Below are 221,043 nucleotides of genomic sequence, written 5' to 3' on the forward strand. Positions count from 1 at the left end.
AATTTTACCTTCATATTTTCTTTTAAACCTGCCATAATTCCCAAACCCTACATTCCTGAGACATAATTGTTCATGACAAACGTAGGAAAACATCTCGTAGCTTGAAAAATTAAAAAAGATTAAGCAAAATAATTAAACAAAATGCCTCTTGAGGGCATGAAGTGACAAACATTTTCAACATGTCTCCATTAAACCCCATTGTAAGTTCAGCCTCATCTTTCCCCACCACAGCAGCCGCACACCTTTAGTTCATCTGCCAAAAAGGCCACATTATTAACCCGAATGTACACAAAAAGTACACTTCAGATGCTCAAGTTCCTTGACATGCTTCACGCTTTGAAATTTCACCGATATCTGTTACGGTTCTTCAACAAAACGTTCACATGTAAGAGGTTTATCTCTCATTCAGAACAATGCAAATGCTCTCCTCTCACTGATTACTGCACATCACCATGGAAACCTTTGATCTCTGGACACGTCGTTAGCTCAAATATAAACACCTGTATCATGGAACACGATGATGTCATAACTCCAACTGACATGCTCAGAGCAGCAGATTTCAGATAATGGTTAACAAAGCTCTACATCAAATCTGATGTTACGTAATGTGGTGTTACTATGGCAACGCATCCCTCGCCATAAAACAGCACCAGACTTCAGATAATGGTTAATGGTCCGACCCTCAACAGCTCTATGTCAATTATGGGGTGTCTTCATATGCCGTTTCCCTCACCATAAAACACGATGTCGCTGTAACTCCAATGGACACGGTCCGATCGTCCCCCAAACTTCGCTTGTATATCACCGGTCCATGCCTCAACAGCTTTACGCCAAATTTGAGATCTCACCATAGGCTGTTGCGATGGAAACGCATCCCTCGCCATAAAACACGATGTTGTCGTAACGCATATGAAAAGGGTCAAAACAGCACCAGACTTCAGATAATGGTTAACCGTCCAGCCCTCAACAGCTCTACGTCAATTATGGGGTGTTATCATATGCCGTTTCCATGGAAACGCATCCCTCGCCATAAAAGACGATGTCGCTATAACTCCTATGAAAATGTGTGCTAACAGTCCAGCCGTGAAGACATCTACGGGATAGTTTTGAGATTTCTTCAATTGCCGTTGCCATGGCAACGCAATGCTCACCATGAAACACGTTTTTTTCATAAGTTCAGTGAAAATGCTCCAAACGGCCCACAACTTCACAGGTTTGGTAAAGTTGCAGCCATCAACGCATCTAAGCGTATTATGGGATGTCATCAAATGTCGTTGGCATGGCGACAGATCATTCGCCATCAAGTTAGTTCAAAAGTTTGCAGTTCAAATATTCTGCTGCTTTTCCAAGCCTTTTTACTTTCTTTTCTTCTCTCATCACACATTCAAGCCCCCAGTGTTCATGTATCATTTCAATCTAAATTCTTCACTTTCTTCTTACACATTACATTTCAGCATAGCAGTTTAGCGTCAGCTTTTCAGCAATTGCATTCTCTAGTTTTATTTTTGCCTTGCTCTCATTTTACTCCATGAGCACCATGAGTAGGTAACCGATTATGCTGTTATCTGTCAGAGAGGTTCTTGACCACAATTTTGAGCCAGATGAAGAGGGAACCCGAAATAGACGAAGATGTCTCAGAAATGGAAGACAATATCGATCCTGATTTTGATCCAGACTCTTTTGAGATGGCGAGGAAGAGGCCACTGAGGAAGAGGCAACTGAAGAACACCCTTCCCCCAACGTGAACCACACCTGCCAGACACACAGACACACACACACATTCACAAACACACAGATGACTATTCTTGTTGATGTTCTGATGGTCTTTGAATTTGTTCTGTTTTGAATGCTTTTTGTTTTTACAATAAATGTTAATTACATCACAAAAATACAAAACAATACATGATCAGTGTGTATTCTTTGTTTACTGCAGTTGTTCATGTATAGCAGTAGTCTGATACATTATTTATAATTTGAAAGGGTGTTAAATACAATTTGGTGATGATTCATGTTTTTTTTTGTTAATGTGAGAGCATTTAGAACAGGACCGGTCAAATTTGACCGGGAACACCAAAGTAAGGGGGGGCAAACGAACACAACAGGAGGGTTAAAGGGCATGCAGATTATGAATTTACATTGGGTTCGGTAGTTGACTGAATAGTATGGCTTTTTTCAATGTGTAAATAAAACACTTTTCACTTAGTAGTCACTGTTGCTGGAAAGCTGCGAACAGTATGTCACAGATCAAAATAGCTTCATGCAAGCAGAGATTTTTGAATGGGTTCACTCAACTGTGAGTTTCAGTGACTATTATGACACTGGTTTGCATTTTTATATTTATAGTTTATTGTGCTTAAAGAAAAAACTTCAGTGAATGAAGTATTTGAACTAAAGTATTTCTACATAATTGTGTAAACTGTGAGTGCCTATTTATGAGGACGAGGATTTACTGCCAAGAGCAGAGAAAAGTCTATTAGAATCATAGTGGAGACATGGTGCATTGCTCTCTCTAGTGGCTGAAATATGAATTGATTTAGTCGAATATGGTAGGATGAAAGCTCTCATAGGTCATACTGTATGATTCAATGACTAACAAGTGGACAGACTTTAATGTAACCCAGCAATAGGAGAGGAAATTATTATACAATCGAATGGTCATCACAGAAGATGTTTGATCAATACTTTATGAGAACATTTTTACTAAACATTTTGCAATAAGAACCTGGGCTAAAATAGTGTTTGTAATGGTTTGTGTTGTTGTAATGTTATGTGTGTTGGATATGTTTTTATGATTTAAAACTTATTAAGATATGACATAAATCAAATATCTATGTGCAACTTGAATTCAGTGAACACACACGACCGATCACAGTTATTTCACCTTGTGCTACCTTTTAATGACAAACAATTAACATTCACTGCAGGAACAAATTGCGTATTAATTCAAGGTTACAGGACCAACAGCACCAGAAAGACGGTGAAAGCTTATCAGAACAAGTATTTATAAAGGCATAGACACACTTTATTTGCATTTTTCAGATTTTATTGTTTCAAATAAGGAAATGAATTAGTTTATATCGAAAAATGAAGATGTCACGACACAACAGGGAAACGATAAAGCCTACAAAGTCAACCTTTAATTATTGACAACCTTTACTTTTTTAATATCGTAATTTATACTATAACATTCAGACAGGCAATAGATAATCTGTTTATTTGCAACTGACTATGTAGAACATGTGCTAGGACGTTCAGACTATAACTTTAACAACGATATCAATATACGTTCAATGCGATTTGAGGACAACAAAGGAAATGATATAGCTTTACAACATGTGACTTCATGATGAAACATTTTCAACATCTTCCAAGAAACACAAAGCCTGAAAATGTCCTTAAACTAGGTTTGACAGCTTGCGTTCATAATAAAAACCCATGAGTAGTCTTTAATACGTTTGGTTGGCATGGATTTAAAACCACGTTAAGTTTGACATCAATCATATTTCTGAAACAAACCTCAGGGACTGTTTGTGTCATAAAGCCAAGTGAGGACAACAAGACAAATACATTCAAGCAAGATTCAACAAAAATGAACATGGGGAAACATACAAAAGAAAAAAAGATTCTGTAGTTTGAGTTTAGGGCCTAAAGTGGCAATCCATAGCGAGCTAGAATATATGCGTGTCAACAACAAGGCGCAAAAAGCATGATAAATATTGATTTAAGTAATATAAATCCGTTTTTCTGCAGCCGATTTAATTCATTCTGGGCTCAAGTGTGTCCAAATAAAAATGTTATGGATTTAACTATCATGTATTGCAACTTTTGCGTACACATTCAGACTCGTCAAACATCACCCTCTTCTTCCCCCTGCAGCAGTGTCTCCACACTCTGGTGAGCAGCGTGGCTCTGAGCGCAGAGCAGCCTCTGATGTACAGGATGGGGGTCAGAACAGCGTTAACTCGGGGCAAAATGCGCAGAGGGTCAGTGCCTTCATTTCTGAAGCTATAGCAGGTGGAACCAAAGAAATTGCAGACACTAATGTGACTGAATATAGGAAGCCACGTCCCTAAGAAAAACACTGCCACCACCAGTATGAGATACACGGAGGAGCGCTTGTTGTCCCTCTCCTCAGAGGGCGGCTCCCTCCCTAGCTGGAACCTGGCTATAATGAACAGCCTAACATTCAGCCCTATCATTATAATTACCGTGACTATGTTTCCTACAAACGTACCCATGCTCGTGATCCTCTTGGCCACCCCAAGTGTGACCAAGTTGTGCGCAGCCACGATGAGGAAAGCGTAGACCCAGTAGGCGAAGATGACCAGCAGGGTCCGGTTTCGGGTCATGTGCTGGGAGTATTTAAAAGGTGATACAACCGCGTGGTACCTGTCGGCCTGCGCGGCCAGGACTGCCATGTAAGACAGCCCAAGGAATGTGGGTACAATGTAAAAAGTTCTCGTAGGTGATTCATAGCTATCTCTCACGTCAAGAACACCGGCATAATAATAGGACACACCGGAGCAGATGTCACTGAGGCAGGTGCTCAGCATGTACATGAAGCGGTTCTCGCTGCGCAGAGCCTTGTTCAGCAGGATGGAGAGGGACGCAGACACGTTGAGGAAAATGATAGATGTAGCCAGAGAAATGCTGAAAAGAAACATCAACACATTGCCAAAGCTTGTGAGGGGCAGTACAGGAGACAACCCCTGGCTGCTGTTAGTCATCGGAGCAGAGAGAACATGGGGTTCTTAGTACAGCAGAGACACATGTGTGACTGCAGCTGAGTGCCTTTCATTTGCTCTTATTTATATAGAGAGAGGAGGCCCTGGCCCTGGGTGACTTGAATTTCCATGGACAACAAGTAAACAAGCCCTAGTAAAAAAAAACAGAGGTTAACAACTTGTCGACATATTTAGAAGCTATTCAAATTTGACTAAAGAGTCCTTCAGCTACTTTTTTCGTGCATTGGTTTCAAGTTCCATTATGAACCGTTTACAGTCCTGACTTCAGTGATTATAAAAAATAAAAGAGCAGCATCCCTGAGGGATGCTGCTCTGGGTCTGAGTTCAGGAGCATCAAGAGAGGCCTTTAAGCATGTGCAATAAACAAATCAATGTAACCTTATTTGTACCTATATAATAGCCTAGTGCATCTAAATTCCCCTCTGATCAGGTATCACCATTTTGATTGAGACTTATCAAAAACTTAAGCCTCAGCTGCTTTTATATAGATAATTGGACACTGTGTCTTTATGAAAGGTGCATGCAAAAACCTGAAAACCAATACTAACTAAGCATGTGTGTGTTTTTCCTATTCTCTTGGAACATTTTGATCTTCAAATATATTTTTGGAATATTCACAGGGGAGACGGGAGACAGTAAAACATGGACAATGATATAGTGACAATTGAAAGTTAACCCAAATTAAAAGCCATATTAAAAAGATAGGCTTTGAATTTGCTTTTAAACATTTCAAGGGAGTTTGCTGTTCTAAGATTCACGGGGAGAACACGCACTCAAGTTTCTGCCGTTATGATTTTGGACCAACAATTACAATTTCTGTTTTCTGCTCATTCTGTTTTAAAAAGTTACTTCTCATCCACATGTTAACATCATTGAGACAGGTTAAAAGTGCATTAAAAGAACTTGGGTTTTCTGGCTAAATAGAGACATACAGTTGCGTATCATCAGCATAACAGTGATATTTGACATCATTCTGATTAATAATGTTGCCTAGAGCTAGAGGGAGCATGTACAGGGAGAACAGGATAGGTCCAGGATGCTTCCTTGAGGAACACCATACTGAATGTCGACTGTATCTGACACACAGTCTCCCAAGTTTACAAAACATTTTCTGTCGTACATTTAAACACTAGGCAAAGTACTCAAAACCACCTCTGTGTGTCTTCAGGACCACATTGCCATGATGACACACACATGCAGACTCAATAGGTGAAAACAATACAGCGTTGCTTTAACAGCTGGTAATAATGGCTCTGAATTAGCTAAGAGTGACAGTTTAAAAAGTATGCAATTACCTAATTCATTATCTCTTATGCGCTAACCTATTATTTAATGTGCTTCAAAAGGACATGAATATCGCCATCATCATTGACCGGTCCACCCCAGGATCTGACCATACGATGGCAACCATCGTAGTCGAGGGAAACAAATGAATGAGCAAGCATTCTGCGTTAAATGTGTTCATACTGTTTCAAATAATGACTCTCGGCAGTGTAAACATCTTTGTTACATCTTTTGTAAAATTGATGTGTGTGATCTGCAGATTGGTGGCCATTGAAAGTTTGTTACTGTAGTTTTACAAAAACTTTACAGATTTTACATATTTGGCACTGGTTTTAAATATGCAAAGGCCTCTAACTTCGATGTGATGGCAGCATTTATTTGCTGTGTCCCCATTTCCCATGGTAATATGGCTAATTATTTATTATTTGTGGGGCAATTTAAATTTGTGTTATTTATCTTTTTTTTCAAGATTTAAATGAAGCTCAGCGCAAGTTCTTTCAGGAAGACTGGGTGTATATACATTCACTCCACAGCTGCATATAATCAGCTCATCACAGGCGTTCTCTTTAACCTATTACATTTCACCTCATTCTCCAGCAGCCAATCAACGTGCTGCAGCCAAACTATAAAATGGTTCTCCTCTCTCCTGCAGTCAGCTGTGATTTCAGGTGTTCATGCACCTTATCATATGGCATGTGTCAATACATGTTCAAACAAAATGAATTCTCTCCTGATTGAAACATCATGTGTTGAAATAAACAACTGCATTTCAAAATAAAAAGTGAATTGCCTAATATTTTTGTTGTGGAATCAATTAATTTCTTTCTTTAAAGGCAAAAACATGAAAAAGCTAAAAAAAACTATTGAATACAATATATTTGGAGCAACTTAATTTATAAATGGTTGTCAACTTAAAAACGTGTGTTCACAATGATGATAATTAAGTACATACAACTTAAAATTCCTTTTAAATCATGTGGTAAAACTAGTCGGAACAACTTAATCTTTTGAGTAATCAACTTAAAAACTTGTGTTTATGCTACCAATTATTAAGTACAGTAAGTGGTAACTAGAGAATGCATTTCCTGAAGAAATTGCTAGTGGGAATGCTTTATGCTGAAAAGTAATGTGTAAGAAGAAAGTGAAGAATTTAGATTGAAATGATACATGAATGTGGGGCTTGAATGTGTGATGAGAGAAGAAAAGAAAGTAAAAAGGCTTGGAAAAGCAGCAGAATATTTGAACTGCAAACCTTTGAACTAACTTGATGGTGAATGATCTGTCGCCATGGCAACGGCATTTGAAGAAATCTCAAAACTGTCCCGTAGATGTGTTCACGGCTGGACTGTTAGCACACATGTGAAGTTTGAGCACTTTTTGAACATTTTCATAGGAGTTATAGCGACATCGTCTTTTATGGCGAGGGATGCGTTTCCATGGAAACGGCATATGGTGAGATCTCAGATTTGGCGTAGAGCTGTTGAGGCATGGACCGGTGATATACAAGTGAAGATTGGGGGACGATCGGACCGTGTCCATTGGACTTACAGCGACATCGTGCTTCATGGCGAGCATTGTGTTGCCATGGCAACGGCATTTGAAGAAATCTCAAAACTGTCTCGTAGATGTCTTCACGGCTGGACTGTTAGCACACATGTGAATTTTGAGCACTTTTTGAACAGAGAGAGAGAGAGAGAGAGAGTTTGTGATACATTATTTACAATTTTGGAACACCAAAGTAAGGGGGGGGCAAACGAACATAACAGGAGGGTTAAAGGTGGGGTAGGTAATTTTGGAGAAACCAGCTCGAGATCGCTAGAATTTGAAAATACACAGCCGGAAAAAATCTTCCACTTCCTTACAGAGCCCCTCCTCCAACACACACGAACGCGCACATGACCAATGAGGGCACGAGATAAGTTTGTGCCCCGATGGAAGGCTGACAGGCAGGTCGGCCATCCAGTTATTTTAGCCGGGCCGGCTAAAATGATTGGTCGTACTTTTTACAGTATCACTGCTTCCACAGATGACATTTTTTTATGGATTTTTTGTCAAAGCACTTAAGATATTTATTGCTATCGGGATGTTAAGAGCATTCCATGGAATATAACAAAAAGTGTATCTCGAGCCAGTTTCTCAAACTTACCTACCCCACCTTTAAAGGGCAGGTTATGAATTTACATTGGGTTCGGTAGTTGACTGAATAGTATGGCTTTTTTCAATGTGTAAATAAAACACTTTTCACTTAGTAGTCACTGTTGCTGGAAAGCTGCGAACAGTATGTCACAGATCAAAATAGCTTCATGCAAGCAGAGATTTTTGAATGGGTTCACTCAACTGTGAGTTTCAGTGACTATTATGACACTGGTTTGCGTTTTTATATTTATAGTTTATTGTGCTTAAAGAAAAAACTTCAGTGAATGAAGTATTTAAACTAAAGTATTTCTACATAATTGTGTAAACTGTGAGTGCCTATTTATGAGGACGAGGATTTACTGCCAAGAGCAGAGAAAAGTCTATTAGAATCATAGTGGAGACATGGTGCATTGCTCTCTCTAGTGGCTGAAATATGAATTGATTTAGTCGAATATGGTAGGAAGAAAGCTCTCATAGGTCATACTGTATGATTCTATGACTAAAAAGTGGACAGACTTTAATGTAACCCAGCAATAGGAGAGGAAATTATTATACAATCGAATGGTCATCACAGAAGATGTTTGATCAATACTTTATGAGAACATTTTTACTAAACATTTTGCAATGTGAACCTGGGCTAAAATAGTGTTTGTAATGGTTTGTGTTGTTGTAATGTTATGTGTGTTGGTTATGTTTTTATGATTTACAACTTCATGTCCATGCAGACTCATTTGGAGGAAGACCCTGCCATGGCCCTTTGTCAATAACTGGAAATAGGGTTACAGATGGTAAATCAGGCATTTGTGAGAACAGAATGATTTTGAATTGCAACTGTGTCATAACAATGAGGCCTAAAAGGATTTTGACCATCTTGTCTTATTTCCAGCCCCAGCCCCCGGATAAAAGTTATGAACGATACAAGAGACACAAAAGGTATGAGAACAATACAATACAATAAACATATATAGCAGACTTTCCATGACCCTGAGGACAACATCATTTGACCTTTGACCTATAATGCTGCAATAAGAAACATTTGGAATACATCGGAAGATGCCCTTATATCTGACTCTTTATTGATCTGATGTGATAAGTTCCATCAGCTTTACAACTATATACGGTGTTGTGGACTGTTACATTTGGGAGCTGCTCACGTGTCTGGTATGGCTGGTTTAAGTAGGCCTACAGCAAGTTTTGGTTATTGTTGAAGACCAATCTTAATTTAGTAACCATCTGAAGATATACTCTGAAGAGGTAGTATTTGGGGAAAAAGTTATTAAGATATGACATAAATCAAATATCTATGTGCAACTTGAATTCAGTGAACACACACGACCGATCACAGTTATTTCACCTTGTGCTACCTTTTAATGACAAACAATTAACATTCACTGCAGGAACAAATTGCGTATTAATTCAAGGTTACAGGACCAACAGCACCAGAAAGACGGTGAAAGCTTATCAGAACAAGTATTTATAAAGGCATAGACACACTTTATTTGCATTTTTCAGATTTTATTGTTTCAAATAAGGAAATGAATTAGTTTATATCGAAAAATGAAGATGTGACGACACAACAGGGAAGCCATAAAGCCTACAAAGTAAACCTTTAATTATTGACAACCTTTACTTTTTTAATATCGTAATTTATACTATAACATTCAAACAGGCAATAGATAATCTGTTTATTTGCAACTGACTATGTAGAACATGTACTAGGACGTTCAGACTATAACTTTAACAACGATATCAATATACGTTCAATGCGATTTGAGGACAACAAAGGAAATGATATAGCTTTACAACATGTGACTTCATGATGAAACATTTTCAACATCTTCCAAGAAACACAAAGCCTGAAAATGTCCTTAAACTAGGTTTGCGTTCATAATAAAAACCCATGAGTAGTCTTTAATACGTTTGGTTGGCATGGATTTAAAACCACGTTAAGTTTGACATCAATCATATTTCTGAAACAAACCTCAGGGACTGTTTGTGTCATAAAGCCAAGTGAGGACAACAAGACAAATACATTCAAGCAAGATTCAACAAAAATGAACATGGGGAAACATACAAAAGAAAAAAAGATTCTGTAGTTTGAGTTTAGGGCCTAAAGTGGCAATCCATAGCGAGCTAGAATATATGCGTGTCAACAAGGCGCAAAAAGCATGATAAATATTGATTTAAGTAATATAAATCCGTTTTTCTGCAGCCGATTTAATTCATTCTGGGCTCAAGTGTGTCCAAATAAAAATGATATGGATTTAACTATCAGGTATTGCAACTTTTGCGTACACATTCAGACTCGTCAAACATCACCCTCTTCTTCCTCCTGCAGCAGTGTCTCCACACTCTGGTGAGCAGCGTGGCTCTGAGCGCAGAGCAGCCTCTGATGTACAGGATGGGGGTCAGAACAGCGTTAACTCGGGGCAAAATGCGCAGAGGGTCAGTGCCTTCATTTCTGAAGCTATAACAGGTGGAACCAATGAAGTTACAGACAATAATGTGACTGAATATAGGAAGCCACGTCCCTAAGAAAAACACTGCCACCACCAGTATGAGATACACGGAGGAGCGCTTGCTGTCCCTCTCCTCAGAGGGCGGCTCCCTCCCTAGCTGGAACCTAGCTATAATGAACAGCCTAACATTCAGCCCTATCATTATAATTACCGTGAATATGTTTCCTACAAACGTACCCATGCTTGTGACCCTCTTGGCCATCCCGACTGTGACCAAGTTGTACACAGCCACGATGAGGAAAGCGTAGACCCAGTAGGCAAAGATGACCAGCAGGGTCCGGTTTCGGGTCATGTGCTGGGAGTATTTAAAAGGTGATACAACCGCGTGGTACCTGTCGGCCTGCGCGGCCAGGATTGCCATGTAAGACAGCCCAAGGAATGTGGGTACAATGTAAAAAGTTCTCGTTGGTGAGTTGAAGCTATCTCTCACGTCAAGAACACCGGCATAATAATAGGACACACCGGAGCAGATGTCACTGAGGCAGGTGCTCAGCATGTACATGAAGCGGTTCTCGCTGCGCAGAGCCTTGTTCAGCAGGATGGAGAGGGACACAGACATGTTGAGGACAATGATAGATGTAGCCAGAGTAATGCTGAAAAGAAACATCAACACATTGCCAAAGCTTGTGAGGGGCAGTACAGGAGACAACCAATGGCTGCTGTTAGTCATCGGAGCAGAGAGAACATGTAGGGTTCTTAGTACAGCAGAGACACATGTGTGTCTGCAGCTGAGGGGCTTCTCATTTGCTCTTATTTATATAGGAAGGAACTTTAATTTCCATGGACAACAAGTTAACAAGCCCTATTTGTAAAACCCCAGAGGTTAAGAACTTAAGAACTTTCTTGTGCATATAGGTTTCAAGTTCCATGAACCGTTTACAGTCCTGACTTCAGTGATTGTAAAACATCGCTTTGCTCTGGGTCTGAGGTCAGGAGCATCAATAGAATCCTTTAAGCATGTGCAATAAACAAAACAATTTAAGTTTATTTTGATTCCAAGCTTGTCAAACAGTTGCCTAAATCCTCTCTAACAGGGCAGATTATGAATTCACATTGGGTTTGGTAGTTGACTGGATAGTTTAACTTTTTTAAATGTGTAAATAAAACACACACTTTCTCATTTAGTAGGCCTATCACAGTTACAAATATATTCATGCAAACAGACCTACTTTTGTATAGTAAACTTAACTGTGCGTTTCAGTGACTTTTATTACACTGGTTTTCTTATATGTTTTGCTTATAATTGATTGTGCTTAAAGAGAAAACTTGAGTGAATGAAGCAGTGAACCTAAAGTATTTCTACATCATGTAAGTAAACAAGAACAATAATTTGCTACACTGCATATATTGAGTATGAGCTTAGTTGGAATCAAAACGTTAAGAAAAGCCTTTACAGAATGAGATGACTGACTACTGCCAAGAGCAGAGAAAAGTCTATTAGAATCATAGTGGAGACATGGTGCATTGCTCTCTCTAGTGGCTGAAATATGAATTGACTTAATCGAATATGGTAGGATGAAAGCTCAGATTGGTGTGTCCGGGCCTTTAACAGATCGTACTGTATGATTCAATGACTAAAAAACGGACAGACTTTAATGTAACCCAACAATAGGAGATGAAATGATTATACAATCGATTGGTCATCACAGACGATGTTTGATCAATACTTTATGACAACATTTTTATTAAACATTTTGCAATGTGAACCCGGACTAAAAGTGTATGTTATGGTTTGTGTTCATGTTTTTGTAATGTTATGTGTGTTGGTTATGTTTTTATGATTTAACACTTCATGTCCATGTAGACTCATTTGGAGGAAGACCCTGCCATGACCCTTTGTGAACAACTGGAAATAGGGTTACGAATAGTAAATCAGGCATTTTTGGGAACAGAATAACTTTGAATTGCAACTGTCTCGTAAAAATGAGGCCTAAAAGAAATTAGACTATCCTGCAGTGTCAAGAGAAAATTTGAGTTTCTCAAAACACAAATTAATTTATGTTTAAATAATAAAGGGTCAGTTATCTTGTCTTATTTCCAGCTGCAAAGCACATAATGAAATACTTCAAATCAAGGTAAACGTTAAATACTTTAAAAACCAGGACAACATCAAACACTTTAAGCAATTAAATGCTTTTTTTAAAAACAACAATACAATAAACAAAACACAATATTCCTTTCATGACCCAGGACAACATCATCTGACCTTTGACCTTTAATGCTACAATAAGAAAAATTGGAATACATCGGAAGATGACCTTATAAGTCTTTATTGATCTGATGTGACTAGTTCCATCATAAAGAGCTTTACAGTTATAGTACATAGACTGTTCCATTTGTGAGCTGCTCTCACGTGTCTGGCATGGCAAGTACAGCACGTTTTGTTTCTTGAAGACCAAGCTTAATTCAGAAACCATCTAAGAAAATACTCTGAAGAGGTAGAATTTGGGAAAGTTAATCAAACAAAAATGATAAAAGTAGATCCTTGAACACGAAGACTTTAGAATTAAAGGACATTGTGTTGTGGAAACCAAATGAAGCAAAACAAGAGACTGCTGATCATTTTGTGTTTTCCATAAACAAACCCTCCTGAGGCTCCTCTGATCAGGCCTCATTTATTCTTTCCATATGTCTGACATGTGTCTGAAGTGTTAACATGTCACATCTGCCCTTTAGAGAGTATAATGTTTGTTATATGAAAATCAATCATCTATAAATACAAAGGAAAGCTGGTCTTCTGGCGAGGTGCCAGGATGCCCCTTAACGCCACCATCCCTCTGTCGGTGGATTTCGACACTCCGGAGGACTTCCTCGTCTTCATCTTCCATATTCTGTTCGCCACAAGCGCCGTGCTGGTGGCCGGCTCGGTGGTGATCGGGATATCCTCCACCCGGTCTCTGCGGCGCCAGAACCGCTTCATATTCATGCTGAACACGAGCATCAGTGACACTCTGACCGGCTTCTCGGTTTACTACCTCGGCCTCTTCGACGTCCAGGAGGGCTATCCCTCGAGGAACGGGACGTACTACATTTTGCCCTCATTCCTCGGTGTCAATGTGTTAACCTTCCTCTTTGCTCAGTTTGACCGCTACTTCGCTGTGTGCCATCCTTTCTTTTACAACCGTTTCATAACAAGGTCTTTTGTGTTTGGAATTTGTGCGTTTTGTTGGATTTACACATACTCCATCCTCACCGTGCAGAACATGGTGCCTATATCAGAGGCGGCCAAAATAAACGCGTTTGGTGTAATGACACTTCAGATTATAGTTCTCATTAAAGTGTTGATGACTATTAAATTGTACATCATAGCCAGACACCAGTTGGCGAGAGAGGTGCCCAGTGCGGAGAGAGACAGCAAAAGGGAGTCGCTGCGCATCATTGTGTTTGTGGTTATTTGCTTCTTGGCTCTGTGGTGTCCATCCTTTGTCAATATAATTGTTAGACAGTTGACCAGGAAAGGTATGAGGTTTAGAAATGAAGCCACTAACCTGTTTGCTATCCTGGCCCGGCTGAACGCACTGGTGACCCCGGCTGTGTACATCTGGGGGAGCCCGGCGCTGCGGGAGGCCGTGTGGATGAAGGTGTGGCGGAGGCTGTGTCCCTGCCGGAGGGTCAGGTGAGAGTCGGTCTGTGAACACTGTTAGATTTCAAATGTCAGTATGTATGTGTAATGCGTGTGTTACGCAACGTTTTTAATCATATGAGTTTTTTTTGTTTTTCCAATGTTGTGTGTGAATAACAAATATTGTGTGAGAAAATAACAGAAACTCTCTCTTTCTCTCCTCTGTTTTTCAGAATTGGCTTGAACGTTAATGGCGAACAAATGATGAGGCATCATAAGGAGATTGGATAAGTGTTCAAACCACGCGACTGAAGTGGACATGACACGTGCACGTAATCACTTTTGAATGAATGTGAGTTCTCAATCATCACGTTTTGAAAATGACTGAAAATAAATCCACTTGAGAGATCTTTATATTAAAGATGAATGTTGGAGCTATAGCACCTGTTTTGGGGGATAGGTGAGGAGAATGTAGAGATCCCTCGCATTTCTCGAGGACAACCAATTACAGTTTGGGGCTTAAACCCCAAATTCTTCATTTGGAAACTATTTTTTCTAACATGAAACTCACCTGTGATACTTTATAAAATTAAAGTTATATTTAGAAAACACGTGTTGTACAATCTGACTAATTTCTTACGTTTATTTCAAAATCTGTGTAATCTGTGTCTTTATTTTCTGGAAAACTCGTGTTCGTGCAGATGCTCACGCTGCAGGTTATGGGAGATTGTTGTTATCTCTACTCTTCATTTAAACTGTTTAATTCGTTGTTGTTTTGACCATGCATCTTTCCTATTCAAGAGTATAATGTTTTTTTTTTTTTAAAGAAACATTATACTCGCTTAATTACATATAATTATAATGATATATGTCATTACAGACCATGTCAACGTTTAAGGTGAATTAACCTCGAGCAGTTTAGATATTTAATAGGCCTACTATGATGCTCATTGATACCGATTGATACCCAGATATGTTATACGTTTGGTACAAAGGCATTTTAAGCAGCACAATTGCAGTGAAGTTTATTAAAACATGTAAATGGAATTTCAAGCACATGAAACTGTTTAACAGACTCAGTCTTCCCTTAAGGGAAGTTAGTAGCTTCCCTGTCTTTTGCATGTATTTGTAATGTATACAGGTGTGTAACGATGTTTGCCCATGTGCTGATGGAGCTGTGTGGGTTACTCGCTGTGTAGATTATGCTTTACTCCTAATGTTTGAAATGCAGTGGCGGATATAGGCGATACATTGTAAAATGTTGTCGGTTTATTCTCATGTTCCGTACAGTTTTGGTATTTCTCATGATTGCATAGCTGCAATTGGGCCAACATATTCAATCACAATCTGTAATTAAAAGGGGTTAAGTTGCACTCTAACCTGGTACATTCAGTAATTGGACTTATCACATTTAAATCATGAAATTAAAGTTTCAGATTCTTGCGTAAGACTTGGTGTTTTTTGCTGACTTTGCAAAATGATATTACTGTGGTGATAGAATAACATCAATGTAAAGCTTACTGGGTGATTATAAAACGCTATTAACTGTGACAGAGGACATCTCCACAACTGCTGCCAGCCGCAGGTTCAGGACCCCAGTCAGCTCCCCTTTGTTGTTTTAAATCCTTCATTTTGAATGTTTTCAGGCGATTACATCGGTGTATTAAGAGGTATAAGCCTTTCCTTTCATTAAGGGAGGCCTCGTGGAAAACTGTGTTGAGCAGTCTGCTGCTGCTCCCAAATAGTTGGCTGCAGGGAAAACATATACTTGATTTGGATTTTGGAGTGTTTCAACTTCATTTGCTCCATTTCAACAGATTGTATAACCATTTACATTGAAACTACATTAAAATGTTTATGAAAAGTCAAATATTGAGTTCAAACAGCAAAAAGATTTTAAAAACAGTGAAAAGCTATAGGCCTTTCAACTGCAGATATCTTAGTTTTCAGGCTCCTTGTTTTATGTGGGGTTTTTTGTTCAATCCTGTGTAACTAAAAACATGTTTTTTGTTCTACTTATTAGCATCATCAAACACGTTTCGGCGGAATTAATGAAACGATAATATATATCATGTCTGTCAAGTATAGCAACATGATACAGTATCCAGTTTAGTGGCACACTTGATGCTTTGATGTGATTTTGGAGATTTAATTCATGATTTGTAAAATAAACAATTCCTCACAAAAAAAGGTCTGAGTTTACACAAGCAGTTGAGGACCTCAAGGTAAATTAAAATAAATCTTAATCAAGGAAGACTATTGCAAAACAATGCCTTCATTTCAATTCAATTTTCAATCTTGGGAGCCTTTTAAATGCACCAATAAACAGAATGTTAAAATACCCCTGTCTTGAGAACGGCTTACCAAGGCAGATCAATGCGATTGTTTCTTTAATAAGTGTCAAATGGGATCTAGAGAACTCTACAATTAATGTAGCAACCTCTGATTGTATAGTTGCAGTTGAATTGTTGTGGAGAGGCAACACAATACAGATGTAGCAGATACACATGCTGGCTCCAAAATTATTATTATTTTCATTTACATTTTGTATATCTAAAGAAATTAAACTAAACAAAGAATCTGCCTTGCTTGTTATGCAGTTCTTCTATGTCATTCAGTAATATTATGGCAAACATGTTAGGCTTCTAAAGTTGCTAAACTATAAGGGTTGCTGCAGTTTTTACCTCTTGATGCTTCTGGCAAATGGGTTTTTAAGCTAGACCAATTCATATAACAGTCCAACCTCATTTTAGGCCACAACCAAAAGTATTACCACTCAAAGTAAACATTGATTGCAGATTGTTCATGATTGTACAAAGTGGCCACTAAGTGTTTGGCTATTTTTATTTAAAGAAAATTGACATGACATATAACATGCAGCAGTTGACTGCTGACTTCACGTTGTAACTCTTGCATAAAAAGGCTAGCCTTCAGAAACATTTGCGCATAAAGATGGTCCCCGCCAACATCACAGACTCTATCTCAGGAGGAGTTCCTCTATCGGTGGACTTCAAAAGTCCTCAGGACTATGTCATCTTTATTTTCCAGATCGTATTTGCAACGGTAACTGTTCTGGTAGCCGGATCTGTAGTCATCACCATATTGGCCACCTCGGCGCTCCGCCTCCAGAACAGGTTTATTTTCATGCTGAACACCAGTATTTGTGACACGCTTGTTGGGGTCTCCGTGTATTATCTCGGTCTGTTTGATGTTCAGGAGGGATACCCGCCTAGGAATGGAACTTATAATATTTTACCCTCACTTCTAGGGGTCAATATTCTGACATTTTTGTTCGCACAGTTTGACCGCTATTTTGCTGTGTGCCACCCATTCATCTATGGTCGCTTTGCTACAAGAGAGTTTGTGATAGGCATTAACATCTACTGCTGGGTTTACAATTCGGCTCACTTGTTGGCCAGGAATTTGCTGCCATCTTCCAAAGCAATGCAGATGTACGTAATCAGCATAGTACTCTTTCAGCTGATCTTGGTCACCAAAGTGGCCATGACTATCAAACTGTATGTGGTTGCCAGAGTTCAGCTCGCCAGAGAACCTCCCAGCGCCGAAAAAGAGAGCAAGAAGGAATCATTACGAATCATCATCTTTGTTGTCATAACCTTCTTGGTGTTGTGGTGCCCCTCTTTTGTTAATATAATCATCAGATTTATAGGAGTAGGGGGGCTGACGTTTAGGAACGAGGCCACTAACCTGTTCGCCATCATGGCTCGTTTCAACGCAGTGTGCACTCCGTCCGTGTACATCTGGGGTAGCCCGACACTGAGGGAAGCCATGGTGAAGACCGTGTGGGGCAGAGTGTGCCCGAGATGCAAAAGGAGGTAACACTGGGGGCAAATGCATATCTGCTTATACAGCATGTTCAACAAGTATACGTACGTGATCTTTTCATCTGTTGCTCTTCTAACTGTCTTTAACTCCTTTTTCAGAGTCGGCTCCATTCACGGGAAGGGAGATACCAAAAATACATGGAAGTAACAGGAGCCCGAGGATTCCCCTATTCTAATCAACTGTGACACTTTCTCCATCTCTCTCCCTCCCATTGATTTTGAACCACACAGCCATGCAAAGTTTAAATGCAAAACAGTTTTCTGAAATGTTTCTATCATTGTGCCTTATAGGTAATCTCAATGTTTCATCTGAATTAGCTGTTGACTCATTGACAGTGATCTTACGGACAAACCGTTACGTTACTGCTATTAAATAATAGAATAGTGTCGCGGAGTGAGAAGTGAAGTTTTATTTGTACCTTGTCTATCTGCAGTGTCGCTGTCCATGCTGGGTGGTGCTGATCGGCTTATTTTTTTAAAAGGTGTGAAAGCACACGTCTTTCAATATAATCTTTGTAGTGGCTTGTTTGGCACGTATATTGTGCATTATGGTTTGGCTGGTTGTAGTGTTGGCTCTGTTATACATTAACTAAACATGCGTTGAGTAGTTATTAACAGTGTGCGGCGGCAGGTTGATAAACGGGATTAACCCGTGTTGGGAATATTTGGATACATCCGGTCTTTTTCTCTACTGAAATTGAGGTGGTCATAAATCTATGTTTACCATTTAATAAGGAAGTGAAAGATTAATATGCCACTATTTAAAATGTTATTAACCAAATCAACTAATGACGAGTGTTTGAAAAATAAATAAGCTTCACCATCACACACCTGAGGGTTTACAGCAGAGGTTAAACATAGTCACCCATCAGTGTCTCCAAGTACACAAACAATTCATCTGGACGGCAACAAATTAAGGCTTGTAGCAAAACTGTAAATCTTTAATAATTGATATCTTCTAAGCCATGTATTTAAATTCATAATTTGCTGTATGCCCCTTTTTAACCAAACATAAATGATCAACAAGACTTAAAAATATAATACAATTTTAAATGATAGATCATTTCTACAGCTTAAATGCTAAGTGAAAGACACATGTACAGACCCTAATACACTTCTCTGATATGAGTTTAAACTGAAAATACCTAATAAAAAAAAGCAAAAATAAATACAATATTTTTCATATTTTTTTAATATATAACTGAAAAATAAAACCTAAATGAAAACATTTATCCTCTAAAAAAATGCTATCTTTAAAAAAGGCAAATTAAAGCACACTACAGCAAAAATAAACAAGACATTTAAATTTGTCTGAACACAAGCAGGAAGACTGAAAGAGTAGCAATGATATTTACTGATAATAAAGAACATAGTTGCAACTCTAATACATTGTAAATCCAGTGGGTTTAATGTTAAAATTCTTTAATCTGTAAACTATCGGCACAAAACTACTGTAAATTGGTTTAATAACTTAATACAATTATATTTGAGGTTTAAAGGTAGGGTAGGTAAGTTTGAGAAACCGGCTCGAGATACACTTTTTGTTATATTCCATGGAATGCTCTTAACATCCCGATAGCAATGAATATCTTAAGTGCTTTGACAAAAAATCCATAAAAAAATGTCATCTGTGGAAGCCGTAGTACTGTAAAAAGTACGACCAATCATTTTAGCCGGCCCGGCTAAAATAACTGGATGGCCTACCTGCCTGTCAGCCTTCCATCTGTGCACAAACTTATCTCGTGCCCTCATTGGTCATGTGCGCGTTCGTGTGTGTTGGAGGAGGGGCTCTATAAGGAAGTGGCAGATTTTCTCCGGTTGTGTATTTTCAAATTCTAGCGATCTCCAGCCGGTTTCTCAAACGTACCTACCCTACCTTTAAGTATACAATGTACTCAATTTACACAAGCTACTTTAATACTGATAAGGGCTATACAATAGTATACAATGAAATATAATACAGCAGCATGTAAATGTTATTGATTGATAAGGAAGAGCGATTATTTTCCATCCTAAAACATGACCACAAGACAGGAAGAGGCGGCCTGGAGCTCTGCAGCGAGACGCTATTTAAGATGGAAAATGTAGTCCAAGTAAGACAAAGTGACGAATACTGTGCTTCGTTGGGCGTTAAAAACACTGGCCTAAAGATTAATCTATTCGGGGACAAACATATCTTTACATTTATTTTTAAATAATTGCAAAAAGTCATACTGATCACAGTCATCATTTTCACAAAAGTTCATTTGTCCTATACTCACGTTTTCTATCTTTACTTTGTATACACTTGTTTACCAAAAACAATATAGTGTAAAACATTTGAATACAAATGGCTCTTTTCTGCATCAGGAGTAATACAAGTAGTCAGAGTGCTTCAGGGATGTAAGGACAGAAAATAGATTTTTACTTCAGAAAGACAATACATTATATGAGGCAGCAAAAGATACATTTTGTATAACACAGTTTAAGTTCATGCAAATAAGCAGGAATTTATTTTAAATGTTTCCAGTAAGGTGACATTCCTGGTTTGCTGGTTTTGCATTGTGTAGTAAAGTTCAACATGCCGTGAGGCCTGCTTGTTGTTGACTTTGGCTGTGTGTTTGAGTGTGAGATAATCATGTAAAAATACGGTCATTTAAACAGGTTCACCTCTAGTGTGTGTGTGGTTTTGTTTAACAACCACCAAATTATTTCCCTGTGCAACTGTGAGTTGATTCACAACTGATAGGATACGCACCAAATGTTTAGGGAGGGCATGAAGTTGTGAATGTGCGTCATGTTCTACCACAGTGTCCATGGGGGCTGCTTGAGTGGAAACGAGGCCAGAGAGGAAACATTGACAGGAATGGCAATGACAGCCCGGCCACGGCATTGCATGTCTCTGAAGAGATCGTCTGATCATCATTCTGAAATAAATGAGAAAGAGGAAACATGTTTGATGTCCGGAAATTTGCATTAATGATAACAGATTCCTTTATTGATAAACTCAAATTAGAGCAAAAATAAGAGTACATAAATGTTTGTGTGTCTGCATCTTTCTTAGATGAACAGGTAATATTATGGCAAGCATGTTAGGCTTCTAAAGTTGCTAAACTATAAGGGTTGCTGCAGTTTTTACCTCTTGATGCTTGTGGCAAATGGGTTTTTAAGCTAGACCAATTCATATAACAGTCCGACCTCATTTTAGGCCACAACCAAAAGTATTACCACTCAAAGTAAACATTGATTGCAGATTGTTCATATGTACCTCACAAAGTGGCCACTAAGTGTTTGGCTATTTTTATTTAAAGAAAATTGACATGACATATAACATGCAGCAGTGGGGGCACCAACATTTCTGTTGATAAATATTTGGATGGTTGAATCGAATAATTACAAAGTACCATTTGTATATATTTACATAATTATGGAGTGAGCATCCTCTGTATCAATACACTGTTACATATACAATGCATTGTGTCAAAATATCCCTTAAACCTACTCAAATGTTTAAAAAAAACACGTTAAAGGTTCAGCCCTAAACAATAGTATGAAAAGGGAGATTAGGTAACGTCCCGTGGGGAAATTGTTCGGCCGACGCCTTAATAATCAGCTTTAAAAGGATGTTAAAAATGAAAGAGCATGTTTGGAACAATGCTCCCCTCCAACACCACAGACGCTGAAGGAGTAGGTATACCTCTCTCAGTGAACTTTGACAGTCCTGTGGATTATGCCATTTTTATTTTTCAATTTATCTTTGCAACAACTGCTGTTCTGGTACCAGGACATTTAGTCATCACCATATTGTCCACCAAAGCCCTCCACCTCCAGAACAGGTTAATTTTCATGCTGAACACCAGTATTTGTGACACACTGGTGGGGTGTTCAGTGTATTATCTCGGTCTGTTTGATGTGCAGGAAGGATTTCCTTCGAGAAATGGCAGTTATAATATGTTACCTTCTCTTCTTGGGGTAAACTTAATGACGTTTTTATTTGCACAGTTTGACCGCTATTTTGCTGTTTGCCACCCATATTTGTACACGCGCTTCATAACCCGACGGGTGGTAATCTCAGTAAATGCCTGCTGTTGGATTCATGTTTATTTTCAGACCATCATTTTACTGCTCTTGCCACTTTCCAGAGCGATACAGATGTATGTTTTCGGAATTGTCAGCTTACAAATCATAGTGCTCACCAAAGTGATCATGACTATCAAACTGTATGTTGTTGCCACACTGTAAGAAACGTACCGTGAAATTCACAGTATTTAACTGGCAGCAATTGACAAGTTACTTACTGTAAAATGAATTACAGTAAGTAACTTGTCAATTGTTGCCAGTTAAATACTGTAAAATTAATTACAGTAAGTAACTTGTCAATTGTTGCCAGTTACTTACTGTAAAATGAATTACAGTAAGTAACTTGTCAATTGTTGCCAGTTAAATACTGTAAAATGAATTACAGTAAGTAACTTGTCAATTGTTGCCAGTTAAATACTGTAAAATTAATTACAGTAAGTAACTTGTCAATTGTTGCCAGTTACTTACTGTAAAATGAATTACAGTAAGTAACTTGTCAATTGTTGCCAGTTAAATACTGTAAAATGAATTACAGTAAGTAACTTGTCAATTGTTGCCAGTTACTTACTGTAAAATGAATTAAAGTAAGTAACTTGTCAATTGTTGCCAGTTAAATACTGTAAAATGAATTACAGTAAGTAACTTGTCAATTGCTGCCAGTTAAATACTGTAAAGGTAATCACAGTATTTACAAGTTTTTATTTACAGTAACAGTGTAAAATGAAACACAGTAACTTCCAATTACTGTATTTGTGTTTACGGTAATAGTGTTTTAACTGTAAAATGAAACACAGTAAATAGCATTTACTTTATTTGGTATTACAGTAGTAGTATTATAGCTGTAAAATGAAACACAGTAACTTCCAAGTACTGTATTTATGTTTACGGTAATAGCGTTTTAACTGTAAAATGAAACAGTAATATTTCATTACTTTATTTTTTGTAACAGCAGTAATGTTATAGCTGTAAAATAAAACACAGTAATTTTCAAGCATAGTATTTTTGTTTACGGTAATAGTATTTTAACTATAAAATAAAACACTGCCACTTAAGAAGTACTGTATTTTTGTTTACGGTAATAGTGTTTCAACTGTAAAATAGAAACTTTAATGCTATCATTTTAAGTTACAGTATCAGTATTGTAACTGTAAAACAATTTATTATAGTATAGCATGTCATGCTGGTAATTTACAGATTACCAGAAATTCTTGACACAATTTTAAAGCACACCAATAACTGCAGGGAGACAGCAAACAATACATTTTAACAATGTATTCTTAATTGTTGAACTGTATCAAGACCATGTATTTTCTTGTGCTAAATGATAAATATTTTCATCCATAAAACAATGGATATTAATATCCAAAAACATGGAGATTGCATTTTTAAAACAGTGGCGATAACAAAACACAAAAAATATGAAGCCATTTCTTCTGCCAAGCCATTTTAGAGACGTGCTGTAGTTGTAGTCTTAACAGCATTTTGTTTAATTATTTTTGCTTAATGTCATTTTTCAAGCTACGAGATGTTTTCCTACGTTTCTCATGAAAAATTATGTCTCAGGAATGTAGGGTTTGGGAATTATGGCAGTTTTAAAAAAAAATATGAAGGGAAATTTCAAGATTTCCTACCCTCTAGCTGTGACATCACGCACTCTAGTTAATGTTAAAATCGGAAGAAAACCTCTTTAACAAGGTCTGAACAATGTTTAATATCTCTAAAAGTAAGAATCAGATTTAAAAGTTGTGTTACATGAATAATATCAGAAAGATGTGTAACATTTTAAAGTTGGAATGAGGTTTCTGAGTGAAAGTATGAATGAACAGTTAGCAGTTGAAGTCGCATGAAGATTTGTTGAAGTCTGAAGAATTTCTCCATTGACTTCAATGGTTAAAAATGTAATGTATTACGGGATGTATCTCTGGAATTATGAAAGTTATGAATGATAAAAGTAATAGCGCCCGATTCCCGACCGAGCTGAACGTTTTGATGTTTGAACGGAGTTTCTGCGATGTTGAATGTGGGAGGAGAAGACGGACAAAATAATTGGACGGAATAATAATAAACTTTTCGTCCGTAGCATAACATATAGTTGGAATGCTGTATCAGCATTCCCACTAAATAACAAAAAAAACACTCAAAAGGAGGAAAAAACTAAGCATAACAAAAAGAGAACTTAAGATAAACTTAAAGGTAGGGTAGGTAAGTTTGAGAAACCGGCTCGAGATCGCTAGAATTTGAAAATACACAACCGGAGAAAATCTGCCACTTCCTTATAGAGCCCCTCCTCCAACACACGAACGCGCACATGACCAATGAGGGCACGAGATAAGTTTGTGCACAGATGGAAGGCTGACAGGCAGGTAGGCCATCCAGTTATTTTAGCCGGGCCGGCTAAAATGATTGGTCGTACTTTTTACAGTATTACGGCTTCCACAGATGACATTTTTTAATGGATTTTTTGTCAAAGCACTTAAGATATTCATTGCTATCGGGATGTTAAGAGCATTCCATGGAATATAACAAAAAGTGTATCTCGAGCCGGTTTCTCAAACTTACCCTACCTTTAAACTAACAAAACAACAAAACCTAACAAGACTGTAAACGATCCTCTCTTTGCTGAGGCCTGGCACGACCACACGTGGGAACAAACACAAACTGACACAGGAGAGGGGAGAGACAGGACTATTTAAACATGAGGCGAGTGGGAACAGGTGGAAACAATCAGGGGCGGGGCAGACGCTGACGATGGCGAAGTACCCCTCAATGCAGTGCGCAATGCCTCAATGAGCTCAATGTGGGCGGGAGCTCAACCTTTCTCAACCTTTGAGGCACGTGACGTCCGGACTCCCGTGATGTGTACTTACCCAGTCACAAAAGTAACATATTATATCTTACATTATTAATATATATATCATTCTGATGTCTGTGGTTATTTAAACATTCCCTGATAAACGTTATTTCAGCGTCAATAAATGAGTGTTAATCCCAGTGTGTTTAGTGTACAACATCATGTCATTTCACCTTCAATTCACGGTTTTCACAACGTTAGCCACATGCTAATGCTAACCGGAAATGTTAATAGTTAGTGTGAACTTCCGGTTTTTTCAGAATAAAACTGCTTTAAATTAAAACCCTGACTAAACATGAAATGACAGACATAATACATAAACATAACTAACACATTTGACGAGACAACAAAAGGCACTGTTTGGCAAATACATTATCACTATTCTTAGATGATACACAATATTTGAAAACACTTTGAATACAAACAACCAAATGCATGCAGGAATGGACCCTGTACTGAACTTACAAACCTTACACGTGTAAGACATTTTGATAAGCTTGCCGAGCATGGGCGGCGCCAGGATTTTCTTGCTGCAGTAGCTTAGCAGTTGCTATATGACAGAACGGCGTTGCTAGTTCATTTTCAAAATAAATAAACAAACAATACCAGTGGGCCAAGCACGAGCCTGTTCATATTGTAGCGTTCACCGCTATTCAAGATCACAGATCACGAGCCTTCAATGTCGAAAACGTTCTCTTTATTTTATGGTATTGACGGCCACAGCCACGCCTTACAGAGCCAATCAATAGTATAACACTCATTATGACTTTTCCCCACACTCGAACACAACTCCTACCGTCTCGTACTCCCTACACACACACCGGAAAACGCACACACACACACCTGGAAGGGGCGGTCTCCCTAACTCCCACCAACAACATTGCCTAAATAACTTTACAAATTTACTAAACTGTGCACATCTGATAACTGAAATAACTATTAACTTGGACACGCTACAATATTATCATTAATATTTACATTAAAACATTCCTTTGACACTTATAACATTACTTTGCAAGGTAAGCACAACCAAAATAAGTTTGTAAAAGCAGAATTTGAACACTGTTTTTGTGCTCCTACAATATTTGTGTATAATACCATTACACCCTAAGCATACACAATAGCGATCGTTCACTGTTTCAACTGGCATGCTGTGGCACACACACACACACACACACACACACACACACACACACACACACACACACACACACACACACACACACACACACACACACACACACACACACACACACACACACACACACACACACAACACACACACACACACACACACCACACACACACACACACACACACACACACACACACACACACACACACACACACACACACACACACACACACACACACACACACAACAACACCTACACACACACACACACACACACCACACACACACACACACATACAATACCACACACACACACAACAACACACACCCTTTTATTCAAAGTCACCAATTCACGAGTCCAAGTCACTCATCGAGTCAACCACTCTTCGAATCCGAGTCCAGAGTCCGAGTCACCAAGGAGAGTCGTAGTCGAGTCCGAGTCCAAGTCCGAGTCAACCCAAGGAATGTCCGAGTCGAGTCCGAGTCCGAGTCATCATTACCTGTGTTCGAGTCCGAGTCCAAGTCCGAGTCACCCAAGGAGTGTCCGAGTCGAGTCCGAGTCATCATTACCTGTGTTCGAGTCCGAGTCCAAGTCCGAGTCACCTAAGAAGAGTCCAAGTCAAGTCCGAGTCACAAGTCTTCATGTATTAATCTTCGTGATATATGTGTTGAAATGTTAGCTCTGCTCCTCTACATTGCTTTTATCCCTGTCGTGTTATACTAATCTGTCTATTGAACTGCTGTGAAGCCAGTTTGGCTACAATTCTTGTAATAGGTGCTATACAAATATAAAGCTTATTACTAATATTAATATTATTATTATTATTATATATAAATAAACTATGTTTAAAATGAGTTACCTTTTAGAGAAGTGATTATATTTGTATGCTAATATTTTCTATGGTAAAGTTTTCGTTTTGCACTTTTATTTTGATAGTAATAAGATCGGGACTCTTATTTTGAAGGAACTTTTACCGGTTAAATCGGTTTACTGATAAAGATTTAGCCCCAGAAAGCACATGGCTACTTAGCATGCAAAATGACGTCATTCTGCATGTTAAGTAGCCATATGCTTTCGTGTTATCGGTTTAATCTTTATGTATTGATTAGATCACGTTACTCTGATGATAGTGTTCAAGACAGCCTATATGTCTGAACTCGATGTTTAGAGTAATGTGTTACGGAGCCTTCTCTTCAATATTGTTTCCACAGAGCATTTTGCGCTGCTCTTTTCCAATGTGTAAGCAGAATGTGTGAAAGCATACAGCACGATGCGGAGTGTGTCTCTAGACATCTTTAGACTGGAATAGCCGGGCCCAGTACGTGAACTCGCCTCGCAGCCGGTGCACACGCCAGGATAGAGGACATCAGACTCCATAGAAAACTTGCTCGAGTCCGAGTCCGAGTCCAAGTCAGAGCGTCAATGTACAAGTCGAGTCCGAGTCATCATGGGGGGAAAAATTCACGAGTCCGAGTCCAAGTCAGCGTACGCGATAATTCACGAGTCCGAGTCCGAGTCCAAGTCATCGTGCGCGAGAATTCACGAGTCCAAGTCCGAGTAGCGTCAATCAGTGCGCGAGTCCGAGTCGAGTCACGAGTCCCGAAAATCGGCACTCGAGTCCGAGTCCAGGACTCGAGTACTCTATCTCTGACACACACACACACACACACAGGGCTCCGTTGGAGATCGCGGCCGTTTACGCTGACTTGTGAGAAATCTTTCCATTTTCGATCTGTGTTCACATACTGAGAATTATAACAACATTAGCCAAGTAACAGTTTGCGCTTTAACTTACAATGACCCCTGGTAGATCTCACGAGAATGTGTATAAATATATATAGATACATTTTCATAACAAAACAATGGAGTTACTAAGCCGTTGCTAGGCCAATTGTTGGAGTTGCAACTCCAAGCTACCCCCTGGTGCCGCCCCTGTTGCCGAGTACAGCTTAATTTGCTTTTTCACTAAGAGGCCTGACGTCGGACTGTCAAACTTTGGCTACGGTTACATAAATTAACAGACAAAATTGTTTGTATTAGGTACTTTCTTTGTCTCTTGAGTTACCATGTCCATTGGCGGAGGTTACTTCCTGGTTCAGCAAAGGGCGTGGCCGAGTGCTGAGGACTCATAAATACTGCAAGGAGCCAATTGGGACAGATTGGGACAAACCACCTGCTTCCATGTTAAAGGGGGGATTTGGGTTTTGTCAGTGTCCTTTGTGTTTTCTGTTACTATTAATTATCCCTTGGTTTCAACTTGGTTTGGCCAAGCCACTATATAGGTTCCTTGGTTTTTCATTGTAGCAGGTCAGTTTGTTGAGTTAACACCTGTTAAGTTGATGCCATGTTTTTTTCAGGTATTTTCTGTTGACCTCTTTTATAGGCCTAGTTATTCGAAATGATTGATTTATGATGTTTTCTGTGGACTTTTGGGTAAATAAAAAACACAGTTTATTTAAACCTGTCCTGTTGTTCATACCCCTCACTGTTTATTCATCATTCAATTCATTCTATATTTTATTGTGTACATTACTTTTCACTTCACTGCTTGTTGCACTCCTGGTTAGAAGCTAAACTGCATTTCGTTATCTCAGTACCTGTAATCTGTGCAATAACTAAAGTTGAATCTAATCTTGAGCAGGAACAAATGTATTTACTTTAGTACATATCTGACATTAACGATTAAACACATTTGTGCATTCTTTATAAATGCAAACTGGTCAAGACCACTGACGGAAGTAGTTTTTAAAAGTAGTGCTTCTGTCTTTTACATGTAGGATTCAACCCCCCTTGTATTGATTTGCTTTAAAAAGAACAGACACTTGAGTCATTCATTTGTAGTGATATAATTGTGGGATTTCTATTGCATCCACTTCATCTGCAATGAAGAAAGCCAACGCAATTTCCGCCATTGCAAACCGAGTCAAGCCGGTTCAGAGCTGTCCGACTTCAGGCGAGCTTTTTGAGACCTCCCCCAGCTGCAATCGGCTATTCTCGTCTACTTTCGAGGCGAGCCGCAGCTCATCTCAAACAAGCCTGTTTTTTCTGTTGACTGTTTTTGTCCCTATAGTTTGTCGTTAGTTTTTGTTTATTAAATATTGTCAGACTATATTACTTCGGTGTGAACTTTCTCTTTGAAAACGCGTCACAGCCTATAGCCAAGCTTAGCCTCTCGGAAACTAAAACTGGACTGGGAATTGAGCCGCCACAATAATAATACAAATTATGATTATTACCTTACTTTTGTCTATTTTTATTCCTCTGTGTTGCGTTTTTAAGGTGCAATGCCAGGACACATTCTTTGTATAAATCAGCACCACATTTGTAGTTCTTCCGGTTTGCAAAGACATAGGGTCTTAAATATATGCGAGTGATTCTATAATTTAGGGTGCATTTCACATCAACAAAACAGTACAAAGAAAGTGTTCTTTCTCAATAGAACAATCAGTGGTTCAAGTTAGTATATTCCTCAGTGTAACATATCCACTAGTTGCAAAGCTTAAACATTTTTTTATTTTATTTTATTTTAAGGGAAAGGATGTTTTCACTACTCAGTTTGTCAACTATGTTACGGACAAACTTGATGTCATTACAATCATTTGATTAAGTCCTGCACTTCAAGTAAAATCACATTTGAAAGTCTCTTGAGTCTATTCTACTATATATCCAAAGATTTTTTAAAGTTTAAAAAATAATTGTATTAAAGTTTTGTTTTTTCATGTGATATGTTCAGCACTGTCATTAAGTTTAGGGATATTTTGTATTATAAAACTACCATACAGGTCATTTTGATAGTTTTAAGAGATGTCATGTAAAACTCCAACCTGTGTAGATATACATTATACTATAAAGGATATCAGAAGCACTATTTTAGATATTTTAAATTTGAAAAAATGAGGTGCAACATAGTTGACAATGAAAGTCAAACATTTGACGCAAATAAAATAGTTGACTGGACACATTATTAACCATCAGCACTATGTTAATTTCAAGGCAGAAGTGCAAAATTCCATTGATAATGATGAGTAATGACGTCTACATGTCCTACAAATTGTCAACTAGGTTACCTGTCAACTAAGTTACTACAGTTATTACAGTACTGGGTAACTCAGTTGACAGGTAACTTAGTTGACAATTTCCCTATTTTGACCCATCATTTCAATGGTAGGCCTTGCTTGGATGACCACATGTCATTTTCTTGAACAGGTTAACATCACATTTGAACATATAATTGAATTAAAATCATTAAACAATTGTAAACCATAACAATGTACGTAACATTGTTGATTGTCAATGAGTATATTAATTGACCATGTGCTATTATACATAAAATATTGTAAAAAATTAGAGGACAATCACCACAGTGTGTTCAAAATGTCTGCCAAAGAGGAACATGGCATCATGTGATGCTGGTGACATGGTATTGGGACAAACCATTTTTGAGTTAAAGGGGGGAGTTCTCTTAGTAACATAGTTGACAGAACTTTTGCGGACATTCATATATTAAGATATTTAAATTATTTAAAGGAGGAAATCAATTAAAAAGATGTTATTATTCTTTAGTATTTAGACTTTTGAAATAAATGAATACTTTTTTTTATTTACTTTAATGGTTTTTATTCATTATTTTGAAACCAAGACACCCTCAACTGAAAAATGGACAGAGCAAAAATTGACAATTTAAGAACATCATGACACATTTCAAGCTAAATAAAGCATAGGATGCACATAATGTTTGTGTGATATTATAACATGCTTTCCAATAATAGGCAAAATATGATATTTTTGAAGAAAATACTTAGAATAATTATAATTATCATCAATGGACATCAATGGACATGGAATGTACCCTAAATTGTAGAATCACTCATATATCTACTAAGTATATCAAATATCTAGTAATTACACTGCATCAAGATTATGTATATTAAAGGTGGGGTAGGTACGTTTGAGAAACCGGCTCGAGATCGCTAGAATTTGAAAATACACAACCGGAGAAAATCTGCCACTTCCTTATAGAGCCCCTCCTCCAACACACACGAACGCGCACATGACCAATGAGGGCACGAGATAAGTTTGTGCACAGGTGGAAGGCTGACAGGCAGGTAGGCCATCCAGTTATTTTAGCCGGGCCGGCTAAAATGATTGGTCGTACTTTTTACAGTATTACGGCTTCCACAGATGACATTTTTTTATGGATTTTTTGTCAAAGCACTTAAGATATTCATTGCTATCGGGATGTTAAGAGCATTCCATGGAATATAACAAAAAGTGTATCTCGAGCCGGTTTCTCAAACTTACCTACCCTACCTTTAAGACAAATATGTTGGTTTATTTAAGATATTTTAGATATTTTAGCTATTCTAGAAATGGGGTTTTTCGGTTGGTTCTTTCTTTTTTGGTTACTGTGAATATCTACAGTACAGTACATTGTTGGTTACTGTGAATATCTACAGTACATTGTTGGTTACTGTGAATATCTACAGTACATTGTTGGTTACTGTGATTATCTACAGTACATTGTTGGTTACTGAGATTATCTACAGTAGCCTACATTGTTGGTTACTGTGAATATCTACAGTACATTGTTGGTTACTGTGATTATCTACAGTGCATTGTTGGTTACTGTGATGTTCTACAGTACATTGTTGGTTACTGTGAATATCTACAGTAGGCTACATTGTTGGTTACTGTGAATCAGGGTTTCCGCTAGGATTTTTTCTTGCCGGTCAAATGTCCGGAAAGAGTTTATTTTACCGGACAAATTTGAAACGTACCGGTCCCGGTCATGTTTCAATAATAATAAGAAGAATTGTGTAGCTGAGTTTCTGTTAGCAGGTAATTACCGGACTATGACCGGATATGCTGATGTTTAAAACTCAGTTAATGGGGCTCATTTTTATATTGCTTCAGTTTATAATCATAACAGATCGAAAAGTTCAGATTCATTTTTCAATAAATGATGCGCTTCCACAAACAACAAACAACATAATTATTACATTCAAACAAACTACTTATAGTAGATAACGTACATTATTCAAAAGTTTACATTCACTTTGGATAATAACACGGGAGAAACGGATCCTCTTTTCCTCTCTCCCTCCCTCTCTCTCCTGACAGCCCGTCAGTTTCTCATGCAGCTCGCTAAACAGTGGGCGGGGCTTCAGGTGATCATGCAGAGCTGCGTGTCTCTGTCAGACTCAGCAGCTGATCTGATCTCTCTCTCGTCCGGTTATACTTCACTCGCTTTTATGTCCATATCGATCAGATCCAGCTCTCCTGATCGGCCTTTATAGAGAGCAGCGATCAAACTATTAAGAGTGAATATCGGCCGATAATGATCGGCGGTCAATCGATCGGAGCATCCCTAATTATTACCGGCCATTTTGACCGGCAGGTTTTAAATGTACCGGTTTTTAATACATTTTACCAGCTAAAAACCGGTAATTAACGGCTAACGGAAACCCTGCTGTGAATATCTAGTACATTGTTGGTTACTGTGAATATCTACAGTACATCGTTGGTTACTGCCCTGCTGAAAAAACCAGCTTAGACCAACAAGGCTGGTCTGGCTGGTCAGGCTGGTAAACCAGCCTGACCAGCCAGTCAATATTAGGCTGGATTAGTTTGCTGGTTAAGAGGGGTTTTGGACACTTTAACTGGTCAGGATAGCTGGTTTGGTCACAGTGGTCTAGCTGGTCACCATTAGCTGGTCGGGATAGCTGGTTTAGCTGGTAAAAGCTGGTGGTCACAGTGGTCTAGCTGGTCAGGATAGCTGGTTTGGTCACAGTGGTCTAGCTGGTTACCATTAGCTGGTCGGGATAGCTGGTTTAGCTGGTAAAAGCTGGTGGTCACAGTGGTCTAGCTGGTCAGGATAGCTGGTTTGGTCACAGTGGTCTAGCTGGTTACCATTAGCTGGTCGGGATAGCTGGTTTAGCTGGTAAAAGCTGGTGGTCACAGTGTTCTAGCTGGTCACCATTAGCTGGTCCGACTGGTATGATCTTGAGCAGAACTTTAACTGGGATTACTTGATGGTTAAGCTGGTCATATATGATGATGAAACACTCTCACCCAATTGCAGTAGCTCAATGAACATCTATCATTTCAGATCAGAGCACCTACCTTACCAGAAAGGTACCAGAATGTATAGAATGTCTGTAAATAAATACTCATACATCAAATGATTAGAAGCAGGAAAATAATTTATAACACACAATGAACATTAACACACATTTGAAAACATTTTCAAAACACCCATTACTTCATATTTTTAAGCAGTTTCCTTCAATTGTTTCTTTCCGTTTTTCACAAGGTCCTGTATTTTTTGTGAAATGTAGTAACCGGCCAACTTCTCCCTCTCGGTCTTCTCCACGTTTTGTGAATTCAGCCATCCTCTGAAGCACTCTTGAAAAGAGAAAGGAAAAACAGATTAAATGTTAGCTTTGTGTTATGATTACTTAAAGGGCCCATGTCATGCTTTTCCGGTTATTACCCGTCCCCTTGTGTGTTATGAAGGTTTTTATGCATGTAAACGGTGTGCAGAGTCACAAACCCTCAAAGTACACCCTGTAGCGAGTAAAACTCTAACACAGAAAATACCTCCCCAAAACGCCTCGTTGGAGATACGTCATTGTCCATTTGATTCTTCCATTTCGTTCCGGGTACGGCATGATGTCAAGCCGTACCCGGAACGAAATGGACCAATCCGTGGAGCCGTTACGTTACGTCCGCGGAGCCGTTACGTTAAGCCCCCGCTGATTGGTCCAAATTGACCAATCCACGGACTTCCTCACACACACATCTGTGTGCAGGGAGCAGGCAGCTCAGCTGATTTCTCCTCCCTGGCTGCAGGCTGATAACAGACAGTTGGGATCGCGGCGAAATTCTCTCTGCAGACCCATTCTCACAGCGTTTATCAACCTTTTTCTTACTCAATATCAAGCCACACTTATTGTTTTTACTTCGGCTGTGACTTTGTGTGTGCTCAGGATGAGTTTGGCTGTGTTTGGCTATGTATCGCTAACAAGGAAACAACACCTCCACGGAGCTCAGCGCGATTCACAACGTCCCGTCACACTGTGCTCACAGGGAGGGTGGGGGCTGGAGCTATTGGAGCTACAACGAGCCGTTAAAGGCAGAGAGTGAAATTCAGTGAATACACCTAGTTTACAGAGATGCTGTATGAGAAACCAATGTGAGTTTGGAAAATTGCACAATATAAATCTATTCTAGTATACCTCAACAATGGAATTATGATCAGTGGAAATGGCCATGACATGGGCCCTTTAAATATGTGCACTGTGAGATGAAAAAGAAAAATGTATCAAGTTTAGTTTTGAACATTCACTGTGATTGGGTCTATTGTCCACGCAATACACCGTATTTAATTTTTTATTTAATATTCTGTTCTTGTAAATATCATATTCTATTATATTACACTTTTTGCACTACTTTTTATTTTGTATTTTTGTATTTTATTATATATGTTGCATTGTTGGAGGAGCTCAGGTCAGAAGAATTTCATTGACATTTCTACACTGTAGCTGCTGAGCATATGATGATAAAACCTTTGAATCTTGAATCCAACACTTTGGAAAATCCTAAATTGTAGGATAGTTTGGCCATAATAATGCTTTATGATTACATTTCATGAGAAGTGTATATTTTACTTTCAGAATCTACTTCCAGTGGATGTGTAGGATCTACAGTATGATAGATATATTACTTTACACCCGGAAGTATGTATTGTCATTCTTATTGTCGATAAATTGAGGGATATACACTATATTTTATTAACACCAGTATGTACTTTATACATCCACCTCGAGTGTTTGTCTCTGCACCGGAAATAATTTAATTTTAAAGTTCAACCGCATATTATATAAACTATATCAGCGCCACACCTGCGTAACACATGCTGCCTCTTATCTGAACCATTTTTTAAGCGATTTGTAATCTATTCTTGTCGACTTGCAGCCTAAATACAAAGATAAATCCACTCTCCTACCACTGCTTACCTCTAATGAGCCTTGGTAGAACTAGTGTCCGAGTCATGGGGTCCAGAACGGACTGAAGACATGTGGAACAGAGGACAGGCATGATTCCATGTACAGGGAACTTTTTGAACCTTTCTGCAGCGATAAATAAAGAAAACAAAGAAGACATTATTAATAATAGTAATGATGGTAACAACAATAATATTAGTATAACTATTTATATAGCACTTACACAATTGCAAACTGATTCTCACAACAAAAATAAAGAACAAAACAATATCAACAATAAAAAAACAAATGATTATAGGAATGTTAAGAGACAAAGAAATGATAAACATTCTGAGAGGCCGACTACAAAAGGTAGACTCAATGGCTCTTGATGACATCAATGAGCAGTCCCAATAGATGCTGCTGTATAAAAAGAAATAGAATAGGTCCAGATTTCTTCTATTTTGTGTTGGATGATTTGTTTTATTGATTGCTGATGGAGGTATATATATATAGGGTTTATTCAACAGCAGTAAAGCATTAAGTTGCTAAATTAACGTACACTGAACTGTAAAACAACTTACCACTATTTAGGAAAGGCTCTGATCAGGAGGGTTGACTAGTAGGACAGCAAAGAGGTGGTGTCATGTACAACCATTGGTAGATGTTACACCTGAAAGAAAGATAAAGAAATAAGAGAAGACAGGAGGACAAACATCCTCTTAAGTAAAAGACCAAATCATGTCAAGCTTTAACCTGAGCCTGTTTTTTCAGTCTTTACAATGCACAGTTGGAAAATACCTTCCAAAGGCTACATTCAAACTCAATACCATAAATAACTGGGTACCAAAGTGCTTTACCTGATAGAACACGTTCCACACGGAGCAGCAACCATCCGGCTCGGCCTTTTGCTGCATATCATCTCCTCCCTCTCCACTGTTTCTAGTAGATCTCTACTGTCCAATAAAACTGAAATTCCCCAAAAAATCATATTAAAAAAGTTAAAAACAATAACTTGCTTTTGGCATTGAAATAGATTAGATTAGATTAGAATCTCACCTTTTTCCTGGATGTCAGGAAGGCGTTCCCTTCACGTCCGCAACCAGTCATAGGGGTTCAAATGCAAAGCCTGAACGATGACAAGAGCGAGATTTACATTTTACAATTATATTTTTAATTCATACCAGAGCAGTGTGGACGACATGCAAAGAACAGATCAAATCCCCTGACAGACTCACACACTTTGGTGATGTCCTTATCTGATAATGTTTCATTTTTTAGCAGCAAAGTAACATTACTCAAAGTATATGTATGTTTTGCATCTCCTCAACAATGGTCTGTATCATTGAGTAGAAAAAAACTGTCCCCACAATTTCAGGTAGATTAACACACATTTGTAAGAAAGGTTTACAATGAAGCACAAAAACCCTCTTTGTATTAAGCTAGCTGCCACAGAAAGTACAGCTTAACATGCTAACCTTTGGTGGAGAGCTACAGTTAGCTAACTTCATGTTCAACACAACACCTCTAATGGCATTACATTGACGATTTTAAACAAAACGTAACTCTCTCAACTTGTAAGATAACGTTAAGTTAACTTACAACTTATAGCTGCATCACGTTTTTCAGGGGAAACACAAACTGCAGAAAACGTTAGCTGCTAACTGTTGTTAGCTAAGACAGCTAGCCTCCTAGCAAACGTAAGGTTAAGTTAACATTAACGTAACGTTGTAAGAAAGCAAAACGAACCTTCGAGAAAGCTTTTACTCTCAGACTTGGTGAAATTGTGTAGTGTTGCTTACCTCCAGAAGGACTTTTAGCGCGTTTCCCAGTAGACAGAGCTGTCAGAGCAGTGCCTCTCAGAAGAGCAGCCGCTGGGCGGAGTCACAGAAACGTTCAACTGATCTTCACTCCTCGACCGTTAGTGCCAGTCAAAACATACCGCTTTGTTTCAACCACTGCCGTCTCGCCGTTCCCCCGTGTCCCGCCCTCTCTGTCTGTCTGTGTCTATTTCAGTTTCGCTAGCAAGACTGCTGGTAGACCAGCTTCACCAGCTTCACCAGCATAGACCAGCTAAAACCAGCATAGACCAGCATGACATCCATGCTGGGCTATGCTGGTTTAGCTGACCAGGCTGGTCTTGAACCAGCAAGAACAGCCTGGTAAACCAACTAAACCAGCCTAACACCAGCCTAAAACCAGCTAAAACCAGCTAAAACCAGCTAAAACCAGCTAAAACCAGCTAAAACCAGCAACCATCTTAAGCTGGTCTATGCTGGTTTTTTCAGCACGGTGTGATTATCTAAAGCAGGGGTTCCCAACCCCCGGTCCGCGGACCGGTACCGGGCCGCGGAGGTGTTACTGCCGGGCCGCGAAATAGCTGTGAGTTTATCGTAATATTTGCAGAATTATAAATATATAAAAATATTTTATCATAATATTTTTTTCAAAAAGTGTTTAATTTTCGCACCTATGCCATGTTGGAGTAGAATACCTCTGCTACGCGCCGTTCGTTGGATGAGGCTGGATCTCTATTAAATTAAGAAAGGAATTGAAAACACCGGAATCAAAGTTATAACAAATTATCTGAGTTTACTTCTAGTAGGAAACCAAACACATATACAAGTTATACAGAGTACTCGAGCACTCCGGGCTTTTAGATTTGTGATGCGATTCGGATAAATGCATCGGGACCAGACAAACTCATCAAACGAGAAGAAATTGGACTTCAAGTTTGTGATTCGATGCGGACACAGATATCAGGACCAACAAACTCACCAAACCCAAAAGCAATTTTACACACACAAACATCAGTATTTCTATCTGTCTTTGGGGCGGAGATTTGTCGATTCTTCCTTCCCACTTTTCTCCCAAGCGAATTAGAGAGCCCCTGGAGAGGAGCTGTTTAAACTGACCACCTCCCCCAAGTGCCCTGATTGGCTGGATTCGCTTCTGGCCGAGGTCAATCAGAGTTTTCGAACAGAGTGAGATCCCCAACCACACCAGGTCAAAAGTCAATGTTTATCTTTACCTTATCTTACTCTACATTCCTTCCCAGGGGATATTTTCACCTAAACCATTCTCCCACAGACATTTAAACTCTTCTCCACTTATTTTACGATGTCTTTTAACGACTTAGTGACCGCATCTGGCTCTTAGTGGTGATAAGGATCAATGTTGGTGTGTGAAACACAGAATCTCTAAGTCAGTGAATTTAAAAGTGAGAATAACATTCTTTTTCTAAGTGATTATCAAAACCCGTTTGTGATTACATAAAACAGTTCAAACAATATATGTTTACTTCAATACAGTGTAGAATCATATCTTCTTACTTCAATCCCTCTTTTGATCTCACCTCACGAGATCAACATATAGCATTTGAAACATTACCACTGTCAATTTTCTTCTTACTGTGTCTGTCCCAACATTTATATAAACCCATCAGAAGTTGGGATATAGAGCACTTTAAACCTTTAGGAACAGTCCACAACAACAACTTATTATGACAGTGGAGGGAGAATAAAATATGTCTAAAAAGCAAAGTCCTTGTCAGCTGAGTCATCTTTACTCTTCCCTCAATGGTGGAACTGATGAGTCTAACACACAGTGAGCAGATACAAGGCACACAACAACAACAACAACAACCACATGTCACTAAAATGGCAATAAAAGTAGCCACAGAAATCAGAAAAGACATTATCATACTTTTCCCTCTTTTGGTAACACATAGTTCTGTAGAATAAAAAATACAAATCCCTTAAATTATGGGATATAAAAATAAAGTTGAAAGTTCCTCAAAAAAAAAAAAAAAATGGATTGTTCAGACAAAGTTCCACACCGGCTGTATCAACCTGTTTCAGCGGGAAATGGAGTTCCCTGTGCCGTCTTGGTTTGCCATATCTTCGTCCCCCCAGCCCGCTGACGGCGGCTTCTGGGGTGCTTGCTAGAGAGATGTGGCCTGATTGTCCTCCCCCGGCCCGCTGATGGCGGCTTCCGGGTCGATGCTGGAGAGATGTCCCGATCCTCCTCCTCCGGCCCGCTGATGGCGCCTCCTGGGTCGACTGCCTTGACGAGAGCCATATCTGTTCTGATGTCGTCCAGGGTCCTCGCGACGAGGGCCAACTCTGTCCTGATGTCGTCCAGGGTCCTCGCAGGTGTTTTTCCCGACCGCACACTGGCTCCAGTGGTACCAGTTGTCTCCCTTTCCATCTAGGCGAACGGCATGGGAGGTCCCCTCCAACCAGACGTAATCTGCTATGTTGGCCTTGTGTTTCTCGGGTCCCCCTTTTGACGTCAGCAGCCTGTGTGGAGAAGTCTCATACCAAGCCCTTAAGTTGCTGGAAATATGGTTTTGAAATCATCTTTTCTACTTCTTTAGTGTTTATTGGCGGCACCAACTAGACTGGAGTGTGGACAAGAGACTATGCAGAAAATAATAAAAAAAATAAAAAATTTAAATTTAAAAATTAAAAATTAAAAATTAAAAATTAAACATTAAAAATTAAAAATTAAAAATTAAATATTAAAAATTAAAAATTAAAAATTTAATTTAAAAATAGAACAAAAATAAAAATAAAACAAAAAAAGGAACAAACTAACAAAACAAAAAATAACCAAAGCTAGATTATTTTAAATGTATCAATTTCTCTTAAAAGCAACAAATAAAACAAAACAAAAAATACCATAACTAGTATTTTAAATTGATAAATTTCTCCTAAAAACGTAATAATCTCACATACATATTGTCTGATGTATATCCTATCCTTTTCCCCCTTTTACTGAAATAGAACGCCGTTAACGGTGTTCCCATTTTCAGAAATATCGAGCCTTATACATCAGTTATTTAATATCAGCTATATATTTATTATTACTATTACTTATATATCAGGCATTAAATGTCAGCCTTCTTCCATGATTGACCTCGTCTACATTATCTGACTTATATTGATACGTGTCTGTTTGTATTTATTTAATATACTGGGCAATTTATTGATAACTTTTTTAATCTCCCTCTTTTCTTAACCTGTTCCACTCTGAGCCTGTTTTTCAGGTCTCAGGCTCGAAAATGACATTCCCAGAACAAATGACCATATCTTCCCTTCTAAAAGGGTTACATTAATAATCTTTTCTCAAAGTAATGATAAACCTGTGAGTTGGATGTAGAAGTGTCAGAATCAATATAAATGTTTTTTATTTTAAAGAAAATTCAGATTTTACATAGTAAAAAACTGTAAATTATAGTGTCCGTCCAAAAATTATTTTTTACAGATAGTGAAAACTACCCTTGGATGATGGGTTAGTAGACTAAAAGCTTTAGGAATCCAAAGTACAACATATAATAAGTACCCTGTATCAAGATTGATGCAAAACAAGTGAAATTTGACCTTTTTAGAGAGATTTAGCCAAAAACTGGGCCATCTGGGGTCATTTGGGTGGATTTGACCTATCTCTGGCCCCCCTTGCTCGATCTGGTTGGTTGACATACCCTTGTGACCGTTAGAGCCAATAGAATCGAAGGAGGATACTCACATAGACACACATTGTAAAGAAAAAATGTTGCCGCTTCGCGTGTGGAAAGCGAAACTAAACTGGAGGAATGTCTCCTTCTGGAGTTTGGAAACTAAAACGCAGTTGTATTGCTTATGGATTATCAGAAATAATTTCAAAGAAGGCACAGACACATAGGATGAACCTATGGATTAACTGCAGCATCGTTTTTTTATCGTTTTAATGCCATTGAAGACCACTTTTGACCAAGGTAAGATATATTTACGTGTTTAGCTTCTTAGCTCCACATGTGATGATGTACGCTTTCGTTGATAGCGTCGCGAATGTTTATCACTGAGTGTTGAGGTGGGCACCGTTAGATTCAGTGTCTCCAGGACACCAAAAAATAGTGTTTGGTTGTGCATCTAGGATAAGTAATAAGGGAGTTCTGAGTGAGTTTATGTGCCTTTGTCGGTCCCGTTTTTTCGATCGAGGCTAATTCAGAGGCTGAGTGCTAGCATTGTGGGTTTTTTTTGAAAAAAAAAATTAAAAAGATCAGTTAGCTGAGTTTCTTCCCGTTACATGGATATAACACATTCATAGTTTTATTCAATATTAAGATTCCTTAGACGTTGTTTCCTGCAAATGACGCGTTTATCCGCCCGGTACCGGGGGGAAGGCGTGAAACAGGTTAACAACTGGAGCTATGGCTACTTTGAAATCTGACTCGGTTAAGAGATGATTCGTTTATTGGTGAGAGGCACACTCTTGCCCTCGTGATTGGGTGGGGGTGGATATTTAGGGAGAGTTCCTTACAATCTCCAGATCTTCCTCTCAGTGTAGAGGCCATAAAACCTTTTAATGGGCTCTGTGGTCTGTTCAGATTTAGATTTTCTTCCTCTCCAGAGGTCACGCCTGTCTTTGACCCTGTGTGCTGCTGTGATTCTGCAGCACCTCAGGACAGAGAAAGGGGAGATCTCTTCCCAAAAGTGTAAGCTCCCTTTTGAGCAACATAGCAACACATTAACTCTCCCTGACTCGTTTGTAAAGCGTTCTTTAAGGCCTGAATTGAGTCTTCCGTTGTGTAACGGAAAATCCCATTTCCAAAAAGGGTCAGTTTAATAGCCCTTATCATATTATCGCTCTGTGCTTGCATGCTAGGACCTATTGTCTTTGCCAGAGCTGCTGCTATTCTTTCTACATGTATTAGCTCCATATTAGCAGGGTTCACTAACATGGTTGGTTGATCCAGTTTAAGATTTTCAATATCTTCCATTACTATTTCCAACATTCCTTATCCCTGAATATCAGGTCTAACAATGTGTTTTCCTTTAGGAGTATTAGATGGGATACTCATAAGTGGCATTTGTGAGCCCTTATCTCCGTAGGGTGGAGGTAGGGTCTCAGACATTATACCACCTTCTTGTTGCTCTCTGTCTCTCAAGTATTACACAGATTTGACTTAAAAAAATCACACAGAGCTTCTCATACCTTATCATCTAACAGTCAGGCACATTTTTATTGTGCGATGTTTATTTCAACAGATAGCGTGACTTCCAGAAGTAGGCTTCTACAATCTCCTCACGGTGATTGCGACTTCAGGTCAAGAGTTAAAAACTCAGTCAACAAAATCTCTTTATCGTCACGTTTAATGAGCCTGATTATCCCCACAACAGTTTTGTGATGAGATACGGTCGTTCCAAATAATTAGTTGGAGGTCGCGTCTCTCTCCTCCTCTATCACCCACCATATAACAATTACAGACATTTTATACATTTAAAGCACCACGAAAGGTAACCGCATTAATCAATCTGATCATGACCTGCGGGGAATGTAACCCTTCTTTTACAGCCTTACAGTCTTTAATGAAAGCACTGCAAGGTAACCGTATTCATCAATGTTATATTGACCTACGGGGAATTTAACCCTATTTTGACACCCTCGTAGTCTTTAATTAAAGCGCTGCAAGGTAACCGCATTAATCAATCTTATCATGATCTGCGGGGAATTTAACCCTCTTTTTCTAGCCTTGCAGCCTTCGTATTTAGTGAGTGAAGGGCCGGGACTGATCAACCGGCCTCTCTCAAACACTATTGTGCCTTAGGTCCAGGACTGAATACCCTTCTCTAAGCACTTCCCCAATATCCCCAACCTGTAATATGTATTGTATTTCCCACCGTGACTAAGAACACTGAGAACGCTGCTGACAACTCTACATTTTTTAGTATAATCAATCACAGATTTTTGATAATCAAAACAGGTGTCTGCTCACCTTTTGTATATGGCGCCTTGGTGTAGTTGTCAACAGTATCTCTGTGCCCTCCCCCTGGACTGGATTCTGTCCCCTGGCTGTCGGCGTCCCTTTCTAGAGATCAGCTCACAAACGTCGGGAGTCACCACTTGTTGGAGTAGAATACCTCTGCTACGCGCCGTTCGTTGGATGAGGCTGGATCTCTATTAAATTAAGAAAGGAATTGAAAACACCGGAATCAAAGTTATAACAAATTATCTGAGTTTACTTCTAGTAGGAAACCAAACACATATACAAGTTATACAGAGTACTCGAGCACTCCGGGCTTTTAGATTTGTGATGCGATTCGGATAAATGCATCGGGACCAGACAAACTCATCAAACGAGAAGAAATTGGACTTCAAGTTTGTGATTCGATGCGGACACAGATATCAGGACCAACAAACTCACCAAACCCAAAAGCAATTTACACACACAAACATCAGTATTTCTATCTGTCTTTGGAGCGGAGATTTGTCGATTCTTCCTTCCCACTTTTCTCCCAAGCGAATTAGAGAGCCCCTGGAGAGGAGCTGTTTAAACTGACCACCTCCCCCAAGTGCCCTGATTGGCTGGATTCGCTTCTGGCCGAGGTCAATCAGAGTTTTCGAACAGAGTGAGATCCCCAACCACACCAGGTCAAAAGTCAATGTTTATCTTTACCTTATCTTACTCTACATTCCTTCCCAGGGGATATTTTCACCTAAACCATTCTCCCACAGACATTTAAACTCTTCTCCACTTATTTTACGATGTCTTTTAACGACTTAGTGACCGCATCTGGCTCTTAGTGGTGATAAGGATCAATGTTGGTGTGTGAAACACAGAATCTCTAAGTCAGTGAATTTAAAAGTGAGAATAACATTCTTTTTCTAAGTGATTATCAAAACCCGTTTGTGATTACATAAAACAGTTCAAACAATATATGTTTACTTCAATACAGTGTAGAATCATATCTTCTTACTTCAGCCACCAGTGATATTATTTCATCCAGTAGCTAGTTAATCTTTCACCAGAAAACCGTTGAAAATGGCTTTTATGATGTTCCGAGGGATTCGGCGGCTCAGCCTAAGGTCTCAGCCTCTTGTGCGCACGAGCATGTTACCGGTGCGCCAAGTAGGAAGAGGAGCGCACAGGAGACAACCGTTTGATTGCAGACTGTTATGTTATGTGGGGAAATGGTGGTGCATACATTATTTGAGATATATTTCAAACTCGGACTTCATTTTAAGGACATGTCGGCCAGGGGTGGAGAGGGAGCTATTTGTTTAAGCACCGGATTGGCAAAACAGGAGAGTAAACCAGTCTGCCTTGATCTATGAATTAATGTCCGGGACTCTCACGGTATCTGCTGCCCGCAGCTGTTTTATAGAAGGAAACCCTCCTTCACTTCATGAAATGGCTGCAGCATCAGGAGGCAGCGGGACGTACTCGGTAAAGAGCTGTGCCTTTTTACGCACCGCCTTCGCTGTGTTTAACTTAATCAGAACAGTTTAAGAGTGACTGCAGGCTGCTACGTGTTAACCACACACACATCTACACACATCGAACTGCCCGATTACTCCCCCTTTTATTAGTTTTATGAAGGAGATGTCCAGTCAGTCACCAAGGCGCATGATGTGTGTGTGTATGTGCTCTGCTCAGCTCAGCTCTGTGTGTTTGGTGTGTTTGTGTCTGTCCGACACCGGCATATATGCGGCTGTTCCCAAAATAAATTAGTTTAATCTTAATCTCGATGTAGTGCTAAATGCTGTCGGGAGTGCACCGGAACGAACAACACTATCATAATATCTTCTGAAAATAAATGCCAGTGTCACACACACACACACACACACACACACACACACACACACACACATTCACTGGATTATCCGTAAATCATACAAACAAAACCAAAACGTTGATTTATCTGTTTTCCCGTTTTGGTTTAAAAACTGAATAACGTCGGTTTTTTGGTTTTCCGAAAAACCAAAAAACAACACCGGTTCTTTTTTAAACTTTGTTAATATGTTTTGGATGCATATTGTTCTAGTATTTGTTCAGGCTGTTACATACAATTAGCCTCTGTTGCTACCTGGTGGTGAGTAAATATTAAAATCAGTTAAAATTGACAACCGGTCCGCGATTTTTTTTTAATGTATCTACCGGTCCTTGGCACAATAAAGGTTGGGAACCCCTGATCTAAAGTACATTGTTTGTTACTGTGAATATCTACAGTAGCCTACATTGTTGGTTACTGTGAATATCTACAGTACATTGGTTACTGTGATTATCTAAAGTACATTGTTGGTTACTGTGATTATCTACAGTACATTGTTGGTTACTGTGAATATCTACAGTACATTGATGGTTACTGTGATTATCTCAACCCGGTATCACGGCAAGACGTGAACATGTGACGATCTACCATGCTGGGAGACGTGAATATGTCACGGTTTTGTCCCTTCAAACGTGACAGTTACACGGTATTGTTAACATGGCCCAACCAGTGGAGAAATACCCGGAAGTGCCAAGCAAATGCTCTACCAAGACTATTGGTCGTTTTTTATTGTCAAAATTAGATATTTTTAATTTATTTTTTAATCGTCACACTCGATTTCGCCGATTTTCTTGTGGCCCTAGCTGGTCGACACCTCTTTTAGCAGAAACAAAGGCTACATTAATGTATTAAATCAATGTTAATCCATGTGTGTGGATGTGGAATTAACGGACGTGACGTTGTGCGATTGCGTTGACAGGCAACAGCTTCGGTTCATGTTAATTTACAAACTCTTCAACTAGAACCGTAGTTATATTTAAAAACATTTTAGAAGGCCTCACGAAATACTTTAATGTAAATTTAAATTTAAAGGTGACCTATCATGCAAAATGCACTTTTGTACGTCTTTTATACATAAATATGTGTCCCCGGTGTTCCAGGGAACTCACCAAGTGTCAGAAAACACAACCCTCTCTATTTTCCTCCATACCCAAATCTCTAAAAAAGGGGCTGCAACGGATCTGATGAAAACTGATCCAGATTTGAACACTGTCCTGACGTCAGGACGGTGGCGCTACAGCTATTGGGCCAACTCTCCACCTATCAGGGGAATGTGGGGTTGGGCCACGGCCGGCCATTGCCGCTCGAAAGCGCTGGAGACGCTGTAGTACATATGCCAGGCCTGTAAGTGGCGCTGTAGTCTGCCACAAAAGCAGCGAAGAAGATTTCCCGCCCATAGTTACCATGGTTACCCTTTTGTTTATTCTCCGCTGTGGCTTTTTTTCTCCCTCCCCGAGGCAAGCGTTTGCTCCCGCTGCTTTAATTCAATGCAATCCCTCCCCGTTGAGGCAAGCACTGTAATTCTCTCCGGTTAGTCCACCAGCAGATGACAAACACCCACCTCTCCGCCTCTTCCAAGGAACGAGGGGACCGTGCGGCAGAGTTTCAGTTTCAGTTTCTTTCGCTGGTCAAGATGTCCGTTAAAGTTTAAATCTTCCGGACAAAATTAGAAAAGTGCCGGTCAAAGGTCTTCTTTGTTATTTATTGAGCTTTAACCTGTTAAGCCCTGAGCCTGTTTTTCAGGTCTCAGGCTCGAAAATGACATTCCCAGAACAAATTACCACATCTTCCCTTCTAAAAGGGTTAAATTAATAATCTTTTTTCTCAAAGTAATGATAAACCTGTGAGTTGGATGTAGAAAAGTCAGAATCAATATAGATGTTTTTTATTTTAAAGAAAATTCAGATTTTACATAGTAAAAAACTGTAAGTTATAGTGTCCGTCCAAAAATTCTTTTTTACTTATAGTGAAAACCACCCTTGGATGATGGGTTAGTAGACTAAAAGCTTTAGGAATCCAAAGTACAACATATAATAAGTACCCTGTATCAAGATTGATGCAAAACAAGTGACATTTGACCTTTTTAGAGAGATTTAGCAAAAGAAACCACTTCTGGGGTCATTTGGGTGGATTTTCCATATCTCTGGCTTCCCTTGCTCGATGTTGATGGTTGACACCTCTTTCTGACCGTTAGAGCCAATAGAATCGAAGGGGGAGTCCCCCACACACACTCATTGTGAAGAGAAAAGGTGGGGACTTCGCGCATGTAATTTTCCATCAGAGTGAACCTATCTCTAGCTTTGACATCTGGAAACGGAAAAGCAGTTTTAATGCTTATGGATTATCAGAAATCATTTCAAAGGGACACAGACACATTAGATTAACCTATGGATTAACTTCAGCAGCGTTTTTATCGTTTTAATGCCATTGAAGACCACTTTGGAGAGACTACAGAGCCAAGGTAAAAATGTTACCATTTTTAGCTACCTAGCGTCACCTGTTTTGATGTCTGTTTTTGCTTATAACGTTGCAAATACGTATAATTCAGTGGTAATGTCGGTGTCAATCGATTCTGTGTCACCTCACGATGTGAAACGATGTGTTGGATGTGGTGAAAAGATAAATAATAAGGTTTTGTGAGTGATTTTCGGTGCAGTAAGGTGTTAGCATTTTTCGCTCGTTGCTAATTCAGAGGCTCAGTGTTAGCATTGTGGGTTTTCTTTAAAAAAAAAAAAAAAAGATCAGTTAGATGAGTTTCTTCCCGTTACATGGATATAAAACATTCATAGTTTTATTAAATGAACATGCCCTCAGACACTGTTTCCTGCAAGATGTTGCGGCAGTTCCCCGGTACCGGGGTCTCTCGGGCTTAACAGGTTAAAACAAATGAATAACGACTCTATATAATAAAACACGGAGGACGGAGATCTCTTTTTCTCCCCCTCTTCTGACAGCCCAGCAGCTGATCAGAGCACGCTCCCCTCTCCTGCAGGGGGGCGTGGTCAGCAGAATCAGACCCGTAGACAGCAAACAGCACATAGAGCGAAATGAGGCATGGCTAAAATGCATGATCTGTTTGGTATTTTGAAAACAGAAACGTATAAATATACCTTATATGGTATGGCCCTACAATATATCATTTAAATATAGCATGATAGGTCCACTTTAAGGTATTTGAATGTAACATTTTAAGACAATGGATTGTCTCACGGGTGAGATGCTTTTTGTGCATTTTTGCTTGCTGTATGTGGATGACGTGATTAATCAAATTAAATTGATCTGCTCTTCTAACTGTCTTTAACTCTCTTTTTCAGAGTCGGCTCCATTCACGGGAAGGGAGATACCAACAATACATGGAAGTAACAGGAGCCCGAGGATTCCCCTATTCTAATCAACTGTGACACTTTCTCCATCTCTCTCCCTCCCATTGATTTTGAACCACACAGCCATGCAAAGTTTAAATGCCAAACAGTTTTCTGAAATGTTTCTATCATTGTGCCTTATAGGTAATCTCAATGTTTCATCTGAATTAGCTGTTGACTCATTGACAGTGATCTTACAGACAAACCGTTACGTTACTGCTATTAAATAATAGAATAGTGTCGCGGAGTGAGAAGTGAAGTTTTATTTGTACCTTGTCTATCTGCAGTGTCGCTGTCCATGCTGGGTGGTGCTGATCGGCATATTTTTTTTAAAAGGTGTGAGCGCACACGTCTTTCAATATAATCTTTGTAGTGGCTTGTTTGGCAAGTATATTGTGCATTATGGTTTGGCTGGTTGTAGTGTTGGCTCTGTTATACATTAACTAAACATGCGTTGAGTAGTTATTAACAGTGTGCGGCGGCAGGTTGATAAACGGGATTAACCCGTGTTGGGAATATTTGGATACGGTCTTTTTCTCTACTGAAATTGAGGTGGTCATAAATCTATGTTTACCATTTAATAAGGAAGTGAAAGATTAATATGCCACTATTTAAAATGTTATTAACCAAATCAACTAATGACGAGTGTTTGAAAAATAAATAAGCTTCACCATCACACACCTGATGTGAGGGTTTACAGCAGAGGTTAAACATAGTCACCCATCAGTGTCTCCAAGTACACAAACAATTCATATAATATTAAATGCTGTATTCATTAATGGTTGTATAATTCTACAAATATTTTTATATTTTAAGTTTTACATTTTTTATAGTAATTGTTCCCTACAGAACATTTTGTGCTGTCATTTTATTGAACGTGTTTGATTGGAAAATGTTAGAAAAAAGTTGTAAAATAACAGTATTCTACCTGTAGAACTTTAGGTTCTGTATTTATCTTTGTGTTTGATCATAAAAATCAAATAAAAAAAAATGTAAAAAGCAGTTTTTCTCTTCAGAACTTTATTTAAGGTATTTGAATGTAACATTTTAAGACAATGGATTGTCTCACGGGTGAGATGCTTTTTGTGCATTTTTGCTTGCTGTATGTGGATGACGTGATTAATCACGTCATCCAATAGTATTTGACAGGAAACCATTGTATGAGCTTCCTCCAGGAAGTACCGGAGCTAGGGAGTACAGTTATGCACGTCTATCACAGTAAATTGCTGGCAACTCTTTTGCATTACTTTCACAGTACACATTGTAAATTGATAGTAAATTGCTGGCAACTCTTTTGCATTACTTTCACAATAGAAATATAAAAGTACAGGCCCTTGTTGTAATGCATGTAAAACAAAATTATGTAATTCCCCAGTAACATACTGTAATATCACAATAATTCCTTAGTCATTGAAGCTGTGAAATTACAGTATAGTTTTACCTTTACAACAATGCATTGTAATATCATGGATGTGAAATTACAATACATTGCTGTGAAGACATTCACAGTGAATTGCTGTGAACCTTACTGTGAAAGTCATGCAAAAAAATTGCCAGGTATTTATTGTGAATTCATGGTGAATATTTTTACAATGTAGGCTACTATATGGTTTAAAACCAATGAAATGTGATATGAAGTTTCGGTTTGGTTAATTATTATTATTATTATTATATATTTCAATTAACTAGTTATTTGAAATAAATGTTTTATATGTTCCGATAGAAATGGTGTTTTCCAACAAACGTGGATTTAAAGAAGTAAGAAACATTTGTGCAGAGAAGATGTTGGGCAGCTTGCAGCAAGAACATAATTACTTTGCTGCCAGATTTCACTTTTTCATAGTGTCAAACAGCTTACCACAAAAAAAGCCACAATTCAAAAACAATTACATGATTAAAAACATTTTAAAAACTCAACTGTCTCTCTTAATGCTTCCGACTCTTTTCGACTTACGAATAAATACTGAATGTTTTCTTAAGTCTTAAAGTGGACCTATCATGCTATATTTAAATTATATATTGTAGGGCCATACCTATATAAGGTATATTTATACGTTTCTGTTTTCAAAATACCAAACAGATCATGCATTTTAGCCATGCCTCATTTCGCTCTATGTGCTGTTTGCTGTCTATGGGTCTGATTCTGCTGACCACGCCCCCCTGCGGGAGAGGTGAGCCGTGCTCTGATCAGCTGCTGGGCTGTCAGAAGAGGGGGAGAAAAAGAGATCTCCGTCCTCCGTGTTTTATTATATAGAGTCGTTATTCATTTGTTTTAAAGCTCAATAAATAACAAAGAAGACCTTTGACCGGCACTTTTCTAATTTTGGCCGGAAGATTTAAACTTTAACGGACATCTTGACCGGCGAAAGAAACTGAAACTGAAACTCTGCCGCACGGTCCCCTCGTTCCTTGGAAGAGGCGGAGAGGTGGGTGTTTGTCATCTGCTGGTGGACTAACCGGAGAGAATTACAGTGCTTGCCTCGACGGGGAGGGATTGCATTGCAGCGGGAGCAAACGCTTGCTTCGGGGAGGGAGAAAAAAAGCCACAGCGGAGAATAAACAGAAGGGTAACCATGGTAACTATGGGCGGGAAGTCTTCTTCGCTGCTTTTGTGGCAGACTACAGCGCCACTTACAGGCCTGGCATATGTACTACAGCATCTCCAGCGCTTTCGAGCGGCAATGGCCGGCCGTGGCCCAACCCCACATTCCCCTGATAGGTGGAGAGTTGGCCCAATAGCCGTAGCGCCACCGTCCTGACGTCAGGACAAGTGTTCAAATCTGGATCAGTTTTTATCAGATCCGTTGCAGCCCCTTTTTTTGAGATTTGGGTATGGAGGAAAATAGAGAGGGTTGTGTTTTCTGACACTTGGTGAGTTCCCTGGAACACCGGGGACACATATTCATGTATAAAAGACGTACAAAAGTGCATTTTGCATGATAGGTCCCCTTTAAGTTAAGCACTGTTTATTAATCTACAGTACACTATACTGAAACAGAGCCCATAACCATATACCTTAATCAGCGAAGGGTTGAAGGCATTATGTGCCTCGTGCTGTGACGGATGCCAGGCCGATAGACACGAGCTCATTGTGGACAGCTCCTGGTGGAGTTTTATCGAATAACACATAAATAAGCGTCAAAGTGAATTTAAATCAAAGTTTGGGAGAAAGGAAGTTAGAGAACGTATGAATACTTTACTGTTAGTGTTATACTGTGTTTTCTTTATTAAAAAATAACTTCAAATCTGAATTGTATTCTCTAGCGTGTAACCTGTTTTTTTCCTTCTGATTTCGTGTTTAAACTTATTTTTATTGTAATATGTTTGTATTTTCAGATGCACACATACTGTATGTTAATATCGTGAAGCACTTTGGTGAAAAGGCTGTTTAAAGGATTATATAAATTAAATAAGGATGAAAGATGAAGATGTATCAATTACATCACAACACATGTCGATTAAAAGCATATAGCTGCATGTGAAAAAAGCTTCAAAGTTCAAATACATTCTCTGATTGGTATTTTTTTTTAAAGAAGACATTACAGTGTCAGTGTCACAAGAGAGTAAGGCTGCTGACTTCACGTTGTAACTCTTGCATAAAAAGGCTAGCCTTCAGAAAAATTTGCGCATAAAGATGGTCCCCGCCAACATCACAGACTCTATCCCAGGAGGAGTTCCTCTATCGATGGACTTCAAAAGTCCTCAGGACTATGTCATCTTTATTTTCCATGTCCTATTTGCAACGGTAACTGTTCTGATAGCCGGATCTGTAGTCATCACCATATTGGCCACCTCGGCGCTCCGCCTCCAGAACAGGTTTATTTTCATGCTGAACACCAGTATTTGTGACACGCTTGTTGGGGTCTCCGTGTATTATCTCGGTCTGTTTGATGTTCGGGAGGTATACCCGTCTAGGAATGGAACTTATAATATTTTACCCTCACTTCTAGGGGTCAATATTGTGACGTTTTTGTTCGCACAGTTTGACCGCTATTTTGCTGTGTGCCACCCATTCATCTATGGTCGCTTTGCTACAAGAGAGTTTGTGATAGGCATTAACATCTACTGCTGGGTTTACAATTGGGTTCACTTGATGGTCAGGAATTTGCTGCCATCTTCCAAAGCATTGCAGATGTACGTAATCAGCATATTACTCATGCAGCTGATCGTGGTCACCAACGTGGCCATGACTATCAAACTGTATGTGGTTGCCAGAGTCCAGGTCGCCAGAGAACCTCCCAGCGCCGAAAAAGAGAGCAAGAAGGAATCATTACGAATCATCATCTTTGTTGTCATAACCTTCTTGGTGTTGTGGTGCCCCGCTTTTGTTAATATAATCATCAGATTTATAGGAGCAGGGGGGCTGACGTTTAGGAACGAGGCCACTCACCTGTTCGCCATCATGGCTCGTTTCAACTCAGTGTGCACTCCGTCCGTGTACATCTGGGGTAGCCCGGCACTGAGGGAAGCCATGGTGAAGACCGTGTGGGGCAGAGTGTGCCCGAGATGCAAAAGGAGGTAACACTGGGGGCAAATGCATATATGCTTATACAGCATGTTCAACAAGTATACGTACGTGATCTTTTCATCTGTTGCTCTTCTAACTGTCTTTAACTCCTTTTTCAGAGTCGGCTCCATTCACGGGAAGGGAGATACCAAAAATACATGGAAGTAACAGGAGCCCGAGGATTCCCCTATTCTAATCAACTGTGACACTTTCTCCATCTCTCTCCCTCCCATTGATTTTGAACCACACAGCCATGCAGTTTAAATGCCAAACAGTTTTCTGAAATGTTTCTATCATTGTGCCTTATAGGTAATCTCAATGTTTCATCTAAATTAGCTATTGACTCATTGAGTGATTTTACGGACACACCGTTACGTTACTGCTATTAAATAATAGAATAGTGTCGCGGAGTGAGAAGTGAAGTTTTATTTGTACCTTGTCTATCTGCAGTGTCGCTGTCCATGCTGGGTGGTGCTGATCGTTTTTTGTTTTTTTTTTTAAAGGTGTGAGCGCACACGTCTTTCAAAATAATCTTTGTAGTGGCTTGTTTGGCACGTATATTGTGCATTAAGGTTTGGCTGGTTGTAGTGTTGGCTCTGTTATACATTAACTAAACATGCGTTGAGTAGTTATTAACAGTGTGCGGCGGCAGGTTGATAAACGGGATTATGTTGGGAATATGTGGATACATCCGATACGGTCTTTTTCTCTACTGAAATTGAGGTGGTCATAATAAATCTATGTTTACCATTTAATAAGGAAGTGAAAGATTAATATGCCACTATTTAAAATGTTATTAACCAAATCAACTAATGACGAGTGTTTGAAAAATAAATAAGCTTCACCATCACACACCTGAGGGTTTACAGCAGAGGTTAAACATAGTCACCCATCAGTGTCTCCAAGTACACAAACAATTCATCTGGACGGCAACAAATTAAGGCTTGTAGCAAAACTGTAAATCTTTAATAATTGATATCTTCTAAGCCATGTATTTAAATTCATAATTTGCTGTATGCCCCTTTTTAACAAAACATAAATGATCAACAAGACTTAAAGATATAATACAATTTTAAATGATAGATCATTTCTACAGCTTAAATGCTAAGTGAAAGACACATGTACAGACCATAATACACTTCTCTGATATGAGTTTAAACTGAAAATACCTAATCAAAAAAAGCTAAAATAAATACAATATTTTTCTTTTTTTTTTTAAATATATAACTGAAAAATAAAACCTAAATGAAAACATTTATCCTCTAAAAAAAATGCTATCTTTAAAAAAGGCAAATTAAAGCACACTACAGCAAAAATAAACAAGACATTTAAATTTGTCTAAACACAAGCAGGAAGACTGAAAGAGTAGCAATGATATTTACTGATAATAAAGAACATAGTTGCAACTCTAATACATTGTAAATCCAGTGGGTTTAATGTTAAAATTCTTTAATCTGTAAACTATCGGCACAAAACTACTGTAAATTGGTTTAATAACTTAATACAATTATATTTGAGGTTTAAGTATACAATGTACTCATTTTACACAAGCTACTTTAATACTGATAAGGGCTATACAATAGTATACAGTGAAATATAATACAGCAGCATGTAAATGTTATTGATTGATAAGGAAGAGCGATTATTTTCCATCCTAAAACATGACCACAAGACAGGAAGAGGCGGCCTGGAGCTCTGCAGCGAGACGCTATTTAAGATGGAAAATGTAGTCCAAGTAAGACAAAGTGACGAATACTGTGCTTCGTTGGGCGTTAAAAACACTGGCCTAAAGATTAATCTATTCGGGGACAAACATATCTTTACATTTGTTTTTAAATAATTGCAAAAAGTCATACTGATCACAGTCATCATTTTCACAAAAGTTCATTTGTCCTATACTCACGTTTTCTATCTTTACTTTGTATACACTTGTTTACCAAAAACAATATAGTGTAAAACATTTGAATACAAATGGCTCTTTTCTGCATCAGGAGTAATACAAGTAGTCAGAGTGCTTCAGGGATGTAAGGACAGAAAATAGATTTTTACTTCAGAAAGACAATACATTATATGAGGCAGCAAAAGATACATTTTGTATAACACAGTTTAAGTTCATGCAAATAAGCAGGAATTTATTTTAAATGTTTCCAGTAAGGTGACATTTCTGGTTTGCTGGTTTTGCATTGTGTAGTAAAGTTCAACATGCCGTGAGGCCTGCTTGTTGTTGACTTTGGCTGTGTGTTTGAGTGTGAGATAATCATGTATAAATACGGTCATTTAAACAGGTTCACCTCTAGTGTGTGTGTGGTTTTGTTTAACAACCACCAAATTATTTCCCTGTGCAACTGTGAGTTGATTCACAACCGATAGGATACGCACCAAATGTTTAGGGAGGGCATGAAGTTGTGAATGTGCGTCATGTTCTACCACAGTGTCCATGGGGGCTGCTTGAGTGGAAACGAGGCCAGAGAGGAAACATTGACAGGAATGGCAATGACAGCCCACGGCATTGCATGTCTCTGAAGAGATCGTCTGATCATCATTCTGAAATAAATGAGAAAGAGGAAACATGTTTGATGTCCGGCAATTTACATTAATGATAACAGATTCCTTTATTGTTAAACTCAAATTAGAGCAAAAATAAGAGTACATAAATGTTTGTGTGTCTGCATCTTTCTTAGATGAACAGGTTGTAGGATATGTACATCCAGAATAACTCTAATAATACCTGGCAAAGATCTCGGTTTGATCTACACATAAAATAGCTTGGAGCTTTAAGTACAATTCTTAAGTCTGATTCCTAAATGTGTCTCACCCATCACTAGGGTTGGGAACCGAAACTCGGTTCCAGATGAGAACCGATAAGAAAATGCCGGGTACCGGGTACCCATACAAAATACACAATTTCGGTTCTGCTTAACGGTTCCTAAACGCGGTAGACCCTGTATTCCACCGGGTCCGTCTGCGCCGCGGGTCCGTCTGCGCCGCGGTGACCTGGTGGAATACAGCCAGGGTAGGGGCGGACTGGCCATCTGTGTGTTCTGGAGAATCACAGAACGGCCGGTCGTCAGCGGGCCGTTGACCGCCGGCTCGGTTCGCTGACGGCCGGCACCGCCCTTATTTTTTTTAAACGGCATCATGTAAGTTGCGCTGACAGGCGACAGAGGTCCACAGTTTCCCCGCAGCGAGGCTCCCCCCGCCCTCCCGTAGACAGTTCACGAGCTCAGTCACTTTAACACCAAAGATGGATCGCGGTAAACGCTCTAAAGTGAGGCTCCACTACACTAAAAAAGAAAAAGACAAAGCACAGTGTAATGCCTGTTAATAGCTTGCCACAGGCATAGCTCAGTTAAAATAAAGCACAGCTATTGTGCAATACATTTGTATTGCATGTATATTTTTATTTGTAAACATGTCAGTTAAAGCTTAAAAGAATAAAGATAGTTTTGTTATCTAAACGTTTGACCTCTTTCTTTTACAATTTTGGAATCGAAACGGGGCATCGATAAGAACCGGAATCGGAATCGATCAATTTCAAACGATACCCATCCCTACCCATCCCTACCCATCCCTACCCATCCCTACCCATCCCTACCCATCCCTACCCATCCCTACCCATCCCTACCCATCACGCCCCAGCAGGAATAGAGCAGGTATGCTGGGTTTAGCCGTGCTTCCATCAGTGATCATGTCCAGGTACTGACTGTCATTGTCCACCGCATTATCAGCAATCAGAACTGCTTTGCCTCCTGCTTCCTCCACATGTCGGGCCTTTTGCACAAAGGAGCAACCTCTGGAGAGCACATAAGAACAGACAAAGAAATGTGAGCAACTATTTGAAAATGTTCCCGCCAACACATCCTGTAAAATGATGTTTGGTCACATATTTATTCAAAACGTCTTAGTCCTATCAGGGCAGCTGGTTGCCCATAGCAATTAGACAATCCCCTAACACTTACAAATAGATGTGTCTGCTAATTATCTTAACACACAAATCATGTTTCTGTGGTCGCCAAGCAGCATCCAATTCGTAAATAACTCAGTGTGGAAATGGGGATGTGCAGTAAGGTCTAAAAGATCTAGCAACCCTTAAATGTCATGGTTTTTCCAGTTAATATTGTTTGTTTGAGACCCAGCAGTTTCCCCATATGCAACTTTTTCAAAAACATGTATGTAAAGACCTAGGTCCAACATACATTTAAAATGTCATCAGCAACCAAACAGGTTCATATCAAAAGTATTTGAATCCATAATCAAGTAACAGTCTTTTTATTTGCCAGTTATTTGAACACGTTGAATTTGCTTAACATTCATCTGGCTCTGAACCCCTCTGCTGACATTATAGGGAACTAATCATTAATATAATTATTATCTCTGACACATGAGGTGACTGGGGATGTGTGTTCAAAACATTGCAAGCTTGAATAAATCATTTAAACCATTTATTTTTGCCAGACTTATTACTGAATATCATTCTTAATGTGATACCAAGTCCATCTGAGACCTGTGTATACCTTCAGACAGCCTCCAAGTGAAGCACACGTTGTTTACTCGCAGTTTGAAAGCAGCGTGGAGAAGTCTTCAGCTGTGGAGAGCTCCGCCCAGGATAACTTGTGATACGACTTCTGTGGCTTGTTCTTGTTGTCAGTCTTATATTTGTATCATATATCGTTATTAATATGATGTCGAGTTGATTTGAGACCCGTTTATACTTTCATACAGTCTGTTAGTGAAACATACAGTCTGTCTGAGTTGTTTACACCCATCTCCAACGCAGCGTGGAGAGCTGTGGTAAACTGTGATCCGCTCCTCAGATTAAACTGTGATACGACTTCTGTGGCTATCAACCAGTGATCATGTTTAATATTAAAGACTACACACATGTATCGATTATCAAAACGGTATTCTGCACTTTGCAGCACTTATCCAGATAAAATGTGACTGTTTACTCGTTTTGCAAAGATAGAAGCAGAAATGTCATTGCTACATGTGCAGGGATATTTAGAATTTTAAATGCTGCTTTATCGTTAATTTTGTTCTCGGCAAACAATATTATGAATCCTCTATTCAAAAATATTATTCAGTGTCCATCGACATGAAAATAACAAAAAAGTTCATGCTGGACTCAATCCCTCGTGCCATGCACGTTACGAGTGTGCCACGGATCAATACGATGTAATCTGTCATCACAGCTTATTTTGTCACATTGACATTGTTAAAAGAGTCAGAACAATTCAACCCGACCATCTTTTATAATGTGAGCGAATGTATGTACACTTTAAGCCATATAATATACATATTATAGTAGGCATTTGCTTTGAAATAGTATATACTGACTGAGCATCATTAAGACCCACCTACCGAGATCAGATATCCTAGTTCATCAGCCTGCGAGCCCACATTATGTTGTGATAAGTGGTCATTTTACGTATTATGTATTCTAGTGCACACATTAAGTTCAAATATGCAAATCAGGCCATGTGTTTCGTTATGTAGTAGCTATAATCACCTGTCATGGAAAGACAACAATAACAAGGAATTAATATTAATATTACCAAGTTACACAGAAATAGATAAAACACATGAGAACAAAGACCACATAGATAAACGCATAAACGATAAGTTAGAAACGAAAACATGTTAACAACAGCGTGAAAAAGTATGAATATGTGTTTCTAGTTCTCAACGTAGCCTATGCGAGTACCCTCGTCATTCGGTGTCGCTGCATAACGAAAGTTAACCAAGTAAACAGTCACATTTTATCTGGATAAGTGCGGCAAAGTGCAGAATACCGTTTTGATAATCGATACATGTGTGTAGTCTTTAATATTAAACATGATCGCTGGTTGATAGCCACAGAAGTCGTATCACAGTTTAATCTGAGGAGCGGATCACAGTTTGCCACAGCTCTCCACGCTGCGTTGGAGATGGGTGTAAACAACTCAGACAGACTGTATGTTTCACTAACAGACTGTATGAAAGTATAAACGGGTCTCAAATCAACTCGACATCATATTAATAACGATATATGATACAAATATAAGACTGACAACAAGAACAAGCCACAGAAGTCGTATCACAAGTTATCCTGGGCGGAGCTCTCCACAGCTGAAGACTTCTCCACGCTGCTTTCAAACTGCGAGTAAACAACGTGTGCTTCACTTGGAGGCTGTCTGAAGGTATACACAGGTCTCAGATGGACTTGGTATCACATTAAGAATGATATTCAGTAATAAGTCTGGCAAAAATAAATGGTTTAAATGATTTATTCAAGCTTGCAATGTTTTGAACACACATCCCCAGTCACCTCATGTGTCTTTTTGTAGTCCTCGCTGTACGCGTCCGGATATCAGCATCGCAACCACAACCTCGCACACTGGTACTGAATGTGCATCAAAGTGTTCCTATCCAACCAAATACACCAAAAGATGAATGTTATGGCGCGTTTCCACTACAGCGCGGAGCACGGTTTAAGAGGGCTGTGACGTCAGCGGCCCGTCTTTGGTTGCGTTTCCACTTGGCCTAGTACCGGCCGGCGGGTCCTAATTCACAGTTTTTCTGGCCTCATAAAATCGTGGGTCTAGGGCCAGAGACAACGAGGCTGAGTCGGGCTGAGTATGCTAAACTAGAGAGAGAATCGCTGGCAAGGGGGCTACAACTACAACAAGATGGACATATTTGACCGTGATTTAATTGTAATACACGTTTCAAAATGATGCCGAAGTAACAACATACTGATACCGGTTAGTAAAAACCATGAATTAATGCTTTGTCAAGTCTGCAGACAGACGGCAGGCGAAAAACCTTTTAAAATGCGTGTTTTCTAAATGGAGATTGGCTAAGCTAACGCAGTATATGCTCCGACCGTCCACACTCACAACAACGGCCTATACAGACATAAATAAAGCAGCGACTGTATTCACCATGACACAGACAGTCTGTGGTTTGTACTTGTTTAACTTTTGTCGAGTTTCTGAACATATATGAGGAGCTGTGAGCTCTGAGTGCTAACAGCTAACGGCTGTGTTGTTTTTCTGGGGTTCTCATTGAAGATGACGTCACGGCTCCGCCTACACTGCGTTACTATAGATACTACCCCAGTTCCTAAACTGTAATGGAAATGCGCCATAAAGTGAGCCAGTCCTAACGAGGCCTAGCCATACCGAGCGAGGCCGTGTAGTGGAAACGCGCCATAAACGACAGAAGAAGCGATCGAAATGTGTATTTCCTGGTTATTCGACAAAGGCCACGCCCCTGATACATCTGCCTACCGTTATAGAATATCACCAGTTGTTCGTCCCACATTTCAGTGTTTCCCCTACCAATGTCTTGGAGGGGCGCTGCGCCCCGCCAACGGAGCCCCGCGGCCCCCCTGAAATTCAAGGTGTTTAAAAAGTATTATTTTTTTTCATTTATATATATATATTTATATATATATTTATATATATATATTTATATATATATATATATATATATATATATATATATATATATCACCAAATTGCAACTAATCTATATCTACTGTCACTTTTCACATTGAACATGTGCTCTTTTATTAAATAAACTAAACGCTTTCATTTTAAGTTGTGAGTTTAGTGTTTTTGACCCTAAGAAACACTGATGCATTAATCAATAACAATAATCCACAGCTCCTCTCTCTGCTCCAGAGGATTTAAAAAACATATATCCCAAAAAAAAAGCATGTCTTCTTATTGCAAAACTGTCCTCACAAGGCTGTGATAGGATAGTCAAGAACAACACCACATCTAAACTTATAACAACTGCTTGGCCATCCACTCAACCCCTTTTCATTTCAGGCCATGTCTTGAAATGTCTTTCCCACAAGTCAACCACTTTGACCCTGCAAGTTTGACCTGCTTATTGCTCAGGGGTAATGATGAAATGATGCCCTTTTGTTTTTCTCTGTACAAGCGTCTTGAGTATTTAGAAAAGTGCCTTATAGATTAATTGTATTATAATTATGATTAAAAGGATTGATGCAAACTTACAATTCCAGTTTACCACATATCCCAAGTGTTCCAGACTCAATGGCTTATACAAGTGAAGCTATTGTTGCTGATGAATGTGCACGTACCCTCTCTCCACCAGGACTACTTGTCCCTGTATGATTTCTCTGTCCTCCAGGTCTGAACAGCCGTCTGCTGGGTCTGCTGGCACCAGGAAAATCTTATCATATGAATACGTCTAGGGACAAAATGAGAGAAAAGGAATGTGATAAGTGATTGGTGAACACCTGCGTCTGAGGCTTGACAACCCTTTGACCTACATGTGAAATTATACAAACAACAACTCACAAAATCTCCTCCAAAGTCTTTGGCAGGTGCTGCACTGAAGATGTACCCTATCTCCTCTGGACTGATGACCCGGAAATAAAGCAGTTCATTGATCCCAAGACCTAGGGTACAAAAAAAAAAAGGACCAACATTAAAGGGGACCTATCATGCAAAATGCACTTTTGTACGTCTTTTATACATGAATATGTGTCCCCGGTGTTCCAGGGAACTCACCAAGTGTCAGAAAACACAACCCTCTCTATTTTCCTCCATACCCAAATCTCTAAAAAAGGGGCTGCAACGGATCTGATAAAAACTGATCCAGATTTGAACACTGTCCTGACGTCAGGACGGTGGCGCTACGGCTATTGGGCCAACTCCACCAATCAGGAGGAGACAGCCACGGCCATTGCCGTTCGAAAGCGCTGGAGACGCTGTAGTACATATGCCAGGCCTGTAGATGGTGCTGTTCTCACTGAATCTGCCCTTGCAAAAACAGAGCTAAAAAATGTCAAATTGAGCAAAATGAGGCATGGCTAAAATGCATGATCTGTTTGGTATTTTGAAAAGAAAAAAGTATAAATATGCCTTATATAGGTATGGTCCTACACTATATTATTCAAATATAGCATGATAGGTCCACTTTAAACAACACGCAGTGACATTATTTTTAGGTTGGATATTCAACGTGCAAATCCATTGGTGTTTTTTAATATGGCCAAGTTTTTGGTTTTGTGAAGAGGTGTGAAGTAACTAAGTACATTTCTTCAAGTACAATTTTGAGATACTTGTACTTTACTTGAGTATTTTATGCTACGTTGTACTTACTTAAAAAGGACTCTAATTAAAGTAAATTCACAATCTACCCTGCGGTATACGAAGTCATTAAAACTATCTGCACCTTTACCAGCTTTGATAAACACTTGAATGTTTCAATAATTATAATCAAATTATATAATATATATTATTCTGAAACGGTCCAATTTGCATAATAAGTACTACTTACTTTTGTATTTTTACTTGAGTAACATTTTGAATGCAGGCCTTTTACTTGTAACAGAGTAGTCCTACATGTACACTTAAGTACAAGATCTGAGTACTTCTCCCAGCTCTGGTTTTGGTCCTAAATTGAAACCCTGTGGTTAAGAGCAAGTGCTAAGATCATATACTGTATGGCTAAGATGTGAGCTAACCGTCCTCTGAGAAAGAAGACGCCACCAGAGAGTCAATGTCTGTCCAATATCCATTATACACTGCCACGGTCAGCGTTAGTTATAATGGCAGACATGTGAATAACTGCATCACCAGTAACATTACGAGGTCAGAGTTGCAGAAGCAGTCACATATGAGATGATAATTCACTGAGAAAATGCAGAAGTACAGACGAAAGCCTTAAAAAGCTTCTGAAACCCTCGAGCTAACATGACAGTTACACCGACACGTTAGCTAAATTAGCGGTTTACTAGCATTACATGCTCCCCCGCCCCTTACTTACCTGAAATGCTATTGAACTGTATGAAAACACTCCAGAGGTATAAAAGGAAAGCCGTCGTCCAAACAACCTTAGCCATGTTCAAGGCATTTGTAGAGATAGTTAACGTTAAATAAAACAGACGTGTAGCTTTATAATTGAGATCGGTGTTTGTCCATACTGTATGCTAGCTGTCGTTCTGTGAATGAACAACAGACCTGCAGGTTAAAGGAACCACTTCCGCGCTTTTTTAATGCGCATGCGTACATCGCAAAGGCGGATCAACCTGCTAGGTGGTCGCGGGGCAAAACCAAACTGTTTGGCCCCTTTAGCTGACCCCCCACCCCTCCTCCTAAATTGTTTTATTTACAACTCTCTGTGCACTGTGTATCCAACATATTTATATTCTAGAGCAGAATATTTACTTTACTTCCAGCCAAGGACACCTTACAAGATAGATAACATAATGTGAACCCGCTCATGGAAAAACAGTATATAATTTTATAATATGGATTATTTAGATTAGATTAGATTCACTTTATTGATCCCAATTTGGGAAATGTTTTCGTCACATCAGCATGTTAACAAAGCATTGCAAATAATGGGAAATGAAAAAGAGAAGAAAATAAACCATAATAAAATAGTAACTTCTCAAAATAAAAGAGAACTATAAAGTAAAATAAATTCATATTGACAGTGAAAGATTCAAATCTGGGCCAATTACACCTAACACAATTTTAATTGAAAAGTATGTTGTATTATTATAACATAGATAAACTTTCAAGCACTTGTGTCCTATTCCAATAGACACAAATGTAATAATCATATTACCATTTACCCAGATTTGCTTTTCAAAAGATTTAGGAAATCTCAGAATTGGTAAGAATGGTTTGCGTTTATATTCACTTATTAGGTTTTCATACAAATGGAATGCAAGATTGAAAAAATATATGATACAAATTGTTCCCCAGTAAAGTAATACATTTACATTTTTAGTTTTCCAGCTGCTAAGACAATACTCTGCACTATAATAATAACCATGAACCCTTAATACAAAGAAGAATTTCATGAAAATGAAATAAAATAAAGACTGAATGAAATTAATGCTCATGAAGGTATAGATTTATTGCACGGCTAGATGTGTTTGCATTATCCCTAAAAACATGTATACAAATATACATCCACATTTACGTTATTTCCAAACAAAGGTGTTTGTACACCAGCATGGCCCCAGTTGCAATGGATGTTATTTATTAAGCATTGTATTTTAAAGTCTTCTTAGCACTTTTTTTCCCTTTTTTTCTTCCTTTTCTGTTCTTGCAGTTTTCCAAGTACTCAGATGGCAACTCTGAGCAGCATATCTTTGCTTTGTTTTTGCATTTGCAGAGTTTATCTTTCCCTGTAATCACCTGCAATGAGTTAATGACAGATTAGGTTCTGATTACAGGAAAAGAAAAAGCAACACTTTTTGTTTTTACAAATCTTACATTAATAAAATGTGTCTGCAAGTTCTGGCTATATATATTAAAAATACTCCCATTAAAATGTTTTAAGAGTTGCTCTTTGGGCATTTGTAATGATCTGCATTACTTTCCCATTGGAGCATGTTATTTTTCTGCATAACGTTGTCATTTACTGCTCAAGCTTCAAGCCAATTATGCTCTGCAGGTATGTCTATGTTTGCTCACCGGGAAATATGTTTGTGCCCTTTATTGAGCTGTCAGCAAGTATATTTATTTTACTTTTTAGCTTTGGGACAACAACATTTTATGTTGGGCTCTCGGCATGTGCTCCGATTTAAGTAAATAAAATCTGGCAAAATGTTCCTCCTGACAATGTTGAACTACAGGATGAATCATTAACATCAGAAATTTGAAACCATAATCTTTGCTAGGTTTCAAATAAATTGTCATGTATATCAAATCTAGCTAGCAGATGCAGCTCTGATACACCTTTGCGTAATTTTGCTGTTTTCTAGTGCTTGTTAGTGCCTATAGGGTCTGTTTTGTTTGCACAAACAAATCCCTGTTGAATGATGATATAGCTATGGGAAAACATTACAAATATCCCTTACAACCACAGACATTTTCTTGAACCTATTTAATGTTTTAATTTCTAATTGAAAAAAACATTAATTGCTCAAATATATAGCTTATTTTTTTACCAACCAAGAAACAGTTGAATACAAATATGGTATAGTTTTTAAAAAGTGTAACTTCTTTACCACTAAACTAATTTGTGTTTTCAAATCAGGCACTAGTGATGATGATAAAATAAGAAATCCATTATAATTGTTACCGGAGTATTGTACTGTAGATATAATATACAAGTGATTAGTAACTATGATTAGGAGCATACACTAGAAACATTCACTGACGGATATTTCTGATACTTTGTCCAGCCTGATGTACATAAAGTACACACATGTGGACTGGTACTGCACTTTTTGCATTTGTACACATGACATGAGCATGCAACACATAAATGAAGAAGGAACATACATGAGGAAGGAAGCACAAAGCTCTTTTAATAGCCGCACAGTCGCAAACCACCAAGATACACAGAAACGCCAACACACTTATACAGAAATGCACAGGGCCAAGGAACAAACTTTGAGAAGGACTGTCTAGAGTGCAACTGGACTGACTCCTCAAGTTATGATTCATGTTGAATGATGTCATATGTAAATTACCTTGTAATTTCAACAAGGATCTTAAAATGGACAAAACTGTTGAGACCAACTTTATAAGATGTCGTCCCACGAAACCATTCAGTCATGTTTTGCTTGCAAATAATATGTCATACAGCTTTAATTCTGTGTTTTTATAAATACATATAGAGTTGTAAAATATTTTTGAATAAATATTAATATATACACAAATTATTAGTTTAAGTACAGTCATAAATAAAAATAAATAATAACAGTGTTTAGTGATCTTCTGTCTTAAAACGTAGGGACGTATTACTGCGCTTCTGGTGAGTGCTGTGTTATCTTTTAGCTATCAGTGTGTGTAATTGCCCCAAAGGGAGACAGCCAGAAACACATAGTGAAAAACAGTAGGTTAGAGGACACAAGGACATTGTGGACATGTAAGAAACAAAGAGAGAGCAGGAGCAGACAGTGTTGTGTTGGAATAATGTCAACAGGTTACATTTTTCCAGGCAGTCCACTGGCTCCAGGCTGAGAGCACCACTGCGTCTCTGGAGCGAACCCTCAGCTTGCTGATCCTCTTCGGTATCAGAACAGAAGAAGAACGTCCAGTCTAAAGTCAGACAGGTCGCACGATGAGAAAAAACAAAAACAACAGAGAGAATAATGACAGACATGAAAAGATCACCAGATGTATGTGTACCTTGCCATCATCTTTTAAAACGTATTCAATTTGGTGCTCCAGGCTGAAGTAGCTGAGCGGAGTGGACCAGTTGGATGGTGCATCGATGGTGACGTTCAGGTCCTCCTTCCCCTCCTGACACCTCACAATGCTGGGACTGTCAGGTTCAACTAGACACAATTACATACACAAATTAGAGAAACAAGGAAAACATGGGTCAACAAGTATCAGTAAGGAATCATTAAAGTATGTATAAAAATGTATACATATTTTGCTGAAATAATTACATTCATTTAAAAAAGGAAAAACTGTTAACAGTTTGCTCGAAGGCTTACATTTGTCTTTTTTGTCTTTTGAACTTTAATTCTTATGTTTTAATTTCAAGTCACAGCTGTTTTTTGCTTACTGATGTCTCTGAGATAAAATCTCTTGGTCTTTCTGAGGACGGAGAGTTCAACGATGGCCTCCACGGTGACCTCCAGCTGGGTGCTTTCCTCAGTGTAGGGTGAGAGCGAGTGGTTCAGCTCAAACTGGAATCTCCCATCCTTCTGATCACTGCTGACCCAATCACACGTCTTCCCACCTTCACTGCTACAGGGCAAACACAGAGTGAAATATCTACCTGAGAGAAGTAATTCTGTTTGTTGGTCTGTCTTTATAAACTTTATGCAAAATGTTCGGCCTCTTTTACTGTAACTTTTTAAATTTTCTTTACCATTCACGGCCCAGTCCAAGGCGCACTGCGGTTTGTCGTTTGTCGATCCAGACACAGCTGAAGTTACAGTCATAAGACTTTGCCCGACAAGAGAGATAATCTATAAAGAGACACAACGCGAGTAACCACAAGTGTAAAGGAACATCTTTGGACTTTGTCACTTCTCATTATTTTGACCACCTAGTCAGATATGACTACAGCTTCAAGATTCGGGCTATTTTGGAATGAAGTGTGCACTATGAGTTCCTCTATTTGAGAGACTCTTGCCATTTAAAGTATATGAACAATAAAAAAGAATGGAAAATGAAACCAGAGCATCTTACCAGACTCCTCAGCCTCCAGCAGCAGATAGGTTGATGATAACATTTCTTCTCCTCTCCAGCAGCTGTATTTTCCCAACATGGGCATATCTACCGCTGACACGGAGAGATTCAGACCGTTCTGCTGGATATTCTCCTCGATGTCGACATCCTCCAGCTGAAATTTCCATGTGACATCTCCTTCGATATTGGTACGGCAGGACAGCGTGACTGGATTTGCATCATTCTTTTTTGCCACCACAACTACACACATAGATGCAGACACACAGTTACACACACAGACAAACACAAAAACACCTTTGTTAGCATGTCAAGATCAACAGATTTGGAACCTCTCCAGATATTTCATAAATGAAAATAAATTAGACTCACAGTGTTCCGGAAAGTGTTTGAGGTCTTGTGCTCCGGTGAGGCTGAGGAACAGAAGCCCACTCATCCACAGAAACAGAGACTTCTGAAGAATTGGGTGACAGCAAAAGGAGGAAATTGTTGAAAATGATCCATTACTTGCATTACAAGAAACATTTGATTTTCCTTTAATATTATTATTTCCCATTTCATCTTCAATTCAGAAACACAAAATGATATGTTCATGTGACATTTCAATTGGCTAAATGAAATGGGTTGTATATCTGTTATAATAATGCAAATTAAATAGCAAAGTGGGATATTTACTATCAATTCCATCATTTGCCATATATAATCATAACAATATTAACTGACCAGATAATAACAATAATTCAAAAGCAGATATATGAAGCATCTGTAGTACCAACAGGTTTTTCTTACCATTTTGATGAAGTTACACTGAAGTGTCGCTGTTAAAAAATCAAGAGATGAATCCTGATGATTGTATGATCCAACTGATCACTGGGCATCATTTTTATATCATCATGTTGTTGTCGTCATCCTCCCCAGCATTGTGTCATCTTGGAGGGGAGAGAGAGAAACGAATCGCTATAGTAAACCGATAAGAGCATTTCCTCTATACTGTTTTGCATGTCAAATTTAAACTGCGAGTTTCGAATGAGGAGGGGATGGAGATAAGGAGTGTGGGTGGTTAGTGGGGTGGGGGATTGCCCTCACAATCACACACACACAACACACACACACACACACACACACACACACACACACACACACACACACACACACACACACACACACACACACACACACACACACACACACACACACACACACACACACACACACACACACACACACACACACACACACACACACACACACACACACACACACACACTTACCTAGTTATCTTCCATTTCTGGGTGTTGGGAAATTTAGTTTGTCATTTTTACAAATATTGATGTCATTTTATGTCGAATGCAAAATAAAATGACTTTTCATAAAGTAACAACAACTTTTTTAATTTTTTTTAAACAAGCTCTTTAAAACTGTCAACTTGGCTTTGGGAGGACATTAATAATTCCATAATTAAAACATAATTATTTTCCTCCCAACAAGATGATCCCATAAAACATGTCCTTAACTTCATTCTGGAGTAATATGCCAGATATAACCGAGCATTACCTGAGCAAAAAAAAAAAAACTTCTTTCAAAGGCCCCCCCTATCCCCCTCCCCCACATGCATGTACGCACGCACAACACAGAGAGAGGGACAGATAAAAGGACATTCCCTGTTATTAGTCATATGGGGCAAACCAATTGTGTTGGGCTAAATGTCAGCTATTTCACATTCAAAAAAGCACTTTTGGTCCTGTGTGCATTCTCACTGATCTGCCGGTCATCTGCTAGTCATGTGTTAAACAGTGTGTGAATTACTTTTATAGTAAAACCATTTTTGCAACTCACGTTTGCTGGAGGTCTGTGTTACTATTTGGTATTATGATTCTTCATTGTCCTGTACAGTTTGTAACTAGGTAATATACTGTGTTTTATAGTATTAAGCACCTACAGCTTGACAGACTGTGACCCCATTGTGATCTAAAATTCTGTGAAACCTGTTTGGTCATCTGAACAGAAAAACATGGTTTCAGGTTTCAGTTCCTTAAAACATCAATAGAATTTTGATGAATTTGCTCAAGTGCAGAATTTAGTGTACTCAAATAACCTGCTTGTCTGTGTTCACAGTATGCTGTCTTTGATCAATTATCATTTTTATTAACAATATATATATATAAATATATATATGATATTGACATCTCTAAAAAGATCCAGCTGTTTGAAATGTTAACAGTTAGGATACATGGTGACACAATCCTCTGTCACAATCAGGGTTTTTGTGTTATTGTGACAATCCCAGTATTTTAAAAGATGATTATTATGAAACTTAACAAGAGAACAGTACTTGATTGGTCCTATGAAACCAACTCAATAACAACATTTGAGGAACTTGAGGAAAATTCAAACAAAAATATCTTAAACAACTTTCACAACCAAAATCCGCTGCATGAATTTCAAAGTCAAGGTATTTACACATTGATCTTTGGATGTTTACAATGCCCTTCTTTTTTAAATGATCTTACATATAAAACACAGAAGATGAAAATGAAGGCAGCAAATGTTACTTTTTCTATGTTCAGTTAGTGTTAGAAATTAAAACTAGTAATGTAGATGTGTAGCATATATACTGTCATTTTAATTTGTTTTAAACGTTATGTTTCAGTGTAGCTGCAAGTTATTTATATCACATAGTTTCAAGTCCTTAAATATATTTTTGAGTCACCAAACTTGTGTTTTCCTCTGAATCAGAAGAGTAAGAAAAAGTCCAGAACAATTAAATGTGTTACTTTCAAAGAATCCCTACTTTCATCTCTTAGTGTACACCATGTGTAGCACAATGTCAGACGCTTAGGTCACTTCAGTCCAGACAGTGGAAAAAACCATCAAGGGTGCCCAAAACACTTCAATAGGTGTCATTATCCACCCTACATAACACCTGTCATACAAACAGTGTGACTTATTTTGTGCCCATGATTCTTGATATCTATTGGAACATTTAAGGTATGAGAACCATGCAGTTTAATTTAGCAGTTTGAACAAATATTTAGCATAAAACATATTTCGCCAGCTGATATTCTGTGGCACCAATAACTGACTGTACCTCATGTGTAATGCCAGAGTTGGTGTGAGTGCTAATAAAAAAAAAACTCTCATATGTAGGAACACTGAAACCTTTAAAAAACATCAACCTAGTATGTTGCTGTTTCAACACAGCAACTACTGTACTTTGCCTAATAGTGTTTAAGGCATCTGCTTTAATTACAGTCCGTCTACACTGGATGTTTGTACTGTTTTTAGCCTTCAGTATCATGCAATAGAAACATTTCCAAATACTAATGCTGCTGTCAAAAGGGACTCCTAATGGGCTTGCATTTCATGATAAAAAGCTAATCTGAAAGTCCCTGTCAAGCTTCTATTGTTTTCCCCCTACAATGTAAGGCTTTGTGATTCAATGCTAAGTTATTACTATATGGTTATACTTCCATACAACATGTTATGCTTTCTCTGCACAGTAAATAATGACTAATAATCCAATGTTCAGTTATAAGTAATGGTTTCCATTATCTAGTCCCCTGAGGAAATGTGAAAACTAGGACCATGAGTTTAAATAAAAACCGCAAAGTTATAATACCTTTCTGTTGTGCTGCGGTGTCGTGTTGTGCTACGGTGTCGTGTGCTGCTTTGCTGAGGAGACCTTTTACCCCGGGGATACCACGGAGAGACCGGAGCGCTTCCACGCTGCTGCTTTCGTCTGTCCTTTGCTGCTGTGAGGAGGAGGATTTTTGCCCCAGGAACATCGCGGATACTGTGTGCTGGTCTGGGAAAATGGCCCCTATCGTGATTCTGCTATGCCTGTTAGCTATTTTGGACAATGAGAAGTTCTCTCGTCATCCTGAGAAGTCGACTGGGTTCAGGTCTGTTCTACCGCCCGCAGTGGACATCCCCTGTAAAGGTTCGGATGTGTTACGCAAACAATTACTGGTTGCCTTGTCACAGACATTCAGTTCGACAAATGTTTGTCTTTCTCACTTGCCTGCTATGATGGTTCTTCAGGACTGCTTCTTGAGCTCTAATCTCACTTTCGCGGAGTTTGCTGGTGACTTTAAAGCAGATGACAATGTATGTGTGTCGGTTAAGAGGAAAAGGTGCTTGTTTTTTTTGCTATTATTACTATCAGGGAATGTACAACTTAACCCTGGACCGCCCAGTAGCAGTAGTAGTCAGATAGCTACTCCTGCTGATTTTATTTCTAGATCTGGGTTGGGATTCATTCACTTAAATGTGCGCAGTCTGTTACCTAAGTTAGATTTTGTCCGCATTTGGGCGAGCTCGACTGATGCTGATTATTTAGCCTTTATTTATACAGGTGTAAAATCTCATTGAGACACAAGGTCTCATTTTCAAGAGAGACCTTGATATCATTGTCTTATCAGAAACGTGGCTAGATAAATCTATTTTGGCCTCTGACATCTACTTAAATGGTTATAGTGTATATCGTACCGACCGTCCTAAAAAAGGTGGTGGCGTTGCCATTTATGTGAAAAATAAGTTTTGTGTAACCAAGATGGTTTACAAATCTATTAGTAAACAACTCGAATTTTTAGCCTTAAATATCGAAGTAGCAAAGGGTCAACAGGTCATGGTGGTGGGCTGCTACAGACCCCCCTCAGCTGTCAAGGACTCTTTATCTTCATTGGCAAAACTTTTATCTCAACTTGACTACAAGGAAATAGTGCTGCTTGGTGATTTTAATTGGGACTGGTTAACTTCTGTGTCAGAGGATTTTAAAAACCTTTGTATCTCTCTGAATGTTACTCAGAGTATAGACAGTCCTACTCGCCCTAACATTAAGTCCCCAAATAAATCCTCCTTAATTGATCTCATTTTAACTAATGTTCCCCATAAATACTCATCTGTGGGAGTATTTACAAATGATGTGAGTGACCACTGTGTTGTAGCCACAATTAGGGACACAAAAGTCAGAGTAAGAGAGACAAACAACATTTTGTGGAGCAGGGTTTTGTACATGATCTGTTTGATTTTGATTGGGGTAAAATCGATCTGTGTGCTGATGTAGAAACTGCATGGTCTTATTTTTATCTTGGTTTTATGGAAATTATAGATAGACATGCACCCCTGCGGACATTTAGAGTAAAGGGACGAGACAATCCTTGGTTTTCTGCTGAACTTTCTAGTCTCCTACATGAGAGAAACAAGGCCTGGGCAAAGGCTAGGAAATCTGGCTCAGAGGTAGAATGGCTGCGTTTTAGGCAGCTAAGGAATAGCTTCACATCACAAATAAAAAGTGCTAAGTCTAAGTATTATCTGTCAGTTACCACAGAAAACCTGAATAATCCTGGAACATTTTGGAAAGCCATAAAATCGATATCCACCGGTGATATCCGTAATGAGCTACCTCTGTGCATTACCACAGCATCTGGCTCTATATCGGACAGGGCCACCATGTTAAATTGTTTTAATGAGCATTTTGTGTCCTGTGGCTCTCCGTTTGATTCTGTCACTAACTCTGCTTCTGTGAACACCAGTCTGTGACTCTGAAAAACGTGTTTTGGAAAACCCTTTTAGTTTTACTCCTTTTACTGTTGATGTTGTTCGTGAAGCTTTAACCAAGTTAGATCCTAAGAAACCGGCCGGCCCGGACAACGTGGAACCTTTCTTTTTAAAGATAGCTGCAGATTTTATTGCTCTACCTCTCACTTCTCTTTTTAACCTCTCCCTCAGCACAAACACAATTCCAAAATTGTGGAAGTCAGCGTATGTCCTGCCTCTACTAAAAGGAGGGGAGGCCACTTTATTAAATAATTATAGACCCATCTCTAAATTATCAGTTCTGGCTAAGGTTCTTGAACGCCTAGTGAGTGAACAGGTAAAGGTGTTTTTATGTACAAATGACATCCTGTCTAAACATCAGTCAGGCTTCAGAAAGCAACATAGCACCATCACTGCCACAATGAAAGTGGTGAATGATGTGGCGAGTATTTTAGATAAAAAGCAGAGTTGTGCAGCTCTATTTAGTGACCTGTCCAAAGCGTTTGATACCGTCGATCATCGCATCTTAAAGCAGAGGCTACTCAGTATTGGCATATCCTGCCATGCAGTGGGGTGGTTTGTGAACTACCTCTCTGAAAGGTCCCAATGTGTTCAGTTTGATGGGCTGTCTTCTGAGTGGTTAAACATTACTAATGGTGTTCCTCAAGGTTCTGTTTTAGGTCCACTTTTATTCTCCATCTACATCAATAGTTTAGGTGAAAATGTCAATGGAGCAACCTTACATTTTTATGCGGATGATACCGTTATGTACTGTGCAGGTCCCTCCATTAAGGAGGCTGTTGTTGAATTGCAAGCTGTTTTTAACATTATTCAGACTCAGCTCTCTGAACTAAAGCTTCTTTTAAATGTTGATAAAACCAAGGTAATGCTCTTTTCAAAAGCTAAAAAGACACCAGAGCCTGTTTTAGATATTGTAACTATGCAAGGAATAAAACTTGAAGTGGTTGCCTGTTACAAATACCTTGGTATCTGGCTTGATGACTGTCTCACTTTTAAACGTCATGTCAATAACCTGCTTAAAAAACTGAGGGGTAGGCTAGGTTTCTTCTACAGGAACAAGTCCTGTTTCTCGCTCGAGGCCAGGAAAAGGCTAGTCACTGTGACCTTTTTACCTGTGCTGGACTATGGTGATTTGATTTATATGAATGCACCTGCCAATTGCCTGGTCAAGTTAGATGCTGCGTATCACAGTGCACTGAGATTTGTGACAAACTGTAAAGCATTAACCCATCACTGTACCCTGTATGCAAGGGCTGGTTTGCCTTCGCTAACTGTACGGAGGCTCAGTCACTGGTACATTTTTATATACAAAGCCATGTTAGGGAAACTTCCATCCTACATCTGCTCCCTGATCTCACGGCGAATTGTAAGTGGCTACTGCCTGAGATCGCATGCTGTGGTTTTATTAAATGTGCCAACTGCTAGGACTGTCTTAGGGAAGATAGCATTTAGATGCGCAGCTCCACTGTCCTGGAGTAGTCTGCAATTGAAATGGAAACTGAGCAATCTGGTGCCACTAAATGTTTTAAAAGCTCGGTTGGATGCTACTCAATCGGAAGCTGTTGGTACCTGTTCATGTGGATAGTTATGTAAATTGTAATTCCTGTAATGTATGATGTCCTTTTTGTTGTTCCGTTTATGTTTTTAATGTTTCATGTGGAACCTACTGGAGCAGGTCTCCCTTGAAAAAGAGATCAGTGATCTCAATGGGATACACCTGGATAAATAAAGGTTTGAAATGAAAATGAAATGAAATGTTTAAATGTCCTTTTTATTACATTATCACCATGCAGGAAAGGCAGCACGTGAAAGAGAAAGGTTTACACATTCCACTGAATTAAATTATTTAATATGTACTGCAAAACAAGGCAAACACAAAAGTAACAGATGCCACAAAGTGAGTTTTACTTGTTTAAGCCCAATTGTCATGGTTACATTTAAAAAGCTACTTTTGTTTGTAGCCACAGAGCAGTTACAGATCAATAATTACAAAATGTCGCTTTGTCAAAGTACGGTGAGTCCCAAGGGGCATAGAAATGTGTGCTGGTGTTTTTTAGTTTGCCTCGTCCTTTGAAGCCTCGTCAAAGTTTTCAACAAGATCTAAAAACAGAAACAGAGGGAGAAGAGTGGAGAGGACAGAAAACAGTGAGCCGTAAAAGGTAAGAAAATGTCTCAAGGATCATAAGATTTAATATACAAATGAAACTAAATTACTAAATGTTACCATATGTATCAGCGCCATACATTCCATTTGTGATAATCTGTTTTTTCATTTCACACCAAGATACATTTAGACACAACTTAAAAGATTTAAAAAAACACATACTTGACGTGACAAAAAGGCAAACGTCTAAGTCAGCCTGTTCTTGACTGTAAGTGTTACGCCAATTGAATGCTATATTACATGAATAAAACAAAAATAATAACAATGTTTGTTTAAAAACAGGATGTGTAAATGTGCTTACCTGGAACATCATCATCCTCATCCTCTTCAGCAGCAACCATGGGGGCCATATCCTCTCCAGCTATGAGGGGGATGAAGTACAGCAAATCATTGATAGACAGCACAAAGAGAGTTCTGGTACATGCACACAGATCAGGAAAGAGTGTGAAGGGTACCTGGTCTGGGCAGGTTCTCTGCTAATCTCCTGAGGCTGGTGAGGCTGTCGGCTCCCAGCTGGTTCAGGATTCCTGGGAGCATCTCTGTGAGCTGCTTGTTCTCAGCGTGCCCTGTGATGGTGAAGGTGTTGGCCGCCAGTGAGGCCTGCACCTTTGGGTTGTTGAAGTGGATCACTGTCCCCTGGTTTGTGAACATGTTCACCTACAGAGGAACAAACAAGCAACAGAGAGTTTATGGTCAGTGTCAAAGAGGATGATGAACAGATTAAATCATCTTAACATGTACTTTCCTTGTTATTTTTTTTCATTGCTTCAGGATTAAATCAAATCAGTTAAAAGGTGGAGTCAGTACTTCTGGAGAACGATTGTTGATGTTTGAACACCCACACAAATACTCCCCTTCAGATACCATGCCTCTCTCCCCACTGCCTTTCTATGTACTTGGTTCAAATCCTCTTTGTTTGTTTCCAATTGACAGAGCCAGAGGCTGTGTATGCAACCCAGATTTGTATTTGTACATGCACACGAAGCAACTGAACAGCTAACGGAGATATGTGCTGAATTTGAGAAAAAGTGTATTGTATTAGACCTGCTGACTGCTTCTTTAAAAGAGAATTCCTTTGGTAATAATCACATTTCATTTTTTTTTAAATGTGGCATTCTATATGCTATTTGTAATACTTAATTGTATTACTTAAGAGTACCCTGTCCTAAGAGCATCATCGTCATGAAGAGGACACGTTTACTTACTTATTGTTAAGAATTTCAGAAATAATTTGCAGTACCTCTTCAATGCCAGAGATGTTGTTGACTCCCAGTTTTTTGAGGGAGAACTGCAGCTTCTTGTCATCTGCTGTTGCTGTTCTGTGCACCACCTTCTTCTTTCTGCGTGCTGACCCCTAGAGAGCACAACAATGAGCATGAATATAATATACCAATAATCCAATGTCAAAACATTTTCTTCAAGTCAATTGCCAGAATGAATTCCAACTCACCTTGCCGCCTATGCGGACCTGCGCCTGCAGTTTGGCGAGCTTCTCCTGGTTCATTATAAACTCCTTCATCTGACACAAGGAACACAATTGTATATATTTCAAATGTAATATTTGTTCACAAATAGAAAACACTTTCACCAAACACAGAGCTGGGAGACAAGAAAGCACCAATAGTAGCAGGAATAAAATAAGACAAAGCATATACATCAGTTCTCTTTAATTAAAACATGTTATAGGGTCAGTAAAACCATTAAAAAAAGGTTGTCAGAATTATTGAGATCATCATGGAAATCAGTCGATGGATCACTCAAGAAATCATCATTCAACATTTTACAATGTTCAAATTCTATTTTATAACAAGCAGTCTTTAGGCAAGACCACACAGACATGTGAAACATGGGATACCTACACTTATCATCATTACTTATTGTGTTTTCTATTGAGTCATTCCCATCATCACACATAGTAAAAATTGGATTTTGATATGAGAATCCCTAATAAAGAAATATGCAAAAAGTAGGCACCTAATGTATGACCTCAACAGTTCAATAAATACATTAGGTTTGCAATAACAATTAAGTGCCAAACCTAAAACCTAAAACTCCCCCAAATCCCCCCGTAGTCAGCTGCCAGAAGCCCAAAAATAGCTGCACACTTTTTAGTCTCGACTCAAGTTCTGCATGAATTAGACAGAGGTGGGCAGCTGAAGTGTGTGGCTAAGTTAGGTCTGCAACGTTCTGCTGGCTCGCTTTATAAGCTTAATTAAAGTATGCTTGGTTTTTCAGCCACTTAGTCTGGGCAACTTGTTTTTCAACCGGGGCTCTCAGAAAGTATGACAACTGAACTGTCGGTTTGTTAGCTCGCCAAGCTAAACAGCTAGCTCGGGCCTCTTTAAACTGACACTAACGCCCACGTATAATGAACATTTGTCCGCCACAGCGCATAGAGTGAGACAAGGGACTGTTCCTCTACAATGCCTAATATATATGGGGCTCAGACAGCTTATACAATACGTCAGTGAGGTAAACTAACCTGGGAGTGTGTAAACACGCGGGTCACACAGTCGATAGAAGCTCGGAGAAAGGAGTGAGTACCGGAAGTGGCGTTCTGAGATGCATAACTTAGCGGATGTGCCCAACATTTTTTTCAACTAATAAATTAATGTGACTTAAAACATTAAAGTGTATTTTTTTCTAAATAATAATATGTATCTGGTCACATTTGAGGCAGCAAAGAGCATGTCCAATTATTTACCTATTTCTGAAATGTACATAAAGAAGTGAGCTCTTGAAACTTCTGATAAGATAAGGGTTATTATTACATTAGGAAATATACAAAAACATACTTTAACACTACTGTTTAATTCAGTTTGTTTAATACTAGGTTGGTATGGTGCCATTTAAAATAGGAAAAAAAAGAATAACGTTTTCCTTCCAGTGAACAATAAAGATATGCCATTGATAACGGAAGTCGTCACGTTGTAATCATGGCGTCCTCCAGCGCACGAGAGGCAACGTGATAGCTCCTTAAAATGATCAACTTTTGGTTTACTTGGAAAACCAACATAAGTATCATCTAATTTCAACACATCATAGTTAAAAGGTAAGTTTGCACTCTTACACCTTTTCGTTCAATTCTGAGAATCATCAGAAAGCAGTTTAGTAGAAAATGCTAGGCGGCTAAAGCGCATTGTGCTAACCCTGCTGTGGTGAACACGTTGGCTCTGGTCTCTTTTCTAGCAAGCTGCCTGTTGTAGCGTGTAGTTTAAAATAATAATTCAAGGCTATATTTATGTCTAAATGCGCAGCGAAGACATCTGCTGTCTCGAAACAGTGACACTGTTGGATTACAATTAACTATTTTGTGCATAGTTTGTTGGGTTGTGATACTGTTGGGTTAAACACTTAAGTGTGTGGCCTTTATGTCAATGTTGCTGCATTTAGTAACCCCTTTGCTGGTTGTATTCTTGTGAATTCATTTTTGTTTCGCTTTTAAGTATTTTCAATCCAGTTTATCCACGTTTATTTTCAATTAAAACAAGCTTTCACGTTGTAAGAAAAACCACCTTATTTCATCCTGACTGACAGCATCATAATCTGCTTGTTTGATCCAGCTCCTTGTTAGAGCTCTATCGGGTTTACAGATGTAAATTTAACGACAACAAACAATTTAAAGTACATTTATCTTGGTTTGAGAATTGTTGGACTGCATTGAATGCATTTGTATTTGACCAACCAGGTCAGAGGGGGATTTAAGTGTCATATATCTTGCAATGTGTTCATGGTTTTTGTTTTCCCTACCAGAGTATTTGGTGATCAGCAGAAAAATGGCTTCATTTAAACCTACCAAAATCCAAGTCTATCCTAAACTTGGAGAGAAAGTCACACAGGACACACTCTACTGGAAAAACTACAAGGTAAGTCTCCTCTAGTCTAGTGTATATTGTTTTGATATTACAGAGACAACCTTATCATTTTTTCTAGATCTCAGCAATGCATCTTTCTTTCTTCTCTTGCAGGCTCCGCTCCACATAAAAGAATTTGGAGCAATCACAAATATAGACTTCTCCCCCGTGGCCCCACACAACTTTGCTGTGACAGCATTCACAAGGGTATGTTGTCTACTTTTTCTGAATTTTGTAAATCTTTAAGGGATGTCCACCTATCTTTTTATACATGTATAAAAATAATTGATTAGATTTTGCCATTTCTTTTCAATTACCACCACAGCCAACAATATAAGGCGGCAGTAGGAGATGGTGTCTACTAGTTATTGTCTATTGAATCAATTGTTGAATGATGATCTCTTGAGTGATCCATCGTCTGAATTTCCTGATGATCTCAAGTATTCTGACAACTAATAAACTGTTTTAAACTTATTTTTTTGCATTTAGTCAAGTGTTCACTCTTTTTAAAGCAATTTTTGTTACGGTAAATCCTCTGAATAAGCAATGTGTATGCATTTTCTCATTATAACTCTGGTTACTCTTCAGATCCACATTTACGGGCCATTCTCCCAGGAGCCTTTGAAGTCATTTACACGTTTTAAGGACACTGCATACTGTGGCAGGTTCAGGTCAGACGGTCAGCTGCTCGTGGCAGGATGTGAGGACTCTGTGGTCCGGCTGTTCGATGTCAGCGGCAAGGTGGCTCTCAGGATGTTCAAAGGGCACACAAAGTAGGTATCCCATGTGTAACATGTCCGGGTGGTCTTGCCTAAAGACTGCTTGTTATAAATTTGAACATTGTAAATGTTGAATGATGATTTCTTGAGTGATCCATCGACTGATTTCCATGATGATCTCAATAATTCTGACAACCTTTTTAAAACGGTTTTACTGACCCTATAGCATGTTGTAATTAAAGAGAACTGATGTATATGCTTTGTCTTATTTTATTCCTGCTCAGGGCTGTACATGTTACAGACTTTATCTCAGACCGTTACCAGATCCTCACAGGGTCAGACGACTACACGTGTCGACTTTGGGACCTCCCAAATGCCACTGAGCTCAACAACTACCAAGAACACACAGATTATATTCGCTGTGGCGTTGCCAGCAAACTCAACAGAGATCTCTTCATCACTGGTGAGATAGAGGGGTGACACATTTGTTTATAAAACAATGTTTGCATGCCAGGTCAAATGTCTTTTTGTAACCAGGAGATTCTTCAATATAACCACTATTGAACAACATCTTCCATCGTGGCGTTTAGATTAAACTGATTTACAGATGTACAGCCAAAATCAACCAACATTTCGCCATTTGATTTTCCTTTTTATTTTTCTGAACAAAACTTAAATATGAAAAGAAAGAACATATGGGATAATATAAAGCAAGCTGTGAATCAAGTCCTGCTCAGTCTGCCATGGTTGATTTTGCAATAATGACCAGCTCACTGTACATTATCCCGCTTTTCACATGGCTACTTGGGAAAACAATAATTTAACTCTACATTTTTATAGAAAAAATGTAGAGTTAAAATGAGAAATGTTACTTTTGCTAAGAAATAGTATGTTTTATTATACTGATTAGCAATAGTTGGTGGTGAGGGCTAGCTATGATATTTATTCATGTTGTCAAACTTTAAGAAATATGATCTATCCTTGTCCTTATGTAAAATGGAATTGGGTAAGTTTTGCCATTCAAACGGTTCCATTAAATGACTTTAGATTTTCCTTTTCAATTACCAGCACAGCCAACAATGTAAGGCAGCAGTAGGTGATGGTGTCTACTGAAGTTCTTGCCTATTGAATCAATTGTTGAATGATGATCTCTTGAGTGATCCATCGACTGAATTTCCTGATGATCTCAAGTATTCTGACAACCTATAAACAATTTTACTCTTGTTTTTCGCCACAGCTGATATTACATTTACCATCATTAGCATGTAGTGTATATACCTCAAATAATTTATTTGCATTGTCAGTGGAACCTGCAAATAAAAAAACGTATCAAGCTACAACTTTTGAGGCAGACTGCCCCTGCAGATGGAAGAATTAAGGAGTTTGATAGGTTTTCATGTGACTAACAGTTTATGTTTTGATCCTAGGATCTTATGACCACACACTAAAACTGTTTGATGCCAGAGTGGATAAGAGTGTGATGACCATGGACCACGGCCAACCAGTGGAGAGTCTGCTTCTCTATCCTTCTGAGGGACTCCTCGTCTCTGCAGGTAGTCATCCATTAATACTTTTCTTGCTCCATCAGTGCATCAGCAAAATGTGCAAATTATATTACCAGTGTTTAATTATTTGAAGGGTCCTCCACCTTGTTAAGGTTGACAATGGTTGCTGATAAAGACATAACATATGTAGTAGTAAGCCAGGCAGCATTAAGGTCAATTTCATGCTTGCTTGTGACTTGAATCAGGACAAAAACGACATGAAATAGTTTTCCTACACTTGCCGCCTCCCTAAAGGACTCTGGATTTACCACCACAGCCAACAATAAAGGCAGCAGTAGGAGATGGTGTCTACTAGTTCTTGTCTATTGAATCAATTGTTGAATGATGATCTCTTGAGTGATCCATCGTCTGAATTTCCTGATGATCTCAAGTATTCTGACAACTAATAAACAGTTTTAAACTTATTTTTTTGCATTTAGTCAAGTGTTCACTCTTTTTAAAGCAATTGTTGTTACGGTAAATCCTCTTGTTGGATTCAAGCAAACTATATTACCAGTGTTTAATTATTTGAACAGTCCTCCACCTTGTTAAGGTTGACAATGGTTGCTGATAAAGACATAACATATGTAGTAGTAAGCCAGGCAGCATTAAGGTCAATTTCATGCTTGCTTGTGACTTGAATCAGGACAAAAACGACCTGAAATCGTTTTCCTACACCTCCCTGAACTTGACCAACTCTTGCACACATGCTTCCTTATATTTACTAATGTACGGGACATTTTAAAATGTATTTTTTCTACTCTCTTTAGGTGGCCGCTATGTGAAAGTATGGGATCTGCTGAAGGGAGGCCAGCCTCTGGTGTCCTTGAAGAACCATCACAAAACTGTCACGTCTTTGTGTCTCAGCAGCAGCGGCCAGAGACTGCTGTCAGCTTCTCTGGACAGGTATGGGCAAACCTCACTGTAAAATGGCGTACAAAGAAAACATATTCTAATCTCTGGAAATCAGAGCCCACTCTAATCTGTCATCCAATTATTACAAAAGTTATTTTTATATAAGCCTGATCTAATGCAGAGCATTTGTTTGTCTTTCAGGCATGTAAAGGTGTACAACACAACCAACTACAAAGTGGTCCACAACTTTGACTACGCTGCCTCCATCCTCAGTCTGGCTCTGGCTGTAAGAAATTACATTAAATCCTTCATCATGTTCTATTATATGTTTTAATTGTATTTATGATAATTACACAATGGTTGATGAGTAGCCACATAAGAAAATCCTTATTGAGTGCTTGTGGCCTATACACATGCAAATAAACAACATCAGAGATCAAAATTCCCTTTTTATCTGAGGTGCACCATCAGAGCAAGCTATGATTTGACCAACGAACTGAGACTGCAAGGTGATAGACCTAGTGTCTGCTGCAGCCAACACAAATATCTATGCTTGCCAGGGATTTAAACCCATGAAACAGTACATCCTATCCTCAGTCTTGGCTTTAGGGCATTGGGTTTCCAGAACACAATGTCCAACCTAACAGTGATCTGACAGCTTTGTTTTTTTCACTTTGGGTTTGCAGTGCTTTTAGATTTTCATTTTTCAATTACCACTGCAATCTCTGATTTGCTTGAGACTCTCACTCCTGAAAAGAAATTCTTCCCAGCTATAGCCAACAATATTATCCAATGGAACAGGAGGTGACTGTGTCTTCTGAAGTTCCTGTGTAGTGAAATGTTGAATGATGATCCCTTGAGTGATCCATCGTCTGAATTTCATGATGATCTCAAGAATTCTGACAACTTTTAAGCTATTTTACAGACTTATTAATGGCTTCTTGTGTTTAATTTGATTTCTTCCCTGGATTTCTAGTAAAACTATGAATGTGTCTTTTTTTCCTCAGCCGGATGATGAATCAATTGTTGTGGGTATGACCAATAGTATCCTGAGTATCAAACACAGGAAAAGCCTTGAAGATTCAAAGGAAATCTCTGGCCAACAGAGGCGGCGGCCGTCGTATCGTGTTTTTGTGAAGGGGAAGAACCCTGTCCCTAAACAGGTATGTTTATATGTGGTTTACGTACAGCAGCTGAAGTCAACAGTACATGATGTGATCTATTGATTGATGATTACACATGTGTGAACTGAATCATATCATAACATGGCTAATGGCTATGTTTCTGCTCACTGAGTTATAATATAAGCCCATTCCAATAACTTGTATATAGACACGTACTGCACTATTCCACATCATCACTTTATTTTATAACTATTTTTCTTTTTGTATTGCTCTTGCTATCTGTATTGTTATTATGTTGCATTGTTGGAGAAGCCTGTGACATAAGATTTTCAACTACATAATTACTCTGTAGCTATGTCAGATTGACAATAAAGAACCTTGAACCTTTTCTTTCTCACCATTGTTAATTATTCTTGTTTTTCTATCTTTTTTTCCAGGATGATTATCTCGTCAGCAAGCCAGTGAAACAGCATCTGGCCAAATACGACAAGCTGCTCAAGATATTTAATGTCACAAAGGCTTTGGATACAGCTCTGGCGGTATGCATTTATAAAAAGGCAAAATAGTATGTTTTATTATACTGATTAGCAATAGTTGGTGGTGAGGGCTAGCTATGATATTTATTCATGTTGTCAAACTTTAAGAAATATGATCTATCCTTGTCCTTATGTAAAATGGAATTGGGTAAGTTTTGCCATTCAAACGGTTCCATTAAATGACTTTAGATTTTCCTTTTCAATTACCAGCACAGCCAACAATGTAAGGCAGCAGTAGGTGATGGTGTCTACTGAAGTTCTTGCCTATTGAATCAATTGTTGAATGATGATCTCTTGAGTGATCCATCGACTGAATTTCCTGATGATCTCAAGTATTCTGACAACCTATAAACAATTTTACACTTGTTTTTCGCCACAGCTGATATTATATTTACCATCATTAGCATGTAGTGTATACACCTCAAATAATTAATTTGTATAGTCAGTGGAACCTGCAAATAAAAAAACGTATGGATTTGGATAAAGCTCTGGAGGTATGCATTTATAAAATGGCAACAAGGCAACATCCTTTTCTTGTAAAGTTTTGCTTTTTTTTTCAATTTGCAATACAACTCAGTCAGCTACTTTTACTTTTGAGTGTTATGAATTCATCTCACTATCCTCGATATTGGAAGCTGAAACCCAACCCTCCTGCACAAGCAAGCATGGCAAAATGTTTTTAGTATGATTTGACTTGTCATTAATGAATGTAATTGCATTTATAGACATGGACCAGACACCGAAAGCCAGAGATCACAGTGTCTGTTATGAAGGAGCTGGATCGAAGGGGGACGTTGAAGAACGCTCTGGCAGGAAGGGATGAACAAGCCCTCACTCGGTTGCTAAACTTTCTCATAGGGTAAGACAAAGATGAAACTTCATTACTCAAGTAGACTTCAACAATGTTTAACTTATTGAGCCTATGTGTTATCAGATGCATTGAATTAGTTTATTGTACATCAAACCATGTACAAATATTTCGCAACCTGATAACTTTCTTCTGTTTGTTCTCCAGGAACATGGTTGACCCCAGGTTTGCTCCTGTCCTGGTCACAGCGGCAGAGATGATCCTGGACATCTATCGGTCGGTTATCGGACAGTCTCCACTCGTGGACCGACAGCTGCTGCGTCTGCAGGAGCTGCTGGAGAAAGAGATCGACTACCAGCAGGACCTCCTGGAGGTGATGGGCATGTTGGACACGATGTTCGCCTCCTCCTTTCCCAGGATGGAGGTTCCGTGCCCTGGCATCAGCAGGGCTAATGGCCTGGCCGGGGGGGACGGGATTACCTTGAGACCACAGATTCAGGCTACCTGAGACTAGGAGGGCAGGGGGGCTGCTTAAGACTGGGTTAGAGTGCCTTCACAACTCTAAAAATCTCTTTGAAACATCTGACACACATTTCCAGACATGACAGACCACATGTCAGCAAACTGGAATTGATATAGGTTTTTAAGAGACTGACAAACCCATGAGCTCCCTGGCGTTTTAACTCGGCGTGACTGAAAACGCAGCAGGCAACAGAGAGAACATGCATTTACTGCATGAAGTATCTTTCTATGTGTGAATGGGAAGGGACTTGATTTTTTTTGTTTGAAAGTCTGGAAATAACACTTTCAAATGTAAATGTGTCTGGATGCTTGTGTGTTTTGAATGATTGAACTGTTAATGTCTGCTTTCTGTTTTCATAATATTTGGCAGTGGCAAATGTTTTATAAGCAGATGTGAATAAATCTTTGTAATATTGGAACTGACTTTTCATAATTGTGTTCAAATGGTAAGAAAACTCGACTCAAGTCTGATAATGGTACCGATTTTAACGTGTGTATTTACCCTTTTCTCTGCACACGTCACTCTTTTATGGCCTTCCACCAGAGGTCACTGTAAGCTCAAAGAAACATATTAAGAGGAGGAATTTGCACCAGGCGGAAGACACGGAGCACCAACACTGGCAGAGAGGAGGATGCTCTCTCAGTGGAGGCTGTAGCTCACACTGAAACAGCCGCAGCACCGACTGAACGCCATTTCTCAACTTGAAGCTTAACGGCGCCACTTGAATTAGCAGTGAGCAACAGGAGGATGTGTCCGGGTTAGCTGCTCTGTTTTTGCTGAAATTAAGCCCATTGTCAGGTTTCTTCTTGCGGAGTTTGAGCTGTGAAGGTACGTCAATAATGTGAACATTTTCTTCCAGCTGTTGAATTGTTTTCCAACGTGAGTCCTACTTATATTGACAGTTTGCTAACATGTCAACGCTGGTCGAATATAGCGCTGTAAAACGAGCCTTACATTTATTATGCAGCTAAATAGGTCAACATTAAACCACGAGTCAAACAATAATAAAAGAAAAAACACTTTTCTTAAAGTAGACAATCAAGTTTGTGCTATTTAATAATAAATCATCAATATAGTCCCATCATTATCCCAACTGTCATGTGATGAGCAGTTTTTATTTTGTAAAGCTAGCACACTGAAGTCATACTCGGTTTTTTTTTGTCATGCTTTGACCATTAAAAATATAGCGTTTTAATGCAACATGTCTGTATAAGAAACAGTTTCTTGTAAAATGATTGAAATGAGTATTTGCTATTGAGTCCAGTTTAGGAAGCGGCCACTGATAAAGAACAGATCTGAATCCTGCAGCAGTGAAACTCAATCGATTTCCTACTTTAGCTGGCGAGCGCACATGCACGAGTAGTCTGGCTACACACTGCCTGCAAATCATTTGGCGCATTTTTGGTGTTGTGGTACTGTACACACAGGTAGAAAGCATCGTCATTAAAATCATTATTCACATAGTTGAGATCAAAAGATGATCCTGTCCCATCGGAGGACCTCTGACTCCGTTTGGCCCAGATGAGGTTTGATAATCTCTTCGGGATCAGAGGAGCAGGCAGAATAACCAAAGTAATGAGGAGTCACGTGGCTTCACTGAGTGTTGGATTTCCTTTTTGTCTCTCAAATGTCTGTCCATGTTTGTCTGCAGTTGCTGTGCAGATGGAGCTGAGCAGGAGGAAAGTGCCTCTGTATGTGAGTATGTGCTCCAGTTTGCAGTCAAGTATGAGTTCTCCAATTCATCTCAAGAGTTAGTCACCCCTCGGGAAATCTCTGCAAATTGAGTTGGGAATGCATTGAGAGATCAGAAGCCTGGTTTACAAAAAAGAGTCTATGATTTCAAGATCTAAGATATGTTGTTCTTATGACCAAACCATTTTGCATTAAAATGCAATGAATATATCTGAAGAAATGCAACTGTTTTCTGTGTTTGCACCACTACAGTATGTTATTTAAGTTCACTAAAGTCACTGTATGTACGAGTCTTTTAAAATAAGATTAGGGTCAATGAAATGCCACGATGACAGCAGACGAATGTTTTAGACTTTGAACAGACGGCCACTGTATGGTCTGAATGCAAGGTCTCTGGGTTTTTCTGTTGATTTATTTAAGCACTGACTCATAGTTTCTTAAAGTTAGGCAACAATAGCAGTCTGGCATTTGTTTGTATAACTAGCAAATCAGTAACTATGTGCTTCATTCACAGCAATGATTTTATTTAGAGTAGGAAAGGTATTTGCTATCCGTTTGATTTGTTGTGTATCTGGTTAAACCTTTGGATCTATTTTCTTTAAGTTAAAACTGAAGCCAAACAGGGCAACACTGCATTCAAGTATTTTGTTATTTATATAAGTTTGGGAACTTAACCAAGTATGCAAACATTAATAAGAGCTTATGCTTCTCTAAAGATCAGAGGGTGAAGACATTGATCACACTGTGTTCAGTCAATTTAATCCTTTCTAGTTTGACATGTTTTCAAGGCTGCTTTCCTTCTTCCAACGATCTTGTCCATTTAGTGTAATGAAACCGAAATTCCTTTGATACTGTGCTTGTTTTAGAAGCCCACAAATACATAATTGAATGACATGACTTGGACTCAACTCACACATTTGATGAGTTTAGACTTGACTTGATGAAATCAAAACAACGTGCAACTCCACTTAAAACACAAATGACTTGTGACTTCACTTGGGCTTGGGCCTTATGACTTGAAACCACTCGATACCTCTATCCAAGCCCATAATAAGAAAGCATGTTATTTAAAAATAAATAATAATATTAATTCCCTTAATTTTCTCAGCTAACAATATTGCTATTCATTCCTAGAAAGCCGACACGGAGTGCACCAGATCCACTTGGTTTGAAAAAACTGGATAGCATCCAGTCATGTTTTAGGGGAGAACCCTGAAGAATTAACGTACCGTTGCTGATTTGATATGACTTGTTTAGGACTTGAAACACAAAGTTTAGGACATAGGACTTGATGACCTGTCGTTCTTGAATTTGGCCTTAATTGGAAAGACTTGAAACGTACTTGTTACTTGGAAAAAATGACTTCATCCCGTCTGGTAGCTACTAAAACAGGAAAGTTGAACAATGTTTTACAGGTCTACAGACATAATTTTCACTCTTTGAGGCTTGGAGCAGGATACTCACATTCCTGCATACCTTCATTTGCTTACTGAATTTAATGGAAATAAGATGGAGGTAATGGGTCGATAAAAAATCATTGATTTGTGGTCAATCACATGGAGGTGAGGAATCTCAACGAGAGTTCAGGAAAAGATCTGTAGACATTATAGAATGTGTGTTAAACCTGATGTTCTCTATTTCAAAGACTAGGGATCAAGACGTGTATAAATGAACCTGAAGGTAGGATTAGGTGAGAGGGATAGTCACGGAGCCAGGATTACTCACAGTGCCGCTATCATAGACAGCAAGAGGAGTAAAGAAAAAAGCCTCTCAGTTTTATGGCGTGAGAAAGTAGGTCAGCTGTTGAGGTGATTCAAGGCTAATAGATATACTCTCATGAGAAAAAGAGCCAGACTACTTAAAAAATCTCCTCACTCTCACATCATTCAACACTAATCTGAGACATTCATTGCAATTCAAGTCGAGCCTTATAATTTACATTTTTTTGGTGTGGCTTCTTTCCTTCAACCTGTCAGCTGTACTTCTTCCTATGTCAGTGGTTTGATATTTTTCCCAGAGTAACCCACACAGTGTGTCTTGTGGTTGCATTGCTGTCTGGTCTATTGAGGACATTGTAGCTGGACAAATTGATATCCTGCAGGTCGTAGATGATGGCGGAAAGTGGCAGCTCTCCAAAGGAGGCCAGTGGCCCTGGAAGATGTCTCTTTTTTTCTTCTGCGGGTCTGAAACTAACATTATGTTTATTTTAATCTGTCCACAGTAAAAGGTTCACAACCAAAAAGACCCAGAATAATTTAAAGTTGCAATATTCAAAATGTTTATATCAATAATTGGTTGAACTACATCGTGTAGTGAGAAAGGAGCTGTTCATTGACAAACTCACACATAATTAAAACCTTACACTCAAGTTCTCATCAGCCTAACAAAATGTTTCAGCCTCTAATTGTTTTGGTTTTATTTCCTGCAGCTGTACTGTTTGTGTAGGTCTCACTGCACTCATGAGTACATTGTTTTACACAGAAAAAAGTCTTATAACCCCATGGTACATTGCTTGCCCAGCAGCATACAGCAGACTGGCAACATAAGCCACTTGTTGGTGAGTTTTAAGCCGGTTGAGGTACAAATATATTTTCCTCTGGAGATGGTAGAGACCAAAATGTAGATTTGTTATAACATTTAGAGTTGCATTCCTTAGATAGACAAGTGGCTCTGTGTCTGCTGAATCTAAATAGCCTTCTGTTTAATTTTATAAGAAGAGAATTTGTCGTATTTACAACTTGTCTGCCTTTTTAATACTTTAATTGTTCTTGCCGTATTTCAAATATTGTTATTAAGCTATTGTTTCGCATTAGTAGTCAACAATTAATTTAACATGCTAGTCATTTTACATCCACTCCACAGATAGTAATACAACTAGCCAGATAGCAAGCCAGCTGGCTGAGGTAATGAAACAAAAAAGCCAGGTGAGACAATTTGACCTAAAACATCAGCCCCTGTCATTTGGATGAATTGGCTGACGTTATCTACTCAAGATCATTCATTTTAGTAACACACTTTTGAGGCTGTTGGGGAGCTATAGGCACTTAACAATGGTAGAAATATACATTATTCTATAAGCCGTTTTAGGCAACCAAGAAAGTTGTGGAAGGATTCGGTTTTGAAGTTATGTTACAATATGTATCGGCAATACAAAGCGATAAATAAATGTACATTTTGACATGTATTCACAGAGTCCAGTGAGGCTGGCACATTACATGTTGTTCAAAGGCCAGTAATCAGCCTACAAATCAGTGTAAATATTCTGCCCTATTTCACTTTTCTCTGCCTCAGGTCAGAAGTCTAAAGTGTTCTGGCCTTTTAGGATCAGGGCAGGTCTTTGCAGTAGACTTCAAGACATTCCTGGTTTTATTGAGGGGTAATGTTCTATGGTCCTCAATTGGCATGCTGTGAGGGGATTTAGTGTACTTCACAGAAATGAGCCTGTATCTTTAGGAATATAAATATATCTTGCTCTCAAGCATCTTTCGTCTTCATTTTCTCTTTCAAACTCTCTGAATTGTCTTTGTCTTAGGGCCAGGCGAAAGTATTTGCACTGCTGGATGGTTTTGACTCGCTGCCCGAGGATGCAGAGGTCTACGTTGTCTTGGAAGGATCCACACTGGTCCATGTCACCAGGGCTCTTAGTGATGTCATGCTCTGCTTTATAGTTCCTGGTATGTTACGGTGTATGCCTGTAGATCATACTATATTGATGTGTGTGTATATTAGGTCATTTGCTATGTTTTTCCTCCAAAAGGGAGAATTGATTTAGAACACCATGTTCAGACATAACCCTCCACTGCACAATCTGACAACTCCAGGTTTTTCTTATTGTCTGTGATAAACTCATGAACAGTATATCACTATTTTGATCTTCCCCCACACACACACACACATACAAATGGAAACACACTTGCACAATCACAGTCTGTGACTTGAGGTCTGGAAAGGCACAGAATCTTATCAGCTTCCTCTCAGGGGGGAAACGGCTCCATAAACAATACGTCAACATTACTGAGCCTCTGTGTAGGTTGACACAGACAACAGGCAGTCCTGCAGGCTTGAGCACTCTCTACTATAACGGCACTATTAAAAGCAAGTCGTCTTCTCCATAAAAGAAAAGCCCTTTCAGCATACAAAATGAAAATCTGATAACATTTTTAACCACAATAATGCACTAAGGCTCTGGGATGAAACATAAAAGGTATATTTTAAGGACCTTACCAGTGGATTTGTGTTTTTAGAGGGTGACCTACAAATTCAGACTGTATATAAATACTCTTTTTATTTAAAAGAAATACAAATCTGCTCTGAATAAAATCTGTGTTTTAACGGGTCGTTTCTTTTTAGGTCATAACCTGGCTGAGGTGGTGTCTGTGCAGGCCTACCTGTGTTCTGAAACTACACCCCTCACCTGGGTGGGCGGGGCTTCTCTGGAGTATGTCCAAGATGATGCTCAGGTTAGATATAATTTACACTGCCTGTAAATTTGTGCTTACCCGAGGTTAAAATAACCTGCTTGGGAATGGATTATTGTTATCATATTCTTTATGCTTCTCAACTTTTATCCGTTTTATTGTGTTGCACTGTTGGAGGAGCCTGTGACCTAAGATTTTCATTGTCATAACTACACTGTAGCTATGCACAAATGACAATAAAAGCCTTGAATCCTTGAAAAATTACAATAAGCTTATATTAAAAAAACTTGTTTTCTAAAACGGTGAAAAAAATCTATTTTCTGTAATTAATGTTAAGTGAAATAATTATTTGCTTTGAAAAAACTAAAACATTTCACCTTTGTTGTGTAGCATTGGTTTTCACATGACTGTTTCAAGGATTGATCTTATTCTTTTTTCTTCTCAGGACCTGGCAGAGCACCTGGTAGTCCACGGACATTGCCTTAGCTCCAGGGATCACAAGGATCTGAGCAGCCTCTTCAATCTGGGCCAGCAGAGCTCTCGCTGGGCTATGGATCGTCGCGTCACCCTGGCCATGGCAAATCTGGATATCCCCCAAAACTGGAATGTACTAGGGAGCCACAGCGGAGATGGTGAGAGCAGGATTTTCTCATCTTGTTTAATGGGATTTCCTGCACAGATAAGTTTATCTAAAGCACATAGTATTTGTTTTTTATTACACAACAATGTATACACAGGAAACATTAGGTGGATAAGCTTAAAGCATAAAGCTTTGAGGAAGACGGATAAGGTTGTAATGTTTAACTGTCAGAAATTGGTTTAAGGAAATATGTCGTTTTTTATAAAGAGGGATCTCTCAGCATCGCACTGAACACTCAAAGCCAGCTATATCTTAGGAAGGTGAACTCTTCAACTCCCCCTCCTCTTTCCTCTGCCATCCTTCCCATTTGCAATGCTTACTGTGTAATCGGAAGTGAACATGGTCACATGTGTGCTTCTGTTGGACTCATCAAAGCCAATTAGGCAGCATATAATGTGGTTAATAGAGCCTTTCCTTCTGGAAGTAGCCCTAGGCAGAGACTAATACATCTTAGGGCAAGTATGTGTGTGTGTTTGCGTGCGTGTGTGTGCTGACCACCATCTTGACTGTCACCATCTGTCTCTATGATCTAAGTGTTTGTGTAGGGCCACCTACATAAATAATAAACTAGATTTAGCATTAACAAAGTTAGGGCAGTCTGTTTCTTTGCAGCGTCTCCCTCTAAATGTCTGCAGTTCATTTCATAACACTGCTCACAACATCATTCTACTGCCGATGCTGTACTGACTTATCAATCCCAGCTAACCATTGGTGCTTTGTTCATAGTGCTTTCTACATTTTAAAGGAATGGAAAAATCCAATTCTTTATCAACATTTAGATATTTGATTGGATCTTGGAATCATTAGATTTTCTCTGGGCAGCTCTGAAGAAGTTGAAATGTAATACCTTTGATACAGCCTGCAAAGATGTGCGGATCTGTCTTTAAAGGTCAAGGAGGCTGGCAGATGTTTTTTCTATACACAATATTCTTGGACAGATCAGACAGAGTTTTGTTCTAGAATTAAAGCGTAGACTTATAAAGGTGATCTTGCTTTATGTTAGTCAGTTATTAGCTGTTGTTTCACTTAAAGTGACTTCACTTTGACTAGAATAGTAGAATAAGGTATTTCTGGCACCAGCTTGGCCACATTGGCTGCACAGTATGTGGGTGAAAATAACCCTTTTTTCATCAATATGATTCCTAATGCTTTCTGTAGTCCACTATTATTCAAAGGCAAAATGATATATAATCTAAAATAAAACCGCATTACCCCTTTGCAGTTAAATACCAACTGTGATGAATAATTGTTTTTTGATAAAACTGTCTAGGTGTTGATCGTGTTTCATGTTTTAGGCTATATTTTGGTTATTTAGTTATATTTTCTTCTTGCTCTGGCTGTTATTGAGTGATGCTAAATAAATTCAGACAGCATCTTCCTGGCCGCTTTGTATCTCTGTAAGTTGCCTTGAAAACTAAGTGGAGAAAAAGGTGATTGTCGGCTTATTGTTATTCAAGTTACGAAATTCTGCAGTTGCCTCAATAATTGAGATGTTTTGTCTGAATTTCTAGAACATCAAGTCTGAATTTCTAGAAAATCAATGACAAATGCTGCTGCAATGTTATGGGACGAGGTCAACAAAGTATTGTTGACATATGTCTACCAAAAACTGCATCAGCATTAAGGAACAGTGGTTGTAGTAAACCTGCACCTTACTTAATGACACCCCACTAGATATTTGATTAACAGTCAAATAAAAAAAGTACCTTTTTAAGTTGATATACCTAGGAGCTTTTAAGCTAAGTTTCCTTTATTTTGTCTGAATTGGGTTTAACAATTTTCCTTTGATCAAGCCTACTAGCTGCTTGACTGAAGCTGTTTTGATGCATGTCTGTCACCTGGAGACAGATCTGGTTGAACTGCGTTGAGTAACAGACACAGAAATAAGTAGCTGCCCCTACTTTGTTAAGAAAAGCTTTTATTTAAGTGTGTCAGTGGGGCAGAGAGACCCAGGGCTATGCAAGAGGACAAATCAATCATTGGCATTTAGGTTAATTATCACGAGTAGGTTATCAAGAGGCACTTCTTGACATGATAGGTTACTCTTTATCTCACGTTTAACCCTTCGTTCCTGTCTTACTGTTAACATCCTACCTACCTTTATCTCTGCAGTTATATTTTTTATTTAATTAGATTTCTTCCTTCATCTCCAGAGCACAGTTTCAGGGAGTCTCCCCTCCACATGGCCGTGCGATGGGGTCTGTATCGGCTTGCAGAGCTGCTGCTTTGTCAGCCGGGGGGTCTGATGGCTGTCAGTCTGCCAAACGAAGAGGGAGTGACACCGCTGCAGCTGGCACAGACAGCCGGCAACACCGAGCTCCTGGAGCTGCTCACACAGTAAGATTATACGGCAGGGATACTGGCAAATGAATCACTGTTAAGCTGTAACATTAGGTGTTGAGTGCAGTGCTTTCACACACAGTAAGGGAAAGCTCTCATTAAAACCAGGAAAAGACAACACTTTCCCCTTCTACTCAAGTAGGACTCAGATCAGGGTGTTGCACTTTTCCTTGTTCATGTGATGTTTTGGTGTTGTTTTTTTGTTTTCCCTTAACTGTCAAGTGGGAATTAAGTGTTTTTTGTAAGTTTTTGTGTTTCTCTTATTTTCCTACGATACTGCAATGATTGGCTGTGAATACGAAAATATGAAGGACAGACCATCTATTTATATTCCCTTTTTTTTTTGTTGAGAAAGGGGCAGGTTATATAAGATTATTTTCTTCTCCCTGCTCCTATTCGGGTGTGGTGTGTTTACAGAGACATGTTTTGTAAATAATTGTTATACATTGAGTTTGTGCATACCATGAACGGAACAAATACAAATGAAATGAAATATGACAAGATAGATATTTTGCCGATGACTACACACAGTGCTAAACACCTGTATGTGTACATGGCCGAAAATGACTGAATCACCATCATCTGAAATGCTGACAGTGCTTTAGAGTTTTTTTCATAAATTAAATTATAAACATAACAAAAATAATTAACTTTCTATTGAGATTTTTCATGGTGTAACAATTATTCTCTTTGAACATCAACCCTAATGTTTTGAATGGTTGTGATTAAACCGGCCCACCTGTTGTGCTACAGCCCCCCCAACCCTCTGGCCACGCCTCCAGCAGGTCTGTCCCAGGTGTGGGCCGACCGGTCCCGCCTGCTCAGGTTCTGTCATGATATGGGGAACCTGACTCTGACCGTCCGACAGAACCTGAGGTGGAGCTCAGAGGACAGTCGACACGCTGACATCCTGCTTCTCAGAGACCGGCTCAGAGATGAGGACTTTCTCAGAGAGGTGAATTGTCAACGTTAACTGGTGCTGGGTCAAGGTTTGAACCCCCCTCATCGCCCCAACCAAGGCAACCCAAACAAAATGAAGCAATTCAGCTTTAATTTATAGAGAGATGGGATTTTTTTAGTGGAGGAAATTGCGCTTTTGAGGTTTTGGTGATACACAATTATAAACTGCAAATAATGTACCTGAAAGTACCATCAAAATAAAGCTAGTTAGAAATGATGTAATTTCACATACAAAGTAAGAATAGAGTCACCACCTCCCAGCCCTATGCTTCAGTTTTACAGCATCCTCTTACTTAAACATCACCTTTCCTCCTACAGATCAAAGCTCTCAGGAGGGAACGTGTGGAGACCCTCTCGGGGAAGGAGGAGCTGGTGGATGATCCTGCCGAGACCGGTAACTTTATTTTACCCTTCTTAATCTTTGTGGGTTTTAAGAGGCCCGGTTAAACCTCAATCTGAACTCTTTGATGTTGCAATGGTCTGCCAATCTTTGTTCGAGTGGTCTATGAGGCTTCATACTGTGGCTTGACTCAGGCTTTATTAGCTGACATTGACTGCCCTCCTGTGGGGTTTTTCAGGTATTACTGTTGCAAAGATACATCAAGATAACGTGTCTTATGTGAACCTGATTAACAGTAGAGTAAAATAAGCTTAAATTAGTTGATTGACAGGAAATAAATGTCAGTCATTTATAATTATAATTACTCAAGTGATTCATCAAAACAAAATCTGCTGATTATAGCTTCTCAATGCTGTGTTTTCTATTTTTCTAAGCGTGTTTAGTATTATTATTTGCCTATTAAATATATTTTGACATCTTAACTGTTGTTTGGACAAAACAAATTGTTGGCTATTTTATTTAATTCTACCATTTTCTTTTAACATTAACCGACAAACGCTTAACCAAAAAACCATATTAAAAATAACTGTCAACTTATAATGGACGATGAAAAGTATCCTGAATTACAGCCATATACAGTACAGTACATTTTCATGGGTTTATTTTTGAGGCAAGCAATACAAATGCAAGGATGCAGTTTGGAAGGTCACAGCCTCCTTCACAAGGTGGTTTCCCTTTACTCTCTCTCTCTCTCTCTCTCTCTCTCTCTCTCTCTCTCTCTCTCTCTCTCTCTCTCTCTCTCTCTCTCTCTCTCTCTCTCTCTCTCTCTCTCTCTCTCTCACTTTAGAGCCAGCTGGCATCACTGTATCAGACTTAAGTGAATGTGTTTCACGGTATCCCACTGAGGCACAGAAAGACCTTTGTCAGATTAAGCTTGTTTTTTAAAGTCTCCTCCTATATTTGACATCTTCTCCTTTCTCACTCTTTGCTGCTTGATTCTTCTTTTGTCTCTGAGTTCCTCTCCCAACCTATATATCCTTTATGGTGTTGCTGCCACTTCCCTTTCCTGCATGTATATGCTTTTATACATTAATGTGACCCGGGGCTCCATATCAAACCACCCATACACTCATTTCTGTGCGTCACTTTTTTGTTTCTGGTAAGCAATCATACAGTGTCCTTTGATCTGAGATGCACATGGTAGTAAAATGAAAAGAAAGTAGATCAAGGCCACACAGTAAGGTCTCCCCAGGTTATGAAAAAAAATACTTTGCATGGTACATACATTGTTAAAAACTGACACACATCTGTGCCCACTCGAGCCTCTTTTGAAGTTTAATGGCTGCTGTATGTCTGTGTCTGAGTACGTTTCTCTTCTTTCAGCACTGTATTCTGATATGAAAAGAGCTGCTGTAGAAGAAAATGTGAGTATTGGATCATAATATTTCACACACATAGGTATGGACTAAATATATAATAAAACAAATATGTAATGTTAGCTCATACTGTAATTGTCCAAGTTTAAACAGCTTTATTTGATGAGACAATACAATATGTTACTTGTCCTTCAAAAACACTCCAGAGTACGTTTGTGCCTATTTTGCCACAACAGGTGTCCATAAAAAGAAGTCCCGGATATCTAATTTTTCTAATTTTAAAACTCTTAAATATCCCTTTAATCTCCATGAACATCTGCATCAGCCGGTGGCACTGACCGCTAGGGCTGTGCGATTATGGCAAAAAACATAATCACGATTATTTTGGTCAATAATTGATATCACGATTATTAAATACGATTATTCATTGACTTTGAAAACATCCATTTATTGAACTTTAAAACAAATACAAATAATAATTTGAACAGTATCTTTTTAACTGTTGATTACCCTGAACGTATAATTCAACTGAAAAACCAATACAAAAATAAATAAAATAAATGATACATTTATATTTACATTTAAATAAATAATATCAAAAATAATAAATACCAATAAACAAGATCAACAAATATTTTGGAGCGCACTTCAACAAGCTACTAAACATATGTAAATATGATCAATACAAATAAATTAGACTAAAATAAATGAAATCAAATATGTTGCAGTGCACTGTCACAACCAAGCAAAGCAAAATAATCGTTTTTTTCGATTATGTTGTTTTCGTAATTGTGGCAGGCCAAAATCGTAATTGCGATTAAAATACGATTAATTGCACAGCCCTACTGACCGCCCCTAAATGCTCCACATTGTTTCACTCTTATTGTCAAGGTGTTGAAGCTGGCACCCTGCACACGCCCCTGAATAGCCGACTTTGTGAGCGGTCAAGTGTGTAATTCATGTTTGGAGAGGTGTGGCGTGTGCACATGATTCTCATTATTGAATAGGTTTGATGTGATACAGATGGTTACCTAGTTGATATTGCTCTGTCACACACCTAGGCATTCACCAAACACTTGTGTTTGTGCACTTTAGTTCTACTTTAGTCCTTGGAAATGTGTGTGCTGTTTGCTGAACGCTTCTGTCTGTCCAGGACTACGAGGAGCTGCTGATGTTTTGCCTGCATGAAGAGGACGAGGTGGACGACCCATCACACTTTGACTCTGGTAAAGATTTTATTTTTAACATCTTTTTAAGCTTCCCCTCAGAGTAAGGTTACTTTCTCAGAAGCCTGTTTTTAGATTTGGTTTTAATTTTAGAGCTTGCGTTGCCTCAGCTGTAGATCCTGTTTTGAGCAGACTGAAACTGATCACTGTTGGTTTAGGTGGTGTTATATTCATAAGAAATGATCTAATTTGCTTCTAATCATTAAGCGAGTCCATCTGCAGGAAACATTTCCTTTCCTGAACAGAACTTGGAACTTAAAACATGACCACCGCTGTCCACCATCCCCACAGACTGTACGATCACATTTCAGCCCCCTGACTCCTTCTGGCCCCTCCTCTCTGGAGATTTTAGAGTCGTGTCACTCTGTGTTTACAGTGATGGTGGCACTAAGAAGGAATCTAGATAATCCGACATGAAGATACAATGCAGAGTCACCCTCTTCCCACCAGCAGTGACATGGGGACAGGGATGAATGCTAAATGTGGGGCTTTAGGTTGACCACTCTGATCTGCCTCTGCACGGGAAGGGAATGATTTTAAAGAGTGGGAACATCCAGCGGGTTAATAATTGGCTTGTATTGCTGCAGAGCGGACTGATGCCTCAGTGTAAGAATGTTGTGGTTATAAGCTGAGGCTTCAGGCTTTATAACACTTGGCACTGGACATCTGCAATCTGAACTTCCTGTGGCTAGCGTTGTTTTCCATGCTATATGGTTTAGCCATTTTGTTCTCTGTGTGTATTTGTGAATGTGTGTGTTTGTTGGCTAGTTTAGGATTTTCATATTTTCTGGCGTTTGTAGACTGACTGCTCGTGACCTCGATTGGTCCCTTCAAAGGCTTTTGTGGTTCAGACCAATAAGGCTGGCCCATAAATCCTGTTTTCTCCTCAGTTTCCTCTTACTGCCATATTTATAAAAAAAAAAAAAAAAATAAAAAACTTCAGGCTCAGAGTGACTCAGGTTTATACATGTAACTCTTCCAGGATTACATTGCTCATTTGACGCTTGAGGAAATACAATTCTTCATTAGACATTTCTAAGCTGTCGGGCATAACGAGTGACCAGCAGGTTTGCGATTCGCGATTCCAGACTGTTTTTATCATTGAGCTTATGCGTCATCAAATAGACAGACACAGCTTATATGGCCAGAGCTTCGGCAAGGGATGAGGAATTTTGAGCGTAGCTGTCATTTTCCCCCTGTCTTCTTGATGTCAGCTCATTCCTCTCTCCATTTCAAATGACTGTACCTTCACTCACATGAGCAAAATAAAATGCAGTTTTGCTACAGCAGGTTTGTTAAAGGTTTAAAATATAGGTGTAATTGTTAAAAACGTTTAATAGTAGAAAAGTTTCTCTCACTTGTCTTCCATGCTTCCACCTCCCTCCGCTTCTCCCCCCATCTGCCCTCCTAATGCCCCCAAAATCCAATCACCCCACCCAAAACACACACTTGCCCTTAAATACCTTCATACACACACAAACACAGACAGACTTGTGCACCCATGCCCCGGGTCCCTTCCTCCCAGGTCAGCATTTTAATGTGAGTTTAGTGAACAAACAGCAAACGCCACTCCATCCCGAGGAGCTCTGCTCTACACAGCTGAAGAGAGAGGAAGGAGGTCGATATGTGTGTGTGTTGTCAGTGTTGGTGTGCATTTAAGAGGGAGAAGGCAGTGGGGAAGAGTGCTCTGAAGGGGGCAAGGGCTATAGGGAAGTGAAAAAAAAGCTGAATGGGGGTTGCCAAGGCGGTGCTGAATGCAGTTTTCCAGCTTGTTGAGATCCCTAGGGAGAGCAGAGTAGAGGAGTGTGAGAATGGTGTGTGTGTGTGTATTATTGGAAAGAGAGAGCGCAAGAGAAAGGGATTTATGATATGGATAGTTTGGAAGGGTGACAACAGACGACGAGAGACATGCCAGCAACACTAACAAGAGTCTGCGACCCCGGCTGAGGGATCTAATTGGAGAACGGAAAAAAAAGGATTAAACCTCACACAGACCCCACAAAGGCAGCATTAATGTTCACCAGTACAGTGCCAACACCCCTCCACACACACACACACACACACACACACACACACACACACACACACACACACACACACACACACACCAGCACATACAGAAACTACTTTATAGTCGCAGTGTACCTCTGTTTCTGTCCTCTGCATATCTTCGTCCTACCAAACCCATTCTCATCCCCCTTTCTCGTTTTGTTGATCACATTCCTTCATTTATGTGCATTTATAAACCCATGTTTGGCGTCTCCCAAAGTGCCATTGTCTGATTTGTCTCTTAAACCCGCTTCATTATCCCTTTCTGTCACATTTACCACCTCTAGCTAAACATACTTTTATCCTTGCTGCTGCCAATGGAGCACTGTACTCCTGCAAGTTGGCAAGAGGGGAAAAAGGAGGAGGGGGGGGGGGGGAAACCCAAAGAAAAAACAGCAGCGGCTCTCACTGCTGTCTCCATGGTGAGGCTGCTGACCTGGCAGACTGCCCCCTCCACACACTCCGAACCCCTTTCCCCCTCATTCTAGCTTTGACATGCTATAATATAGAAAAAGAGAATGGAGTGATCGAGAAGGAATCTGTTCAGATGTGGCATCTGGCATATTCGGGGTGCACGTCTTGTACCTTGGAGTGTGGCATCTCTCCGAGGCAATCATGAACTCACAGGGTTAATGATTCCTCCCGGGTCTGAGACTCACCTCCCCTAAGCTGTCTGCCCTCGTGTTTGTCTTCGCTGTAGGTTCTGAAGTCACTCCTATGTTTGACTTTGTCTCTCTCTGTTTCTCTCCCTCCTTCAGTCACTCTTTCCGGCAGTCAATACACTCCTCCCCCCTGCTCCTGTCAGCATGTGTTGATCTCTCTCCCTCTCCCCTGTACTCTGTTTGGTAGATGAGTGACTGGGGGGGCCAGAGGAAGACTTAGAGACTCAAATGTTGTTCCAGATTTGAAGAGAGCAGTCAGGAAGATGGGACAAAGTTGTAGATAGTGAGAAAACTGTAGAAAGGATCAGAGGGAGAAGACAGAGTTGTGTCCCTGCTCTGTCAGACAGTTGGTGCAAAGTTATCGAGGGGGAAGGGGTGGACCATAGGGGGAGGGGTGACTGGGGGAGACAGAGGGGAACATGCTGGCTCACTGCTGAAGTGTCAGAGTGTCTACAGCGGGGCTCTGGAAAAAGGAGAGTGAACGCTGCAGCTAGTTCGCTGTCTCTGGGAAATGGATGTAAACTGAGGCACTGCTCATTTATTTATTGACACCTTGAGCCGTTTGGATAAAGATTACTTTGAAGATAGCAAATCATGGATTCTGACTCGGACTCTCCTTTCAACTACTCCTGGCCCTCTTTTCCTAAGATGAGGATGCGCAAGAAGACAGGCAAAAAAGGTAAGACTGAGTGGTACTGTAATCTACGGATGTGGAAATAATGTATTGATTTACAGAAGCTTTTTTCATCCTGTCACAGTGACTGTTTGCTCTTGGTTGTATGAGCCATTCAAGTTGACACTTTCACCTTTGATTCAAAATAAGTCAAAGTTCCTGCTATATAACTTGTTGCAGTGTTTGACAGACATTAGATGCATGTGTGTTGATGTCATAAATAAAGCAGCTCACTTGAGCTCACACAGACTGTGCAGTTTTCCTCATTTCAGTTGCAACTCTTTTCTTAAAGTCACATCTGGTTAGATTGGCAAATGGAAGACTTTACCACAGGCTTTTCTCTGTGGAACAATACAGTTAAAATTAGACTGTTCCCATTACACATTTGTATTCACGGGCCTCCTGTGCAGCAGCGAGACAATCGGAGTGAGATAACTGCATGTTTGCCGGTGATGTAACCTGATATCTGACAGTATGTTGGGGAATGTCAGATGTCCACTCGAAGCTGATTGAGTGGTTAGGGGCTTTCGACATCCTCACTCCACACTGTTGTGTGCGTATGGGAGCCCCCGCTGAGGAGTCGAGGCTTCATGTGACTGCTGGGGTCTATGAAGTGCAAAAAGAAGGCCCAATGCTTAATATGTATCTTCATATACCTCACTATACTCAGGCACCTGCAGTTGACGATCATTATCAGTTTTTGTTCATATGTCACTGAAGTGTCATTGGCGCTGATGTGAAGTGTTTATCACAGTTTATTGTCAATTGTTGAGAAACCAAAATCAAGTTAATCCTGGTACCTAAAGTTAGAAAACACATTTGTTGGGACAGCTGAAGTGTTTGCCTAAAGAAGTAAACCAGAATAGTTCAACAGTTCATTGCTTGTATGCAAGTGACTACAGTTTGTGTTTGTTAGAGGGAAGAGTGAGAGTGAAATCAAGTTACTCCCATTTATGTGTCATCTTGGCTCGACTCCAGTGGTCTTTTTCCTCATCTTTCACAATAAAACTCTGCCAGATTATCTATGTTATTGCTTCTTAATTGTGATTGACTTCTGCACATTTTATAAACACTGCCTGTCTGTCTGTGCAATGCGGCTGAAGAGTAGAAAAGCGGCAATATAAAAAAAACTTTTTGTAAACTGACCATATATTTTCATGTGGATTTCTAAGTGTTCAAAAGTTTAAAATCTGAAATAAACAGCTCTGGTGTAAAGAGGCACCTGCGAAGTGAAGTGTGTGTTCAGGTGTTCGGAGCCACACGTTTATTTCTCCACTCTCTCTTAAGGACTGATCGCTGTTCACTCTGAGTTTACCTCTTCCTGGATCTCTTGGGCCCAGTGACGCACTGAAATGTAAACAACATGGGGAACACACAATGTGATGCTTGGACTGGGATGTTTGACTGCAGGTGTCATAACTCACAATGGGTTTGTGGATATTGGTGAACAATTATTTTAATGATTTAAATTGCCCTCCATCAAATAATTAGCTCTCCCCTCTTATAAGGTATTACAGCTTTTTGTTTTGTTCTATTAGGCTCTGCTTGTTATTTTACTCTGCTCCTAAGTTCTCCCAGCTCTCTCCAAAGTGACAGTTGTTTAGCGTGGTGCTTATAAAGCGATTAACTTCATAAAAGAAGGAACGTCATAGACAAATGACCCTATTGTACTCGTAATAAACAAGCCTAGGTGTTTACGCAATTAACATTTATGATTCTCTGTTAGTCTTGAACATTTTTGTTTTGCACACTAGCAGCCTCCAAAGTGGGTAAACCTTGAGAAAGAGCCCTTGTGACAGCCCTGCCTCCCCCCTCTCCATCCTGCCTTCCTCGATCTCTCTCTCCCAGGGGTGTGCATGGGTTGAAGGGTCACTTTCTGTGTTTAACTGCCCTGGTCTGGAAACCTGGCACTGACTGCTGTCTTTGTCTGGGACTCAGTAAAGCTCCAGCTCTCTCTCTTTCCCTTTGCTGCTGATCCGGGCGCTGCTACTGTATAGGGTTGGCTCTCACTCGGGGACATGCTCTGAATATCACATCACTCCAAATATACCTTCCGTGAGCAAAATCCTATAGACTAAAGCCCCCATGCCCTGCTCCGCATTCCTTAGAACTCCTCTGAAATGGTAACATGCAAACAGCGAGCTCCGTCCCAGCCATAAAGACAGCTTCTCATGCAGAAAGATTGATTTTGTGCGGCTTTAACTTGTTAGAAATATGATCTCCATGGTCGTCTGTTACTCCCCCAGTGAACTTATGTTAAACACAGTTTGCAGCGCCTGACAGTAATGTTCACTGAGGCGGTGTTTATGGGTCAGAGGTGTGTGAATGATCGGGCCTGTGGCAGCCAGCTGTGGCTTTGGACCTGGCCCAGAACCTTTAATATTAAGCATGTCCGTCAAGTTCCTTAAGTGGGTTTATATGAAACTGTATCTGCTTTCAAACAGTGGTTTGACCCACATCCAGAATCTGACCTAGTCTCTTGATTTGATGTTGCAGTAAAACTAATCCTACAATACACAGTAGACGGTGTAACGTGACTTTGTGTCTGTATTCGGGTTAAAATACAGTAAAATGTTTCCATGCGAAACTAAGAGGATCCAGAAGTAACAGAATAACAGGATGTTATGTTCATGTTTTCCAATGTTTTCAGGCTGTTGTAAGTAACTTACATTACACTAATGATGCTGTTCTAGAGATACTTCATAACTCTTCGATTGATGTGGAGTGTGTTCTGTATCCTGCAGGGGTTCATGTTAAGTCTATATCTTCTCCATATCGTTTGTTGTGGATGGAACCGGACTCATCTGGTGTCCTCATCAATGTCTGCTTGAGTCCCTGTTGAGTCTCAGATTTATTGGACTCCCTGCCTACAGGAAGCACAGCCAATTGTTGGTCTGATTTACTTTTTTGCTCCCACTGTGGTGCTGGCAGCTTGGAAACTATGGATAAACTATGGATTATTTTTTTAACGAGAGATGTTGAGTCTGGGTTTAATATCTGCTTGATGAGTTTAGGTGGAAACAGCGGTGCCAAAGACGTGATTTATCACCGCTGGCATTGTTTCAGGCATGGCTTGGCCAGGGTAAGAAGAGACTGTCATTAGGAACTTAATAATATAACTGAGCTAATGAGGATGCCTCCTCAGATTATTGTGAGGAATGCTGCACGATTTCTACCGGTTGCTTATGAAGTTCATTTTTTCCAGTGGATGCTTTGCACATTGTTAAATCTCATTTTCTTTGCTGCTTTTTTCTCATGCATAATGCTGTCAAACCCTTAAAACACTGAAATGTATTGCAATCCATATCTTAGTATTTCTTTTTAAGACAATGATCAAAACTACAAAAATAATTACACAAAACTAACATGAGTTAAAATAAACTAAATACAATCCCTTCAGTAATTCAAATGATTACGTTAACGGTACTGATACATTAATAAACTGTTATAAATGGTACAATAAGTTAGTGCCTTGAATTTTGTGATGTAGGTTTCTTAGTCTTCTTCATTAGGGCCAGGTGTGCTAATTATAATTATTGCAGATGGAGCCTCCCAATTGGGATACAAATGTTCAAACTGTTAAAAACTAACTAACTTCATCTTAGCATTTAAACAACTCTTAGTCGATGTTGGCTTTACATTTTTCTTTCAGAGTTCACGTTTGATCTTTAAACAGCAGTTGATACAGCGTCACACCTGAAGCTCCAAATAGTTGCTGTTATGGAGCTGCTGTTCTAAAACCTTAATTTTCAGTAGTTTATTGCTGGTTTAAATCTTATATTCAATTCCACATTTAGTTTTATTTAGGACAGAGTTAATGTAATGTATTATGTACCTATACTTTATACTATATACTGTATAGTGCCAATCATATGTATGTACTTTACATTTACTTTAACATTTAATTGATATATGAGTTTAATTTATTTATTAACCATCTCTACAAATTGATTCACTGTAAGAATGATTGTTTGTGAATAATTTCATTGTCCAATTAGGCTAAAACAATAGTTAGCTGTGTTGAATGAAAGCCATCAAAGGTTTGTTGTAATGAGTGCTGTGGCAAGTGACCTTCAGCCTACCTGTAGGTTGTTTTGGAACCTGAAACACTTTCCAAGAAGTTGTGTTGTGGAGAAGCTGTGTTTGGTTCAGAGCAGCGTCCCAGAGGGGGCCGTGTGTGTTTTGAGAGCAGGACTGTTTCCCCCTGTTTCAAAAGCACAAGCAGGCTGCTGCTCACAGTGCCTCTACTGTGTTGAAAGGGTTCCTCTCAATGCTACTGTGTGCTCACCGGGAGTTATTTCCACTCTCCGGCTGTATCGAAGGCAGGGTGGGGAAGAAACATGCCAACAGATGACCGCTCACAACTCCATGCACACCCATTCACGTGTGAGTGCAAAGAGAGAAGCACACTCTTAAGGGACAATGTCATGCAACTGCCCAGGATGTCTATTTACTTCCTGTGTTTGTGAGAAAGTTCCTTGGTGTTGCTATGGAAACCAAATATAATATTGAAAAATCCCCTCTCCCTCTCTCCCTCTCTCTCTGTCTCTCTCTCTGTAGAGAAAAGCCAGTCCATAGGGGAGAGCCCGGCCCGCTCCCCCACTCTGGCTGCTGCCGCCAGACTGTCAGCGATGATACATGGCAAAGACAGGGTGTACGCTAACGCCATGCTGGTGGACCAGGTGAGTGGCCTGTTTCCTTCTAAGTAGTGTTTATACAGATATGTACATCAGTTATATAGTTTATGACGTTATGTCATGAACTGGTTTATGATGTCAAATGTTGCATTACAGGAGCTACAAATCAGCCTTCACTTACTCACTTTTCTGTTTTAGGTGGATGAAGCTGACATTAAATACCGCTCTCCCGGGGAGGAGGAAGGGAGCCCTGCGCCACATCTTGGCAGCCCGTGCTGGGACCCCTTCTCCATGACCCCCCCTGACTCAGGGAACTGTTCCCAAAACCGGCACCCGTCCTCACCCCATAATGAGGAGAGGGGAATTCAAGGCCCTGGCCTAGAGAATCACAGGGAGCCATCCCCTCGCATGTCTCCCCCATGTCCCTTTGCTTCCTCCCCGTCTTTTCCTTCCTCCCCCCTGGCTTCCGCCTTCCATATGTTCGAGGGAGCACAGAGGCGTCAGACGCAGCCCGGTCTGCCAGTTTCTCCTGCTTTGAACCGCAGAGGATGCAGCTTGACCGAGACGAGCCGGGGCCTGAGGTAGGACGCTACTTAAAGTGTGAGCTATTATATTTAATTGCATAACTTTAAGATGTGACTGCCCTTTCAACTGGATGAGTTGCGTTGAAATTAGAGAACAAACAAGCTTTATAAGGGGATTCCTTGATATATGAAACAATACAATCATGTTGTTATTTTCCTGTAACTAACCCATTCTTACAAAGTATCTATCATCATTTCAGCAAAATACTTTCATGAGCTTTTTAGCAGTAATTGTAGTCTGTGAAGGTGCGGAAAGTGACAGGAAGCTTGGACACAATTGAGCTGTTTGTGTGTTGAAGTTGCTAAACATTCCTTCCAGTTTCCTCAGTGCTGCAGGATCTTCTCTGTGAGCACTGAAACTGGAAAACAGTTCAAAACCTGATTAAAGATTGTACCATGATCAAGATCATATCTGTGCAAAATTGTGACATCATCATAGATCTGAACAAAGTGTTATATCTTAAACTGTACCATAGGAAGCCTAGACTGCTGCCTAATCCTGTTGAAAGATGTAGCAAAAATCTTTCACTGAATGTTGTGTGTGTGTGTGTGTGCTTATATGTATTAAAACAGTCCCAGTTTGGAGTGTGACAGTGGAGAAGAAGACATACTGGGATATTCCTACCCCTGCTCGTCTGTAAAGAAGCAGTCCATCCTGCGTTCCAGCTCAGGAGAGGAGAGGGACTCTTTCGAGACATCGCCAGACTTTAACCGCACGCTCTCTGACAGCACAGACACGTCCGCTAAGGTACACCATCACTAAACATGTAGTATTACTCACCCAACAACAGTGTTTCTCTCCATGCATGGCAAATCACGGGTGGGCAGAGACAGGCCAACTGCAAAACTAACCCTCCTACTAAAACACTGCCTTTATGACTTAATTACCATCTAAACAATACACTTTAAAGTTTTTGTTTATTCTTACTGATAGACTACTTCTATAAACACACTCAATTGCTCAAGAGGCATGATACAGTTTGACTTTCTTTCATTTAATTATCATTATTATTATTACACAATTTTTAGCAGCAGGTTTTATTCTCTTCAATACAGTATATATAAGAAGCACACTAAAACACTAAAAACTAAGTTAAAGGTGGGGTAGGTAAGTTTGAGAAACCGGCTCGAGATACACTTTTTGTTATATTCCATGGAATGCTCTTAACATCCCGATAGCAATGAATATCTTAAGTGCTTTGACAAAAAATCCATAAAAAAATGTCATCTGTGGAAGCCGTAATACTGTAAAAAGCATGACCAATCATTTGAGCCGGCCCGGCTAAAATAACTGGATGGCCTACCTTCCTGTCAGCCTTCCATCTGTGCACAAACTGATCTCGTGCCCTCATTGGTCATGTGCGTATTCGTGTGTGTTGGAGGAGGGGCTCTGTAAGGAAGTGGCAGATTTTTTCCGGCTGTGTATTTTCAAATTCTAGCGCACTCGAGCTGGTTTCTCCAAAATTACCTACCCCACCTTTAATGCAATGTATCAGACACGACCTGCCCTACAATCATAAGTAGATAATTTCTGTCTGTCAACAGCTCAATAATGTGAACAAAAAGGTCAGACATATTGAGTTGATCTGTTCCCGTTCACAGAATTGAACCTGCAAACGTTTGCTTACTCATCTATCTGATCCTCTTCCTCTTCCTCTTCCTCGCCCAGAACCCAGAGAAAGCCGAAGTTCGCCTGCGCTCCTACTCCTACTCCTCCCCCAAAGCGAAGCCGTCACGGCCTCTGCTAAACCGAGACGCAACCATCACTGACCTGGCAGAAGGTGAGTGACCTTTGACCCCTCTGCCCTGTGACCTCTCTGTTCCCTGGAGCCAGCTGAACGGACACATGTGCCACATGTCTAACAGGGAGGGGGGGACCAGACAGGTGTCATAAATCAACTGAACCTCTATAAAGTACATGTGTGTTTAATGTCAGCTCCAGTACTCGTGTGCAGCATTAAGGCCATGCTTTGTCCTGTGTAGATGGTGCATTCAGCAGCAGTGGTCGTTCTCTACTTCAAGCTTTATCTCTCTCTAAATCCTTCTCTCGTCTCAACCAAGTTAGTAAGTACAAGGACCGCTTCAAACGGCCCACGCTGCTGGGTGGCTGCTGAAAACATTACAGTGTGTCTTTCTGCTCTTTCTGGTTAACCGTGGGATTAACTTTGTGATCATCAAAAGCTACAGGATTAAAAGGCATATCTTGTATATTTAAACTTCTCATGACCCAGTGTAGTTAAAAGTGTATTTATGCAAGATTGAGCAAAATGATTGAATTACACTTGTTTGTTTGGTGGAACCAAATACTTTTCTGAACATTTTTCTAAGTTTTGATTTCACACAATTTTCAAAACAATGATGTTTCTCATTGTGGCCCAAATTGTGCAGCCCCTTATCTGTGGTGAGATTTAGTTTCTATTGGCAAGTTCAGCAAGTCACACTGTTGAATCCACAAACCACTGTCTCAGAGAAAACATTCAATTATTCATATTTTCAATATTTTTCGCTATAGCAGACTTTTCACTCAGCTTAATGTCAAGACTCTTTTATATGATGACTGAGAGGCGGAGGTCTAAATATTTAAGACACTTTTAATATCCTGGGGCTTTGGAAAGATAATTCTCCATGTAACTCTTATTAATCATTCTAAGGATTTGTTATCTACTCAATCAATCAACAACTTTATTAATCCTGCAAGGGGCAATTGGTTATGAAGTGAGTGATCCGCTCTGCTTCCACGTTGGTACATATTGTGTTTCTATCTTTGTTTGGATTTTCCATCTTTGGTGTATTCTGGGTTTGGACTAAGAATAACCTCTTTGGTCTTTCTCTGTAGGCGTTTGCTGGATCCAGACTGTTTCAGGGATTCTTGTATTTGCTTCTAACATCATTCTAATTGGATGATGTTTTATAACACCCTGGGCTAATTCACTTAAAATCTACACTGGTGTCTTCTTATTCAGAGGCATTTTTGGATACTCATTTGTCTGTCCTTGTTTCTCTACCTTACAGAGCAGAGAGCATTCACCCTGACTGAGACTACCAGAGAAAAGAGGTAAAACCACAGTGTGTTATTTCAGGAGTGAAGGGGCAAGCCAACCATTGCTTTGTTCTCCCTCCCTCTTTAGTGTCGACCAGCAGTTAGAGATTGGCCAAAATGTGCCTACACATGTTTATGTGTGCGTTTTGATGTGTATGTGTATCTCCGGTATTAAACCTGTGGTCAGGGTCTGAGTGTGCAGGATGTGACATACTTCCTGTTTCAAGGCAGAGGCCAGAATACACTCTGATTGCAACCTCAAAATAACCCTGAGTAAACAGCAAAACTCGCCTGCACTCCAGGCCTCAGAAACATTTCCAAAACACCTCAGTGATCCTGAATGTGGAGTATGTTCATATTGTAGTATGTGTTTGGGATCTAACAGGAATACTACATTTGCTTTACAATCCTACCATTTGACCCATTTGCTTATTTTGTTTTCATTTCATAAAAAACACAATCCATATTCATTTTTGTTTCATCTCACTGCCTCATAAATGTATCATGCGCTAATACATTTTGTTTGATAATTGCCATGCTTTGCTAACAGAGGAAACATTTTCGAAGATCACATTAGGCAATTTGATTATCATATTACATCACAGCATTATTGTATTAGAAAAGATAATACAACAATATCCACAACACCAGCCTTATCAGACACTAACCATGTATTTCCTTCATAAAATGACAATACATTCAATGTTAACAAAATGTGGATGTTTCCTAAGCATTGGATAAAACATTCTGATGTTTACTAAATCCGTATGTTTCACAAACATCCATACGACTCTCACGTGTAGTCATTTGACTTTTCCATACAGCTTTATTTGGCCCAGAAATGCTTTGTAGACTCATCATAGAAGCCACACATATGTTAACATTGTGAGTCTCCTGACGAGCCGAGCACATCGACCCGCTCTGAGGTGTGTTATATCCATACAGGATTTTGGGTTTCCGTAAGCGGGCCCTGTCAGCCGAGGAGGAGAGCAGCGCTTCGCTCCAACACCTCACCCTCACAGAGTTCCTCAAAGAGTACGTTTTCACCAGAACGCCCTCACAGCCATGCATGTGTGGCTCAACTCATTCTAACCCCGCCGTTAAACTATTCCCCGACGCAACCTATTAACCACATGGATTCTTTGATATCTGATCTGATATGTGAATCCTCAGAAGTAGATGATATTAACTTCTTGTATGTCATGTTTCAGTTTATGTTTGATGTGACATTGCATGTTTCTCTTCTTTACGTTGTGTCACCTTTCAGACAAAATGTGTAATGTTACTGGTACACTAGTAATGTTTAAATAGTTGACACATTATTATTTGCATCTTGCCAAGGTCATACTATAAATAGCATCCACTAGAGTCCATAGAGATTTGCAAGCATGCCAAGCATGTTGTTAAGAGTAATAGTATGTCGACCCGTGGTCCTGGAAGACTGTCTGGACAGTCTTTTGTTCCAGCATGACACCAATGTACCGGATTATTTACCTCTACCTAGTATATTAAAACTACAAAAATAATGAATTGTTTTATAAAGAGTGTGCATGTTGGGCATGAATGCCGCAGTCTTTTATAGGCAAAATGATGGTAGAGGTTGTGATGCGTGCTGACTGAAATGTTCACACTGACACAGGATTGAAGATGAGGAGTGGGATAAATACATAATCCCATCAAAGGTCGAGTCAGAGAAGTACAAAGTCAGCCGGACCTTCAGCTTCCTCAAGAGCAGGATGTCCAGCACTCGGAACAAAACCAAGGTGAGGCGACACAGTGGAAGATGGGATTCCTGCTGGCTAAGATTTAAAAATGCCATCAGTTAAACTTTCCTTGAAAAAAGTAAAAGTAGGAAGGCCTCCCAGAGTACTGCAGTAAAAGGTTTAGCACCTCTCAGACAGGCCAGGTCAGAATTCCTCTGCTGGGGAGCTATTGTCTGTGTGCGGTGCCTTTATTTGGCCATGGAGAAAATTCCCTCTCCTCAGGTCTTAGCAACGGGACACAGTGAAAATATCCTCTTACATAATGCGTATACCCCCCTCCAGCCAGTACTAGGAGCCAAAACACATTCCATAGTACGCTTTCAATCTTATTAACACGTGTGTATGTATCCAAGAATATTTTTCCATGTATGTACGAAGACATGTGATCCACACAAAAAGTAAACAAACAAACATACACTTTCAGACTTCCTCGTCAAGTTGATAAGAAAATAAACAGCACTATCACACACATGCACAGAGGAATTCCCCTAATGCCCCCCTAAGGATAGAGCACCACAAAAGCAGACGTCCCCATGGACTTTAATAAACTAAACATAAAAGCCCACTCGGGGGCCTCTTTATCTCAGCTAACTCCACTTTAACAGGTGCTTTTCAGCCAGAAGATGACCGCTGTATGTCTCTGTTTGTGCCTGCTGCTCAAGTCTTGTTATTTCTACTCTGGTTGTTTGCATGGTATTGTTGGATTATCTGCAGTTAATGTCAGCTGTATGATGTTTAAAGTATGTATGACTTTTGTTTTAGGTGAAGGGGAAAGAGGTGAAGGAGGGAAAGGAGAAGCCAGGAGCGGCTAACGGACACCAGTTTGTTCCTGCGTCTCCCTCCGGTCCCGCTCTCTGTGTGGCCTGTGAAAAGTCTGTTTCTGGGAAGGAGCTGCTGCAGTGCTCCAGTAAGTATTGTACTGTCAGTACTGTTGTTGTTTTACGTCCTGTGGTGGCTGAACTGTTTAGAGTTTGAGTAAATCTCTTCGCACATGCCTTGATGTTCTGTTTAGCAGAAGTAAGTCTTCTTCCTCTCACAACGTAAGCATTGATCATGAGGAGCAACCCGATTCGACAGCCATCTGGACTCTGAGTCCAGAGATGTGGTAATTTTGTTTATTATCAGTTAACTGATGAAATTAACTGGGATTTCATTTGTTTTTGCCTGCAGGCTGTTTCCTGAATGTCCATAAAAGCTGTCGAGAGTCTGTTGCCGCCTGCGGAAAGGTAACCACGAACAAAACACATTTCATCTCAAAACCCAAAAGCAAAAATAATGAATTATTAAAAATAGTTGAATTGAAAACACATCCTCTTAAACAACAACAGTTTTGTCATTTTAAGGTTTTCTTTTTTTTTTATTATTCTTTTTTTTTATACGTCTAATTATTTAATTGTAGTGTGCAATAATCGATGCCATTTCATTTACATTGCAGTATCACAGTACACTCATCACTCAATTGTAAGGTATTTGCAAGAATGACAAGAGTTGTAACTAAGCTTATTTGTAGATGTTGCATGATTTTAATTCCCAATTTATCAAATCGAAATCTGGAAGTGCAAAACTAAGTGCAGTACCCATTTTAAATGTTTAAAATCAGGTTTTGTTTACATATGGCTACTAGCTTGCAGACTGAATCAAATGATATCACATACTGTATCTGTCAAAATTGTTATGACCAATTTTACAAATCTGAAACTGTGTACCGGCCATGTCCAATAATCTGAGACGCGTGCTGTGTGGCAGCAACCTCCGAGGGTCAATGAAAGCTTTTGTTGCAGGTCATTCCCTCTGTCTCCCTGTGTTTCCTGTCACACTCTGCTGTGTGTCTTTAAAGGCAAAATGCCAAGAAAATAAGAATATACTGAAGTAGAGGCAGACTTAGAGGAAGCGTGTACAACAGGACAAATAAATTCCAACACCTAGTGACAAAGGAACTCCTGGAATGTGTCTCAAACTGAAGATGTAAAACAACACTATGTCGGGTTTAATGGTTTTGTTTGGGTATGAATTGAGTGCATTTGTTGTGTTACTACAACTTAGTAATATTCCAAGCACACTATGATTTACAACTTTCAATATGATCATGTGTTTCCTCAGAAGCCACAGGAGAGGAATGCAATGCTGATGAAAAGCAAGACCATGTCTCTCCCAAACAGTGAGTCAGTGACAGCATGCCCCCCCCCCCCCCCCCCCCCCCCCTCCCTTCCATAGCGTCCTCCTTTGGTCTTTGATTATGTTTTTACCTGTCCTCCCTTGTTTCTTCTGTAGTAGATTAAGAAAGCCATTGCCCCCACTCTCCCCTCTTCTCTGTTGTTCTTTCCCTGGTTAGAAGAAAAAAAGTTACATTTTAATCTAGCTCAGTGGGGGATCTGGCTTTTGAGTGTTTCTCTTGCATTGTCAGGATCATGTTATTCCTGAAAGTAGCTGTGTCTTACCTGTCTGACAAAAGTGTCAAGGACAAACACAAACAGCTTCCATTCCATTACAACAATATTGTCTCAGCTGTAGCCCGTACGCCAAGTTAAACATTGAAAGATGAGGACCTCTCCACAGCTTTATTATTTTGTAACGGTTATATTCAGTGATACATCCAAACAAAGCATGATGAAATTAAGTATTGTCTTTTTTGTATGGTATTTGTGTAATGGGAAACATCTGAGGTGTGATTGATTCCTCTTCCTGCTTTTTGTCCTGGTCTCTCTTTCAGACTCTGTGAAAGAAAACTCTCAAGCTTTCTCCTCTTCCTCTACACTTCCCACCACAACCAGAGAGAGGCGAGAAACAGTCGCCCCTCTCTCCAAAAGCCTCTCCATCTCTATAGACACCAGGTAGGATTGTTAACACTATAAATTCAAAATATCCAACATCCAAAATTCATTCATTAAATATACATTTCAGTGGGCTTTTGTTGCATGGAAATGTATAATAATAATAATAAACTTCATTTATATAGCAACTTTCATGCTTGACGCAGCCCAAAGTGCCTTACGGCCCGTCCACACAGCGGCGTGCGTTGAAAGCTTCACCATTCACTTTGAATGGGGTGACGTCACTTTTCGCCGAACTGCATTGTGGGAAGCGAAGCAGAGCTTTGCTGGCGTGGCTCGCTGCAAATGTTGAGCAATGTTCAACTTTTGAAGCCTCGGCAGAAGCGTCAGCCAATCGAATCATATGCCAGTACAAGCTCTAGCCAATCAAACCGCTGCTTGTGTGTCAGGGGCGGGAGATTCATGTGATTGGTTGTTGGTCGAGTTTCAGACACGCCCGCCGGCAAGCTTCAACGCACGCCGCCGTGTGGACGGGCCGTTACAGAGTGACAGCAAATGAGGGAAATAATTAAAAACAAGGTATAAAACCAAGGTGAGGCGACACAGTGGAAGATGGGACTCTGTATTTTAGCCAAACAGACAGAGTTATATCACTGAACTATGAAACAATAAAACATGAACAGTTATACTACTCAAAAATGACAATTCCCCCAAATTATAAGCCAAATTAAAAACATAGGTTTTTAATTTACTTAAAAAAATTCCAATTGAGGTTGCTGTTCTCCACCTCAATTGGAATTTAGGGAAACACTGAATACTTCCACAGCTTTCCACAAAATGTCAGCGAGGTTCGTCTTCAGTCCCCAAATACTGAAGAACTCATTGGTGGAATACAGTAGCAAATCAAACTAAGCTTGCAATCATGCCCCCCATTGGAAACCTTATGAAACTTATTTTGCTCTGTACAGGAGGCTGAGTGATGCAGCAGGGGCGGACGCTGAGTGCAGTGTGACAGCTTGCACCAACAACTCATTGTCTAATGAAGGAACACCTGTCACTGCGAATCCCCCGCCAACCGAGCCGCCAATCACCACGCAGGGTGAGAAAGACAAGCCTACATCATTACTTGTCACACATAACATCGAGAATAACTCTGTGTATTGTGATGTTTTTTAAATGACATTGCTCCTGATTTGTGTCCCTGCAGATGTTGATGCTCCTCCTCTAATGAGCGACCTGTCAGCTGAGCTGCTGGGGCTGGATGTGGAGTCCTGGAGTCTGGCCGTCAGTAAGGAGTTCTGCAGGCCGCTCGACAGGCGCACCACGAAGCGACAGGATGTTATTTATGGTGTGACATTTCTTCCTAATACAGAATTTCATATACGCGTTATCCTCAGTGCATACTGTATATGTATTTTTAAAGATGATATTTTTACTGTTAGTCAAACCTAACAGGGTGGAGCTCTAGAATCACAACAGAGAGGACTTAATTGGAATTGATATAACATTGCATTAATACATAAGTACAAATGATGTACACTGTGGTTTAAGTTGGAAGCCCACAAAACGTTAGATTCATATTTATATATGTTTTTCCAGGATAATTGTTTGGAAATGATTTACTTAAAGTGGACCTATCATGCTATATTATAATAATATAGTGTAGGACCATACCTATATAAGGCATATTTATACTTTTTTTTTTTTCAAAATACCAAACAGATCATGCATTTTAGCCATGCCTCATTTCGCTCAATTTGCACTTTTTTAGATCTGTTTTAGCAAGGGCTGATTCAGTGAGAACAGCACCATCTACAGGCCTGGCATATGTACTACAGCGTCTCCAGCGCTTTCGAACTGCAATGGCCGTGGCTGTCTCCTCCTGATTGGTGGAGTTGGCCCAATAGCCGTAGCGCCACTTTCCTGACGTCAGGACAGTGTTCAAATCTGGATCAGTTTTTATCAGATCTGTTGCAGCCCCTTTTTTAGAGATTTGGGTATGGAGGAAAATAGAGAGGGTTGTGTTTTCTGACACTTGGTGAGTTCCCTGGAACACCGGGGACACATATTCATGTATAAAAGACGTACAAAAGTGCATTTTGCATGATAGGTCCCCTTTTACTTAAGCAATTATACTCAAATCATTAGTTTACATAAGTTATCCCATCATCACTCCGATACAGAGCTGATGCAGACCGAGCTGCACCACATCCAGACGCTGACGGTCATGTCCGAGGTGTTCAGGAGAGGCATGCTGGAGGAGCTGCAGCTGGACCTGGACTGTGTGGCCCGGATCTTTCCCTGCCTGGACCCCCTGCTGCTTTTTCACAAAAACCTCTTCGGAGCCCTGCAGGAACGCAGACAAGCTGCAACGCAACCTGAGAACCCCCGAAATTACCTCATCCATCACATTGGAGATATTCTGCTTCAGCAGGTTGGTCAAGATGGATTCATGTACTTTAACACATGCAGATTAGTTTCTAAAGTGAACCTCTTATGAACTCTCTCTCAGTTCTCAGATGAAAACGCTGAGAAGATGAAGCAGGTGTACGGAGAGTTCTGCAGCCATCACACCGATGCCGTCAATGTTTTCAAAGAGCTGCAGCAGCAAAGCAAAAAACTGCAAAACTTTGTCAAAGTAAGCTCCTGCGTTCAGGCCTCTTGTGCTTTAAAAAAGGAGAGGAAAGTGAAATGTCTTGATTGCGAATGTACTCATTTTGTGTTAACCTCTCTGCTCACAGCAACAGAGCAATAACACTCTGGTCCGGCGGAGAGAGGTGCCAGAATTTATCCTGCTGGTCACTCAGCGCATCACCAAGTACCCTGTCCTGCTGGAGAGGATATTACATTACACTCAGGGTACGTCAGCTCTACTTTGTCCTTCACAAAACCAACACATGTGCAACTCTTACATTGTTTTTCTCTTGCAGAGGAAAGTGTCTCAAAATCCAAGTATTTGCTGTAACAATGCATATTTCAGGCCAGTCCAGAAGTAGTTTTGCTTGACAATGACCACTGTCAAAGTATCATTCTGCAAAAAGGGAGGGTTTTCTGCATATCAGATTGTGCTGGATGATGTCGCTGTTTTTAAAAGCCTGCTTGAGAGATATTTTCTTTCCATGACAAAATGAATATATGAAACAATCCTATCTGTATAATATTTGATATATAATCAGAGAGCTTACCTCTACCGAACCAACACAGTCTCACGGCATTTCGTGTTATAGTCATGAAATTAATCTATTGATTCGTGTTCACCAAAACGATTTCGCCATTTTTTTCGTGTCACACAGAACGATTTTAAAAGCAATAATAATAACAAATTAGAAGGAAAAAGACATTTAAAAAAAATACAGATTTAAGTATTCTGACACAGAACGATTTTAGAAGCAATGTATTTATATTGGTAGTATGTTTCGTGCCTGCACCAAATAATAACAAATTAGAAGGAAAAAAAGATGACATAAAATACAGATTTCAGTATTCTGAGGCTCTGAGCCATTTCTTTTCCTCACTGACGGCAAAAAAACTCAGACATTATACAATTTAAAATAAAAGGGATAGGGTTAGGCTTAGGGTAAGCTATTGAGTAAGAACATGTTTTTATGAACCACACAGCTTCTGGTTTTCCAAGACCCGACCGGACAAAAAGACGTGTTGCAGGCACGAAACATACTACCAATAGAAATACATTGCATTTAAAATCGTTCTGTGTGACACGAAAAAAAGGTGAAAATCGTGTTGGTGAACACGAATCAATAGATTAAATTAATTTCGTGACTAATAACACGAAATGCCGTGAGACTGGGTTGACCGAACACTTCTCTATATATACCTATGCTTTGTGAGAACTATATAAAGAGCCTCAATGACCTATTTGACCTTCTGCCTCTTTGAACAACTGTATTTTGTACAGGGTAACATATGATTTTAATGTGACCCTTCCATTAACTCTTTCTCAGAGGGAGGTCAGGAGCACTCTGACCTGTCAAGGGCCCTGGCTCAGATCCGCGACATCATCGCTGCGGTGGACCTCACAGTGAATAAGTATGAAAGGTGTCAGGAGATGCAGGAAGTGCTGGCCCGGCTGGAGAACAAGAGCTTCGCCAAGCTAAAGAACGACAAGGTGTTTCGCAAACAGGATCTGCATAGCAAACACAGGGAGCTGCATTATAAAGGGCTGGTCTTCTGGAAGACTGCCACCGGGCGTCTGAAAGGTGTGTATGAGATCATCTGTGCCACAAAATCGTCTTAGTTTAACAGACAACCATCCTTCATTTATTTCTACTTTTCTGTTTTCAGATACTTTGGCTCTGCTGCTCACAGACGTTCTGGTTTTCCTTCAAGAGAAAGATCAACGTTTGGTATTTGCTGCCGTGGTAAGCCGTGACTTGTTGAACTATTTGAAATGAAAAACATTATCCTGCTGCCTATAGAGTTCTGTTCCTCCATTTACCGTCTTCATGGTTTTATCTGCTCTTTCAGGACCAGAAGCCTCCTGTAATCCCTTTGCAGAAGCTCATTGTTAGAGAAGTAGCCAATGAGGAGAGAGGAATGTTCCTCATCTCCGCCTCCTCAGTGGGACCAGAGATGTATGAAGTTCACACCACCACTAGAGACGAGAGGAATGCATGGATGAGACACATACGAAAAGCTGTAGAGAGGTGTGTGTGCGTGTGTGTACGTCAAGTCAAGTTTACAGTGTGTCTTTGTTCAGGTATGCACATTTTACTTAGAATGTCTGTGAGTGTGTGTCTGTGTGTGTTACTCATTATCTAACCTACTGGTTTATCTTGCAGTTGTCCTGAGGAAGAGGAGGAGGAAGAGCACAGTGCTGAGACAGAGGAGGCCCGGCGAGTGGCAGAAGTGAGAGTTCAAAAGATCACAAAGTTCCAAGGTGAAACTAAAGGACAAGGTGTCCTAATGCACATTTCATCTGTAACCTGTCTTCAAATATGAAACATGACATTGTTCTCTGATAGAACTATAGTGAAGTCCTAATCTCTGAGTTTGTTTTGTTTAGAAACCCTGTTGAGTCAGGACCAGCAGATCTGCAGCAGCCTGGAGGAGAAGTTGCAGCTTTATGCCGAGCTGACAGAGTTAACCCTGTGTTCACCAGAGCCTGTACTGCAGCGCCATCTTCTGGTTCAACCTGACGCTAACACTGAGCCGCAGGCCTCCTCACTGCTCACTGCTGCACTCAGGGAAGGTGAGAAAGCTGCTGTGGTGGTGCTAAATGAAGAGATCTGTCTAATGGTGCTGCTTAACGTGATTGCACCATTCACATAATGTATTTACAGTTAGGATAAATCTATTATGGTGAGCAGTAAAGTCCATATGAGGAAAACCTGCGTCAAACATCCAACACATCTAACATTGTTGAGTTTTTCTCCCCGCGTATTTCAGCCTAATTTGAGCTTTAATCCACTGAGTTAGAGAAAACTCCTGTGTTTACATGAGTTTATTTTAATCAAATGAGATGCAGAATTTCAAAGTATGTCAGTACTGCCTTTTAACAAACAGATAATTAACTTTTCTTTAATAAGAATTGTCTAATAGACCTCTTAACTTACAAATAATGATTCTGCATCATTATAACATTTGAGAAAACAACATAAAAGTGCTGAAAATTAATAAAAGTTTACTATAACACTATATTGTACACTGCAGGTTTATTTTATTGTCATTGTTGGTTAGCATTTGTTCACATTGAATAATCACACGTTTTTCTTCTGCTGCAGCGGAGAACCTGATCACTATGCTGCAGGCTCGTGACGGCCTTTCTGTAAAAAGTCAGAGCTCTCCGCTCCGAGGACCAGAGTGCTTCAGCTACAACAGCCATGGCAGCAGCATCCAGGAGTCTCCCTCTGAGCGTGAGTCTCACACTCACACCGTCATTCTGAAAGTCTTTTGAGACCACAAAGTTCTGACATTTATATGGATTTGTTATTGGATCATTTCTGCAGTTAATTTCTACTACTTCTTGTTCCATTGCTACAGCGGATTATCTGAGCACACTCAGTTTGAGCTCCACCTCTCTGGGATCAGACAGTGAGATGACGGGTCTGGACAACGCAGTGTGGAGCTCTGCTGTCGAGCTGAAAAAAGGAGACTCCAAAGGGACACTCTCAAAGGTTCAAATACCAAATAATAACCATGATAATACAATATATATGCATTATTGTGGCCCGGTAATAATACCGTTTTCTTTAGGTGTCAGAGAGCGTTCATGGTCTGACTCAGCTTCTCTACAGTCTGCAGGTGAGAAGACACACAGTTGTCAGTGACTGTAGCCGAATGCAAAAGTAAATATTTGGCCTTTTAAAGGACAGGATTATTAACTGGAGTGTGATCAGGTGTCTCCTCTTTGTGTTGGCAGGCTGCTGTTACCCTGCAGGACAGCTGCTGTGAAGTCCAGAAACTCCTTCTCCAGGAAGGAGAAAGACCTCAGCTTCGAACCCTCTCATCCCTCCAAAACAGTCTGGTATGAGTCACATTATATCCAGGTTAAAATAAATATCTTTACTACATGCACACTAGTGTATCAGTGTTTTTAAGAAGACCAGAATTGAGTTGTCTCTTTAACCCGTTTCTGATCTTTTCCAGGAGCAGAGAAGCATCGATAAAAAGAAAGAGGATGTAGAAAAGAAGGGTTTAGAGAGGAAGAAAGAAGAGGTGGATGAGGTAAAGAAACTGCATGTGAAGCTGAAACAGGAGCAGCAACGCTGGGACAAAGAGTGTCTGGTTCGAGAGAAACAACAAGTAAGCAATTAGCTCATGTTCTGAACTAGTACTAATCATTTGCAACACATATACTTGAATTTCTTTCATAAAATAAAACATGTTGGGTCATCAGAAATATTGCCAAGCCATGATAATCCCAATACATGTATGTGTGAGCCAATTTGTACTTTTCTTCCATCGAGCTGTCATTGGTTTTGTGTTTAGCTAGGTGCATTATTGAGAAGAATACAGACAAATAAGATCCTAGTAAGCTTCTAAAATGTTATAAGTTGACCCTTTAACCGTGCATAGCTAATAGTAGTAATGGTATGGCTGCTGTAATGGTACTGTATGAACTGAGAAAAGGACATAGCAGAACTCTGCACTGTTGTGAATGTGAATGTGTTCCCAGTGTGAGCAGGAGAGTGTGCTGGAGCAGCGGGAGCAGCAGTGCCTCCTGGAGGCCGAGCGGCTGCGCTGCGAGCGAGAGGAGCTGGAAACTCAGCTGCAGGAGTACCAGCAGAACCTGGACCGCCTGAGGGAGGGCCAGAGGAGCGTGGAGCGGGAGAAGGAGCAGATTGAAGCCCAGCAGAGGCAGCTGCAGAGGTGGAGACACACCCGCCAGAGCAGCCTGCCTGTCAGCATACCGCTGGACATATACAAGGTAAGAAAGGAACCTGGCCAATAGTGACAAAATAAAAAAAAACATCTTACTGCTGTATGTGGCACTTACTTTTAAAAGCTAATGAACCTCCATGATTCTTGCTATTTTGAGTTTGAATCTTCATTGCACTTGAAAGTCGCTTTGTATAAAAGGTAAATGATATGTAATGTAATGAAGTTGGGGGGGGTGGAAGAGGAGGATAAGTTGAATGGAAAGGAAAATTGTTTATGTAGATCCGAGCATTAATACCGCAACAAAGAAAATCCCTGTTAAGCAAAACATGCCACCTCAGAACGTCCATAACATTCATCTGTTTGCAACTTATATATATCAATATTCCAATTACTTGTATATAGACTATTCTGCACTATTTCTATTATATTCTATCTTCTTATTTTATTTACTTGCATTATTTTATCTGTTTTATTGTGTTGCACTGTGGGAGGAGCCTGTGACCTAAGATTTGAATTGTCATAACTACACTGTAGCTATGTCCAAATGACAATAAAAGCCTTGAAACTTGAATCTCATATTTCGTGTTGTTTTAAAGTCCCAGATGCCCAGCCACAGCCGCTCAGGCAGCCTGGATGGAAACAGCTCGGCGTTCCAGAACGAGGCGGTTTTACTGGCGTCCCTCCAGCAGAACCGCCTCCACCAGCCCCCCAACAACAACAACCAGCGCCTGCTCTCTGCGCCCAGAAGGAGCCAGGACATCCCTCTGCGCAGCTCCAGCTACACCGCCAACCTGGGCCTCAGTGCCAGCCTCTACAACAGCCTCAACACCCTGCTGAGCCAGGCCCACAGCAAACAGCCCGCGGAGGGTCTCGAATACCCCAACTACAGCAACCCACACGCGGTCCCCCGGCCCCTGAATGCCTCCATCCACCCCTTCAGCAGCAGGGTCACTGCACAGCCACAAACGACCAACAACAGTGAGTGTTTTCATATTCCTGCAGGTATATAGTAGACGGCAAAACAAAGACGTGCAGCTGTTTGTCACCGCCCCCCAGCAACATAGTATGTGTCCATCATAATGCTGTATCTCATCTCAGTTCCATAACCTCCCTCTTTCAGCAGACTTCAGCCAGTCGTTTGACAGACCATCCCCGGGTCCCTGGAGGTCAGAGGTCACAGGTCACAGACTTTATGAGGACGGCTACTCCTCGTCTCCCTCTCTTACCCCCCTCCTTCCCCCACAGGCCTACCTCTCTCTTGAAGGACAGAACGGAGAGGAGGGAGTCGAGGAGAACATTGTTTATCTCTGAGAAAGAGCAATGCAAGCTGCCTGAGCTAACTGGACCGGAAATAATATATCTGTTGCTTATATGTGTTTGTGTATACGTGTGCATTTGTTTTCAAAACCTGAATAATCAAACAAGGGAATAGTTGCGGGGAGGGAGTTTACACGGATACAGTATTTGTGCCTTGATCAGTGTATGGGGGTGGATATTAATTATTCTCTTCCTGTGTCATGAAACCATTGTGCCTTTTTGCAAACAAATTCTCCAGCTCTGATACTTGCACCCCACGTTTTTACTTCCACTATGATTCCTTTTAGTATCCGTTGAACTTCGTTGATGGAAGAGGTACATTTAGTGCCAACACTGGGACTTAAAGTACGAGGATATCAGGACAAAAGTATTGATGTTGTTTTCACATGAGCACTTAAAAAAAAGGAAATATTTGAAAAGCCAATCGAGCCCTTCCCCAAACTATAACAGAGTGCTATTATTTCTCAATATTTATAAGGGATTGTGAGCATCTTAAAGACATACAAGTAAACTGACATTATTGTATAAATAGTAAATATATGTATATTTTTATTGAAAAGCTACCTATGCACACTTTGTTTGAAGAATCATTTAAATTCTTCTTTTTTTTCTCACTTAAGTGCCAAAAATCTTGCTATCTAATACTGAAAGTGATGTATGTAAAAAATGGCTGTATGTTTTTTGTTCACCACCTTTTCTGATAATTTATTGTGTGTAAATTGCTTCATGCACTGTCAACGTTAATAATATTTTGGTTATGATACGTGTTCTCTTGTAATCGCTGTAATCAGAATTGTGTTGTGCCATATGGATATGCTATAAAACTGTGTCAAACATCTTTGTGTGTGTGTGTGCGTGCATTTTGCCTTGCCTAATACACTCCACGGCAACATCAGTGTAGCACACCTCTCATTGGTTCATTATTGCTTCATACTAAAAACCTGGTTGTATTGGAGGCTGGCTGCTGTTGACCATTGACCTGTGGGACTTCCAGTCAGTGTGTGTGCTGAACGGCAAGCATGGCACACTGTTTTTTCTTTAAACATTTCTGTATTGAAAGGTGTTTAAGTTTTATAATATATTTTATTGACCTGCTTGGATTGTATTTCATATTTTCTGAGGATCATAGTGGCTGCTGCTTCAACTCTGGTGAGTTTGATGTAAATCTCACATTGAAACTCCTCAAAATGTGATGTAATTTACATTTATTGTGTGTCAGTTGGGCAGACGCCAAGCCCGAGAATCACTCATCTGCAGGCTCTGGATGACCAGCAGCAGAGCCTCTTGGTAAACTGGATGGTGAACAACAGCAGCTTAGTGGGAGATATTTATGAGATCCAGATCGGCCGCACCGAGAACCACGATGTTATTTATAATGTGAGTACTAGTAGTCTGGGTTTTGTGTTATTAAAAAGCTCTATACTGTAGTTGCTTGGGACTATGATACTTATAACAGCATTTAGTGTGGGAATTTTTATAAATAATCAAATGCTCCTGTGAAATCCATGTACAATTCTTCCCTATTTTTGCTATTCTAGAAAAATCTGAGTATATTTTCTGTGGATCCAGTGGAATATGCATGGACATGGACCTCAGACGTGCCTCTGGGTTGTGTCGATCACTCAGTCAGGATACGACGATTCTATAATCAGTCTGTCCCGAGTCCCTGGAGCAACTGGAAAACAAACAATAGTAAGATGATGCTTTTGTCAGTTGTCAGTGTAAATGAGTTAAACAAAGTTTATAAATGGATTTAAATCTGGTTTCTTATGTGCACTTTCATCATCACATCGTATAAGTGAGTGTTCACTCAGTAAGAGTGTGGCTTTTTTTACTTCCCTTTTCACCAATCTTTATATCCGTGTTTCTCAACCGCAAATATCTGTCGCAATGCACAGTGGCAACATTATGTTCTGTTTTTTCTACACTGACACCCTCAGTGGCCCCAGAACATACCAGGGATTAAAGATCAAACTCCCCTGCTCATCTCTCTGTTCTGTGACCTGTAGGAACCCAGGCGAAGGATACTCCATGGATCTTCCCCAAGGATCGGGTGCTGAGAGAGAACTCCAGCGCCATGTTCTGCTGTGTTCCCCCCAGAGGAGTCAATATTACCAGCATGTCCTTCAATAAAAGCAAATACTCTCTTAGCGGCATTGGAGCGGGGGTCAAGGCAATCACTGTACACAACCTGAAGATCCCAACAGTGCGCTTCAAATACCTTTTAATCTCATGCAATTACACAATAGGCAGGCAGACGGATGTCTTGAACTTTATCAGTTGTAAGTCTGAAATGTTTTTATGTACTTTCTTCAAATATTTTTGTAATGTTTTGTCCAGATCACTTTTACATCAGTATGTGTCTCTTCACACATTGTAGTTCCTCCCCAGAAGCCCAGTAACATCAGCTGTGTGACCTCAGACATGACAAATGTCTCTTGCACCTGGGATTCAGGCAGAAAACGAGACGAGAACGACCACAACACGCAAACACGCACTCTTCACATAGAGTGAGTGTATCACAAATGTATTACTTTTTGCATTTTCTTCTTATCACTGCCATCTGACAAACCTGCATGTTGGAGTTCAGCTTGAGCAACACATTTCTATTTTACTCTGAGAAAAAGTAAATAAATCATAAAATGGCTCCTACTGCATACAGATGAAAAAGCAACCCTAAATATCAAAGAGCTTCAAAAGCCTCTTGTTGGATCCATTGTGCAGACAGGCTGAACACTCTAAACAAGATAATAAAGGCAGGAAAGGCTGTTTGTTCTCAAACAAGTCCTACAAAGAGTTCTGAAGGATGTCTTATTAGTCTCTTCCCATGCTCTTTTTTGTTGTTGAAAACACAGCAACTCAGACCAGCCTCCCATCAACTGTGAACAGTCGTCTTGTACTTTCCCCGCCATCCCTAACTTGAAGGAATACAACATCCGTGTGGTGGTGAAGGACCTGCTGGGAGAGGAGACGGAGAGCTACAGCTTCAACATCTCTGACAGAGGTCAGAGGCCACACAGGCATCTAAACAAAATACATACACACATTATGTTGTTGCTATTATCACTTGAAGATTAACCTCATCACACATGTTAATTCATGTGTGGTTTTTGTTGCCGTTAGTGTCACCTGTGGTGGAGTTGGAGAAAGTGAGCCTCGGGGCGACACACACCAACGTGTCCTGGATCGTACATGGGAACTTGACCCGACTGAACCTCCTCTGTCAGGTCACTGCAGACCCAGGAAGTGCCACCAAAGTGTGTTTAATGCTTAATCGTTTATATTGCAGGAATTCAATTGTTTTTTTTGCATTTTTTGTTTATCATTCTTTCTGTGTGTTTGTGACAGCTGAGGTGCAATAGTGTGAGTGGTCGATGCAAAGTCACACTGGAATATCTGTTACCTAACACCCCCTACTCTACTAGAGTGCGCTGCTCTGTGGACGGCCGGCTCTGGGGGGAATGGACCAAGCCCAGATCCTTCAAAACCTGTGAGTACTAAACATGTGTATAAGCAGGGTAGTGTGATGGTGTATACAAGGGTGTGGTTATGTCAAAGTGTTATTCAGTTAAGACAATGGTCAGCTGAGCAAATGATACAAGTCCCGCACATCAACAAGTTGGTTTAAGGCCGGGCAATAAACCCTTAGTTGTACAGTTTTAGCACTTACAATGACTGAACAAGTACTGGTTTGGAACGATTGTTCTTATAATAATAAAATATGCGGAAATAATTAAAAAAATACCCTTCCTAGTCACAGGTGGTGTTTAAATGCTTTGTTTTGCCTGTCCGAAAGCAAAAGATATTCAGTTGAATATAATAAAAAAAAGAGAAAAGCAGGAAATCTCCATATTTAAGAGATATTTTCAAACATTTTTGCATGCCAAATACTAACCATTCATTATTAAAATAGTTGGCATTTATTTTAATGCCGTAAACAAATAATCTTCATGTCTTCTCCTCAGATCCGTTGGTGACCTTGGATGTATGGAGGAGAATGAAGCAGCTGTCCGACCCAAACAGTCGTCAAGTTACTCTTCTGTGGACTCATGTGAGACGCTATGCTTGTCTATTATTCTCCAAACTTCTATTTTGGCATAACAGCACAGAATGTCTGGTTAAATCATAGGAAATAAATGTCACCACATGATGCATTTTTCAACTTTCACAGCCACTTTTGTTCTCAGGATGTTCCTAACTCAGCAGCCACGATCAAAGGTTTCATGGTTCAGTGGTCGCAGGGAAGTCTAAACTGGACTGAGCGGAAGGACAGTGGACAAACCCAGGCGCAGGTCTCCATTAATCTGGGACAGTATGACTTCACGGTCCGGGCTCTTCTCTACAGCGGCTCCGCCATCCCAGCTCACATCATCATCCCCCAGAGGGACATCGATGGTAAGCAGCGAGGACTCAGCTGAGATTTTCTTGGTTCATTGTTGGTGGAGTTTTCAACTTAACATTGTATGTAAATGTTTTTTTCTTAATCTTTTATCCTACCAACTTGAATCCCCACATGTATTGGGGTCCATGGGGAAGCAAATGTGCTGTTTATATGCAGTTCAATAGATAAAATAGAATACATAAATAACATATTTGCAACAGACACAGATTTCAGCATGACTTTTTTCACTTTTACACAATATGCAACTGTCACCATATATATTTTTTTTAGATTAGATAAAATGTTTTCTAATTCTGACTAATTTAATAAATAATAATGTTTTTAGAATCATTAAGTCAACACTTTACTTTTTTTGGACTCCCCAGTAGTCCTTTTATGTTAAATATGTCTGTAGGATGAAACCTATATTCCTTTTTGAATTTACCATCTCTTAAACTCTTCTTGCTTTAACACCACAGTCTGCCACAGTCTAAAAATGCATGTCTCTATCCAGAAATCCTCCCGGTAAAGAGGCGTTTGAGCAGCAGCCCTGCTGGTTTTAATCTGACCTGGGATGAGCTTGATGCAGTCACCTGTGGCTACACTGTGGAGTGGTGCATTCTGGGAAACGCTGTGCAATGGCTGAATGTGAAACAAGGAAACAAAACATTGTTCCTACCTGCCAGTAAGTCTCTGTGTTGGTATTTTCCTGCACATGCATCCTTCACGTGTTTTTCTAATTTTGTCATTGACGGTCACTTCTTTATTTTGCAGGCAATTTCAAAGCAGGTTGTAGGTATACATTTAATATCTATGCATGCACAGAAAATGGACACAGACTACTGGAAGTACAGAAGGGATACTCACAAGAGCTTAGTGAGTGTTATTACTGATTCATAAGTTGTTCTGGAAATCTGTCTCGTCTTGTGTTTATGTTGCTCTGAGGGTTTCTTTAGGAGGTTAATCAGGTGTTCTGTCATCTAGTACAAAAGTCTGAGGTCTGCTTTTAGAGCTGAGGTCTCAACAGACAAGTTTTGAGTGCATGCTTTCAAAATAAATAATTTAATAAAGCATGACAGCTAAATTTAACACGGATGTCCTTATCAGAAGACCTTCTCCAGATGTAATCTAAACACAAGATATCATGTTTCCTGTTCCTTTTCATTTCATAAACTAAAAAAGATATCAAATTGAAACTTTTGCAGCAGATTCTGACATCTTCACAACAATGCAGTTGTAACATGAAATGTCCTTCTAGATTCATGTATCATTTAGGAAGGTTAGTTATTGCTTCAAGTCAGCCGTTTTCATTCTAATGAACTTTATCTGTCTTCCTTCCTCAAAAAACTACTTTCATCAGAATCTGTACAGTCCCCGATTCTGGTTGAACCTGTTCAGAGTACTTCCTCATCTGTGACTCTGGAATGGAGTTACAATGAGGACGATCCGGCTCACACGGCATTCATCACTGGTTACCTGGTAACAGGACAAGAAGCAGGGACTGATACACCGCCAGGTCATGTTGCAAGTAAGTGTGGAGGAAAGCTTCAACTGTTCATAATTATTCATCCTGATCTGTTTCTGTGCTCAAAAAGAAAGCATGTAAAGTATGACTGATACATGAAACAAGGCATTTATGATGTGTGTACATCTAGATTTGTTCAACGTGTCTGTGGCAGACCCTCGGAGGAAGTCTGTGACCATAGAGGGTCTTCAGCAAGACCACAAATACCTTTTCTCTGTGAGCGCTCTCACTAAGGGGGGGCCTGGACAATCCACCAGTATTACAATCAGGACCAAAACCAACTGTGAGCTCCATAAGATCCGGTGCAATCCTGGATATACAACAATTCATTGATTTAACTATTGTCATTTCTCATTCAATCTTAAAAAGTTCTCAGATTCCATTACAAAGACTTGAATAAAACTTGAACTTGAACTGCTCATCCTTTCTCTCTCTTTGAAGACTCTGCTCACCTGGCCAAGATACTGACTCCCATGTTGTTACTGTTGGGCTGCATCATTGCACTGTGGCCTCAAAGAAAAATGTGAGTAGTTTGATCTTTTAACCTTCACCTAAATGTTAATCTCTAAATGGTAATACTGAATCTCTCCCTCTCTCTTCAATCTTCTAATGTTCTGTTTCTCTTCCAGTCTGAAGAGCGGGCTGAGAGAAATGTTTGCTTACCCGGCTGGTATGAACATAAAAACTCCTGAGTTAGACAGTTTCCTGCACGAGGTAAAGACACACCACTGAAATAGTCAAATCATGAGTATACAGAACTATTATTTATTCCCATGCATTGTTAATTTCATCAATACAGTTCCCAAATGGTCTATGAACAATTTATAATAGCTGACATTAACACATTTGAGTTGTAACACACACTCTAGTTTTGGATAAGGGCGAGTTTCTCATGTTAATTAATATGTTTGGACTGTCTTCGACCACTTTATGGGCGTAGTTATCTGACAATGGCAATTCAAATGTTACCCAGGGCAATTCAAGGCGTGAAAAGACTTCTGATTAACAGAAGCCATTTTAAACTTGGAGTCTGAATAGAAGTGAACACAGAAAGTTCCTTCGAAATTCTAATTGGAGCAAAATGCACAACAAAGCCACTACTTTACAGGCCGTAGTTAACCCATGTGTAACCCTTTTCAGAATCAGAATCTGAAATAGAAACAGGTTTAATACCAGGTAGGTTAACACATACGAGGAATTTGACTTGGTGTTGTGGTGCATACATAAAAATAGAAAGATAATTAAAAACACAGATAGAAAACTATTTGAAGAAAACCATAATAAACCATATAAAAATATAGTAAAATATAGCAGTATTTACATTGAATATGATTGAAATTGTAGAAATAGAATTGGAAAAAAATATGTGCAGTAATGAAAAACGAAATAATTATAAACATTGTGTACATTAAAGGGGACCTATCATGCAAAATGCACTTTTTAATGTCTTTTATACCTAAATATGTCCCCGGTGTGTCAGGGAACTCACAAAGTGTCAGAAAACAAAACTCTCTCTTTTCCTCCGTACCCAAATCTCTAAAAACGGGGGTACAATGCAGCTGATCCAGATTTGCGTCCGATATAACGTAATATCGGAAATGTGGACCTACAGTACAGCACTATCAGAAACGTTGCTATCAGAAACGTTGCTATCAGAAACGTTGCTATCAGAAACAATGCCCCACAGTTTTGGACGTAATATGGTCTTTGTTTACATTAGCAAGCATCGCTAACACTCAGAGCTAACCTGTACTGGAGAGAGCATGTGTAAAAAAGCAGGAAATAAAAAAAGGAACTCACCTTGTGGTAAACCCGCAAGAGAAAAGCATTTGAGCTCCATGCTGTTTCAGAAATAATCCTTGACAAGCTGCTCCTCTTTTCTTTTCTTTTGTTCAAGCTAAGGACCCCAAACCTGCAATTCTCTAACAGGGCTGAAATAGAAGGATATGAGGGATGTCTAAAATGCATGATCTGTTTGGTATTTTGAGCAAAACACATCATAGACATGTCTTTTATATATTTGTATATATCTGAGACCCATAATATATGCCTACAAATAGCATGATAGGTCACCTTTAATGTAATGCACACATTTTGCCTTACATCATAAAAATCCCCTCTGTTTGCACAGACTGGGGAGAGGCTGCAGGCTCTGAAGGTGGAGGAGTGCAGCAGCTGTGACATAGAGATCCTGAACAGCAGACCTCTTCTGAAGGAAACAGCTGCACTGAGAGACCCTGCACCCCTGAACGCACCGCCCTCTCCTGCTCCCATGAACGCACCGCCCTCTCCTGCTCCCCTGAACCCACCGCCCTCTCCTGCTCCCCTGAACGCACCGCCCTCTCCTGCTCCCCTGAACACACCGCCCTCTCCTGCTCCCCTGAACACACCGCCCTCTCCTGCTCCCCTGAACGCACCGCCCTCTCCTGCTCCCCTGAACCCACCGCCCTCTCCTGCTCCCCTGAACGCACCGCCCTCTCCTGCTCCCCTGAACACACCGCCCTCTCCTGCTCCCCTGAACACACCGCCCTCTCCTGCTCCCCTGAACGCACCGTCACCTCCTGCTCCCCTGAACGCACCGCCCTCTCCTGCTCCCCTGAACGCACCGCCCTCTCCTGCTCCCCTGAACGCACCGCCCTCTCCTGCTCCCCTGAACGCACCGCCCTCTCCTGCTCCCCTGAACACACCGCCCTCTCCTGCTTCCCAGTCCTCTGCTCCAATCACATCTCTCTCCAGTGTCCTGCTGGAAACAGGCTACTGTCCACAGTCAGTCACAGTGCTCAGAGACAGACCAGACGTCCAACAGATGACATGCATCAACAACAACACTTTTTATCACACCGTGGAGGAAGATTCATCTGAGGCACAACAACTCCTGTTCTCTGAAATCAAATCAAGCTTTGAGCCTTCTGGCAGTGTGCATGATTCGTGTAGTGTTATCTATGGTTATATTTCCAATAACACTTTATAAGTATGAAGTCAAAGACCAGGCCGTAAATGTCTGTCATATTTTTTCGAGGGTGTAAATACTATAACACGTTTATGTAAATATGAGGCTTTCTAATGACAATATTAATGCATATGTGCTTGTAAAGATGTATCTTGTCTTATGTAGAGCAGGAAACTCAGGAGGTTATATTTAAACAACTTGTGTTTTCTGCCGAAACTAAATGTAGAAGTCAAAGTAATACAGCAGCTAGAGATGTAATCTACAGGATGCAATGCACTGATAAGGCAGCATGTGCATCTTTCTTTAATTTGTATGGTATTATCAAAAGCAATGTTTTTTCATCTGCAATTTTAAAAACAGGTTTAGATCATCATCTATGAATGACCTTTTAAATATATGTTATGTATGATTGCCAGAGCTGATATAAATGTCAAAGTTGTGGCTAATATTTAAGTTTAGGTATAAATACTATAAGGTGTATTCGAGTAAATGAAATCCCAAATGATGCACCATAATTATAATTGGCTCATGCAGCTCCCATCCACCTGTGCAGCTAAATCTGAATTATTTGCCAATCTGTCCTAATGTTTTTTTTTAATTGATGCATTTGATATGATATTATCAGTTTCTTTTTATTTGTTAGTTACGGTATCTCTGCTTTGACTTTCCACGAAACACTCCTCCCAATTTCACCAAATCACATTCACATTCAATGACTTCATTTAGCTCCGCTCTGTAGTTTCTTTTTTAAGTAGCAGGACTGGTTCTGAACACCAGCGCCAGTCCTCTGCTCGGAGGCAGGCAGGTACTCAAGCAGCTGAAACACAAAGCACGTTAAGCTCGGTGGCTGCTGTATGAGCTGATGAAATAATCTGAGAAAAACTTTTCAAAAGGCTGAGTTTTCTGCAAAAATCTATTGCAACATTTGTTTCTCATACCAAAGCTTAAACTCAATTAAAAATATGCCATGAAACAATGGAAGAAAAATGATATTCATTGAAGTTTCATTACATGTTTGACTTAGTCACATTTAAGCATTTACAGATATTCACATTGCAATGATGTAAAAAAGTCACAGTTTATTAGAGAGACTCAAAAGTCATACATTAGTTACAACATCCTGATTTTAGTGTGGATTTCAAAGAAGACAATAGAGGATAATATAAAACAAAATCATAGCCAGTTTTCTAATTCCAAAGTGAATGCTGTCTAAATACCCAGGGAGAGGTGCTTGGCTGATAGTCCTTATATATAACACTCTGGCAGCATTAGTAGTGTACCTAAGAAATCTTAAAGAAATGAGAACAGATCAAAATAGAACCCATAAAAGAGGACATATTTAAATGCAACTGTACAAAACATGCATAAAAATCCACATAAACTAAATTGACCACAACCTCTCTATCAGACACAGCTTGTTGGTCCCTCAGTAGTGCAGAGTCACAGACAAATCAGCACAATCTGACCTGCCAAACAAGTGTTAGACATCAACATGGAGCTCTGAGTCAACAGGAGCCCCCAGCAGACCGCTGAGGGAACACATCCACTCAGTTTTTTGTGATTTGACCTTTCATCTATAAGAAGGATCTTCTTCAGCGACATGTTGTCACTCTGGTGCTTTTCTCTGGGCTGTGTTTGCTCTCAGATTTTAGTCCGCACCATTAAGATCCAAACTGGCAGCCAGTCTTCACACAGACGTCCTCTGTTTTACTCTCACCCTCAACTTGCTGTGCTTTCTGAAAGACAATAACAAACAAGTGGTTGTTAGATCGCCTACAAACATATCCCGGATGTTGTCAAGCACCTGCGGCCGACATACTGCACCTCAGACAGCATTCCCTCTCGCCTTCTCAGAGATGTTTTCGAATCAGTTGGAGCAAGTATTTTATTACTAATGAACACCTCTCTTAGCTCAGGATGTGTCCCAGCTGCCTTCAAACATGCCGTGGTGCAGCCATTACTTAAAAAGAAAAATCTCGACCCCTCCATTCTCGCAAATTTTAGGCCCATCTCCCAGCTACCTTTTGTATCTAAAGTCCTAGAGCGAGTAGTCTATGTCAAGCTGCAGTCGTTCTTAACCAAGCATGGCATTCACGAAAAGTTTCAGTCTGGCTTCAAACCTATACACAGTACTGAAACAGCCCTTTTAAGAGTTTTTAATGATCTGCTCCTAGCCGCCGACTCAGGTAGCCCAGCTGTCCTGGTGCTGTTAGACCTGACAGCTGCCTTCGACACTGTGGACCATAGCATCCTGTTGTCGCGGCTTGAACAGTCCGCAGGCCTCACAGGCTCTGCCCTTGCATGGTTCAGGTCTTACCTGACAGACCGTAGCTTCTCAGTGCAGCTAGGTGCCTTCTCCTCTGCTAAAGCCCCTCTTACCTGTGGGGTTCCCCAAGGCTCTATCCTGGGCCCCATCCTTTTTCTACTGTACATACTGCCCCTAGGCTCAATTCTCACTAAACACAACATTCCCTTCCACTGATACGCCAACGATGTACAGATCTATCTGCCTCTCAAAGCAAATGTCAATAACTCATTACAGCTATTGATGGACTGCTTGACAGAGATCAAATCCTGGCTGAGCAAAAATGTCCTTAACCTCAACGAGAGCAAGACAGAGGTAATCTTTTTTGGACCCCAACCTCCAGCCTCTCCGGTTGATATTCTGGGCTCTCTCAATAAAAACATCCTCCCCTCTGTCATGAACCTTGGAGTGACCTTCAATAGCGCTTTTAAATTCGATAAGCAGGTCAGCTCCATAGTCAAAACCTGCTTTTTTTTAAAAACAAGACTATTGGCTAAGACCAAGTCGTTTTTATCTTTTAAAGACCTAGAAAGGGTTATTAACGCCTTTGTTACCTCGAGACTGGATTACTGAAACGCTCTGTACGTGGGTATGGACCAGGCCTCAATTAAACGCCTGCAGCTAGTGCAGAACGCAGCTGCGCGTCTTCTGACTGGACACAAAACACGTGACCACATCACCCCAATTCTGGCCTCATTGCACTGGCTTCCAATTTGGTTCTGAATTGATTTTAAACTCTTTTTATTTGTTTTCAAAGCCCTAAATGGGCTGGCTCCGGCCTATATAGCCGAACTCCTCCATCGCCACACCCCAGCCAGAGCTTTAAGGTCTGCTGACCAGCTGCTGCTGATAGTGCCCAAGACCAGGCTCAAAACCCGAGGGGATCGAGCCTTCGCAGCAGCTGGCCCATAGGCTCTGGAACAGTCTGCCCCTCCATGGGAGGTCGGCCCAGACCCTAGGGGTTTTATCCTCACTAAAGACACACTTCTTCTCTCTGGCCTTCTAGTCTGAGCGGAGTACGACTCCTGACATTTCCCTGTGTTTTGTTTTTATATTTATGTTGTAAATGATTGTCTTTTTTTGTTATTGTAGTAAAGTGTTTTTATTACATGTACAGCACTTTGGCTCGACCAATAATCGTTTTTAAATGTGCTCTATAAATAAAACTTGATTTGATTTGATATCCCAATTTAATATGAAGTGGAAAAAGTGCCGATCGTGCAAGGTTATTGGTCTTTCTTTGATGAGCTTGGATACAAAGTCCAGACATGTGACGCTAACAGGCAGGTGACCAAATGACAGTTTCAAGAACGCTGTGTCAACAAAATGTAATTGTTACCTTTGTGGTGGCGACACCATGCACTTCCAGAGGACAGCGTAGAGAGCAAGTAGAAAGGCAATGAACACTGTGGCTGCAATGGCACCTAAAGCCACAAAAACAGACTTGTTATTACACAACAATAATCATGCCAATACATGAGGACACATGCACGATATGCAGGGTTGCATGATTCATTGTATCTTCTGCAGAAATAATTTGTTTACCTGCTTTTCATCCTGGTGATATAAGTGAACCGGTTCCCTCACAGAAAACGCTACATTTTATGCTTTTAATTGACCTATCAACCTCCCCTGCACTGTCATACATCAAATAAACAACTGGGGTATCTTTTTGGTGCTTTGGGGATTTCTCCTCTTCTGTAAATGTCATGTTTCAGAGCTCTGCAGCCTGCCTTCATAATGTTACTGGACACTGTGGGGGCCTGAGGAATTTCACTGCCCTTTACCAATATCTGGTTTAGTGACCTGACGCTAATGGAAGCGTTATATATGTCTGATGAAAACGCTGCTCTCAAAAGGGAGTATATTTAAAAATATATTGTGTTGGCAAACAAAAATAACCCCCAGCAATTTGGTCATACTCCAATAAAAGATCTGGCAAATAAAATGTTTTGGAATTGTGTAAAGCTTGCTTTGCTGCATGGTTCAACTCAGTTCTCCTCTGTTTGTGGGCTGACCCCTGAGGGAAATACACTTTGTTTGCTGTTGACCCAAGTCAGGTGTTTCTCTCCGAAACAGGTCGTACAGGGTCTGTAAAGACATCAGATGTTGTCACCTGGGATGATTCCACTGCGGCTAGTTAAAGAGTCCTCTGTGTGTGAAGGACGAGTAGCAGCTGCAGTTGAACCTTTTAAGGGGGAAAAACATATTGACAAATAACTGTCAACAGCGTTAATATAAAACACTGTGAGAGATACATAATTTATAATTAGTGGTACTACTTTACAACTCAGTGACTCTATTGACGGAGAAAATAATTTAATATGTTTAATTATAGGCATTCTTGGTGTTTATAACATATAATGTTCATATAACAACCATTTCTAAATGAACAGTTAAAGGTTTTGTCTGTGAACATAGAGCAGCAAATACAGTATGTTTCCTTTGTCATATTAAATATTTTAGCCACTTTGAAACTGGGCCATTTGCCATGCATGGCTCTAAATAAAAAATAGTATCGATTGCCAGTCATCTAAAGCTGACAAGCTGCTAGATAGAATTTACCTGAGGAGGAATTCACCTTTTGTCTGCCACTTCAATCTGATTTAGGTAATGTGGACAAACATGTAGTTAATCTTTTTACAAGAATAAAAAACATGACAACTTGTGACTTTGACAAAACCAACATAAAAAGATAGGAAAAAATAAAACTCTAAAAATCTCACCATTTCTGTGTTGAACATTCTGTAAAAGCTGTTGTGTCAGATCTGAGTCAACCATCTGCAAACGCCCAAAACATACATGTTTGAACAAAAAGGGAAGTGGAGCACAGGATCGGACACACTGATCGGATACTTGATTGTGCAATTTAAAAAGACAGGCATTAACCACAGTAACAATAGTTGAACACACAGAAAAAGATAAAGGTGGAAGTAAAGTGCTGAATCAGCTGAGGTGGACACCGTGCTGCAGGAAGTCCAACAAAGAGGAAAATCAGAGCGCTTAGGGCAACGACAGGCAGCAAAGATAAGAAAACGTGCCAGATAAGAACTGATAAGAAACACACATATTTCCAAAATAATCATGTCGAGACACTTGTTCCTGCAGCTGGACGGTCAAACAGTCTGGTGTAATAATGCTCACTGAAGACTAGTAAACAAGTGAAACATATGGGTCAGGTTGTAACCGTCGTAAAGAAGCACTGTATCCCGAGAGAGAGGCTCGTTCCCGGATCAACAGGCTTGTTTTGGTTCGTTGTTGCTCTTCCGTAGCAGCCAAATAAACGTCTGTTTTTCTCTTTTAGCTTCTTACCATCGAGCTGTTCCCGCCGCTGGTGACAGTCCTGCTCCTGTTTTTCACCTCCGTCCACATTGTTGAGTCTGTGCGGTCAGACTTCATCCGTCCATCATGTTTTCCTCTCACCTTAAGGAGCGCCTCTCGTGCTGCATTCAAGTACTTCCTTTCAACTCGTACTTTATATCTGGCACAGAAAAGAACCTCGGGCCGTGTTGTGCAAGGCTGTTCTGTTCGATTGAAGTAAGGGTTGTAAAAATTGTCTAAAGTTAACGATCGAATTATTTGTGTTTTTAATATCAATCAGGCGTTTCCTCTACGTTTGGGGTGGAAAGTAGTTTGTGCATTTACTAAAGTATATTCCTTCAGTGCCCCTTTATACTTCTAATTATCTAAAATTCAAAGGAACATTTTGTATTTGTACTTTATTACATTTATGTTACAGCTTGACACAACACTCATAAATAACTTATTCGCAGCAGAAAGTTTTTCTCCTTTTGATTTATAATTTAGAGCAAGTCTGCAATGAGTAGCCTAATTGTACTCCTAATAAGAAGTACCATTCTTAATGCAGTATTTTTACTTGTAATGGAGTAATTTTACAAGGATCTGAATACTTCATCCACCATTGCTCTATGCGGTATCTTGAGAGCAAAACGGATTTTTGAGAATTCATCTAATTTGTTACAATGTGAAAAATGGTAGGCCAGATAACGTTTAGCCTTCATTCGGTTCCTTAATGGATTCTGTTCATATTAAAGTTTGATATTTCCTACAACACGTCGTGAAGGGTGCATCAGCTTCTGACCTTCCTGTGGAAAGGTGCAGGTTCCAGTTTGCCGAGTTAAGATATGGATGTTGAAAAAGATACTACTGTTGACACTCAAAGAACAAGTTTACCTTTACATTGTGTTATAGGATTTCCTGCAACACCTCAATGCTAGCTTCCAGTAGGATGCTATCATGTGTGTTTATCTAGCCAAGATTGCATGTTCTGTAAACAATCAGAGTTCCAAAAACAAAAAGTGAATACAGACAGAAAATAACAGTTTATCTGAAGTCTTGGTTTTAATTTTGCAGACCACATCAGAATCAAAACATTTAATGTGGACTGTTACACACAGATGTTCAAATTTAGCACATGAATTGAGGACATTTTGAAAAAAAAAGCAGTTAATCAAATCTTAGGAACATCCCTCGACACGCTTCACATGGGAGTTAGTGATAAGGACAAAGCATATTCAAAGGTTAATTCACCTTCCTCTATGAGAAATTATTTAAATGTATCCTTTCCACTTTAAGAGAAATATACCATCAGTCTGCAGATATTGCACAAACGTTTACACTGTAAAAGCAGAAAGAGCAATTCAGATCACACACACAAATACACACCAGTCCTCACACAGGCACTCAACACCAATACAGCCTGCATATGTTGTATATCAACAAATCATACACACACAGCTGAAAGAGAGCAGTGAAACATATACAAATACAAAACCCAAGGCATCTCTATCTCTAAACTGATCAGCAGTTCCTGAAGAGACATTTCTGCATACAAAGTAAGCAGTGCTGTCAGTAAAAATAAGAAAATTAGGAAGTAAATTGTGGAGTGTGTTAAAATATGAGTTGGATGTGAAATCCTCCAATTTGTCTGACCATTTTTCAGACATTCAACAATAAGAAGTCAGAGAGTGCATCAGCAGTCGAGGTTTCTCAGAATCACAATAAGTGATGGTAAATAGATCCAGGGTTTGAGAGGAACAGACGGCCCCCCCCTGCAGAGGTCTGAGTGTGCTCTTGAACTCTAAAAAAAGTGTTGCATTTGGCGGTTAACTTAGTGAAAAGCATGGCTACAGTATGTTAAGTAGAACAGCTTGTTGTGCTGTCCTTTTCGTGAGAACACATCATTTTTACAACAGCACACAGGGTTGCATGTTAGCCGCAAGCTGCATTTATGAAGAAAGCATCTTTCCTCCCTTCCTAACAGCTTTAAGATGCACCATCATTCATTACGCACTCACCCAAAGTGGGAATGTTTAAAGTTTCATTTAACACTATGAGACAGAGAAAAATCAAAGAAATCATGTAACTTAATCCAGTAGAATACATTTTCAAAATCATTGTAAAATTCTGTGAGATTCTGATATCACACATCCAAGCAGCCACCCGTTGTCCTGGCTCACTTTAGAGTTTTTAAATTGACCTCGATACTGAGGCTCATTGGAGGAATACAAGTAAATAAACAGGGCCACCTAGTGGGCAACAAAGGTTATGCCTGCAAGAAAAAACGGTTTAACGGTGACGCATCTTTAGAAATCACTACATAAGACTTTGTGATTGTCAGAGTTGTTTTGAAGCAGAAGCACAATTGTGGTTAAGAATTTTAATAATTGAATTCAAACTATGAGGATTCGTTTCAATCTGATAACATTAAATGGTTTGAGGACGTTTATACAATACATCACCGATACACAACGTCACACTATTATGTCTGCAGCTGGTATTGAAACACCACAAGATGTTTACCCTTTGAGGGGTAAAAAAAAAAAATCAAATGTTACTTCTTCCCCAGACCAAACCCCAACACTTCAGCCCCCATCAGTCTCAGTCTGGACAGGTCATATTTCCACCTTTTCATGCTGTTATCCTAACCTCCTGACCCGGATGAAAGCGTCCTTTCTGTCCTTTGTGTTGAGAGCTGGTGGCTGGTGGCTGGTGGGAGTTGTAGGAAAATCAGAAAGGCAGAGAGAGGCGTGTCCTCGAGGACGAGGCAGCGGCATCACATGATTTCACAGCAGGAGTTCTGTTTCCGTGCCTGCAGGGTTAACATGCAAACAGTCAGGCATCTAAACAGTTAATGACCGTGTCAGTCCAGATAATAAGCCATCACTTACAGTCTTGTAGAAGGCTTTGGATTGGTTTCCAAGGTGCTCCGACTTTGCCACAAGATCATCCAATTTCTCTCCTCTCTCCAAAAGACTTTCCATGGTGTTGTGCTACAGATACAGAACGATTTGTTAATCACATAGAGTGCAACCGGAATGCTACGTTATGGCTCTGGCATGTAGAGATTGCCCAGGACCTGTAGCTTGCTTGGTTCAGTTTTTTACTTTAGTATTGTGTGCTTTCCATATCCTACATGTGTATTCTGTTATGAAGACAAAAAACTAAAATCTTCTGATGTTTCTATATAAAAAGGAATATCTATCATCCTCTTAGTTTAAGTATGCGGCCCGTGCTTAGGGAGGTTTTTACCAAAATGATCTTTGTCTCATCCAGCTCTGCCTGCACTTTGGTCATTGCATCTGCTTCTTTGGGGTTCTGGGGGAAATAAACAACAACAAGCGGTCAGGTACAGTATAATTAAACAAGATATTTAAACAGCAACAAACTGATTCATTAATATCTCTCATCTTTAACTCGAACCACATTTCAGTTAACAGTGTAAAATGACAAAAGACATGTTAAGGAAATTCAATATATTTCTTCGTACTCCTAGGCAATAAGGGTTTCCTTTGACATATTTTCTAATAAACAGATTGCACACCGACCTGGTATTTAGAAAGGTGAATATCCAAGGCTTTGTAGTTTATGGTGTCAGGATTACCAGAGGGCCATTCTATACTGTCCACTTGCCTGGAGAACTCTTCTAATACCTGGAAAAAAGCCAAACAACAATATGAAAACTGAAGCTGACAGCAAAGTGCAATAAGTGTGTGTCTTTATTTACATGTTTCTATACCCACCTTGTCTAGCAATGTGAAACAGACTCTCTGTGGGTATTCAGTATCTGCGATGACCACAGCACTCAGGTTGTCATTTCTTACATACACATGGCACAGGTACTCTGCAAATAGGAGTTGGTGGTTAGTATGATGAAAACAGAAGTGTGATAAAAGCGGTTCCTGGTTTTAGGGTACGGTTTACACCAGAACAAGTTGGCTGGCTTTGTTAAGAAAAGCAGAAGTAAAAGTGATATATTTTAAATAAATGTTAGTCATTGTAATGTATGGAAATCATTTTGATAATAGCCAGACCAGTCTCTTCAAGAATAGCTAACATCGACAGAGGGAGAACAAGCCTGACTTATTTATTGTTTACCTGACTGACCTTCCATTTAAACTGTTTAAACAGATGCATGTTTGATATGTTAAGACACACAGGAAACATTTGGAGGGAGAGGGGTACAACACCCAACGAAGGTTCCTGGTCAGAATCAGGGACTTCACATGTTGTATGATGCACATCTTTACCACTCCCCCACCAGGATGCTGATTAAATTGTAAATATTAACTTTTGCTTCACACACAACAAAGTTCTTACTGTTATATAAACTGGGTGGTACCAAACAGAGAAAGAACAGGATAAGTGCTGAACAACACTAAAGCAAGATATGATAAAACTTTAGAAAAATTGAACCTGAGCTGAAGCTGCTAATGTTTACCTTGCTCTTTGATAGAGGCACGACTTCCTTGTGATGACCGTTCAACAATCAAGGCACTGGTGAAGGTCATGAACTCCTGAACACTAAGCAAGCCAAAACAATAAGGTCACCAATGGAAAAGTCTCCACGTATGATTAGGCAACACATTAGACTGTACAATGTATTTTCGTATGTAATTGCTTTAAACCCAAACAAAACTGACATGTAAAAGACCACAGTGTTACTATTATAATTCTCTCTCCATCTCCACACAGAACATGAGAACAAAAGAGTCCAACACTCTATAAAAATAGGTCAGATGATATATACAGGGGACCGACCTGGAGCGCTGAAAGAAGCTGAAGGAGGAGAGGTCGTAGGCCGATTTGAGGAGGTTGGCTTTGGTCCCTCCTTTGTGGTGGATGCTGATGCTGTAGAGCTTCATGCTGCCGCCGTGAGAGTCCTGGTCAGTCAGTCACAGCAGATACGATCACCCTGATGATCTAATTTGGAAGACGAGACAAAGTCACATGAGAGCATTATCCCTCATCCAGCTTAGCCAGCTAGCCTATCTGCTAACAATATGAGAGCTAAAGAAACTTGAGAGGTAGCCTACAGTTGACAAGAGCTAGCTAGTTAGAAGTGAAAGTAGCCGCCTTATTATTAGCTACCCAACACTCGCTTAAGTACATCTGTTTCTCAAGGAAACGACACATGTGATAAGTGACAGTAAGTGGTACAATATTACCACAGGCTAGGTGCCATGTAAATGAAGTTTAAAAACGTGCAAAGCTAACTTATACTTCTGAAATCAACTTTAGCATGCTGCTAGCTACAAATTATATCAGGTCTCCGTTAGGCCTTAACGAACTTACCAGACAAATCAGCAGCAAACCGTTGGGTTACCGTCCAAACAACCGAATAAACTGTTTATTCCACATCAACTGAAACTTGTTGACATATAAAGCAGCCGTAATGTGGCTTTATCACACTGTTGTTGACACTAACCAAGTAGTCTTCAATATGACCAATCACCACGTCACGATCCTGAAACGGTGCGAGGTTATAATTCCTCCGGTGGAGCACTTCATAGTCTGATAGGAAAGGTTCCTAGGAGAAGGTATCACATTTTTGAATAATATTGAAGTTTTTCAACAAATGCACAATAAAAATATGTGTTTCAAAAAGAAGAAGAAGAAGAAGAAGAAAACTAAGCCCTCATGTCAGTTGAGCAATGCAATGAATGTTGATTAGGAAATGTCTGATTAAATTCATTCATAAAATAAGAAGGATACTCTTTTTTTCTATTGGACAATTTTAGATCTTTGTCGATAATGAAGATACTGGGTCAAAATATTTAATTCTGGTTTTCCTTTTTTTTTTTTTTTCTTCTTCCTTTGTCATTTTACTTAACAAATTACTTTATTAGGCTAGTTATAGTTTTTTTTAAACATATCTATTGATTAATTTTTTATTGTTGTTTTTACCAAAAGTATTTTATGGCAGAGGAATTTAAGTGTGTTGTTGTCGCTAAAGTAGCCTATTCAAGTGAGATTTTCTCGAGTGGACAGTTAAAAAATAGCCTATATTCAGTGTTGTTCTATTGTAAAGAGCTTGGTTACCCTCTGGGTCTAACTTTTTGTCTATCAAAAACATGGCACTCTCAATTGATGTTTTCTCTGGTAATCTTGCTCCATTAAACAATTTGCTCCTGGCTACTTAACTCAGTGGTAAGTGTTTTCCATGGCAGAGGTGTGCCTGTAATTCATTTCCAAAGCAACACAATGAAATCGTTTTGGCATGGAAACCGCTAAGCCTTTATCTGTTGACAGGACTGCTGCTCCAGAGAAAGAAATGCCTTCCTTCCTCGAGTAAATGTTGGCTGCGTTAAAATATTCAGGTCATTAACAAGGCCAGCTAATTGGAGGCTTGCTCAATATTTGTGATGCTCTAAACGTGGTGTACAACCCTCGAAGGAAGACTTGGATGCAATGTTTTATTTAATTGTTCTTGTTTAACTGAGTGTTGGAGCTGATGGCACGCCAGTGCGTCGATGTGGCTGTTAACCGGGCCAGATAACTACAAGAAAGAAGATACAATCCACAGGTTAAAATAAATGCATGGGTTTTTGTAGGAAGTAAGGTGAATACTTAAAAATGTAAGCTTGAATTTACTGCAGATATTTAATCGTGTTTTGGATTGCTGGTAAACATTATGTAGATGAGACGTGAAGGATTACATTTTCCCTGCACCTCATGCACGGACGCCGAAAACTGGGAATCTCCAAAACGATCGGGGGAAAAAAAGGAAATTTCTACAGCAGGGCACAGATGGTCTGCGGGACATTAAGGATTTAATCCTCGTTGTGATACGATGGATAAGGTAAATAAAATATCTATCTACCCATCTATATATCTATATCTATCTGTCTATCTATCTATCTATCTTACAGTAACATAACAGTAAGTGTCATGAGCTTTACAAGGAGATACTTGTGGTCTATGATGTAAAACAAATATCTTTTTAACTTAAAGCTACATTTACAGAGAAATATATTTTTTGAAAAAAGTTATCTGTTTCATTCTGAAAAGGCAGTTTTAAAAAAACAAAACAATTTAGATTACATTATTTTTAAATAAATGTATGTGTCAGTGTGACATCTCTCCTACTGACAGGGCACTAGGGGAGAGGGTCACTGTCACAGACAGGGGTCAGAGCTAAAAACAGTAACAACGTTTTGGTTAGGTAAATTACTGGAGCTGATAAGCACTCATGGCCTTCACTTTGTTAGTTTTAGAGGTCATTCATCCCTTGCTGTTACTAATTTTAGATATGTTTGCGTAACTCTTACGTTTATTTAAGCAACCTTGCAACATTGGATATTGCTCAAAGTAAAAATAATGATAAGTTCAGATCACAGGGTTCATCTTTAAATGTATGTGATTATCCTTGTTGGTTGAGCTCTGGGTCACAGGTTATATCTTGCAAATTCTTCACACTGAGGAATTATAGTGATTAGTTTGAGATGATGTTTTCTTTTCATTTGTTTAACCTAATGAACAAGGAAACATCTGTGACTTAAAGGTCTAATTTTCAAGAGTTGGCCTGCATTAATAGCAGGATTAAGCTACAATTTCAGACAAGCAACATAACGCAGAGTACTCAACACATTTTTTTTTTTGCATAATTATAAACATTTGTAAAACTTTAAAAAATGTCATGATGACAAAGTATTCATAATTAATGAAGTTCGTAATAAAATAAGATAAGATAAGATACTTTATTAATCCCAATTTGGTATTAATAAAGTACACTGTATTTTTGTATTTTATTATGTCTAAGGGCAGTAAGGGCATGCATTGAACAAGTCTGAGTGTCCCTTAATTATTAGGATTTGTCAGTTATGATGGAGCTTCATATAAAAACAAGTCATAGATGAAATATAAGAATACATATGTTAAATAACCTCATCCAAATGCCTACATTGAAACTGAACAATCTATAAAACTTGATTCTTACTTTAAAGAAAGTAGGTCATGTAGACTTTTGGCTTTTTGGGGGGGTGGTATACTCTGTTTGTACAGAATGTGTGTGTGTGTGTGTGTGTGTGTGTGTGTGTGTGTGTGTGTGTGTGTGTGTGTGTGTGTGTGTGTGTGTGTGTGTGTGTGTGTGTGTGTGTGTGTGTGTGTGTGTGTGTGTGTGTGTGTGTGCGTGCGTGTGTGTGTGTGTGTGTGTGTGTGCGTGTGCGTGGGTCGTGTTGATTCCGGGTGGCCAGATGGGGTGATTTTGGGTAGGGGTTGGTATTTGGTGTTGCCAGCCCACTTCACCTGAGCATAAAATCAGCTGAGGTTTTCATTCAGTGCAACTCACACTTCACTGACTCTGCACACACACAGGGTGGACACACACTCACCGCACACCTAGAAACACTTGCAGAGACTAATTTAGTTAAAGCTGGGAAGATGCCGTGTGTCAGCTCTAACCCCGACCAGATGGTGAAGATGCCTTGTAGCTACAGCTCTGTGGTTGATAAAATCCTCTTGGTAAGATTCACTTTTCTGTTCGACGAGACTTTGTAAGGCTTTAAATCATTTGTAACGTTAGTATTGTTAGAGATTTGTACTTTTATCCCATGTGACTGTTATGTGAATTAACAATAATCTTTACACACAGACTGCACCATGTTGTTTCAGAAGCAACTCTGGGTGAGAAGCTTGATTGTATTAGTTGTTCAGATGCTACTTTGTCCTGTATTTACTGAAAACATGGTTGTATGTGGCAATTCTGAAGCAGAAATTGGAGTCCTCAGCAATTCCTTCCTTTGTGTTGTATTGTAAAGTAGTGTTTTTCTCTCTTTTCATCTAATTTGTTTGTGCTCTGATTCCTTCTCTGCTGTTGCCGCTTATGATTTTCCTTTCTTGTTTTGAAACCTCATTTTGAAAAAGCTGTTTCTCAGTTTGGATTAGAAGCGTGTTTCCAGTGCATATATGTATATATACCAATAATGTCGAATGGCCTTTTTGAAAAAATCTTCTCTGCTCTTGTTGCAGGTAGAGGAGATCCTGTCAGAGTTCAGTTTGAAGAAGGAAGAGCTAAAAGAAGTCATGAAGAGGATGCAGCGCGAGATGGACCGAGGATTGTGTTTAGAGACACACGAAGAGGCTAGTCTCAAAATGCTTCCAACATATGTCTGCTCCACCCCTGAAGGATCAGGTAGAAACTCATTCTTTCACCATTAGAGGATCGCTTAGTTGTTTTTTTGTTATCTCATGATTATCACCTGTGCAGGTAAAGCCATTACGTGCACGTTCAGATGTAGTGTGTGTTTTAGCAGAAGTGGGAAATTTCCTGGCGCTCGACCTGGGGGGGACCAACTTTCGCGTGATGCTTGTGAAGGTGGGTGAAGATGAAGAGAGGATCTGGAAGGTGGAGACCAAGAACCAGATGTACTCCATTCCTGAAGATGCCATGACGGGCACTGCTGAAATGGTTAGCATGGCAATTATGTTTCAGTGTTATTCATGTTCATGTTTCCTCAGGTTATTGTGTTTGACAATTTTGTATGTTCAAAATCAAAGATTGCCAAAAAGAAATGTATTAAGGTCGTTTTTTTGTAAATACAGAATGATATTAGAATGCTAATTTTTCTACATCTCATATCCTCTCTTTCTGCAGCTTTTTGACTACATAGCAGAGTGTATGTCAGACTTTTTGGACAAACATCATTTAAAGCACAAGAAGCTTCCTCTGGGTTTCACCTTCTCCTTTCCAGTAAGGCATGAGGACATTGACAAGGTAGGATGTTATACACTACATTGGACATACTTTTAAACAATCCCAAGATCGGTCAACAGTGCTAGACCTATACAAGTTATGTATCTTATATTTCCTTAATTTATATTTATATTTTTTCTTTCCACAGGGTATCCTGCTTAACTGGACCAAAGGCTTCAAGGCTTCTGGAGCAGAAGGGAACAACATTGTTGGTTTACTCAGAGATGCTATCAAGAGACGAGGGGTGAGTTACTGCTTATTAGAAGTGTCTTTTTCTTAATAAACAAGACCATTTTGTGACACCCGTATACAGCTGGATGACTCTAAATTTGATGTCGTCATTTAGGACTTTGAGATGGATGTGGTTGCCATGGTGAATGACACAGTGGCCACCATGATTTCCTGCTACTATGAGGATCGCAGCTGCGAAGTTGGGATGATTGTTGGTAAATAGTAACACGTGATATTGATATGCACTCGTGAACATGTATCTATGCACAGACATGTAGACTCAAACATATTTAAAGTGTGTTTTTTTGCTTTTCTTGACACCAGGCACTGGTTGTAACGCATGTTACATGGAGGAGATGAGGACTGTGGAGCTGGTGGAAGGGGAGGAGGGCCGGATGTGTGTGAACACAGAGTGGGGGGCGTTCGGAAACAACGGGGAGCTGGAGGAGTTCAGACTGGAGTACGACAGAGTGGTGGACGAGAACTCCATTAACCCCGGACGGCAGCTGTGAGTGCATTCAGTTCAAAGATTCAGTCACATACATTAAACCTCGTCATTCGTTTGACCCAACCCCACATGTCTACCAACTTCATCTACCTTATTAACTCAAGTGTTTGTGCTCATAGTAATTAAAGGTTCTCAGATTGAGAGATTGACATTGTATTTTAAAGTCTGACAAACACTTCCTCCCTCATTGGCTTATTGTTTTTCTAAATTAATCATCCTTCTGCGGCAATACTCACCTGACTCTCACTTGAGCTCTCTGTGTGGTTGCTAAGCTACCAGTTGTTTTTCCTGAGGATGACTGTGAATGGCCAGAGCCCTCATACGTCAGTGGTCAGTCAGTGTGCGGGGGTGTCAGATTAATGACCCCTCTCCTCTGCTTGCCATATTGCCTGTAAGCCTAATGGCTGTTTACCTTTTGCACTGGCAGTCCCTTAACACAGACAACTGCTGAGCCCAGCCTCGATCCTTTTTAGCACTGACGTTGTCATCTTCATCCGTTCCCCTTTTTTTAAATTACGTTTTGTGACCTGCACTTGCTTCCTGTTTCTTCCCCAATTTCAACATCCTCTCCTTGAGTTCCCAGCCTTACTATCAATATGTATTTATAGTTACCTGTCTCTTCTCTTGTTTTTCGCCTCTGGTAGATATGAGAAGCTGATCAGTGGGAAGTATATGGGAGAGCTGGTCAGGCTTGTTCTGATGAAGCTGGTGAATGAAGACCTGCTGTTTAACGGTGAGGCCTCCGAGCAGCTGAAGACACGTGGGAGCTTTGAGACGTGCTTTGTCTCACAGATGGAGAGGTGAGCATCAATAAATACTGCCATGGCTGCTGTTGTCCTCCCAATAAGACAACTTAAAAACATAGATGAATGTTTCCTATTAGACATTTGACAAAAGAGGACTTAAAATGAAGATGATTACAGACAAACATTCATATCATAATCAGAGAGGGAAAGAAACACATGAATATAATAACAAATAATAATAATGTAAAGCCTGTTGTGTTATGTATCCTAATGACATAATCTCACATGACAGTGTTGATGGGAAATAGTAGGAAGCAATACAAAAAGCTACAATTCAGTTGTGAGCTACTACAATATTTGTAGACAACTAATTAGACATTTTAATTAATGCAAAATATAATTGGTGTTTTTTTTACAATGTAAATACACACATTTGTGATATCAGCATTTATGTATTGTCAACTTTTGCCTTTTTTTTCAGTGACACTGGGGACAGAAAGCAAATTTACAACATCCTGTCCTCGCTGGGTGTTCTGCCGTCAGAGCTGGACTGTGACATTGTGCGTCTGGTGTGTGAGAGCGTCTCCACTCGCTCTTCACATATGTGCGGTGCCGGGCTTGCAGCTGTGATCAACCGGATGAGAGAGCGACGCAGCCAAGAAGCCCTGAAGATCACAGTGGGGGTTGATGGATCCGTCTACAAGCTGCACCCATGGTGAGGAATCCATGTTTGAGACTGTCTAATATCCCAATTTTTAATATACCGGAAAATACTTAGTGATTGATTAGATGTACCCAAAATGCAGTGCTTGTGAACTTATATTTAACTCCCCAAATCTTTATTGGAGTAAATAAATCTTGATTGGATGACTAAAGAATAGAGAGAATGTGGAAAAGAAGTTGGAGATTTGACAGTTTTTCCTTTATCTCAGGTTCCGTGTAAGATTCCACCAAATTGTCAGGGACCTCACGCCTCACTGTGACATCACCTTCATCCAGTCGGAGGAGGGGAGTGGTCGTGGAGCCGCCCTTATCTCAGCAGTGGCCTGTAAGATGGCTGCCTGCATGCTGACCCAGTAAACTGAACTGTGATCTGAGAACATTGATGACAAGTCATTCACAGACGGCAGCTCCGGCCTTTTTCAGGCTCTGAGGGATGTGTGTCGGTCAAGACACCCACAGCTGGACGATGTACAGACAAGAAAGCAAGCTGTATTTGACTGTATTTGGTAGCATTAGACCAGATTGTAGTAAACATGTAATGTTTCTGAATTTGTGTATCACTGCCTATTGATAATATTTGGGTATGAACTGGCCCATTTCAACAATGGTTAATGTTTGATTGGGGATATGGTATAACACCCATGCGAACCTGTTCCTTACATTACTTGTACATGACATGTATAACCCAGGGAACCATTTGTAAATGCTGCTACGATCTATGACTAAACCAAATATATTGCTTTGTTATGTAGTGATTTCTGTTTGTGAGAAATGAAATATTCCTTTGTCATGTATATTTAAATTATACAGATCTATATGCATATGTAGCCAGTGCGTTGTAGTTTCCAAATGTGCATGATGAAAAATGATGCTTTCGATTTGAATAAGCCCAACTTTAAATAAAAATGCTTTAATAAACTCAACTATTATATTTAAATGTATGTAAATATCAGTTTGATTATCAAATATTATATATAATACCACAGCTGAAATGGAAAAGCAGATGTTTTTTATGTATCTAGATCTTGTAACTTATTATCACTTCTATTTCTACTGGAATAGCAAATGCTGTCTAAAGTTAGTTAAGACACATCTTCAGTAGTATCCCTACTTATTTCACTTGGTGATACACCCGCTGCTTAAACAGTTTTCAAAATCACAGAAGTATGAAATAATAGTAGAATAGTTCATATACTGCCCCCTGTCTCTGCCATGGAGACCTCTCAGTTTACCATGCGTTGGAATAATAGGAAATCATTATATGTTGTGTGAAAAAAAAACAACAACACATAAAACATATTTTAAAGTTAATACACGGCTTGCTTTGACCTCAGAGGAGTAACTTCATTGGTTGAGTGACGTCAGAGGTCACTTACGCCCCTCCATATCTCTATTTTCAAGCTCAGAGGAATCCTGCAGCTTCACCTCTTATCAGGTACCTTCAGAAGCACACGGACAGCAGTGATGGCCATGTAAGGGACTGTGCTGCCCACCACAGGCTATTATAGGACAGTAAAAGATAAGATGGGCGCTACATAAAACCCACCCCAGCATCACACTCTGCTGGGAGCATTCGATCATTCAGACATGGTAAGTCAGTGAGCGTTTTCAGTCTAGCAATACTTGCAGTCTGTGATCAGTTGTTATTCTATATTATAAATGTTTGTATACTTTTAAGTGAGTACACTGAATGTGTTTGTGTGCATCTTTTCAGGCAAGTAAGAAGGCCTCCAATAAGAGACAGAGGGGAGCACAGAAGTCCTGCTCCAATGTCTTCTCCATGTTTGAGCAGTCCCAGATTCAGGAGTTCAAAGAGGTACTGCAATGTCCCTGCCTTCAGCAGCTCCCTTTAAAAAAAGAAAAACGATGTAGGAACCTGTGATTTTTTATTTTCAAACCTATGCATGAGAAGGGAAATAGAGAAAGGTTATCCAAGGAAGTATCTAAGCTACTGGACTTCAGTGAACTTAATCCATATAAGAATGATTGAAGTGGCCAAATTGTCAGAAAATATATGACAATGGCAAGCGAAGTAAATGTATCAATATTGGTAAAAAGCATCAGGGTACTGTACACCATGGCTATTTTTATATAACAGCTCCCTTTACAACTCCAAAGAAAATATATATTTGTCATTATATTGAATACAAATTGTAAAATGAACTGTTGCATTGGAGTTGAATTTGAAACAGTAAAGGTTTATATGCAATTCAACATATATTCGTCATCTGAAGGTCTCAACATATTTTGTATTCAATTTCAATATTTCTCATTGTTTATCCTGTAGGCTTTTGGGTGCATTGACCAAGACAGAGATGGTGTTATCAAAAAACAGGACCTAAAGGAGACCTATGGACAGCTGGGTATTTTCTTTATCTTGAACTCTTTATCTGGTCAAAAAAAAAGTATCTACTGATGCAACCTGCTGTTCTTAATGCATTTGATATGTGTAAATGTATTTACTGTACGTGCTCATATTCTCTGTGGGCTCCTGTGTATCAGGGAAGCTTAATGTTGATGATGAAGAGCTGGATGGGATGTTGAATGAGGGGAAGGGTCCCATCAACTTCACCGTGTTCCTGTCTCTTTTTGGAGAGAAACTCAACGGTAAGAGCTTCTACAGAAGTTCAAACTAATCTCTTGATTTACTTTGATGAAGATGCTTGACGAAGCTTTGTTGTCCTCCAGGCACCGATCCTGAAGACACCATACTGGGAGCCTTCAAGCTTTTTGACCCGAATGGGACGGGCTTCGTTAATAAGGATGAGTAAGATACATATGAAATAGCTTTCCCATTATTTATATTTTACATATCATCAGTAACATTTCATTATCTCATTTATCGTCTCCTTTTGCATTTTCTTTCCTGCAGGTTTAAACGATTACTGATGAACCAGGCGGATAAATTCACAGCAGAGGAGGTTTGTGTTCTCTTTTGTCTTTATAGTGATCGACACACTATGCTGTAAGTTAATATTTTTCACCTGGTAAATTGTCATTGATGAACCTCTAGGTTGATCAGGCCTTTGCTCTCGCTCCTATTGACCCAACTGGCAACATCGACTACAAGTCCCTCTGCTACATCATCACACATGGAGACGAGAAGGAAGAATCTTAAGAAAGTCATACAGGTTACCTTAACGTGCTAATGACACGTAAAGGTTATCAATCAGAAACTTCAATGATTGATGGATTAATGTTGGGACATCTGATTCATTTAACCTCAACTGTTAAATGCTACAGTTCTGTCGGTTATGCCATTTGTTTCTCATTTCTTTGTATGCTCAAGAGAATAAAGTGTTCCTAAAATCTTTCTTGATGATTACAGCTGTTCGTATTGTAAGGGAAAGGGAAGTAACACAAACGGCTTACCATTGCTGTGATCATGAAATAAAAAAGCGAAACATCACACTCAAATGTCATATTCTTGATTATAAAAAGAATGTAATTGATTTTTTCTAGACTCATTAACAAATATGAAACTTGAGTTTAATAATCTAAGGGTTTGATACTTAATTTCAGTGAGTTCAATATGTCTTTTATTCGATGGCTTTTATTAGTAATCTGAGTTCCTCGGTATGAACAAATAGTTAGGACAAAGAAAATGAAACCTTTTCAAGACCAAGGAGATCTATATATATTCAAGCATGCTCACCATGACAAAGGCTGTTTTTCTTGATTGGTAAAAGATCAAGTAATTAAGTAAAGTATATAGAATAAAGTAAAGTAAGGTTAAGTCAAGTGAAGTAAAGAAGGGAAAATAAAGTACGGTAAAGTAAAGTAATTTGAAGTAAAGTAAAGTAAAAGTGGGTAGAATAAAAGTAAGGTAATTCGAAGTAAAGTGGGTAGTATAAAGTAAGGTAAAGTCGAGACAAGTAAAGTAGGTAGAATAAATGTGAAGTAATTTGAAGTAAAGTCAAGTAAAGTAAGGTAAAGTAATCTGAAGTAAAATACGGTAAAGTGCTTCCATTCATTCAGAGTCCTCACTGCTGTTCCCTTCTTTGAATACACTGTTGCCATGGATACAACAACAAACACCTCCATAAACTCCACCACCACATTTTCCTGCTCACACAGCAAACAGCCAGTCAACAACAAGAGGAATAGGCGTGTGTGAAATCCTGCAAGGCAAGATTTACTTTCAGCACACTTGCAACATCAGGGCTGCTTTCAAATGATTGTGGGTTTATTTTGGGATTTCCTAAACCTGTAGTTTTTACTGGCAGAGATGCCCATTGCCTCTGGAGCTGCAGGCAGGGTGAATGTGGGGGTAGGTGCTAGCACGACATGGACAGAAGATGGACAGAAGAGGACAAATAAACCTTCCACCAGGGACTGCAACTCCTATCTGGAACGGTGGGTGGAATAATGTTATCAGGTTATACTTACATATTGACACATAAGTCATGGAAAATAACATAACTGACCAGTTATCTAAATGTAAAATCATTGCCTACAATAAACACAAGATCGTGTAAGAACAGATTGTGAAAGCGGGGGTTGTTCTGATTGTAGAAACCATTTTAATAATTGAGATAAAACCAGAAGAGATTTGCCACGTAGCATCTTTATTGGCTTTTTATTGCTAAGAGATAAAAGCATCTTACTTTAAAAACTGCTGGTCTGAATCAACAGCAACCTGTTCGTCATTTGAACTGCACAGAGGAAGACAGATGTGAGCACTAATCAGACTCATAAATATTTCACAGTACCATTTGTTTCTATTGGCTGTTTGACTAAAGAAAGAGTCAGGAAGTGAAATGTAAAAAAAGGCACTGTTCTCCAAAACACACTATTGTAAATACATTTGTATCAGCTTAGTTTCTTGGCAATCACATGTAAACTTATTTTCATCCTTGATAATTCCAGATATTACCAACTCAAAGAGAGAAAGAAAATCGAAAGACAAATGTTTGATGTGAGTATTGTTATCAAGTAGAGTTTGGGGGGCAGTGAGACACAATTAACTGTGACATGTGATTAACTCATATTTGTTTTTACACAGGAAAACCCTGAGCCCAGTGATAATGAAAATGATGGTGAGGAAACTGATAGGGAGAAAGATGATAGTGAGAAAAATAATGGTGAGAACGCTGACAAAATAAAAACAATAGAAATATCAGAAAAGTTACTGTGAGTAAACCTTTTTCAAACACTTTTTTTCAGGAGCCAAAGAAGAGAACTCCCAGAAAAATAGCAGCAGAGAGGAGGAGACCACTTCAGGAACATTACCCAGTGAAGAGAGATCCAAAAAGTCTCAGCTGTGTGTTCTCCTTTAAGGCCATCCCATCTCATGTGGACTTTTAATGAACTATCTTTCACCCTCACGCATGTATTATTTATGTGCCAAACCCATGTGTCTTGTGTCCCTACTTTGCCTTTACTGCACTGTGAAAAAAGGGTGAGGGGTCAAAGGTTACCAAAACCACAGAATAAGTTTTCTTTTTGCATAACTAAAACATATCAGTGTATCATGTATCAGTGTTGAATTGAATGAACAATATCTATGGTAAAAGTGTGTATCAGTGTTAATTATGTTACAGTAAGACCTAAATACATAAAAGCATTATCTCTTGTATTTAGCTCTCCACATCTGCTGTATTACATATTATGACATGTCATGCTATACAACAGTAAAACCACACAGTGCCTACAGGTTCTTTTGTGATTTTATAAATCACACAAACTTGTAAACTAAAAGTTATCTTTAAAAATAATAATTGAACAGCTCATGAATAAGTCTACTGATGGAGACATCCATGAACCCAGTTGTTCGCACCATCGTCTTGTTTATAATCACCCATTTCATTCAGAGCATTTCCTCAGCATTCAATCACAAGAGAAGCGAAAGTTTTTTCAGCAGCAGTAAAAAATAAAGAGCTTTTCACTTTATCAGAGCCACAGTCTGTGCCTCATAAAAGCTCCATATTGCACTTTGTGAATCACTGAGACTCCTCTTTACCTGAGGTACCTGTCCTGCTGTAATTGGCAGGATCAGGCCGAGCTCATGGGGACATACGAGAGGAGAGAGAAAGAGATGCCTGTTTCCAGTGTTCTCCACATGGCAGGGATTATTACAGCGTACTGGGGGGGGGGGGGGGGGGTGTCAGTCACTGTGGCTGCTGCTGTCGTCCCCCACCACCATGCTGCTGTACTGCTTCTGCTGCTCCTCTTTGAACCACACCTTGGGCTGCGATCTCTTCAGACCTCCATCCCTGCAGACAGAGGCAGACAGGTGGAATCAAGACAAGCTGAGAGTGGTGCTTATCATTTAAACACATCTGCTCCATGTCAACGAATATCATGGTTAATCTAAATAACTTGTATTTTCTTTTAAATATATATTTGGCAATCTTTTGAAAAAAAGTAGCACATGGTACTCTGCGGAAGCAAAAATGTTACACATTTATTTTGAAACCATTTAAAAAAAGCTATTAGCTTAATTTATAACTTAAAAAAGGGACAGTTCACTCAAATCGAATCAAACTACATATATATATATATATATATATATATATATATATATATATATATATATATATAGATATATAGATATATATAGATATATATAGATATATATATAGATATATATATATATATATATATATATATATATATATATATATATATATATATATATATATATATATATATATATATATATATAATATAAACATTTGACCTTTAGTGCTATCGATCTAGATTGTTAGGAGTTCCTAAGTACTGGGGATATCATCTGTGGAGATGTCTGCCTCATCTTCAACATAATGGCACTTGTGAAGTTCAGCGCCAAATAAATACATTTGCACAAGTCAACCGTAAAGTCTCTTTCCAGAGATCCTGACCCTGACCCTGTTATCTACAGTCCTTGCTTTTAGTAGTAGAGTAGTTTTATCTATGAACTTTTTTCTTATCACTGAATTACATGCAGAAGCGTCCATGAGTAAATGCACAATTACATCTGCGTGGTGGTACATTTGGCAGTTGTAGTTTGGTAGAGAGAATAATAGTTCCTACATACTGCTCAGAATAAAGTATGCTGATTATATTCATGTAAGTGGGTCTTTGTCAAATGTATTAGTCAACACCACAAAACAGAGTGCTATCTACATTAGCAAAAATAGTGAGAAGGTATACATCTCTACTGTTTAAATCTTTAACACCTCATATCAAAATAATCTAGATTGACAAAAAGCACTACAGGTCAGAGGATAAAAACATATTTTTATATTTTCATTCAAGATTTTTTCTTGTTGTAGATGTGTGTTTAAGCACTATTTGTATTCACAGATAAAGTCCTGACATAGACTTCATATACAGAAAAACAGATGTTAAATACTCTAGAATGAAGAAACAACAATCAACTGAAGAAGTAAAAAAGGTTAAAATTAAAAAGAAGTAAGAAGGTTAAAATCTTACCACTGTAAATCTACGAGTCCTCCCCGTCGAGCAATGGCCGACTTCACTCTGTTAGCAAACTGGACAGCGTCTTCCCCCTCCTGCCATGTTGAAATGAAAACAAATTCAATATACTGCACTGTGTGTGGTGTGGGTGTGTGTGTGTGTGTGTGTGTGTGTGTGTGTGTGTGTGTGTGTGTGTGTGTGTGTGTGTGTGTGTGTGTGTGTGTGTGTGTGTGTGTGTGTGTGTGTGTGTGTGTGTACATGTGGAGTGACACATATGGGCTGTACACGTGGCTCTTTGCATGCATGTGCTCACGTGCTTGGGGACATACACACCTGTTGATGCATTACGGGCAGGTACCAGACATTACAGACAAGGGCCCAGCTGGTCATCATCCTCAGCAGGTAGTTGACCATGCTATGCTTGGAACTGTTCCAGAAAGCATCTCCAACATTTGGGTCATACTAAGAAAAGTAAAAACATAAAATAAAGAAGCGCAATGCATAACTTTAAAACATGTGAGCCAGTAGGCCACACATATCTGGATGAGGGATGGGGCTTTATTGAGAGACAGTACCTTAATAGCCACTGGATATATAGTCGCTCCAATTTCAAAGCTTCCCTTCTTAAACATCATGACAGATGTGTTGTTTACACAGGTTCCTGTGGAAGCCAGACATTGGGAGATAAAAGGGGACAGAGTTGTGTGAAGCTTTGTCCAAACCCACATGAAATAGCTCATCATTAGTCACCACTGAGTGGCCAGACTGGTATAGAATATCAAGAGCTACCGAATCTTATCTTTGATGATACAAGGACAAACATAAAACCGCTGTGGATAGAGTAACTCCATCATTCCACATGGTCGAACTTACCCTCTGGAAATATCAATATGGGGAGCTTTTCCTTGTCATTCACATGGTCTGTCAACCTGGAAACAACACAAAGAGGTAATGGAAACCATCTCCTGACTAGAAATATATCTACATATTATGTGTGTAGTAGTGGTAGTATGAGATCCTGGATTCCAAACTGAATGAGTCACTCTTGAGTAGCAACTTTCCAAAACCTGTTGTTGCTTGGAAGAGATACAGGAACTCTAGATAATTTCACTGCCAGGAAAATGCCAACCTCTCTGGGTGCCAAAGCAGCCACGGAAAGAAAATACAGGCGGAAAGACATGCAGTGACAAGCCAGAGAAAAAATGCTGGAGTGAAGGAGTAAGCTCACCTTTTGGTCACTAGGTGGCGATCCTTCATCTCTGCCCTCTCAAACCAGACATGAGGACAGGACCTCACCATGGCTCTCTGGAGGACTCCTATCAAACCTCCATGCACCTGACCCACCTGATGGACACATTAGGACAGTTATGGCGGCATGTCTTGATGTAGAATGACAGATTACCTACCAATATAGAAATCTCAACATGAAAGATCTTTTTTTACCATAGCATAACACCCATCGTTGCAGAGAATCACTATGTCAATAGGAGAGGTGTGATTGGCCACACAGATTCCTCCTTTTTGTGGTTTGTTTTCCCTGTTGTTGGGAGGTGAAGACATGAGGTCAGAGTCAAATTATATTCCTGATTGTTAGAAAGGTTAAGATGGAGGCTTGTTTACCTGTTGTGATAGCGGATGGTGGCAGAAAGTCCTCGAGCACAGATCCTGTAGCACATCACATGCACCCATTCACTGAGCCAGAACTTCATCCTGGAAACACAGACGTACACAGGGAAGCACAAAGGAAGCACAAAGGAAGGAGGAACCATATCCATTCGAAAAAAATATCTAAATATGGAATAGAATGATTCTTTGTGTGTTTGTAGTCACCTCCAATTTGGAAGTAATCCAACTGCAGATGTTCCTATGACCAACCAGGAGAGGCCGATGCAAGCCAGAGTTATCCTGGAGAAAGTGGAACACATTGATTCATCAAATGTTCAGCATGTCAAATAAAAACCCATACATATAATATGAAAACTAAAATATTTGTCAGTATTTACATGAGTACAATAACCATTGTCTGATAGCAGGTTGTTGTGGTTTGAAAGTATCAACAATGTCTGGAAAAAACTGGTGAAACTTTGAATTAAAAAAAAGATACACATATGTCATTTTTATGATTTTGCCCGTTTGACTTCACTGAAGTTTGAAAACACTACATTTGTGTCTGAGAACTTCATTTTGCAGCAAGGGGACTGGACTTAGCATCTGTGTACCTAAGCGGGGCGAGGATGCAGTATCTCACAAAGATGCCGATGCCATAGACCAGCGTCAGCTTCAGACTGATGTACTGGAAATCGTTGTTGGTGCGAGTCAGTAAGTTCCACGACACCAGCTCCTCTGAAGTGAACCGCTGTGTCACCTATATTTGGAGTTGATTGAAATGAAATAAAAAAATTAATCTGACTACAGTAACAAGGCAAGTTATTTAGAAAAAAAAATTGTGGTATTGCAAATAAAGTTACCTCATCCTCTACAATGCTCTCAATTCCTTTTCGCGTGAAATAGAAACAGTCACTAAGTGCAAAGTCACCGCCCACCAGTGGTTTGGGGCGAGTGCTTCTGAGTTCCTCTAACTCTTTCTCCATAGAGCCATCCTCCCTCTGGATGAGACCTACCACACACACACACACACACACACACACACACACACACACACACACACACACACACACACACACACACACACACACACACACACACACACACACACACACACACACACACACACACACACACACACACACACACACACACACACACACTTCAGCAGCACGAAAGATAAGGCAGCCTTGCCATATCTTTACAGATTGTGTATCTAATAACTACAACATATGTCATTTGGCAGAACGCAGCAGAGGAATCTGCCAATTTACACATTGAATAAACTGCACTGATACAGTAAGAGCCATTACATTACATGTTAGACGCTTTTATCCAAAGCGACTTACATACTCAATACTGTGGGCAATCCCCACAGGAGCAATTTGGGGTGAAGTGTCTTGCCCAGGGGCACAACGATATGCTGACTGCAGTGGGGTTTGAACCTGTGACCCCCTGATCCCAACACCAAGGCTCTATCCACTGCGCCACACGCCGCCCCATTACAGTCATTAATGCAGGACTCTGCAAGAAAGTTCACCTTAAATGTCTAACAGTCTACCTTAAACCTACACCTACTGAAATACAAATTATATTACGAGAGAGCTGTTCAAAGAGCAGGGATCTGACACTATCCACCAACAGCTCACAGAACAGTAAGGACGTGGCCTCTACCTAATCCATTTTGCTGATAGTACTGCAGGCAAAGTCCAAAACCCGGAGAAACAAACTTTGTTTCCAATATTTCAGAATGATGTCTGCCTTATCGCTGTTTATGAAGCACTTTAAAGTTCTTATATGTATATTCCACATTTAAATGCAACGCTGACATACTTTGGACTTTGCAGAGGCCACATTTTGCTGACATTACTTACATCTTTATGTGTTACAGCGAGGGATACCCTCCTGTGCAGCTCATTGACTGACAATGAGTTAAGTCTTGTGAGATAGGTGTAAGTTTGAGATTTTTGATGCCAGACATAGTCCTATAGATCAAAATAAAATAACTTAAATCTGCCATTAAAGGTTACAGCACAGGGCTATCATCACTAAAACAATGCATCCGTATTCAAAATCATTCTTAGCTGCAAAGACGAATCATTACTCTTTTAAACTAGGCAGTATCATTGCAACATGCATGATCAGACTTGTAGTAAAGTATCTTACGAAATCCAGCACTGAAGCGCAACACTATAGTCACTGTAGTCCAATATTTCACAATATGGATATGACAATGATCTTCTTTAGAAGTGTCCTTACCACAAGTAATTTTGATCATGCAGTTTTCTACTCACCATTAGATGCAGATGGTTTGAGTGTTCGTTCATCTGTGACTTTCTGTATGTTCAGAGTGGCCCACTGTAGAGGACACACAGACAGGAGACATTTATGGTATCTGCATAGCCTAAGGCATGTACATCTGTGAGAAACACAAAAACAACAGTACCTCTAAGGTTTTCACCAGGATGTTCATGTAGGCTTCAGAGATGCCCAGTGAGAAGCCAAACATGGCAGGGACCATGATGAGGCCGATGAGGAGGCACAGCCAAGTCTTTAGTGCCCAAAGGGCAAATACCCAGAAGTCCTCCATGTCCACCTGATTCCCTGAGAAACAAGAGCAGCCTGTGGCTCAGAAGGCAGTCCTGTATGTGGGGAAAAGGGTGTTTATTTTAGTCATATAAGTTCACCATAGTCACCCAAATAAGATAGATCAATCATTTATACAATCACTTGTCACACTAAGAAGGTCAACAAGAATCACAATGACATGCCCAAAAAACGAATATCACTCATCATACACTCATAGCTAATTTAATCAGGAGTAAACAAACACACACACACACACACACACACACACACACACACACACACACACACACACACACACACACACACACACACACACACACACCACACACACACACACACACACACACACACACACACCACACACACACACACACACACACACACACACACACACACACACACACACACACACACACACACACACACACACACACACACACACACACACACACACACACACACACACACACACACACACACACACACACACACACACACACACACACACACACACACACACACATCACTACGATCACTGTCACATGTAATGTAATCCTGCGAACGTAAACAATCCATAAATAACCAAACTATGACAGGACCCCTCTATTATTAAACTACAAGACTCTATAAGACCGAGTTCTTCATGTTTTCAAAAGCCTTTACAAAACTTACATCGGCTAATTTTACCTGTCAGAGTTCAGACCATGCCCTTCCTTCCCGAGGAGTAACTCAAAGGACTGAGCTGAGCAGCAGGAGTAGACACGCCCATTTATGACTGGAACAAAGTTCACAGAGCAGCGCCTCGTGTGGACAACTGGAGAAGTGCAGACACGTGGCTCATTGTTCATGAGTGTGGGAAAATACAGTTCAAATTTTATTTTAAAATTGTTTCTATAGAGTTTGTGCTTGGCTGAGTTTTTTTTTTTTAATCATAGTTAGTATTTTGCTGTATTAAGGCCATTCGTACTGAAGAGATTTTGATCAAGATAAAGTGTATACTAATAAAATACAAGAACACAAAATGTCATAATAAAATACAAGAAAATAAAACCAAATCTAAGCTAGTTGGTTCATTCCTGACTTTGGATATATCAGAATCGCAGAATTAATACTAATTCCATTACTGAGGTCAACTTTGTTTCGGTGAAAGCATGTTTATGTTGCAGGTTACACTAATGCATTAACTTTAATGGATAGGGATATAGGGATTTTCAGTTTCTTTTGTCATTTGAGAGCATATTTTAAAAACTCAGCTTGCTAGTGTTACTGTATGTAGTGCTACAAACTTGTCTGACAGCACAACAGAGAAGAGATGAGGAATGTAGCCACACTCTCTCCCTGTATAAAAGCTTTTCTCTCCCACCTAAGACTAACAAAAGGTCCTGATTATTTTCCAGGTTCAGATATTTCACAGTCTGTTGCACATTACTGTAACAGGAGACTTCAGGGGGTCAGTTAGAGTAATGTCTGTGAGAATGATAACAAGGCTTGGATACTTGGCAAAGATGCATTTGTATAAAGAAAGCGGTCTGTCTATCACAGTAACATAAAGGGATATAAACCAAAATATATGCAATTCAATAATGCAATTTATGTCTGAAATTGTTTCCTTTCATCAGAACTATGTATCACTTTTACTTATTGAGAAATTGCAATTACCAGTCATTAATTTAGTGTTATTTCTGTTGATCAATTCTGATAATTGCCCAGGCTTGTAATTTCACACCAGATACAGACATTCCAGATGTGTGTTAAAACAGGAGCCAACAACACACTATTTGTCCTCTAATGTTAGGGTGTGCTGCTCCAGTGAGGCTGTGCTTGTTAGTTCTAACATTTGTTATCTTAAAACTTCAACATACACAACAGTTTGTACAATACAGCTTCTGTTGCATGGCGGTTTTATTGGGTCCACATAAGGGGAACACCCCAATGTGGCCCATTAGTGTTGCTGGTGTAGTAAGGTGGACTGAGATCAATGGTCATTATCTGTGTGGAACAGTGGTTTGCTCAGTTATTTTAAGGGGAGGTCTTCATTCTCATAAATTATCTCCTCTCTACTCCAAAAATATTCCTGAGGGATTGTTTGGAATTGTTATTAACAACTATATATCTTCAATGCCCTTTAAACTCCACAGTTTAATGAGTTCCCTGCATTGTCTGCCTTTGTGTCTCCCATGCACCACAAAAATGAGGGAATGAATGTGTCATGTCTCAGTAACCACTTAATCACAGATGATTTTGCTCGAGGGATAAATGTTAGACACCTGAAGCATAGCAGTATTTTCTGAAAGGGGTTTCAACTTTCAGAGGATACGCCCCAGAAAAAGCTTTTCACCCTGAGCTACATTATGTTGTGATTTACAGGAGCGTTAATGTTCCCTGGAAATAGTAAATAATTATTCATTGGGCTATTCTACAGTGCACAACTAACATCAGACATGTTTGTCCACTTTTACAGTGGAACTCAATGGAAGCTGGAAGTAAAGCCATGCATATATTTAAGTGTGAAGGTCTTCTTAGCATCGAGCTTCCTTGAATCCATTACAATCCTGCACACTGGAAACAATTCCTGGTTGATACAAACTGATGCATGTCAATATAGACATCATTGTTTAAAAGCTACAGAAGCAACAATATTTGACCTTAATTCTAAATAAAACATAAGAACGCATGTGGTTTGACTTTGAGACTGTGTTTGTTCTTCCCGGAATTAAGAGATCTCACACCAAATAATCTAATATTTAGTATAGTATGCAAAAATGCAGATGAAATATCTTTTTTTTTGGGGTTTTGCTATATTTTCCCCAACCTTCCATGCCCCAGACTCTAAAGCACTAAAAGTTATGGAAGTTAAGTTAGCATACAATTAAATTGCTGTGCATCTACTAAAGAAACAATGTCAATATTAAGCATTTATGTTAATTTCCGTTTGTAAGTGTTGGTTTCTGAATGACAAGTATTTCTTATCATGGCTGATATAAGATATGTAATTTTTTTTGACATATGAAACGACTGAATTTTATGTGGGATATTTAGACATTTTATGAGGCTAATTTGAAAACTTTGGGCAAAACTGTTTCACTTTTTACCGCTGATATTTCTTGAAAATTTGACTAACACTAATGTAGGCACATCCATACTTCTCCTTCTTGGCACCCACAAGTCCGACGTAATTTGCTCCAGATTTATTTTATAAGTGGCAGTAAATTGCCTCGCGTTAATGATGCGCCGCTGGTGCAGGATTTGGTGCAAGTCTCGACAGAGCGTGCTGCTTCATCCAGATCAATGGAGCTTCCTCCTCCTCGCTCCCCCTCGCTCCTGCAAAGGAAAGTAGACACTGGCCCCGAGAACACTCCTCCCCTCCTCTCCTCCCGCAGAGCTGGAGCTTTCTCCCTCTTCAAACCTCGATCCGGCTCCCAGTCTTGCTCGGTGCTTGTCTGCCTTCGTGAGGGGAGATTTCTGAACGTGTCCATGTCATGACACAGGACAGCGCAGGATCGAAGTGGTCGCCTCTAAAGCCACTGGAACCCCAGTGCACAGGACTCTTTTGCAGTGGTTTGAGTTTGGTTACATGAAATATGCGATGTTTGCAAGAGTGCCCGGTTCTTTTTCTGCTACACTTTGTTTTCATTCTGGCAGCCGGCCACATAGAGCTCTCCGACTCTGGCGGACTCTTCTCCCTGTTTGCAGAACAAGGTCAGTGTGGTGCAGTTGTTATTGAACCTGCACTTCTGTGCATGTATAATGCATTCATCATGACTGTAAAAATGTGCATGGTTTAGTGCACATGAATAACAGTAAGCATTACAGGTACAAATTAATGCATCACAACTGATTTCTATTGTGTTACATTTTATTCTGCAGGTCAGTTGTCAGAGTCAGATCTATCCACTGTTCACCCAGTGAAAACCACTGCTGATGGAGAGTTCCTCTCCCACTCTCTGGCTCACCACTTCAAAGGTGGGCGAGTCAGGCGTGACCTGCGACCCCTTGGTTTGGAGGGACAGGTTTACTACAAGGTCAACTACAAGGGTCGCGCTTTAATGTTTAATTTGACTGCTAACAATCACCTGGTTTCAAGTGGCTACATCCTGGAGAGGAGGAACGGCAGTGCCAACAGGACTGAGCATCGTGGCGCTGACAGGAACTCCTGCTACCTCCTCGGCACAGTGGAAGCCCCTGATGTGTGGGGAACTGCTGCCATCAGCACATGTAAAGGATTGGTAAGGAACCACACTGTCTGACATGCATATCAAGGGAAACAGATTATTTTAAACCTCCATCTCATTCATCAATTTGAGTCCTATGATCCACTTTACGAGTCCTTCACCCTACATCTACACTGAAAAATCTAGTTTCTTTTGACAGGCAGGTTCTTTAATACACAGGAGAAAGGGGGCATCACTCTGGGGAAGCTGGTATGTGGTTTAGGCACTCATATTCTGTTGAGCAAACCCTTCCATCTGACAGTGCCCTGTGTGTTAGTTTGCCCTTCAAAGACTTCCTGACAGTATTTGCAGAACGACTGTGCTGCAGACCCACTGACGGCTACTGCTTCTCGGCCAACCATAAGACCCTTTCTGTCTTCTTTGTCCTCAGATGTTTCCCTCTGTACTGTCACCCTCACTAATTCATTGATTAATTTCACTCTGCAGCCCCCCTTGGACGTGCAGTGTTACTTTGTTCTTTGTTGAGATAGAGCTTCAGTAATAGATTTTGGCAATTTCTTTACAGACTGGAACAATACGGTCTGACAGATGGAGAGACCAGAAATAGGGCCATATGTTTTGTTCAGAGAATCTGTGCTTTATAACTTTGACTGAAATGTTTTTAATCAAAAAAGAAGTTCAACTACAAAGAAGAGAAAACAGCTGGTCAGCAGATAGACAAAGGAGCAGCTGAGCATATGAAATGTTTTGATTATTAGAAGACATGACCAATTCTGGAGAAATGTATGGTGCACAGACTATGAGTATTTTAGACCTTTAATGTCCAAATAAGAGTTGAAATACACTCTTCCCTATATAGCACCCCAAATTGGATGAGGTTGGGAAAAGGGAAGAACTTCCTCCTCGGAAAAAATGGGATCTGTCAGTTTTAGTCATGAAGAAGGCTTTGGTGTTCGTGTTTGATTTTGTCACAGCAGGAATGCCTCTCCTGCAGGGTCTTGCCTCCTCCTCTGTTATGTTTGTGTGGGTTGCTCTGCTTCTTCCTGCCAAATCTTGTAAATGCATATCATTAGAAAAGTGTGTTATGTCACTCTAAATTCCAATTATCGACAACCTACCGCATTGAGAGGATTTATATCCGCAATCCTAAATGCTCCAGTGTGTCCCTTCTCTCCAACCTACATGGGAAACCACTATGATGTATTACACTGATTTTCTGCTCTGTAGAAGAAGGTTTACTGCAGCTTAAACCACAGAGAGAGACCACTAAACATGAGGCTCGGCCATGCAGATGTGGGAGGGAAACCCTGCCAGCTGCTGTGGAGGTCTTTCCCCCCTCAGGAGACAAATAGAGATGGACTGCTTCAAAAAATAGATTCATGATAATCTTTTGTTTATGTTGCACAAGCCTGGAGTTACTTAAGGCTTTAAACAAACATAAGGAACACAACAAAACATGACAAAGACATATCAATCACTGATCCATGATTATCTGATGACCACTGTTGTCGGTTATGTTGTGTAATCAACTAGAGCAAAAAGGCATTAATCTAATAACTCATTCTTCATTTAATCTTCTCAAAGAAAATCGCAATTGTGACATCTTGAAATTACTTGTTTTGTAATTGTCTTATATGTTCAATCAACTTTTATAAAGGACAAAAAACATCAGCAAATCTACAATTTAAATAAGCCGAGCCCAGCAATTTGTTGACAATTTGCTTGAAAAATAATTGAAATGAGAATGATATTTATACTAATAGACAAATCTACTTATTGTTTAATCTCAAAAACATGGAGAATTAGATAAAGATGGCTTCAATAGTGCACTGCACACCTCTTGTGTTGATCAAAACGATTAAAGTCTCATATTGAAATTGCCCTTGCCTTTGTAGCAAATGACTTAGTGATATGTTTGCAGACTTGTCAGGAAGCAGCTGTGTACATGCCTTTAGTAGCAGGCTGGTTGTCCTGATCTGTCATCTGGCTGTGTTTGGTGGGCTAAACTAAATAATGGCGACCGGTACAGAGCAGGTGAAGGATTATGACTTTTGAAAGCCTCAATATGGGCTTTACAACTTCAATCACAGCACTTAAACTACCACTACTGGTTGAGAAACATTGCCTCAACAAATAGAGCTGTGCTGCAGTGTGCCGTATATACTTTACAGGTGATTATGACCTGACGAAGTTCACCTTTACTATTCTCTGTACATGTCAAACTATGAAGTTGAGAGTCATTTGATGGGGGCCGCTGTTACTTTTTTGTTCCCGAGGGAAAACTTTCAATTCAGGAAAAGACAAAGATTTCTCAGCATAGTCTTTGGTAATCCCTGAGGCACAGCACAAAGATCATGCAAGTTCAGACCTATTGAAGTGGTATTTTCCTCACTTAAATGCATGTTTCGTACTATGCAGATGAAAAAGGATAACGTCTTTGACCTCTGAGGAGGTAAGAAATTAGCTCAAGTAAAACAAATTAAACTGTAGGTAGTGAAACCAGTAATTAACAAGAATGAGTTGTGGTGGAATAGATGCAAGTTTAGAAAATAGTTGTGATTAATCATATTGCAGTAATGAGCATCATCTACCCCCATCTCTCCCTGGGTCCCACTAATCCCTGCTGAGGCCACAGGCTGTGTAACAGCAGAGACTTTATTCCAGACCCAGTTGGCCAGGACTACAAAACCCACAGAAGCAGGAAACAGAAGTAAAGCAGTTCCACATGGCCATCTATTTGGAACACAGACCTGTGTTATGGTAACCTCCCCTGGCTCTGGCACCTCACACCCCAACACGCTTCCTCTAGGTGAGAGGAGAGGGATTCATGGAGAGGAGGGGGATTCATGGAGAGGAGGGGGAGAAGGGCAGGAGGTTGTGAAAGTGAATGGCAGTCCAATACAGAATGATTGGCAGAGCATTACCATTCAATACAATACAATCCTCTATTTTTAAATGGAAAACAAAATCCTAGTTGGCATCCTTTGAAGTTGTCTTTGATTGTTGAACACAGACATCACACAGGATCTGCACATGGTCATCTAAGGATCACAAGTAACACCATAACCACACTGCACAAGCAGAGCCTTGTAGGCTGCGTTGCACAGCAGGACTGCATTTGGTATGCAGATCATACAGATCACACAGAGCATTGGTCTGAATGTTTAGATGGGCCTCTCCGTAGCATTCCTTCCTGGTTGCTCTGCACACCACCACCTGCTTCTCGCAGCTCGATTAGAAGTTTAACGCTCAGGAAAACATGTAGGAGACGGCAGGGAGGCACGATAACAGAGAACAACAAGCATCCACCCTTATATGGATGACAAGTTCTTCTACTATTCGTTTTGGCTTGTAGAAAGGATGCAAATGCAAAAAATGTATCTTAATCTGGTAGAACGTTTATCCTGGCAAAATGGTTTGTATGCATGAGATACAGAGCTACAGAGAAATCAGCTGATTTTCTTCTGCACAAGGCCGTTGGGAAGCTTTCCCAGCTGACCGTATCAGCTTGCATGCTTTGTGGATGAGTCTAGCACAACTCAGGGACCCCTGGCTGCAGGCCACACTTTGAGTCAGTGGAAAACCCTGTTTTAATAATTCGTTTAATCAGGTTTTTTTTAAAACAAAGCAAGCTCATACATAAACGATGGACTTTTTATATTGTTTGCACGTTCCTCTTGTGGTTATTCATTGAACAAACAAGCCAGAGACAGCTTGGTTTCATCCTACAAAGTGTGTCTTATTTGACAAGGTTCAGCGTAACAGGTGGAGTAATATAGTCTTTCCAAAGGGAATGCCCTTCTAGATTTGTACTTTCTGGACTCTGTGAATAAAGAAATTGGATACTCCAGTCAGAGCTCTGCAGACTTCTGAATACATGTAGTTTAAAAAACGTGTCCCAAGAAACACACATTAAAGTTGTCAGGATGACCCAGAAAGCTGAACAGCCAGCAGCAGGGTAGACCCCTGAGACCACAACTGGCCAAACTATAAGCACTGCATGAACTTACTTTTCACATCTGCCTTTGGTTTCTATAAAAACACTGAGAAAAGATCCAAGAATAAGATGCAGAATCGTGTTCTAAGAATTCTTTCTGTTGGTATGTTTGAATCAATGTGTGTGCATGTTAAGTCATTTGCTTCTTTAAATTATCTTGGAGAAAATGTGTCTTCTGTCTTTTGCAAGTTGGTTTAGGGAGAGAAGGGAGGGTTCATCCGGGAACAGTCTGGGCTTGTTTGGAAACACACACACACACACACACACACACACACACACACACACACACACACTCGCACACAACTTCATGATGGGAACTTGCAAACATTTATTTTAGGATTAAAACATTCATATATGTGTGTTTACAAGAAAGAAATCAAGACATTCGACAGAAGCCTTTTTTGTGTGTTATCGTCTACATCTTGTGTCTCTGTACACCAGCAGAACTCACCGATCAGCTAATGAATAGTCTGCACCAGTAAGAACATGCATGGCATACTTAGGGTAACGTCTTTTGTATAACTGCAGCAGACAGAGAATGTGCCTCGGGGAAGGAGAAAGAATAACATATTCAGATCTGTTGACTAATGATGGATTTCACCCTGATGGAAACTACTGAGGAATGGCTTTTCCACCAGGCTTTACAAGAGAAAGCTCTATCTCTGACTTTTAAATGTGGGAGTTTTTTTAAATGCTACAATTTTTGATTTGTTGTTGATTTGCATGCTAGTTAGGCTGTAACTTTTGTGTTTTCACAGTCTGAAAAAACATGATGTTAAAAAGAGACTTAAAGCTGCATTATGCAAGATTTTGGGATCAAATTCATGATTTTTATTTAGCCAAAGTGATCGAAGATTAATCTTGCTCCGCCTAGGTCTATACATTTCTACTCATTGCAACTTCATCTTTGTCATTTTTATTTTACACAGAGAGGCTTCTTCTCCCTGCCAGAGGGACACTTCTTTATTGAACCAGTCCAGAACTCTGCTGAAGATCCTGTAGGGACGCCAGAGCCTCATGTTGTCTATCCAAGAGTTACAACAGAAAGCCAGAGAACAAAACGCAGTCTTGAGCCCAACGAGACACCCAGCCTCTGTGGAGTTCAAGGTGTGTGTGTGTGGAACTGCAGATGTTTGTGTTATTGTACAAAAATTAGCTTTTTAAAAAGAATCTTTCTGCGCCTGTGTCAAGCAAGGATAATCCTCAAGTGACCTGCCTTTTTCCCTGTTTTCCACAATTTAGATGCTCTCAGTGACTCTGTCCAAGTGGAGAGGGAGAGGGAGGAGTGGGAGAGGGAGCAGCAGAGCGAGGACCCTCGGCCCCGCTCGCAGCGCTCCGTCAGCAGAGAGCGGTGGGTGGAGACCATGGTGGTGGCGGACGCCAAGCTGATAGAATACCATGGCAGCGATAATGTGGAGTCCTACATCTTCACCATTATGAACATGGTGAGGGGTTAGAATCAGCATTTACTCTTTACATGTGCTTTCACCCATTCTCAGTTTTTGCACAGATGTTACATTTTAAATACTTTTAGTGCTGAATGAATTCTATGTTGACAGGTGGCAGGGATCTTTCATGATGCCAGCATTGGGAATGCTATCTACGTCATCTTGGTTCGCCTAATTTTACTCCAGGGAGAAGAGGTAACACTTTACAAGAAATGCTAATATATATATTTTTTTCTTCCACAATGCATATATTAAAGTTGGAACAAGAAAGTTCATGCCTATCAATAAAGCATTCCTCAGCTGGGTAGTTATAAGGTGAAGTAAAGTTTGAGACTCCATTTGGCTGTAGTTCAAGCTTCTGAGTATCCAGCTAAAGAAACAAGCTACATTGAACATTAAGTACTCTCCTTAAATTACATCAGACTTCCATGTGTCTCTTCGAGTGGGAAAAACTTGATCCTGACTGATCACGAAAACAGTCAAAATCCAGTTTGGCTCAATAAAATACCACACAAAAAACCTTATTTGCAGAACTGAATTGGCTTCCATTGAGAACATTGAGAAATCGAAATATCTGTTATCACCTGGTTAATGAAATTGAATGGAAATTGACGTGTGGTCCTGCTAGTATTCATCATACTAAAGTAGATGAATACCTTAATCTACACGTAGTCTAAATTCACTGGAAAATAAGGAAAATAAATGTTTTTCATTATAGTCAAAAATACTCTCATAATCTTCTTTAATGACATGAAAAAAATCAAAATGATGCCAAATAAGAGCAGAATTTTGGCTTCTAACTCTGCGATTTGTTACAGAAAGAGTTGAAGATCGTTCACCATGCAGACACCACTTTGGCCAGTTTTTGTGCCTGGCAGAAAAACCTCAACCCCCAGAGTGACACCCACCCTGCTCATCACGACGTGGCTGTGTTGGTCACTAGGCAAGTGACACACACATAAGCATTTTTAGGTCAGCAGTACCAATAGATAAGAGAAAAAGGATAAATGTTATATTTTGATGTGGGGTTCGTGTTGGCATGTACATCATTTGCCTTTGTCCCCAGGAAAGACATCTGTGCTGGGATGAACCAGCCCTGTGAGACGCTGGGTCTGTCCCACCTGTCCGGGATCTGTCAACCGCACCGCAGCTGCAACATCAATGAGGATTCAGGACTACCTGTCGCCTTCACCGTCGCTCATGAAATGGGCCACAGGTGATTTTTAATTGCTGTGTGATGCAATATAATTATAATGGGCAGAGATGGCAAAAGTACACACATCCTTTACTCGAGTAGAAGTACAGATACTCATGTTTAAAAATACTCTGGTAAAAGAAGAAGTACTGACTAAACTTCTTTACTCAAGTAAAAGTAAAGAAGTATGGGCTTCGAAATGTATTTAAGTAAAAAGTACCCATAACTACCATCTGTTTTATAGAGTAACTGACCTCACTTTATATTAATAGAACAATAATGTCATTGTTAGCTAATGAATGTTTCGATGCTGAACAACGGCAACATGACAACGTTTTCATTGGTCCCTCTTCTTTAGAGAAGACCAGGAAGTGAAGGATACACGGATCGTGTTCAAATCAATAGGCACGCAATGACAAGTATAAAGTACAGGTATTTGTGTTAAAAATGTAAGAAGTAAAAAGTCGTCAGAAAAATAAGTAGTGGAGTAAAGTGCTGATACCAGAAGAATATACTTAAGTACAGTAACGGAGTATTTGTACTGACAAAGACAGAATCTCGTTCGTATGATGGTTACCATGGGATACACAGTTGCGTTATCAAATATCCTAGCTTTATTACATTTGCTTATAAGTGAATGGGCTGGATAGTATCTGGTAACTTGGTTAAAAAAAGATTACCTGAGAATGCTGTGAGGTGCATTTAGTAACCGTGAAAGTAAATGTAAAGAACATTTTATTTTGTTTGCCTCTTAAGATAACTGCAGCCACCTCCCCAATGTTGAATCACATCAAGATAATGAACATTAGTTTCCCCTGACTTATACACAGAGCACCTTCCTTTGAACCTTGATCAAACCACCTTGGTTGTTTCTTCTACTTTAAAGTGTCAGAGTTTTCAGACATGAAACACACATTTATTGTGAACCCAATAGCAGGACAAACTTCGTCATCTTTTCAGACTTGGTTTTTGGCCGATTACCATCATCTGTGTTGTTGTTCTTTGGCTCCAGGTCAAATGTCTGTCTATTATGTAAACCTACACACTATCTGTCTGAATGAACATCTTTGCTATTGTGAAAGTACAATTTGTTAAACTGATGTCAAAACATTATTCGTTTTTTTGTGTTTTTATGTTACAAATCATACATTTTGTACAACTCTTCATAGTATTCTGTTTTCTTAAGAACTTCACTGCTTTGTACTCCCAGGTAATGATGTAGGACATGCACAAACAAAAGGGATCTAAGACTTTGGAGTGGATTTCAAATCAGAGGATTGACGCTGTAGAAATGTTATTAAGATAAAGATGTTTTTTCAGAGGTTCAATCAGTATTTGCAGGTCCAAGAGCTGAAGGCAATCCTAGTGAAACATGTTTTCTTTTGTTAGGATAATAACATAATTGGTCTTGCTGGTTGTGTTTGAACACAGCTTTGGAATCCATCATGACGGTCAGGGGAATGACTGCGAGCTGGAGGGGAGGCACCCGTTCATCATGTCCAGACAGCTGATGTACGACAGCTCGCCTCTCACCTGGTCCTCCTGCTCCAAAGACTACATCACACGCTTCCTCGAGTAAGGCTGCATTCATACTTTATTCTGAAGCCATGGATCATAACATGATTCTCTTACTGTTCACGCTGTTGGAAATTGTGTGAATTTCCAGGGTTGTGAAATCATTGTTTGAATTACAGTCATTCCAAACAAGCAGTGACTCTTAATATTAAAGTGAAAATGCTGGTGCAGATTTGAATGGAGGCGGTGACAATTATCGAAAAAAAAACCTGCAATGGTAGAACAAAAACGCAGTTATAAAGACATTCATGTGTAGCAAACCATGACAATCTCAATGTATAGGGGGCAACAAAGATCTTACATGCCAATATGCTGTACAAGCACAATTCATTTGCAGCCAGAAAATCCAACAATAATGAAAGAAAAGCCAGAGGAGCCTCAGGGAACATAAGAGGGCGTCACACTTACACAAATAACTAAAAAAGTTTGCCTTGACTCTGATTATTTTCTCTTTAAAACTGAGTCAACTGTGAATTTAAGAATTCCTTTCTGACAACAAAAAATGGACCTGGAGCAAATTCAAACCCACTAAACTATGTGAATCAGCCTGTAGAATATTTGGCAAATCATTTTCTCAGATTTTAGTATTTTCCCATCACCCTATTTGATAGGATTCTGTGCTAGGACACTGTAAATCGCAGTACAAAAGCAAATATATGTTTGTTCACTTGCATGTTGACACAAGTTTTTATAATTGTTTTAAATGTTACTAAAGTTAAAACGCATACTAGTACCCACAAATATGAACTTCTCTCGAACAAACTCTTCCATGCTTAAGTCCCTTACACCTGGGCAGAGCTCATATGTGAATGGGAGCAGGGAAATCTATACCACTTGTTTCCCACCTCCAGGCAAAGTAACATGGGTGGAAGTGCCGGTACAGCAGTGTTGTGGAAAAATAATTAACATTACAGGGAAAAATAAAAAGGGTTAACTAGGCCTGACCAAAGAAGCTTGAACCAATCACAATATTTCAGAGATGAAGTACTTATTCACAGATTAGCATTTACACCAATGCTGAGGCCATTAAAAGCGCATTTGCATGAGACAAAAAGAGCTCCTCACAAGCCATGTTCCTTAAATATTAAGCACTTGTGCATCCAGCCCTGCCCCATCTTCTTCTTCTGTTGAGTTTGTATGGTAGTCAATGTGTGAATTGTGAAAATCGCTAGTGTTTCCTAAAAGGTTATCCCAGTAACTTACTGAGAACTATTTGTGAAAGAGTCATTATTATTCTGTTGACCTTTCAAGCATTCTCTGTCAGGCATCTCTCTCAGCACCACACCTTGTTCCCCTTTCTCTTTTTCAAAGGTCACACATTCTTTACCCTTTTTGTGTTTGTCTTAGTCGTGGCTGGGGTTTCTGTCTGGATGACCGTCCTTCTAAGAGAGACCTAACCACCCCGCTGGCTCGCCTCGGTATCCGCTACACCACACACCACCAGTGCCAACTCCAGTACGGCCCGAACGCAACCTTCTGCCATGAGGTCGATGTGAGTGTCTATCGTGAATCCAAGACTTAAAATGTTAGGAATCCATTCGAATATAATCCTTTTCTCATTGTTTACGGATTACATCTTTCTTTCAGAACATTTGCCAGATTCTTTGGTGTTCAGTCAACGGATCCTGTCGCTCCAAACTGGACTCGCCTATAGATGGCACCCGCTGTGGACCGGAGAAGGTGGGAGGTGCCATTTGGCTTTGTCTTGTTAGAGTGTGAATTTCATTAGCCTGGGGAATGAAGATGGTTGGGATATAAGGCTTGTACTGACGCAAATTACTTAAAGTGTCATCTTACAGGTGTTATTTGTATGATTTTCTCCTACAGTGGTGTATCTCAGGAGAGTGTGTGATAGTGGGTAAACTCCCAGAGAAGGTGAATGGAGGCTGGGGACAGTGGACGAAATGGTCTCACTGCTCCAGGACCTGCGGGACTGGAGTTCAGTCAGCAGAGAGGGAGTGTAACAACCCCAAGTAAGAGCTGATTTTAAATCTGCCATTGAAGTATTTCAGGCACTACTTTTTTTTTTACATATACCTGCCATAAACCTGTTTATCTTCCAATGGCAAGTCTAACACAATTCATGTTTTTTTTCTTTAAAATGGTTGATTGAAATTATGCTACCGAACAAAAAAGAAGCCAATAAATAGAATGAAAAATAGTTGAACCAAGGGATTTCATTAGCCTCCTCTACTTGCAGAAAACTCTATTGTTCCAACTCTATATTTTTATTAATTAGTGTATTCTTATCTTTTTTTCCCTTTTTAAAACAAAACCCCTGATGGCTCATCTACACTTGCATAAAACCTCACAAGAATCATACACAACAGACGGTCTTGCATCTTAATTAAAACCACACCATCTACAAATGTTTCTGTCATGTCCATTTATGTAATAATTCTTCTCCAGTCACTAAATCCAAAAAGAAAACAAAGTCTTTCTCTTGTTTTTTCTCCAGACCAGAGTTTGGTGGCAAGTACTGCACCGGGGAAAGGAAACGATATCGGACCTGTAACACAAAGCTGTGTCAGAATAATGAACCAAGCTTTCGAGAGATGCTGTGCAGCGAGTTTGACACTGTGCCTTACCACAATGAGCTCTACCAGTGGATCCCTGTGTCCAACCCAAGTGAGTGATCAAAGCCTCAAATATAAAGATACGTTTAGATACTACAGAAAGACAGACACACACACACTTGTAGCCCTCTTTTCATATCACATCAATCTGAAGCTGCGATTATGTATGTCACCCAACAGGTGGCAGCATTTACACTAAAAAGCGCAGCACACAATGTATACTGCAGTTAATGTCCTTGCTAAAGTCTGCAAGCCTTTTTTTGCTTTATATCAATTCCCAAACTGAAATAACTAGTTATATATAATGTTATTTTATAAGGCTTATTAGGTGTTTTGTTCAATAGAAAAAAGAGCTCCAAAATGTCTTGACATCATGATGAATCTTTTTTAAGTATGCCTTGTTACTGATAATCAGGCATGACAATAGTAGACACTCAATAGAGTAAAGCTACTTTATTCTCTCCTTTTCCCCACCCTTCAACCATCTTCAGTAAACCCCTGTGAGCTGCACTGTCGACCAGTCGTTGAGTATTTTACGGAGAAGATGCTGGACGCTGTGACAGATGGGACTCCGTGCTTCATGAACAACAAGTCCAGAAACATCTGCGTCAACGGAGTGTGCAAGGTATTGTGGCTGGGTAAGAGACAGGGGGGGGGGGGTGATAGTGGAGCAGGATAGGAGTTTTAGTTTAACATCAGTATAAGTGAGTGAGAAGCTTTTCTGTGCAAACTCTCAACTTATGTGACCCTGTTGTGTGTGTGTGTGTGTGTGTGTGTGTGTGTGTGTGTGTGTGTGTGTGTGTGTGTGTGTGTGTGTGTGTGTGTGTGTGTGTGTGTGTGTGTGTGTGTGTGTGTGTGTGTGTGTGTGTGTGTGTGTGTGTGTGTGTGTGTGTGTGTGGTGTGTGTGTGTGTGTGTGTGTGTGTGTGTGTGTGTGTGTGTGTGTGTGTGTGTGTGTGTGTGTGTGTGTGTGTGTGTGTGTGTGTGTGTGTGTGTGTGTGTGTGTGTGGTGTGAAGGCGGTAGGCTGTGACTATGGCATTGACTCAAACGCTGTGGAGGATCGCTGCGGGGTCTGTTTGGGTGACGGCACAAGCTGTGAGACGGTCTACAAGTCGTTTGATGAAGAAGAAGGCTTTGGTAAGTTTGACACAATGAATTTTTGAGCAAATTGAATTATCCAGACCTAAGATTTGATCCAATTATAAAACTGTAACGCAAAACAGACAACCTTCTAATGAGGAGGAGCTTTGATATACCCACCAGACGAGTGTGAAATAGCAATTTATGTCTACAGGCAGAAAGTCATTTCAGGACAGTTCATTAGCATTACTCCAATGTTTTGTGCTGCTGTTGTCATGGCAGCCTTCTTGTCCACAAGGTGCAGCTGTTTGTCCTGCTGTAATAGGCTGGTGTTTGTGTGTGTGTGTGAGTGTGTGTCTTCAGGCCCATGCTTTTATTCAGCTAAATCTTATCTATATCTGACATATCTTTGGCTAATTTAAAAAAAGGATAACTCACATGCAGAGTCAACACACGGCAAAATTAATCGAGAAAGAGGCTCTAAAACAATAAAAAAACGTTCTTCCTTCTTTGCCTCTCTTTCTCTCTGCCTGTGTGTTTGCCCCGCACAGCATCCTTTCCAGATAACCAGCCCAGATGTGTAAGACTTCAAAAGGCTTAGACTAGGGGAAAACCTCCCCCTCCTTTGCACAAACACAGAAACACACACACCTTCCCACAAACATCATTAAACTCCAGAGACCTCATAGCTGCTTTCGTCCTCCCCCATCCAGCCCCCCATCCACACACAATAAAAAACAGAGACAAGGCAGTGCCCCCCACGCCGAATACGCACACGTACACTCACACACACACACATGCCAACCACCCCCACAGACCGAGCCCACCCTCTATTAAAGATCAGAGAGAAACTGTCTGGTAGTCTGGATGTGAGTGTGGCAGCAGCCATGGTGGGCCATCCATTACCTCGCGGTGACTCTGACTCCCCTCTCCACTCTCCCAGGGTACATGGACGTGGGTGTGATACCTGAGGGGGCGCGGGACATCCTGGTAAAGGAAGTGGAGGAAGCAGGTAACTTCCTGGTTCTGAAGACCGAGACCTCTGAGGAGTATTTTCTCAATGGCAACTTTATCATCCAGTGGAACGGGGAGTACCAGGCCGGCGGGACGACGTTCTACTACGAACGCAGCGGGAACATGGAGAACCTCACGGCGCCTGGACCCACCACACATCCCGTCATGCTGCAGGTAGGGTCAATCTGAGTGAAGGGTCTTTGTTTTTTGTAGTTTTTAAAAATGTTTGTATTCGAGAGATATATAGCATTAATCAGAAATCCACATTGTAACTCAGTGTCTTTTGAGGGTGGTTTCAACCAATCGGGGATAGAGAAAGGGACTTAGAGGATAGCCAACCATTCAGAGCATGCACATGTTGCATGTTTTCCAAATGAGCCTAAACATATCTGCGTGAAGGATTAGATCACAATAAATACAGACAGTATATAAGCAATTGTTCTCTCAAATACTCAAAGACACCAGATACTGAAATGAAATTGAAGGGGAATTTAACATTTGTTTGTATGTCCAATATTTCATGTTGAAATCATACTCAATTCATGTGGCTGTCCAGTTGCTGTTCCAGGAGAAAAACCCAGGTATAAAGTATGAGTACATCATCAAGAAGACAAAAGGGACAGGAAATGAAGTCATCGAACCCATCTACAGGTGGAGGCACGGGGCATGGACTGACTGCAGCACCACCTGTGGCTTAGGTTGGTGTTGCATTAGACGAGGGATCGTCATTCTAAACATTTGTGATGGTAAATAATTTCAGTGACATTTAAGTAACGGCCTGGTCATTCCGCTTTCTGTATTCCTGGCTGCTTTAGGTCAGCAGCACCAGCCTGTGCGGTGCTTTGAGATGGACGTGGGTGTAGTGGATGAGTCTCTGTGTGACCCGGCCAGCCGTCTGGAAGACAGAATCCGAAAATGCAAGATTATGGATTGTCCTGCAAGGTCCTCACTCTCAAATGCTCTTTAACTGTTTTTCAGTCACTGTCAGTATATTTTGACTTGGAAACGTATTGGTTATTGAACCTCAATACTGTTTTTGTTAACAACTAAAATGTGTTCGTAGAACATATTTAAAAATGCCAAGTAACGACAGTCGTTACTTGGCCTGGACAGATTTATAGTCTTGTTTACTGACACAGTTTGTGATTTGTGTGCATTGCGCTAGTTTTATCTTGCATGGTTCATTGTGTTTTGAGAGCATATCAAATGTTGTAAGTTGAAAAAATGTGGTTGTGTAGAAAAACATGTTTTCCTTAAAGCAATGTATTCCAAAACGCATGGTTTTGGTTTCAGAACCAAAACTCTGGTTTCATTGGCAATAGTATCAAACATTTAGAAATGATAAGCAGCCCTCTTCATTGTCAGAAGATGACACAATCATCTGCTTGCCATCTGCTCCCCATTTATTTTTAAAAGGCCATCAAATCTCTTCTTTCTGGTTTATTCACCCTCATTTTCTGTCCATCCCCTCTTTCTCAGGTGGTGGGTGGGTGGCTGGCAGCAGTGTACATCCACCTGTGGATCTGATGGGGTACGAAAGCGAACGGTGCTCTGTGTTCGGACAGTCTCAGGGGAGGAAAGGGTGCTCCACCCTGCCGAGTGCAAGCATCTCCTAAAACCCAAACCTGTGGTGACGTGCAACAGAGATGTACCCTGTGGTCTGAACTGGGTTGTCAGCAACTGGGAAGAGGTAGGGTCATTTTTTTAACCGATGATTTATTTTTTATATTACTGCCTTTTCTGAGTTAATGTATCATTTGTGTTGTTCCTTCTCTGCAGTGCCCAGTCACATGTGGAGGCAGTGTTCGATCACGTTCAGTCGTATGTGCACCAAAGAAGACCTGCGACCTCTCAACTAAACCTCGGACCAGATCACTGTGCGCCCTACAGAGCTGCCCTAACTCAGGTCTTCGTAGACGCCCCGGTCCTCCTCCTAAATACCGCCAATTGTACCCTCCTAAGAGCAGCCCCAGCAACCACTCCACGCCCACACCTACCTGGACTCCCCCGAGCACCATGGCCACATCTGCACCCACAGCTGTTGTCACTGTGAGGAAGAAAACAACCACCAAAGAAACTACAACAGCTTTCATCCCTACCACCGCTTCCCCTCTAACCCCTCAAACCACAATCCCTGAAATCATAGACACAGATGATTATGAGCCCAATGTTCACGTGAGAAAAAATGAGGATAAGAGAGGGAAAGTCTTCCCATCTAAAGTCAATTCTGCTGAAAAGGACATAAAAGCTAAAGGCATTGTAAAGGTAAAAGTTCAGGAGGAGGGAGAGGAGGGCAGTACACCAAATGTGGGGATGTATACTCCAGGATATGATTATGCTGTTGATGATAGGACAACAGAGGAGGAGGGTATTATTGACCTGGATGTTTCCACATCTACACCCCTGAGAAACCCTCTTAAATCAACCACACCAACACTACATATCCTTATTACACCCACTTTACAAACAACTCCGCCTACCGTGCACACAACCAAAGCACCCACCACCTACCCCGCCCCACACACCAGTACTGAATCATGGGCAAAGACCACTCAACACTATCCCTTCTCAGATCAACACACAACCTCTCGTATTAACCCACACAGCCCCTGGACACGCAGGGTTCCACTCACCACTCCCAGATATCACACAGTACCATCAAAATCTGGTTTCAACACAACACAAGCGTCTTCCACAACTAGAAGAAAACCTTTCACCACTGCAGCAACCCCCAAGTCTACAGTGAAGATCATTAAACAAAAGAAGCCTGCAGTGACACCAAGGAAAACCAGTTCTACCACTCGTCCTAAAAATCCCTCTTCCTCGTCTAAAGGAAGTCGCACCAAGAACAAAAACCAGCGACCAGAAGATCCCACAAGCAGCTCCGTCAGTGACAAAAGCAAGCAGATGGCTAGAGAGCCAGTCAGCATGGATATATTCTGGGTCGTAGGAAACTGGAGCGAGGTGGGTACAGATGTTTTATGCCCATATTATCTTTCATTATTAAGAATCAGACAAGAAAATGTACTTGTTTTCCAAAGAAATCACATTAATGCTGGCCATATTATAAAATAAATCTGAATTTTTTTAGATGCTCCTTCCATAAATACCATGACTCTTATAAAGTGAAAAGCTTTGAAAAACCTGAAGTTTACCACATGCTGTGGCATATGATGCAGACAGATGTAAACATTGTCGTATGTGTGACGTTTTTTGATTGTCAATCGACTGTAGTCATCACTCTTTTTTTTCTGAATGTTCGGCTTTGGTAAACATTCACTTGCAAAGCTAGGAGAGACCGGAAAAAACAGTGTCACGCACACAACTGAATTAAAGTCTGTTCTGTAAGCTCTATCTACCTTCTCTGGAGGTCAACTAATGCTGGGTGATGGAAAAGGGTCACTAATGTGCCACACGTATGATTTAGTCCAAAAATGTCACCACAGAAATCCAGTCCGTACTGCTGCTAATGCAAGTGCTCTCCTCAGTGGACAATAGGCTGTGATGTTGTGTTACCTCATTCAGCAATCGATAGTGACTTACCATGTATTTCATTTAATATCTTCAAGTTTGTCGGTCAAGTAAAAGTTATTTTCAAAGGCTTCTTCGTGGTGGGAAATCAAATGATGTATGATTTAGAACATGGTTATGGGATGATCTTTTATCAGGAAGAAACAGGCTCAAAATGCACAGAAAGAGATTTTTATCAATTTCAATCAAGATTTGCTAAATATTTTCTTTTCAATATTATTGCCTCACATGTCTCTTTTAAAATGTGTCCATCAAAGTATACACATAAACCCAAGGCAAGTTCTAATAAGAACACGTTCCTCAGTGTTCAACAACATGTGGGATTGGAGCAATATGGAGGACAGTAACATGCAGCTCCCGGAATGATGAGGACTGTGCCAGCAAGAAGAGACCTGAGCCCGCGCGCACGTGTCACCTGCAGCCCTGTGCCACCTGGCAAAGTGGCAGCTGGAGCAAGGTGAGTAACGTTAGATTTCCTCCAGTCACCGAATCCGAGAACTTTACTCAATACTTAATCATCCGTTACTTTTCCAAATGATGAAATGGGTTTGTTGAGTTCTCAAGTGCCAGGTCTTTCTAAGGCATTCATTTCACCATGATGTTCTCCACAGTGTCCTGAAAACTGTGCATTGGTGGGAAGGAGGCACCGTGAAGTCCAGTGTATGGATTCTCAGAGTAAACGTCCCCTCAGACCTTTCCACTGTCAAGCTGTGTCCAGCAGACCCCTCAGCACCCTGACCTGCCCCCACAAGCCCTGTATGGCCTGGAGCACATCACCCTGGGGACCGGTAGGACCATTTTACACATCCAATCTCTTTATGTTACAATTAAGCAACCTTTTTTTCACTAGCTTTAAAAAAAAAAGGAATATCCATGTTTATCTATTGTTCAATAATAATCAAAGAGTTTTGATTTTATTTTCCAAGATTTGAAAGTATACAGACTTAAGGTAGATGCAGATATCTTCATAATTTGAGAGCACTAAACCATTCATGTTTTTTCTAGAAACCATTTTCACTAAAGGCCATAACTAATGTTCACATGATGTAGCCCCTACTAAATGAATAATATTATTAACTTAGTGTATAACAAAACAAGTCAAATTCAATCAAATATTACATTGAGGATTTAGGCTATTCTAGTGGCGTTGTCACAGCCAAATGTGTGAGTATTGTCACATTTATGTCCCAAAATATATGGATTTTACAATTACGCACCTTCCTTATATCCCTCAGTGCTCTGGCAGCTGTGATGAAGGTGTCCATGAGCGGCTGGTGTACTGTCCCGAGCCTCATCGCTGCAGCACCACACTGAGGCCAAACAGCACACAGCCCTGCAGTCTAAAGCCCTGCACCGACTGGAGGGCCGAGGACTGGGAGGAGGTCAGGCTCACATCATCAAGATTTACCCAGAGCAATGAGGGCATTTCAAAATGTTGTTCATAAAAACATGTCTGGCAGTTTAATATTCCTAGAAGTGGACCTGATGACCATGATTATCGTTTTTTGTGTGTCTTTGCAGTGCTCTGTGAGCTGTGGTGGGGGTCAGCAGCAGCGTGAAGTCAACTGTTTGAGTGAGCAGGATATGGCCGTCATGCCCAACAGCCTCTGTGAGAAGATATCCAAACCAGAAACACTCAGGAAGTGCAATATGCAGGAATGCAAGACCAACACAGGTTTGTACGCAACGATCAGTCTGTCTGGTAGCCTAGCAGGGTCACTATGGGCACACTTATTTGTAACTAACCTCACCCTAAATCACCTTAAATAAAATAAATATGACCTGTCCTGCAGTGTTTCATGGCATTTGACGTCTGTCTCATGTTCCTTCTTGCAGGTGCATTTTGCAGGAAAAACACCATGACCTCTCGCTTCTGTGACAAGCTGAAGCTGCTGGGTCGCTGCTCCCTCAGGTCCATCCAAAGACAGTGTTGTGTCACCTGTCGGCCTTAGCCAGGGTTACACACCCACATATGTATCAAAATCAACACATCCGGACTACAGTCACACTTACTGTACTGTCTTGCTACACTGACATATAACCATTCCATCAACAGTTTGACACGTCCAAACCAAATAGCTAATAACCCCAACGAGCACACGTTAATCAGCACAAATAAAACCTGGATCGACTCACATTTTATATAGTCATAACGTACATAAAGAAGTGTATATAGTGAGCAAGAGAACAAGCCAAAAACACTGATGATGAATGAACCTAGGGACAAATCTCAGAGCTTAATGTTAATAGATTAATGTTGAGGTGAGCAGAAATGCTTATTGTTATTAAAATATTTCTGCTGTCAATATTTCTTTTGTTACATTTTTTTTATGAATTAACAGCCAAATTTGGATTTGGACGGATGTTTAAGGACAGTGTTCAAAATATACAATAACTTAAAAAGTATTTACTGGTTCAAAGTACAATAATTCAGTAGAAACATACTGAAAAGAAAACATGAAAGCAAATCAAATGAGTAATTTAGTAGAAAATCACAATTCAAGTGCAAGCGTTACTCCTACACAACTGTGATACATGTGCCTTTATAATCAAGGAGCTAATGATTCACAACTCTACACTAAAGTTACCAGTTATATTTGTATTTGAATGGTAACAGGTACAAACAGAATGTAAATAACGTTTTTTTAGACTTCTATTAAATTGTTAATAGCAATAATTAACTGTGTTTTTTCTTATATATTTTGCTTTCTTCTGCTTGAATTGTGGTTTCATCCTCAGAGTTGGCACTGTGTGTTTACATTTTCCTGGGTACAAGTTCCTGTTTTAGTCTCTTTTTTTTACGATTGTCAATGATAATTAAAACCTGTGTTGCTCCTCCTCCTAGTGTGAGATTGACCAATGAGAAAGAGGTGTTGCAGGTCATCCCTCTCAGGTCCCTTCTTTGTTTGTATGATGTTGTACAGGCATTACCATTGTCACGCATATGGTACATCACCTTGACCAATTTTTACCTTAAGTTTTCTATAATAAAATGTGTTTAGTAAAATAACATGAATTGTTTTGGGTTTTTTCCCCTGATTTTCTATATTTAAAGCAACTTATGTAAACATTCAATTTTAGCCTGTAACTTTTGACTGCAAATATTGTGTCACCTGGCCAAATAGCTGACAGCATAGTAGTATCATGACATCATATAAAGGAAGGAATCAGATTGGTTTCTTAACAACTTCGCAAGCAGCAATAACAATAGCCATGCAATAGGCCTGTTTTGGATGTGTATCATTAGTGTATTACTGTTTGGTATGATGCAGTCAAGCTACTCTGGGTGATTTAAATCCAACCGATTATTTATATATATTATTAATAATCCTATTCAAATCTGTAACACGGAACTTCCTGGAGAAAGAAGAAGTTGATGATTACGTAGTTTGCATGAGGCACAAGCATTGCTGGAATACCATAGTATAAATAACCCTTCTTTGCATCAGCGTCTTCTGCTTTCTGACCTTTCATGTCAGCAAGGTCATTCTCGCCTGAGAGTGCCAGATGCTGCTGGATGTGTAACACCAGAATCGGCAGCAGCGGGCTCTGTTTCAGGGATCGGGTTCAGCTGGCCCAGATTTCCCAGGATCCTCTGTGCCAGATAACTTGACACGGACGGACACTGCCCCGCCGCATGCGTCCTTCTGCTATCATTCGAGCCAGAGACCAAGAGTTAGTCAGCTGTAATGGAAGGAGTAACACAATACTAGGTCAATGTAGCTCATGTCCTAAAAACCAGCTGTGTGTGTGTGTGTGTGTGTGTGTGTGTGTGTGTGTGTGTGTGTGTGTGTGTGTGTGTGTGTGTGTGTGTGTGTGTGTGTGTGTGTGTGTGTGTGTGTGTGTGTGTGTGTGTGTGTGTGTGTGTGTGTGTGTGTGTGTGTGTGGTGTGTGTGTGTGTGTGTGTGTGTGTGTGTGTGGGTGTGGGTGTGTGTGTGTGTGTGTTGGGGGGGTGTGTTTATATGTGTGTGTGTAATGCGTGTTATCATGACGAAGCAAACACCATCAAGTTGTATTACATAACATCTCTCATGCTGTGACATTGTGTGTTGCTTTATTTGTAGAATTTCACATTTCAGAAAGAAGCAATTTAGATTTTAAACTCATAAGGAAATGCATGGGTAATATAAAATATCAGATTAAGATTTAACGGTGTATTTACTCTTCATAGAAAATGTATTTCAATGCTTATTTATGATTTGAAAGGTCCCACAAGACATCTTAGTAAATGACCTAACTGAATCATTTAGGATTAACAGAAGACATAGATCTGAGCGATCCAACAAAAAGTCAATTAGCAAGCCTTGTGGATGAAAGAATAAAAATGCTATCTTTATTTATATCGATATATCTAAAAACAAAACAAAACATGCTTTAATTGCAGATGTCAGTGTACCAAACAGTGACTTATCTGACACAGCTCAATTCAGCTGTAAAAAACAACAACAACGTAAGTGGTTAGTGTTTGGTTGTTGTCATAAAATTACTTTTAACAGCTTAAGCAACAAATGTGTTTTTCTGCCAAACAATTGTGGTTTTGGATTCGATGTTTACTTCATTGTTTATAGATTTTCCAGACTTTCTCTGCACAACACAGTAGAAAACTGATGTTGGCTCCACAGGTTTACTGCATATTATAGTAATGGTTAAAGTATGCCTGATTGGCAGGTAAGTGGTAAATACAAAATGTCACTGTTAAGTGGGCACAAATGTATTAGATATTCGTCATTAGGGATGGGCAGTACTGCATAATGTCCCACTATGTTATTTTGTATTATTATATCAATATGTATTAAAAAAGGGATACAAATTCACAGACTATTAGAATATTAGAAATCCACTATTTCCATAAACTTTGCAACAATGCTAATATAACGCACTAAAATATATTTTAAAAGCTTATTGGTAACTTTGTCAAAGAAATGACTGAAGGTTGACAAATATTTATTTATCTTAGTACTAGGAGAGTGCATATTGTCTTATTGCCTGTCATTCTACTCATCATAATAAAAAGTTTGGCTGTAAAATGTGACCACGTGTTGCCCGAGAAGACATAGGACACGTGTTGCCCGAGAAGACATAGGACAGTTGGAGAGCCTCAGTTGATCCAGTGACTGAGCTGTAAGTAAATTCCTCTGCCCTGCTGAAACTGACACTCAGCAGAGGAGGATGATGTTGGTGCCTGTTCAGGAGGGGGGAAATAACATGACGAACATCAAATGATCACGGTAAAGCAGGAAAAGCAACCTCATCTTGTAGGTTACCAGACACTCCCCAACACATCGGCCAGGAACACATTAAATATTTACATTTGATGACCAACAGAAAAAAAGGCCTCGAGCGTGAGCCGAGCATCTGTTTGCATGTTGTGTCTTTGCAACATGAGGTAACACATTTTTCTGTGATCTATGAAAAGCTTTAAAGTACCATTAAAGGAGAATGTTACTTTAATCTGCCAGTTTAGCCCAAATCCCAGTGTAAACGCAGAGAGGGGCTGGAGGAAGCAGGCAGTGGAATGTAATCCGTGCACCGACTGGCTGTTGGTTTGGAAGAAGAAGTCCGGTCTGGTGGCTCTCATCTGGACCCCATCAGGCTCCATGTCCCCGGGCGGTGAGACTGGCATCCCTGTACCGGGCCTGTTCCTTTATTAAAGCCTCTGCCTCCTCTGACCCAGCACACACACAGAGCGAGCCCCCGGGGAACGCAGACAGACACACACATGGTTCCCATAGGTCAGTTAGGTTGTTTGTGAGATGTGCGTTTGACTCCCTCGTGGCCACATTATGGATTTGAGTTTAGGTAAATCGGAGTGAGGGGCTTTGCTGTGTAAAACATCTGCTTAATGATAGTGTACCAAAAGGGAGGGGCAATTATACTCACAAGGAGGCCAAGCAAAATCAGAGACACATGACATGAATAAGGCACATTTTTACAGTATGACTCGCTAATGCGACATAGTATGTAACAGAAAAACAGATTGCATGGTACTCAGGGCTCGATCCACCTGCTAAAGGAGCCGCATTAAGCAAACTCAAGAGGCCAAAATGTAGCTTCAGAAAGAAACCCAAACTAAGTTGGATATGGATTAAATGGGTATGTTACACTTCTATCTCACGTCTAAGGCTGATTCAACCCAATAACATTGTTGCTCTAACCTTTTGAGGTCAAGCATGTTGTTATCAAGAAAAGAAAATCATTAGACACAGGAAGTGATGCATTTAAAGCCGGCGGGCGACAACAGTTCAAACAGAACCAACTGCGTAGTTTGCATGAGCAACAAGGCCATCATGGCTTTTACAGGAAGATAAAGTAACGAGAGCCAAAGAGGGCAAGATTGTACCAAGATAAACCACAGTTGGTAGGTTCTGTGATAGAAATAATGTATGATTTAATAATAAAGCTGATACACTAGCAACTGTCTGCTTGTTTGTTTTACCTTGATCCTAACTTGTTCCTGTTTGAACTCAAATAAAAATGTAAATGTATTCACATAATTATTGAGTTAAAGGCGGCACTGAATTCAACTAAAACAACACTTGATGCTTTCTTTACTTTATAAAAATAAATGCAGAAAAATAAGAGTTTGCTTTTGACAAGCTAACTTACATGAAACGCTAAAAGTACAAAAGAGAATCTTTCCATGTGTTTCCCCTCGATTCCTTTTTCTTTTTGGCTGACGCGTATAAATTTCCGGTATTCGAGTTTTCATTGCCTTTATTGTAATTATGTTGTTTTTGAGAATAGCGTAAGAACCCAGCTAGAGCCACAGCCTGTAGGGAGGGATCAGAAGCACATTTGTCTGTTCTATTGCCTATTGTTTTGAACTTTGAAATGCAATGCAGGGATAGATCTATAAAGATACACTAAATGCAAAAGCTGTAGAGCAGGGAAGAGATGAGACCATCTCCAGACCCCGCAAATCTCACTTATATTGCATTTAGGAGATAAAACACAGGCTCGGTTACGTTTACAAAGAATTTGCTCCTTGGCCTCTAAAGAAATCCTGCAAATCATTGCATCCCTCTGAGGCACCTACAGAGGACATTACTGTCTTAGTGGAAAGAACAGTAAGAGCTGACTCTTCAGTCTCTGATCCCTTATCTGAGAATCTGACCATGCCTTCAATGTGAAATCATTTCAAATGCAATCCTGATGCATTCAACTGAGAGCAACACACTGGTCTGAGCTCTCACTGAGTTATGTTACAGTATCTTACCTATCATACTTCTAATAGAAAGAATAGTGCGTCGGGCCATGATTGTCCAGTGAACCGTACACAAGTAGAACGCAGAATGATAAATCACAGACAAGCTATTTCATTTACTACTTTTCCCCAAAATATTGTCCAACAAACATATTTGCATATTTCCAGGCCACACAATTTTGATATAATAAAATGTTTCTTTCAAGATATTGTCACTTACATTTCTTACAGTCTTACAGTCAAAGTAATTAAACCTCGCCGAGGTTTTTAAAGAAGAGAATAAAATACAATTAATGCACAAGATTAACCGATCTATTTGAGTATTTGGTATTTGTGTCTATTAGTGCTCATTTTAAATTCAAACATTGAAATGAGCTAGTTATCTTGAGAAAGCAAAGGAGACAAAGCTCTTTACGGAGAGATAATAGAGTAGATATGTGTTAGTTTGTTTTCTAGTTCATTCTGATTCTTTTCTCTTTTTTTCTATTCCACATGCTTTGCAAAAACGTATGTAATATGTAATAACATGTTGGACAGCCTAATGTTTTGCATGACACAAAGAAAAAAAAGGAAATGAATAGTTAGATAGTTTTCATACAAATGACAAACTTTGATTTATAAAATGAGAAATAACATATTTTACTTTAACTACAACATGATAAACAACATTTGTGTTGGAGGTACACTGTAGCTGTGCACATAATAATAACACCTTTGAATCTGGAATCTGGAAAATAATATAAACCTTCAACAGAGATACATATACTTAAATCAACATTTAGATAAAATCATTAATTGTAATAACACCATTTAGGTAAAGTAGAAGCAATTTTAAGCAATGCAAATAAATCTAGAACAACTTAATCGACTAATAATCAATAAGAATGATGGCTGCTCCTCCCAGCTCTGTTTCCTCTGCACTGATTCAGGTTATCACATTGGGAAGGACACCACAAAGGAAGCCATGATAAGATAGCTTTGTTTGTATCCCAGATAAAGCCATGCCAAGACACAGACTGCTGTTCTGGCCAAAGATCGTTGACAGACATTAAAGCAGGCACTAAAAACTGGGACTTAGGGGAAGGAAAGTGAGGAAGAGGACAGAAAGACACAAAGATCAGGGAGGACAGATAAGACTGCCAGCACAAGTTTAGTTTATCACAGCAGATAGTTAGAAATGTCACCACATGGCCCTTGATCATTGTTAACATCTTAATAAGACTTGAATTGTCTCTCTGGTGTTGCAACACTCTTTGCATAATGTGAAGTGTTTATTCTAACCCTGCTACTTTTGTGTCGATTGAAAAAGAAAAAATGTAATTGAATCAATTTTGCCTCTTCAGTGTGCTTCGTGAGAAAAGTGACCGTCCCTAATATTTTGCACATTCACTCCACATATTGTGCATTGTTGTCTAGTCCGCTATGATATTGTCCATCCTGTGCCTGCCTTGCCTTGAGGAGCAAATGATGCATGGTTCGTTTAAGAGAGTCTCATTGGCCGAGGGCCACTCAGACACCTGAGTCCCAAAGGAAGGCGGAGGTCTGCTGAGTGAAACTAGAGAGCTTCATTGCATTACAGCGCCGCAAGACAGATAACACACTACGATAAAGTGCCTTGAGGGAAAGAGAGAGGAGAGAAGATGGCCGTGATAAGACCAGCTTCCAGACTGGAACCGGCCATAGTAACTTAATATGATTTTTATCTGAAGAGATAGAGCAGGATGACCACTTGTTAGGATTATCACATCTTAATGAGTAATAAGTGGGTCTATTTACATTTTGTATTCATTCACACTCAATCTTAGACAAGATAACAAAAAAAAACACGAGTCCTGCATGGAAAATACAACAAGAACTATTTTTTGCAACCATACAGAAAACAGAATAACCCTTTGATTATTCAATAAAGCCATCACCAGTACAATCTTTAGCCTTAGGGACAGATCCAATACTACCAGACGGCTTCTTCCTGCCCTGCTGCATCTACTCAGATAAACCCTGCTATCACCTCTCACACACTCTCATAAGGTAAATCAGCTTGTATGTAGGCATGCACACACACACACACACACACACACACACACACACACACACACACACACACACACACGCACACACGCACGCACGCACGCACGCACGCACGCACGCACGCACGCACGCACGCACGCACGCACGCACGCACGCACGCACGCACGCACGCACACACACAGAGAGCAGTACTTGCTCCCATATGTGCGAGGGGAAGTTGAGTAAAGGAGGGAGGGATCAAATAAGTAACAGAGTCACACAGCTACACACAACACAACTCAGTCATTTTCTGTGATCAGCCTCCAGGTGAGGAGATCACACCAGGAATCCTTGTATCAAGAAACCCAACGAAGAGGAGACAAATCACTCTGACTCAACCCCTAGAGCGAGAGGAAGACCTCCCCAGACCGTTACCTCGATGCTTCATGAAGGTGGAGTCATTTGGGGGTAAATCGATGAGGAGAGAACACAGATGGATTATCTCACATGCGCCCGGATTGACCAGCGTTCCTTTTTAAGTCTCGATTCCTGCTTTTTCTCCTCAGACTGAAATCTGAAAATCACTTTCTGCACATGTGGAGTGAAGCAGCTATTGGACAGGTAGATTGCCTTTTTCTTTCATTGTACTGGAATTAAGGATTTTTTTTCACATGGCAATCTTTCTGACTGGATATCAGTGAACTTTATATCTTTTTATTTTCTGTTTTTTTATTTATTTAGAAAGTGCCTGGAAATAAAAGGGTCACACTGGAGCAGCCGAGTATAGTCAACTTCTACAAACAATTTAGAGCGATTAGAAAACGTAGGGGAAGTGGAAAAACAGGTTCAGTACTGGAATAAACTCAAAAAGTAATCGGTGTGTTGTTTTTGTCGTAATCTTTGTTCATTCAGACTGTTTTATTTTCCAAAACAGACTTTCTGATCTTCAGCCTAAAACTTTCTCGTGGAGAAGAGGACTCAGTGGAATATCAGCCTGAAACACATTGACACATTGTTGAACACTATCAAAAATAATTGAGAGGGAAAGAATCTTATCCAGGTGCTAAATAATTGGGACTCTGCAGGGGGACCACCTCGCCGCGTCTGGACTGTGGAGGGCTCCCCTCCCTGCCCTCCCAGCCTTTTCTCGCCCCCAGCAGCATGTCCCAGGCTCTGAGGCTGCCTGTAGTCCTCCACACAGCACACTACCATGATCAGATGGGCTGCTGGAGGGAGTAAGGCTGCCTCTGCCTCGTCCTGCTCCAGGGCTGGGTTAGGGGCTCACGCTGGGACCAGACTGAGGTCCCCATCCACACTGCTTTCCTCCCTGTCTTTGCCTCTCCTGGTTGCCCTGGTGTTTTTTTCCTTCTCCCTACCGGGGGCAGCTTGCCATCAGCCCCGCAGAGACAGACTAAGGCTCGCCAACCCTCGAACTCTCAGGGTCCCACTGAACATTTCTGAGACTGAGGTCGTGTCTAGGCCCAGGGCCACTGGGGGCCCCCTGGGTCGGACTGGGGGGCCACAAGGCAGGCATGTGCGCAGCTACAATCATCTCACAGGGGACATGCGGAGGAGGAAGCTGTTCTCTTTCCAGAAGTTTTTCCTGAGGATCGATAGGGACGGAAAGGTCAATGGAACCAAGAGCAAGGATGACCCCCTCAGTAAGTAATTCCTGGTGATATAAATGTGCAAAGGTAGACAGAAAAGAAGGAAGCAGACACCAACGATGATCTGAGTCTAGGTGGTGGTGGCTGCAAAAGTTAAATGTGAGAAGAAGCCAGGCTCATTTGAGCACACACATCAGTTTTTACAGCCAAACTGCCTGTGTTAAATTAAGGCTTTTAATCTATGCAGCCAAACATTTTGACCTTTTAAGGCATTTGTTTATCACACACAACAAAGAGCACCTGTGGGACATTTATTGCAATAAGAAACCCTCTTAAATGTTTAGTTATTTCTCATTTGACAAATCAGGTGGTTGTTCTTTATAAGAAATGCATAAACTGGATATATTACTCTGCGTAAAACATCACATTTATATAAAAGCATGTTTCTTGGATGATATTCTGAGACTGCCAGCCTGCCCATTGGTTGGTCGTTTGGATGAAGTCATATTTTGTTTTAAACCAGACATCCCACTGGTATCTCTCCTGTCCAAACGTTCAGCACAATGATGGTAGCTCTCAGATGGCTTAAAAAGGAGCAGGGGCAGATAAGGCAGCCATTATCAGGCTGTCTTCACAGCCCTGGTTAAACAGCACTGATAACAACCACAGAAGAACAGGGATAGGGGTGCGAGGGGGAAGGATATGGTTGTCAGTCTCATCGATGCTTTCCGACTTTTTCTGCCTGTCTGTGTCTGTGTCTCTCTCACTCTCCCACTCAGTTTGCTCGCCTGCCAGCCATCGTCCGGCAAATTACATACCCTCCATGACAGATCAGACATTTGTTTAAAGCAGTTTGACATGCTGCACTCAGAGAAACAAGTCTTTAGAGTGATTACACGTTGTATGTTTCGGGATATCAGTCAGTTAAATAGCTTTCTCATTAGTCTTCCAGTGTTCCCACCGAGCTAAGTGTGTGTGCCTATCAGCCAGCGGGCACTCACATGCTTCAGTGAGTGTGTGATCATATAGCAGCGGAGGATGACACATGTGCTCCCTTATTACTGACACACACACTCACACATACAGTATACATCTCTCACATGCTCTTTTTTCCCTCCCTCCCTCTCCCACTCTGTCCCCCAACCCAGAGTGTATATGGAAGCTTTTAATGTTCCTCTTGGGAGAGCTAAACCACATATTCAATCAAAGTGACTTAGGGGAAATGGCATGGGGAGGCATAATGTCAGGGGAGATGTTTGTTTTGACAAGGTCATGAAAGAGGCAACTTTATTTACTGACCGTATAACATCGCAATGCCTTTACTGCATTTTTGTTAGTGGTAGTAGTAGAATGTTCTTTTAAGTTGTAAAACTGAAAGGAAGTCTGACTCAGTTATCATAACAGTGGTGTGTGAAATCACCCCAAACTTTATGTATGTTTGGAAGAGGATTTACCACTCTGTCTTCTTTTTTATTGGCCAGCACCCTTCTCATTTTTAGGAGTGTGTTGCCATTTCCAAAAGTCAGTTTGAGGTAGTTCAGAGTGAGCATTGAAGGGAGGTGAAAGGGAGCACAGGGGAATCTCTAGAGGTACAAGTTCATGAATGACATGGCTGAACATCATTGTGGCCACATCAAAGCCGCGCGTCTTCAGTATCAATGGTGGTGCCATCAAAAAGCTGTGTCCTGGGGGGGGTCTGAGGACACTGTGTGTGGATTATGTGCCCTCATATCAGGTTCACACGGTAAAGGATACTACACAACAGCAGCTTCAGTCTTTGCTCTGGCCCCTGGGGCTAGACATGATCCCAGGGCTGACGTCCTTTGTAGACCCTCGATGGTCCCTTGAAGTGACAAAATATCAAGTTTTTTTGCGATGAGTGGAGGATGGCTTACCTTTTGCTGAGCCAGAAGTTGCAAGACAAATCACACTACATTGATTTTTAGCAATAGATTCATTTATAGATTTACCATGCTTTTCCTAGAGGTGTATGAGATGTGGAGGCTTTGGTTTTGGGTGCTGTCTGTGGCCCTGCGAGGACCCGGCTCACTGTCTGTTAAAGAGCCAGTATCCAGCCTCCCACAGATTTATGGGGATGCCAGCGCAAAACTGTCCCACATGGCTTTCAAACCTGCTGAGAGCCTGTGCTGAGGTTACAGAGAGGCAGAGAGAAAGGGAGGGAGATTATGTTAAAGTCAGCTAAGTAGGTATCTGCATGGCCTAAGTATGTGATTAAAATATGAGTGATTCACAGCTGAGTTCTCCTGAATTTACGACGACTAGCGGCTCTGAGTGAAATATTGCTTCATAAGACTAAAGGCAAAAGTTTGGCGGTAAAACATTTAGGTAATTATCCGCGGCTGTGACGGTGTGAGAGGGTGAGCCTGTCAGGGTGTGTGTGTGTGTGTGTGTGTGTGTGCATGCGTGTGTGTGTGTGTGTGTGTGTGTGTGTGTGTGTGTGTGTGTGTGTGTGTGTGTGTGTGTGTGTGTGTGTGTGTGTGTGTGCATGCCTACATACAAGCTGATCTAACTTATGAGAGTGTGTGAGAGGTGATAGCAGGGTTTATCTGAGTAGATGCAGCAGGGCAGGAAGAAGCTGTCTGGTAGTGTGTGTGTGTGTGTGTGTGTGTGTGTGTGTGTGTGTGTGTGTGTGTGTGTGTGTGTGTGTGTGTGTGTGTGTGTGTGTGTGTGTGTGTGTGTGTGTGTGTGTGTGTGTGTGTGTGTGTGTATTTCTGTCCGGCCATCATTTGTGATTCTGTGCTTTAGGGGCCACGTGTGCAAGATGCTTCTGGCCGTGTGTGTGTGTGTATGTGTGTGTGTGTGTGTGTGTGTGTGTGTGTGTGTGTGTGTGTGTGTGTGTGTGTGTGTGTGTGTGTGTGTGTGTGTGTGTGTGTGTGTGTGTGTGTGTGTGTGTGTGTGTGTGTTATATGTGAACGTGTGCTTAAGTGTTTGTGCATTCATGTCCTTTAATCAAAGCAGTTGCCTTTTGCGTGGGGAAAAAAACAGATGGTGCTCTTATTGAGGTTTGAGAAGAGAAATGTATAGCTTTTCTCAGAGGTGGGGAAGAGGATGCATATCCCTTCTGTGCAGATACATTCTGTGTGGTCTGTATCAAGTGTTATTACTGTGTATCCTGATTTACGCCTTGTTCCACTTCATTTATCCTCATGGGAATGGCAGAAATCCTTTTTTTTTATTTTGAAAATAACAGCAAAGCAGGGGTGAGGAGGAATAACAATTCAAGATGCAAAGCACATGGTTTCTGGCATCCGACTGTGGAAAAACCACCTTTAATTCTCACTGGCATTGTGTGCCTCCATTCCAAGACCAACGCACCATTTACTGTTGTAACTCTAAACAGAACTATCAAATAAGCCACACAGAAAAGCAACCAGCATGCAAAAGAAAAAACTGCTGTCTCCCCAAGTAAACAGCTGAACCTGCACGGCTGGCTGACTTACGGCTACATTTTTCACGTGTGGTTTGTAAAATGTACCACGTAAAAAGCATCGTTGTCACATTTGAGGCTTAATGTAGTAATCTGGAGTAGGCTGTTTTGGTGGTGGTGTTTTCCCATACTTGCAGCCATAAACTCATTACTCTCCACTTGTGGGCCAAGCTCAGCATCAAGCAGAGAACAGTGAATGGAGATTGTGCAGTTTCACAGCCAGGTTAGATTTGCAAGTGCACATTCACCTGCTACAATATCATCTCTGTGTATGTGTGTGTCAGTACGTACATACGTGTGCGCGCCTGTGTGTGTGTATGCGACCTGTCTCCCCTCTGCCTCCGGTGGCGGACTTTGATCAGTGATCATTACAGACTTACTAATCCTCACTCCACCCCCAGTCTCACTGTCATGGCTCCTCTGTCCTCCTCTGTTCTCCTTCCTTTCATCCCTCCCATGTTTACAGAGCAGCCAGAGACTGCCATAGATTGTCTTACATCCTCACTCCATACCCGACACCCGATCCCACACAGAAACCAGCTCCTCTCAGATCTTCAATGGCCGTTGTGATACAGTCCCCACCACCGCCTTGCCGCTTCAGACCTCACTGCCCCGAGGTGCCACTGTTTGAACTAGAAACTGATACAGTCAAGACCTCATAGACAGGAGGGAAGCTGCTCTATTTAACAAAAAAGAAAAAAGAGATTGATCTTTGGGGGCACACCTGCATCGTCCACTGTCCCCTCATGTACCAGGTTGGCAGGCCCCCAACCACCGGAGAGTGGGCCTGACAGTGGGGCGGGCTACCACACAAACAGTCATCAGACAGAGGAGGGGTTGCTGATCTGATCAAAGGTTGTCGTTGACTCTCTGGAGTTCACACCCCACGCTGAAGCGTGTGCGTGTGTGTGTGTGTGTGTGTGTGTGTGTGTGTGTGTGTGTGTGTGTGTGTGTGTGTGTGTGTGTGTGTGTGTGTGTGTGTGTGTGTGTGTGTGTGTGTGCGCACATGTGTGCTTATCTGGATAAAATAACGACAGCTCACAGGAAGTGGGGAAAGGAAGTCAGGGAGGGAGGCATGAAATCAAACATGCCACGGGAACAGGGGAGGTTAATGTGCACACACACACACACACACACACACACACACACACACACACACACACACACACACACACACACACACACACACACACACACACACACACACACACACACACACACACACACACACACACACACAGGATAAGACGAGACAAGTAGGTTCTGTGGTCAAAGGACACGTTAGGAAGTTATATCTCTCTGACCTCTGATACTTAGACCACACAAATAACCACAGCTGTCGGGGGCAAAAGCATGCCCTTGTTAACTGGGGTATAAATTAGCCCCTCTAATAGCCTATGAGAACCCTGAATTGCTTGCACAGGGACTTGGAAACCTAAATACCAAACAGAACATAAACAACCTGAGAATCTCTGCGGTATCCACCTATTAATTTTCAAACTAAATGGCTTGCGCAGCTGGAATCTGTTACACAGGTGTAGGTTGTAAAGTGCCTTTATAATATCAACAAAACGATAAATCTTGCTTAAGGACTTACGCAGAATTCCCACACTGTGTGTTCCTAAATGTCCTGGAATGAGCGTGCAATATTTTGTTATCCGTTCGTTACTCTCACCCTCTCCGAGTTCTGTAAAACTTTATGGATTTATTTATACATTTCTGTAAACTCATCTACCTCAACTACGAGTCAAAAACACGTTTTTTTTTTCTTTGTTTTCTTTTTGTCTACGTGAATTTTTTTTTTAAGTGTTTTGATCTCAGCAGTTGAGTTACATGCACAAATGACATCAGGCTCCTATGCTCACTGTGAATGTTGACACACATTGATGTAACTGTCTTTTTTGCTGAACCCTAGGCATTCTGGAAATCACATCGGTGGACGTGGGAGTGGTGGCCATCAAAGGGCTGAACAGCAACTACTATCTGGCTATCAGCAGGAAGGGAGAGCTGTACGGAGCGGTTAGTATCCGGGTCAGGGGTCAATCTGAACGCTCCAGAGAAAGAGAGATAGTCTGTCCTTATCAAAGGAGGTCTTATCTTTACTTCTCTAACTGCTGGGTCAACTCTAAAAACAACCAGGCCAGTGCGCACACGTTAACCTCTAACTATGCAATTTTAGAAGAGCACACTAACTTCTACTCAAGCTCACAAAGCAAAACATGCAATATGGATTAAGGAGGAGTAGTAAATAAACACGGTACCATGAGCAACCACAATGGATTTGCACAAGAAAATGATGTGTGTTTTGCCTTAACCTCACATGCCTGGGTTAAAACATTGAAACGTGATACCTATTGTTTTTACAGAGAGAGTTCGGTGTTGACTGCACCCTGAAGGAGCGCATTGAGGAGAACGGCTACAACACGTACGCATCAGCTGAGTGGAGGAACAAGAAGCGGCAGATGTTTGTGGGTCTGAATGTCCACGGGAAGCCGCTGAGAGGGAAGAAAACCCGCAGGAAGAACACGGCCACCCACTTCCTTCCAATTATGGTGTGAACTGGAGGGATCAACAGGGGGAGGAGGATAAGCAGCACTGGACAGAGAGGTTTTCAATAATAAAAAAGCTGTAAAATAAAGACATTCACTGAGAAATCTCATATTGGAAACAAGGCACTAACACTGTTACACAAAAAAATATGGTATCTGCTCCTGACTTTTACTGAGATCACGTACTTTATTTAGTGGGAAAGGATGATATCTGTGTTTTCTGTGGCACCGGATGCAATATTTATCCTTCTTTTCTGTGCCAAACTGTTGCAACTGGAGTATGTGTGTAATGCAGACAACACAGCTAATACTGCGGTAGATGCAGAAGATGTTATTTATAATCCACATTTTACAGTGAAAACCCAGATAATCCGCAAGATAAAAGGAGAGATGAGACTAGACAAGATGAGGGACATGATTGGTCAGTTCATCACCACAGCATGAATAATAGAGGATGCAACACATTTAAAGCAAATGTTTGATACTTAACCACTGTGTTTTGACTGTAATGTAATGATTTATTTATTTTTGTGAAATATTTAACTGGAGGGGAATACTTACAAGGCAAGCATTCCTTTGCATTCTTTACTTTTTATAGGAACTCTTTTATGTGAAAATAAAATAAAAAATTCTCCTCTGCAATGTAGTTGTCTGACTTCCTCAATACACGGAAATGGATTTTACTGAAGTGGAACAGCAAGAAGTGAGAAACCCTGGTGAACTTTCAGGTCACAGTTAGTCTATTCTTATCTGAGGGCCAAAAGGCAACTGTAATGCCTCGCCAGATTTTCCATGTGGCAACCATTGCACTAATGATCATTACCCAAGCAAACAGGAAACATATAGACCAACGACAAGAAAATGGGAGGGAGGTTCCTTCTGTGGTATTGCCTGTAGATGGTGACATAATATCCTAATATTACAGATCTGCCACAAAAAATCTAAAATATCAAACTAGCTCTGTCATGTTGGACAGCATCACTTCTGCCAATATGTTTACTGCAGGGCCTTGAAAGTGTGTGGAGGCAGAAAGAGAGATATGACCTGTGTCTGACCACCCATTTCCCTTAGTAATCATCTACAAACACACTAATCAATGACAGCTGCCTTGATGCCAGATCAAAAGACCACGGGGAGAACATTAACACCACAGGCTTCCGGGCCTCATGTTCTCTTATCCCGCCTCTCTGAACATCCATCTCAGCAAAGGCACGAGAAGACGAAGAGAGTAGATTAGACAGGAAGGTGAGAGACCGGTGGCAAGAGACATTTATCCAAGTTGGCCTGTGAGTGGGACTCCAAAGCAACAAAAGCAATGTGAATCATATTAATAGTACAGGAAACAGTTTATTTAGGCTATAGTATATTGTCCTTTCATTGCCGTTTAAGGAATCACCGCGACAAATGATTAATGCCAAGGAATGCTGCAATGGAATCCACCATGACAGTCAGGGCCAATGGCAACATATGAAATAGTATTTCATCACAATCTCTGCACCATACACAGTCGAATGCATTTTCTCTGCTTATGAAAGTGATTGTGCAATGTGGTGTTGTTGTTGCTGAGGCCAAGGGTATATATTTTTGGTTTCATTTACTTATATTTCTGCACTAAATTTACAAGAAAGACCTCACAATGGGAAGGTTGATTTGGTCTCTGTAGCACTGCATTTCCCTATATTTGTCTTTAAATGCAAACTAATGATGCAGACAATAAATCGTTATGTAATCTACATAATGTGAACTGATGAAGCCGCAAACTCCACTCTCTTGCATTTAAAACCTGTAATGGTGGCTATGCACATGATTCCCGCTCAACAACAATCCTATAGTCATATATCACATTGTGCGTTCTAGAGATTTGTGAATGTTTGAACTCCCACCAAGACATTGGCATTGGGGGAGAAACAACAATAATAGCAAATAAGGGGCAGTAATCGTTTTATCGAAGTGGGTTTCCTTATTCTGGCACGGGAATTCTCTGTGGCATAATGTGATCCAGCTTTGGGAAACAAGTGGAAAATGGCTGGAGGCTCAAACAACTAATGAATACTTACACTGAGAGCTCTGGTGCAACACATGTTTGTAGTGGGCAGCTACTGAGAGAGCTCAGGGTGGGAGGCTCTCTGGAGGGGCTGCACAGGTCCAGAATCGCCTCTGTGGTGCATAAATGTGGGTCAGATATATCAGTTAGCTCCACAAAATTGTACAACAGTGCTTTTGCAGATATAATAAATCAATACTACGTCATTTTACATATTCAACCACTCATACACTTTAACAGGTCCATCATCCAGATAACCTGAAACCCAAAAAAAAAAAAACGCAGACGCTCGAGTCATACAGGACTTTATAGGTCACATAGATAGGGTTTTAGAAGCAAAACCATCCAAGTAACTGTAACTAAAGTCAATACAAGTTCATTTTAACCAAGACATTTTCCACATTTAGTCAAATTGTTTGTGTGTTATTTAGTCGAATTTCGACTTGTGACATTAATAATTCAAAAATTCAGGCCACAGCAGCATATTTTGAATGATGGTCAGGCACCAAGTCGGTTAAATATAATGCATGTATTCCTATTTAGTTCAACTTAAAGAAGCACTATGATTTATATATAAATGTATATGTTTAATTTTGTGCAGCTTTCTTGTCTTTGTTGTTTAGCTGTAGTCATAACTTTGTGTAGGAACAATGACAGCTTAAAATTGGAGTCAAATACCTTATTTTTAAATGTTTTATTCTCATATTTATTTTAATGTGTGAACATTTCCTATAAAGTAACATATATATATATATATGTATAATTAATAGTTGACTGTTTACATGTTATGGAGTTACAAATCTGAATTATTTTACCATTAGTGATCACGTCTTCCTTAATTTCAGCCAGGTCAGCGAGATGCACCATTTATGGCTGAGCTTTGCCCTCCACGCCACCAGAAGGAGACACTTTGATTTTGCACACTGTCACGGATCATCAGCAACGACGAGTTTGTTGTTAAAGGAAGTGGCCAACAAAAAGTTGTGTGTATACGCCGTGATACTAGCCGATTTAGTAAAAGGCATCATGAAAGAGAGATAGGGCGTGTTTTATGGTCTTAAAACACAAGTAATTGATGCTACGCACCACAAAAAGAAGTGAACTGCTGATCTTCATCTTTGAGATATACGAGCAACCATGAACGAAGATTGTTTTAACCGAGCACCCGGAGCAGAGAGATCCCGACATTTTCCCGCGGACCCCGGGCTTGTGGGGTCCACCGGCAATGGAGACCCCAAAGCCCCGCTTTTCAACCAAAGGGAGCCGTTGAGACAGCCGCGAACATCCCCGCCTTCTGAAAACAGCACAAGCGCGGCCGACGCCATGGTTGCTGGAGGTATGGGGCTGTCAACGAGCTAACAACGGCGATAACTGAGCTAATTAAGCTAGCTACTTTCACATTCGATTCCTTGTAAACGACCCCCTCTGACATTACAAGTGAAGGCCAAAGACTGTTTTTACGTAAAATGAATAGTAGCCACAACATAACCTTCGGTTAATAGTTCTACTGACAAGCGTTAAGGGTTAATATCCTCGTGTTACCTGGTTAAATCTGTTGTTGAAATTAATGATCGCTAGCTAGCTGCTAAATACCATTAATGTTAGCTTGCTTTAGCATGTTGCTGTTGCGACATGCACCTGTTGGATTGTGTTTGTAACGCTCCGTCTAAAAAAAGCTCCCACTCAGATATCGCATGGTTCTTTAGTTACGTACCACATTTAAAACTGTCTTACCCAGATATAACTTTTTGGAGCAATCTTTCGTTATAGCCACTCTAACGTTTGTCTACGCAGAGCAAAGTGGCAAAAATAGTTCCCTTTTCTGCTCCCTTTAATCTGATCAAGCAGCTGGCGCTAAGGAGTAAGGAATTAAAGTGCCAGGGAGATAGTTCACGGTTTAGAATGTATCACTAAAGCTTTATTATCTGTGTCAGATGTGAAACTATCAGAATGAGTCTAATGTTTGGACCTTTCACAGCACTATTGTGTGTTTCTGTATGGTCAACACACCACGTGATTACAAAGGCAAAAGCAAGAACTTAATGTTGAAAAATATCCCAAAATGAAAGTTAGCATCAACTAGTATTGGTGGGAATTGTACTGATATTATCTGCCTCTAAAATAAATATCACAGCAGATTCTGGTATTATTTCCTGGGATAACAGCCAACCAATCCACAGATAGCTCCACTAGGTTGATGTGTACTGTACTCTAGCCGCACCTATAGTATGACCCTAAACAATAAGCATGGGAACAGAGAGCTGAGATCAGCACATATGCATGATTTGCAATCCTGCATGAAACTCAGTTTCTCACAGCAGCACATAGTATACCATAGTATTGTGTGCAGTACTATGTCTTTGCACTCAATATAAGTTACTCAATCAATGTTTTGTACTTTTTAAGCACAGGTATTTCTTTCTGTTAACTGTGTATTGACTGTTTTTACACCCTGTTGTCTTTTTTGCTTTTCATTCTGTTGTGCCCAAAACATGTTGTGCCCATATCTTATATGTGCCCATATAACCCGATGAAGCTTGTTCCTCTGTGCCATAGACTTTAATTGCAGTCCAAGAAGTATTCAAATATACTAATTGGTGAGATTTGCTAAAAACAAACTGCAGTGTTCAGCTCGGCTGTTTTTAGAAAATAACTCAAAATGAAATATTCTAATTGAGGACCTACTGAAAGATCAACATTGTTTCATTATTAACTTCGACAGCAACACTATAGACTATCGCCAGCTTGTTTTTTAAAGAAAAAAGAGAGAGAATCCACCCATGTTGGATGAGTAGTTAAAGATGTAACTATGACTGAGAATATCTTTCTTCCATTTTTAGATTTTAAAAGACCGAGCAAACTCCAACCAAGTGCAAATGCCAACAGTACGTCTGCCTCCAGAGGTTTTAATGAAGTGGATTCTTTGGTCCAGTCGTCAAAGCTTTCAGCGAGTGCCCCAGAGTTTGTCCCTTCTGGAATGAACTCGTATGAAGTAAGAGTAACGATATTATGCCTTTATTCTGATGATGTAACTTCCTTTCTTTATGTGTTTTGAAACATTTTTCTCTTTACTGCTGTTGTAATTGGAGACAGGAACTGTGTCAGTAACACATCTATCATTGCTTTTGTAAAGAGTTAAAGTTTATCTTTTTCTTTTTAAGCTTACACTTCTAAATTATGATTGCATCAGCACAAGAAAGTGTTCTGGGTTTTTCAATAGTTGTTCATGTTCGTATTATGATTTTTGTATAGGACCCCTCTTTTTATGATGACGGCAACACAAGCTATTATGAGGAACAAACCTTGGCTGAGACGGTGACAGACTTCCTGGCCCACCTGAGCTCCTCACCAGGCTCCTTTGAGTCTGACGTTGAGCAGATAACGGCGATGCTCAATTCCTGGGTCACTACTGAGGAGCTGCTGAATGAGCTGGTGGAGCTGATTTACACACAGGTTAGAGACACACAATCACTTCTCATGTTGCTGTGTGTGTTAGGGATGTTAAGATTCACCGATTCGCATCGGTGCACCGGCATAAACGTTCAAGATGCGAGTGCACCGGTTGAAAGAGTGCACATCGGCTACAGTTGAACTCGCGATGCATCGATTGTAGCGTCTTTGCATCGGTAAAAAAACGATTCATTCATATAATATCCTCTCATCCTGTCAGCACTCAGCAGAGACAATCTTTGCTTCGCACTACGGAGGCCGAGAGTCTCAGTTATTAACACACATGGAAGTCGAAGAGAAAAAGAAACACAGCGCACCGAAAAACACCTACAAATCAAACGTTTGGCAAGATTGTTCAAGAAAGACGGTCAACTTGAAAAATCGCTCGCAAATTGTAAACGATGCCGTGCCGCTTTAAAGTACACAAGTAGTAAGAGGAACTTAGCGACGCACATAAAGAGGCGACATGGGGTCTGCGGCTGAAAAGAGAAACCTGAAAGTTAGACATGAGTTCAATCACTCAGTGAGGTGTTCTGTCAGTGAGAGTGGTGTTTAGTTTACAACAGCTGTGACTGCCAATAATAGTTAAAATGTTTTCCTTACAATTGTAAGCAGTTATGAAATACCTGTTTGTGAAAGGTTATTTGTATTCTTTATTGTTCATACAGTATAGAAACCACACCTCTGCTCACTGGTGAGTTAGCCTATGAATGAGTGTTAAGCACATCAGGCTGGCAGTTGTATGGGCATTGCACTATGGTAGTTGTTATTTGCACATTGTTAATCATAGGCAATGCATCCTTAAATTGTTTAACTATGAGGTGTTATACAATTGTACTGTACTCTGGAGAGTTTTTTAATGTAAAAAAGAAACAGCATGATGGGATGCATCGCATCGCATCATGTTGAATCAAATCGGATCGAACTGTATCGCAACGGGTGAATCGTATCGCATCGCCTGGTGTTTCAAATGTATCGTATCGTGGCAACGTATCGAGATGCGCATCGCATCGGCCTCAGTGATGGAGATGCACATCCCTAGTGTGTATGAATAGTAAACAAACAATATGATTTTAAACCAAACCTGTCTTAACAAAGCATGCACATCGAAATATAAATATATATGCATGTTTCTGGTGAACCACACAATGGTATAAGACAATGTATTAATTCTTCCTTTCATTGCAGTCTACTGCCATTCCGAACTTCTCGTACACGGGCGCCCGGCTCTGTAACTACCTGTCTCATCATCTCACCGTCAGCCCTCCAAGTGGCAACTTTCGTCAGCTGCTCCTAAAAAGGTGATTTGTTTATATTTTACTGGATTTAATGTAGGTTGATATCGGGGTAGATGAAATCTTATGACCAAAGTCCCTTTATCTTTAATGAAATGCAAATATTTTGATAATTGGATTGTTGAAAAGGGTAAAATAAGGATGAAATATTAGCTTCACACTAGCAGCAGCAGTAGAGAGTAGGAATATGTTTTATATTACACTCAGTTATTCAGTGAGAATAAGGCCAGGAAGCATTGGACCTGTCATTGTTCATTCAAAGTGATGTTTAAAAGCTATAATGCGTCTGCCCTAGGTGTCGGAAAGAGTATGAACAGAGGGATGCAGCTGTACGAGGAGACAAAGAGACTCAGAAGAAGTTCCACTCCTATGTGCTCTTCCTGGGAGAGCTCTATCTCAGCCTCGAGGTAAGACATCGTCTTCGAGACCACATTACATTCCTTAAAGGTGGGGTAGGTAAGTTTGAGAAACCGGCTCGAGATACACTTTTTGTTATATTCCATGGAATGCTCTTAACATCCCGATAGCAATGAATATCTTAAGTGCTTTGACAAAAAATCCATAAAATGTCATCTATGGAAGCCGTAGTACTGTAAAAAGCACGACCAATCATTTTAGCCGGCCCGGCTAAAATAACTGGATGGCCTACCTGCCTGTCAGCCTTCCATCTGTGCACAAACTTATCTCGTGCCCTCATTGGTCATGTGCGCGTTCGTGTGTGTTGGAGGAGGGGCTCTGTAAGGAAGTGGCAGATTTTTTCCGGTTGTGTATTTTCAAATTCTAGCGATCTCGAGCTGGTTTCTTCTAAATGACCTACCCCACCTTGAAGTCGTCAGCTTTTATTTAATCAATTTGTTGAAATGTACACAATGCAATATTCTATTCCTTTTACCCTTTTAATTTAGCTTCACTCAATGGCAGGTTGTGAACTTGTTGCAGTCCCACATGCTGCCCCAGTGGCACTAAAGGAAACATTTGGTGGATTAACTATGTTTGCTTCCTAACTTGAACAATTGTATTTATATAAAGACTAGGTTGAAACTAATGCCTGGACTAGTCGTCACAGTAGTGCCAGTCAATAATTTGCCTTTTTTATTTAGATTAAAAGTGCAAAAGGACCTCCAAATCGAGCAGTGATCCTTCTCGCGGCTCTGAAGGACCTGATGAACAGTCTGTTCTCCAAGCCGGTGGACGCAAATCTCATCTGCGCTGTCAAGCTGCTTAAGGTTTCCATTCTCAATTAAATACGTCTAAACAATTGTATCAAGATCTTTCTGGACAGTTCGATCTTTTTTCTTTTTGGGAAGGTATTGAAAATGTTTTAAATTGACAGCTGACGGGCTCGGTCCTGGATGACACGTGGAAAGAGAGTGGACAACGGCACATGGATGAACTGATCCGAAGAATAGAAAATATTGTACTGGATGCCACCTGCAGCAGGTGGGTACAGTGATGTGCTGTGTTGTGCCAGATTCTACTTGAGAAAATATATTCTTTCCTCAACAATAATGAAGTGTATTTAGGGATCGATCGGTGCTCTATATAAATGCCGATCGGGAGAGCCGATCACATGACGTAAAATACATACATACAATACATCCCTACTTTTTAACACACACTCACACTAAACACTTGTAACATATACAGTGTTTCCCCTACCATTGTCTTGGAGGGGCGCTGCGCCCCGCCAACGGAGTCCCGCGCCCCCCCTGAAATTCAAGGTGTTTAAAGGAGAGGTGTCATGGCCATTTCCACTGATCATAATTCCATTGTTGAGGTATACTAGAATAGATTTATATTGTGCATTTTTCCAAACTCACATTGGTTTCTCATACAGCATCTCTGTAAAATACGTGTATTCACTGAAGTTCACTCTCTGCCTTTAACGGCTCGTTGAAGCTCCAATAGCTCCAGCCCCCACCCTCCCTGTGAGCACAGTGTGCTCTGATTGGTCGGGACGTTGTGAATCGCGCTGAGCTCCGTGGAGGTGTTGTTTCCTTGTTAGCGATACACAGCCAAACTCATCCTGAGCACACACAAACTCACATCCGAAGTAAAAACAATAAGTTTGGCTTGATATTGAGTAAGAAAAAGGTTGATAAACGCTGTGAGAATGGGTCTGCAGAGAGAATTTTGCCGCGATCCCAACTGTCTGTTATCAGCCTGCAGCCAGGGAGGAGAAATCAGCAGAGCTGTCTGCTCCCTGCACACAGATGTGTGTGTGAGGAAGTCCATGGATCGGTCAATTTGGACCAATCAGCGGGGGCTTAACGTAACGGCTCTTCGGGATTGGTCCATTTCGTTCCGGGTACCGCTTGACATCATGCCGTACCCGGAACGAAATGGAAGACTCAAATGGGCAATGACGTATCTCCAACGAGGCGTTTTGGGGAGGTATTTTCTGTGTTAGAGTTTTACTCGCTACAGGGTGTACTTTGAGGGTTTTGACTCTGCACACCGTTTACATGCATAAAAACCTTCATAACACACAAGGGGACAGGTAATAACTGGAAAAGCATGACACCTCTCCTTTAAAACAAAATATATATAATATAATTACATTTGAATATAATTACATTTTAATTAATTTTCTTTTTATATATATATATATATATATATATATATATATATATATAGCACCAAATTGCAACTAATCTATATCTACTGTCACTTTTCACATTGAACATGTGCTCTTTTATTAAATAAACTAAACGCTTTCATTTTAAGTTGTGAGTTTAGTGTTTTTGACCCTAAGAAACACTGATGCATTCATCAATAACAATAATCCACAGCACCTCTCTGCTCCAGAGGATTTAAAAAAAAATATATCCCAATGCCCCCCCCCCACGCTCAGGCAGCACCCCCCCAAAGCAGTACACCTAGGGGAAACACTGATATATCGTCAGCCATAAACTAAGAAAAGGTGCCAAAAAGCTGAACTTTTGAGAGTTAATCCCTAATCTACACCCTGGGAAAATGTATTGATGGGAGTGTTTCTGTGCTCAGGGATGTCCGACAGATGCTCCTGAAACTAGTGGAGTTGAGATCGAGTGACTGGGGCAGGGTCCGAGCGGCTGCAGCAGCCAGCAACGCCACGCCAGACAACGACCCCAACTACTTCATGGTGAGGGTCACCTTCACCATTCTTCCCATTCCTCTTCTTTTTTCTCTGCATTTCTGTTTTTCATGAAATATTCTTCCCCTCTCAGAATGAACCCACATTCTACACACAAGACGGGACTCCTTTCACAGCAGCAGACCCAGGTGAAACTTTGTAAACACGTGTGTGATAGATCAGTAGCGGGCAATATGAGGTTTGCTACCAGGTTATCAACTGTTTGTCAATCACAGCCACCGTCGACATGCTAAATCATGCTCTATACTGTTATAAAAACATTAGAAACAACTGTAATTTCTGTATCGTATTTGCACGAAAACGAAAAGGCTAGAAGACTTTAAAAATGTTAGGAGGCCAGATATTTCTTATTTATTCATTTTTCTCTATAGCTTGTGATATATTATTGTTTTACTAGTAACTATGTTAAAAAGTGTTTTTCTAAGTAAAATAATCTGCATCAGATCTATGAATTGAAATACAGGCACCCTACTGTTTTCATGGGTGTAAGTGTTGATAGAAATGTACTTTTCTTTTGTTTATTATGCACTATGTTGCTTAGCGTTAATAAATATGGTCTGCAACATAAAGCACCAGTGCCTTAATGTCCCTTTCTCGGCTTTCATAGATTATGGTGAGAAATACCAAGAGATCCTGGACAGGCAGGAGTATTTCAATGACACTGACGGAGAAAATGGAAGCGAATCCGAGTTGTAAGTACATATTTTATTTTTTATTTTTCCTTTGTTAAACCAGGATAGGTCTCATTGAGATTAAGGTCGCATTCACACCAGCCTTTTATAGTCCGGTTGACTCGAACCCTGGTGCGTTTAGCCGCTTGGTGCGGTTCGTTTGGGTCGGTGTGAACACAGTCCGAGACCTCTTAAGTGAACTAAACAACCGGACTCTGGTCCGCTAAAATAGGTGGTCTCGGACCGCTTGCTAGTGAACTCTGGAGCGGTTCATCGCTGGTGTGAACGCAGTCCGCACCAAAACATAGGAAGCGTAGTATTTACGTGTCACAAGAACGCGGGTGTCTTCAAAATCGTTAGCGAAAGAGTGAAGCAGAATGAAGTGTTGAACAGTGTCGTGTAAAGTAAAAACAACTATCAAACAAAAAACTATACATAAAAGTCAGAGCCACCTGCCGTCGGTGAAACCCCCTCCATACTGCAGAACGTCTCTCATTATATGTGTTATAATGTTTTGTATCGCACGTAGTCTGATTATATAATCATATGCGCCATTGCTGTTGATATGCTCTCCATATTAACAGCATGAAAATAACCTGCCGATGCTCCATGGCGGAGGCTCTGGTAGAAATTGCCGGGATTTGCGTTTTTACCCCCTTAATGTCTGACCAATTGTTGAACAGCATTTCCGAGCACATGACTTGTGTTTAAAGTTTATAGTCCATTTGAATTTTGCCTGTGTGAACAAACCGAACCTTCTGAAAAATGAAACAATGTAACAAACTGTCGCCTGGTGCGCACCAGAGAAGCGGACTATTAGGTGTGAATGCGACCTTAAAATCTCTTTTTCAAGAGAGTCCTGGCCCAAGAATGGTAACGGCACAGTTACAGACCATTTTAAAACACACAATCACAACACAGTCATACAACAAGATATCAGAGGATAAATAATATATAGATGGCTTATGCATGCTTCACTTTTAGGTCCCAGCCATTACAGGGACCGGTTTCTCATAGTTGCTATTAATACCATTCAAAGATATAACGGTCATTATAAGAAAACTTATATCAATGGCAATCACATCCTTTTATGTTTCTGTACATTGGTTTTCAGCTGGAGACTGAGCAGTCAGCTGCGATGATACTTGTGTTTTATAAGATTAGTTGGACATGAACCCAACGACCCTCAGAATAATTCAAAGATGTTAGTGATGTGATTTAGTATCTATATAAATATATATTTTATATATACCGCATGATATTCTGAGTTGCGTACACAGTGGCCGAGGCAGAACGTCACAAACACGCCGTTATGGAAAAAACCTTAAACAGGGTTCAGTGTTTCCCCTAGGACGGAGTACCTGGCTGGTGCCCCCTAGCAGCTGCGCCGCCTCTATTTGTATAGAGGGGAAACACTGGGGTTAGACAACAAGAGGCTGCTGTAACAAATAAGTGCTGTTTTAGAGAAGATGTAAGTTAGTCAGTGTGTTATTTTTAATTGAATTACAATTTTTCAAACTGACAATAATGTTTGTATATGCTGTCAGTTAAAGTTTTACAAAGAAAGATATCGGAATAGGCATGTCGGAAATCAGGATGGGCTCATATAGATGAATAAAGGGCGTCTGAATGCAGCTTCCCACAGGTCATATGATCACCTGTGGGCCCCTGAGCATGGTTAGTGTGATTGACTAGCCCACAATGCAACAGGGTGAACCATTGCCTGGGTTTCAGTTTAGTCAGCAGATGAGTGTGAAAGAGGGCTTAGCTCACTGCTATCCTCTCTGTGAACTCTGGCTCTGTTATTGTGCATTGTGTAAATGGCCTTTTTCTAACCCATATTTTAGGTCGCTTAATAATAGATACACATCCATACATTCAGGAGCACATTTGTCTTTTAAAGATCTAAAAAAGTAAATGATTGGTTTTGTTGTTTTCACAGATTCGACTCTGAAGACGAGATGGAGCCTGAGATAGAAGAAGCTTATGAGACATTTTGTTTAGAAGCAGAGATGAAACGAAAACAATGACGTGACGGTGAAAGTCTGAGAGTCTCAAAAGGCACATAATTTAAATTCTCAACTTGTTTGGAATGTTGAAACGCAAAGTTAACTAGCATCCGATATGTTCAAACTTTTATTTTAAGGCTAAAAAGCATTTGAATAAAAAGAGCTGTTCATAGCACTTCTGACACTATTTAAGTCAGGGTTGATTGGAAATGGGGACAATCAACAGGGTTAATTGTTCAAAAATATTAACGGTATTAAGAGTTTTTCTTTGGACATAGCAGTTCCCTCTTTGTTGCTTTTACATTGTTTTCAGGAATTTATTTCCTTTACGCCTAAACAAAATGCCAAGAGGGAAATGGTGTGCTGTGGATTTATTTTCCTTTGAGTTCTTTCCTGAAAGGCCGATTGCATCGACTGTGTGCATAATGGTTAAGTTCTTATGAATGCCCCATGCATAAACAGGCCAAAAAACTCCATTCATTGTCTCAGAGGCCTCATCCTAATGTGAAATGCACTGTAAGACGGTAAGGGTTGCTTTACTACATACAGAAATGCATATACAGCCTTTATCCTGTGACTGTTGTCAGGTTGATAGCATTCATATAAGTGACTGCAGTCCAATTGGGAGAAATGAAAGGCTGTACTGTTAGGTCTAATAGAAACAAATACTTAATTTAGTCATAACCTGGGAGGTGAAGTTGGACAGAACTCTTTTATTTTTTAAACATTTGATAGTCCTTAGTAAAATGTTCAGAATCCATGGTCAGTGTGACAGTGTTAACTGCAGGAAAGGATTATTTATATCCCACTTATCCCAAGACGGAAAGACTGTTTACCAGCAATTCATTGAGCCCATAAAAAGGAATGTTGTTTCATAGTTTGTAAATATTATTTATGGTATTGTTTGCCTGCAATAAATTCTTTATAATGTGACATTGTATGTGCTTGATTTGTCTTTTTGCCTTGTTTAGGTGGAAGGAGATAAACAAGGACGTTTGTTCTGTATTTGGGACAGGCACATTGTTTTTTCTCCAGTGATTTAATTGTGAAGTGATTAATGGCGCTACACGGCCTCGCTCGGTATGGCTAGGCCTCGTTAGGCCTTATTAGGACTGGCTCACTCTATGGCGCATTTCCATTACAGTTTAGGAATTGGGGTAGTATCTATAGTAACGCAGTGTAGGCGGAGCCGTGATGTCATCTTCAATGAGAACCCCAGAAAACCAACATCAGCCGTTAGCTGTTAGCACTCAGAGCTCACAGCTCCTCATATATGTTCAGAAACTAGACAAAAGTTAAACAAGTACAAACCACAGACTGCCTGTGTCATGGTGAATACAGTCGCTGCTTTATTTATGTCTGTATAGGCCGTTGTTGTGAGTGTGGACGGTCGGAGCATATATTGCGTTAGCTTAGCCGATCTCCATTTAGACAACACGCATTTTAAAAGGTTTTTCGCCTGCCGTCTGTCTGCAGACTTGTCAAAGCATTAATTCATGGTTTTTACTAACCGGTATCAGTATGTTGTTACTTCGGCATCATTTTGAAACGTGTATTACAATTAAATCACGGTCAAATATGTTTATCTTGTTGTAGTTGTAGCCCCCTTGCCAGCGATTCTCTCTCTAGTTTAGCATACTCAGCCTGGTTGTTGGCCCGGAAAGAACCTCGATTTTATGGGGCCAGAAAAACTGTGAAATAGTACCCGCTAGCCGGTACTACGCCAAGTGGAAACGCAACCAAAAACAGGCCGGGCACGGCTCGACACGCTTAAAGCGAGCTCCGCACTGTAGTGGAAATGCGCCATTAGTGACTTGGACTTCATCTTTGTTGTATAGCAAGATATAAACTCACGGGAACACATGGTGAAACACTGCGATATAAAGCTCAGGGATTTTGTGAGAGATTATCATTAGAAAACAATATTTTGAAATGTTCCTATTCTTTATTTTTTGGTATTTCCTTTTTTGTTCAGTTAAGTGTTTAATAAAATACTGTCACAAATTTCTTCTATTTACTTTTTTTTAACAAGCACTGTTGTGTTGGAGCAGCATAGTGAAAGCAGCAGAGAGGCAGAGCAAAGGGTCAGGGTAAAGAGAAGGAGGGGTTAAAAATAATAGCAGCGGGTTAGTTTCACCCCCCCCAGACACACACTGCTATGCCAGGTTCGACCTAGCTTCCCTGAGAGCTATAGGATAGGAAACTACTCACACAAATGAAAATAGTCTCTGAGTATGGGGCAGTCCAACTGTTGCAGGCCGAGCACGTTACAGCAGGTGAAGCAGAACGTTGTGAAATGAGGAAAGTTGAATGCAAGCAAAGCTCTTATCAGTAGAGGCATGCCCATCTAAGGGAGTGGTATCACAAAGGTAGAACTGATTACACTTAAGTAATATCATTATGGCAATATTGAAAAAAGTGTTCGTATGTTTTCCTTATATTGAACGGCCCTAGATCTCAGGCAATAACATAGTAAGCAAAATCTTTGCACTTCCCAAATCACTGTTTAATCTAAATAACTGTTTGCGCAAACTCAATCAAATATAGGTCAATTATGCTTGATACATGAATATGCTTTAAGAAAGAAAACTGGTTACATCACAGCTCTCATGGGGATTTATTTATTTTGTTGGCAGCTCATCTCTTTAAAATAGAAGCCTCAGATTACCTATAATAAGGGGAAATATGAAGGGTCTATTTCAAGCTTGTTATGCAAATAAGTTATTGGGCTTTTTTTTCTGAAATAAGATTAGAAAATCTTTTCAACTTTAATTGACTGAATTTATTTGAAATTTGTGCTTATTAACTTGTGAATACTGTGTAATATATGTTTACATACAAGCACAAGTTTCAGGAGCGGGTCATATTCCTTTATACTTTAACAATTTGCTGAGGGTCAATTCAAAATAGACCATGGGGCGCATTTAGCCCCCGGGCTGTAGTTTGACACCCCTGCTCTTAAGGTATAAAAGGAGACATACTATTTATAAAAAAAATGAAAATACTATTGACTCAGTTTTAAATACAAGGGTTTCTTTACACTTGCAAAAGTGCACATTTCACTTTAGAACTAATAAAACGAATGGAGAATATAACATGTTTATACAATATTATTTTGAAAGTATAGCGTCTTCTCTCTGCTGTACAGGAACATTTCCCAACTAAGTGTCTTTGAACAAACTCTGCCATCATCTGGTGACTCTATGTCTGTGCAACTCTTTCCAGATCAGACCTATACACACACTGTTATGACCCAGCTCAAAAGGCCACAACAAAGAGGAGACACACCATGTCAACGTTTATCAAAAGATCATTATTTAGAACAAACAATTCAAATCAAGTGGAATGTGTTATACTCAACAGAGCCGGGTGCCTGCAGGGAAAAACAGAGAGAGAACAGAGAGGCTTTAAATAGCTGCAGGGCACCAGACCCAGGTGCCCTGAGTTACTGCAATCAATGCAGCACAGACAGGACAGCCACACCCTCTCCAATGATGAACCCACAGGGGCATCACAGCCCCCCCTTAAGACGGAGGCCCCAAAGGGACCCCCGAAAAACCAACAACAAAAGGTACCAAAACATCAACGCAAGTAAAAATCCGCCAGTCCCCCAGTTAGCCTAGGAGACCTACTACCCCACCGGGGCACGAGAGAGCATCCGCCAACTCGGCTCTCTTCATCTGGCGCCTTAACGTCACACTCATCAGCCAACCCCAACCCTGGACCTAGCTTGGAATGGTGAGACCTGCCATGGCACCAAAGCCAACACCCGATCCCCCGGGCCGAACCCACGACACTGCTTTGCGGTCATAGATTCTCTCCATATCTGCCTGAGCACCAGCTACATTTCTCCTTGCTATCTCCACCGCTACATACAGGCGACAACGAAAACCACCTACACAGTCCACCAATCTCTTAGGTGGCTCACTCTCAACCAACCCATCCCGGAGAACAGCCAACGGACCACGCACCGCATACCCAAAGACCAAATCACTAGGGCTGAACCCTGTACCTTCCTGAACGACCTCCCCGGACACCAACACGAGCCCCGGAAGTTCCTCCCAAACAAAGCAACCCCGGGCTATGTCTCCGACCCCCTCCCCCGGCAACAACTCAGTCCACAGAGCAGAAAGAGATGAACCGTCCCTCTGACTCCTCACCCAGTCCACCCTTGACACAGACGAAGGGAGATCAGGCTGTGAGACCACATATTCCACATTGCTTTTGCTACACTCCGAAGCAGGCGGGTCAGCAGACATTCCACCGGTCTGCGCACGCGTCACAGCACAAACTGGAAAAATGCTCCGAAACTGCAAACCGCTCTCATCCTGCTCCCCAGACGCCAACGGCCTGGAAACAACCACAGGCGTTGGCACACCAGCCCACACAGCACTACCAGTGAGATCGTTGCCCAAAATCATATGTACCCCATCAAGTGGCAATGCGGGACGCACGCCGATAGACACAACTCCCCGCACCAGCTCACAATCTAGCACTATTGCATGAAGTGACACAGGAATCAAGTCCATCTCCATGCCACTCATCAGTACAAAATCCCCCGTCTCTGTCTCCGACGAAAAAGGCAAACACTGACTCAACAATAAACGAGTATCTAGCTGCTGTGTCACGCAACACCTTAATCGGAACATACTTGTCACTACCGACTACTGATACAACGGCTTCCGTGATGAACGGCTCAAAACCAGAACCCACATCCAGGTCGGCACAAACCGGCTTCTTATCAGGCACCATGCCCAAGCCCACACCCAACGGCTTTTTAACCAAAATGGCAGAACAACACATGGCTGGAGCATGTGATGGAAAACGAGGCTTCCCCTCAGGTTCCAGCAATGGACACTGATCCTTCCAATGACCCTCTACTCGGCAATAATTGCATTGGCCCACTCTGGCACCCTCGGGTCGCCCCGGACCTGCAAATCTACGGGAGGAGCCTGGTGAGAACTTTGCACCACCGCGGGAATAGCGACCATCTTCTCCACGTCTCCAATCACCCCTAGAACAATTCTCTGTAAAACTGCCCTTATGCGTCAACACAAAATGTATATATACAGTCTATGGTTCAAACTGAGTGAAATAAATGTCAGGGTCACGCTCATTAAACTTTGGCACTAACCGCAAGTTAGAAATAACATCGCCACTACCTGATGCCGAACCATCAGATGAAAGCTTGCCCTCTCCAATCAGCCGTAATCTAGCATGTTCCACCTCACATTTCATCTTTTCCACCTCCAGCACCTTCTCCACCTCTAAACGCTTCTCTACCTCCTGCTGCCGTAACCTCAACTCCAACTGCAACCTGTCCTCCTCCAACCTCCGCAGCTCCACTTGCTTGGAACAGTCTACAGCTCAAATCGAAACTGAGCAATTTTATTCCTCTGAATGTTTTTAAAGCAAGTCTAAATGAAATGCTCATTGAAACTATGGGTATTTGTAAATGTTCATAAGTATGTAAATGTAGCTTGTAAATATGTTGTATGATATCCTCTATTGTTTTATGTTTCATGTGGAAGCTAATTGCTGCAGGTCTCCCTTGAAAAAGAGATCTATGATCTCAAGGGACCAATCTGGTTAAATAAAAGTTTGAAATGAAATGAACCTCAACTTCTCCTGCTCAAACTGCATGGCCAAAAGCTCTTTTTGCTGCTCGAACGTCAAACCAGCTGTCTGAACCACTACCGGCACGACCCCTGCCGCACCAAACTCACTCTTCTGCAACACCCCCTGCTCAAGCAAAGATGACACAATGACATCTTTAATCTCATCTTTCCGCTTACTCCCTACAACAGCAATTTTATAATGCTCTGCTATTTCGACCAACTGCGCCTTCTTGCAATCATCTAAGAAAGACACTTTGAGGGCGCATCCACAAACGCCAACAAAGAAGCCATAATATATTACCTATAACCAATCAGAAAGCAAAGTGTTAAACTGCCAACATGCATGGGCAAAAGACAACCCCAACAGAGAATCTCCCCCTCACTGCCAAACCAAAATCTTAATAATCTCACCTAGTCTTCATGTGGCTTGCGGCGGGTAATTACGCACTGGAACCCAGCGGAGTTGTGGAGCAACCTGCACGCAGGTAACACCAACAAATGACGCGGACGTGCCCCCGAGAAAGCTGTCCGAAAACAGCTGACACTAACCACGTCGCCACAACACTATGAAACAAACAGACGCAACCCAAGGGGAAACGCCACTTAAGCCTAGCGGGGAAATCCCTGTACAAAAGCGCTTCAAACAGCAACATCTTACCATCTGATTGGCACACAAAACCTGACGCCCTGTCAAACACTAAAGCTTCCTAAAACACAAAAGACATGTGTCCCCCAATAGCAGCGCCAAGCCAGCACACAGCTGGACCACATCAACTAATTAGCTGCTCAATGACACCATGTGCTCTGAGCACTAATAATAATCCTTATATTTATTATAGCGCTTTATCAATGAATCTCAAAGCGCTTTACAAATACACATTACACATACAGATCATACATACATGTAATGATCATCTACTGTGGACAATACCCACAGGAGCAAGTTCAGGTGAAGTGTCTTGCCCAAGGACACAACGGCTTCATGGCGCATTTCCACTACACGGCCTCGCTCGGTATGGCTAGGCCTCATTAGGACTGGCTCACTTTATGGCGCATTTCCATTACAGTTTAGGAATTGGGGTAGTATCTATAGTAACGCAGTGTAGGCGGAGCCGTGACGTCATCTTCAACGAGAACCCCAGAAAAACAACACAGCCGTTAGCTGTTAGCACTCAGAGCTCACAGCTCCTCATATCTGTTCAGAAACTAGACAAAAGTTAAACAAGTACAAACCACAGACTGTCTGTGTCATGGCGAATACAGTCGCTGGTTTATTTATGTCTGTATAGGCCGTTGTGAGTGTGGACGGTCGGAGCATATATTGCGTTAACTTAGCCAATCTCCATTTAGAAAACACGCATTTTAAAAGGTTTTTCGTCTGCCGTCTGTCTGCAGACTTGTCAAAGCATTAATTCATGGTTTTTACTAACCGGTATCAGTATGTTGTTACTTCGGCATCATTTTTGAAACGTGTATTACAATTAAATCACGGTCAAATATGTTAATCTTGTTGTAGTTGTAGCCCCCTTGCCAGCGATTCTCTCTCTAGTTTAGCATACTCAGCCCGACTCAGCCTGGTTGTTCCTGGCCCTAGAACCACGATTTTATGGGGCCAAAAAAACTGGGAATTAGGACCCGCTAGCCGGTACTAGGCCAAGTGGAAACGCAACCAAAGACGGGCCGCTGACGTCACAGCTCTCTTAAACGGGGCTCCGCGCTGCAGCGGCGGCGGGTCTCACCCCCTTGATCTGATAATCATTGCACAGCGCACTGCGCCACACCGCCCATCTTCACACCTCGAAGTCATCAAGGCGCTTTTACAAGTACATATTGATATTATACATGTACTGTGGACAATACCCACAGGAGCAAATTCGGGTGAAACGTCCTACGGGTTATTTGGTTAAAAGTTTGTGTAGTGACGGGTGGCGCAGTGGTCTGTGCGTTTGATCATCAGCTCAAGGGGGCGTTGGGGAACCCCAGTTTGAACCCGTTTCGAACCATCATCAGATGAAGGCCACCTTGATCTGATGATGAAACGCACAGACCACTGCGCCACCCGTCACTACAAACCTTTAACCAAATAACCTGTAGGACGAGCCCCCATTTGTTATGACCCGGCTCAAAAGGCCACAACAAAGAGGAGACACACCATGTCAACGTTTATCAAAAGATGTTTATTTAGAACAAACAATTCAAATCAAGTGGAATTTGTTATACTCAACAGAGCCGGGTGCCTGCAGGGAAAAACAGAGAGGAGCAGAGAGGCTTTAAATAGCTGCAGGGCACCAGACCCAGGTGCCCTGAGTTACTGCAATCAATGCAATCAATGCAGCACAGACAGGACAGCCACACCCTCTCCAATGATGAACCCACAGGGGCATCACACACACACACATGTTGTTTGTAATAAAATTACAGATCATTGCTTAAGTTATTGCTATGAGGACTGCACAACTCAAACAAAGATATTTATTCTGGGACCTAAAAAAACACTGGCATTAAATGTCAGTCACCTAACACCAGTTACAGTTCTCTGGCAGTTTATGCAGGATCTGCCGTGCTGATTCACAGTTTAGGTGAAAAGAAAATAAGGGCTCAAAAGACACGCAAAAACACCTTTATGTCCATTCTTATATTACTATCCAATTTTCTGCAATAAGTTCCTCTAGTGAGACCTTTTAATGGAGATCTTGACTTAAATGTATGTCAAATGCATTGCTGAGAACACAGTGAATTGTTCTTAATTGAAGTATTTAAAGTTTAGAAGATAATAACAATGGCTATTGTGACCTGTAATGCAATACAAATCCCTGCAAATGAACACCAGTTACCAAGTAAAATCAGGTTGAAGTCTGTTTGTAAATGATATTTTATCCTTTGCCACCACCTGGTGACCAAAGTGAGTAGCGTTAAAATATCGAGTCATTTGTCGACGAAGAAGCTGCATCAATGATTTCATTTAGTACGTTTGGTACTAGGAAAAAATAATCTGAGTTTTTGAAATTCAGTATTGTTTCATTATGATGTTAATGGGGTAAATGCTAAACTTATATTTTCAAATAGCTGGTTTTAGATTAGTGTAAAAAAGTTATGCACACCATACTTAACCATAATAGATCTAAGACAGTGACAAAACAAGATGGGGAACCCTGCAGAGTCCAAACATTTATACTTTTAGTCCCAGGCATGTCTTGCCCCATCTTCATATTTTAATTATCACAATTTTACATTGTTCACATTACGCAAGCCTCTCCCTTTTCTATATGAAGAAATAAAGGAGCTTCTTAGTTGACATTTCAGAAATGTGACATGTGTGTTCAGAATGGCCTTGAAAGTGCTTGGTGGTCAGGCTGCTCAGAGGAAGATGACAAACAGAATATCATGACATCTCTTTACCCTCACCGCAGCTATTTGCCTTGCTACAGTGTAATAGCTCTTTGGTACTTTATAACTCCCACAACCAAGCATACATTTATGTTGAAATTGTGAGACTTTGAGCTTGGATTACAGCTAAGAACATTGCTTTTCTTTGTGATACATTTTATATTTCTTTCACTTGTGTCAGGGGTCAGTTTACTGAGGGACCTGGGGACCAAGCAATGTTAGCTGCAGGCCATAAAACCCCCACTATCCTCATGATGGGACAAAAACAATATCTTTAAGGTTGGTAGCACACTTTAATGTGGTTGTCACACCATATTTTAGATATAATATATCATGTTTTTAGCATTATGATTCACTGATTATATTTTCTTTACCGTACAATAATTTGTATAAATTGTTAGCATGGACAATTTTGGTTCAAAAGATGTAAACACACGTGTAATGTCAATAAACATTTGTGGTACTTATCAAGAACAAGGACTGATCATTGTTTGTCATAAATGTTTTATTTTCATCATCATGGAAAACGGATGTCTGCATGAGTGCATTCTGTGTTTTTGAGGAAGCACATTGCACACAATGCAAAACAATCATGCATCGTCTTTCTCTGGTTTACTGCAGTCATCCCTTTTGTGTGCTATCTTGAGGATTGTTTGAAAAGTAACTGTTGGTCATGTGACTGGATGGTAGCTTCACCCACCAGTCACATGACCACCGTGTCTGTGTGCATTCATTGACTCATGAGCCCCTCTGAGCCGCTGGATGTGAGTGTTTGGCTCACAATGCAGCAGGGAACACCAGGGCCTTAGATTCCCATTGGTCAGCAGATGGGAGTGAAAGAGGGATTAGCTCCATTTCTCTCCCAGACCTCTGTGTGTGTGTGTGTGTGTGTGTGTGTGTGTGTGTGTGTGTGTGTGTGTGTGTGTGTGTGTGTGTGTGTGTGTGTGTGTGTGTGTGTGTGTGTGTGTGTGTGTGTGTGTGTGTGTGTGTGTGTGTCTGTGTGTGTGTGTGTATATATTCATGTCTCTGCGTGTGTTCATGTCTCTGCGTGTATTCATGTCTCTGCATAGTGTGGTTTTAAAACATAGAAATAAGAGGGGGAACAAAACTAACACAGTGATGTATTTCTTCCTGGGAAGGTATTAGTCTGACACATCTGGGGACAAAATGTGTGACTGAGTTACTATTTTGACCATGTTTGCAAATTGTCATGAGATAGAGCTTAAAGAGAAGTTTGACAGTATTTCCAATACATCAGATTTGCATTGAGGATCTAAATATATGTAGTAATTTAATGACATCGAGGTGTTTATTGCAAAATAAGTTTACAAGAAAACCCACAAAAAACATCTTACTTAAAACCACAAACATCTGTATTTAAGACCTCGCTACAAACAGTTTTCATAGGAAGTATTCATTAGTCATGTGTACCAATGAAAACTGTTAGATCATCCAGGGTAACAGACTGATTGTTAATAAAAAGTGCTGTTTTTATGGTTTTTCAAATAAGTCAAAACCTGGAGAAATACAATCAAACCAAGCAAGATGCGAACAGAAGTGAAGTGTGAAACCCCTTTTAATAATGTGGTACAGTAAAACAAGGACAAAGGCTTTTCCTATGATTATAAATAGTCTCTCAACTCCCAGTCCAACTTCAAATGACTCATGTTCCTCCTCAGTGGGGATTTTTAAAGACTTTCCCACACTTCTACAAGATGTCAGGGCCTGATGCAAAAATAGACCACAAGCTTTGCTGTGACAAGAGACTTCCTTCGATTTTTCAACATGATTTAACAGAACGAGCTGCTTAAAACTCTTGAGTGGGATTTAACAAGTT

The 221,043-nt window shown here is 40.3% G+C and overlaps 18 protein-coding genes and 1 long non-coding RNA gene across 26 annotated transcripts; 12 read left to right on the plus strand and 7 right to left on the minus strand.

Annotated features, from left to right (window-relative positions):
• The first annotated feature begins 13,437 nt into the window (after positions 1-13,437).
• LOC117472572 (G-protein coupled receptor 15-like) lies at positions 13,438-14,304 on the plus strand. Its single transcript, XM_034117856.1, has one exon. The coding sequence runs from the start codon at positions 13,438-13,440 to the stop codon at positions 14,302-14,304; it is 867 nt and encodes a 288-aa protein (XP_033973747.1).
• Positions 14,305-17,198: 2,894 nt separating this feature from the next.
• Positions 17,199-18,086, plus strand: LOC117472573 (somatostatin receptor type 2-like). Its single transcript, XM_034117857.1, has one exon. It carries the CDS (start codon positions 17,199-17,201, stop codon positions 18,084-18,086), a length of 888 nt encoding a protein of 295 aa, XP_033973748.1.
• A 3,638-nt stretch (positions 18,087-21,724) lies between these two features.
• On the plus strand, positions 21,725-22,312 carry LOC117472574 (olfactory receptor 6C68-like). The gene has a single exon (XM_034117858.1). It carries the CDS (start codon positions 21,725-21,727, stop codon positions 22,310-22,312), a length of 588 nt encoding a protein of 195 aa, XP_033973749.1.
• A 13,759-nt stretch (positions 22,313-36,071) lies between these two features.
• Positions 36,072-37,148, minus strand: LOC117473187. 2 transcript variants are annotated; one of them, XR_004554992.1, is made up of 3 exons: positions 36,724-37,148; positions 36,181-36,250; positions 36,072-36,090 (listed from the first exon to the last, which is right to left on the minus strand). It is a non-coding gene; the product is annotated as an uncharacterized LOC117473187 (long non-coding RNA). The 2 variants fall into 2 exon arrangements; XR_004554991.1 differs by having other exon boundaries at positions 36,074-36,090; positions 36,924-37,148.
• A 14,565-nt stretch (positions 37,149-51,713) lies between these two features.
• Positions 51,714-52,754, plus strand: LOC117472575 (somatostatin receptor type 2-like). Its single transcript, XM_034117859.1, has 2 exons — positions 51,714-52,597; positions 52,706-52,754. Exons 1-2 carry the CDS (start codon positions 51,714-51,716, stop codon positions 52,752-52,754), a joined length of 933 nt encoding a protein of 310 aa, XP_033973750.1.
• A 782-nt stretch (positions 52,755-53,536) lies between these two features.
• On the minus strand, positions 53,537-62,583 carry LOC117473161 (protease-associated domain-containing protein 1-like). The gene is made up of 5 exons (XM_034118661.1): positions 62,376-62,583; positions 60,902-61,002; positions 60,682-60,791; positions 56,212-56,379; positions 53,537-55,130 (listed from the first exon to the last, which is right to left on the minus strand). Exons 1-5 carry the CDS (start codon positions 62,449-62,451, stop codon positions 55,010-55,012), a joined length of 576 nt encoding a protein of 191 aa, XP_033974552.1. The 5' UTR covers positions 62,452-62,583; the 3' UTR covers positions 53,537-55,009.
• Positions 62,584-63,446: 863 nt separating this feature from the next.
• Positions 63,447-67,720, minus strand: si:dkey-88e18.2 (interleukin-12 subunit beta). The gene is made up of 8 exons (XM_034117957.1): positions 67,508-67,720; positions 67,091-67,172; positions 66,722-66,961; positions 66,399-66,498; positions 66,090-66,274; positions 65,705-65,853; positions 65,504-65,614; positions 63,447-63,760 (listed from the first exon to the last, which is right to left on the minus strand). The coding sequence occupies exons 1-8, from the start codon at positions 67,508-67,510 to the stop codon at positions 63,605-63,607; spliced, it is 1,026 nt and encodes a 341-aa protein (XP_033973848.1). The 5' UTR covers positions 67,511-67,720; the 3' UTR covers positions 63,447-63,604.
• Positions 67,721-74,029: 6,309 nt separating this feature from the next.
• Positions 74,030-77,003, minus strand: LOC117472652 (transcription factor BTF3-like). Its single transcript, XM_034117958.1, has 6 exons — positions 76,924-77,003; positions 75,892-75,960; positions 75,682-75,795; positions 74,897-75,098; positions 74,743-74,802; positions 74,030-74,377 (listed from the first exon to the last, which is right to left on the minus strand). The coding sequence occupies exons 2-6, from the start codon at positions 75,958-75,960 to the stop codon at positions 74,331-74,333; spliced, it is 492 nt and encodes a 163-aa protein (XP_033973849.1). The 5' UTR covers positions 76,924-77,003; the 3' UTR covers positions 74,030-74,330.
• A 376-nt stretch (positions 77,004-77,379) lies between these two features.
• On the plus strand, positions 77,380-84,819 carry utp15 (UTP15 small subunit processome component). Its single transcript, XM_034117956.1, has 12 exons — positions 77,380-77,493; positions 78,195-78,307; positions 78,410-78,502; positions 78,884-79,068; positions 79,299-79,477; positions 80,442-80,567; positions 81,329-81,464; positions 81,615-81,699; positions 82,421-82,576; positions 82,975-83,076; positions 83,799-83,932; positions 84,089-84,819. Exons 2-12 carry the CDS (start codon positions 78,218-78,220, stop codon positions 84,387-84,389), a joined length of 1,587 nt encoding a protein of 528 aa, XP_033973847.1. The 5' UTR covers positions 77,380-77,493; positions 78,195-78,217; the 3' UTR covers positions 84,390-84,819.
• Positions 84,820-89,689: 4,870 nt separating this feature from the next.
• LOC117472653 (rho guanine nucleotide exchange factor 28-like) lies at positions 89,690-123,071 on the plus strand. 2 transcript variants are annotated; one of them, XM_034117959.1, is made up of 37 exons: positions 89,690-89,770; positions 90,447-90,556; positions 90,960-91,146; positions 93,308-93,491; positions 94,248-94,449; positions 94,773-94,848; positions 96,178-96,218; positions 97,324-97,396; positions 105,341-105,462; positions 105,616-105,998; positions 106,575-106,749; positions 107,671-107,782; positions 109,014-109,056; positions 109,987-110,076; positions 110,681-110,804; positions 111,567-111,711; positions 111,975-112,030; positions 112,905-112,962; positions 113,515-113,635; positions 114,544-114,674; positions 114,783-114,923; positions 115,759-116,009; positions 116,088-116,213; positions 116,317-116,434; positions 117,538-117,792; positions 117,878-117,954; positions 118,061-118,239; positions 118,375-118,472; positions 118,599-118,784; positions 119,317-119,448; positions 119,576-119,709; positions 119,789-119,836; positions 119,955-120,059; positions 120,182-120,337; positions 120,711-120,962; positions 121,513-121,894; positions 122,040-123,071. In XM_034117959.1, exons 1-37 carry the CDS (start codon positions 89,749-89,751, stop codon positions 122,225-122,227), a joined length of 5,283 nt encoding a protein of 1,760 aa, XP_033973850.1. In that variant the 5' UTR covers positions 89,690-89,748; the 3' UTR covers positions 122,228-123,071. The 2 variants fall into 2 exon arrangements, with proteins under 2 accessions (XP_033973850.1, XP_033973851.1); XM_034117960.1 differs by lacking the exon at positions 109,987-110,076 and having other exon boundaries at positions 122,037-123,071.
• A 131-nt stretch (positions 123,072-123,202) lies between these two features.
• Positions 123,203-131,707, plus strand: osmr (oncostatin M receptor). Of its 2 annotated transcripts, XM_034117961.1 has the most exons (17): positions 123,203-123,382; positions 123,453-123,610; positions 123,772-123,925; positions 124,243-124,515; positions 124,614-124,743; positions 125,089-125,237; positions 125,357-125,490; positions 125,582-125,723; positions 126,199-126,284; positions 126,421-126,628; positions 127,129-127,299; positions 127,389-127,490; positions 127,975-128,142; positions 128,270-128,422; positions 128,581-128,662; positions 128,769-128,853; positions 130,271-131,707. In XM_034117961.1, exons 1-17 carry the CDS (start codon positions 123,253-123,255, stop codon positions 131,108-131,110), a joined length of 3,165 nt encoding a protein of 1,054 aa, XP_033973852.1. In that variant the 5' UTR covers positions 123,203-123,252; the 3' UTR covers positions 131,111-131,707. The 2 variants fall into 2 exon arrangements, with proteins under 2 accessions (XP_033973852.1, XP_033973853.1); XM_034117962.1 differs by lacking the exon at positions 123,203-123,382 and having other exon boundaries at positions 123,562-123,610; positions 123,803-123,925.
• A 360-nt stretch (positions 131,708-132,067) lies between these two features.
• sb:cb288 lies at positions 132,068-136,865 on the minus strand. 2 transcript variants are annotated; one of them, XM_034117963.1, is made up of 5 exons: positions 136,707-136,861; positions 136,121-136,175; positions 135,511-135,582; positions 134,734-134,818; positions 132,068-132,825 (listed from the first exon to the last, which is right to left on the minus strand). In XM_034117963.1, the coding sequence occupies exons 1-5, from the start codon at positions 136,791-136,793 to the stop codon at positions 132,777-132,779; spliced, it is 348 nt and encodes a 115-aa protein (XP_033973854.1). In that variant the 5' UTR covers positions 136,794-136,861; the 3' UTR covers positions 132,068-132,776. The 2 variants fall into 2 exon arrangements, with proteins under 2 accessions (XP_033973854.1, XP_033973855.1); XM_034117964.1 differs by lacking the exon at positions 135,511-135,582 and having other exon boundaries at positions 136,707-136,865.
• An 866-nt stretch (positions 136,866-137,731) lies between these two features.
• ykt6 (YKT6 v-SNARE homolog (S. cerevisiae)) lies at positions 137,732-142,170 on the minus strand. Its single transcript, XM_034117971.1, has 8 exons — positions 141,990-142,170; positions 141,456-141,617; positions 141,136-141,218; positions 140,438-140,538; positions 140,243-140,347; positions 139,947-140,012; positions 139,586-139,687; positions 137,732-139,506 (listed from the first exon to the last, which is right to left on the minus strand). The coding sequence occupies exons 2-8, from the start codon at positions 141,557-141,559 to the stop codon at positions 139,471-139,473; spliced, it is 597 nt and encodes a 198-aa protein (XP_033973862.1). The 5' UTR covers positions 141,560-141,617; positions 141,990-142,170; the 3' UTR covers positions 137,732-139,470.
• A 2,816-nt stretch (positions 142,171-144,986) lies between these two features.
• Positions 144,987-149,528, plus strand: gck (glucokinase (hexokinase 4)). 3 transcript variants are annotated; one of them, XM_034117967.1, is made up of 10 exons: positions 144,987-145,157; positions 145,665-145,827; positions 145,949-146,103; positions 146,290-146,409; positions 146,537-146,632; positions 146,735-146,834; positions 146,944-147,127; positions 147,772-147,927; positions 148,355-148,588; positions 148,806-149,528. In XM_034117967.1, exons 1-10 carry the CDS (start codon positions 145,077-145,079, stop codon positions 148,951-148,953), a joined length of 1,437 nt encoding a protein of 478 aa, XP_033973858.1. In that variant the 5' UTR covers positions 144,987-145,076; the 3' UTR covers positions 148,954-149,528. The 3 variants fall into 3 exon arrangements, with proteins under 3 accessions (XP_033973858.1, XP_033973856.1, XP_033973857.1); XM_034117965.1 differs by having other exon boundaries at positions 144,998-145,157; positions 145,934-146,103; XM_034117966.1 differs by having other exon boundaries at positions 144,998-145,157; positions 145,946-146,103.
• Positions 149,529-150,155: 627 nt separating this feature from the next.
• myl7 (myosin, light chain 7, regulatory) lies at positions 150,156-151,910 on the plus strand. The gene is made up of 7 exons (XM_034117972.1): positions 150,156-150,186; positions 150,311-150,412; positions 150,884-150,959; positions 151,099-151,203; positions 151,285-151,363; positions 151,469-151,517; positions 151,610-151,910. The coding sequence occupies exons 1-7, from the start codon at positions 150,184-150,186 to the stop codon at positions 151,712-151,714; spliced, it is 519 nt and encodes a 172-aa protein (XP_033973863.1). The 5' UTR covers positions 150,156-150,183; the 3' UTR covers positions 151,715-151,910.
• Positions 151,911-153,143: 1,233 nt separating this feature from the next.
• agpat9l (1-acylglycerol-3-phosphate O-acyltransferase 9, like) lies at positions 153,144-160,975 on the minus strand. Of its 2 annotated transcripts, none has more exons than XM_034117969.1 (14): positions 160,882-160,975; positions 160,052-160,247; positions 159,900-159,963; positions 158,469-158,617; positions 158,220-158,365; positions 157,831-157,905; positions 157,621-157,710; positions 157,444-157,537; positions 157,229-157,344; positions 156,874-156,929; positions 156,576-156,661; positions 156,334-156,462; positions 156,016-156,095; positions 153,144-154,811 (listed from the first exon to the last, which is right to left on the minus strand). In XM_034117969.1, the coding sequence occupies exons 2-14, from the start codon at positions 160,193-160,195 to the stop codon at positions 154,703-154,705; spliced, it is 1,338 nt and encodes a 445-aa protein (XP_033973860.1). In that variant the 5' UTR covers positions 160,196-160,247; positions 160,882-160,975; the 3' UTR covers positions 153,144-154,702. The 2 variants fall into 2 exon arrangements, with proteins under 2 accessions (XP_033973860.1, XP_033973861.1); XM_034117970.1 differs by having other exon boundaries at positions 160,867-160,948.
• A 2,523-nt stretch (positions 160,976-163,498) lies between these two features.
• adamts12 (ADAM metallopeptidase with thrombospondin type 1 motif, 12) lies at positions 163,499-183,791 on the plus strand. The gene is made up of 24 exons (XM_034118513.1): positions 163,499-163,893; positions 164,062-164,420; positions 169,293-169,470; positions 169,606-169,808; positions 169,923-170,006; positions 170,630-170,754; positions 170,878-171,027; positions 172,438-172,581; positions 173,929-174,073; positions 174,169-174,261; positions 174,409-174,554; positions 175,040-175,209; positions 175,649-175,782; positions 176,173-176,293; positions 177,180-177,424; positions 177,807-177,948; positions 178,066-178,192; positions 178,730-178,940; positions 179,030-180,214; positions 181,086-181,238; positions 181,393-181,569; positions 182,017-182,163; positions 182,303-182,456; positions 182,618-183,791. Exons 1-24 carry the CDS (start codon positions 163,776-163,778, stop codon positions 182,731-182,733), a joined length of 4,827 nt encoding a protein of 1,608 aa, XP_033974404.1. The 5' UTR covers positions 163,499-163,775; the 3' UTR covers positions 182,734-183,791.
• A 7,411-nt stretch (positions 183,792-191,202) lies between these two features.
• Positions 191,203-198,185, plus strand: fgf10b (fibroblast growth factor 10b). The gene is made up of 3 exons (XM_034118514.1): positions 191,203-191,653; positions 196,963-197,066; positions 197,414-198,185. The coding sequence occupies exons 1-3, from the start codon at positions 191,203-191,205 to the stop codon at positions 197,603-197,605; spliced, it is 747 nt and encodes a 248-aa protein (XP_033974405.1). The 3' UTR covers positions 197,606-198,185.
• Positions 198,186-200,593: 2,408 nt separating this feature from the next.
• On the plus strand, positions 200,594-211,134 carry paip1 (poly(A) binding protein interacting protein 1). Its single transcript, XM_034118324.1, has 11 exons — positions 200,594-200,976; positions 202,481-202,632; positions 202,893-203,093; positions 204,279-204,391; positions 204,681-204,792; positions 205,486-205,611; positions 205,719-205,825; positions 207,392-207,509; positions 207,595-207,649; positions 208,129-208,213; positions 210,135-211,134. The coding sequence occupies exons 1-11, from the start codon at positions 200,778-200,780 to the stop codon at positions 210,220-210,222; spliced, it is 1,356 nt and encodes a 451-aa protein (XP_033974215.1). The 5' UTR covers positions 200,594-200,777; the 3' UTR covers positions 210,223-211,134.
• The last annotated feature ends 9,909 nt before the right edge of the window (positions 211,135-221,043 follow it).

This window comes from Trematomus bernacchii, unplaced genomic scaffold (assembly GCF_902827165.1).
Source record: "Trematomus bernacchii unplaced genomic scaffold, fTreBer1.1, whole genome shotgun sequence".
In the NCBI taxonomy this organism is placed as follows: domain Eukaryota; kingdom Metazoa; phylum Chordata; class Actinopteri; order Perciformes; family Nototheniidae; genus Trematomus; species Trematomus bernacchii.

Coding starts and splice junctions, on each gene's coding strand:
- LOC117472572 (XM_034117856.1), top strand. CDS start 13,438: ATGCCCCTTAACGCCACCATCCCTCTGTCGGTGGATTTCGACACTCCG.
- LOC117472573 (XM_034117857.1), top strand. CDS start 17,199: ATGGTCCCCGCCAACATCACAGACTCTATCTCAGGAGGAGTTCCTCTA.
- LOC117472574 (XM_034117858.1), top strand. CDS start 21,725: ATGCTCCCCTCCAACACCACAGACGCTGAAGGAGTAGGTATACCTCTC.
- LOC117472575 (XM_034117859.1), top strand. CDS start 51,714: ATGGTCCCCGCCAACATCACAGACTCTATCCCAGGAGGAGTTCCTCTA. Junction 52,598..52,705: donor TGCCCGAGATGCAAAAGGAG/GTAACACTGGGG, acceptor CTCCTTTTTCAG/AGTCGGCTCCATTCACGGGA.
- LOC117473161 (XM_034118661.1), bottom strand. CDS start 62,451: ATGGCTAAGGTTGTTTGGACGACGGCTTTCCTTTTATACCTCTGGAGT. Junction 61,003..62,375: donor ACAGTTCAATAGCATTTCAG/GTAAGTAAGGGG, acceptor TTTGTACCCTAG/GTCTTGGGATCAATGAACTG. Junction 55,131..56,211: donor TTCCTGCTGGGGCGTGATGG/GTAGGGATGGGT, acceptor CATTTATTTCAG/AATGATGATCAGACGATCTC.
- si:dkey-88e18.2 (XM_034117957.1), bottom strand. Junction 66,499..66,721: donor GCTGGAGGCTGAGGAGTCTG/GTAAGATGCTCT, acceptor GTCTCTTTATAG/ATTATCTCTCTTGTCGGGCA. Junction 66,275..66,398: donor CTTGGACTGGGCCGTGAATG/GTAAAGAAAATT, acceptor TTTGCCCTGTAG/CAGTGAAGGTGGGAAGACGT.
- LOC117472652 (XM_034117958.1), bottom strand. CDS start 75,960: ATGAAGGAGTTTATAATGAACCAGGAGAAGCTCGCCAAACTGCAGGCG. Junction 75,099..75,681: donor ACATCTCTGGCATTGAAGAG/GTACTGCAAATT, acceptor GTTCCTCTGTAG/GTGAACATGTTCACAAACCA. Junction 74,803..74,896: donor AGAGAACCTGCCCAGACCAG/GTACCCTTCACA, acceptor TCCCCCTCATAG/CTGGAGAGGATATGGCCCCC.
- utp15 (XM_034117956.1), top strand. CDS start 78,218: ATGGCTTCATTTAAACCTACCAAAATCCAAGTCTATCCTAAACTTGGA. Junction 78,503..78,883: donor CTGTGACAGCATTCACAAGG/GTATGTTGTCTA, acceptor GTTACTCTTCAG/ATCCACATTTACGGGCCATT. Junction 82,577..82,974: donor AGAACCCTGTCCCTAAACAG/GTATGTTTATAT, acceptor CTTTTTTTCCAG/GATGATTATCTCGTCAGCAA.
- LOC117472653 (XM_034117959.1), top strand. CDS start 89,749: ATGCTCTGCTTTATAGTTCCTG. Junction 90,557..90,959: donor ATGTCCAAGATGATGCTCAG/GTTAGATATAAT, acceptor TTTTCTTCTCAG/GACCTGGCAGAGCACCTGGT. Junction 111,712..111,974: donor GGAGCTGCTGCAGTGCTCCA/GTAAGTATTGTA, acceptor TTTTGCCTGCAG/GCTGTTTCCTGAATGTCCAT.
- osmr (XM_034117961.1), top strand. CDS start 123,253: ATGGCACACTGTTTTTTCTTTAAACATTTCTGTATTGAAAGGTGTTTA. Junction 125,491..125,581: donor ACCCAGGAAGTGCCACCAAA/GTGTGTTTAATG, acceptor TGTTTGTGACAG/CTGAGGTGCAATAGTGTGAG. Junction 128,663..128,768: donor CTGTGGCCTCAAAGAAAAAT/GTGAGTAGTTTG, acceptor TTTCTCTTCCAG/TCTGAAGAGCGGGCTGAGAG.
- sb:cb288 (XM_034117963.1), bottom strand. CDS start 136,793: ATGAAGTCTGACCGCACAGACTCAACAATGTGGACGGAGGTGAAAAAC. Junction 134,819..135,510: donor CCGCAGTGGAATCATCCCAG/GTGACAACATCT, acceptor TTGTGGCTTTAG/GTGCCATTGCAGCCACAGTG. Junction 132,826..134,733: donor ATGGTGTCGCCACCACAAAG/GTAACAATTACA, acceptor ATTGTCTTTCAG/AAAGCACAGCAAGTTGAGGG.
- ykt6 (XM_034117971.1), bottom strand. CDS start 141,559: ATGAAGCTCTACAGCATCAGCATCCACCACAAAGGAGGGACCAAAGCC. Junction 140,348..140,437: donor GTTTCACATTGCTAGACAAG/GTGGGTATAGAA, acceptor GCTTTTTTCCAG/GTATTAGAAGAGTTCTCCAG. Junction 139,507..139,585: donor CCAAAGCCTTCTACAAGACT/GTAAGTGATGGC, acceptor TTAACCCTGCAG/GCACGGAAACAGAACTCCTG.
- gck (XM_034117965.1), top strand. CDS start 145,077: ATGCCGTGTGTCAGCTCTAACCCCGACCAGATGGTGAAGATGCCTTGT. Junction 146,410..146,536: donor GGCATGAGGACATTGACAAG/GTAGGATGTTAT, acceptor TTCTTTCCACAG/GGTATCCTGCTTAACTGGAC. Junction 148,589..148,805: donor GTCTACAAGCTGCACCCATG/GTGAGGAATCCA, acceptor CCTTTATCTCAG/GTTCCGTGTAAGATTCCACC.
- myl7 (XM_034117972.1), top strand. Junction 150,413..150,883: donor AGATTCAGGAGTTCAAAGAG/GTACTGCAATGT, acceptor TTTATCCTGTAG/GCTTTTGGGTGCATTGACCA. Junction 150,960..151,098: donor GGAGACCTATGGACAGCTGG/GTATTTTCTTTA, acceptor CCTGTGTATCAG/GGAAGCTTAATGTTGATGAT.
- agpat9l (XM_034117969.1), bottom strand. CDS start 160,195: ATGGAGGACTTCTGGGTATTTGCCCTTTGGGCACTAAAGACTTGGCTG. Junction 157,906..158,219: donor TGCATCCTCGCCCCGCTTAG/GTACACAGATGC, acceptor CACTTTCTCCAG/GATAACTCTGGCTTGCATCG. Junction 156,463..156,575: donor TATATCCAGTGGCTATTAAG/GTACTGTCTCTC, acceptor TACTTTTCTTAG/TATGACCCAAATGTTGGAGA.
- adamts12 (XM_034118513.1), top strand. CDS start 163,776: ATGCGATGTTTGCAAGAGTGCCCGGTTCTTTTTCTGCTACACTTTGTT. Junction 177,425..177,806: donor CACATCCCGTCATGCTGCAG/GTAGGGTCAATC, acceptor GTGGCTGTCCAG/TTGCTGTTCCAGGAGAAAAA. Junction 182,164..182,302: donor GGGCCGAGGACTGGGAGGAG/GTCAGGCTCACA, acceptor GTGTCTTTGCAG/TGCTCTGTGAGCTGTGGTGG.
- fgf10b (XM_034118514.1), top strand. CDS start 191,203: ATGATCAGATGGGCTGCTGGAGGGAGTAAGGCTGCCTCTGCCTCGTCC. Junction 191,654..196,962: donor GAGCAAGGATGACCCCCTCA/GTAAGTAATTCC, acceptor GCTGAACCCTAG/GCATTCTGGAAATCACATCG. Junction 197,067..197,413: donor AGGGAGAGCTGTACGGAGCG/GTTAGTATCCGG, acceptor TTGTTTTTACAG/AGAGAGTTCGGTGTTGACTG.
- paip1 (XM_034118324.1), top strand. CDS start 200,778: ATGAACGAAGATTGTTTTAACCGAGCACCCGGAGCAGAGAGATCCCGA. Junction 204,392..204,680: donor CGTCAGCTGCTCCTAAAAAG/GTGATTTGTTTA, acceptor CGTCTGCCCTAG/GTGTCGGAAAGAGTATGAAC. Junction 204,793..205,485: donor AGCTCTATCTCAGCCTCGAG/GTAAGACATCGT, acceptor TTTTTTATTTAG/ATTAAAAGTGCAAAAGGACC.